This window comes from Neolamprologus brichardi, chromosome 7 (assembly GCF_056152115.1).
Source record: "Neolamprologus brichardi isolate AB-2024 chromosome 7, ASM5615211v1, whole genome shotgun sequence".
NCBI lineage: Eukaryota > Metazoa > Chordata > Actinopteri > Cichliformes > Cichlidae > Neolamprologus > Neolamprologus brichardi.
Window position 1 is genome coordinate 53,675,877 of NC_142110.1, and position 212,087 is coordinate 53,887,963.

At 39.6% G+C, this 212,087-nt stretch overlaps 6 protein-coding genes and 1 pseudogene across 15 annotated transcripts; 4 read left to right on the forward strand and 3 right to left on the reverse strand.

Moving 5' to 3' along the window:
* Positions 1 to 36,491: 36,491 nt before the first annotated feature.
* Positions 36,492 to 38,277, reverse strand: LOC148102223 (uncharacterized; annotated as a pseudogene).
* A 34,374-nt stretch (positions 38,278 to 72,651) lies between these two features.
* Positions 72,652 to 123,376, reverse strand: fcho2 (FCH and mu domain containing endocytic adaptor 2). Of its 8 annotated transcripts, XM_087843863.1 has the most exons (31): positions 123,173 to 123,376; positions 112,763 to 112,854; positions 109,907 to 109,981; positions 107,895 to 108,036; positions 106,248 to 106,400; positions 105,906 to 106,010; positions 104,532 to 104,630; positions 98,871 to 98,967; positions 95,684 to 95,728; positions 95,494 to 95,560; positions 95,370 to 95,394; positions 95,105 to 95,155; positions 94,408 to 94,467; positions 94,089 to 94,262; positions 91,540 to 91,564; positions 90,869 to 90,913; positions 90,135 to 90,174; positions 89,021 to 89,106; positions 87,710 to 87,799; positions 81,863 to 82,366; positions 81,309 to 81,424; positions 81,093 to 81,216; positions 80,827 to 80,976; positions 80,544 to 80,603; positions 79,917 to 80,028; positions 77,530 to 77,685; positions 76,677 to 76,809; positions 76,133 to 76,332; positions 75,475 to 75,539; positions 75,187 to 75,351; positions 72,652 to 75,108 (listed from the first exon to the last, which is right to left on the reverse strand). In XM_087843863.1, the coding sequence occupies exons 1-31, from the start codon at positions 123,203 to 123,205 to the stop codon at positions 75,086 to 75,088; spliced, it is 3,312 nt and encodes a 1,103-aa protein (XP_087699989.1). In that variant the 5' UTR covers positions 123,206 to 123,376; the 3' UTR covers positions 72,652 to 75,085. The 8 variants fall into 8 exon arrangements, with proteins under 8 accessions (XP_087699989.1, XP_087699982.1, XP_087699983.1 ...); XM_087843856.1 differs by lacking the exon at positions 90,869 to 90,913; XM_087843857.1 differs by lacking the exons at positions 87,710 to 87,799; positions 90,869 to 90,913.
* Positions 123,377 to 125,260: 1,884 nt separating this feature from the next.
* tnpo1 (transportin 1) lies at positions 125,261 to 147,747 on the reverse strand. Of its 2 annotated transcripts, XM_006796851.3 has the most exons (25): positions 147,610 to 147,747; positions 147,385 to 147,496; positions 146,067 to 146,142; positions 145,343 to 145,492; positions 144,165 to 144,271; positions 138,828 to 138,961; positions 138,117 to 138,198; positions 137,219 to 137,341; positions 135,266 to 135,384; positions 134,904 to 134,964; positions 134,514 to 134,682; positions 134,037 to 134,189; positions 133,712 to 133,937; positions 133,348 to 133,519; positions 133,057 to 133,143; positions 132,860 to 132,967; positions 132,364 to 132,522; positions 132,176 to 132,263; positions 131,993 to 132,091; positions 131,815 to 131,910; positions 129,846 to 129,921; positions 128,180 to 128,279; positions 128,013 to 128,087; positions 127,641 to 127,779; positions 125,261 to 127,563 (listed from the first exon to the last, which is right to left on the reverse strand). In XM_006796851.3, the coding sequence occupies exons 2-24, from the start codon at positions 147,487 to 147,489 to the stop codon at positions 127,672 to 127,674; spliced, it is 2,673 nt and encodes an 890-aa protein (XP_006796914.1). In that variant the 5' UTR covers positions 147,490 to 147,496; positions 147,610 to 147,747; the 3' UTR covers positions 125,261 to 127,563; positions 127,641 to 127,671. The 2 variants fall into 2 exon arrangements, 1 of the variants encoding a protein (XP_006796914.1); XR_437136.3 differs by lacking the exons at positions 125,261 to 127,563; positions 127,641 to 127,779; positions 129,846 to 129,921.
* Positions 147,748 to 148,502: 755 nt separating this feature from the next.
* LOC102787174 (MOB kinase activator 1B) lies at positions 148,503 to 157,499 on the forward strand. The gene is made up of 6 exons (XM_006796852.3): positions 148,503 to 148,793; positions 149,840 to 150,006; positions 153,159 to 153,252; positions 154,031 to 154,164; positions 155,148 to 155,311; positions 155,417 to 157,499. Exons 1-6 carry the CDS (start codon positions 148,780 to 148,782, stop codon positions 155,492 to 155,494), a joined length of 651 nt encoding a protein of 216 aa, XP_006796915.1. The 5' UTR covers positions 148,503 to 148,779; the 3' UTR covers positions 155,495 to 157,499.
* A 1,580-nt stretch (positions 157,500 to 159,079) lies between these two features.
* On the forward strand, positions 159,080 to 165,883 carry dck (deoxycytidine kinase). The gene is made up of 7 exons (XM_006796853.3): positions 159,080 to 159,286; positions 159,579 to 159,694; positions 163,322 to 163,515; positions 163,826 to 163,973; positions 164,127 to 164,242; positions 164,577 to 164,676; positions 165,273 to 165,883. Exons 1-7 carry the CDS (start codon positions 159,196 to 159,198, stop codon positions 165,297 to 165,299), a joined length of 792 nt encoding a protein of 263 aa, XP_006796916.1. The 5' UTR covers positions 159,080 to 159,195; the 3' UTR covers positions 165,300 to 165,883.
* A 209-nt stretch (positions 165,884 to 166,092) lies between these two features.
* LOC102787773 (electrogenic sodium bicarbonate cotransporter 1-like) lies at positions 166,093 to 199,783 on the forward strand. Of its 2 annotated transcripts, none has more exons than XM_087843864.1 (26): positions 166,093 to 166,410; positions 171,529 to 171,602; positions 172,447 to 172,614; positions 180,264 to 180,396; positions 182,118 to 182,278; positions 182,373 to 182,552; positions 182,786 to 182,881; positions 183,465 to 183,541; positions 184,385 to 184,542; positions 184,638 to 184,725; positions 185,581 to 185,735; positions 186,495 to 186,611; positions 186,724 to 186,898; positions 188,369 to 188,502; positions 189,409 to 189,671; positions 190,390 to 190,442; positions 190,617 to 190,802; positions 191,258 to 191,371; positions 191,808 to 191,969; positions 192,693 to 192,871; positions 193,781 to 193,853; positions 194,582 to 194,650; positions 196,534 to 196,707; positions 196,803 to 196,967; positions 197,485 to 197,558; positions 197,679 to 199,783. In XM_087843864.1, exons 1-26 carry the CDS (start codon positions 166,391 to 166,393, stop codon positions 197,782 to 197,784), a joined length of 3,354 nt encoding a protein of 1,117 aa, XP_087699990.1. In that variant the 5' UTR covers positions 166,093 to 166,390; the 3' UTR covers positions 197,785 to 199,783. The 2 variants fall into 2 exon arrangements, with proteins under 2 accessions (XP_087699990.1, XP_006796917.1); XM_006796854.3 differs by lacking the exon at positions 182,786 to 182,881 and adding an exon at positions 197,094 to 197,190.
* A 5,323-nt stretch (positions 199,784 to 205,106) lies between these two features.
* Positions 205,107 to 206,851, forward strand: LOC102779566 (neuropeptide FF receptor 2-like). The gene is made up of 3 exons (XM_035910353.2): positions 205,107 to 205,437; positions 205,752 to 205,851; positions 205,957 to 206,851. The coding sequence occupies exons 1-3, from the start codon at positions 205,107 to 205,109 to the stop codon at positions 206,849 to 206,851; spliced, it is 1,326 nt and encodes a 441-aa protein (XP_035766246.2).
* Positions 206,852 to 212,087: the final 5,236 nt, after the last annotated feature.

The window sequence follows — 212,087 nt, forward strand, 5'->3', positions numbered from 1 at the left end:
GGGGAAGAACATGGTTTGAGTTAAAATAGACCCTTTCACAACATTAAGCACATGTTACAATGCTCCATTTGACATTTCAACATATTTCCAAAGGGTAATGAGTCCCACCCATGCAACACAATGAGACAAAAAGTGTAGGGATCTCATAATTTTACAGCTTTATTGTAAAACAGACTTTATTGTATAAACTGAGGTCCTGAAGACCAAATGTTTTTGAAAACTTTAGTGTTTTAGTCTTGATTCAGCGGGACTTTGGTGACCCAGAGTGCAGTTTAATACTAGCACAAATACCCAGCATCACTGGGGGAATGGAGGGTGTACCTGTTTACAGGTCAACATGCTCGCGCTTCTTTAAGAAAAAAGCTAGTCAAAAGTGATCACAAAGCTTGTGTAGTTTTTTCTCACAGTAGCAGACATAGTAAAAGGAAGTGGGTATTACTGAGGAGTTGCTGGTGGGTAATGTGTTGCCTGTAGTTCTTCATTTTACAGCTCAGTGTATCTGCTCCTTCTAAACCTAGAGCACAAGACCCAGACTTCTCCTACCAAGAAATGCTAATCTATGGAGAGGTAATTACATTACTAATGTAAATCCACAGAGTTAAAAAAAAGGATTATGATCACTAAAGGTATAAAAAAAATAGAATTTGACGTCATGAAAATTTAAGGGATACTACTTATAAAGTAGGATGTCTAGTTATGTCGGTAGTTCACTGATGACTATAATATCATTTGCAAGAGCAGCACAGATGGACAAAGTGCAAAAGCTGTGGGTAGAAACAGAAAAGCCAGTCGTGAATGGTAACATCTTACTTTTTTTTCCCCAGTGCTGCACCTCACTGTGCTGCACTGACTGATTTAACTTCACTTTGACAAGAACACTTCTGCCCACACAGAGTAAACACACACTAATTAAAACATATCTACTTCAGCTGTAATGGCTGGGGGAAAAAAAAGAAGTAAAACTGAAAAACTGTGTTTTTCCATTCAGTGTCAAGCTCATATCAGGTATTGGTCATAGGTCCAGTACAGTGTAAGTGTAAAGGACATGCTGTAATGGATTTTGGGGTGATCTCTGGGGGAGGTTGCTTGTCCGGTGTGTACTGAAGAGTGTAGCTGCCACTGAAGAGAAGTCTTCTAAAAAATACCAAAAGAGCACGCTCACGTTAGTCAGCCTCATTACATTGGCTTCCACTTTGGTTTAAAGTCAATTTTTAAATTATCTTACTTACAATTACCCGGCAAAGCCCCCAAGGACATTTTGTCTGTGGTCTACTGGCTGTTTCTCCAACTAAACTTGAAGTTAAAGAAGACAGATTTTGCAGTTGCCTCTTTCAACTTTCCATCTGCTTATTCGTGGCCTTTTCCCACGTACTTTATTGCACAGTACTGTATTTATTTCACCTGCATATATGCTAACAGTTTACACACTAGGTGCATTTGTGTATGTTGCTGTGTTGTAGGCTTATTGCCAGGTTGTCAGAGCAATAAAACAATCTGACCACCCATCAACAAAGCTCTGCGAGTCATCATACCAAGCTAATCACATAGCAGAAGTTCCTACAATAAATAAAGCAATTAACCCATTGTCCACTGCTTTGTAGCAAAGAGTAGGTTGCATCAAGTTGTCGCATGAATGTTGGGCTTAGTTTAACTCAGAGTTGTCTAAGGAACTTAATTATTCCAGATGTGCCCCCATTTGTCACAAATTTCGATGAATATATTAACTTAGGTAAAAGAGAAGTGAGGTGGCTGAAGTGAGACACAAAGTAAACACACTGGCCAGCTCGTATACACTGGGAGACCCAGGCAAGCTACCCTCTGCTACCCTCTCAGCAAATATTGTCAAGGTGTATGTTAATTTTAAAAATTCTGAAGAACTTTTCAGTCAATTCATGTGGAACAGTGGACACCATGCTTTGATATATGTTTTTTTCCTACTTGCTAGGTGTGTCGGAACAAAATTCTGTTTATCTGTTAAGATTGCAGTCCTTAGGTAGCAAAAGCTTAGCTCAGTTCCTACAAGCTGTCTAATGAATCTGAACATCCTGGATGAGCCCCCAGTTGTCACAATTTCACAATTAGAATTCTGCTGAATACATGAAGTTAGATAGAATAGAAATTAAGGGGACTGAAGAAAGAGACCAGCTAAACACACTGGGCAGGTTTTATTAACTGGAATAACCAGGTAAGTTGAATTTGCTGTTATCATCTTAGCACGTGTAATCAAAGGGCATGTTCAACTTGGAAATGCTGAAGTTGGGTAAAAAGACAGAATCACATATTTACAACAAGTAAATTCAAACATAGCTTTTCTGTGAGAAACAGAAATTGATATTTCATTCACAGTTCAATGCTAAAGCCAGTGGAACAGCTAACCTCATTTAAATACATCTCAATCCAAGTTAAAGTGGTGGTTGCTGATACAAACAGGAGATTTGTCATTGTTCCAGGTCTATTATTTGCCAGTCCTGTTATTTTGGTCAATGTGTACACCAAAACTATGATGACTGTAACTTTTTCAACAAGCTGTTTGACTCCATACCCATCGATAATAGTTAAAACTTGATAATAGGTGGTGACTTTAACTGTGTGCTTAATATCATGCTAGAAGGATCATTGTATAAACGTGAAGCCCTTATCCAATATGCTAGAATTATAAATATTTTCATTGTACATAATTGTACAAAAAGTCCAGTCTTCTCATTTATTCCTAAAATTTATAGCCAAACAGGCGTTCCTCTCATAAACCCAGTGGAAATTAACAAAACTTTCAAACAATATTACAGCAAGTTATAAAGCTCTGAATCTGACGACTCTCTCTCAGCTGCACCATTTCTTTGATAACTTTAGCCTTCCTCCTCTTCCATCTGAATATAATAATCCATGGGGAGGTGAGATTTCTAACTCAGAGATCCTACAGACTATTAAATCCCTAAAATGCAGAAAAACTCCTGGTCCAGACAGTTATACATCAGATTTCTTCAAGAAATTTGGATGAGAATTATGCCCACTGGTACAAGCCATGTTCAATGAATTTCTGTCATAAGGACATCTTCTCACCTACCTTACAGCAGGCTGCTATTACACGCCTACCAAAAGCAGGTATAAATCCAGTCCAGTGTGCTTCCTATCAGCCAGTTTCACTACTTAACATAGATTATAAAATCTTATTCAAGATTTTGAGACAGGTTTTATTTTAAACTGGCACTCTAGTTCAAATCTTAGAAATCTTTTTAATATTGTTTACTCATCTCCATCCTATTCCCCTGAAATGGTTATATTACTAGATGCTGAAAATGTGTTTCATCATGTCCAGTGGTAATATTTAATTTTTACCCTGAAAGCGTTGGGCTTTAAAGATTCTTTTAACTCCTGGATAAAGCTGCTCTATACCCAGCCTGTCGCCACAGTAATTATCAATGGGCAACAATCTAAATATTTCTCTTTACAAGAGGTGCATGTCAGGGGTTTAGCCTATCTCCTTTACTTTTTGAAAATGCCATCAAACCTTTTGCCACTGCAATCATCAACAATCAAAGGACTTCCTGGGTATAGAATGTGGGAGCGTCTTGCATAAATTATCTCCTCAGGCAGATAAAATTATCTTATATGTTGCAGACCCATTGAAGTCATACCCAGCAATTCTCAACACATTAGCCCAATTAAGGAAACTCTCTGGAGACAAAATAAATTTTGAGAAAAGTGAAATGTTCCCCCTCAATCAAATCATGTTTCAAATTACTATTTCCCATTTAGAGCTGTTAGGAAGGGCTTCAGATATCTTGGAGTTGAGATCACACCTGGCTTCACCTCTTCACAAAACAATTTGGCATCTTATTTAAAAAATGTAAAAAAGATATGAGTAGATGGGCCAAGCTTCCTCAATCCAAGGCCGAATTAATCTAATCGAAATAATAGTGTTACCAAAATTCATTTATTTATTTCAAAGCATCCCAACTCTGATATTATTAATATTATCAACCACATCCTCACACCCTCATATCATAAGGGTTTGATTTCCATTCTTTATAACAGTATATGCACTATCAGTCCTGATTCCTTACAGGATGTTAGGAGATTGTGGGAGATCGACATTGGAAGGGAAATAACAGATGATATTTGGGAGACAGTAATAAAGTTAGTACACTCATCATCCCTGTGCACCCGGCACAGGTTGATACAACTTAAAATTGTAATGAGACCACATTTGACCAATGCAGGTCCTTAGATGGGCTCTTCATGCCCTTGCTGCAAAGGCCAACCAGTAGACAATATACCAGACGCGTCAAACTCCAGCACTCAAGGGCTGGTGTCCGCCAGGTTTTACATATCACCCTGGGTCAACACACCTGAATCAAATGAATAGTTCATTACCAGGCCTGTGGAGAACCTTAAGACATGTTGAGGAGGTAATTTGTCCATTTAAATCAGCTGTTTTGGATCATGGGCACATCTGAAACCTGCGGGACACCGGCCGTCGAGGCCTGGAGTTTCACACCCCTGCCATATACACATCTTTTGGTCCTGCCCTAAATTGAATTCACTTTGGGCCAACATTTTTGATGCTTACAGTAAAATTTTCCAAAGAGATATTGTTCCTAATCCCATATGTGCACGTTTTGAATTTACTCCTGAAACTGAAACTATTGCATTCACTTCTGTAATGCCTCTAACGCCTCATTCTCCTTTCCTGAACACCCTCCAACCTCTCCAATTTTTCTTTTTTTGTTGTTTATTTATTTACTTTTTTTCTATTTGTTTAATTATTTTGTATTTCATTGACGTTCTTTTTTCTTTCAACTCAAATGGACAGGAATAGGGTACCTCTGGACTGGGCTAGAGTGGGTGGAGTAGATCGGTATGGTGGGCACACCATTTCTTGTTTGTTTTTTGTGATTGACGCTTTCACTGTCATGCTGCAAAAAAAATAAATAAAAGTTTAAAAAACAGTAAGGGCTTTTTTTGTTGGTTTTGTTGTTGTTGTTTTTCTTGTTCTTTTCACCTCCTCTTCTGTTATTAAAGTGATCAATAAAAATGTTTTAAAAACATTTAAAAACTTTTTTTTTTAAATGCCAAAGAACCTATTCATGAATTAATTTGCAACAATGGACTATAGGCTTTTATGTATACTTGTTTGATGTAATTAATAAATCTGTTAACATTGCAATGTTCAGGTAACAAAAGGGCTACCTGTTTTTGCTTTTTTAATTTGAGTTGAATGTAGCCCTGGACTGCCTGAAAGAAAGCGGGAGCAGCACCACACTTCAACATCCAACACTGGCTCTTAAAAGCCAGTGAAGGACTACATCATCCTCCAGAGAGCCTGCTGTATATGAAGGTGTTGTGGTGAGTGATGCCCCAGGATGTTTATTTTAAAATCCCCATAAGTGAGGCTGTTGGACAAAGGCAAACCACAAGCAAAGTAAAGGAACCTGCACTTAAATGCTTTTAAAACTCAGGCACAGCACAATGAAAAAACACAAACCTTCCACCATCGTACGCTGCTTTTACGCCAATGTGAGAACAGTGATGAATTTTCTTCTCCTCTTTCCTGCTTGCTGCCATCATCACAATATACTGTTTATGCAAAACCACAATCATTTTGCAAGATCACATAATTTAAGGGCCAGTGGCCATCACTGTAAAAACAATGTAACACATCTGATATTTTAGGCACCTATCTGTACAAACATTAACTCATAAGGCCCTCTGCACGTATGCCTTTGTTGCGCACAAGCTTTTATGTGTACTTTATGGCCCTGCTATCTTTAGTTCCTTGGGAATATCACAAGAATGCCTAAACTGGCTGCTTCCATAAAATTCCTGCTATAGTCCTCCCACTTTGAGGTTTCTGGCTTTAACATGCTTTGACATACTTCAGTAAATATAATTTTCTTTATTTTTTATGATTATTTCTATACCAAACCATGCTCTTCAAAGGTTTTTTAAATCTTTTTTTTTTTTTTGCTAACCCCCTTTTTTTCCTCAGTTGTTGAGTCCATTGCCAAGGAGCCATGACCTCATGCTGTAATTTTAGTCTAATTCAATTTGGACTAGGGGAACTCAGCTGAACAGGCCTTTGATTTGAGACCAAAACGGTTAAGAAACTACCACTGGCTAATAGCAGAGGTGAGGATGCTTAAAAAAAAAAAAAAGATCACATTTTGACCTTCTTCACTTCCTCTTTCAATTGTGGCTCTCAATCATTTTCCCTCCAAAGGGCCACAGCGGCATATGTTTTCATCTATGAGACATTATTATGATGCTGATTTTGCTGTTGCTTTGCAGTTAATTTTGCACATTGCATTGGTGCTTCCAGTAAGCATTCACTTTAATGTATTAAAATGTACTAACCGGGAAACATGAATATTTGGTTTCTTGCTGAGAACTGAATAAAACATCATGTTTCATCAACAGTAGTAGAAGCGAACACCTGCAGCTTTGGTTAGTACATCATTATCTCACCACAAGACTGGAGAAAAAGAGGGAAAGAGAAAAACCCAGTGTGTGCTGTGTTATTTCTTGGAGTGTCCACAGATTCAGGTCCTGTACAAAAAGTGCAGTAACCTATAACCCAAAACATACACTTTGATATTTTTTTTTCAGCATCTGACATAACGGTGATATTTCGATGTCTCTTTTTTTCATGGGGGTGAATGTGAACTTCTCAAATGACCGTTTAATAAAAGTGACTGACAAGAGCAAAAGCGGGTTAAGCATTTAGGTGTGTTTTTCCTGCATCTGGAGTCACAGGACTGTAAGCTGCCTGATTCATTTAAGCAAGATTTCCAGCCATCTTGGCACACAAAAAGGGGAGGTGTATGAATTGAAGTCTGGGTGTCAGTCTGCTGTAACTGATTCAGCGGTAATGAACCCGCGGCTTGGGAAAAATGCCAGTGAGCACACTGAGCCACCGGCAAATGATCCACTCTGAACTCTTGAGGTTTGCCAAATGATGTGTTTCCTTATTTTTGACAGCTTTTTTTCCCTAATAAATGCTTAATGCTCTTGTTATTCCTCTCATCGGGACTCCATCAGTTATGTTGGTGTACATGCTGTCCTCTGAGCTTTGTTGCTGAGAAGTGTGCAACTCCTCTAGGACGCTCGCTTTGAGAGAGCTCACGAGTCAGCACCGTGCCCCCACCCCTTCTCACTCCAAGACAGACAGGTCTTCTAAGCTCCCATTAGCACAAAATCACATAATACCCATAATGTGTTTTGTCTATTTTCATCTCAAACACACATACACACACACACCCCATCTCTGTGACACCACCCTCCTCCCTACTCTTTTTGAGATAGCGGCTCCTCCTCTCCAAAACCCATTCATCTCAGTCTTTTGTCGCCACTGTTTCTCATGCAGTGTGTGTGCCCTCAGCTAACACACCAGGTGAGTAATTCCAGGGCTTTTATCATGACATGAATAAAGCACGGTACCTTCAGGCCCATTAGGAAGATGTGCAAATGTATCTGGATATCATGAAAGACATGGCAGAGCTAATACTGAGATGTCAAGATGATAATGTAAAGATAACGTTTCTGGCAAAGGAGCGCAGCTAAGGTGCTGTGTAGACGTGTGTGCGTGCGTGCGTGTTATGTTTATTTGACTGTGTGGTTATATAGCGAGTCCCATATGAGACATCTCGTGCATTGAGCACACAGGGACACTGAAGCCACACAGAGCATTTGTGAGAGATTATTAGAGCGAAAAATATCGAGTCTGTTTCTCTGGGAGGAGGTTCCTCGAAAGATTGAACCAGAGGATGGAGATGGAGAGCATGCATGCAAACCATAGGGCGGAAGTGTTTTGGGGGAGGGGGCTTTAGAAAAAATATGACTGACATTTAGATGTATAACAGTAACACACACCGCTCTATTGTGACATTAGTGTGGCAGTGATAGATTCAGTGACATTAGGCTACATAAATATACAGATGATGCACTAATAAATCATTTGGGTGCAGAGCGGTGCCTGCTCAGCTTCATTCTTGAAAACCATCAGAGCACAGTGTTGCAGCTGCATCGCTCGATTCCAAACTTTAACATTATACTAAACAATAAGCACATTACCGGGAAACAAGAAGGCCTATGCACTTTGAAACAGTTTTATACAAATACAGACAAAAATATAACTTAGTGTTGTTTACAAATGGATGCTGTATGTGAGAGCTCAGATTTAATGTCTACAAGAGCACTTTGTGACGTCAACTAGCCTGAAATCCATTTAAGTGGTACTTAAGTAACTTCCACTGTCACTGAGCAAGTACAACTTTTATCTGGTATTTATATTTTGAATGTTTTTAACATATATATTCGTAGATTTTTCGTCATTTGTAGTATATAAAACCTTCCCCTTCCCCACATGTTGCAACAGAGAGTAATTTAAGCTTTCACTTTAGAGTCCTTGTTTCCTAGGTTGTTCAAGTCAGTGTTGTATAATTTAAAATGATCATACAAGTGTTAACTTTGATGACCATTTGGTGTTAATTTTAACTACTTCATAAAAAGGTAATTGTTTCCAACCTGGGGGTCAGAACTCTTAAATAAGTTGTAAAAAACAAACAAACAATGGGAATCTTCTACAGATTACTGAGTAGTCAAGAAAAAAAAAATACTACTGCGCTTTAGCACTCTAAAAATCCTTCAAAAATAGCAATCTCACCAGAGAAAAAGCAAGGGCTATAATCCACAACGTTACATCATATTTTATGAGCCCATATTGTGTTTAATATATACAACCCTAATCTTTAAAACGCATTAGAAACTATAGATGTCAAATAATATAGAGTAGTGAAAAGCTGCCATGTTCACCTCTGAAACATGGAGGAATGTGACTGGTGGTGCAATAGTTTTGAAACTGGGTGAACTGGGTTTAAACACAGGGCAATTTTACAGTAAACGTACTCACATGCCACTCCTCGCATGCAGTGTTTTTTAATACCTGTGTGACTGCTGGTCGAGAAAAGAGCCACAGTCAGAGCTTTTAATAAAAAGTGGCTCTGCAGTTAGTTGTTACTCCAGCTGAGAGACTGAAAAAAGCAACACTGGCAAGACCGAGGGAAAAATACATCAATAACACAGCTAAACATACAAAAAACAGCCCTGCTCTAACTCACCTTCCTTTTTTCTGTCTCTCTCTCTCTCACACACACACACTTATAAGATAGCACATGCACAGCAATAGTGCCTGTACTCTCCTACATCTCTTAGGTTTTTTTTAAAAAAAGGAAACATCAGAGAGCAGAGTATGCTTAAGCTGGTGGAGAAAAGATGAAGGTGGAGGGTGCCGGGCTGCATGAATGAATGAAGGTAAACGACACTGGAAAACCCAGCCTGAGTCTAAGTGCCCCTGCTCTGAGAAGTTTGCGTGAGGCAGCTCAATGGAACGTCGGGTTGTTTTTCCGCTCCGCTGCTTTCTGGACTGAACCATAAACTAAAGACGACATCCTCTCATTAGTCTGCCCTCTGTAGCAAAGCCAGGCCATTTAGTGTACCCAAAATCCCATTGTTTAATTGTGCGGGTCAAGTCAAAGGTCTAGCAAAATATTGATGAACTTTTTTAAGGAAAAGGAGGAGGAGGACGGCGGGGAGGCGGGCGAGGGCAGAGGTGCGAGGGCCACAAACACAGCTGTACTGAAGCAAAACAGAGCCAGAAGACAGCACGGTCGCAGTTTGCGCAGTAAAATTACAATGCACGGGATCACCAGAGCAGCACAGATACAGTTCACTGGCTCCTCTGTGAAGAGAGAAAGCCCTCTCACTTACAGCAACGCAGTCATAACAGCAAGGGCAGGGGGGAGCATAACGCTAGTGAGACGGCATACAAACGGCTAAGTGTTGTGGATTACACTGTTTGCTCAAATCCATCTTAGGTGGATTACGCTCCTTCACTAAAGAGGGTGGTTTGGGGGTCAAAGGGCAGTGAGGCAAAGACTGCTAAGAAGGTCCTCCAAACACAGCTATCTCTCTAACCTGAGGGGATTCCTGCAGACACCAATCTTTAAATCCAAGTTTGTTCCAATATATTTAATCCTCATTCCTCAATCCTCACCTTGTATATAACAACTAGCTACCCATCCCGTAGTTATTCCATAATTTATACCAACACAGTAGAGCAAAGAAATAGCCTGAGCCCAGTTTCCTGTATGTGTGCACATGCTTTGGTCAATAAAGCTGATCTAAAACGGCCTAAAGAGGTTTCTGAATGCCTAACAAGAAATAATAATGATAATAACACTGTTGTGTTTATGCATATGGGTCTATCTCATTTCTTTCCACCTATCTGAGCTTTCAGCTTGTTGCATTATTATAGTATGTCTCTGATGAGGCAGTGAAGTGATTTTAAGCTGAATTTGTGTGGTTTTAATCAGGGCTGAGAGGAAAGGAAAAGGGTGACCCGTTTGGCCCTTTTGGGTCAAAGTTCAAAGAACTGAAATGCATCTTGACGCTATAACCTAAAAATAGCATTAAAAAAAACTGCCAAAACTGTGCCAAACTTCTAATAGCAGTTCCCACCTTAAGTCAGCCCATTATTTATTAATGAAATGAGCTACGTTGAGCGCGCTCTGAGTCCCATCAGCCAGCGCAGGAAGCTTCGAGGAGGGATTTGAGCACACAAAACAAAAACAAAGTGGTCACTTTATGCCTCAGGCGCGTTTCTGGTGACATTTAACAGCAAGGAAAGCTATTTCCTTTACCATTCAAAGCCAAACGCCCTTAATTGCTCGAGAAGTCTGCTTCAGTTTGGGAAACACTTTGTGATATTTCTCCAGCTTGATCTTTGCGGTTCACTTGAGTCTGTGTTTATTCCCGTGTGGAGAAAATTGGTTTACTCGAGTTGTAATTTTGATATGACACTAAAATATGCCCTTGAACGCGCACCATTTGGAAAACCTTTGTAGTCCTAATGGCCATTCATTATGGGGTTTCAAGATACGTTTATGTTGCCATTAAATCTGACTAAACACAGAAACAAACACGTCCCAAACGCACCTTATCTTTTTCAGCGGAGTGGCCCGGCTCGGCCTATCAGATCACTGCTGAAGTCATCTGTTAACCAGGACCGCATCGATGGGATCATTTCACCGATAACAATCTTGGGAACATTTCTACTCGCAAAAAAACCTCCAGCTTCTCTGTGAGCGGGCACCCGTGGGCTCCCACAGGGAAAATGGAATTTCCTTCATGCTTTGTCACAGGCTTTAAAACTTAAAATCAGCATGCATCCACCGAGGGAAAGAGCAGAAAGGGAAAAAAAATCCTCCTCTCTGGACTCCTGCGGGTGTGCGCGCATCGAAAACGTTCACTTTACGAGTTATTTTAACCTCTCACCCACCTCTAAAACTTTATTTAAGACGAAGAGGGCAAATACACCGAGCGAAGGCTGTCGCTGTCACTTTATGTGTTTCAGAAATTGGAAACAAGTGTTTGACAAATCACTGAAAATCAAGGCACATCACTGCCTTCTGTCAAGAAACACCTGGTGACACCGGTGATAAAAGTTTTTCTTTTTTCGTTTTTTTCCTTCTCCGCATTACAAACCGTGTAATTACGGAACAATTTTAAGACTGTACTCTAAAATGAAACCATTTAATTCTAAGGATGATTTTTTTTTTCAAATGACACACTCTTAGTTTTAATGTAACGATTCAATGCCCTGATTAGAGTTATTAAAAAAAAATCAGTACATAATTTAATTTCTATAAATCCAAATCCTACTATTAAAAGTGTGTAAGTTTTCTACGTAATTCAGTGATGTTTTTCTTAATTTGCTGAATTTACAGAGGTGAAGCGGTCGCAGTGCTCTTTTAGTTCAACTGAGGTAAACCTGCTGACTGGAGCTCTTCCAGTTCAAACTCTGCAAACTGGCCTGATTAGAAGGAGTTTAGCAGCTCTTGCCGGAGTGGAGCCAAGCTGTGATGCCTTTTCATGGATTATTTTCGTGGAATTAATCGTAAACGTAGGGTGTTGCCTGTCCTTGCAGAACTGCAATGTTTTATATCCAAAGGGTCGCTTTAAGAAAGGCTACGTGTACTTTTAGCATCACAATTGCTATTAAAAAAAAGAAAACAAAAGATTTTATTGTGAAAATTCACATCCTCCCTGTGCACAGTATATGGAAAGGTGAAAAGAGCAGATGTACCCTGCTCGCGAAATGTTTGATTTGTTGTGTTCTTCAAACAAAAACTGTTTAAATAAAGTTTTAAATCGTCCAAAAATTTAGCAGTAATACTTTATTTTACATTGTTTTAAAACAAGTGAACATATTTTCCTTGATTTGTTTACTTTTCAAAGCGGAGAAAGTAGCTTTGAGTTTAGGCCCTACTTGTAACTTCACTCTTTTGATTCTGGGGCACAATGAATGTAGCTGAATAGAATATTTTAACCCAAAATATATTGATAATGACAAACTGTAGAACAACAGTACACAGCTATTTTAAGCACTTTTTTCTTTTGCCTTTTTACGTGAAACAACAAAATAACACAACAGGCTATCGCTATTATTTGATTGACACTGGGTTTTTTGTTTGTTTTTTGTTTTTCCTTTTTTCATCCCGGAAATGCAGCCAGCATCGCCCATGCGCGACCGGTATATTAATTATTAATCGCTTACAGCTGCTTACGGTTTACAGTTTGGCATCGGCACAAGCTCCTCAGCATACAGCAGACCTTTCCTGTGTCCCTTAATCAGGATTGTGTGTTTGTGCCCTAATTATTCATAATGGCCCGTGGGGGAGGAAAAAAACAAAAAAGAAAGAACGAAAAAGAAAAAAATAAGCAATGCTTTTAGGGCAAAGGGGTTGGCAAACAAACAAACAAACACACCTTTGTAATTTAATAAATCGACGAAATTCGGTTTTTTTTTCTTCCCTCTCCATTCAGGCTCACGCGCCCAGAAGCAACCATATGTGACTCGTGGGTCTAAACTGTGTTGCTTGGCTTTATACCGTCACCAGTAAAATATTAATGCCGAACAGTCAAGCTGATGAAAAATCTGTTTAAAAATGGATGCTTTGTTTTGCCGTAGTCTGAAGTGAATATGTTTTGGGGGTGGTGGTTGGGTGGAGGTGTGTGTTGGGTGGAGGGCTTCATGTGGGGCTGAGTCGTGGTGGGAGGTAGGCTAATTGATGAAAGGGACGAGTGTGTTTTGCCCCAAAGCGAAGGAAGCAGTTCTCCTTTCCTTCACTGCCAAACACACTACATGCGACTCACATTTTTTCTCCCTCATCAGATCAAAGACTTGCAAAAGGTTCGAAAACAAACAGAAAAGTACGGCTCCAAGTCTGCCAGACTGATGGAGCAGAAATGAGATTTTCGACAGAGGAACTTTTTTTTTCCAGTGGAGGGTTTTTGTTGTTGCTTTTGGTAACGTTAGAAAAAATTATTGACTGATTGATGTTTTTTATTATTGTGCACGAGGTGAGATTTTGGATTTATTTGGGATTTAATCCAATAATCAAGTGTACACTTGCTACTTGGACTTGAACTCAGTAGCGCGTGTATTTGTACTAAAAATAAACTGCAGGTCTTGTGTCCAGCAGGGAAACTTTTTCTTTTTTTTTTACTTTTCTGCTAAACCTTTTAAACATTATTACGTAATGATATTCTTCCAAATATGTTATTTTTATTTTGGGGTTGCGCAATAAAATCAAAAATATGTAGCTATTTAGATATATCATTAAAAAAAAGAATAATAATTAAAAATTAAAATGTGACAATAAAGTTAATAGCCACTATAATAAGACAGTCACGACATAGGTGGGCTCAGTCTGGTTGCAGGGTTTATCTCACGCATGCCTATTGGCTCAGAGCTGTCGCTGCACGCAATATTTGTGTATGGTTGCAGGTCGTTTTTTGCTCTGCCTCCTTACTGACTGGTCGTGTTCTTGTAGCTCGGTGTGAACTATGATGTGGAGACCGTGAATGTGGGCCACAGCTCCCCCGAGGGCCGAGAGGAGGACACCGAGAGGCAGAGCCACTTTTCCTGTTCCTCGTGGGGAAAAGCTGAGTCTCTGAAGCTTCTTAGAATGACACCCAGCGGGTGCATTATGATTAAAATCTCTTCTATCTTCTATCAACTCTGTATATTTTTGACTGACGTTATTTTTTGAGAGATTTTTCATATTGATTTGCACAGTTCCCCAAAATTAGTTAAATCTCATTAAATCGGGTCATAAGACTGCCGATGCAAGCAAATGAATGAAAGGCCATTTTTGAGAGCAAAAACAGGCTACACTTTTGTTTGTGCTGACTAATTGCAGTAATGTGGGAACCTGCAATTAATGAGTTTAACACCTAACAGATGGCTCCGTATTTACCTAAAGTAAATTTCCGATAATCCGCATGTATTTATTATTGCCTCCCATTAATAATGGAAGTCTAATCACACCCTGCTTCACTGCAGTGCCAGAATGGTGTAGCATGAAGGCCTTTATTGACCTTTTGCAGATATTCCTTTACATTTTTAGCAGGTAGATTACATCACAGAAGAAAATTACGTTTATGTGATACATTTGTTTCTAAATCACTGCTTTTTTAATTAAAAGTGAACATGTGGCACTGCTCAACATTAAAATGTGAACTACATAATGAAAGGTGATTATGAAAACTCTTATTACTGTGTTCAGAAAATGATCAGATTATAATGTTAATGAAATTCTGCAGACGTGAAACAAAGAAGAAGAAGGAAAAGAAGGAGAAGGGAAAATGCTGCTTTAACCTCTTGAATGGGGTTGGGAACATGATGTCAGACTTCTCCACATCCAAATTAACCTCCAGCCATGGGCATTGATTTGCAAATCACTGCCATGTAGACCTTCAGTCGCTCCCTATGCTATTCAGTGCATCTAAGTTCAACAAGCACTGCTGCTCACCTGCTACTGCTTTGACTGCTGCCAGCTGCCAATTAACACCTATGGCATGTTAATTAGGCCGCAGAGTATACCACTTCAGGAGACTTTTCAGACCCCTCACCACAAGTGCCTTTATTTTCACAAGAGCTCATGTTGCAATCTGCATATGCATCTTGCATGGGGAATCAGGAGGAAGCCGATGTGGGATTCGGCTGAGATGTTTAGCTGTGACATGTGGGGATCAGGTGAAGTTTGGGTTTAATTAAACTAGTTTACTGTTGTGGGCTATAGATTCATGTTTAAGGCAAGAACGAGCGGAAGGTAACTGAGTTAGACAGGTCATAAATTAATTAACAGTTTAAAGGATAATATAGTGAATGAACACATCAAATAGTAGAACCAAATTGATGTAAAATCAATCTAAAGGCTGAAATTCACCAGCTGAAAACAATGAAATGAAACATCTATTTATCCAGTATCCATGCTGTTCAGTTTCTGCTGCTCCCTCATACGTGAGCACAGATGAGTAAGACAAACAAACCTTGAAAGTAGTTAACAAATGGTTGGCTCTTCTCACGCACAACTAACCGTGATTCATCTCCACAAATCTGGAATCAGTCAGCTCTGAATAGCATAAAGAACCTGCCCAAGTGAGTCCAGAGGTAGAGGAATGCCTCAGAAAATAAGACAAATGCACAACATGGCATCATTAGTGCCATAAGGGATACTAGAGGTGAAGTGGGTGTTTGGGGCCGGTGCAGGAGTGAGGAGACTGAGGAGGTGCTGTGTGTGTGAGTGCACGTGCTTGTGTGTGTGATTGTGTGGGGATGTTGGTGGTGGGGTGATCATGAAACATTACTCAGAAAAGAAGAAAACCACCTAAAAGGCTTGAGAAACACAATGACACATCAAAAGGGAAAACCTGAAAACCTTGGCATAATAAGACTCATGAATGAGCTCTGATCCCAAAGGAACAATGTGTGTTCAAGTGTGTGTGTGTGTGAGTGAGTGTGAGTGTGATTAGGGTATTACTTAGGTTGTGTTGTTTCTCATTTCTCCCTTCCTGATTTTCTGTTTTCTGTATGTTTGTCACAGTTAAATGTTTTAAGTGAGAGCCACTATCCACACATGGCAGAAACAGGGAAGATTGGTGAACCTTCCCTGGAGTGGCTGGCAGACCAAAATTACCCCAAGAAAACAGCAACAATTCAAAGGTCACAAAAGACCCCAAAACAAAATCCAAAGAACTGCAGGCCTCACTTGCCTCTTCATTACTCCACCATAAGAAAAAGATGGATTGCATGGCAGAGTTCCAAGACAAAAACCACTGCAGAGCAAAAGGAACATAAAGACTCACCTCAGTTTTACTAGAAAACACCTTGATGAGCCCCAAGACTTTTGAGAAAATACTCTGTGGACTGATAAAACAAAAATTGAACTTTTTGGAAGGTGTGTGTCCTATTACATTTGGCATAAAGGCAACACAGCATTTAAGAAAATGAACATCATAGCAACAGTAAAATATGGTGGTGGTAGTGTGATGGTCTTGGGGTGTTTTGCTGTCTCAGGACCTGGAAGACTTGCTGTGGTAAATGGAACCATGCCTTCTGCTGTCTACCAAAACATCCCGAAGTCCTGACCCGAATCCGATTGAGATGGTAAAATGGTAAATGGCCTGTATTTGTATAGCGATTTACTAGTCCCTAAGGACCCCAAATCGCTTTACACATCCAGTCATCCACCCATTGATACACTGCTGATGGCAAGCTACATTGTAGCCACAGCCACCCTGGGGCGCACTGACAGAGGCGAGGCTGCCAGACACTGGTGCCACCGGGCCCTCTGACCACCACCAGTAGGCAACGGGTGAAGTGTCTTGCCCAAGGACACAACGACCGAAACTGTCAGAGCCAGGGCTCGAACCGGCAACCTTCTGATTACAAGGCGAACTCTCAACTCTTGAGCCACGATGCTCTGGCATGACCTTAAAATTTGGTTCATGCTTGAGAACCCTCAATTGTGGCTGCATTAAAACAATCGCGCAAAGATGATTGGGCCAAAATTCCTCCAAAGTGCTGTAAAAGACTCATTGCCAGTCATTGCAAATGACTGCAGTTGTTGCTGCTAAGGGTTGCCCAACCAGTAATTAGGTTTAGGGGGCAATCACCTTTTTACAGAGGACCATGTAGATTTGGATATTTCCCCCCTTAATAACAAACTTAATAAGTAACTGCAAATAGTTTTTACTTGTATTATATTTGTCTAATATTAAATTTTGTTTAATGATCTGGCAACACCTCTGCTGCTATGAGCTAAGCATGTCGGCAGTGTCACATAGCACAAAAATTAGTGTTTTGAATGATGCATGCATTCTTTTAGCATGTGAGATTATTTGTTGCTTTGGTGTTTGAAAGAGAGTAAAAATGGATACAATGAAATAGCAAATCTGTAAATGTTCTTTAATTATAGGGTTAAAGTTATAGTAAAAAAGGAAAAATTATCTCTAACGAATAATAATTACTTGCGTGCTGGTACGCCGAATAAACACTTTTGATTAAACTTTGCAGCACCAGATGCTATTGATAAGTAAATACAGAGCAATAAAGTACAGACGTGGAAGATAAACAGAGTCATCTGGGTTCTGTATGCCCACACAGCGCTGCAGTCCATTAGCTACGTGTGTGTGTGTGTGTGGGTGATAGCCCAGTCCTGCTTTCTTACTTCAGTTTTATGATTTGTCAACAAACAGTCTGTTCAGTGTCCACCGTTTCTGAGCTGACCCCACTCTCTGTATATTATGACATCATTTCCTTATTGTTAGGCCATTTCTGCTTTGAATCCAAGATAAAGTGACACTGTGCCAGAAGTTAAGGGATACAATATAATTCACTTTTCTAAACAACGAGAGGCCAGCTTTGTATAAGCAGAGTCTTTGGACTTGTAAAATAGAGAAAGTTGCTCAACAAATAGAGATTTGTTGAGGATACTAAAATTGTCAAATTGTTCTCAATGAAAAAGTCCTGAATGTGTTTACTGCATGTGTGACGTAGGTTGTAGTAATGCATTACTCAGGCTAACACAAGTCATGTACTGAATTGCTTTTAAACCACAGCACTTAAAGTGCATCTGAAGTCCTGTAGTGTCAGAACTACCTTAAACAAACAGGACTGTGGGTCCGGAGAGCTGGTGCAACAGATTAAGGTCACACCATGTCAAATGTGTTGCATTTTTGAGGAAGTTGTCTTTACACCTTTGTTCTTTTATTTCATGTGATGTCAGTTTAGAAATAAGTGAAGAGAAAGCCTAAAAACTGAAAATAAAACAAGAAGACCCAAGTCTCTCACAGGCACTCGCTTCTCTGTTTTTACTTCATCAGCAAGTTAAATATCTGCTGGCTTCATCGATGCAAGTGGCTTTGTAAAAATGGGTCTGAAAGTTGTGTATTACAGTTTTTAATTGAACACAGCACACAAACCTTAAAACAAATAGTACACAATAAAAGGAGATCACAAGCTTCAAAAACCATACAATTCAAAGAGTCAATATGTCATCATTCAATACTCCAATGACTGAAGTGAAGTAGAGCAGAAAAATATTAGTGAACTGCAGTGAAGTGGAAGAACCTTTTCAAAGACAAAAAGGGAAAGAATAATAAAAACAACAACAAAAAACATTACTTAAAATTCTAAAATGTCAAAGACTAAGTCAGGGGTGTCAAACATAAGGCCCAGGGACCAAAGATTCAATCTGGCCAACAGGACAGCTTTGAAAGATGTGACAAGGAGCCTAGATTTTGAACTTTTAACTCTAAACTGGTGAAGAGGTGATGATAGAGACCTCTTCAACGGCATCATATTGCCCCAAAGTAACAAAGTAATAGATAATCAATTAAATTACAGAATAATTCCTGTTTTACAGCATCTACAATAGAAATGTTTTAAGTGTATTTTTTTAATGGTCAAGAGTAAAAAACTAAACTGTTGACGTTGTACTTCTTTTTTATATAAGGATAACTGAGAGATTTGATGTGTGATTAAACATCTGAACACTGTCCCTGGTCTAAGTGATGTCTCCATTAATACCTCATAACATTTTAAATTAGTTGTATTTATTTATTTAGTGCAAAATCAAAATGACAACAACAGTCACATCATAGCTTTATTTGTATGGTAAAGACAGTACACAAAACCTCAACAATGAAATGTCCATATGAGCAAGCACTTGGCAACAGTGGGAAAGAAAAACTCCCTTTAAACAGGAAGAAACCTGCAGCAGAACCAGGATCAGGGAGGGGGAGCCATCTGCCCTAATGGAGAAGAAGAGAGAGAGACAAAACAAAAGAAATGCTGTGGAAGAGAGCAAGAGTTTAAGATAATACTCAAAATATCAAGAAATGTGGTTCTGAATGCAATCAAAAAACTATAAAATGCTACAGTTTATAAACTAAGATTGTTAGACCTTCTGCCCTTTGACTCCTTAGCAGAGTTTTAAAACCTAAGGTCCCTAAAAATAAAGATTAAATCATCTATACGGACCATTAATTGATCTGGATGCCAGGCCAACCAGTAGGACTCGGGCCTTACCCTAGCAGAGCAAAAAAAAAAAAAAAAAAAAAAAAAAAAAAAAGAAGGGGGGGGGGCGCACAACCCAAAAAACAGAGCTGGAGCTGGACTCCAGTTCTAACTGAACTTTAAGAGTGTGCTCTTCTAATGCTACAGCTAGCAATTTGGGTAATTGCCAGGTCAATAATATCCAAATAGGATTTTAGTAACTCTATATCTCATTTACCTCTAAAAAGGTGCAAGTTGGTATAAAGTAATGTTCATAAGTTTAGGAATCCCTAAAAAAAAACATAAGTTGGATTTTTACCACATTTGGTTCTGATATTATTAATACCCTTATTTTCCTTAGATTGTTGTTATTGTTACTTAACATGATGAAAGGTTGAAAAATTGGTTTATGTTACGGTCTGAGATCTGACAGGGTGCATGGAGTGGAGTTTCCACGTATAAACACACACATACACAGACGTGCACACACGCACGCACGCACACACACACATCTCAAAAGCACAGGAATGGGGACTTAAGTGGCAAACACTCTGCAGGCCTGCCCAATTTTCAAGGCGATTTCCTAACTTGAGAAAGAGCGGGCTGTGAATAATTGTGGCTCTCTTCATGCTTGTGATAATAATGTTATTCTAAAGGGGTGAAAGTGGTACCAATGGTGGAAAATAAATGCTTAAGAGGAGAAAAAAAGGGAGAAAATAGGATATGTAAGAAACCACACATTCCAACTTGCTGCCAAATTAATCCTTTATCGTGGTGTTTCATTTACTCCGACAATTAGAGCGATGGAGGGACTTTGGTAACACCACACTCCTTCTCAAAGACATCGACCATGTGTTGAGGAACGCTGATAAACTCTGGTATTTTTTTACTTATTTATTTGTTGAGCCCCCACCTTTCTGATAAATTGGGTCATTGAAACCCAGACACCGAAACACTGTCATAGAGAAGAGCTAATTATTTGTCCAAAAGTAATGGTAATGGCTTCTTAATGCTTCTTAACTTGGGTTCACTTTAAAATGCTAGCTGGTTACTTGTTTTCTATAAACTAGTTTGTTTTTATTTTTTGGGGGGGAGGTGATTGATCACTACAAGGCATAGCTGTAAGTCAGATGGTCATCTATTTCTATGTTTTCATGGACACCTGGAACCTCTTGACTTTTTCCATTTATAGTTGGCTTGTTTTCGGCCAAACACCCGACCCCATTGTGATCTGGATGTGTGTGTATTTCTCTAGTTTGTTCTGCCACCTGCCAGCTATTTTTCACCAGGGCTGTTTAGCCAAAATGCTGGAAAGTTGTTCACAGATAGTATCACACACAGACGTAGCGTCCGAGCCTGAAACGTAAGGCCAACACAGAAATGGCTTAAACCTTGTCACATCTGGCTTAACGTGAGGTGAAACCATAAATCAAGCCGAAGAACAAAAGCTTTTATTTGAAATTAGCAGAACTAAACAAAGTTGCCAGAGAAAATAGGTCAGTCAGTAGTGCTGGTATGTTTGCATGTGTTCTAGTGTGGTGAGTGAGGTGTTGTTTGGGTAAAAAGAAAAACCAAAATAGTTCTACAGCACATGGCAATCAGTAGCAGAGCTGTTCTCCTCTCCGAGGGAGCAAGTGGAGTGAGCTTTTCTGCTAGGGAACACTGGGCCCAATCACTGATCACTATAATACCACAGCTACTGAGTACCTGCAACACAAAACATTCAAAAACAACCTGCCAGCCCAGCTGCCAAAAGAGGCAGGGTCCTCATAACCTGCATTCTTTTCAGTAGTCAGCAGGGGGCGATACCTGTGGGTTGCAGCTGTGGGAAAATGACTGTGTGACTGGACCGCTGTAAACATTTTTTTTGATGAAGTTCATGGGTCAGTCACTCATTTCACGACATACTGACTGACACTTTAAGGCAATTTTGTAAACTTTGATAATTTTGCGTTTCAGAAAAGATGATTATCAGGGGTGTGTTCAATGGCTAACAACATGTGACTGGCAGACTGACAGCCAATGACCTCCAGTTTCAAAACACCAAGATGTCAGTGGTTAAGGTGTTCACCTTAAGACTTCAGAATGGGACTTCACAAACCAGTGGGGGTAAGAAAGACAATCTTTATGCTGTCTATCAGTACAACACAGAGCCACTGCATGGGTTTACAGCCTATAGCAATACGTAGAGGGTCATTCCATGAAAAATCTGTGAATGGCTCCCACCTGACCTCTCAGAATTAGCTGGCATTTATTTGTACAGTAAGTTTAGTATTTATCATTAAAGCCATGCAAAATAATACCTTCATGTACATGTACAATAGCTTCATAATGAATTTCTAACTAGGACAAGGACACTTTGCAGAAGCTCAAATAACTGGCACTGCATCCAAAACTTGCAGTTTGTTCACATATCTTCGTTTTTCTTCTTATGAGAGATGATCTAAATACTGGTGACCTGAAACAGACAGAAAACTGAAAAGTCTGAGCTGTATTTCTTTGTCTATTGTTCTTCACTGGTCTTTATGTCTGAATGTTGTTTAGACTTTGTGATACTTAGTAATCATGTCACAGCTACAATTACATTGTTACTTGTATTACAAAGATTCTTCAATTATGGGTAGACAGAAAACAAAAAAAAAAAACATGCCCTTCTCTTCCTGCTCTTGCATTACAAACTGCTGATTTCAGTTTGTGTGCAGAGAGGAGGAAAAAGGTAGTGTACATATTGTGAGGAGTGGACATAGGGATATTGCTTTTATTTTTATTGCATAAAAGGACAAAAGGGTAATGGTAAAGTACAAACTGTATCCAGTTTAGAAACAAGTGCTTTAAACTGCTAACACAACATTGTCCCTTTGCAAACACCTGCACAGACAGCATGCTGATGCAAGACTAACAAAGAACCCAGAGTGAGTGCATGCTGACACCAATCCAGCAGCCAGAGCTGCACCTTCAACAGGTAACAAAGGCAGTGATTAGCAGTCAGTGTAGCATTGTCCATTTCCACCTGTTCATGTTTCTACTGCAGAATCACTGTGACGATCACTTTGAAGCCTCTTCGGGCTGGCTTCCATCTTTGCTTTGTGTTGTCGGCTATGTGTTTATACTCAAACAATAAAACAAAATTGTATGTATGTCCTCATCAGGATAGAGATTTATTTCAGTGTGTGACTGTCAACCATGGTTTGTATTGTAAACTGGTAGTTTGTGATAATGTATTTCAAAGTTGTGATATTGAGTAATGCAAAAGTGCAAAAGAGTAATGAGAAGCGTAGCAAATTCTTTTCTATGGCAGGTAATATAATGCATAATTGTTTTAATAAACTGGCTAATTACAGATGACACACCAACAAGACTGATAAGACAATGAAAATAATACATGTAAGACTGACAAATAAAGGTACATTAGGCATCCTCCATGTCACCTGACCCATCTGACAAAAAATAAATAAAGATGTATGACAGATTTCATAATGGAAAAAAAAGATTCGTCAGCGTTTAAGTTAGTCTGCACAAGTATTTGCTATTAGTTCCTGCTTATTGTTTCACTAAGTGGACACAACTGTGTGTTGGACTTTGTGTGCGTCGGTGTGTTTGAAAAGGAATGAGGGGAGGCATTTATGTACACTTTCAATGTTTTGTCTGGGGTTTGAGTGCCCAGGCTATTCTTCCAATCTGTGTGTGTGCGTGTGTGTGAGAGCGAGACAGAGAGAGAGAGAGTGAGAGAGAGAGAGCGATACCCTAGAGAGTGCTCTACACACTCTCTGTGTATGAAATGAATAATGCATCAGGAGATTCCTTTCCTTTCGGTCTTCTCTCGCTTCCTATCCTCATCTCCGTCACTCGCCTTAATCCCCAATCTTTCAATCATGCGCTTGTTTTTCTAATATTCACCTATAGTTACATGACCCATGTTCTCGTGTCTCATCCTCTGCCATCAATCTACATCATCGCCTTCTCTCACTCCCCCGTGCTCTCCTCCCTCTGTCAGTCAGCCCCTCCCAAGACTACTCATGCGTAAGGCAGTGGGGTGAAAATGCTATGCTCTCGGCGCAGCTTCTGCACGCAACAGTGCTAGGATCGTGTGAGAAGGCCGGCAGACGTGATGCAGCCCCACATGGCTGTGCATGGAGCAACAGAAAAGAGAAACAGTGCAGAGGGGAGGGGTGTAATAATAAAAAGAAAACCTCCGTGGTCGCTGTTATCCACAGCCAGGGGTCTCAGCTCAGCCGAAACCATAGCAACGTTTCACACTGATGAGATTTTTTCATTTGCCACCTTCAGGGTCAATCAAGCAGGTCAAGGTGAAATGGCTGGCACTCACGCAATGTCACTTTTAAAGGGAGGGAGGGAGGGAGGGAGGGAAGGGGAGAGTGGACTGACAGAATGCACTGAGAAAACAAACAAAGCTGAGTGACTTTACGTTTTTGTAGGAGGGCTCCTAATGAAAAAAAAAATCCCTGGGCATATTTCTTTTTAAACACGTTGATTTAAAGTGGTGATTACTGCAAAAGGCTGAGGGAGGAGGAATGGCTCTAAATCACAACCATCACTCATTCCCGTTTGATTTTTCGGGGCTCAATCCTCAAAGGCCAGCGAGCGAGTTCCTTTGACTCCCACTTTCCCCTCGGGCTGCCTGCAGCCACTCTCCACACCTCCACTGATCCCGATCTCATTTCAGGGGCGGGTTGTAATGAAGTCCTCACCCTCTGATGTATGTTCCTCTGAGGCTGCGGGCCGTGTGGGCCGAGCTGCTGAGCAAGCGAAGGCCTCTCCATTACAGACGGGTTAACGTCTTGTGTCAAGCTTCGGTCCGTGCGGCTGCAGTTGTGATAACAACATAATGACTTTCTACCTCTGATTACCAAAGGCTCCGAAACATGCAGGATCAAAGTAAATAAAACAGAGTAGCACCTTCAGCTAGAATAATAAACCCCCCTGAGAAGTGGTGCATGCTGGGAGGATTACTCATATTTTTTCATCTAATTAGGACAATACATCATTTACATTTCACACGGTGGAATGGGGCCAAACACAGAGGCACAGGTTGCTCAACATGAGGTAAGGTAAAACGTGTGAGCAGCCAAGGAAAATGAAGCAAATGTATGAAATATACAGATTGTGTCTAATTATTTTAACAGAAAACACGAACATTTTTTAGTTAATTGCTGTAATTGTAGTCTTTGTTTACATCTCAAGTAATACAAGACCGTAAAATCATTCGCGATCTATTTCAGTTTCTTCGTTAAATAGACAACTGCAATGGAAGTGCTTTGAATGTATGAATGTAGGGTCCTTGATCTGAGTGCATGTGTGTGTGTGTGTGTTGCATGTGTGTTTTTTGTGAGATGCCGCAGGTGTCTCTGTGTGTGTGGTCCCGTAGTGGAGGTGCTGGCCATATTAGGGAGGGTCTTTGAGTGAGGAGGCCTCTTGGAGAACCATCACTCGCAGGGTTAATATCTGTTTCCCATCTTTTCCAAGTGGCTCTTGAGGAACTGCGAGTTTCCCCATTTTATTTTCAAAAAGGGGTGAAAAAAGGCTTCTCTTATGAAATTACAAGCACTCGAAAAGATCTAATGTGGTCTTAATTGTCTCACAGCATTTGACAATGGGTGTGGAGGGAGGCCTTGGGCTTGGTGGGGCGGCGGGGGGTGGGGGTGCTTTCAAGTGTGTTTCGAATTACAATTCTTCCATAGAAAATGTGCTTGGCTCTGTTGTGAGGCTTTGTTGTCTTGAACAGGATGAGAAGGTGCAGGCTTTGGTGAGGTACCTATTTAGAAAAAGAACATAGGACACGAAATGACAGGTTTGAATCGAAAGCTTCTTCTGATTGCACAGAATCACAAAAATGAACTGATGCTATCAATACGAGAGAAAAACAGCAGCATTTATTTTGTGTTACAGGATTAATGTTGCTGTATTACTTCTCTTGGCCGTTGACATGCAGACGTCTCCATAAAGGGGCGGGTCACCGAGCTAGACACACACCACACACTCCTACCTACATCCTGTCTGTGACTATTTCATTTGGCTAAAATTTACCCAACTTTAACTCTACTGATAGAAATTGATGCTTTGAGGGATTAAATGAGAAAACGCATAGAGGTGAGCTGCAAACTAAAACTTTTCACTAAATAAACACTATTGAGGTCACTGTGAGTTTCACAAAGGTTTGATGACTGAGTGCCAAGCTAGGGTGTCAACAATAGGTGATTATCTCTTTATCATAGCACCTGTTAGTGTGTGGAATATATTAGTGAGCAATTGAACATTTTGTTCTCAGAGTTGATGTGTTAGAAGCAGGAAAAATGGTCAAGTGTAATGTTTTCAGCAAATCTGACAAGGGCCACATTTTGATGGCTACAGGACTCTTCAGAGGATCTTCCAAAATTGAATCTCTTGTGGGGTGTTCTTGGTCTGAAGTGGTCAATGAATCAGGGTTTTTTTTTTTCTTTTTTTACAGGACGTGGATGGTCAGGTGAGTCTGCATCGCTTACCCAGGGAAACACCTGGCACAAGGATGGCGCAAGCTGGTGGAGGCAGTGTGGTGCTATGCCATGCATGTGGATGTTACTTTAACATGTACCACCTACCTAAGCACTGTTGCAGACCATATATACCCTTTCATAGAAATGGTACTCCCTGATGGCTGTTGCCTCTTTCAGCAAGACAATGCACCCTTGCCACAAAGCAAAATGGGATGGTTTGAGGAGCACAACAACAAGTTTGAGGTGTTTTACCCATCTGAGCATCTGTGAGATGTGCTGGACAAACAAATCCAATCCATGGAGGTCCTACCTTGCAGCTTACAGGTCTTAAAGGATCTGTTGCTTGGCCCCAGATACCACAGCACAGCTGCAGGGTCTAGTGTAGTCCAATAATATTGGGTAGGTGATCTCAATGTTATGCCTGACCAGTGTATGATTGAGGGTTGTGTATGAATAATGCAGACATCAATACTTTTAGTAAATGTAATGTTTTGTTTGTTATTTTATTAGTTATTTTTGGTAGCTTTTTATGGTTTGTCATTATTAAGAAAGTTAAGTCTGGCATGATAGTAAAGAAGAGTTGATATTGAAGAAATGCTAACTTTGTCTCACGCTGAGCTGTTAAGGACATTTTTTGCTTGTCGCATCAGCAGGTTGAATAAAACATTGTCAAGAGCTGCCACTGGCCTGTGGGCTGCTCTTTGAGATCAGTCTCATGCCCCCCATGTTGCATCTACACCTGTTAAAGAGTAAGTTTTCTTTCAGACTGTAAATGGAAGACAGCTCAAAGTTATTTTGAGCCATCGCTATCAAGTAATTACTCATGGAAAAAGATGGTGTTATAGAAACAACGATAAACAGTTTATTCTTCAGTTAAATGTTAGTTACTTTTCAACCACTGCTGTCACTCTTAAAGTGTCACTAAAGCTCCAGTTTTTCAGCCAGATTCAGTTCATCTAAAACATTATTGATTTTCATCTAAAACATTGTTGATTTTCATCTAAAACATTGTTGATTTTCATCTAAAACATTGTTGATTTTCGCCACTTTAAAACCCAAAGAATCGTTTTGGGTTTTTTTCTCCAATCAAGCGCAACAAGAACCCAATGAAACTGAAGCCAAACTGATCCCTGGGACTTACTGATGTGTTTGACTACATACGGCCACCCCGGCTGTCAGGTTTCTCCTTTGCCAGCTGCTGTAGCCTAATTAGCCATTTTCAATTTCACCCTGCCAGAAGAGATGTGTTTCGTCGTATGTGAGTTTCCCTCACCAGCCATTCACTTAAACATGTTTCCCACCCTCCGCGGCTAGAAATCTGCATGTGGCGCACATCTGGGCCTTCATTCACGAACATTCGGGGTACTGAGGTGGTTATCTGATGAGAGGAACACACAAAGAAATCTGGCAGGCCTTTTTTTGCTTACTGTGTGACCGGCTCAATGTTGACAGAGAGATGGTTTGAGAAATAAATGTGTTTTGGATCCCACGGAGCTCAGTCGGGTTGGTATACACAAGTGCTTTTGTTATTTTCCTGTTTAACTGTGAAAACTGCCTCCACTGCATCTTGTAGCACGAGCTGAAACAATGAGAACAGTTTACAGCGTCTGATTATTTTAAAATGAAATCAAAGTGCAGCCATTGCTTTACAAGGGATTTATAGCTTGCAAAAATAAAGAAACAACATGCGCACACACACACAGACAGACACACACACACAAACACACATGCAAACAAACCATCTCTAATTGGATCACGGCGACTCTTTGGGCAGAATCAGTGACCATGGAGGCTCTATTCTCTGATAAGCAGGGATCTAACCAACACTGGCTGTCTGTTTACTGACCTCCACAGTCACTTAGCATCCACTGACACCTAATGCAGCCAGCTTATTCTACACTGGAGCCAAATGTCTGCTGATGGCAGAGACCACCATCCCCTCTTTAGTTTGGGTGCAGTGGTCCACGTACACACGGAATAATAAAGTGTGTCACCTTCCACCCACCCACCTCTCATTAGGACAAGACGACCTGTGCAAATGACTCTTGGGGTATTCTATGCGGGTGGTGGGCACAGGGGTTTCCCACTCACTATGTTGCACTGGCTCAAAGATAATAATTAGGCTTAGGGCTGTGCTAAAATACCCTCAGAGTCTGGTTCTGGTTGGATTTATACAAGCATTTAACATTATGTGGCTTTTAAAACAATTTAGAAAAATTATACCCCGGTGATAGTGCTCTTAAGTTGTGGTTTTCCCCATTACACAGAGCATGTGCAAGGCAAGAGTATGTAACAGCATAAACCTGCATGATATTAATAGTATGCACGGCACCAAATTTGGCAGGGAGGTGGCTACTTCACAGACCTCACTAACAGCAATGCAGTTTTCCCATGCTTCATAAGTCACCCATAGCCTCAGTCATTTCCTCTCAACAGCTTTTACTCTATTTTTGGATTAACCCTTTAATGCCACAGCCAGATTCTGAACAGCATCAGCCCATCAAATCAGAAAAAAATCGAATCATTTGAAAGCACAAAGCTTCACAATTTGTGATTTTTTTGGAGATACCGCATTAGCAATAATCGTTAGAGTTGTAATCTGTAGTGCTCAGAACTGTTCAGTTATTAAGGGCTGTGAAATTTTTCATAACAAGAGTTCAACAACATGCTTACCAGTTTTTGGTCTTTTAAAAAAATGGTTGATACTTAATAAAACTCCAAAAAACTATGAACGAATGATGATTCTTTGACTAAATAAAACTACATGTGTAAATTCATCGACACCAATAAAGGCAATCTAAAATTAAAACATTAATAAATGTAATTTTTAAAATTTCAAAATACTTTTGAAAATACATACACGAGGAGTTCGATTTTAAAATACAAGTTTCTGTCTCATAAATTAAAGTAGAACCCTCATCTGGTATCTAAGTGTACATGTAAAATATGTGGGCCTGCCTGTGAATCTGAATTTGGATAGTCAAATTACATCCAGCCACTAGCCTGCATAGTTATTCCTGTTTTGAAGCATTAGCAAAAACACATGCAAAATCTATTTACAAACACCACTGTACACATAACATCGACATCTGATGCAATTGTGTATACTTATGAAATCAAGCTCTTTTTTTCTAATACTAGTCAATAGTCAATAACCACAGGTGTGCTGGGAGAGCAGGGGGAGGAGGAGACCACCCCTACCATTTGAACATGAAGGAAACAAAATTAGAGCGAGATAACTCAAGCAAACTTAACTACTATACTTTTTACTTACTTATAATTCATGCTATATGAGCAAGGGGAATATAGTAAAAAATCAATCATATGTAGCAGCTATTTTTGCCACCCTCAGTTTCAAACCATTGTGATTTTTTGGTAGTAAAAACACAGACTGACACTAAATGTTTCAAAGAAGGCCAAAGCTTTGAAAATGTTTTTTAAAAAGTATTTTACTGGAGCAATGATTGTGGCAGTCTGCAATAATGGCAATGCAAATGCGAGTTTGAGTGGGTGTGTTATGCAAGGACAACTCTTTGAGTGACTTTCGCTTTGTTTTTTAAATCCAACTGCAAATATAACTCTCTGTGCTCTGATGATTATGAGTTTATATTGTGTATACATACATACATATATATATATATATATATATATATATATATATCCTTGTTTCCACCCTCCATGTACCTGTGTGATGCACCTCATGATTATCACCAAGCTCACCATTGGTTGGCATATTACAGTGACAGGTTATAACTATTCAAATACATAAGTATTTGAATTCATGTACAATGTTCCTAAATAGGTAATTTTCCTGATCATGATACTTCACCTGCTGGCTGCTTGTAGTTTCAATCAAGCTGCAAAGTGCACTATACATCTCTGCCATACTGGCCTCTTTCTGTCTCTGTAGTTTATATTGAGAACATGTGGCAAAAATTACTTTGGAAGCATATCTGGAGATTTCTATTCACGGGGAATCTAATTGGTCAAACTGTTTGTTGTTCATTTTGACAACTTCAGAAATAGTCAACCAGAGGACTCACACAACATCAAGCACGCCAAGTTTAGATGCAATATTTTTTTTCTTTGTCCCACGGAGGTATGCCTATAGTATGCAAAAATAAGAAACATCTGAATGCTATTTGTCTAACTTTTCAAATTAGTGCAGTCACAGTGGTGCCTCAGTCAAAGAGAGCCCAGCTTTCTGTACAACCTTTGTGTCAAGTGTACTGTAGACTTGTTAAAGTTGGAAACACAACAGAAGGCTGATGCTGGGCAGATGTAAAAGAGAAACAGTGAAGACATGAATCAGCTTTTATATTCTGCAAGGTCTAGGTAAGTTATATTCTCTGACAGCATATTGCCCTCTAAGGTAGGTAAGGTTCTGACACAAATACATGTGAAGTTATTGCTGGTGTTGGAATTGTTTCGAGATCTATATTTTATGATGTTTAATGGTTTAATGGTCATGACTTGGGGAAATGAAAACAACTAAGAAATGAATGTTGTGGAATCTAATGTTCACCAGCAGTAATTGTTTTCAGCTGCCTGGTGTTTGCCTCACAGGTTGGTACAAATAAAAAAATCATCAAACATCCAGCACAACAAGCTGATAGTATAAAGGGCCATCAAAAAGTAATCGACTGCAGCTTTGCATCAGTGAATGGAAGCGCAGCGCACAAGAAAAGGAACAGGACATTTTTAGTTGGAACAGTGGTGACAAACAACCATTGAATCAAAACTTCACAGAGTGGCTGTTAAGTCCTACAGCATGTACACAAACCATCATCAGATGCTGTTTTGTTGCTAGAAATGGAAATTAATCATTTACACTCCTCCTTACTTGAAAATAGCAAGATGCCCTAGCAAGGTTTAAATGCAATCAATCTGCACATGGTCATCTGACATCGGTCGCGTCCAATTATGGTTAAACAAAGTGGGGATGACGCTCATTACGATGGGTGGAGATGCTTTCTCGATTCCTTTCCTTCACTTTTTGACAGATGCTATAATTCAAAATGTGAAGGGAACATTGGTGCGAGTTAAATACTGAGTGTAGCCCACGCTCTCATTCGACTTAGCTGGTGGTCCGTTTGAATTATGGTTTAGGAAATGTTTTGTGCGTGTGTGTGTTTTTAACTTTTAAAAGGAACGAAAGAGCCAATCTTGACAAAAGCTATCCTTAAAGCATCCATTACGTCCCGCCTCATGTGTTGTCTATGAACACCACATGCTGCTGGCCAATGGCAAGAAATATGACTTTCTAAAACACTTGTGGCAAGTTTACAGTACACTTCATTCACTGCATGTCTGTCCTGCGCTCTTTGTGTCTGCTCTTATAAAAACATGCACATAAACACACATATGAAACCGCAAAAAGAAGAACGTGCTGTAATGGGACAGCGTTTTACATCACATAAAAGGATTACATCTGTCAGCGGTGAAAAAAGGAACATTATTGTATAATATGTGCTTTACATTGTGTTAAAACAAAGTAAAGGGATAAAATGTTCACAGTGGTTTAAGAAATATTCATGTCCTGAAGTTAAAGGATATATCAGTGTATCCCTTCAATGCACTGAATCCCTGTGTCGAAAACTTTTGCTCTGTGCCAAAAAAAAGAATAAAAACTTATATTAGACACACCACCAGTCACAGTTACATAGATCTTAATTTCTACAATCACAGGCCTGGAGTTCTCTTTTTGTGGATCTCAGAGGTATGCTGAAATCAAATCCCAAGGCTGAAAGTAGCCCCAGTGGTTACTCTGGTTTAAGTAACATTTGCTAAAAAACTATAGCGATGATCAATTTTTATAGAGAAGACAGTATATATCAGTTATTTTACTTTAAATATAGAAATCCTAAGTGGCAGGAAATGGGTTTTAACTTTAGTGGCACAAAAAAGACAGAAAAAAGTTTGTCAAGTTATTCTGAAAAGTTATTCTGACTCAATAAAACCAGGCCTAATGTTACTACTCCAGCTTTGGTCTGTAGCTTTACCTGTTAGCTTTCTGGTTAGCCACACTTCTCCTCTTTTGCATGTATTGACTGCTCCAGTAGGTTAGCAGTTAGCCTTAGCTGAGATGCTGTAGTGGTGTGGGCTTTAAATATACCTTAGCTTTAGGACAATTGCTCTTCTAAATACAAGAAGGGCATTTTGAACTCAACTGCTCCTTTGGCTTTTGGCATGTTAAATACGCTAGCTTTACAAAGACTGCTAAATGAGCCTCATCCTTCTAGGCATGCTTTCCTTGCATGCTTCCATATTTTATGAGCTATCTCACCCAAATTTCTGAAATAATTACTCCGATCAGGTATTTTGTCACAGAATTCTTTCACCTGTACTTTAACAAATTTTCATTTGCTAACTCTAGATCAGAAAAAGGTTTTCATCTAGCAAGCCCCGTTATTTTACTCACATTCCAAGTGTTGGACAACTGGGACGACTGAAAAAAGCGTTTCAGGTCTGGAGTAATAAGTTTGGTCTTGAAAAGGTGAAGGCCAGAATTAACAAAGGTGTTTTTGTTAGTCCTCACGTGCACAAACCAAATCAACTTTATATGTGTTATTGTTGTGTTGCTTTGAATGAAGGAAAATTAACACATCACCATGGAGTGCACTCCTCCAGCTCTGGACTATAAAAAGATGTACAGTTGAGCTACAGTTGCAGCTTCCATAGTTTCTCCAGCCAAGAGTTTAAACTGGTTTCTCAGTTCTTCCTCCCCAAAATTCTGTATTTCCCCACAGAATAATTCCAAATTTTTATGTTAAGTGTGTGCAACCTCAAAATGAGAGCCAGCCCCACTCATTAAAGAAAAAAGAATTAAAGTTCAATAAAACTGATAAATCGTCAGTTCAGTTTTACAGCTAAACAATGTTTTGAATCAACCATATCAAAATGAGTACGGCATCTTTGTGATTGGTCCCTGCTGAAAGAGTCAGAGCCCACCGCTACCACAGACCGAGATGGGTTTTAAATCACTGTTGCCATGTGTTGAAACACTCCATCGTGAATACTGACCCAGAAAAAAAAAACAACAACCAAGTGGGTCATATCAAAGTTCTCCCTCTGAGGCAGTTATATCTGTTGCCAGTTATTTTGGCCTCTGGTTGGTGTTTGTGCAAGGTGCTCTGCTAAGATAGATGCCAACTAAATGTAGGCCTGTCATCCATAATGTTAAAAAAAGAGCATCCAGTGCCTCACGTTACTGTAATATATTAAAACAGCAACATATCAGCATTTCCATAAGATCATCATGAACCTAATAGGTCTTTTTTAAACAGCAGCATTCATTTTAAATCATGTTCCTTTTAACAAGTGTAAAGCCAGTGTTGACACTGCTGTTAGCTTCAATTTGATATCGCCCAGGTGATACTTGGAAAGTGGCGTACAGTGGGCTGCTAAATGAAAACATTTAGCTTTCTGCTAGAAAGGACTCTCATCAGAGCAATGACAGTGGACTAAAGCAAACACTCCAACAAGCTGGGTGAAACTGGATTGCCACTGCTAGTGACCTTATTTCATATTTTACATCCATTTTGCACTTGCTGATCGTTTATTTACCGGTTGTGTTTCTACTGCTTTCTTACAAAGAAAATGCATTTCATACTTAAGAAAAAGTTTTGCAAAAAATGAATTGCATGAGCAGCAGGTAAGCAAGCTGGATGTATAATGCACCCATCAGTGTGGCATTAGCATCCAAAAACATGGTTGCACACTGGCAGCTGGACTTAAAGTACAGACTTGAGAAGCTGATATGAAAGCACTTTTTTTCTTATGGCCAGCAGAGGATGATTTCTTTACAGAAGTTCATGAAAAAGGATCCTACTTACTTGATTTATTTATACCTATTTATTGTCATAGTCCTCACAGGCCTGCTGTCTTGTGCTTCCTCTCTTTCTCTCTCTCTCTCTCAACTTCTCTCACTGCTTTTGTGCCAGTCTGTCCTGTGATTATGACATCTATGTCTCTCACTTCTTCAGTAGAGATTTATATTCATTTTGTAATTCATGGCCCCATTTTGAGTAAAATATATAAATATCCAGTCCTAAGGTTTCTAACTGTATTTTGGGGGTTTTATTTTCTGTTTTGAAAGAGTCAAGGCTTAATATTTAATATTTTCCAGTGTTTTCAGTCAGCCTCTCTCTCTCTTACTACTGCTACACATTTATCAGTGTAGCTATTTCAGTGGCGCGCCCAGTGGCACATTAGACGCCAAGGAAAAGTTCAGTTTAATCAATCAAGCTCTGATCAGCTCTTTAGGTCATCCAACACTACATTGTGGTATTTCTACTTTCATATTAATTTATGTTTTTGTGAAATGTTAATTATGCTTAGTCATTTTAGCAAAGTTTTTACAAGGTGACTGTCTGCTCAGGGAGGAGGTCGGGGTAGATGAGCAGGTCAGCCAAACATACAATTTTTAATCTCTCAGGTTCAAGTCATCATCAGTGATAAACCTATCCTATCAGAATATGTCTTTTTTTTTCTTTAAAAATAAAATGCTCTTTCGGCTCTTGGCAATAAACAAAAATGGGGCAAAGAAAATATTCTTTCTAAATGACACACATCAAAATCTCTTTACAGTGTTTCTTTTGTCTTTAAAACATACGCTTAGGGTTAGGGTTCAGGGCTAGGCTTGATGCTGTCACTGATGATGACCTCAGAGCAACGATATGGTAGGGCTGTATTTGCTTCCTGTTTCCATGTGAGAAATAATTTAAAACTATCAAGTTATCCCAGTGCAAAGGTTATGTGTTCACTGAACTCCTTCTATGGATTGTGTGAGTTATAAAATAAAACAGGAAGGAGTTGTTTCGAAGAAAAGGTTCACATCTGGAGTATAAATTTCAATAATGACAAATTGATCGGATTATGAAAGAGACTAAGTAGATTTCATTATAGTTATAAATGGACACTAAATTTGCTCGTAGCTGGAACTATGTATATTTCCACTGAACGTGAACTGGAAAATATAAGCATGATGGAGGGAAAATGAAGAAAAGGGACTGATAAAAAGAGGCAATGTATCCCAGCTGAGTAATGCAAGTGGCAGATGAATTGAAAACAATATCCCATCGGCTGGGCTTGCCAAATTCAGTTACGGATTTCGGCTCTAACCTATTGGAACCCCGGAGCTGTTTTGAGGGGAGTGAGCAGGAAAGCAAACAGTATTAATCCTCAAAAAGTTCAAAATATCTTCCTGTCATAACAAAGGATAGAGCCCTTGTTCTGCGCAAAGTCTGCAAAATAATATTAAGTGCAGATGTGAAGGAAGATGGAGGCATAAACACTGGACCCTGTCTTCTATAAATGTTTAAAAATGAGCCCTAATGCAGAAAGGCTGTGGGTATTTGCCCAGCTGTTGGATAAATAAGCAGTGAGATTCAAAGGCTGGATAACCTCCACCAATGCCCATCAAACCAAACAGATGAGAGGCCATAATAATCTGCTCCATCCTCAAACAGGACATCACTGTCTCCAATTAGCATTTTGAACTAGTTCCACAGTGGAGAGGGTGGAAATTTGAAAAAAGGAAATATAAAGGGGACAGTGTTGATCTGCCTTAAATAGCACAGAATGCGAAAATGCGTGGCAGAATAGATTTTCTTCTATTGTTTAATGATATTTTGCTAACATTTCTCAACACTCCCTTTTCATCCAGGCCTCAACGCAAGCCCAATGTTTGGCCATCTAATGCGAGTTTCCCTCTTTCTGTCCGCGCAATTAAATCACAACAATTAATAAAAGCAGACGAGCTGTTTCTTTGCAAACACTGACGTCACGTTTCGTTCTGCTCAGCCTTTTTTTTTTTTTGCCATATAGAGGATCTTGAACTGTGATAATGTGTTCTTCTTGGCCAGCTGTTGGCTGAAAGATGAACGATTGCATTCAGAGCAAAAGCGCTTTGATGTGCAATAATTGGCAACAGCGTTCTTCCAGAAAAAAAGAAAAAAATAGGACATCTTTCAAGAGACTCGAGAACTGTTTTCACTGCCTGCTGAGCTCGTTCTGTGCTACGTTGGAGGGGGACGGAGGGTGCGGGGAGAGTAATTAAAGCGAGGTGGAAGAAGTGAGCTGACATTCATCAGGGTCGAGGGAGGAAAGCTGATGCTGAGTCCTGCACTGAAAAAAAAAGTTCTTTCAATTTACTTGATTTTATTGTGTACATCGGTCCCACATAATATGAATAAGTATGATTGACTTAATTTTCCACTTTCCCTCAAGTAATTAATGCTTGTCAAATCAAAGTATTTTATTTACATCAGATTACTTAAAAAAATCATGTTTGATGTACTAATATTAATCAGTTATCATAATATCAATGTATTGCATAATGTCAATATATTTTAATGTTTAACACCAACTTATTTTTATTTGCCAGTGGTACGCAATGATATTATGTAATGTAAACACATTGCAATTATGTTCCTGCAACACAACTTATGGCTTTAAATCCTACTTAATTTTTTCAATTGAAATATTAACTGATCATTATTGACAAAAAAGGCAAAGACCTAGTGCTACTGAACAATTCACCTTTATTAAACTGTAACAGCAGTGAAAGCAGCAATTCTGCCATGAACAAGACCAAAATCACATCCATATAAACTTGTTAACACATTTTTAAAGATAGCCTGCAGAAATAACTAAAAGAAAAAGTTAGTTTGAGAATATATTTGCAAATATTTCACAAAAAACTGACCTTAGCAGCAAATAAAAGAAAGTGCTTATAGATGATCCTGTCATCTCTTACATATAACATTTGTATTAATTACACAATTGAAAATGTAAACTAAATTAAGACTACCTGAAAAAAAGCAACACGCTTTTATGAATAAACATATTTACACAAATATAACTTGTGTATTATTTGACAACAGTTTCAGCTTCTGTACAAGTATTTATCTGTACAAGATTTCAACTAAATTGAGCCTTAAATGACATTGTTACATAACTAATACCAAACACCTACATGAATTTTAATCTTCATTTTAAACATGTAAGCAGGACATTAAGGTTGACTTAGAACATATTGCTAAAAATCATCAGTAAAAATTTCTTACAACATGATACCAAAAGGAAAAATCATCCTGCATTGCAGTCACATGAGGGGAAAGCAATAAAAACATAAGCAGTATAACTTTACTGAACACAAAATGAAAAACTGCAAAGAATTGCAGAAGTGCAGTCTTTGACTTCTCAATGAAACAGATGGTTTTTGAAAGCAAGAACTTTAGAGAGTTTAGCTCCATCCAGTTCCATGAAAGCCTTCTGGAAAACGTCAAAGTTGTAGCGAAGGTCAGCAGGGTAGGCAAGGTTTAATGCATACATGAGTCCAAATAGCATTATCACAGCAAATGCTACATTATCCAAATTCTTCGCCACCCTGATGCCTGCGAGGACAACTCTTGTTCATCTGCTGAAGCTTGCTCTTTGAGAAGATAAAGTCGAACAGTGGTGTCTTCAACAGTCTCACTGATGGCACGTTCTTCCATGCCCTGTAAAAAAGAAGCCATGTTAGTCATTTCATGCCAAGTAAGTAATATGACACTGTGGAAAGTCCGAAAAAAAAACCCAAAAAAACCCCCCAAAAAAACACAAGTACGTACCACATACTCCCGGATAAGCATGCCAGCGTCTTCACCCATGTAGATACACACTCCCTTGACAGACGCAGCATCAACATCTTCACACTGAAATGAAATGTATGTAATTAGCATCTTCATTCAGCCCTTGTCCTTCATTTAAGTTTTAATAGTGTACTTTACATGAATGTTTTTAAAGTAAAGGCACACAAATTAATAATAGGTTTACTGGCAATTAATAATAAGTTGACAAAGTGAAGGTTAAAAAAAACAAGCAGATGTAAAAATACAATATGCGAGAATTTATCATGGGAAAACATTTGAAATTCAGGCTTTATCACTTACATTATCCATTTATGCCACAATTCTTTTCAGTATTAGTCCAAGCTCTCCTCTTCTGTTGACCAACTTCACCAGGTTGTCCAAGTGGAGAGCCAGCTGAGCCACGAACTTTGTCTGAGGGGGGATGGTGGCAATTCTCTTAAACTCAGCGTTGATCTGAAAACATGAGCACAGAGGAATGAGCTTCAAAGGTTTAATACCTGGAAGAAGGCCACAATCACTCATGCTGAAGAAATGGGCTGTCAAATAACAACTGTGCCTTAACCATTTTAGGCTAATACCACAAGAACACTGTATGAGGCAAACCTTACCTCATGGAAATCAAATAGAGCAGGCCATCTTGCCATGAAAGCCTTCACCATTGGTGCATCACGAACATCTTCATGTCTTCTGTATGAAAGTCTTTTCCATCTTGAGTTTCACCAACTCTGTTACTCTTTTTTATGTCCATGTGGTGGGCTTTGGCATGTCAATAGCTTTAAGAGTCCCTTTGTCCGCAACTTCTGAAACTGAGGTAAGGTAAAGAAACTTGTTCCCAAACAAGGAATCCATAAACTGAAGTCTGAAACTGCCCTGAAGACAACAATGTCTCTTGACTTCAATGATGAGATCCTCAGTTGATTCAGGCGCTCCATTAGAGAGTGAGCCTTTGACAGGTTCCCATCAGCCAAAACAGTCTTTAGGACCATAGGACTCTGTAGGCAAAAAAGAATTACATATTCAGAAAGAATCATTTCAGTTTAGTTTTCATAAAGCTATCCATACCCAATAGTCAAAGTTGTAAAGATCAGACATAAAAAAAGAAGAATTTATCTAATGAAATACATGCGACTGAACCTATTACACTTATATGAACACCTTTTATTTCTATATGCCTTTTTAAAGTCACAATACGGACTGATCCAATCTCATAGTCAACCAATGGATAAGTACCAAGGAGTTCACAGAGTGAAACGAGAGTGAATATTCTTGTGGATACTGGGCTGAGCTCAAAAGCTCTGTCGTGCTCTCTGTACCAGCCACCAAGCTCTCTGACAATGTAGAATATGCTGTGGTACAATGCAGATATGGTTTTTCAGTGTTCTGGCAATCCACCTGCTGCCCTTTGGGCCAGTACCATTCCCTTTCTATAAGTTATACTCTTTATGTCACACACTGTCCAAGGTCGACATCTAGAATGTCAGGGAATATGTACCTAATGACTTAAGCTAGCTCCTCTTTAAGTCTTTAACTCTTTAAATCCATAAGAAAGGCCGATACAGCTGAGCCCTCTAATTCAGAATTGCCATGAGATGGGGAGTTTAGATGGTAAGCTATCATCATCTGATGTTTTGACTTCTGTAATGATAAAGGTAAAAATTCCACCATCACAAAAAACATTAATTTTAATTGAAAAAAGGTATTTATTCCAGTCCAGAAGAGCATCAATGGTTTCTTTAAAGCACCAATCTTTCTCTCATTTATACATAATGTTTTGAGAAGCAGCTCACATATGTTCTACACAAAGTAGAAAAAAAAAAAAAAAGGGGGGGGGGGGGGGGGGGTCCTAATTTTTGTTAGGACGATGTTGGAAAATTCACAATACATCACTTAATAAGACATACTCTGTTGAACAAACTTATCTCCTTGTAGATATCTGCTGTATTGTTTGGGCTTGACCAATAGGATAGTCAAGTAAGTGACACTTCACCTAAAACAATGACTAAATGGAAAAATGATTTGGCATTTATGGGCACAGGTTCTTAAACCCAAAAACCCACGTCTAAGTTGGCAGGATCCTTATTATAACTTGAGTGCGTGTCAGCAGCAAGAATTAAGTTATGGCACTGTGGGGCTCCCAGCTTCTTAAACTCTGACGGTTACAGCCGGACTAATTAGCCACTGTAGCCATAACTAGCACGAGTAACACAAACACTATTGCGCTCTCTCAGTGACGTTTTAACTTGCTAAGCCATGAAAAACGTCAGTGCTCTCTGTCACATGCATAAATTCCATATCTGACCGACAACAGCTGCAATTTGATACTATTTTTCAGTTTTAGCCACAAAGCTAATACCAACTTTAGCTAGCACTGTAAAAACAACATGTAGATGCATTACAGATTACTTTTCATATAGCATGCACTACAACAATTCTATGAAAACGTACCCAACTAAAACAAATGTATTTAAATTACTTACCTTCTCAGTATGCCTGACTCAGTGCCAAAGGTTGCATGCTGCTAAACAGTCTTCCAGAATCTGGCAGTCAATTGCGCTCTCCTTAAATTATGTTGTTTTCTTATTGGATAAGACTCTAGGTCTTATTATCCAATCATATTTAGTTGTTGTCTTTGAATATATTGCATCATTTCCGGTTGTGGTCAAACATGATTACAATGGTTTTAGTATTCTAATTTAGTCACTTTAAATCAATGCAAGAAAAATGAGTAGTCTCAGTATTGTTTATAATCAAGTAAATGGTACTTTATTTAATCATGTAAATAAGAGAAACATGAAAGGCTTGTGTAGCATTAACTAAATTCATTTGTGCAAATTCAAAAGCCTGCCAATTCCCATTTTTTCAGTGTGGGCCAAAGCAACAGTCTAATTCTTCATCTCTACTTATTTTCTTGGCCTTTCCACTCTCCGAAGTTTGTTTTGTCATGGTATGGTCTTTTTTTGTAGCCAAATCTCTATTTCCATATTTAATCTGCACTATTTATTGCACAAATACAATTTCCAGAGTTATTATGTCATTAAATGTATGCTTTGCTGCTGGATACTTCAAAAGGCCGGATACTTCTGAAGGCATTGCTTTCTGCTGATGCAATCATTTCCCTGGGATATTGAAAACAAACACATTAGGCCTTAAAGAACTCAAAACCTGTCTGGGACTATAATGCCTGGCTTTTTGATTGGCGTGAGGCGCAAAATGCCACTTTTCAGTGGAAAACCAACGGTCGTCTTTAACAGCCCACGTTTTCCAAGCTCCCATGCAGTGTAAATTATAGGATAATAGGGTGCAGGCGATTGTAGACTCTGTTTATTCAATCCATTTCTTCACACAAGTTCCCATTGCCTTTTCCCTTCTTTTCTGCCTTGTGTGTGGCGGTCCTCTGATCCCTGACCCTCGCCATGTGTTTTCACTTTCGGCTCTGATCTCAGCTCTGTGACCAGCGGGGAACCAAATACAAATTGAACAGTAACCATTTACAGGCCACTCCGTTTCATACCTCCGCTAAACCCGCTTTGTCTTCCCAAGGAGGCGCTCGGGGGATAGCTGTCCCCGGTTTGTTCCAAGGTTTTGAGCCCCTCTCGCAGCCATCAGTCATCCGACAACAAATGCGGTTTACTGTAGCTCGTGGCGCAATCGACATCTTCTAAATGGACATCACGGTATTCCCCTCAAAGAATCAACAGACCACAAAACACGGGCTAAAACGAAAATGTTTAAACTTGCTTTGAGAGTGATGAGCGGAGGCCCAGAGAAAACGCTACAGAAAAAAAAAGAACATATCATCAGTGTTTGGGTGGTGTGCTTTTTATTATTTCAGTTAAGGTGAAGTTTTCATTAGACCCATAAGCCCCCTCCTTTGCAAAGCGAGCCCCCCCACTTTTTTTCTCCTGTGAAACTCGCTGGACAGCAGCCGCTCGCAAGTGGCAGGGTATGTTTGTTCAGCTTTTATTGGGAGATGTGGTTTGAAGAAGTTAAAAAGAACCCTTTTGTTGTTCTTGGGGTTCATATTTTCTCTGGAGTTGCTCCACGCTCTCTATTTGCTCCCCCCCCCCCCCCCCCCCCCCGCCAACCGAAACTGAAAAAGGATAAAACCTGAACGCAATAACTCAACTAAAGTGAAGACAAACTCTCCAAAGACTTGACAGATAATCTCTCAGATAAGATATAAATCAAGAAAAAAACTACCAGCTGCAAGCTTTTTACTGAGAGCGGCTCCCAGAAGTTGTGCCTGGACACTTCATGCTCCAAATGCCCATCTGAGACTTAGTGAGCAAGTTAGCGATCGGACATGAAGTAATCCGCAAAACGGAACCCAGACTTACACCAAAAGCTTTAGTATTTGATGAAATGATATGGCACAGATAACATCTACGGGCTATTATTGAAATATTAGTCCAGGGCAGGACATGTGGATATGCTACAAGTGCATAAAAACATCCCTACACGTGGGTTTATGATGTGATTTTTTTCCCCCCCAATAATCTTTTCTTCACCCGGATTCTCCCTCGGAGTCTCTTTATTAGAGTAAAAACACATTCATCACCTGTTTCGCGTTAACGTTTCACGCATGCAGTCCCAGCCTCTTGTATCTTGTAAACTCTGCTTCGTTTACTTAGCCTGGCTTTCATTGCAGCCATTTTGCACGGTTTACCTTTGTTTAGTTTATTAACCCAGGGGGTTACTTAACCTAAACATCCCAGCCGAATACTTCAGCTTTGTGTTCCAAAGTTTTTAACAAAGGTCTTCTTTTTTTCTTAAACACAGCTGAAAGTGGTGCTAGGTGAGGATGATAGAGGTTCGGTTGCAACAAATCATTTGCTATCTATTTATGTCATCTGGTTACTCAATAAAGCTCACGTTTAAAACATTTGATTCAAATGTGTAACTCGGTGCTGAGGTTTAACAGGCAAGGGTTAGAGTAGTAAGTAGTAGTGCCAATCACATTTAGAATTAAAGCTCTCTCATTTAACTCGGGCATTTTTGTCCTAAAACCAGTAATATTTTACCTCCTATCTGTCTTCAAGGCTGCATCAGTCTCAATATCACATGCCACCAACTCTCAGGGGACTTTCCTTCAACAAATAAAGGCTCAGAGCGGCATTAAACACAAGTACAGCCTAAAACCCAGTGTGCACGCCGAAAGTCGAGGGAGACTCTCCTCATGTGCTAAACCAAATATATCCCCACAGTTTAAGGACCAGTTCCACGACTAATGGCAGGAGCTGGATTCCCATGCTCCGGCATTGTGTCTCTTCCAGATGCAGCCAGGGGAAAATGGGGGAGGCACGCTCATGGGTGGTCTGCCCCACATGGTCCCACACTCTGCGGTTTGCGCCCTACATCTGACATCTCTCATCTACAGTGGCTCTCAGCTGGGGCGCTCACAGCTCACATTCTCCGTGCCATTTTTACTGCAACAATCTTGAGCTCCGGGACGAGGCTGGAACTGTTTACCATCCAATGTCTTCATCAGGGAGGCACACAGCAGATCTGGCTTCCTAAATACTAAAACTTTCAGTTTTTTCAACAAAGGATGTTGCAAAATTCTTCAATAAGTTAGTGTAGTACCTTCACCGTTAATCAAACAGATGATAGTTCTTAGTGATTATTACTTTTATCTTTTTATCCACTCACCATACGCCTGCATGCTGCCTTTTAAATAATACTTCGACATAATAATCGACACTTTTATCTACTTTTATCGCGCTCAGATAAGTGAGCATTAACTACTTATGCTGCACCACAACCATTACTTTGCGCGCATTTGGCTTAAAGAGACTCTCACACGCCCTTGCTATGGGGGTAAAATCGATCATTTTTTAAGCCAGAAGGCTTTAAAATGTTCACACAAATCATGCTGATATTTCAGTAGTGAACACCGTACAATCTAGGTAATAAATGAAGGGGATGTTAGATCATTTATATTGAAGTGGATTTATCCTCAAGCCCACAAATACCACATTTTATTGACTTTCATATGCTGGAAACCTGATGTGAAGTACAGGAGGACAATTAGCGTCATAATAACATTTTATGGGAATAATCGATATAGAGCAGAGCAGAGATTTGGGCTGGGGCAAGGGCTTCAAGTGTGGTCTTACATGCGATGCACGCAGTGAGGCTATGGTTCTCAACTAAGTTCTCATGAGCAGAGAACCCAAATTGTTGCAATCGGCTTTTAACCCTGCCACACACGTAGATAAATGCTGACACAGATTTTTGTTTTCTCTGATGAGAAAAATCGTATGCTTCATACTGTTGCGTATCAGAATAGGTGGCTCTTTGCTTTCATAATGTTGCCTGCTAATCTTACAGATTTTTATTATAAATCACTCATGCTGCAGATTGCCTTGAGAAGATTCAGCATTTTAAAATTTTGTGTATCAAAAATTTAAACATTTTAATCTGAATTGTGTGTACAGTGCTGATACAATCTGTTGCGTGTTTCATGACAGATGTGTTACATTTGTTACATCACAATTTTGAAAAAAAATATATAGATACATATATACTGTTATTGTAACTATATACATATTATATATATATATATATATGTGTGTGTGTGTGTGTGTGTGTGTGTGTGTGTGTGTGAACCTTCAGTTGTGAAAATTCAGGCCACTGTGCAGGTGCCTTAAATCTGTATTTTATCTAGTGTCCAGCAGGGGGCGACTCCTGTGGTTGTAGAAGAAGTTAGATTGTATAGCCGTCTATGAGAAAATAACCCAACTATAAACTTGATTTATGACTCCAGTAAACTCAATCCTGGTGAATTTATTTTCTGAATCATTAGTTTCAAGTCCTGTTTAATACAGCATGGCATTCATTTAGTAAATTATGGCCCCGTTGATTGTAAAACAGACAGTAAATCAGAGTATGCTTTAGGGTTATGACTGAGAAATTACAATAAGAGCGAGAAGTTGTTGGCTTCGTCTCGCTCGTCTCGTCAAGTTTCAACAAGATGATGACACTCAAACTGCTCAACTTGAGGCTTCAGAACCAGGCTCCTTAAATCATTCAAAAACAACATAGGGGCTTCATACACCTTTTATATACAGTCTGTCCTGAAAACCTAGACTCACATTCTTTCATGGCTGCTTGTTCAGAAGCCCTACCTAACAGCACACTGTTTTCAATGTTAACTTTACCTTTTTTCCAGCTTTTTGATTAGTTAGGTTTGAAGGGAAAATTAAGTTTTAGGTTTAAGTACACAATCTTTACACATTTAGCATACATGAAAAGGTAAACTTTACCTTTGCCCCTTTAATTACAGTGACAGTAAACCAGCCCATGGTCTCATGCTATTTCTTTTAGCCTCAAATTGACTCTATCAACATATTGAAAATCTCTTGTAAAAAAGGATAACCAGTGAGCTACAATGGGATGTCTACAAGTCCTAACAAAACATCAGTATGTGATGAATTGGGAGAGCAGGTTGTGAAGAACATGATCTATAGCTATGGCGAAAAAGTGATGCTCTGTAAATACAACAACTGTGAAAAAGACCCAAGATGCAGTTGTAACACGGCCAAGTGTTTTCGAGTGCATATGTGTGTGTAAAGCAGATGGGCGGTTATAAATTCTTCTACTTCAGAAGCTGTTTTTCAAATTTTTTTATGTGCAACATGTTTCTGAGAGACATTCTCAAAAAATGAGCTCCAGAAGATTAACCAAGCCAAAGGTGATATCATTCATCACACAGTACTGCAACTGTGATGCAGATGAAGATGTTTCCGAGCCAAGAGATGACACTGATTGGGGCTGTGAATATTTCACAACCTTATCTATCTACTAAAGGCATCAACAACTTTGCTGTGAGTCATTTGAACAAGGACATGGAAAAACTCAAGATAACTTTATTGGTTATTGTCATCAGAATAAATCCAGGGCTTACGAGTTTGTTCGGTATACATGTACGAAAGCTACAATTATGGACAGATGGAAGGGATAAAAACATTTTGGAAAATTGCAGCAGTGTCATGGAGAGAGTTTAAGACCTGAATACCTTTTTTTCCAGCCATTGTATCAGCTACTAGTATGCAAAAAACTCCAGTTGGACCAGTCAAAAGTTAGTAAACCAACACAAACAAGCCAAATGTGCTGACATGCTCAATGAATGCAGCAAAAGCATCATCTTGCTCGCACATTAATTCTGCTTGTCATATGCACAGAAGGTTAGAGCAGCAATAATCATAGCCATACAAAATAAATACAAACTATATGCAATTAATCAAATGTAATCTGGTGAATGTTAACTGTTGTGTTTGGCACCAGAGAAATATAAGTTGCTCAGTAGCCTCTGTTTCAATTGGGTCTGACAAGAAAAACCCAAGGTCTTATTTGTTACAGCAAAGCCTCCAATTGTTTAAAAGCTTTAACCTTTAAGTTTGGTTAAGACCGCAAAAATAAGAGTAAAAGACCTACTGACATGTGCATATGGATTAAGCACTACTAGTCACTTTAATAGTAACCAAGGGATTTTTATTGATTGGTTGTTCCCTGATACGGTTTCATCTCCGCTGAGGACATCGCAGCAAAGAAACCCATAATTAAAGGAACATGCTGAAAAGGGCTTTTTCTTTTTAAAGAGTATTACATAATAAAGCAGCAGGGAAAGATGGCCCCATGCTTGCTGACAGCAAATTAATATCTTCAGCATGAAAGATTAAATGTTGGCATTGTTAGTGGCATTTACAAGAACAAACTTGGAATAAATTTAACACCCTCCACTTAAACTCATCAGTGAAAGCATAATGAAAAGCAGTGCAGTTAATTCTAACAAAAGTCTCAGTGAATCATTTTGTTGAAGTAATATCTGTACGTACTTAAAAAAAAACTGAATGTAGCTAAAACTGAGACTAGAATGTTAGAACATTTAAGACTATGACTCCATCGCTGAGCCTGGTTCTGCCAGAAATGTCTTCCTGTTAAAAGGGAGTTTTTCCTTCCCACTATCACCAAGTGCTTGCGCAAAGGCGATCATCACATTGAGGTTTAGAGTAGGTTTATATAGAATGATCTTAATGTTAACCTCGTAAATTTTTAATTTCTAGCTACATTTCTCTTGTCTTTACTCAAAATTTGAAAACAAAATGCCAGCACTGTATAAAACCTGACAAGTGAAGGGTATCGTTTTATACATTGACCAGAAATACATTGTTCTGAATTGTGTTACGGTCTTTTTACAGGCTTTCAGTAAAAGAAACACTTTCCACCAGAAAAGATTGTTTCGGAAGGAAACTTTTTAGTTGCATCAAAAATAGATGCTTTTGAAAGATAATGTTTCTAAGATAAGAATGTCACAAGAGTGTACAGCTATAGAGGCTCTCACTAAAGCTGTGCTTAGACACAATGGTGCTTTGAACTAAATGCTAATGTCAGCACATTATTTAAATTGCAACCAAAACACTGTAGCTACACAAGCACGGGAGCACCTGACTGTTTAAGATACTTCCTGATGGTAGTGATAACCTGCTTTACTGTTAATTATACTTGTAAAAATACTTTAAAATGTTCAATTGCACCTGTGGGAGAATACTGCAGGTAATTGTCTTGTGAATTCACTGCAAGCGAGTACTGTAGCTTTCATGTGTGCGGCCTACATAGACTCTGATCAGGCCATAATCTCAACTAAATCGCAGTTTCTCAGTAGTAAGAAAAGTACAAATGTCCTGCCTGTGCTCTTTGAGGAAGAAATTAATGTCTGTATCAATATTTTATGGTAATCTAATTGCTGATGCTATCAACTCTTGTTTAACTTATGGTGCTACAAATTAAAAGTCAAGGGATCCAAACGGCGTGCTACGTCATCTCTTAGAAAGGTTTTACTGGAAGGTGAAATATTAATTAAAGTTAGAGTCCTCCTTTGGACCTTTTTATATCCTTTATCTCCTGTCTATATATATTGTGTATAATCTGTACTACTTGCACTCATTCTACTATCATGACTACAAAGTACTTATCAATGACTGTCTTATCAGTAGGTTTTATACTAGTTTACTACTAGGTTGCAAATTTTGCTTTAAGGATGTGTTTAATGCATGAAGAATTTTTTTGCAGTCTGTGTGTATAAGTGTGTGTGCGTATGTATGAGCGTGGGCTTCATTGTACTCACACATGCACAATGTTTATATGTGTTTGTCAGAGAAAGCTTTGTTTCTGGGTGTGTGTGGGGTGGGCGTGTTTGATTTCAAAGCACAGCAATTGAAACCTAAAACTTGGGAAAAGCTGACAAAACATACCGATCGCAGGTGGTTAATGGGATGGGAGAAATGACCAGTTGACCAGCATCATAGGTGACCCCATTCTGATGTGCCCTCCTCAGTGGCTGACCCCCATCTGCTAGATATTACTCCTATAAAACTCTTCTGTTTGTCCAACATATGTCAAGGATGGGTGGTCCTGAGATAACACGACACGGAGCCCTTATGTCAAGTTGCTGAATGACACTTTACCTAGTCTTCTCATAACACTGTCAAAACCGTTCTAAAAGGAGGGAAAACGGCTGCTATTGTTGCAAGTACAGGCACAACCTGCTTGTTTCTTCATGATGCCTCTTAGATGCCAGTTTCTGGAAGGATGCAGGTCTTTGGCAGAAGGAACTTTTATCTCCTTTCAAACTGCCAATTGCACCGTCTCACACAGATGCCTCAAGAAGACACAAAAAAAGAAGAGTGTCAGAAAGAAATCTACGGTCTGGGAGCTAAGATGTGAAAGTTCCAGGTGTCAGGGGTGAGAGGTTGAAGGTCCTTGTAATGTGGGTGGTTCTGATGAAGTCCTGTTTGCAGTTAATGAGGGCTAAACAGACATGCTGATCACCCCTTGTAATTCGCAGGGGACTAATCGCTGAATATTCCCTTTGACAAGAGAGATTACACAGAGCCCGAGGCTGGACAATAGAGATTTGCCATGTAATGTCTGTGCTATAGACAGGGGACACAAAAAAAGAGTGGATCAGACTATAGGAGAGAAGAATTAGAGGAGGGAGAGGCAAAGGGGGTGGATGTGACACTGGCCAAGAGGTGCCACCTTTGGAACAATGCAATGACGTGGGTGGAGGGTGGGGTGGGGGGGACATAACAGCACCAACTTCAGAATCACATGGGTCAATTATGACCTTAAGGAACGGCCGTATGTGTGAGGCATCTTGATTGGCGAACATGAAAAAAAGAATCCTCAGTTGTTCCCCTTTCAAGCAGTGCAGATTCCTTCAGCTCTACACAGTTTTACAGTGTCTTTAATCTTTTTTTTCTCAGCAAAAAAAAAAAGAAAGACAAACCCACTGCCTCTATCTTTGCAACATCAAAGAGCAGTAGCTACTCTAAAATTTGATAAAGTCAAATGTTCTCTATAGACTGTATATAAAAGATGAACATTGTCTCTGTGGCATAACCAATTGGAACGTCATATCGCATTAAGAAGCCTTGAAACTGAACATACTGGTGGTTTCTTTCTTTGTTTTTTCAAAGCCAAGGGTAATTTTAGAACTGTTATAAGAAGGTGGAGTGCTAACTTATCTGCTAATGCTACCAGGTCTCGCTAGCAAAGTAGATTCATACTATAGGTGCATCTCCTAGATATGGATACCTGCTAAGTAGTGTTACCTAACATACAAATAAAATATTAAAATTTCACTCACCAAAAATAGAGTGCAAATGTCTTGAATGACTAGAATAAATGACAGCAGAAAAAGGGTGAAGCTTAGCTTAAAGCTACCAATAGCAGGCTGCCCTACTGTGAGGATATATTCCTAATAATGCAAATGCTAAGCTTTAGAAAGAAAAAAAAATTAATTGCACTTTACTTCCTGGTATAAAATTTGGAATTTTAACATAAATGTCTGTAACACTTGTCTTGCTTTTGGCCTCGAAACGCAGAGCTATTGCTTAAGCTAATGGGATTGCAACAAATATGACTTAAAGTCAAAGTTAATATTGCTTTGTTTGTGCAATGTGTCAATAGGCTGTGTTTGTGAGCATGTTTAGCATATAACCTTAATAAGGTGATCACAGACTGCATTTTCATTTTTCACTTTTTTCCTACTTCCCCAAAGTAGCCAGTAAAAAAAAAAGCGTGATTTATCAGGATCTACATAAAAAAGGAGAGGATTTCATCAAATAATTTGTTGCCTCATAAGTGTCTATCAGCCATTCGCTCCGTGAATGTCAATTTTGCTCAGCAAGGAAAAACCCAACGGATGGATTTGGGTCTCAGTCTATCAAACACATGGAAAGCTCATAACTTGATGAGGTCAAGCTCACTTTAGTGGTTTCCAGTAATACAGATGACTTTCACAGGCAAAATTATTCCACACTAAAAGCAGCGTTCACTCCTACATGTGCAAATACACAGTATATACTTACGTTGGTGGTCTGTTAATATACATTACATTTGGACATTTACATAATACTGTGGCCAAATCCAGAGGTTTGGGTTTGTCATCATAGTTTTTAGATACAGTATAACCTTCTGTCTTTATAGAGTAATCTGAGATAGAAACCCATATTTCTGTCAATTCAGAAATTTCAAGCAAGTCGTGTTTCAAATACTAGCAATACTAGCAAATACTACATGTAAAGATATTAATTGTGTGCATAAAAGTGGAACAAATTAATGATGAAATGTTATCGTTAAATAGGAGAGAGAACTCAAGTGAGGGATAGATAAGAAAGGACGAGAGAAGACATGGAAGTTAATGCAGAAACAAAACAGAGGAGACACGGAGGCAATGTGAACACTTGGAAACATGATGAATGATATTAATTCTTATCAATCAAAGCAAGAACCAAAACTCTAGTACATGACACTGCACCAGTAACCATGGCAGAAAATGATATGGTTTGTATACTTGCATATAGAAATCCAATGATATGAGAAAACATTATTATTGTTATTAACCATATCATAACATAATCACTGTTTATCCCACACTGTGGAGCCCTAATCTATGTTTACAGAAACATGGATTGCCACCAGTGTAGAATTAAGCCAGAATTTCATATTTACTTTAGCTTTTAAAATTTTTTCATATAGAAATCTGTGCCAATGGCTTTGTGATGCGGGGCCAACTCCTAAGTGTCGTTGGTGAACTGCAGTAGCTACCTAATGCAGTATCAAAAGCCACAAACAACTCAAACAATTGCTCTTTAGGCATTTTTTTTAGAGTTTAGAGTGTCTAGCTTTATGTCTTCTGGTCAACATTATCTATAATGAAGTGCAATGTTTATCTCAGTGTAAAAGAAATGGGAATGGCTTTACTTTGACACTGCATGTCATTGCTCTGAAATGGCACACAATTGAAACTCTTAGATGCTGGTGTGATTGTGTACAGTGTGATGTCTCTGTTACCCATTTCAGGGCAATTTACTGCCATGAGTTACATCCACTCGTTCCCTTAAGAGGAAATAGTAACTTCAGATCAATACAAAGTCCTGAGCAATCATCTTTTTCCTGTGATGAATAAGTTTGGTCCTGATGGGAGTGATTGCTTCTCCTGGATGAAAGTTCCCAAAGGGTTATTAACGGGTTTGATGAGGCTGAAAATGATGTAACTCCTGTGCTTTGGCCTTTGAAGTCACCAGATTTCAACAAGTCTGAGTACCTAAGGGAGATATTTGGACCAACAAGTTAGCACCAGATAGGGAACATCTTTTCACATTTATCCCACCAGCAGACTTCCAGAGACTTCCACCAGTTGTTTTTTCCTTTAATTTGTCACTTTGTATCCATACAAACAGTCTCAGCAGGGAGTGTTTGGCAGATTGTGAGCAATACCACGTGACAAAGGTCATGCACAAAGTAAGGGTAATATGTCCAGACTTGCTATTTTTGACCTTGTGTTATTTACAGTGATCTGTTGCTTTAACTCATTTGTTTTCTCACCATTTGTTTTCTTCCTCAGCTTGACGTTCCTATATGTCAGTCATATTCGAGACCTGCGGTTTTCTGTTTTGCCAAAAACATCCTTTGGGGTTTGGCATGCATGTAGAAATGAAAGGATGCATGCAACATGTTGCAAGAGTCTGTGAAGGAGGGCAGGATTTTCCTTGTTTTTCAACCCCCCCTCGCCGTCCTTTAGAAGCTTGCGTGGACCACCAAAGATGTCCGCTCCAAACGCAAATGAATTACAATCTCAGGGATGATGATGCGTGTTTCTGAGCCTCTCGTCATGTTTGTGTGCATTTACTTTTAAGCTGTACTCTGCATAACTTCACATACACTGAAAAAGAGCTCGACTCCCAAAGGCTCCATGGTCATGGGAATCTGAAGCTGCACATTGAATATAAACTCCCAGTGGCAGTCTGACGAGAGCCCTTTGGCTGAGAACATGTACAGTATAGTTTGCGAAAGTTGCAGGCGCTGTCATTGGAAGCGTTATCCCCTCTTTCTCTCTCTCTCTCTCTCTCTCTCTCTCTCTCACACGCACACACACACGGTTTGTAGATGAAGTACAAGGTGCCAGGTTGGAAAGGGGGGCGGGTATGGATACACTGAAGATGTAAAGGTGAAGATCCTGACTGTGGTGCCTTGATTTAACAGCTGAAGTTTTGAAAGGCCAGTGCATATAAAAGCCTGCCATCAACACATATAATCTCTTAGCTGAGCCCATTGAAAGCTGGGTCCCAGGGGTTAATTCTCCCTTCACTCCATGTTTGAATCAATTCCTGACTCACATTGAGATGAAAGCACCAGAGTCCCAGGACCGAGCCCGGACTCCGAAGGCCCACTGATCCCGGACGACTGGAGTGGATTATTGCGTGTTCGTCTCGTCGGACCTCCATTGGGACAGGGAAACTGAAAAGAAAAACAATAATTAGAGATAATTGCTTGTGTCCAAACACAAGCATTAAAGCCCTCCTCCCTCCCATCTCCTTTCGTAGTATGTGAGGTGGAATGAAAGGGACACCCCCCTGTTTTGACAGCTGGGCAGGCGAACATAATTTGTGACAGCTGAACTGAAACGTCTTTAACCGCAGGGAGACAGAGAGAGAGAGACAGAGAGAGAGACAGAGAGGGAGACAGAGAGGGAGAGAAGGATTTGGTTTGAGAAAGTAATGGTGGGAGAGGGAGATCAGACAGAGAGATCCTTTTCAGAAGAAAGGAAGATGTCAGAGAAGGGCAAAAAGAAAGAGAGAAAAGAATTAGAAGAAACTGATTGCTGTGTGGTGGGGCGGGATGAGCAAGATTAAAAGAGGGGAAATAGTCCCAGAGTAGGACAAGTTAACATCAAATGCAAGTGTTACAGAATAGAATATTAAAACAACAGGGCTCGGGTGAACATGGTGTCATACCAGGTCTGACACATTGGGTTAATTTGCTGCTCCCTGGAGGTGACCCCTGAACTTCAGGGACACGGGGGTCGCAGAGACCTCAGAGCGAGACAGGCAAAATCATGTCAGTCTGAGAAGCCGGGTCATGGGTCACCTCTGATATTCTGGGTATATAGGCCAAAACAAGGACCATATGTGGATGGAAACACATTTGAAACAAAAATAAGTCACGAATTTCCATCTTCACTCATAACTGGTCACTTGCTTTCTTTCTGTTATTTTTCTCCTCCCCCTCTTCTCCCCTCCTGCCCCAAACATCTCGACCCACCGCAGACTTTCTGCCCTAATTCAATAAAGTCATAAATACCAGCGTAACGGCAAATTGACATAATGTTGGCTGTATGCCCTTTAAATTGTCAGTGACAGAAGTTTTCCCAGAGGTGAAATATTAATACAAACACAGGATTTCTTTTCCAAAATACCCAGCTCCCAAATTCTCCTATGTTTACTTTTCTCCTTGGTCCTAATTTCTGTTAGTGTGAAATGTTATACTTACTGTTGTATTTACTGACAGGGGAGGGACAGAAACCCAGGACCTGGGAATGTGATCTTTATGGCTCAGATTACTTGGCCAAATAAGTGACTCTCTGTGCTTTCATTTTCACTTCATATAGAAGGTTTGAGCCCGTCTTCTAGCTTCCCTAAAGTATTACGTTACAAAAAAAAGAACCTGTGCATTCTGTTGAGTGTCTAAAAGTGCTGCAATTCATGAGGGAAAAGGGCCAAAACATTTTCATTTAAGAACGAGGTTGAGGATCACCACTAGGAACGGGAATTGATAAGAATTTAGCGATTAAATTCCATATTGATATTACTTGTCAATTTGATTCCTTATCAGTTCTCTTATTCATTCTCATTGGGTTCTCACTAGCTCCGCTTTGAGCGTTATCACCATCACTAAGTAGCATGTCAAAGCATTACATTGGTGCAAATTACTTGCGCACTGTGTGCTCAAATGTTTGTGCATGTTGGATGTATTTCCTCTCTCTGTTGTGATCAGTGTTGGGTCATTTCTCAAAGTAATCTATTACACATATCACACAGAAAACCTTTAAGTACGGTGCTTAATTACCCCAAGGAGAAAACTAGCAGTAAGACACTTCAGGGCAATCACAAACACAAACCTCAACAGGTAGAAACGAAGGATATAGCCTGACTGCTTATCTTTTTGTTACCTGATGAAGTTCAGCAGCGGCGAGCTTCACCACAGCTCACAAATGCCGGTGTTGTGCCAAATTAGGTATCCCCGACAGAATTTGTTTCCCCTGCGTCGGGAGCACACGCTGGACTGTCCAAATCACGGACAAATAGTATCCCACATTGTTGATTTTTAGTTTACAAACACTTCTTATAATGACTAACTACTCCTGACATTTTTTAGATGTTAGCTCTTTATACAACGAAGTTATAGTGGGATACAAATAATATCAGGCTGATCCTGCCACAATTTGTTCCCCCTGTGTAAAACACGGACAAACAGTATCCCACATTGCTGATTTTTCGTTCACAAACACTTCTTATTATGACGCATTACTCCTGAAACTTTGGAGGATTTAGCTCTTTATATAGTAAAGTTATAGGAGAATAAAAATAGTTATCAGCCAAAACGTTAAAGGTTTGTTAAAAATAATCCCATCTGATACCCGTGAGCAATAAATATATAATTTTCTGTTGTAACCCTCAAACTGAATGGTAATGTAACGATACTAATTTTTCACTTTTTCACAAAATGAAAACATCAGTACTTCTTAATGCTCCCAGCACAGGGGAAACAAATTCTGTCGGGGATACCTACTTTGGCACAACACCGGCTCGCTTGACAGTGGTCCGAGGCTGTAATTGGCATTTACTCAGCTTTAGCATCACTCTAGGTTTTTGGCTAGCTTAGCATTTACATGCTGTCAGCACTCTTGTTTCAACAGAAGTTAATTTAAAAAAAAATTGGATTCAATACAGAAGTCCTGTTATTTTGTAAGGGGGCATTATGTAATCCTTTATGTAATGTTTTTTTGTTTTTTTTAAATATTTGTATACCAACTGCAACCTTATCATGGTGGAGGGGCTTATGGGTCTCAGCACCTATGTTGCTGTTAGGGTCTCCCATAGCAAACTGGTCCTGGTGAGACAGACAAAGAGTGATTCAAACACCCCTATGAATGACAAGTTCACCCTGCCTGGGAAAGGGTTACCGGTGCCCCACCCTGGAGCCAGGCCAGGAGAGGGAGCCCGAGGACGAGCACCTGGTGGCCGTGTCTTAGTCCTTGGGTCCCTGCAGGGCACAGCCCAAAAAAGGGACATGGGCATCCTCCTGTAGGCCCAACATTCACTGGGTGACTGCAGAGGTGGAGACCCTGGCGGACCCCTGGATGCATTGGTTACCAAAACTAGCGATTGGGACATGGAACGTCACCTCTCTGGTGGGGAAGGAACCTGAGCAAGACCTAGTAAATACTAGCTTATTTTCTACATTACAACTCCCAGTTCTATCACTATATATTCAGAGAAAAGGTGTAGCTGGATTATTGTAGTTCTTGTCTAAATGTCTACTTTTAAAGTAAAAGTGAATCAGTGAATACAACGTGCAGATTCAATATGGTTTCTCTATTTTTGTATTTGAGAATAATAATGTCAAGTGTTGAAGCCACTGGGAGAAAATATTACTTTTATTTTTAACCTTACGAACGACAAGTTCTGTTATATTTTATTTACTGGTCGGTATTTGAGTCACTGAAACATCTACCCCGAGACAACTGTCTCTAAATATTTACATTTCTACAGCAACGAAGCATAGCATTGTAATCAATCAATCGGTATCTGTATCTGAGCAAACAAAAACAAAGAGTATTAATAGCATGAAGAGAAAGAAAACAAAAATAACATTAAAGAAAAGAATTACAAAGTTTGGAAGTCAAAAAAAAATGGAAGTCATTTTTTTAACACTAAAACATTTACATTCCACATATTATCCCCAAAAATATAGGATAATAAACTGTTAACATTCCACTGTAAATGAGTAAATACATCTCCAAGATCTTCCAAATATATTATTTAAAAGGACTTCATGATGTCAACTAAGTCGTTATTATCTTGTAAAGGGATATGGGGAATTGAAAATAAAGGAAAAAGAAAAGAAGTTTCTCTGGCTTCTACAATGGACCTTTCCTTCTCACACAAATCCCTGGGAGTTCATTTTGTGATACAACCACATTTTAACACACAGGACTTGTCTGCCTCCATTTATCTATGATAGCCACTATAAAATATCCCACATCTGGCATCACAATTACTAATGCAATCGTGTCATTTTAAAATCTCTGACTTGTGGAAGCAATATAAAATATAAAAATCTTATAAGGACTGCTAAAGCCAAAATTTGATCAAATGCAAAATTAAACAGTGTCCATAAGTGTAATCTCGGGACTCTTTTCCTTCACCACATGATGCGATGTCCTCCTGCTCTCGAAGACGGCACATGTGATTGCACTCAGAACAGAGTCACATCCAGTGCGGTTGGCCTCATAACATACACGGCAATTTTCAATAACGCAGCAAATGACCTCGCTGTGCTCTCCCCCAATGAGCTGAACACCTGCTCTCTGAGGTAAGTCAAAGAGGGAGATGGGATTCATGAGAGAGCAAAAGAGAGAACAGGGGTAGAAGGTTAAACACACAGGGGGGAGGATGGCAGTATGTGGCTTGCAGTCAATAAAAATAGCTTGAATATCAAAGTGGATCTAAAGAAGTATGTGTGTATGTGTGTTCTGGGTGCGGTGTTAGCAATTTTCATACCTCCAGTATAACTGGAGATACCTGTACAGCTCGTTTGTGTGTTCATATGGTGTGGCTTAAAAGTGGACTGTGTGTTTCTGAGCCCAGCTCCACACAAGGATGAGTAAGTAAAAATGGGTTATTATGCTGAGGAGATCTGCAGATGATTTCCTGTGGGCAGACTGTTTATCGGATCTCCTTGAGGCTCATCCCCATGTAAACGTGTGTGTGTGTGTGTGTGTGTGCGTGTGTGCGTGTGTGTGAATGAATACGAGTAAGAAGAAGTTTGCTCTCCCTGTATCTAAGGGATACAATTAGCTGTAGCTTTGCATTTTTCATCTCCATCACCACGAAAATGTAGCTGAAACTGACAAAACAGTCAGACCTGTGCAGTCCTTCTGTCTCTGTGGGTGCATGTGAGTTCACTGCATGTGTGTCTGTAAACTTCATGCACAGACACAGATCTGCTCGCCGGGTGGTGACACTGCTGGCGAGCGAACTAAAAACTGCAAACGGCAAGAGCTGGAACAACAGGAAGATAATTCAGATTTGATTGGTTTCACGTGTTCTTCATAAACAACAAAAGTTTTTTCCTGCGCCTCCAGCGTGTTTTTTTCCTGCAAACATGGAATCCATTTGTCCCTCCGTCTCCATGCCCTGTAGTTGCCCAGGCTCTTACGCACACACGCGCACAAACATACACACAGACACACACACACATGAAACATGCTCAGAGTGAAATGAAAGCAGGCACAGAGTCAGCCCACCACTGTGGCACTGGAATCTTTTGATATACTGTCAGGAACATATTTTGAAAACAGCCACTTTCAACTGCTAAAAATAATCACGGGGGACTCTGAGATGAAAATGTGAATGAGGTTTGCCAGCTCTTGCTCTCCAGTCAAAATAATAAGAAATGATCTGTCAGTCGCTTGTGTACTTTAGTGCCATGTTAGTGAAAAAGCTTGCTTGAATGCATCCAGTTTCTGCACTTCTTTGTGAGTGACATTTTAAAGGGAACGTCCACTAAAATACAAGGAAACATACTTTTAATTTACTTCAGGAGTAAAACCGTTACGGAGGGGTTTGGATTTCTTTAAAATTGAATCAGATTGAGAGATTTGCTTTTGGAGCTCTCATACACATAAAAAAAATGCTGAAAAGTGTCAGTAGCCATGTTCAGCTATAATATGAAAAATAGGGGAAATACATCTGTAATACAGGGGTGTCAAACTCATTTTACATTGTAGTGATCACTTTGATCTTAAATGGGCCAAACCAGCAAAACTCCTCTTTGTTTCAGTGTAAATAATAAGTATCATTTAATCCATGAGATATGCTGATATTTTTTTTTTTTAAAAAAGTGTGTAAAAAGTGTGATTTCAAAAGTACATCTCAGCTTTTCTATATGATAAAGAAATGCTGCTGTAGTAAAGAAAGGACAACTCTTTGGACTGAAATAGAAATAAATGTGTAAAATTACAGGAAGAGCTCTGCCAGCTCATTGCCCAGACAGTCCTGTAATTATAAAACAGGAAGTTTTTGTTAAATCACAGAAAACCTCCTGTTTTTCTTTTTTCTATTGTAGTCCCATTGTAAAAAACTGAAAAGTCTATAGTACATAGTGAAAAACAGGAACTTTTATGTCACTGAATTGTTAATCAGTTACTTAATGGCCTCTGTGTAGTATGAATTGCTACGTCTTTATTAGTGGGAAACGTAAAACTTGCTGTAAAACTTACAAATATACAAATAAATACAGTTAAATCTCCAACATTTCTTCCTTCATTCATAAGTTCTAAAGCCATTGCAATGGGCTGAATCTTTGCCGGGCTGATGCTTATGTTTCACACACCTGCTGTAATAGAAACTAAGACTTGTATAAGATTGCAAAGATGTCAGCACATAAATAAAAACCACCAAAACAATCTGAATATAGTTAATGATTGAATTAGGATATATGAGCCACAGAAGTTAAAAACTTGTTACTGCTGGAACATGTAATTCAAACATTACTTTCATTTGTAACGATTATAGTGCATCAGGATGATGTTTGGGAGTATGTACGTAAAATCTTGCACATGATATCAAGATATTTTTTGCTGACTGTGCAGGTAAAAAAAAAGGCATGAATGTTGGGGATTTTTTAAACTGTTTGAAAATATGATCTCTAACAAAGCTATATCACTGCCCTACTGTTAGCCACAAGATGGAACAAAAAAGGGAAAGTGTTAAAAATGACTGGGGGTAAGACACACAGCTCCTGCTGGGATAAAAAGCCTCCATTCTACAAACGAGTTCCTTGTGTGTCCTGCACTGAGACAGTTTCCATTTCAGCTGTTTTTCTGCACAGAGCTGAGAAAAATCATTTTGGTGGTGGGCGGGAAATTATAAAGAAAAAAAAGTATTTTTGAAAGATGTTGATGTTTTATTTTTACCCAAAACGTTGTTGTATTCTGTTGAGAAGAGAATTGGAGGTAAAAAATTAAATTAAGGAAAGAACTGAACAAAAAACAAAAACAAAGCCCCCACGGCTCAGCACCAATGTAATGTTTGATTTAACGATTTAATCATTTACTTACTTAATGCCATTATCCTGGGTTTTTACCTGGATCCATGAATTTGAAATTATCCATCCATGTTTTTAAAACACAGCCAAAATCATTTTTGTATGTGTTGCAATTAAAATGATTGAAATGTCAAAAAAAAATTACAAATTAAGGTATCAGGGATTTTTTTTGTTTGTTTTTTACAAAAACATAGAAAATAAGTTTGTATAGATAGAAAGTGGGGGGTCTTCCTCCCTTCTCAAGATTTGACATAATTTATTATGTCAAATCTTATTTATTAATTTACTTTTTTATTATATATATATATATATATATATATATATAGGGCCACATTCAGGCTATAAAAACAGACTATAATATATGTTATATATATAACATATATATATATGTTATGTGCATTTTTCTACAGTCTGTCATGTGCGCTATAGTTTTTAATAATTCAGTGACATAAGAGAGTTTGTATAAGGAACTGATCTCCAGTTACAGCTTGAGCACCAGCTTCAGCTGTGTGTGAGCAGCACAGAGAAAGCTTTCTTTACTCTTATTAGCGCGCCCCATATGGGAGCATGGTGTTGTAACAATGCAAAGACAATATCTCCGTCCACTCACTGCCAGCGTGCAAAGCCAGGTCAGTGCTAATTACACTAGTCTAATGATGATGTCCAGGGATTATCTGAGCCTTTGGTATTTTTTTTATTTCAAAAGGATAAAAAAAATATCTCAGATAGCTGTAGTTTCCAAATCTGTCCACAAATGTTTAGCTGGGAGCGCATGTGGTTTAAGAGAGAGGGCCTCCAGCTCAGGCCTCCTCAAGCATTATCAGACCACTTTAGGGGGCCGAAAACATCACGTGACACACACACACACAAATTCAAATGTAAAAACAATCCGACTGACTAGGAGTTTGTCCAGTCCAGAAGAGATAGTTTTTTTAAAAAGAAAGAAAGAAAAGAAACAGAAAGGAAAAGCACCTGTTGCCTTCAGAGAGAGCTCTACATATTCCAGACTGAGGCAATCAGCTGTTTCATTTGGAGAAAAGTAACAGAAATCATCACCTATTAGGAGATTTTGCAGGCTGCCAAACAATTTCATTTTTTCAAACTCGTGATTGTAAATAATTGATTGTTGCTGCTTTCCTTTTTAAAGACCTCCAGCTGGAATTAATAAAGCGGTCCTCCTTATTATTAACCACAAAATTACTGCTAATAACCCATTCATAACCTTCAAAACTCATATCAGAACTCATCCTGGGGGATTTTGTTGGCAAATATAGCCCCTTTTTTTCGCCTCTTCTTTTTTTTTGTTTTAATTTTTTTTTATTGCGGACTTGTTATCGTTCAGCATGTTCCGTAATACTTTCATAAATCGTCTCCAATTCTCCAGAATGGTGAAATAATGGCTCTTGTCGGCCACCCGCATTTTACTGTGCTGTAAAAATAATGAAAGTCATATTGCGCTGCGGTTACAGATCTGCACAGGCAAACGGCACAAGTTTGAAGGAGGTCCCGAGATTTTTTCCTTTTCTTTTTTTTTTCTAAATTGCTATGAATTTTCATTTTTGAGACAGTTTTTGGAGAGCTGCTTTGCTGTGTGCGCGCTTTTTTGGAGCAAAGCCGAGTGTAAACGTAAGGAGATGTTTAGCAAGAGTTGGAATAATTATGTTTGTACTTATCGACTCCATATTTCGCGGGCTGAGCCTCCAATGGGGAGGAAAAAAGCAGAAGAAGTAGGTAATTCAGTTCAGTTTTCACCGCTGCCGAGATTCAGTTTGTGATTCCTGAAGCCGAAATAACTAAAAGCCCTGAGAGACAAATACAGTGGTCATAGGGATACCACTGTATTTGTCTAAATAAAAAGTTGAGATCATTTATTATAATAAATGATCTCAACTTTTTATTTGTTTTTAAAGCTTTTAAAAACTCCTTCTAAATAAGCCTTCTAAATTAAGTAAACAATTAAATGAAGGCTTGCATAAATAAAGATCTTTAATGCAATCATTCGCTGAACTCCCTGTGTGGGAGACTGTACCTCATCTTTAGAGAATCTGCCTCATCTTTAGAGAAACTTTACTGAGTGGTGTTTCCTCTTTTATGCACGTAATTATTTATTTATTATATCATTAACTTGTCCGAATAAGATGAACACCCGGATATCGTTACGCTTTCTTCGTGGGGGACCTTAAATACTTTCATGATAAGGGAACCGGAAGTGTTGCATATAGTTTACTGCAATATGGCACAAGAAATTAGATATTTAAATAATATTTAACATATTACAAAACATAGAAGTGGAAAAAAATGATTTAAAAATAAAGGTAAGTGCTGCATATTACACTAAATAATGTTAAGTGGCAAACAAGACGGTTTATTTAATTTCAAATATTAATGTAATACAGCCTATAATATTAGCAGTAGTAGACACAATAGGCTGCCTGCGGTTAAAATAAATAAATTGAGTGACCTGACCCGGTGAAGGTGTATTTGATTTCCTCACCCTTTCTGCCCCCGTGTGGTGCAGGGACTCTTGTGTTTATGCTGCAAACAACAGACATAAACTCTTAGACTAACTTCAGTGCACACAGGGAAACACGAAAGACGTCAAAGTCGAATATTTTATGATTCTTTTATTTAGCAGTAGAAGAGGAGGGGACACAATTTGTTTGGATCAATTTATTTTGCGCCAGTCACATTTTGCCACAGATGTGTCAAATCTACAGTCTGGGTTCTGAGGTAACTGTTTCTGAGGTAATTGCTGCTGAGGTAACTGTGTTGGTGAACGCCACACAGATATTGGAGTTGTGCAGAATTCGGAACATAATTGTAAAGTCCTGTTTTTCTTCTTCTTCTTTTGATGTTAATTTACCCCAGCAAAGAGCCTGAAGAAAACAGAACTCTTCTAAAGTATACTCTGATAAACTATCCCCGTGTTTGTTTCAGGCAATAGTTTGCATTTCCTCTGCTAACATTTACAGGGCATGTACAGTGAGAACCAAGCACACGATGAGTTGTATGTGTGTGTTCTGTGCCGAATATAAATGTGTGTTTCCAAAACCTTCGAGCCCTCAGACAGAGGGCTGTCCATAAATCTCAATCTGAATGAGGTTTTCTTCCAGGGAGCCTCGTCTTAGTGGAGCTTGTGATTTCAAACATAATCATTATGTGAAAGCTCCACGATAACACATGTGCCATAAGCCCAGCTGTACTTATTTTGCTGAGGAATGAAACGCCACAGATACTGGGGGTGGCAGCGGTGTGGGGGTTATTTCACAGGACACGATCAAATCAATCGCTTTAACGAATCATCTAATGGATCAGTGAGGAAAAGAAAAATCAAAGACAGATACGACACTCCTGATGTTTCTGGAGTTTCTGGAGAGGTTTATACTCGGCTACATTTGCCAGAGGAAGGGTTGACGTCTTGGTACGCAGGTGGATATGAACAGGTGGAGCAGGTCTCATCACTGCCCCCCTTTTCGTCTCTTGTCTTCTGTGGGCTATGAGAGAGGGAAAAAGTGTGTGTGGGGGTAAAATATCACACAGAACATTATAGGCAGATTGAAAGGAAGTGAAGCAGTAGTTTACAAATGTTTACAGGCCCAAATGATGACCCTCAAAGAAAAACCTCAGCGCTTTCTTTAGCTTGTCCCTTGATCGTTCCTCTGTTTGATATTAAAGTTGGGAGTTCATATGAGCAAGGCAACACTTTATGGTTTTCCTAGGTTAAATGTATTTTGCCTGCTGTCTTTTTTTTTTTTTTTTTGACTAAATTGGTTTTTGGAAGCCTGCTGGGAGTAATTGTCCTAAAACAATGAAAGAAAGTGAAAACTTGTAACTTCCCCGCAAGCCTTAACCTTCAGGCGACCTTTCGGGAATGGAAGGTCACCTGGTGGTTACTGCATGCTGCTGGGATCCTGCAGTTACTTTTCTTTTTCTTTAAAAAAAATGTATGACATATGTATTCTTAAACTGGGCAAATATGCTGACCTAAAAATTCTCACATGACAAAATTACCCATGCATGCTGTAAAAGTGTCTTTTAATCGGATGGGGCAGCAGGACGGTTATATTAAAGGATGAGTAGTTATTTGGGGGTTTAATTGTATTTGAAGAGTTTCAGTCAGGTTTCAGAGCTCATCACAGCACAGGAACAGCTTTAGTGAAGGTTACAAATGATCTTCTTATGGCCTCTGACAGTGGACTCATCTCTGTGTTTGTCCTGCTAGAGCTTAGTGCAGCATTCGATACTGTTGACCATAATATCCTATTAGAGCGATTAGAACATGCTGTAGGTATTACAGGTACTGCGCTGCAGTGATTTGTATCATATCTATCTAATAGACTCCAATTTGTACATGTAAATGGAGAGTCCTCTTCACACACTGAGGTTAATTATGGAGTTCCACAGGGTTCAGTGCTAGGACCAATTCTGTTTACATTATACATGCTTCCCTTAGGCAGTATCATTAGAAGACAGACAGCATATATTTTCACTGCTATGCAGATGACACCCAACTCTATCTATCCATGAAGCCAGATAACACACACCAATTAGTTAAACTGCAGGAATGTCTTAAAGACATAAAGACCTGGATGGCCACTAACTTTCTGCTTCTTAATTCAGATAAAACTGAGGTTATTGTACTCGGCCCTGAAAATCTTAGAAATATGACCTAACCAGATTTTTACTCTGGATGGCATTACCTTGGCCTCCAGTAATGTCGTGAGGAACCTTGGAGTCATTTTTGACCAGGATATGTCCTTCAACGCACACATTAAACAAATATGTAAGACTGCGTTCTTCCATTTGCGCAACATCTCTAAAGTTAGAAATATCCTGTCTCAGAGTGACGCTGAAAAACTAGTTCATGCATTTATTACTTCCAGGCTGGACTACTGCAATTCATTATTATCAGGATGTCCTAAAAACTCGCTGAAAGCCTGCAGCTAATCCAAAATGCTGCAGCAAGAGTACTGACAGGGACTAGAAAGAGAGAGCATATTTCTCCTGTTTTGGCTTCCCTTCATTGGCTTCCTGTTAAATCCAGAATTGAATTCAAAATCCTGCTCCTCACAAACAAGGTCTTAAATAATCAGGCCCCATCTTATCTTAATGACCTTGTAGTACCATATCACCCTATTAGAGCACTTCGCACTCACTCTGCAGGCCTACTTGTTGTTCCTAGAGTATTTAAAAGTAGAATGGGAGGGAGAGCCTTCAGTTTTCAGGCCCCTCTTCTGTGGAACCAGCTTCCAGTTTGGATTCGGGAGACAGACACTATCTCTACTTTCAAGATTAGGCTTAAAACTTTCCTTTTTGCTAAAGCATATAGTTAGGGCTGGACCTCCCTTAGTTATGCTGCAATAGATGTAGGCTGCCGGGGATTCCCATGATGCATTGAGTTTTTCCTTTCCAGTCACCTTTCTTACTCACTATGTGTTAATAGACCTCTCTGCATTGAATCATATCTGTTATTAACCTCTGTCTCTCTTCCACAGCATGTCTTTTATCCTGTCTTCCTTCTCTCACCCCAACCGGTCGCAGCAGATGGCCCCGCCCCTCCCTGAGCCTGGTTCTGCCAGAGGTTTCTTCCTGTTAAAAGGGAGTTTTTCCTTCCCACTGACGCGAAGTGCTTGCTCATAGGGGGTCATATGATTGTTGGGTTTTTCTCTGTATCTATGAAGCGCCTTGAGGTGACTTTTGTTGTGATTTGGCGCTATATAAATAAAATTGAATTAAATTGAATTAATCATTCCAAGTTCACTAAGACAGTACTAAGTTTACTTTGTGGAAACAAGCTGAATATAATCCATCATTTAGTCACTTTTTCAGAGTTACAAAAACCAGCACTCATGTGCCACATTGCTCAGTAATTTCAGCGGTAATCAACACTGAGGTGTCGACTATCAGAGAGACCTTAATTACGCCATAATTGACTTGGGAGTGCAGTGACGGCCAAGAACCACTTTGGGCTGAGAGAAAAGTGATCTTGTGGCTAGTACGAAATGAACCCTAGCACACAGTGTCTGCTTTAATGAGCTCAGCGAGGAGCTGCAAGTTGTAACGCACTGAAATTCTGACATAAGATTCGCTCTGAATTTTGTTGGTTTTATCCACTCTAGCCTCGACACGTTGCATATGTACCCATCTTCCAAAACCAGACCTCTAAAATAACAGCATGTTTAAATAATGGTGAACCCCAGCGGGACTACAGCTGTTCTTCTTCGGGTTATATTTCTCACAATAAGCACGGTTTCCTACCTGCACGATACACCGCATCATATGGAGGCAGTGCTCCATCAGTGTCGTTCACGGATCTGTCAGTCTGGGACCCATTGGCCTGGCGTGCTTCTTGAGTTTTACCAGTTGACTTAACTGGTACTGGCATCGTTGATGTAATTGGCAAAAATGGTAAAACTGGGAAGGTGTGCACCATAGGTGTTCCATTGTCCTGAGCCTTCATATGCAAGAAGAAACCCATGAATAGGAAACCAAGTGCGACTATGGCCAGGAAAGGGCCAATCAGTTGTTTCAGCTCTACTTGGGGATCTTTGAAGTGAATCCACCAATCAATGCTAGTGTACAGGATAGCCACTATTAGCATTATGCTTCCAGTGTTCATCAGGTATTCTCCAGCCTTGCTGCACCGCAACTGGCTTGCAGTCATCTGAGTTGGGTCATTAGATTTCCCACTGGGATCCTGTGTAGGATTTCCACCCTTTTTGGTTTTCATTGCAGCCTACTTTCCCACCATGTCGAAAAAATAAAACCCTTCTCTAAACTGGACCACGCTGTGAATGCAGAGGTATACTGGCTGGAAACTGGATAACAGTGAAGACTCTTATAGGGGACAGGTTACAAATTAACTACTGACCCTGACACCAGCCTCTAGAGAGCATGACTTATTAACACAAAGAGAGATTCCTGCATAGAAAATCATCCATCCCCGCCACATATCATTTCACACAGACTCATGTGAAACTGGCTCTGCTGTAATGCATTGCTGATAATCAACAATGGCTTGTGCTGAAGTGGAAAGGCTTACTACAGCATCACCCTGTAGTACAAAGATGAGCTAGCTAACTACTGAGAGTAACTGCTCCAGCTGCTCCTCCATACTCTACTTTAGTTGTCCATAAGCTTTAGCAGGTCTGTGTCTGTGTGTACTACAGTAATTAAAAAAAAAAAAACCACACCTTTGTTCATAAAATTTTCATTCTGAATGCAAACACAGTCACATGCAAACATGTTTTTAGAATTTCAAGCAGGCCTTTCCCCCAGAGGGCAGCTTGAATTTGCCTACTCTGAGCGCATCTACGCCGTGTTGCGTGTAACCAGCCTGTCAGTCACAATGCGAGGATAATGCGCCACTGATGGCAAAGCAAAACAAAGGGTCTTCAGTTGGATAACAACGGACTATCAAACACACAATACCAATAGCTGATTAAATCTAACCTGTGTGTGTATCTGTGTCCTCCAATGTGCGTCTGTCTGTTTACCAAAGCCTCAGCTCATTTCACTTGGCACTAAAGAACAAGGGGACAGATACAAAGGATCCATATGAGCGCAGTGTTTAAAGAACCTCCCAGAATTTAAGCTGCGCAGATTCTTTCAATTAGCAAACTCCAAATATTTATGGAGTGAACATTTCCTCTCTGGAAGGAAGGAAAGTTTTGTGTGTGTGTCTGTCTCCTGTTGACTCACTCTGGGGTTGATTGATCCCCAGGGCTTATGCTTCATTTCACTTCAGCTCTGCCATCATCCTTCAAAAGCATATCTTTGCAGCATTTAGACTGTCACTTTCAATCAGAAATAGTCACAAAGCTGCAATATTCCAAAAGGCTATCCAGAGAAAAGAGGTAAGAAATGATGCCACGCCCATGCAATTGATTATATGCCCACAGATATAAATAGCCCTAATTCATCCATCCTGCCATCATTTCCTGTCTGAAGTCTAAAACACTTTATAGGGTAGAAAACTGATTCATTTCACCTCTTGGGTCTTTCATTTTGTACTAATTGTGTCTTCCAAATGGCACTAACATTGCAAACATGGTCAAGAGGTCCAGTTTGGTGACTTGGATACGATGAGTTGACACCTACCACTTCTAATAATACATGATCCTAAAGTTACAGTGTGTAAAATTTTAATAAGTCAGTGACACTCACCTATGTCCAATGACAGCGATACTGAGGTGAGATTTTGAGGATATCCTGACCTTTCTGTTGGAAAGCGCTGCTGTTTTTTTTTTTTTGATGTTGTCAGCTGCTGTTAGCCAATGTTAGCAAAACCTTCTTTGAAATAGATCTAACACTGTTGGACTATGACACTGAATATGATCTGAGAACGCAGAGAATATAGAGAAGTTTATGAGAGGAAACGTGTGACACTCAAGCCTAACGTTAGCTGGCATAATGTTTGCTTATAACTAGCTGCTGTTGTTTAGCTAGCTCACTGTAAACTGTTTGGAGACGTGAGGTTCGTATGCCTAATCTACTGACAATAAGTCATTTTGACAATACCTTGAATAATACGTAAGTTAATTTACACTAATTAAAGTATATTTATGAGTACAGTATTGTTTTCTTCTTTTAATAATAAATTTAAAAAAACAGCTGACTGTACCTTTAAGTCTTCAAGTTTGTTGAGTTATTTATCAGGACCTGTATTTTTCATTCATATTTGCAGTGTGTTGGTTGTCTCTTATACCCTCATCTCAGTTACAGGCTTTTTGGGAGTTTTTCTAATCCAAATTAAGGGTGTACCAAAAGGGACATTTTGTAGAGCTCATCCATTCATCCACCAATTTTCTAACCACTAGCCATTGAGTGAAATTTATAATTTGTGATATTGCTCTATGTAAACTAAATGAGTTTATTTAATCTAAAGGGACAAAGTGCTCCAATATCATTTTTAAAATCTTATTAAAAAAGCAAAGAAACTGTGATTGTCCTAGGCCGCCAAAGAAGCATGAGAAGAACTGCAATAGGAATAGAGATGTGACTATTTTTCAGTTTTCCCCTCCCCCACATACACACACTAAGACACACATGCGTAAAATGACAAATAGCCTGTGACGTGCCTCTGTGAACATGGCACGAAAGGGCCCACTCCCTTTCCCCAGGGCTAATAAGGCACTGCAGTCTGCTCCTGGGCAGATCTCCGTGCTGAATCCGAATTTTACTACCAATAAAGGAAAAATCTCATGCGAAGCGACGCCTTTATTTCTGTTAGTGTTTGCAGTCGCCAGGTAGCAGAAACACAATCAGTGCAATTCATTATGTTTTTCTGATCCCCCAGGCCCACCGTTTTGCATGACTCAACATCTAAATGTGCAAAGAAGCAGAAAGGAAAAGGACTCACAATTGGTTGATTGGAATTCTGAAATCGGCCAATTACAAAGCTCAATTATATTACCTCCATCTCACATTCAGGTTTTGTTTGTGAAAGAATGTGTGAGATACATAATTGAGATACTAGATACTTATTGTAGCTCTAATGGCTCAGACTAAAACAAGGTAATTGTCTGTTACTGTTAGCTAGACAAAAATTGAAAATTCTTTGTTTTTAGCTTCCTGTCAGATCTGTTATCAAGTTACATTCAATATTTTCTTTGAGAGGGGGAAGCAGTCGACAGAGTTCTGCTTGCTCAGTAGAAAATGTGACAGGTGGCCTCGAATGTGAGTACGACACATTCAGGGTTTGAGTTATTCTTAAAGGTCTGCTGGGTTTTGGTACGAGCACGAGAAGAAGAGGAAAGGAATGCATATTGATGCCGTAAACTTACACCATCCTTGTTTATTCAGATGGCTTTTCTCGTGGTGAAGAGGGAGATCAAATAGGCACATCAATTATAAATTGTGCATAAATGTTACTGATGTGGCTCTTGCTTTTCGGGATACTAGAATAACTCAGCTCTATGGCTCCAGTGGGCCTTTGGACAAACAGAAGTGTGATGGTGGACAGCAAAAACTAAATGCTCCCTCTGGTCTGACGGTTGCACGGGGCTGTTGTGACGTTTCTCACAACCGATACCAGACGCAGACAGCTTGTTCTCCATTCTTTTGACCAAGAGGCAGCCCAGAATATAAATCCTTGTATACGCTTGTCGTCTTTCTTTTCCTTCCTTCTTATTTTTGCTATTATGGTGCCGACAGGGTTTGAGCAGCACTGGTCAAATGCAATTGAGAACACTATCAATCTTCCCATCCAGCTCTTGGTAAGAGAGCATATTTCCACTCTGCTGTTACCCATTTATTTTTGGACCATTGTTTTAAAGGCTTCAGTTTGGCATTTCCACTGCTGCTACTTTGGTTAGCATTTTCAGCCAGATGTGATCATATCTGGAAAAGTGAGTAGAGTTTCTCACGTGATTTCACACACACTTGATCAAGTTACCCGCCATGTTGGACATAATACAGCGTACGGTCACTAGGGAAATATGTCTACTCCGACTCGTTGGCGAATTTCGCTACATCAGGCTGAAGATACTGTTCATGAACATGGGCTGGGTAAATACACTACCAAACACTCATTTTATACAATGTAGCAACATTTATTTCCATCCAGAGTTGCATTCATTTTTCCATATTAGCGATGGGAGAGTCGGACTATTGCGTACACTTCCCCAGCAACTCCCAACAGTTCTCAGCGGGGTTAAGATCTCAACTCTGTGGTGCTCAATCTGTGTATAGAAATGTATGTAACAGCTCCTGCTCCCTGAACCACTTTTTCACTGTTTGAACCCACTAAATCCCAGCATTGACATCTGGAAATATACCCATGTCATCAGGGAAGAAAAAATCCACTGATGGAAAAACTTGGTCAGTCAATACTCAGGCAGTCATTTGACCCAATCTTCCATTCACAGCTTCAGTTATGTTTGCCAGCCTAAATATATTAATCAGTAATGAACTTTTTGCCTAGTTAAATCCAGGTGGTGACTTTTTTTGGGTCAGGAAGTTTATATAAATCACAACCTGGAAAGTCCTCTAGGCACCACCAGACACAAAATAATGTGTAATAAGCTAATCACTTTATAAGTGAGCGATGTGTTAATGTGTCCATGTTTGAACTGATCAGATAGTCTGATGACTTGGCTTCTGCGAATGGTCATTGTTTTCTGGGACTCCAGTGAAGCCAGCACATCTCAGGCTAAGATTTACATTTTTATCCTCCAAGCATGTTTATGAATAAAGATCTTTTTAAAAGCATAAAAAATGTCATCAGAGAATGGCTGATGATTTTCCATTGCATTACAACAAATGTTTTCCATGTATTACAGTCCACATGGACTCTGTACTTGCATGCAACCAAAGCCTGCTCCAACGGTCAATAGCATTTGGACTACAAGCGCACTGCAAAGCAAACCAGAAAGCTTCAGGTAAAGTTTCACCTAACACAATGTCAACATAGCTTATTCATATCTATTTCTGGAGATTTGCCATAAACAATTGCTGAACAGGATAGTGCCCACTTTTCAGTCAAAGCTGCAGTGCCTTTTATTTTGCACATTTTAAACTTCAATAGAAATTAAATAAATCATTAAAAAAAAAGACCAAAAAAAAAAGTGATTGAGTCAGCCAAACATTGATGTGCCAGGACCTGCAGTTTCTGGGACAGGCTGGCTTCCTTTTTCATTTGGTTGCCACAAATAGGCATTTTCTTTCTCCCTGAAGACATCAAGCTGTTCCCAAGTGCTCTCCCTCTCACATTATTAGTCTTCCTACCTGTTACAGCCCGCACACACACACACACACACACACACACACACACACACACACACACACACACACACACACACACACACACACACACAGAGATCCGCTGATCCACTCTTGCTGTATACATCGTCTGGCCACACACAAGAATCTACATATGGACCAACACACTTTTTGGATATAATTTCAGATCACATATCTTACTTTGGCCCTTCAGAAAATAACATCATACACAAGAGACCCTAAGATCTTTTCCTCTGTGTCTGAGTGAGGCGGACAGGGGGAGGCAGAGTCAACACTGATGGCTCGCACATGTGGCTGTGAAACAGGCAGCTCAGAGGCTGTATTTCAAACAGCAAGGAGGAGGTCTTCAGGCAGAGAGACACAAGGGATGACTGAGTGTGTAAATACGCACAAGGTGTTGATGTAGTGTCGAGTGTGTGTGTACAGTCATGCCTGCATCCTTCTAAGCACTGCATAAGGAAGTAATAACGCATGTAACCAGGTCCTTTATCTCATGCTCATCTTGCATCCTGATAGTTTTAATATAAACTTTTTGACATGGATTTTGGTTTTTCTCTTGCAATGCTAGATAGATGGGGTAAGGGTTGCAGGCTTTACAGAGCCATTTCAGTCAAAGACTACCTCCTCCCCCGGGCACTGTATTTATCAGTTCAAGTCAATTCAGTGTCATTTTCACATCTTTCAGCCTTCATACTGAGCTCAAATTTCCACTAAAGCACACCCATCTGTCTCAGCACCAAAGAATAAAATGTTCACAGGAGGTTTGCTTATTACTGTAAGAACAGATCATACTCGTCTCAAAAGAGGTGTTTCTATTTGGCATTAAAGTGGGATTTTTCGATAGTTGTACGGTAGTGAAGTTGCAGTAATTATCTAAAGTAAGTACATTTGCCAAATAGAGGCATGCAAACTTAAACATAAGATTATTAAGATTTTCTGTTTTAATTCCAGGAGTTTATCAAAAGTACTGAATTACATATATATATGTGGTATATATATGAAAATTATTTTTGTTTGTTCATTATAAAATGTATAATATATATATATATATACATATATATACATATATATATATACATATATATATATATATATATGTATATTATAATGAACAAACAAAAATAATTTTCATATAACAGTACATTTCTAATACTTGACTGAGCCTAGAAAGAAGACCCAACCGGTTGCAGCAGATGGCCGCCCCTCCCTGAGCCTGGTTCTGCTGGAGGTTTCTTCCTGTTAAAACAGAGTTTTTCCTTCCCACTGTCGCCAAAGTGCTTGCTCATAGGGGGTCATATGATTGTTGGGTTTTTCTCTGTATGTATTATTGTAGGTTCTACCTTACAATTTAAAGTGCATGAGGGGACTGTTGTTGTGATTTGACGCTATATAAATAAAACTGAATTGAAATTGAACTGAATAGAATCTACTAACATCACCAAATGCTGCATTTCCTCCCTGAAGACGTTCTGTCAAGACTTTGGTCAAATTGAACAGCACTATCTGCCTCATGCGGCATCGATGGACTGAACTCCTTTATATCTTATCCCTCACAAATACCAACGCATGACAATAATTTTAAAAAAGGAGACTAAAAATAACTAAATCTAACTATGCTAACTAAATGCACTGCAAAACCCTACATTCACGCTCACGTGTCAGTTTGAGTAAATACAATAATCAAGAAGTCGCACGGGACACATTTAAAGTAGTCATTTTCATATATTTGTATATGTTCATATATTATACATTTAATACAGGCACAATAAGAAATCATAAAATAGAGACAAAAAGTGGCAGAAATATTGGTAAAAACATATGAGAATCATTTACACAATCTTGCTCTTTTTAAACTCTGTCTGATACAACAAATAAAGAAAAAGAGTGGAAAGTGACCATAAAAGGAGCTTTGGGGGTACAATTTGAGTGTTGTAGGGACAGCAAGAACCAGCTTGCTGACACTGAATGCAGAATCTCCCTACTCTTTTTTTTTTTTAAACCAATGATACAACTAATTCAGAGGGAACACAGTGTGACACGCGATAGTACAATTCCAGGACTTTGTGTAAACTCATTTCAAATGCCTTCAAAATATTTGGCTTATTAAAGAGTCAGGTACAAAATGTATTTCTACAAACACTTAAATGAGTTTTCCTAATCTATTTAGGAAGTTAATCTTAAAGGCATTAAGAGTCAAAACTAAAAAAAAAAAGATGATTACATGAATCACCCTGGCCAGATATGATGACTGAAATAAAATAATCCTTCTATTTCTACAAGTTTTCAAGCGAGACACTTAAATCAAGTATCATCATGAGCCTAAAACACCTGTAAACCAGTCAAAATCTACAATGAAGCCGGTTCCTTAGCACTGAGGACACAGTTGTATCTGAGAGGTCAGTTGGCCACGTGTTGCACAGTGTGTCAAACTCCTCTCATTAAAGGTTTCAACAATTTTCAATCACAGCTTTCAGGCAACTTATCATTCATTCCTCCAAACATATCACATTCCAACACATTAACCAATTTCAGGACCATGCCAAGGATGAAGTCGACAGGGGAGGGGAAAAAACAAGAAGAACAAAGGGCAAAATATTCAGTTAAGAAGTAAAACAGCCTCTACAGCACTATCCCTCCATTAGTAAAAGACAAGAATGAAGCACCGAGTGTCAGTTGTGGCCATTTCCCCACACATCCACGTGTTGTTCACAGCTACAAGACGCTGTACTTTTCCCCCAGCTTACTCTGGGTGAGAAGCAGGACAGGCCAGTGATGTGCGACAGAGGCAACGGCAGTGCTGTGTGACAGTATCACTAGATTACTTGGTATTAAGTAATCATGATAAGGCATTTCAATCATTAATTTGGCCTCAAGGTGCTACTTTTCACCAACATCGTCTGCTGTGTGGCGAGAGTAAGAGATCGGATGAGCTTCAAAGGCTAAAAATTGATAAAAGAGTACAATGATTAAACTCAGTCCAAATGATCATTCGTTTCTGGAAGACACGTTACAAAGCGGAGACGTTTTCCCTTCGATATCCAAATAAAAGAGTAAAAAAAACAAACAAAGACACAAATGGCACGTTGTTGGTGCTTTTCTCAATGGCTGTGCTGTAGCATACAAAAAGGAACAGATAAAAGTTAGATTCAGGCACATTTCAACATTAACACAGAAGTATGTTAAAAATAAATCACTGGCAGCTCTTACAAAAGCTGCCAACTTCAATTTAGAGAAATGTCCCTTGATTCTTTTCTATATCTATCTATATATATAGATAGATAGATAGATAAAACATATGACTTTTGACACAATGTTTTACAGTCAATTAAAAGGCTTAAAAAAACACAAGGCATGACTAAAAGGGGGGTTTACAAAGTAAAATGTTCAATTTTTTTTAAATAAGCACACTGACAGCGATAAGGGTATTGTTCAAAAGGACTCTGTGGCATTCAACCACAGAGAAATGCAGCTTCAAACCCCAAACACTAACAGAATTTTTTTGCCTGTTGTTCCACAGTATAAGAGGAGGCACTGAGGTCAGATCATTATTGGTTTTGCTTCTCTTTTTTTTGCATTTTCCGAAAGCAAAATATTTGATAAAGATTAAGCCTGTGCTGCAAGTCTGCGAGTTCAGATTTTACCTTCATTGCACCAGTTAAAAAAAAAAAAAGTGAAAGTGAAGAAGCTGATTTGTGAGCCGAGTCAAAGGTGGTCGAGCAGAAGAATTATTATTTACAGTTTGGACAGAGAAAGAGAGAAATTGTTTTCTTTTATATTCCTTACAGGTTCTTGGAAATTATATATAAGAGCAAAAAGAGCATCTGAAAGGTTGTTAGTGCACTTTTTTTCTGTTTTTTATGATTTCAAATACAACATAGAGCCATAAACTGTTTCTGACTATACAAAAAAGGATTTGATCGGAAAGCATTATTAGACTTATCTACACATTTCCTGAAATCTCATCTTAGTTTTCTTTTCTTTTTAACAGTGTTCAATACTCAGTGCTGTTTAGTTTTGTAGTGAGAGTCTCGCTTCCTGGGTGTGACAGGAGGTGATCCAGAGGTTCAGGGGGCCTTTGCGAGTGAGTCGGCAGGTTTTGCTCTTGGGTTTCTTGGCGACCGCGATGATGGGTGACCTCAGCAATCTGCCATATAACGCCCTGTAGACAAAAGATGTGAAATTTGAGTCTTTAAATAGTGCCACCTAGTACATGTAGACCATCAAGCTTTTTACACACCTGTGGCAAATCTCTTCTTGCTGAGGGAAAGTCTGTATCCGGCCCCCTGCAGCTCCATGTCCACTCCTGACAGGGTGCTCCCCTCATTCATAAACTGCACTGCCAGAGTGGAGGGGTGCGATGGGCCATTTGACAGTTCAAACTTGGCCCTCAGGGACCCGGCACCTAGGATCAAACACAAAGGAGTAGGCTCACTTACAAGGGACCGATCCAGTTCTAGTGCTTGCTGCAGGATTTTGCACAAACTTTGATGCAAAACATTTATAAACTCAAAAAAAGATTTCTTACCATCGTTTTCAGACTTTTCTGAGATGTCAGTCAGCCTCCACAGACACTTACTCTGCTCTGAATTCCTATAAATGGAATAAGGAAATGACACCCTATAACATCACGCTTTAATGATTGTAGCGTATGTATGTATATTTGTGTGTGTCTTTCTCCTCCTAGATAAGCAGACCAATCTTGATGAAACTTTGCATAAACACTGCCTGGAGCATTGAAAGTGCCATCATCTATATGGTATATACAAATATTTTATACAAATCAAACTATTGTGTATATTTGTACATTGTTTGTTTGTCGACTTTTAGTGTGTGCATGCTACCTTGATTTAGTTTGTGGATGGTTTACGTTTCTTCCACATCGTATTTTCACAGACAATGCAAATTTTTAATCTTCTAATCATCTATATTGATGATTTATCGTTAATTTTACAATAATATTTACATTATTTTGATATATTTTTCATATTACATATTTATATTTTGACAAAATATCCCATCTGACAATCCATGTAAGACTTCTGTGCCATTTCATGACAAAAGTGCCACAATGGTGGCAGTATCATAGCAACAACAGGAGGGGGTGCAAGTCAATCAATACTGCTGGCCCATAACAATTACATGTTGCTCTCCTGCTAACGGTGCCAAGAGGCACTACGTCTCACCATATGGAGTTAGGCAGAGACTGCATGTTGGTGACTCCTCCATCAACAGGCACTAAGATCTGTACGTTGGTGAGTGGACTGGGTGAGTCCATGGACTCTGGGTTGTAGCGGTAGTCTATCCGCAGGTCCGTTGTACTTGCTGTACATTTCCAGTATACGGCCAGGTTTAGCGGGGTGGAATGGATCCCATCAGACATCACCTGGACACATCAATTAAGTATATGTATCAATTTTTTTCACAATATTACATCTCTGTGTGTTATCCATTTGTTGGACTGCTATGATGCTAGTTTTTAAGGAAGTGTTTTTAAAAATGCTCTAAGTATCAGTATGCAATGTTTTATGACCACAGTAACCCACACCAGGGTGACCACCACCGACAGGTTCAGTGGATTAACACTGATCGTGTCGTGATGATGCAATGCTTTGCTGAGAAATGTTGGATTCTGAAGTCTTTTTCTTCTCTTTCAGAAAGAAAAGTCTTAGCCTGAAAAACAATTATCATATCTGGTTTATTTTTTTCATGCAGTTCTTGCTGACTGACCTGGTATTTCAGGATGTCTACATTATAGTAGGAAGCTGAAGGACTCTGTTCTGAGGCTTTTCTGAGGTAGGATGTCAGTGCTTGCATGTTGAACCAGAAATCCTTGGAATCTGAGTCACTTTGAGAAGGATCACTAGAAAAAAGCAAAACAGTCAGAAAGATGAATACACACACATACACACACAAGTAATAATAATCACAGGCTCAATTATTCATTGCGCTTCTTGGCTTTGTGTGTAGAGCTCCAATAGCTTGGAAAAAATGACCCTGTTATATCCAACCAGCTACTAAATCATGAATTCCATTTGATTCAATTAGTCCTGCCATGTGGTCTGAGAATAACCGAGAGGAACCAGAGCGGGAAACATTCAAATAAACAGAAAAAAGATGTGGTTCTTCATTACTTTTCGGGAACAATACACTTTTAAAATAGAAGCAACTAATTTGGTACCTTATTGAAGCTTTAATTAAAAAGCTTTGCCTGAGACTGAAGAAGTAAGATGTGGAATAAGATGTTGAACAAATAAAGTGTTGAATGAAGCACTGTCTGTGACCTTTTTTTTTTGTCCTTTGCCATTTAAGGCATCTGAAGAGACACAGGCTGCTGAGAACCTGGCTGTCTGGTGGAAAATACTTCCCTGACAGCTTAATACTAGGTTCATGTCAGATTACTAATTGAATTTCCTCTCACTGACGCAGACTGCATTTCCGTGATTCTCGCTCATATCACTGAGTCCAAGGTCCTCTTTCCCTCTATCACTGTCAAGTTATCGATTTAACAGCTCAGCTAAGATGGTTAATTATAAAGCAAAACTAAATCGGGTTGTACTTTAGCTTTTTCTCGATACCTCACCTGTATAACAACTGTTGGTTGGGTAGGATCTGCTCCAGCCTGCTGGTGTTCTTCAGCTTGAAGGTGAGGACGGCTGGGGAGGGGTTGGTAGTGAACACCTTGATGATGCCCATTGGAAACGACAGTGTCATGTCTCCAGTGATCTTCACAATGCACCTGTAGAAAACCACCAATGGTTTAGCATGTTAAGCTGAAGTAGACTTTTTAATAGAGACTTTTTCCCAAAGTGCACAACAGACCCATGTAAAACCAGTAGGACCAACATGGCTCCTAACTTTTTAAATCAAATACTGCTATTGTCTTTAATATTTAATTATTTTAAGCTAACAACTTGTTTTGTAATGGAAGTTTTACTTTTAATTAAAGAGTAATTTTCAGCTAGCTAATTTACATTGTTTATCCATTAGGTTAGCAAACTGTTTAATTTGTACACTTAGCTAACAATTTAAATGCTAACCACATTTAATTTTGGGGGGGAATTTTTGTTTAAAAACTCCAAAAAACTAATGTACTCAATTTCATATATTAAAATTTAAGCTAGCTATTAAATGACTTTAATCTACCAAATAAAACGTGGAGCGACCCACTGTGGTGACCCTTTGCAACAGTGGAGCAGCTGAAAAAGTAGCTTTTTATCCATCAAGTTTAATTAACAATATATTCTTTTTACTCATAATTTTGGCTAACTGTTGATGCCTCACACTAGAGTAACAAGCCCCGCAACTTGCGACTATAAAAAAAAAATATATATTGGTGGCTGAACTGAATTTTTTGCTGTCAGAGACTGACTGCAAAAATCTGTCACCAAACAAATGCGGCCGACTGCAATCACTCTCAGAAAAACTGGCAAAGGTTTGCTAATAATTGCTGTCTATCAATTTAATAAATGCTTACAGACTACCGACATGTTACATTGGAGTCAGCATCCAGTAATGACTGCAACTCAATAAAGGGACTAAACTCAATTAGTTGCTAAATAGTTAAATTCTGGCTCTATTCCAACAGAAAAGCAAAGCTGCCAAAAACCCTGTCATTTTACAGTGAAATTGCATGTCAAAATGTCAGTATTCATATCTGTGAAAGCACACTATTGGCTAACAATTAAAAGGTTGGCTAAATTCTTTGTGAACTATTTAAATCGTTCATTCAGATTTTCTCCACTACATCATCACATCCTCCTAAATAATTCTTCTTGGCCACTACTATTTATTGCTCATCCATTACTGTTAGTTACTGTTACTGTTTTTGCTTAGTTCTTCAAATAAATCCACAAAACTGGACCACACATCACTGCAAACAGATTATGATTTATACAACCATCACCAACACGCCATCATGACAATTATCATTTTAACTTTCTGGTACATAACATTACAGACAGCCCAAAACGAGTTACAAGCTGTGTAGAAGTCCTTGAGGAACATTCATCTTTAATACAGAATTCATCTGTTAGTCTTTTTGATTATTCTACGAGTCACCAAAAAGCTAGAAACTCCAAAACGAGCAGCCCCCTGGTTTTGTACACCAGCCAAAAAGTTTCTATTTATTTTAATCTAATAATATAAAATTTAAAGATACACCTTTGAGAACCTGGAATTAGCGAATGTATTCAATTATCTAATAACTTCTTTAATATTAAAAAGAAATCTACAAATGACAAATTTAGTCCAGTTGCAGGTCATTCTTTAGCACTAGTAATTCATGTTTTAAATAACCACAATAACTAAAGCTCTATCAAAGACAGGAATAGCTTGCAAACATTTTTTTGTGTAAAACCATGTCACAGCTTGGTAAAAGAATATTTTTCTCTTTAATGTATATTCCTGTTGGAGATTTGTGTTTCAGAAATTCTATATACTTTGAGGCTCTAATGTAGAGCCAGTGTAGGGGTGAGAGGGGTATACTTTCAGCAGAAGTCTGGCCTAAGTTGTGGTGGTAATGGCCCACAGCAGGTCTCAACCTTGCACTCCATCTCTGCTCCATTGCTTATGAAATGTTCCATTTGCTAATCCCTGCAAAAATAAGCCTTCTGCACAGCAGCAATTTAACAGCAGTTAACCAATAAAAGGCTGTATGTTTTCTCTGCCCCAGACTATAATCTGCTCCACGGAGGTTATCGACTCTGAAAGAATGGTGTCAGACTAACGCAAAACATTCCACACATGCAGAGCCAACGGGAGATAACACTCAGCAAAACGCAAGTCCAAAGGCTCATGGAGTGTGTACCGCACATTTGGCTAGGGACAACCGCGTATACCACTGTGTACTGTATAACTCACAGCACCAACTTGAACATGTTATTGTTCAACTTCAAATAAAAACAATGTCTGTATGACCACAGGTCCAAGTCCGGGTCTTGGAGCAGCAGGAGGTCATGTGAGACTCACTTAGTGGGATCAGCTCCTTTGAAGTAAGCATTAACCGATTCTGTGAAGGCCACAGCAATGGGCAAAGCATCTTGGGATGCCAGGGTCACAGGGCTGGGACCGCGAGACGTCCCTGAGAACGAGAAAGGCACAGAGTTAGAGGTCTGTTGACTCAGCTGCAGATCAGACTTACACAAGAGTCCCAAAGCTCACATCAGAATTAGGAATTTTTGATCATGCAAAGCTGCACTATAAAATTATTGCATTTCATGAGGTCAGCCATCATACACTGCAAATCAGTATATTCAGTTATTTTTCAATAAGAGGATGGGAGATTGTTTAGATGCTTGTGCTGCTTAAGTTAAAATACTATAAGTAATAAGTACTATTAGGCAGTCAGGACAATCTTAGACAGCAGTCAAGTTATTCCTCACTATATCACTTTAACAAACAAATATTTATCAGGTTAGGAGCTGATCCTGACAAATGTGAGAATCAGGTTTAAAATGTCAAAAACAAAACTCACAAACAAGACAGAGAACTGCAACCACGGCAAAGCAAGAGATTGGACTGTCCATCCGTCCGGCCCATTCAGCAGACTGGTGTTAGTTTTAGCTAAGAGCCCGCTAATATGAACTTCAACCATACCTGCTGGAGTTTCGCACCGCTTCTCAAATGTAGGCAGCTTCGCTATGAACATATCATCCTCTTTATGCCGAATTAAAGGCATAAAAGAGGGAAACGGGGAGATACACAAAACCCAAAGAGAAGAAATGTGAGGAAGTGATGCAAAGCACAGTTCCTATATATGTGATGATGGCAGGTGAGCCCTGAGCTGATCAGTCTGATATAACTGCATATAAAAAGTCAGTGCAATGCATGTAGAGTAAACCCACAGTGGTAGGAGGCAGGAAAAGAAAGGAAGACTCACTTTGGTTTAGTGGAAAGAAAGGAGAGAGGGAGAGCAACTCTGGCTCTGGGGAGGAGAGGGGGAGAGCAAAGGTGTGCTCAGCTCCTGTAAGGAGAGGAGTGAATGAAGGAAAGCGAGGGCGGGGGTGGGGGGATGACAGTGTACACTGTACTGCAAAAACAAAAGGATGTGACAGACTGGTGAGGAGCTGAAGAAAAGGAGGATACAAGAAAAATTATTACAAGAAAGAGCGTTTAAATACGTGTATACTGAGGGAGCGTTCCTACCAACAGTGGGGGTGTTGCCAGCACTGAGTGAGGCGTTGGAGGACAAAGAGGAAGAGCTCTCTGCCCGGGCGAGGGGTGCAGTCGGAGTAGGGCTAGATGCTTTAGGTGGACTGAATGGCCTTACCTGCGTTAAAGGGATTCAGATAGATGCCTTTTAGAATATATGGATATAATTTGAACAGCAATAAATGTATGCAGCACATATGTTTCCATTACAATTTCATTGATTCCTGTGAGTTTTCCAGCCGGGAGTTTGGGCCTGGAGGAGGGTCGTGGAGGAGGCACCAAGGCTCCAGGTGCCAGAGGGGTTGTAGGTCGGTTTGGTACTGGCACTAAACACAGAAACACATATTTGTTCTGGTCAGTGCTACTTAAACTGCATGAAAACTGGGTATGAAAAAACATCTTTATACTGCGTGAAATTCATACAGTTAGATACAGCAAACTCATGCAGCATGACCTCTTTTTTTTTTTTAAACACACAAGTGCAAAAAAAATTAAATAAAATACCAAAAACAACAGAAAACAAGTAAAAGACATTCCAAAATAAATGGCACAAAAATAAACCCAAAGACAAACAAGCAAACGGAGTCATGAGTTACACAAAATAACACAAAAAAACAGAAAACATTTGCAAATAACATGTAACCTCCACGCTTAATCATAAAATAAATGCACCAAAAATAAGAACTTGCATTTAAATAAAAAGAAAAGATCAAAATAATCCAGCAAACCTCAGGCAAAAGGCAGCAGTTTCTAGCAGCAGTTACCATTGAATATTTTGCTTGTTGGAGCTGCAGCCCTATCTGTAATCCCAGAGAAGACATCAGTGAAAGAGAGGCTGCTGTCATCTCGGCTGCTCGCTGCTTTGTAGAAGGCATCAGCAGACTCATCGGACAGGAAGTGACCTGACCTACTGGAACCTGACTGTGGTTTTTGAAGCTCCTTCACAGATGACCCAGAGCCCAGACAGCGAGGTGGAGCAAAATTATCACTGAAGGCAATCCACTGGCTCTGAGCCCAGGAAACAGAGGAGAAGGTGTCTGCGCTCTTTGGAGGGCTGGGTGTGTCTGAGTTTTTGATGGGGTCGACTGGCTCAGTTGGCCGGGTGATGGGGGCGCTCTGGGCCCTCGCCGGTACGGGCTTAAGTGCTTGAAAAGGGTTTTCTGGTGAATCCCAGGGAGAGGACGTAGATGACGAGAAAGAGTAAACATCTTTGGACTGCTGGCTCTCTGCCAAGGGAGGGTAGCGCTCCCGTTGTGGCACTGTCTCAGCTGAAGGGGGCAACGTGATTGACAGTGGGAGGGTAAACATGACAAATGCAAAGTGGTTGGGTTTAGACGGACAGATACAGATATACTCTAATGCACAGTTAACAGTAATAAACTGCCTCAAATTGAAATATTTTAACAAAAATCAAATATAAAATGTTACAATTAACAGGTATTTGTATTATTTTTCTTATAGTTAGAAACAATGTGAGAATAGGACACACACACACACACACACACGATTTAGTATGTGTTCAAAGTAGCATCACGTCAATCAGCTGAGAATGGGGACATTATCTATGCATTGCAATCTGAACAATAACTTGAAATTGAGCAAATTTTAAAAGTTTTTTTAACTGTTTTTTCTGTCGACTGACTAATCAGACACACTGAGCATATCATTAGTTCACGTTGGACATTAAGTCAGGCTTAGCTGATCACAATCTCAGCCCACATCAGCTGTGGCTCAGCTGATACCAATCAGCATCCAACTGGCAAATCTCATTTACGACACTCTGTATAAGCTGCTTTACCATGATGCACACTCCGAGCTGCTTTGCAACCCACCCTGACCCCAGCTCCTCCTTTCATGCTGTGTCTGACTTCATCAGTGTCAAGATCTGATGTCATTGTCTCCTTTTCTGTGCTGTACTGTAGCCTTGCTGCTCTCTTCACCTCCAACTTCAGATGTAAGTGCCTGGATGTGTGGGGAGGTCTCAGGACAGAGTCAAACCACCAAATAAATTACTGCTGGTGGAAATAAGTAGGTTGTTTTGACTATAAAGGCCCTGACTGAACATTTGGCTGTTTTGTGATGCAATCTTGTTCCTGAAATAAGTATTTCTAAAACTTTGCATCATGTTAATGAGACCACTTTGGCGCTGTCATTGTATCTGTATATGATTGTTTAACCATACAGCAAAGAATACGGAGAGACTTATTTTGTGTAACGGCTCAGACACCCAGGAGTAAGAAGAAAAACAACAACTTTCTTGCAACAAGCAAAAATCGGGGGTTGCACAGCAATTTCATTGAGGTTTTTGTTGCTGTTGCCTGTCTCATTGGAATGGGGGACTCAGCTTAACTGGCTGACAGTTAGTTGTATTCTGGTTACATTCTTATATAAAAGTAAGGTTGCCAAGCTCCTGTGTCATCTTGCCATAAATTTTGGTCATGCCACAGCCTCCTATCACTGTTTTCCATAGTGTGACTGTAGCACAACGACGCTTTGATGCCTGCTGTGTGTTCCTTGGCGACTTGCACCATACAACAGTTAAGTTAACATTAAATAATGTTACATCGGCTGTCACAAGCTACCATTTCAGCTGGTTGCACAACTCTCGATTTTTCTAACCTGGTGTGATGTGCTGCTGCCGACAAAGCGGTGGGTATACCAAGACTTTAATGATCCAAAATGAAAAACTAATTTTAAAGTGTAATCAATTTAAATTTTTGCTGTCTCTAGATTCAATGATCTTTTGACACATAACGTATTAACTTGTGAAAGTTAATGCATATCTTTTCTTCTCCACAAAAGAAGTGATTCATCTGCTTTCACAAGTTAATACATGACTTTTTGTTGACATGTAAAGCATCTACAATTGTTATTAAGAATTACAGTGGCTTGCAAAAGTATTTGGCCCCCTTGAACTTTTCCACATTTTGTCACATTGCAGCCACAAACATGAATCAATTTTATTGGATTTCCACGTGAAAGACCAATACAAAGTGGTGTACACGTGAGAAGTGGAACAAAAATCATAGATGATTCCAAACATTTTTACAAATAAATAACTGCAAAGTGGGGTGTGTGTAATTATTCAGCCCCCTGAGTCAATACTTGGAAGCACCTTTTGCTGCAGTTACAGCTGCCAGTCTTTTAGGGTATGTCTCTACCAGCTTTGCACATCTAGAGACTGAAATCCTTGCCCATTCTTCTTTGCAAAACAGCTCCAGCTCAGTCAGATTAGATGGACAGCATCTGTGAACAGCAATTTTCAGATCTTGCCACAGATTCTCGATTGGATTTAGATCTGGACTTTGACTGGGCCATTCTAACACATGGATATGTTTTGTTTTAAACCATTTCATTGTTGCCCCGGCTTTATGTTTAGGGTCGTTGTCCTGCTGGAAGGTGAACCTCTGCCCCAGTCTCAAGTCTTTTCTTCCAAGATTGCCCTGTATTTGGCTCCATCCATCTTTCCCATCAACTCTGACCAGTTTCCCTGTCCCTGCTGAAGAGAAGCACCCCCAGAGCATGATGCTGCCACCACCATGTTTGACAGTGGGGGTGGTGTGTTCAGAGTGATGTGCAGTGTTAGTTTTCCGCCACACTTAGCATTTTGCATTTTGGCCAAAAAGTTCCATTTTGGTCTCATCTGACCAGAGCACCTTCTTCAACATGTTTGCTGTGCCCACCTCTCAATTTTAAATACACGTAGACATTGAGGGCTAGCAGGGGGGACTATGCACTTACCTGCTGCTCTCTGGCAGGTGGCTCCATGCCCTCCTGGGTTTTAAATGCACCTTAGAACATACATACATCAACACTACAATGAGCGGGTGGAGGGAGGTTAGGAGTCTTCTCTCACCCTCGTTCTCTGCGGCCTGCTGGAGTGGGGGGGGCTAGGAGGAGGAGTTGGCCGTCCGACTGGGGTCCGGAATGTGGGGCCTCCCTGCTGCTGCGGAGTCGGGGCGGTCTGCTTCTCCCCACCGCAGGGAAAAGGGTAACACAACCTGGGTCTGGGTGCAGTTCCCCCCTCCAGGGGCAAGGGTACCTAGACCCGGTTCGTAGAGTACGCTTGGGGAGCGTGATTGTGTGTACAGCGTCTCTTTATGTCTGTCTCCACATTGGTTGAGTGTGGAGTAAGTGCATATGAGAGCATGAGGGTGGGAATGGATGTTTGTATCTGTGTGTGCCTGTATGTCTGTGTCCATATGTCAGGTTGGGTATCAGACGCCACCTCTCTGAGGACATCTCAGGCCCTCCAAGGTTTGGAGGCCTATCTCCCCCCACCACTTCCCCTGCCGGGGGCGGACTCCCTCAGATATCGGTGCGTTGGTGGTTCTTTGTGTCCGGGGGTGGGCGTCCGGGTACACACCGGCTCACTCCTTGGCGGCTGCTTATCGGGGCCTGGAGCCTGGGGCTCGCTTGGGCCACTTCGGAGGTGGGGTGCCCCCGGCCTCTCGGCCTGGGGCTCGGTCACTCTGGCACAGCTGGCTGCCGGCGGAACTCACGGGCACGTCACTGCAACCCCCCCTGGCTTCTGCTCCGTGGCTGCTGAGTGACCCCTCATCTGGGACTCTCCTCAGCTCTTTGTGGGACAGTGGCACGGCTGCCCCTCTGTTGGTCTTCCTTGGTCTCTTGTGTTCTGGGGGCCTCTGGATGTCTGGAGTTTTGATCTCCTCCATACCTGCTTCATGCCCTGGAGGACGGGGCAGTGGCCTTCCACACCCTCTAGCAGATCATTACATGAAGGAACCTTTTAAGAAAACAAGCGCATCCATGCTCACAGGTGTACACACGGGTGCTCACACGCACAAACTACACCCTTTTTGGCTCCTACCTCAAAGCACACTGTGCTGTCGATCTTACGTGCTGCACAATAATGTTTAATATTTAGTATTTACTGTCATATTCCCATATATCATTGTGATGTTGTTTATTGTATTACTCTCGTTTTCTTCTGCTTGTTTTCTTTTTTCTTTCTCAACAGGTGATCCAGGTGATCGATATATGCATTTTTTTTTCTGCTTATTCTGTTGGTTTTTGTTTTTTGCCCTTCTCCCCCGTCCCTCTTCTCAACTGTTTTTCTTTCCCTCTTTCTTTCTCCCTTTTCTTTCCCCCAGTCAAGTCTGTCCCGTATTCAGCAAGTGAAAATAAAATAAAGAATAAAAGGTGAATCAAATGGACCATTACGGCTAAGCTGGGATGGTCAATTTGGTAAAGAAAATCCGTTGGGCATCTTTCTTCGCCTTTAGACAATAATTCTGATGGCAAAAGAGCCAAACGGGACAGGTTAAAAAAAAAAACAAAACAAAAAAAAAACAAAAAACAAAAAACATGTTTGCTGTGTCCCCCACATGGCTTGTGGCAAACTGCAAACGGGACTTCTTATGGTTTTCTGTTAACAATGGCTTTCTTCTTGCCACTCTTCCATAAAGGCAAACTTTGTGCAGTGCATGACTAATAGTTGTCCCATGGACAGATTCCCCCACCTGAGCTGTAGATCTCTGCAGCTCGTCCACAGTCACCATGGGCCTCTTGGCTGCATTTGTAATCAGCGCTCTCCTTGTTCGGCCTGTGAGTTTAGGTGGACGGCCTTGTCTTGGTAGGTTTACAGTTGTGCCATACTCCTTCCATTTCTGAATGATCGCTTGAACAGTGCTCTGTGGGATGTTCAAGGCTTGGGAAATCTTTTTGTAGCCTAAGCCTGCTTTAAATTTCTCAATAACTTTATCCCTGACCTGTCTGGTGTGTTCTTTGGACTTCATGGTGTTTTTGCTCTTAGACAACCTCTGAGGCCGTCACAGAGCAGCTGTATTTGTACTGACATTAGATTACACACAGGTGCACTCTATTTAGTCATTGGCACTCATCAGGCAATGTCTATGGGCAACTAACTGCACTCAGACCAAAGGGGGCTGAATAATTACGCACACCTCACTTTGCAGTTATTTATTTGTAAAAATGTTTGGAATCATCTATGATTTTCGTTCCACTTCTCACGTGTACACCACTTTGTATTGGTCTTTCACGTGGAATTCCAATAAAATTGATTCATGTTTGTGGCTGTAATGTGACAAAATGTGGGAAAGTTCAAGGGGGCCAAATACTTTTGCAAGCCACTGTACATCTATTTACAGTTGCTTAAAATCTGAGTAAATTTCAATTACTAGAAGACAATCTACTGGCTATTGTTACATTCACTTCAGTGTAGCACTAACAGGACTGTGAATATTCACTATAGCTATCAAAGAGCTTCAGTTACACAGAAACTCTGTGTATCCAGTCTGTAGCCTAGCCTGTTGTCGCATTCTTACAGAAATACCACACATATTTGAAACTAAAACATATCCTTTTATTAGCAATAAATGTGCCAGGTGGTGACCCTGATTTTAGATAAGCTTATGGAAACACATCCTGATTATTATAGGCAGCGTGAGTCACATGTGAAGCAGAATGCACTCCAAGGTTTAGTTAAGATGAAATGAAAACAAAACTTATATAAAGATATATGCCATGCAAAAAGAAAAAAGAAAAAGAAAAGCGGTTGATGTCTGGTGCTGTTTGAAAAGAAAATTAATTTCAGCTTCTCTCTGATGAACAGGGCAAACCAACTTTACCTGATGTCTCTGGCAGAAAGACATCTGAGTCTGAGTCATTCACCAGAAAAGGTGGAGATGGAGGGTTTGAAAAGAAGATAGAGGCAAGGTCTGACAAGAACAGGTGGAAATAATCAAGCCAACAATAAAGCAAGTCATTTAAAAGAAAATGTAAAGAATAACATTATAATAAAACAATAAAAGGAGAAAGTAAATGGACAAAAAATAAAAACACACAATAAAATCCATGACCACAAAATAAACAGACACGTGCCATATATATTGGCATTAAAAAAAATAAAATAAAACCCTTTAAACACTTCTCAGATTACACTTGTTTGATGTGTGATGTGTGCATATTGGGTTGGTAATACCACTGCAGTGTACACACAGAGATTTAACATGCTGAAAGCTGGGACTTAATTCCCGTCAGCGTATCCTAATCAGGGCACTTTTTGATGCTATTTTGACTTTAAAGCCAAGACCTTTGACAGTAACAAGATTCTGTTTGACAACATACGTGCCAGCGAGCTTTATAGCTGACCCTTTGACCCCAACTAGGTGCCAATTAACTGTGGATTATGCTTAACCTAGGCAATGGGTCAATGACAGTGTCACTCTCTTTAAACATTGGTGTTGCACATGTAAATCCATGAGAAATAAGTTAAATGTTGGTGAATGTGGTGATGTTAAATGCACTCAAATTTCTTGTGGAAGGGTGGAGTGACTGTTTGATTTGTAGAAAATGGTGAAAAATTACACCGGGAAAATGCAAAGTGGGGAAAAAAGCCTACAAACTCTAATAATTTGGTAATTTTAGGCTTCTGTTTCTGGACTAAACTAAAGGAGAGGCTTCAAATTCAGTAGCTCGGAAGAAAAAACAGAGTGACAAGTTAATGAGTAAAAACCTGAACTGTTGTAGCATAGCTGCTTGTTGAAGTTAGACTACTCAGATTTTCATGTAACCGTATTTGAAAAGCATTCTCAGTCTGCAGCAGGCCCTGGGTTAATTGCATGCAGTTTTACTAAGAGGATTGGCATTTCTCTAATTGAAATAACAGTCAACTGCAACTTTTTTACGTTCGTTATAAAATTATAATATGTTTTATTTTTTATTATGGAAATAAGGCAGTGATAGTCATATGAAGCCAGACCCCACCCCACACGGTGCCCGCTGGACAGTCAACCACTGGAACAACTGTTCCATCACTACTCATTTGCCGCTCACTATTACCCAGTTTCTGTAATTTAATATTTGCAGGAAGTGATAAACTTGAATAATATGCTTCTGCTGTAACAAATCATTTCAAACACAAGCTGTCTGTGGGTTACCTGCCGATGATGACACAGCGGAGGAAGATCCGATGGCCTGAGCTGGACTTAAAGGATCCAGAGACAGAAGGTCGTTGTTAGTCAGCCTGCCGTAGTTACGAGAGAAAGAGAAAGTCAAATAAACGGACGTCACCTTTCTAATATAAAGCAGCACATTTGGAATCAGTATAAAACAAGAAGCACTCAGAGAGCGTGAAACCTCCACCAATGCAGCTCACTCTCTGGGCAGTGTTTACTTTTAAGGGAATAGTATTTTATTTTGGATATGTTCATTTAGTTTTCTTTGTTCTTTTGTAGTGCGGTAAAAATCAGATAAGAGCAGCATGACAGATTTTAAATAGGTCTATATCAGCGGTCCCCAACCTTTTTTGTGCCACGGACCGGTTTATGCCCGACAATATTTTCACAGACCGGCCTTTAAGGTTTCACGGATAAATATAACAAAATAAAACTAGTACCGGTACCGAAAAAAAGAAGATTTATTCATAACACACGAGAAAAGACCCAGGAAAACAGAGTTAACGATAAAAACGATAACAAAATAACACTGAAAACCGATAAAAACCCTGAAAACCATACATATCGCACCTGAGCCTCAACTCTCGCGGCCCAGTACCAAACGACTCACGGACCGGTACCGGTCCGAGGCCGGGGGTTGGGGACCACTGGTCTATATAGCATTATTTATCACTTTGATCTTCAGATCACAATCTACTGACCTTGAAGGAGAGGTTAGAGGTCAACTGTAACATGATATTTTAAATCTTTGCATGGTACTTTCTATATGCTGCCAATACACACTGCACTTGTAAGAAGCATAGTTTCTTTTTGTCAAGTTGACCTTTTGGTGTATGTAAGCCAACTTTCAGTAGATGGTTAACATCACTCCACTCTACACTGTTAAAAAGTTTTACAATAGTTCCTTTAACACTTTTCGACCTATTGTGTTTACAGACAGAATGACACAGACATAAATGCTACCAAAAACATAACTTCCTTGGCAGAGGTAATAATAATAATAATAATAATATTAACTGAAATGTTCACAGATGGCGCAAACATAAATTATTGGCACTGAGCAGGCAGAGGTTTGATGTTTTACTCCCGTACTCACTCGAATGATGTTGGCACTCTGGGTTTTCCTAGCTCATCACCTGAAGCAAGAGAAAAACAAACAGAAAAGTCAGGCCCGCAGTTCTTAACAGAGTGGTGACAGCAAATACACAATCACAGCAAGTTACTCAAAATCAAATTTAAAAAAAGATATTTGATAATTAAACCTTAAACCAGATTTTTTCCCCATTAAAAAAAATTAAACCACCACCTACAGTACCACTGAAAATATATATATTTGCAGTAAGGTTAGAGACAAGTGTTTAATTTTCTTATTTCTGCTTTGTAAAATGTTTTTTTGAACTTTCATCCAAATACTGCAAAAGAGTTAACACAGGAGGTTATGCTGTATGTTCAATATGGTGGTACCACTTTAAAACAAGGGACGAAGCAACTAATCAGGAAATGCCCTGTTCTTTTGTTCCCCTGCTTTAAAGCGCTGCCTTACATTGAAAAGATCCATATAAGCGACCTGAAGCAGCACTTCAAGCACTAGAAGTAAAAAGGTACTACTGAGAGGACCCAGATTTAAAACCACACGTGTATGTAAGTCCTTCAAATTTAGAAACTGAAAGTTTTCAGTGAGTCAGTGATGTTAGCTGGGGGGTCAGCTGGCTTCAGAAGCTGTATGAAAGGCTCCCAGGAAGGGACAGCGATGAGGGCTGTGGAAGACATTTTAAAAGTGGAGGGGAAGGAAGGGTTGCAGGCCAACTACTGTAGTGAAAAAATACTCACCGAAACCCTTAGTCTTAGACCTTACTGTAGACACTCCTGTGATCCCTGAGCGCATGTAAAGTATACATCTATCAATGCTACTCATTTTTGCAAATTGATGTAAATGCTATCAGTGTGTGGGTTGCAGAAAGCGAATGGGATTATCATTAAGTCTCATACAAACACTGACCAGAAAAACAAAGTAATAAAAAGAAAAACAAGATAAAAAGAAGATAAAAAAAACCTTTCTGGGTGAATAATCAGTGCTTTTACGCTTCTTTTATCAAAGACCTCGTGGAGTACAACAAACACGTTTTCATAAGCTCTTGGGGACATACACAAATTCAGCAAAACTCCCACAACTGTGCCAGCTTGCAGAAGGGAAAAGATAATTTCTGACATGTCCAAACATAAACAGTCAATTAAGCAATTAATCTTATTTGTACCATTGGAGGGAAATATCCCCCGAGCTCAGATTTATAGAAGGGAACAGTTATTTACTTTTTCTCGGGACGTGTTGGTTTTGGCTAGATTTCTGGATTTTCCCTCTTAAAGACAACCCCTTTAAAAACAACCCGGGCCAGGAAAAACGTGGTCGAGGAGTTGTGCAGTCGAGCCCCCCTCCACTTCATCCTTCACAGTCATGTAGCAACACAGATAAAGAAAAGGTCAGGAAGAAAAAAAATACTCACTGGACTGGTTCCTCCGCATCTGTCCCTGAAAGCAAAAACAGACAATGATTAATCAAAGATGCATATATCCCAAAGCCAATTACTAACCGATACATGTCAGAACTTTGTTTACTTGTTAACAAAAGGACAAAAAGGACAAGAAAGAGGTGTTCACGCTCTTCAAACTGGACTTCACGAAGGGAGAATGGATCTACAAAGTGCAATGCGGTGCTGAATGGATCCCTAACTTTCTCTGGGGATTAAAAAAAAAAAGCAAATACCTATTAAAATACGTGTTAACACTGGTTAAAATTGTATTATTAATTATTCCCACTGGCAAAGGGAATTTTTTCCACTTAGAGTTCAAGACAGTAAATCACAGGACTACTCTCGACTCACACATACCAGACATTAAACCTAGGGTGAAAAATTCAGCAGCGCAAAACCGTGTACGTAATCCCATATAACGATCAGTCAGAGACAGCACAGAGCGTGCCTCAAACTCTTCACCAGCTTCCTTTACAGATTCTTTTTTTCTCTCCTTTTCCTGCGACATAAATCTTCCCAGGTCCAACTGCGTTAACACAACCTATGTGAGATGCACTCTTCAGGTCCAACACTTTCGCCGAAGAATTTATTTCTTACAAGAATAAAGGTCAGGTTGGAGACGGGGGAGACAAAAAAAAGAAACAAAATGGGTTTAAGGAACATAGCAAAAGCATTTAACCACCGTTGAGCTGCGAGGCCAGGGTTTAGTCCCACAGGCGCTAAGCGGCAAATGGGTTCAATTATGGCTATTGCTGGCCACACACACACACACACACACACACACACGACTTCCATTGCTATTTCAATAAAGGGAACACCGTGGAGGGGAAACGAAACAGGAGGAGAAATGAAAAAAAAAAAAAAGACAGAAAAATGAGCACTGATGGGGGAAAAAAATCTATCAATAATTCACACCAGATGATGCAATGTTTGTCATCATCTTGGATGGAGTATATGTTTTCAGCTTTGTGTAAATATAAAATAGGCAGAGGGAGCAGAAAATAAACAAAATGAGGGCATATACAATGTAAAGACTACGCTGGTATTTCAATTCAAATCAGTAGTGACAGAGATGAGAACTTAATGGTGGGTTCAACTACAAATCGGTGACAGACAAGGTTTAAGGTTAAAACTCCCAATCAAAATTATTTATTTTTTTGCACTTAATAGAAAAAACATCTCTGTAAGCTTGAAAGTTATCTTTATAATTAATGTCGGTGGGGGAAAAAAAAAGGAAACATTTGTCAAAACTACGTAACGAACCCCATAAAGTATTCATAAATAACCACAACAGAGTCCTGTCTAGAATAAATGGGCTTCAATAAAACCCAAAGAGTAAAACCAAAGAAAGAAACGAGAGGGGGGAAAAACAGAGTGAGATACGACGCAAATGGCGAGGAGGAAAAGCAATGAGAGCCGAGGCTGAGAGAGACGGCCAAAGTTGGGAAAGAGGATGCCGTGACAATCGGTTAATGGTGCAGCCAGGGAGCGAGGCGGGTGAAACCCACTAGACCCCCTTAGCAACACTGAGCGCGCCCCTCTCGGCCGCTCCACAACACCATTAACAACAACAGCTCAGTGCACACAGGCTGTGCGTTTGCACACAGGCCATAGTGGTTTTAAAGTTTAACGACAGTGGCTATTTTCATGGAGCGCCAGAGAGTGATTCAGAGACTGAGAGATGATGAGGGACAAGGAGTTGAATGGAGAGCTCCATGACTGAGGTCACAGATCGTGTGTGTGTGCAGACTGCAGAGCATTGCTGTAAAACATTCCCTAAAGAGCTGAGAGTGTGTGTGTGCGCGTGCGAGAGTAAAAAACAGCAACATCACACACTTAACTCAAAAATTGTTTCTGAGTTCTTAATATTTGGGAAAAGAAGATGAAAGAATAAGTGATCCTAATGTTGCTTGATATTAATCTAAATTCTAAGAAAAAAAGAAAAAATTGCACAAACATGAACCTCAATGAATAAGAAAACAATATAGCATGTAAAATAAACATAAAGATTTTCAATGTAAAAAATAATAGCTTCAAGAAAGAGTAACCAATCGGAAACACCTTTGATAAATGGCAGTTTAATCTGCCCTACGAGAGGACGTTTTTACATTCTCGTGATGCCCTCTAGTGTTACACAAGCAGAGTAGCCTCCTTCTGCAGCAGGGCAAGGTAGCAACAAGTTTATCTTTGAGGATTTTACTATTTGGTGTTCTGTAACTGGAAGGTCGCCGGTTCGATCCCCAGGCTCTCTGTCCTGGTCGTTGTGTCGTTGGGCAAGACACTTTACCCTACTGCCTACTGGTGTTGGCCAGAGGGGCCGATGGCGCGATATGGCAGCCTCGCTTCTGTCAGTCTGCCCCAGGGCAGCTGTGGCTACAACCGTAGCTTGCCTCCACCAGTGTGTGAATGCGAGAGTGAATGAATAATGGCATTGTAAAGCGCTTTGGGTGTCTTGAAAAGCGCTATATAAATCCATTCCATTATTATTATTATTATTATCGTCAGAGTGTCACGAGCCGTACCGAGGTTGAAGGCGACAGGATGATGTTTCCAATGGAGGCCTTGAGCTCATCAATGTTGGCTTGGTTCTGATGAACGCCATTGTTTGGCTGAACGGGCTTGATCTGCACGTGGAACTTCCTGGGTTCGTCTTCGTCCTCCGAGTCGCTGGACGAGTAGAAGGAATTCTCTTTGGCATGTGAGCAGAGAAGTTAAGGAGGATAATGGCAACGACCTCAGATCAGAAACATGGGCATAAATCTGAGTTTCATTTAGTCTTGTTTAAAAAAAAACCCAACAACTCCAACGTGTCTAACAAGCGAGAGACAAACAAAAAAGGATATCGTTTTCATTAACTTCTGGTCTGATGCAGAAACCCTCTTCATCAACTTGAGGAACATTCTGCAAAAACACAAGCAGGATACAATTTTTCTTTCTTCCACAATTTGTTTTGAGTTAACACAAAGTTAATTTTACAGGATGCTGCTCATTTCAAACTAGATAAAAATAACTTTATTTTTCGAATAGTAATTCATTGTCAATGTGTTCAGAAAATTGCTAAAACTTCATGTTAAATTGTAAATGATACATTTTAAAAAGAAGGTTGATTAATATCTAACTTCAAAAGGCAAAAAATTCCAATTAAGTCTAAAATGGTGTTTTTGCTTAGATATAAAATTGTTGTAAATGAATGGGTACAATCATTCATGGTGTTTGTTGAGGCTTTAAATAATAAAAAATATACTACAAATGAAAATCGGTACACATATTTATAGATACATAAAACAACCTAAAACAAATAAAGACCGGGTGAAAGGGGTGATATTATGGTGATTTCTCACTATCTCATCCTACACAACCAAATTTGAGAGCACTGTAAATTCAGCGGAATCACACAATACCTTGTACCATTAGGGACAAGTTTTATAGGATATTAAGATTTTTAATGAAATGCATTATCTATGTCGGTATGAATATTTGCTGCGCATGTGTTAGAAAGAGACACCATGTGTAAGAGTGAGGTTAATAGCTTGCTTACAGCATTCTGGATGTCTGCAAAGTATCCAGGCGGCGCACCATTGGCGGTGTTCTACAAGCACAGAGAGGGATGAATACATGAATACGTGAACAAGCACATCCACAAAAAAAAGAAACGAATGGGAACAGAGAGATGGAGAAAGTGACCGGAAAATCATTAAAACAGAACATGTTTTCCACCTCCTGCTGTCTGAAATCAAGATAACACAACAGGGTGAAACTCAAAGATTATAGTCGCGGTCTGTGTCGGTGAAAGTTATACTCACAGCAGCCTCGACTTCTGTCGACTCCCTGGAAGACACAAATGGTCACGTGATCATGACTAAGAAGTGAAGATAAGTGAAGATGCATAAATTGTGCTGTGGACTGGAAATACGAGTCTCTACTCACGTAGAGTCTGTGTCCTTGTCTTTCCTCCGACCTGGGATCAATAGTTTTCTTCTTCTGGGTTTGGCTCCTTAATATATATTAAAAAAATGAAGAGCTTTAACCACAGATTTTTTTTAAAAAGCATCAGTTTTCAGACATATTTAATATTTGTGTCCCTCAAATGTGTTTCTTCTTTTACAAAAAGGCTTACCTTCAGCAGCAATAGCTACATTGCACTCCTCAAACTCAATGGGTCCTAATGAGACCAAAAAATAAATAAATCATTTAGGTTCATTTGACATACAAAGGGTCAATGACCCACTGCTGTGAACGTTGTGAATGTGAATCACGCAATGATCACACAGACACACACACACACACACAGACACACGCAGTCTGCCGTGCAATGCAGCGAGTGTATACAAACAAAGCTAGGCTGCTCCCAGAGGGCAGACAGGGTCAATAGCAGAGTCAACTGTGTGTCTGGTGGCCCTTACAGAGATGGCACAATCCCTCCTGGTTGACACGAAGCCCCACTCTACACCGTCACATAATCTTCCTCACAGAGAGACGCTTCTAAGCACAAAACCTCACCGCAACCATGAACCAATTCCAAATCCTTGCAGGAGCTCGGGTATTTTCAGCAAGCGGCAGGTGTGAAGGCTAAACTGCGGTGAAACTAAACCCGGCCGCGTGACATACGCACAACTAAACCCTACTACGGAAAAGACAAGCGAGTGCAACATTACATGCGCTGAAGTGTTTAAAGACACTCAGACAAATCTGCTCTTGAGCTTTAAGTAACGCCCTTTTCTCCTTCACTCCCACATGTAGAAAACGGCGAGAGAAAGAACAAACCATAAACAAACAAACATGATCGACTGAAATCGCTGCAACATCCTTGGCTAACAAGCAAATCCTTAAATCGGTTCCAGCAATTGATCAGTGCATCATTTGGAGTGAAACCAGATATGCTTTTATATGGACAAAAACAACAGCAACAAAAAACAAAATAGTTTTTGGCTATTTGGACACATCATTTAAATGATGAGAAAACAAAAAACAACAATGTTTACGCCTAATTAACTCCTCTTCAATTATGCATATTTGCCTCTAAGGCCCTGCACTTTGATTGTCACGCTGAGTAGGCACTCACACAAATGAGAAATAAGGCATGCAATGCGTGCACGTGTCAATCAGCCAAATCCACTAGATCAGGCGGTGTGTGCCTCTGTATTCGTGTGTAGTTACAATCCATTTAAAAGACTCACACCTTCTTAGGTACACAATTAAACAAACAGTGGTTAATTAATGATTTTAAATGGCAATGTGACTATGACTATTAGCTCTTAAAATGTGTGACATGAAAGAAATGGGTGATATACTGCACATACCTAGAAAGCTTAAGAGTGTACACAAGATTAACAGGAGGCACAGAAAGATATACAGAGAAAGAAAGACGGGGCAGGACCCTCCGGCGAAATCTGCAATACACTAACAGGACCTGACCTGAAAACAACAAAGCTAATGATATTTTAACTCAAAATATACACAGCAGCAGTCCAATGCAGTCCCCTGCCCCCCACCACCACCAAGAAGAGGCCAGTCGCGAGCAGAATCGACGCATTGTTCTGAGTGTGCGATGCCGACTGAAGCGCAGGGAAGCGGCGAGTCACGAGAGGCATGCGAGCAAGTGGAGTGGATAAAGCACACCGATGACCGGTCTACTCTACTGTGCAATATCGGCACTGCTGGCAAACACACAGCGGAGCACGGAGGGCTGTTGTGGGTTTTGAGTGAGTGAGAGCTTCGTGCCAATCAAAGCAGCCCTGGCGTGCTCATTCAAGAAGACTCACAGAAGGAGGCGAGAGATAATTTCATCATCCCTGTTCAATCAGCTTTAAGAACAAGTGAATATATATGTCGAGTGTTGCTTTTTTGGGTGTTTTTTATAAGGAGAAGAAGAAGAAACACATCATTAACTTATGACATCAGTGTTTATTTACCCATCAGTGGTAAAAATAGTCAAACAAAAGTAGTGGACGGGGTTGAAAGATTACTCAGTGCCATCGGGATGTTTAAAAAAAAAAAGGCTGTAGGAATCTGCATGAGACCCAGGCGGAGCAGGAATTCTTTGCCACCAGCATCCTGCGATCCCATCTGACAATATTTATCCACACAAACAGCCGAAAATGTCTAAACACCAGACGCATGAATATTACCTAAATCTGGACAGACATTAGGAACTGTTTAAGCATCTCCTAAACAGACAGACGACTTTGTTTATACAGGGGAAGATGTTTCTTTTCTTTCTACTCTCTGTGAGGGAAGCATGCAGTCACGCATGAGAGGAAGATGGATTTTTTTTTTTTAAATTGCATATGCTTCACATGGCAACTGGGAGCCAGAGAGAGGGGTGGAGTGGTTTGCGTGTCTGGCCAGCCGCCAGTTGACAGCTCAGCTGGATATCGTTGAACACGCCGACCCCCCCTGCCTCGCAGCGTGTCACTTTGGGATTGTTTCCGCAATAGAAAGTTTATTCAACCTCTCTCTCTCTCTCTAAAGGCTCCAGACCGGCCATCCGTTCAGCTATTTCATCACGGGGACTGACGGGTTATTTTTCTGACAGGGCCAGGGCTGGTGAGCAATTCCTAATGAACGCGTTTGATACGGGGAAGGAATTTTCTGACCGTTTTTTTAAGCGTCAATTAATACTGCTGTCCAAACAAATGAAGGCCACCACTTCTTAGATGCAGCGTCTGGACACAGGGGGTCACCGTTTGTGTACACACAAACACAGCAGAGGTGACCCCTCTGCGCCCGTGACCTGACGTGATGTAGTACAAGTGCACAAGGGCAGCTTGTAATATTTCAGACTGGGTTTTGAGCTATGTTGCATGATGAGACTACAGAGGCTAATGCCAGAAAAAAAACAATACGTCAGAGACGCTGTAAAAGAAGGAAAATATCAACCAAGGAGATAAGGGAATGAGTGCGTGTGCGTGAATGAGAGGGAGGTAAGGGAGTGGAGCCAAAAGAGTCTGTGGAGTTTTCCCTTGATTATTGTGGCATGGCAAAGTTTACACAAGAGTTATTGTTGAGCCCTGACCTCCTGAAGAAGTTGGTTATGCCTGCTTAGCCTGTGAACACAGCAAAGCCCCCCGTGTGTCACATGCTTACTGGAATGCCAAGCCTGCCTACCTTTACAGCAGATTACTGTGATTGACTCTGATGGCCCTCTCTCCTACCACTAATTGCCCCTCTCTATATACCCCTCCCCTCTCCACAAGCCTGGGTCAGAAAGAAGCCCCCCATACCCCTGGCAACAATTTCTTAACACACAGTACAGACACTGACAAATATTAATTAATAAAACATACAGGACCCCGGCGGCTTACCTGGTCTCTCTTTGCCCGTTCCTTTGCTTTCAGCCAGTTTCTGGATTAAGCTCTCAACTGATGTGTTCTCGATGTTCCTCACAAATTCATGGTGGACCTGGAAAGGTTCAAAAAGAAATCAGATTTACCCATGATCTTAAAATGTATAGTCTTCTTTAAATGAGGTTGTGGTGATTTTTAACTGATGTAGTGCTAGAGCGAGTTGGTCAACTAATGGTAGAGTTGGTTTGTTACCTGTATTATTCAGTGCAACAAATTTTTAAAAGAGGTCACTTGGGACCACTTGCCAGGTAACATTTCTCTTAAAGTGTGATAAGAAGATGATGTGCATATTTAAGTGCTGCCTGCAAAGCCAGATTATATTTTCCTCTAAAATCTGGCCTGTTTTTTCACTGTGCAGTAGCTATAGCTCAGTTACAATGTACTACTTAAAAGTTGAAAAAAAGGTCTTTACCTTCTACAAGCAAATACCTACACAAATGAAAAAAAACCCTCAGTATCACGAGCCAAGAATTGATCTTTACTGTAGCTACAGCACTGTTAGAACCCCCTCTCAACTCAGTGATTCACATTATTACCTCCATGCAAAATGAGGGGGATGTGAGCAGTTTGCTTTGTCTGTTTGTTTGTGGGCACAATTATTCAAAAAGTTTTGATTTACATGGAAATCTCATAAGACCCGGGGCTTGGCCCAAGTCAGAAGTGACTTCTGGAGCCCATCAGAATGCAGGAATCCAGAAACCATTTGTTGCTTTTCACATCATAACTTTGCAGACAAATACATTTAATAGAGAAAAAAATGGGAGAGACAAGTAAATATCACAGAGGTGACATCCTTTTGGATCCAGAGGCTCAACTGATGTATGCCATGAAGGTTAATTTACTGGCTTGGCAGACGTATGCAATTTTGGATTCCTCTTTTTAAATATTTTCTCTGCATAACTGAATCAATTAAACAAGGAGAAATTGCTCTGTTTGATAGGTCATTTATAATGAGGCACGTTAAACTTAATGACTGCTTTTAATGTCAATATGTTTGATTATAACATGACAGAAACCAGTGCCATTCGCTTAATAATCTTTATGAGCACATATCTGACACAAGTAACAAGATTTGTGAGACTGGAGATTTTCTGGGTTTCAGCAGTAGTCTGTTTGTGGTCCGACTTCTACTGACAAGTACTGTATGAACACACCAAGAAGTCTCGACTGAAAGCCCCAAAATACTGACCGTTGCCCCCCAGATGATAGGAATGGTTAGCAATAGGTTAGTGCTGCCACTTGCTTTATGATATACAGGAACGGAGAGCTTCCTGCTGTTCCTCAGTGATATGAGCTGTGTTGCCTTTGGTCGGCATTTAAAACCATTTGTTTTGTTTATTTTGGATGTGGAGAAATACTGTACTTTACTGGCATTCTCCTGTGTCAGGTTGCATCATTGTTGCTGGCACTGAGATACCCTTTGGGTAGTGTGAGAGGAAGGATAGTGTTTGCTTGTTTGTTTTGGATGTGCGTATGTGCTTGTGTGTTTAGTGAGGGGGAAGTGAAACTGACTGACTGAGCCATCTCAACAAAACCATTTAGATTTGCGTGATACTGTAAGCGCAGAGTGGCTCCACTATCGAAAACACGCATACGCACACATATGTGTTTGCCCCCCGGGCCGCTGTGGCGAGGTGGAGTGCATTAGCCTTCTGTGCCCTGGCAGGAGAGGATGTTGGTGGGGGTCGGGTTGAGGAGGTGGGGGCAGGGAGGTTGCAGTGGTGAGGAAGTGTGCTCAGTACAGTACACGCAATCTGTCAGGTGCTGCTGCCATGATGGAGGCTACTAATGTCATCAAGCCTCACTCTCCCTATCTCTATCTCTCTCCCTCTCTCGCTCTCACACACAGACAAACAACAAAACTCGTCCCAGAGAGTCTTTCGCCCACATGCTCGAAACATGTATCTGCCTTGAAGGTATCCTCGCTCGCACACAAATGCTCACTTACCAAAACAAACACAGCACGCACACAGACAGACGCAACTACCCTTATGTGAGTTCAAAGCTCTCTGAACAGCAAACCACACTCAAATATGGACCAAACATACCTTTCAAATCTCCCATGCCTACCCAGCTTGTCTGAAGAAACTTGTATGTCTAATATTATCACTGCGGTTTTTGTGTGTTTGTGTGTGCTAGTCTCTTTGCTGGCATGATACAATAGTAGTGCCGGTAAAGAAAATGGTCCCTTCACCAGGCTTGTACCATCTGCGTCCAATGATGAGCAGGTGGCAACTGTTTTTCTTTTCTTCTTCTTTTTTTTTTAAATTTTTTTTATGTAGGACAGGTAAAAAAAAAAAAAGAAGTAAAAACAAAAAGCTCAAACAATAAAAATTGTATTTTAAAGAAAATGGCAACAACACTAACAACTGTAGTAAGTATGTTAAACACAGACACACAGAGTGCTGTGGAAAAACTATTTACCTGATTTTGTTGTTTTGTTTTGGGATTTTTTTTTAGCTCAAACAAATGGTAAATGGCCTGCATTTGTATAGCGCTTTTACTTAGTCCCTAAGGACCCCAAAGCGCTTTACACTACATTCACACACACATTCACACACTGGTGATGGCAAGCTACATTGTAGCCACAGCTGCCCTGGGGCGCACTGACAGAGGTGAGACTGCCGGACACTGGCGCCATCGGGTCCTCTGACCAAACAAATTTCAATATTAGTCAAAGATAACCAGGGTAAACACAAAATGCAGTATTTGAATGATGATTTCAGTTATTAAGGGGAAAAAATCTATTCAAACCTACCTGTCCCTATGTGAAAATTAGCCCCTGTGAACCCTTGTGTCACCCTAGGCAGCAGGAACTTGAATAATATGTTTGCAATACCTGGCAATGAGTCTTTCATACTGCTGTGGAATTTTAGCTCACTCTTCTTTGCAGAATTGTTTTAATTCAGCCACATTGGGAAGGTTTAAGTGTGAACGGCCTGTTTAAGGTCATGCCAAAAAAAATCTCAACTTGATTTGAGTCAACGACCTTGATTAGATCACTTTTTGAACCATTCAAAAAGTGGACTTGAGGTGGACTTGCTGCTGTCTTTTTTACGTGCTCTTGAGCTTCAGGACACGAACTGATGGGTGGAAATACTCCTTCAGGACTTCCTGGCAGAGAGCAGAATTCATGGTTCCATAAAGGGCTAAGCCTAACCCCTAACCCTAACCCTTATGGAAAACCATCAAAGTCCCGAAGCAGCAAAGCAGCCCCAGAACATCCCAGACCATCGCACTACCACCACCATGCTTGACTGCTGGTATGATGTACTTTTTATGAAATGCTGTGTTAGCTTTAGACCAGATCTAACGGGACTCGAACATTCCAAAAAGTTCAGCTGTTGTCTCGTCAGGCTACAGAATATTTTCCCAAAAGTCTTGGGGAACGTCAAGATGTTTTTTGGCAAATATGAGATGAGGCCTTTGTGTTCTTTTGGTCAGCATTGTCAAATTGAACTCTCCCATGGATGCCATTTTTGCCCATTATCTTTCCTATTGTTAAATCATGAACTCTGACCCTAACTGAGACAAGTGAAGCCAGCAGTTATTTAGATAAGGTTCTCGGCTCTTTTGTGACCTCCTCATTGAGTCGTTGATGTGCCCTTGGAGTAATTTCGGTAGAACAGGCACTCCTCGGAAGGTTCACCACTACTGCTTTGTAAAGCTTTCCCCGCTGACTGTGTTTCTCGGCTGTTTCTTTTGATAGTGCCATAATGTGTTGCTCTCTGAGAGCTTTAATCTTACTTCACGCTTTGTCAGACAGGTTCTAGTTAAGTCATTTCTTGACCCTAGAGGTTTAGTGAAGTTGAACTCAGCTTTTTTTTTAAACATGTGGTTATGGTAATTACAGTTACTTCATGATTTAACAGTTGGGTCAATTACTTTTGCACACATGTACATTTAGATAACCTTTTCCATTTAATAACTAAATTAATATTTTGTATTTACTCGGGTTATCTTAGACCAATAATAAAATTAGTTTGGTGATCTTAAACATTTAATTCTAAAAAATGTGCAAAAACAAAAAAACTTGAAGCAGTAGTTTTTACGTCATATGTACATATGTTGAATAGTTTTACACTCTCTTCTTCTACTAGCAGAAGCCTTGTAGATATTTGTGAGCATGTATGTGGGATTGTATACCTGGTGATTACTTTAACAGGCCCCTGATGGCAGTATGACTGGTGGTGTACTAACATAAACAACTGATCAAATCCTTTATGAAAGATTTATAAACACCTGTTTATATTCATAAGCAGGTGTCTGGCTAACCGATGAACTGATAAACATAAAGATTGCCTCATGGTAGGGGTTAGATTAGTGGAGGTGCAATGCTGCGGTTCTGCCCATCACCTCTGTATCTACATCGTGATGAACCCTAAAGAGGAAACAGTTTCTAACGTTTGACTTTAGTTTTGTGGTTTTCACAAATGTTTGAGGCTTGGTTCAATACTACACCCCCTTTAGAATACATTTGTAGAACTTCTAACTGAGAACACTTGTTTAAAATCAGAGAGTTCACATCTTGCAGATTTTTGTCATCATTTAAATGAAAATGTGAAACAGTTCTTTAGCTGCTGACTTTCAACCACAAATTTTTTTTTTTCACTGTCATTAATAATATTATTGCCTTTCAAGAAAAATTGTTCCAAATAACTGAAATGCTTTTATGTGGAAAAACATTTCGGTTTGTAAAATATGTGCGTATTGAAATAAAACATTTTTTTCAAGTTGTCCTGTGGCTACAATGACATGTCAATAAAATGACATCCAACAACAGAAAATAAGGGCACTAAAACAACTTGAACGGCACAAATAATTTCGATTTTTAATCAAGTTATATGCAAACACACAATGTTATCTGCACGTCTGCTTGTCAGCATGAATCCCTGCAGACCCGGTGAATAAGTATGCAGTGATGAAAGCTTATTTTGTGCTGCCTTAGACCTATGAGACAATGTTATTCCCAGCCGTGTACACTGAAGAGGATTTCTTTTTTAGACTTTCCACAGCTAGACTCTGATTCTCTTGGTGGAGTTGCGTCGCCCTCTACAGATCTTAAGGGAACTACAGCAGCAGCGTTAGCACAAAGCAGCTACAGATTAATGAAACAGAGCAGCAGATTGTAGTTAGGCATTCTGTGTGGCACTGCTAAGTATGAGTGCTAAATAAATAAATGAAAAGCAATCTCTGGTTCACACTGAATACTGATTGATGTAGTTCTGAATGATGTTTGAAAGCCTTCACAATTGTGCTTGATGCCAAACCCAAACACACTGCTCCAGAGAGGAAAAAGAGGCCCGTGCTGCACTTTTTACTACCATACACAGTATTTGGCAAAGTCTCTGCCCTTGTGGAGGTGCTTTCGATAGACTGAGAGGGAGTTTTGATCTGAGAGGGAGTTTTGATCAGTTTCTAATTGCTCGGCATAAAAGGATGAATGGACCATTTCCTGCTCCTCGGTTAAATTATTAGCGAGATCAAAGACGACACTAATTGATATGACGCACAGTGAACCCAGTGAGCACAGCCTCAGGTCAGCGAGACACCTACTCCACCCACAGGAATGTCTGTGCGTGTGTGTGTGTGTTTGTGTGTGCGTGTGTACATACTCACCTCTCCTATCTGAATGTGTGTTTCATCCACATACAACGAGTACGACTGAATGATCTCCTTCATGTGGAGAATGTGGTTTTCTTCGATGTCTTGGAATTTCTGTAAGACAGGGTTATGATATTAATGGCACAGCGATGTCACTTTAAGAAGGCTTCACCTGGTTAAGAATTAGTATTTGGGGGGATAACTATGTATATACAATTATGTGGTCAGCATACATTAAAGGAAATAGGTTCGTGCTACGTCATTTAACAAAAATCTATGGACATTTAGTTCTTTCTAACCAGCTGATGAACCAAAAAATATTTTTTTTGTCACTTACAGGAATCTATTTGTGCAATCTGTCTCTATGCAGTAAAAAAAAAAAAAAAAAAAAAAAAAAAGCTTCATTGAAAACAAATTCATTGCATGCCAAAAAATCTGTATAAAAAAACTTACAAGTCAAAGGCCAAATGTGAGACTTTGCTTCTGTATTTGGTTCCTGTAACTTTCTTTGTGTGTGTGTGTGTGTGTGTCTGGGTGGTCTCTGGCTCAGGAGCACATATAGCTCCTCCCACCAAGACTCAATTCTCTACGTGACATATAGTGATGAGGATTCATTTCAAGTATGGTGTGGACCACAAACTTAAATGCTGGTACTTACCATTTGTGTGTGACTCGGGGCTTTGAGGGTAAACCAAGGAGAATGAGTATAAATAATCATAAACTGGAAAATCGCAGGGGGACCGGGGGGATTGAGCCTTTCTGACCACGAAAACACCGGATAAAGAGCATCCGGCCTCTGCATCTACACTTCAGAGACTTGCATGCAAAATAAAACTGCGCTTTTGTCTTCTGCCATGATGACAGCTCGCACAGGCTCACACACAGACAGTCAAAGGGAACACACATGTCGGCGACACGGTGATGTCAGAGAGCACATGTGTTCAGTGTTTATAATACACGTCTACATGTGTTGCGCTGGAGATGAGCCGTAGACTGTAATTCGGGGGAAGCGGCAATGCTGCCTTCTATAGGGGAAAACAAAACCACTGGGCTAACTGGAACCAGCTCTGGTGGCAGCGCTGCTGCGGTTCAGGAGGATACTGAGACCAAATTCTGTTGATCTGATTTTAATTTGGAGTTTATCTAATCAGCGCTTCAGATGGATTCAATTACACAATGATTCCGTTAAGGGGGAAAAAACACAATCTGGAGATGATACAGGGCTCAAAGCGTGGAACAGACACACACATGTGCGCGCACACACAGGACTAACAGATTTACCAACAAAAGTGTTGCATACCACAGAGATACACAAAAAACAGAGTTTGTGAGCATGCATTTGATTAAAGCACATGCACAAAGAAGGAAAGAGAACCAGCTAATAAATACCTGTGCAGTTTCTGTCATCTTCTGTTCAAACTCAGACTTAGCTGTTGCATATTTCTCCACGTATGATTTGTAGGTCTCTGTGGCTTTTTTGGCTTTCACTCCAGCCTGGAGAGCATAAGCAAACAGATAAATGACTATCAAGTGTTTGTATATTGGAGACAATGACTGTCAGTCTTTCAGGCTCCTCTGACAAAAAATGGCAAGAAAACCGATCTCCACTTAACATCTGAAGCCTTTGGGGTTGAACTTTCAGTATAGACTCCTCTATTAAAGCACTTCATCATGCCTTATTACCAGACCATGATTATGTGGGAGTGTGTACGTGCGAGTGTGGCCTCCCACCTTGTCTACATCTCTCTGGGTGGCCCCCTCCTTGCGGAGGCGTTCCTGCTCCACAATTTTGGCATTATAGTTCTCCTTGGACTTCTGCAGAGCCTGGAAGATGCTCTGGATGTTCTGAACGGCCTCAAGGGTAGACGCCACCTCTTCTTTTGTCTGAAAACACACATGTCGTATAGGGTAAGCCTAATAACAACACGCCTTGTTTAAGATGCGAGTTTGAATGTGTCTGAATGTGTCTGTGCAAACTGGCTGCATGTGCCTTTGGCACAGTATAGCAACTAGCAATTAATAAACTCAAAGCATCTGATCCATTCTTAAAGCCTTTCGTCATTCACATGGATGTAAAAAGAGGTCTTTAATGGAGGGTAATGCTTATGAACACTAAAACCACATAAAAAACCTTGCTTGATCATCTGTTTTACTAATTAGCATCATCCCTAAACCCTCGTATGTACTCATTATGACATCATTATGTTGTAATGCGCACATCACTGGATATAAAAGAAAAAAATGTAAAGTATTTTATCATATTATGTTATGAACACATTTATCTAAATACAGTCTTATATTGTTTTAGCAAGAGAGCCAAGAAACATAAACAGCTGAGAGGAGCAGGGAGTTGTGGGGAAGTGATCAAGGGAAACTGTGACAGCCTTTTTGTCATGCTCTAAGCACAAACACAACTCCCCTAATGCCGAGCTCCTATTTTACATTGTGCTCCGTGGCTTCATGCATCAAATATGAGTTCATCCTGCGTCTCAACAAAACGAGGAGGCAGAGTGAGGTGTAAAGAAATGCCTCGCAGAACGACACCACAAGCACATCACCGTGGTTTTGTCAAGATGGAATCCACCAAAACTTTATCCCCTCTCTTGTACATGGCTTACTTTCAGCTTCTTTGACTGAGGACAATCACTAGAGTGTGAAACAATTTGTAATGGTGGAAGGTTAGAATGGGTTTAAATTTAAATAGTTAATTTTGTTCAGTGAAGACGAGTTTGTGTCAAAAGTGGAGCAGAAAACCACTGTAATCTAACTGAAAGAAAAACACATTGGTGCAATGCTAGTATCAAACCTCAATTAGTATTTACAGGAATGTAAGTATCAAAAATGCATGGTTCAAAATGTTCTCTTACTGTGCATTCATGCGGTGTCAGAGTAATAGGAAAATTTGCTTAGAACAACTTGGAAAGTTTGAGAATATTTTGATGCAAGAGTTGGCTGAATGTGACACAAAAACACAGAAAACATGCCACATAAAAGTAATCATTGGGTTGATGCTAAGAAACTTTAGCTAACAGTTCACTGTAACTGCTTAATGTGTGTCACTTTCAGCTATCTTTAGTTAATGAATTAGTTAATATCACATCAGGTTCCACTCTCTATTTGCTGTCTGTACAGAGTTGTGTAGATTAATCAGAAAGTGAAAAGTTGTTATTATTATAAGGAATTCTGACAACACGGGATCTGAAGCAATACTGGAAACAGCTATAAAGGTTTTCTACAAGTGATCTGAGAAAGAAAAACACGTTTTTTGTACTTTACACTTTAAAAGCACACAAATAGAAAATCAGAAGACTGACTTCATCATATTGCACTGTATCAGTATTTGGTGTTCACAGTTTCTCCAACACCAAATGTCCTTACCTTTTTGTGTGCTTTGGACTGCTCTTCCACATATTTCTGAACCTCTTTTATAAGTTCCTGTAGTTTCCTCACAAGTTCCATGTGACAACTGGCCAGCTTCTCTGTTGAACCTTTAAACACGTCCCACATCGGAGCAAATGTCCTGTGATAAAGAAAAGAATATTTACATATTTAAATTCATATGAATTCATTCAAGCATCTTCTTTAGAAAGTCATATGCATCGAGGTTATTATATTTAACCAAAAAAATTAAAAAGTAAACTAATTGAAAAGATTTTTTTAAATTGTAAAACTAAATAAAATAAAATAATCTAGAAAATATCCTACATATGGTTTTGAGAATGGATCATTTGGTAACATTTATTTTTACAAACTACCTGATGAGGCTTTGATGGACATGTTTATTGAGGCTTTGTCTAGAAGAATGTGAGTCAGCTGCTTTTAAAAAGCTTTTTTTGCTGAATTTCCTAAATCCTGGCTCTGGCATTTGTCATAAATACAATAATAATTAAAACAGAATAAAACTAACACCGACAGGAATAAAAACAAAACATTTTCAAACAACAAAAACTAAACTGAAACTAAAAAAGCCACTTTGCAAACGAGCTGAAACTAAACTCAATAAAAAACAACAACAATTAAAAACGAAATCAAATTAAAACTAACTAGAAAACACAAAACAATGATAATAACTCTGGTACTAACCAGAGATGGACCGATCCGATATTATGTATCGGTATCAGTCCGATACTGACGTAAATTACTGGATCGGATATCGGAAGGAAATAAAAAATGTAATCCGATCCATTAAATATCAAAAAGCACCTCAAAAAACTTGAGACATGACATAACTCAGCTCATAACCGTAGCCGGAGCAGTGTGCTCACGTGATAGAGCTGCTGTGTTTATTTGGAGCCTCCAATCCGGCATTTCATCTCTGAGGAAGTTATCCCAGGGAGAAGTAAAGCGTTAAGCTTAATAACCGATATATGGAGCGACTGCCTCTTCTCTCTCTCTCTCTCCCTCCCTCTCCTGTTTCTACTTCAATCATGAAACTGATTAATGATCAGCTGATCGGCTTTTCTGTCGTGAGTCCGTCTCTCTTGTGTGTTTATCGCCCACTTCGCGCCAGAAAGAGGAAACCAGCGGTTGAACAACAGCAGCACGTTTAAGTTTGATAAGCTGTTGTTAGAATTTATTTAATATTACTTTCTACACCAGGATCCTTTTCTACGTAGCTGTCGGCTGGTAACTGTGCAGGGGCGGATCTAGCAAAGTTTAGCCAGGGGGGCCGATAGGGCATTGACAGGGAAAAGGGGGGCACAAAGACATACTTTTCTTTCTTATTCTCATTTAAAATGTCTAGCTTTAATAAATAATTATCTGAATCTTACACCCAAAGTTTTAATCTGATGTAAAATATATAGAAGTCCATTACTGTATATAGTAACTATTAAGTCTAATATACCCTAGTAAGCTATACTACTTTTTCCTTTGGGAAGGTACCATCTGTGCAGTCTGCAGTTCTGTTGAAGAAAGATGTTGAATCTATTTAATTATTCTTGAAAAATAATTTATTTCTGCGCATTTTTTTCCCCCACTGCATCAAATTAAAGTTGATTACGCCGATTAAGCATCACGAGGTGGAGGGTGGGTGGTTCCCTATTTTTTTTTTGCAACCCTATTAGTTAGGTTGCTTACTCTTTAAAATACCAGAATAGGGAGGCTGGAGTAGGTTTACGTTTATTAGATTGATCAGTATTGCTGAACTATGAAATATTTTGGGTGCAGTGTATTTTTTGCATACAGGTTTAACAGAATAGCTTTAGTGTTTTGTTTTGTTTTTTAACTTGAGTATGAACTTATACAAAAAGCAGCAAGATATTTAAAAAAACAGTTTTGTTGATTAAAAAACACACTATATTGGATTCATATCGGTAACGGCAGATATCCAAATTTATGATATCGGTATCGGACATAAAAAAGTGGTTTGTGCCATCTCTAGTACTAACCCAAGCTGAGAAAAGTTGCCAGCTGACTTGGCAAGTTTGGTCATTGACCTGGCATAGGCCTCCTCAATAGTACTCCTAGAAGAGAGCAAGAACAAGAAATTAAACACAACACCACCATATATAAGCATGACTTTAAATAAACTGTTCAAATAACCATGAGTTTATACTATTATGTCAACAATGTCAAAATAACAATTATTCTTCTCAAAACTAGAGGATAGTGTTGTAGAGTATGATAAAGTTTTTCCAATTCACTTGCAACTAGGCTGCAGCTCAAACAGGGCACGTCGCTAAGAATCTGCACGTCCAGGCCAGAAACACCCACTTAGAACTCGCAGCATAAATGTTTGACCACATGCACCGTGTGTGGGCAAATAAATGTGGTTTGGCCTGGGATTTGTTCATAAACCTCATGTGGAAGATGACAGAGTATGAAAGCTAGTGTTTGAACTGCATGCTTCTCTCAATTTCCCTTTTATTCCTGTATTCTGTAACAAAGTGACAGTAGTGGGGGGAAAAAAACTGCAGCGGTGTTGTAGTGAAAGCGTGAATTTTGCATTTGGGTCTCCCGAACGAGGTCAGCCAGGGGGAAGCAGGTCAAATGTGCACATAGGCAAATGCACGCACCCAGCCTAGGCACACGCACACACACATAATCACGCACAGGATATTGTGACACTGTCTGCAGCACGGTGGAGATGCCTGCACTTCTTCTTCTGCATCTTTTGTTAGCCAGGGTTGGGAATTCGTTTTTTAAACTTTATCATGTTATAAATGCTCCCAAGCATAACTACAGCCATTACATTAACCCTAAGGAAGTTCGTGTTTGTACTTCTGAAATAGGGCATGTGAAAGCTAATATTTAAATTCTGGGCTTACACATTGTAGACGCATACAAGTTTGACAACCATTACTATTACTGGACAGCTCCTCCACCACATTAGACCTCAGAATACCTTTTAACTTCTTATTCAACAACATACGTCAATGGATTTTTAAAAGTGACTGTTGGTTGATTTTAAGTCCTTCAAATGAAAATGTAGAGCATAAATTGTTAAAACAATGCGTCATACATTTGTGAATAAGTCTACAGTGTTTGACGCTTATTGTGTGACACACATAACAGGGAAGTGAATTTAAATTTAAAGACACTTTCTTTTCCATATTTGATATCCATTCTCTCACGGTGAATAACTATAAGCTTAATAATTGATCATTTTTACGTTAACAAGGGTGCTTTTTGTTTCTCGCTTTACTTCCTCTTCTGCTGAAAATGAGAAACGGACTCCACGCCGCCTGTTTCTCCTTTCCCTCGTTCAGTTTTTTAAGCTCAAACAAACGTGAAAATAGGCACCATATTCAAGCACTGGGACCTAACAGCTGCTAGTAATGGACTGGTAGTATTTTTGAGAGCGAAAATGTGGATCACTCTCATTACTCCACGTGAAGTTTAATTAGCAGACACTGTTGTGTGTGTGTGGTGTGTGTGTGTCCCTTTAAGATTTCATTAACTGACAGACACACAGTGCACATAGCTGCTTTCCCCAGCAGAGGAAGCCATAGTGCAGATTTTGAAACACTCTGTGAAACGTAAAAGACCAAGCTGACTATGAAGCTGGCACAAAGCAGCATAACCACACAGTAAGTAAAACACTAACTGACCTTCTGTCTCCCCCATGAATAATGCATTGATTAATTTTAGTGTACTAAAGAATAGCACACCTGCAGAGTAGGAGGAGTATTAATATTTAAGCAAAGTCAAAAATCTGAAAGATTATTTATTATGTTTATTACAGGTCTTTGTTTTAAATGAGACATTGAGTCTCAACGGGACTAGCTGTATAAATAAAGGTTAAATAAATAAAAACATCAAAGTGAGACTGGACGCTTTAAAAAGTCCAGGTGAGCGTCACAATTGTTGGAACAGCTTGTGGCAAGAAATATGAAGGTGGTGGTTTTCCTATCAGCAAACCTGCCACCAAAGAAATAAGAATAATAAAAAGATGTGGAATTATTGGAAAAATAAACATGTTAAATGACTGTGCTAAGTAAATAATTACTTAATTGTTGTTGAATATGACTGGTAGCATGATTGTTTTAGAGATATTTGGAAATGTTTCTACTGGGAAACTTTTTGATTAAAATAATCATGAAGCGGGAATCTGATCACGACGGCGCAAATTCTATTTTTATCCTTCAATAAAGTAATCTGATCAACTCAAAGCGAGTTGAGTGCATTCCTCAACAACAGGAGGAACAGACAGTGGAATCCACAGCTGAATTCCAGAGCCAGCTCACACCTCTTCCCACAAAGAACTGAGTCATCGTGGAGGTGGTAAAGGATGTGTAAGTTTACAGCAATATGGACAAATGAAACAGTTGGCAACAATTAAATCATTTTCAAATGATAGTCACATATAGATGGCTTTTTGTGAGGTTTCACCTTCACTGGTTTATTTTTCTTATTTGCTTTCGCCAACCAAAAAACCCACTGAACTTAATCACTCAATCGACTATGACATATGAAGACCTAATAGATATTTCTGTATGATTAGTCGAAGCCCTTTAACACCCCAGTGTGGTTCAAGGTTACAGTGTGTAAAAAACTTGCAAATTCAACGTGGATATTCATGGAAGTGTCAGCAAAGAATCTGCGTGTTATTATACACACAGTATGAGGAACTGGACGTGCAGGTTATAGCCTTAGAAAGACTTTTAAATACCAAAAAACCACATGGACAGGAAAGACATGTATTGAAGAGCTAGACAGAGTGCAACCAGTTAATTAGTAATGTGTTCAGTGTGTTAGATTAACCATATTGTGCCCTTGATGCGTACCAGAACACTGTGTCTTACCTTTCTCTGATGAAGTCTGTCAGCTCCTTAGTGGAAATTTGGCCATGCTTCATGTTATGGTAGAGCACATCAAAGCCATTATTTTTTTCCCCCTGTTTGGCAGACAGAAACAAAAAAAAACCGTGGAGGTTGATGCTCAGTCACTGCAAAAACCATTAAGTGTAGCAACACAAAGTCTGCTATTGATTACACATTACCGTTAAGGCTTTTTCTAGCAGCAGCGTTCTCATTTTTTGCATAGCTTCTATCTGCATCTGCAGTAAACTCCGGTCGACCATATTAATCTTGGCCATGTTTAAGAGCAACAACACTTAGAAATGAGCAAATCAACAAAAGACTGGTCGAAGGCTAAAACCTACAATGAAAGACACACCTGAACAGCTTTCTGTGCTGCTGTAACCATGCCACTGGGCAACAGTGTCCAGTTGCACTTTAAAAATGCAAAGACATTCTAAATAATTGATCTAGAAGAAAAACAGCAGACTTTGTTTTAACCAGAATTATTGTCTTCTAGCGGAACAATCGATAACCCATAACGTTGTGATATTTTGCATCAATACAGGAACACACCAAATATCTACATTTTACTGAATAAAATTAAATCTTATGAACAAGAGGGCCCCTCTCATACTACACCATCCTGAGACAACATTAGTCAGCAAACTTACATTAAATGAGCTCAAACGAAGAACCGTCCAACACTGGACACACCTAGCTTGACAAAGCTACCTCATAACTGGCTCAGTTACATGAGTAAGAATAGGATGGTTGTTCAAAACTTGAGGGTGTTGCACACTCATTACCACTTCTGATTGCTAAATGATTGCAAAGGTTGCTTAATAAGAGGCAACCTTTCGCAGTCTGACTTGGACTGGGTGCAATCACTCTCAAAGAGATTGCCAAATGTCTGCAAATAATTGTTATCTACTTCATAAATGTAGTCAAGATTGCCAACATGTTGCCATTAGTCTGAATGAGTCTTTGTCAATGAGCACAACTTGACTCAAGTGTTTGCCAGCTGGTTGTATTCTGGTTACATTCCTACAGAACAGGAAGGTTGCTGAGTGCAACTGTAATAGTAGATTTTCTGTCTATGCAGACAGCAACAAATATCTTTTTTTTAACTATTTATCACAGTTAAATGCTGTATTATCAAAAACCAATTGCATTTAATTACCAAATTGACTCATTTAAGTGACATTGAAATGATATAAGACTTCATCAGGGTTCATCTAATGCCAACAGGAGGTTTTATTGACAATCTCATTTTACAACAAAAAAAATAACTTAAGTGAGATAACTTTAGCTTATTGTATAAAACAGATACTGACAGAGTTTAACACACATCACAACACATCTTGAATCTTGAATAATTTGCAGTTTAGGAAAAATCACAACACAATATTGGATCGCCAGGTGTCTGTTTATTCCTACCTCTATTTTCTGTATAATTCCTAAATCACTGAAATTACAGATAACAACTGTCAACACACATCACACCGCATGTGTACAGGCGGTTATATTTATAGAACATTTTGCAGGAATAGAAAAGTTCAGTATCTGATCAAATGTAAACTATGTTCGCATTGCCACTTCTATTGCAGACTTATGGAATTAAAATATGCCCGGAAAAAAGGTTCTGTAAAACATTAGGATGTCACAGAGAAGATGAACTTAACTTACTGTGTGTCTAATTCTCCCAAAAGCATAAAAAGTAAACAAAAAAATGAGAATTCATGACATAAAAATGTTTAGTGAGGTCACAGTACAATTCTTCATCTTCATATACAACTATATGAGTCATAAGTTGTTGCTGTCTGAAATAACTCATCTAAAAGGGCATCCACACAGGAAGTGATGCGCTCATTGCATATTATTTTGCGGCTCATGGCTGGTCACTAACTGACCTTCCAGGCTCCGATTGTCTGGACAACCCTCCACCCTATCAAATGTCAATTGTCTGGGACTTGTGTCAATTGCTCACACTGAAGTTGAATAAAGTTTAAATATGGGACTTGTCCTAGTTATTAATTTCACTAACTTCACCTTCAGTGTTTCTGAAATTACTGTTTGTACTGTTTCCACTTTAGTGTACAAATACAAATGCCTTCTGAAATAGGATCAGGAAAACATGCATTAAAATACCACCTTATATAATGTGAAGCACATGAGAAAGCTGCATTTTGTAGCTTACTGGCTGCAAATCTTACATGGATTTGTTCACGCAGCTGCTAGAGGATATTTTAAAAATGGGGCCTGGGACAAGCTAGACTCTATAGCTGAACTTGACCTTTGACCAACAAAGTCGAGCCAGTTCATCCCTGAGTTAAAATGAATGATTATGGCACATGAGTCCCCTCCAGGTGATGCTGAGATATTACATTCATGAGAATAGGATGAACAACCTGGAAACATAATGCCTTTGGCCAAAGCAGCTGTGAGTGACTGGGGTAAAATAAAAAGATTGAACTTGTACTATAATGGCTGTAGTGCATGTATGTCTGTTTCCTATCCCCTCCAAGACACGTTAATCAATCTGGATAAAAACTGATATATCAACTACCTGGGTAGCAGTATTATCAACATATATATCTTTTGGTAATTATTTTTATAACCCTAAAATCCTTACTAATTACATATATTATGTGCAGTAGCTGATCTCAAAACGAACAACGACAGTAAATGTACACTACATGTACAGTGTTGTCGACAATACTTGTACATTTCTGTTTGTAAATATAGTTTGCTAAATTTTAGTGCAGTGGCACTTTAGGGTAACTGGAATGTGTGAAATTTACGAGCAACAGGGACTGTTAGTTAGAGGTTAACACCAGATCAGCCAAGGCTTGTTACACATTACAAAACCATTTGAAACACAACACTGACTACAAAACCTAGCTTTGATTGTACAAGCAAATGTGTGGCTCTTTGAAGCTAATACAATTAGCCAACAACTAAAGAGAGGGAGATTGAAGTGAATTGGACAGCCTGAGAGCGATTCCAGTAGAGAGCATTACAACCTTACAACCCTTTGTGGCAACAGGGACAAAGAGGACTGAACTGAGCTACTGCACACAGTTCATATATCAGCACATGATATCTGCATTAGGAGTGTAGATTTTATATGTTTACAAAACTGCTGTTGTCTGACATGACTTATTTCACATTGGCTTGTGTTAAGTAGTTTATAGGAAATGACAATGACGTGTTTTTGCAGCTTCACAGCAAAAGAAAGCTGCACGGGACAGCCACGGCCAATGTCTGACATATGCTTGAGCAAACCCAGAAATGAAATATTAAACACTAGAACTGATAGAAAAGTTGGCTTGTTTAGACCACTGCAAAGGCAGCATAATCAATCAATCAATAATCCATCTGATGCCATCAGATGTGGCGGAATAAAACCGATTATGATGGGTTTGTATTTGCATGACTGGTCTTTGGAAAATAGATCTGGTCCCGATTTCTAACCCTGTGCAGGGGTTGCAAATCTATGGCTACAGAAGCATAAACAAGAATATGATATGAAAATAAACTATTTCTAGCATTTTAATTTGTTTTGGTTGTTATTATTGTGGTTTGCAGGTCTGAGTACTTACTGCTATATGCAGCTAAAGAAAAAAAATGAAGACCTGCTCCTACTGACTTGGACTTCAATCAGAATGAAATTCAAACTAGCCAATGTCTTTATTTCTTTTATTTTTGCCAATTTAAAAGCTATTAGGCCGCTTTTATTTATTATCAAATTTTATTTGATTAAAACATGTGGAGGACAGATTTTTCCTCGACTTCACATTTGGTCCACGTGCCAAAACATTTTAGTTTTTCACTCCTATTAGCAATGTTGCCATGCTAATTTAAACTTAATAGGACATGTCATTCTGTATGATGCTTACATTTGTTTTAGGGTGTCACAAGCAGTTCTTTGGTCAAAAATTTCTATTAAAAGTGAGTCTTTTGACCCCTACTCTAAAGCAATAGCTTTCAGACACTGATAATAACCTTCTTTAACATATTTAAGCTAAACTTGGGCATACAAATGTGAAAACAGCATAAAGATAGATCTTTAGGACAAAGTTGAACAATTTCACCCCCCCCCCCCCCCCCCCCCCCCCCCAGCCACATAGACAAAGAAGATAAAGATCCAGACTAGAGAATGTAATCAGATTTATTTTCGATTTAAAAATATCCTCTTTTTCCAGCTTTACTTCCTTATTGGCCTTCTTCATTGCTTCAGCTCAGGAGGACACATGCCTTACTAGAAGCCTCAAAGGATGTCAAAGGAAAATCAATAACGGTAACATGACTAAGAACACTTTATTGGCACATTTGTTGTGATATTTTGGGAAATTAAATGTAAAAGCGATAAATGCTGATAAACCCGCAGTTGGTGATAAAACTGCTGTCTGATGTCACATACAAATAAGAAAAGTTTAACTAAAATGCATGTCACAATATGGGAAGACTCCAGTTCACCAGAGTTCACCATCAGTCTTGTATTAATCTGCAGTCCAGCTTAGTTTCCCCTCGAGCCGAGGCCATCGCAGATATTTCCTAGTTCCTGAAGCAATCCACTGTCAGCAGTTTAGCCTAAAGGCTAAAGCATTAACTAATGGCTTTAGTTTTCTTTTTCCTCATATGTTCAGGAAGTTTATGTCAAGAAGCTCCAAAAATAACTATATACAAATAAAATACACACTAAAAGGAAAGCGTTGTTCTCCAGGTCACAGCTCACTGGCCAACATTTACCCCAGTGAGCAGACCACTGAGGTGTGCTTCCTACTGTAACAAGAAAACAGTTAAAAAAAAAAAAAAGTTTAGCTGTTACCCCACTTAACAGCAATCATGACATGCAAACTACTGCATGCATTAGATGTCAAAGATATAAGAAGCACAGTTTATGAGACCACATGTTACGCAACACTTTAAAACACAAACTAAGAGAGAGATTTAACAACTGGCCAATCGTACTACAAAACAGGGAAGTGACGAAAGTAAGTGAAAACACAGAGCAGAAAGGCAACAGGAAGAGAGCCCATTCTGTTCAGCTCCTGTGTTCGACTGGTACCTGATATCAATGAATACAAAAGAAAAAGAAACACGGGAAACAGCTAAGGGCGTTTTTTTCCCCACAATTGCTAAGGCTGGAATCAATTTCTAAAGCAGTAGAGAGAAATGCAAAAATACATATAGATATATAAATAATATGTACATTTTAGATAAATATATAATATAAGTGATACCAGAGTGACGCAGTTTTTTTACACTCATGTCTGTGATGTAATCAATGAAAACACTGTTTGTTTAATATTCCAACCACACATTAAATGTGCCCACCCCAACTGGACGATAACCTACTGAGAATTTAGCATACGTCAACTGTGGTTTGTTTGAGCAAACAGTACAGACGAGCTGAGACAGCTTCCTATGAACTGACTGAATTCATTAAAAAAGGGAAGAGAACAAGCTGTGTCAGCTGGTTGTACCATAATTACAGAAACAGGTGCTAGAATGAGAAAATTGTGATACACTACACTGCACAGACTACAGGGAACTAAAGAAAAAGTTGTATGCTTTAGACCAAAAAAATAGGTAATACTAGTTTCACCCATGAGGGGAAAGAAAAGAGAACTATTAAAGCCGGAATTAAATCTAAAGTCAGTGGAAATGAGCCAGATGGCTGATGGAACAACTGCCCAAGGAGAGAATAATTATACAAACATTGGTGACTAATGGTTCTGTGACACCTTTCCTGCACAACATTTTAAGCTTTTATTTCTAAACACCAGTTTATCTTTATTTGGGGTTACTGTCTGTGAAATCATATAAAATTTAATCTCACTCAGAAGTGGGCTGCTTTAAATATTTTTGACTTCTCATAGAGCAAACAGCCAAATTGATTTTCATATTTATCATTAATTGCTTATAAAATTCAGTTTTTGTTTTAGCCACCACTTATATCTTTATATTCTGATTCCAGTCAACCAGACTTTTTCATTTTTTGGTCTTCAGTGATTCAAACTGTTGAGCAACAGTTCGAACGTTTTTCTTTAGACAGTGGCCGTTTTCATTCATTTTCACTTCAGGTTTTGTAACTGACACCTTTCAGAGAAATTTTCTGTTTGCTTGGTAAGTCACTTTACACTGACCTATGAATTGTTCAATGATAAAAAGGAACCTAACTCAAAGGGATGAACTAATGTTGTATATATACACATGTAACAGACAACTTAGCAAATAACCAATTTTAATTTAATCTTTAGGCACTTTGGCTCTAGCAGCCTGTCCCAAAAACAGATATTCTATTTCTTTACTTGAATCTATGAAAAATGCCAAAGCTCACACAGTTTGACAGACAGAAAATAGCATTTTGTATCAATAAGCTAATTCCCAAAGAGGCTTTAGCTAAAAACAGCAGAAGAAGTGGAAGGCAGATGAACGATATGTCAAAGTCATGTTCTTAAGAGTTTGTCCAGTTTTCAGTGTTGGAGTGGTATTGTGAATACAGAAAAGTACCATCAGCTTTTGTCCCACCAAGCAATACTACCTGGAAAGTGTCTGATTGGCAATAGCTTCATTTTTCAACATGGGAATGATCCCAAACACAATATCAATGGAGTAAAAGTATACCTGGATAGAAAAATACACAATGGAACACAATCAGTCATGTACTGGCCTCCCCAAAGCCCGGACCTTAACATTGTTGAAGCAGTGTAGGATCTTAACAGAGAATAAAATAAAAGGCACCCAACTTTCAAAGAAGAGCTTTGAAATGTCCTTCAAGAAATCCAGACAACGATTCCTGAAGATCACTTAAAGAAAGTACCAGAAAGCATGAGTGCACACTGTGTTTAAAAATAAAGGTGTTCATACCAAAACTGACTTGCAAGCTCTTTATAAACTATAATCGCATTTATGTTTGCAGATATTTAAAAGAAAATCGCTGCACATATTTCCACCATTCTAGCAAAATATAAAGAAATAAGAGGTGGCACAAGACTTTTGCAATTTAAAGTGATGTAAATTATGAAAGTAAAGAAGAATGGTCAATAAAGAAAAAAAACCTGTCATTATATAGAGTGAAAGAAACTCTTTGCATATTATAACAGTTTATGTACTAGACAGAGTACATGGCTTTCTCACCAGAAAAACAATCTATTTGTTAAGTCAGTAAGAACATATCTTTGAAAACCATGCTTTATATTTACAGCAATTCAATACTGAGCACTGAACACAAAAAGAAACTGACATCTTTAATCTTAACTACCACCTTAAAAAGGAAAGATAAACCAAACCACAGTGTATGGTTTATCATGTAACATCTGCTGCACAGAGAGGGACAGGAATTCATTCTCCTCCAGTCAGACTACAATGCAAGGTTCAATATCCTTTATGTAGGGAATCAAGTGGTTGTTGCCTATTGTTGTTTATCATGCTGCATATTGTTATACTATACCTTCCAAACTGCAAAAGAACGCTAAAAAAAACTAAGCCTGGGAGTAAATGAATGCTTACATTACTTCAGACTATTTTTGTTCGTAAGTTTGTCTGCCTCAGTAAACACTGATGTTTCTGTGCAATGCTTTTTTAGTTAAACAACATATATGTAGGACATATAATAAATGTGCTTGAGTAAAAAATTACAATTTAAAAATTTCTAATGTGCTAAATGTGTGAAGTTGGGAGTATCGGCAAAAGAATTATAGCACATAGGTGCTGAGTGTTTATATCTTTGGTATGCAGGCAGGAAAGTGGTACAGTGTAGCAGTTTACCTAAGCTCTAGGGGAAACCTATGAAAAAACTTCATAAGTTTCCCATGCTTGTTATTACAGCACTGATGTTGTGCTTTAGGAAGGGGGAAACAATACACAGGATTAGAAGTGTCTCAGCTGACACGACTTCTTCTCCTGTTCCGGTGTGTGCTCAGGTGAGAGCAGTGGAAAGAACTGCACGCTGTCCCTGAGGAATTTAGACAGAGCCAAACAACAGTGTCTCTCCAACGCAGACTGTAAACGGTGGCCCGGTACAGCCTGTAGAGCACACAGCCATGAGCTGCACAGACGGCGCCTTGACATCAGAGTGTCTGGCCTCAGTCATGTGACCAGAGAGGTCTGGGAGCGGTGCACTGAGCTATCACAGCTCATCACAGACAACACACACAGCTTTAGTATGCGGTATGCACACAGAGGCTGGGCTTTGTTTGTGGTAGATACAAACGAAAACTTGACCATTACTTAACTTGTTAGGGATGATAACGCCAAAACGGGTTGGTCTAACACAACTAAAACCGACTCATTTAAATATAAAGGGATGAATGAACAACAACCAGCAAGAGGCAGGATGTTTGTTTCACACAAAAACCATAATTAGTGTAATGTTTTTACTCTGGTAATCTTAGAAAATTGCTACTGATTCTCAAGGCTGTTGGGTTGAATAACCACTCAATCCAGTTACAAAACCTCAACAAGCCCTTCCTCTGAAGGCAGAGCCATACTGGTTTGATTTGAGAGACAGCTGAAGAAAATTAGGCAGCCAAAAGGATGTGTGTCACTCCTGTCCACCTCTTTATTAGCGTCACTCTTTGCCGTGTCAGTGGGACACTGTGTGTGAAGTGTGGGACAATATATAAGACAACATACTGGCTGTCTCTATACTGCCTAGTCAGTCCTAATCTGTTGAGACTCCATGTTACATGGCACATAGGCCACATCTTGCACTTTTGCGCCAGAACTTCCATTGAGAAACCAAACTTTTGCTTAGATTTCGTACAGAGAAAGAAAAAGGAAATGAAACAAAGCCTGCAAATAAATCCAAGGAGTAGAAATGTTGCAGCTGGTGACCAGTCCAGTGCTGCAACTATGACAGATAAACAGCACTGCCTGAATTCCTAAAGAACTTGTATATTCAGCTGAGGAGATCCATTTTGTATAGATGACAAAAAAGGGAAAAAACAAACCCCAATGAAAACATCGAAAAAAAGTGAAAGAGCATGGGATGTGAATGGGGAAAACCTCTCTGCTTAGCAATATAACAAACAAACTGAAAAACTCAATAGGTCTGATAGAGATGATGATGATTTGTAGTCAAGTCAAAAGGGAAATGGATGCATCTCCTCCCAGTGCCAAGTATGTGCGCTCATGTGTGTCCTGCATGTTAAACACACAGCTGATTGAGACCATCACTGGATTCTCTTGTGGCTCACAGAAGGGCACAAAGGGCAGATTGAAGAGTCAGGAGTGTCTCTGATTGCTCCTCTTTTGCCATTTAGATATTGATGAACTCTCATTTAGGAACAAAAAAGGCGTTAGTGGGTAACAGCAGTGTTATTGGTAATTACTTCAAGCACTTAGCTTAATGTAGTTTTCCACAAATATTCATTACAGCCCCTTTACAAGCCCTGGATCACCTCCAGAGTTCAACTAAGGCTAAAACTTAAGGATGTGTTTGTCCACCTTAAAGAAGACAAGAACGGATTCTGATTGGTTGTTTCAAGCTGAGAGTCCTGTTGTATTATATATAAATGAGTAACAGATTAAAAAAAAGAACAGAAAAAGAAAGGGGGAAGTTACAACAGTTAGGTACTAATTTACCCATGGGTTTTATTCAAAACTATGTCGCTGTAAGAATTGTAACATTTTAGCTATGACGCATAACCAATACTTGCCGTAGTGTTATAGTGCAATACACACACCGTCTTGACATGGAGGAGTAGCCCTAATAAGGCCAATACCGTTCGAGTTTCACTTCTAATGGCACTATCTTTGTGACTTCAGTGTAGTGCAACAAGTAGTAACGGTAGACTTCTACTTTCCCACCTGCTTTGACACAGCCACGTCAAATTATTATCGGGAGAGAAATGACCTTTAGGCAGTACGCAGAAAGCGCTGAGCTCAGCTTAACACAGCCAGTGCTCTGCGGCACCAGCTGTACGAAATAAAGTATCGCTATTTAGGTTGGTATTGAGGCTTTTAAATCTATTCTAACTTACTAACATCTGGTATCTCACTGAAACTTTGTCACGGAAGAAAATGACGCGTACGACCAACGGCTATGACTGACAGCCGAGGCGTCCAATAGCATTCAGGGAACTGACCATATACGTTCCAAGCAATCCTGACCGAGCCAATTGACAGAAAACAGGGGTGGACGCTTCGACGTTTCAAGTTAGATTGGTTCACAGAGGCCCAAACCCCGGGGTAGCAAAATATTTGCCGAAGGAAATTAGCGGTGGCCGCGGGGTTGCTGACCAGGACACTGCGACTTCAGAGGGAACTAAGCTTGTGAGCTAGACGACTTCCTCTGCAAAACGAATAACACTTGATTCCTGATTGGCATGAACATGATAAGGAGGGAACATAGCGTGATAATAGCACCGGTGTAAACACCGTGAATAAAAAAGCACCACCTACCCAGAAATTCTCTAGGAAGTACGGCGTTATCATCTTGCTTTATTACTCTTCGCCACAACTCTTCAGTTTGTTGTAATGCAACTTTTGAAGCGTATATCATCCACCGTCCTCCCCCCGTTTCTCTTGTATCTGCCTTTCCCCGTTTTCCTCCTCTCCCCTTTCTTCTCCCTCCCCACCTACAGACTCCACCTCCACCCGGCGTCTCTCCCCTATGGTTTATTCCCGTAGAAATGTAGACGTTCAGTGGGTGAAACAGCGCTATCAATGGCGAAGAGAGACACCACAGTCGCCTGGTGAAATGCTGCCTTCAAATGCTTTACGTAAATTCCCACATAGATTGACTAAAATACACATAAACCATAACGCAGCTATGTGAAAATAATAATATATAAAAATAAGTAAGATATTATTAGCTATATTAGTGTTTGTTTTAGTTAGCATTACTTATGAATTCAGCATCTATAGATATGTCTCCCTGTTTAATAAATCTATGTGCCGATTTGTTGTGCACTAGTGGGTAAAGATTATTCATACCCGTTTAAACGTCCTTTTCCAGTGGGATTGTTTATTCAACACACGTTCCACAAATATTGCAAAAGCAAATACTCTTGTTACGGTTGTGGTTTATTTAAAGCATAAGAAAAGGTCTTCCAACACCAAGTCTATGAATAAGCCTTTACATTTATTTAAACTGATAGATTTAGCAGTATGTCACTTTTCAAGGTTTTGCACCTAATCATCTGTCGGGCAACAAGAATCTAGGTTTTGGAATAAATAGTCTTTCCACGTTAGACAGTTACATTGTTAATTTTTAAATTTGTCTTAAACACGGTATACTGCCTGGCCTTCGACCCAGTGTGAGACATTGATCTTACTTGTTTTTATTGTATGATAGTTGTTTTTGTAAATGATTGCTTTCACTCTACTTCACTCACTTTTGTGTACAACCACTATGCATCTGCTGTGGCTGTTTTAAAGTGCTTTATGAATAAATAAATAAATAAATATTGTATTTAAAGGCCCATTTACAGTCGGCACAGTGGACAGTCTGCTATTTGTGTAATTCAAATTTCACAAAGCCTGAAACTACCAGTGACATTGCAAAAAAAAAAAAAAAAAAAGAAAGAAAGAAAAAAAAAAGCCTTGGAGAAAATAAATGATAAAGGCCCACAATAATGTAAACAATTTATTGGAACAATGTACAGATTCAAGCAATGGTAACCAGTCACACCCACTATATCATCTTACAAATATTACAAAATTACTACAGTACAATATAGAGTCTTTGCATGATCCAAAATATTTGGTGGCCCCAAAAGTATTACTTATTTTTAAAATTCAGCAGCTTATAAAAAAAAGAAAAAGAAAAATCAAAACATGTCTATGAGAATGAGGTTTTCACTTTCATTAGCAAAAGGATGAAGGCAGATAATCTAATCAAGTTTAAAGGCTAATTAAACTGTAGACTACTAGAGCTCCTTGACTAGACATTCCTTAATATTGATGGGTGCTTTATAAAATACAAATTTTTCAATAAAGCTTCATAGAAAGTCAAACCTATATTTGCAGAGTTGTCAACATATGCAATTGTTTTTAAATCAGCTTTCACCTGCATCTCTACATACAGTGTACTGTACTTCTATTGCAAAACCCCAGCAAAAATCCTCAAAGTATTTGCATTCAAGGCATTGTGCAGAGATTACACCATTTACCTAAGCCTGATAACAATCACGTTTGACAATAAGGATGTAGAAGTAGGAATCGTTCCTACTTCCTGGTTTCCAACTGTAATCCCACTGTTCAGCTAGCAGTGTTGCATGTATTAATGCTAATGTGAATTAACACCCATTGATGATGGGGTGGCTTTTTAAACCAATCTTTCTTGTTTGAAGAGATGTGGAAAGGTGGAGATATGAGGAAATCGATTTTAAAAAAACAAAACACACACACACACACACACACACACACACACACACACACACACACACACACACACACACACACACACACACACACACACACACACACACACACACACACACACACACACACACACACACACACACACACACACACACACACACACACACACACCACAACCTGAGGTTAACACAAAAACATATTCATATAGTGAAACAAGTACAATGTATAGCAGCAGTTACGTCAAAATTATAGCACAGTAGTAATTGGGATTGTTGTGTGTTTTGTAGAACTACTATCTTTTGAAGAAAGAACAGAAGTGTGTGCACATCCACCCCGTCAAGCTGCGATTACTTCATATTTTTGCAAGCCAAACAGCTGGAATGTGACAAGACAAAAATCACTTCTAAACACATAATAATGTGACACATACAAATATTTGCCTCTGTATTCCATGATGCATTATAACCTGCATTCACCGTGTATGTCCTCAAAAAATGTTTAATCTAAGATTAGTAATACATTTCTTAATGTGGCAGTTGAGCTAACACATTAAACTACTTCTACACTCTAATATCCCAATTGGATCAAGATGCTTAATGCATTAAGGTCCACACATTTTAGCAGCAATGCTCAACGACCTGTCAGGTCATATTCTAAAGTGTTTGGCTACATCATTCATTTTAAGCACTTGCTAAGTAAGTAGGTAAGTAAGTAAGTACATTTTAGGTGCATCACAAAGGATTTAAATACTGCAGTTATTACTCTGGCCAGCAGAGGAAGAATGGATGGGCATAAAAAATTAAAATTAAACAAAACAATAATATAAAAAAAATAAAATAAAAATCCATCATGGAATACATTCAGGCCATCTGCAACTTAAACATATAGATTTAAAAAAACAACAACAAAAAAAAAACCAAACAAAAAACCAACCAACAACAACAACAAAAAAAAAAACATAACACTGCAACACAAGAAGACAACAACATGTAATTTCACAGTATTTAAAATCTACATATCCAACTATAGGTGAAAGGTGAGGAAGAGAACACTCCAGCAAGATTACTGTGAAGTCTTTAAAAGTCACAGTGATGCTGAACATAAATGGTTGCTATATAAAAAAATAAATAAAACCAAAACTTGATTGAAGCTCCTGCAACCTTCCCACTTTAAGTTGGGGTGTAAGGGGCCACCAACATGCAAAAGATGAAAGTACCCCACAGTGACAACCACCCAAAACATTAGAAAGTCATCCTCAAGATCATGCTTTTAGCACAAAAATTCCAACAACCAATAACAAAAACATCAGTACATTGAGAAATTAACATAGTTAACATTGATTTGATGGTTTATATGGTTCTGACAACCAAAGTCAAAAAAAAAATCAGAAGAAAAAAGGCAAAAAAAACCAAACAAAAACCAAATCACTGAGACAGTATTTGTGCCATTGTGATATTTACGTCCAAAACACAATGACACAATAATCAGCAAACAGGATCTTGTTATCCTGCATGCTTCTCCTTCATTTGTCCTTTCCGAGGCTCAGACAATATAAAAGGATAAAGTAAGCATCTAAAGCTTTGATATGCCTGCAGATAGATGTCCATGTCACATTCACGCCACAAGACCAAACAATGATTCACTCGGACATCACGCCACAGCCAAGATTTTACACATTTTCCTAAGTCAGTGTGTGTAAAGCCCGTCATGCTACATTACAGCTGATTGCCGTAAATCTCCAGTAGAAGAAAACATGAGTACTGTAAATACAAGACCCAAAAAAAGAACCTTATCAAAGCTCAACAACAGCTGTCAACACATTTCACTACAGCTTTTCCACAATGATATACACATGCTACCCATTTTTCAGAAAAGCTGCTCATTTAAAAAAAACAAAAACTATGTGCTCCCTTGTGACAAAACAGCTTTTTCTGTAGGAACTTTAAACCATCTCTGTACTTACAGGAAATGTGTCTCAAAACACCTTCAGCTTTACTTCATAATACTTCTCGTTTACTCTTATAAACGCATATTGAGCAGAAGACCTACATTTCTCCTTGTCTAACAAAAAGTACAGGGTTTTGTAAAGATTTCTCAATTTTTTCCACATTCATTTCTTCTCAGTAGTCCAGAAAACAAGATGTTTGGAGAATAAATGGAGAGGAAAAAGCAAAAAAAACCCCAAAACAAAACAAAAAAACCCCAACAAACTACAACTTCTGATTCAGATATGATTAGATGAATTTTCCTCCAGTGATAAGGTTGTCTTGCCAGTCCCTTTTGCCCCTTTGTCTGTGCATAGGGGCACTGAGAACTGTAGCTATCATCTCCCTCCCACCCCATCCACCAGGTCAAGGAGGGGGGGTCAGCACCCCTTCCCCTTCCCTCAGCAGGCAGATCCTTCCCCCCAGTAAAGGGTAACATGCTCCCTGGGATGGTTCCCGATATTGTCTCCCATAGTGAATGACCTGTATATAGAAAAACCCTGATTAGAATACAACATTTTGGGTTAAATAATAAAAATTATTTTCAGAGTGGTACCAACCCCAACGATGAGGCACGTGCTGTGGAAACAGTTACACCCCATAAAAGGTTGCCAACCGTTCCTTCAGTGGCATTGGAAACTGATCTGCGAAGCGTCTCCAGTTGTCGTCTCCCACCTGGTTCTTAAACCCATGAAGGATCTGAAATTAAACACCACGAGATGTTTATACTGAGGAGTGCTTTTCAAAATAAATCCTGTGCATTTTAAAGTGTCAAGTGCAAAAGCTGCCATTCCTGAATTTGGTCACTAGGGAGCAGCAATAACTGTTGATAAGCAATAAATGGATTAAAGCCTGAGTGCAAATTCTCAAACCAGGCAAAACTGACGGAATTTATTCAGCGATTTTTATTGTTAGTGTTTTTCAGCTTTTACCTTGTAGAACATGTCTCTGAGGTCATCCTTTGGATTGACCCAGGAAGCCACTGCATCACAGAAGAATATAAAATCCTGTTCCAGAGAAAATAAATAAGGCGATGCTTCAGCTTCCAGAGTCATTAAAAACAAAGTGTCCACACAGTCATCTCTCTACTGCATCTCACCTGCACTACACCTCCTGGATTTACACTAATCATAGTGCAAATTCCTCTGAATGCGGAATCCTTCTCCTCGTTGTCCCTTATATTTCGCAGACAGGTGCACCTGACAACAGGGACGACCACATTTAACACCACGCTTATCTAAAGAATACTCGAGCAACAACAGAAACCAGCATAAATCTGCAACTATGAATAACTAGTACAGAAACTCGGATGCATTCAGTACATGTTACTAAACTGACATGCATGTTTATAATACCAACTTTAAATGAAGCCAATTACCTTCTTTGACACAAATGTGTTTTCATTATCAATCCTTTTCTTCATATACTCTAAAGACAAATTACATTTTTCAAATGTGATCAAAATGTCCTGCAACAACTAACCCACAAAAATGAAGAACCACTTCCAATTTGCATCTGATCAAGGTTCAACTTCAGTGTTTTCTCCTTGTATGCCTCTGAACTACTTCCAGTAACACAGCTGACACCTCCAAACCTGCACTTTTAATCAATGCTAGCATGTTTTCCTGACATTTGCACAGTAATGTATGGTAAAGTAAAGCGCGGTGCAGCTGTCGTACACATAAGTCAGTGGGAACTGTTGCAATGATGCTTAAAACCTTTGTAAGCCTGTTGGTTCTCCACTCAGACTGATCAGGAAGAGTTAAAAAAAATTGATAATGACTTAAATATATCTCTTTAAAAATAACTTTCCCTACTTTTTTCATTTCACCAAGGAGATCTATGAGTCATTACACGTGTGCAAGTGAAAAAAGAAAAGAAAAGAAAAGAAAAAGAGCATAAATGGAATGATTTAAAGGATCAGCAGCTCTTGAAAACTTTCTAGAGGTGCACCAGGAAGCAATGCTGAAGAGGCGATTGGTCAAGTTTGCCATGGTTTGTTTTTTTTTAAAGCCACAGAACTTTTTGATCACTTTGCACATTTATCTAAATATGAAATTGTTTCCCGATTTACAACAACACATGAAGCATGCACACAAAAGAGATTCAAGTAAAACAAATCAAGCATTTTAAAATATTTAAAACTCAGAAACTCATCTAATATCTTCACTGATGTCTTTGAGCAGTGTGTTCAGCAAAACCTCATCTATAGCACCTTGAATATAACATTACTTTTTTGTTTTGTTTTCGAAGAACTACTAAAGAAGGTTTGGGGTCGTTTTGGGACAGGCACATGCAGCTGGGTGACTACTAAATGAGAAAGGAATTTAAGAATGCTCTTTCTCATTAAAAGACTGCATCCTTTCTCTGTTGTTGAACCAGCAGGCATGTGACAAAAAAATCTGATCCCATGCATCTTTTAGGTTGTTAGCGACAGTTTACAATGACAAAAAAAAAAAACTAGAAATTAAACAAATTAATGTATAAAAAACACATGAAGGTGCTACTGAGGCAAAAACAAATCACAAGTAGGACCTAAAAGAGGACAGGGTTAGTCACACGGTTGGCAATGATTACAAACTGATAGGAAAAAAACAAAAACAAAAAACTGAAAATAAAACCCAAAACGCTTTTGAGAAAGGAGAGTGAGGAGGGGAAGAGGAGGAGAGCTACAGGGGAGAAAAAGGGAAGAACAGGCGACAGACGAGAAGATCAGAGGAAAGCAGAGAGAAGATGAATTAAATAAAAGATTGAATAATACACACCAGGGTCTTATAAACTGCTGTAGCATGGGTGCCACCTCTTGAGGACAAACGTAACCAAGACGACCAATTGTTATTGCTAAGGTAACGCAATCACGGTTACACACCACCAAACGCCAACCAAGACATGAGCAATGAGGAGGGGGGAGGAGAAAAAAATAAAGAAAAAACAAACAACTCAGAGACAGAAATCAACAGAATCTGTGTATGATAATAAACAGAAGATTTCACTAGCGTTGATTATTACTGCCCCTTCAAGTCAAAAGGGAGGAATGTAAAAATATGACACTCTAAAAAAAGACATACAACACGTTTAAGGGAGAACACATTGACAACTCTGACAGGACATTCATAGAAAAGGCAAACAATGGCATCTGCTTCCAGGAATTACATGGATTTAAAAAAAAAAAAAAAAAAAAAGCTATTTAAATCGATCAATTTGATGAAACTGTACGTGCCAAGACACATGCTAACAAAAGGTGTAGCATGTGTGACTGTATGGCGTAAAACAAGAGCAGTTCAGTGGGATTTTTTTTCCCCCTCTTAGCGATTTCTCCCTTAAACTCACAAATGTTAATTTTCATAAGAAACAGAAATGTTTTTTGTTTTGTTTTTCTTTTGGAAAAGAAATGACAGATTACTCCAAGCCAACTACATGGAGGGAGACTAGTATCCAGCACAGCAGGTTCTTATGAGGCAGAGAGGAGGGAGGACCTAAGTTTAAGAAGACACAAAACTATGCAACATTCTCATTAACAAACAGGCATTTATGAACAGTCCAATGACACATGCAGAAAGCAGATGGTATGCTCATTAGAGTAGAGTTCAGTGCAGGATCAGCTGATTAGAGGCAAACTGAAGAGTGCCGCTCTGCGAGCCGAGAATTTACAGCCACCTTAAACTGTGGTATTATGTGACCTAGTTTAAAAATAGTTCCAGTGGTACGCTGGCTCTCGTGGAAACATCCATGTTAACGGAATTTACACATGGCTGTGTTTGCTAAGGTTTGATTCACTGTGGCGTTGTCAATTTATAGATCAATAACATGCAAGAAACTGTTAATGGAAAGGTTAATGATCTGATACTTCAAAAATTGAAGAAGTTGTATGATGCCCAATTGTTAAGTGGTTATTGATTATCATGTATCCTGCATCAAACATTGGCCATTCTTAACAACATTTAACATCTATTGGCAGATATGCATCCACATTTAAAGAACAGTAAATAAAAGCAACAAATAAACTGACAGCAAACAAACAGGAACACATCTATAGAGTCCCTAGTTTTATTTCCTTTTATTTTGGCAGGTCACACTTCACCCTTGCATGCATAATTTTGATGCAATGTTCACTTGACTCATCCAATTCGAATCTCCAATGCATTTGGTTCAAACAAGAGTAGAGTGTGCAACCTAAAAATAATCTCAGCTAGGTGCCCTACTTTTAGTCAGTTTAGGTGTCATTTGGGATTAGTTGTTTAGCTGATCAGTAACTATGTGAGGCTATGCAGTCATCTATCTATAATTCTGTGTAAGCTTTGCATTTGGTTTCATTACAATATTGTACTTCACCTCATAGAGCAAAGTCAGTCGACATTAGTTCATTCCAAGGCAGGGCTCTTACACGGTTTGCTCAGTTGAAGAGTGTTAAGAATTTCACACCAGGGCTTGCTCAAGGCTTCATTTTAATTTTATTTCAACTTACAGGCCACTGTGCCAGGCTGCAAATCAATACCTGAAATATTCAACATACTTTGGTGAAACAAGCAAAACTAGTAAGGCTCATACCTTGGGAAAGGCTGAAATTAAAAGGGAAAGACACGCAGTCTAATAAGTATAGTTAATCCTGGCTAAGTGGACCTGAGTGAGTGAGTGAGTGTGTGTATAAGTGTATACACCTCCCTCTCTCTGTGTTTGTGTGTGTGTGTGGCAACCTGGCTGGCTGACGGGCTCAGCACTACCACCGAGTGGTACCTGTGTTCTCCAGTAGTGTCTTTGGGGTATTGGGCCTGTTAATGATCTCCACCAGTTGGTGCAGCACCATCGCAATGTATGGCTGCATTTCAGGCCCTAAGGGTGTAGGTATAAGAACTTAAGTTAATTCAGATTTTAAATGTGTCACTGTACATCGTCTTAAAAGAAAGGCACTTACCCATTTGTATAGATATCTCTCCAATTGCCCATGTTGCATTGTTGCACACCGATATTAACTCTGGGTTTAAATTTGTACCCAGTATGGGCATGAAATCAGCTGAAAGGAGGAAAATTAATATCTTAGAAAATGACTTGGAATTTATTGTCACTGGTGCTTCAGAGTCAAGTACACCGAACGTACCGATGCATGGTTTGACATGCTGGAAACAAGCCTTGGTGAGATCCCCTAGCAGAGCAAATGAACTCTGACGAACTTCTGGCATTTTGTCCTGAACAGTTAGAGGAAAAAACAGAGGACAAGGTGAGACATGCAAGTCAGTTTACGTTTGTTTGTTTTCTTTCATGTTGAATACTTTTACAGGGCCTTACCTGCATGCACTGGTACATGAGGGTGAGGATATTGCTACGAGCCACCAGCTGCTCAATGGTGCCTCCCAATCCTTCTGCCAGTCCACTAAGAAGATCCAAAGCCACAATCATGAAGTCTTTGTCAGGGGCCTCATACTGTTCTGGTTGGGACTGATGGAGCTAGAAAATATAACATGACTTAATTTAACAGTAATAAATATTAAATAAGAAGTTATATGGCTTCTATCTATGGATCCACCCCACTGTGGTAGTGGTTAAACGTCCACTAAATACCTTGTTTACCACTTGGGGCCAGTGCAGCAAATTGTAAACAATACTAACAGATTGTTAACTTAAAAAAACTAAATAAAAATCACCATTTTTGTTGTTGTTTTGCTTTACATCGAGTTCCACTTGACTACGAAGAGTCTCCAGCAGGTTTAAATGTCATTTCGTATAAATAGATAATAGAAAATGCAGAGAAAGTCTTTAAGTTGTCCATTCTAGACATTCTCACCATGGACTGAGCGAGGGTCTTCTGAACGAGGTTGACACAGCGTTGGTACACGGGCTCACAGTAGGGCAGGAAGCCACTCTGCAGTGCTGTGGCTACAGATGACAGACACTGAGGAAGGCAGGAATTGTGGGTTAGATACAAAAATCATGGATATCATGCAGATTTTTGGCACCTTTAAGTGTGCATGAGAAACTCACTTCTAACAAAGGGAAAAGATCTTTGTCTTCATCTTTTAGTTGGTTCCATTTCTGGATCAAGGGTGGCATCAACATCTGGATGTACTCCTAATACATATCACACATCGGCAGCCATTGTTATCAGTGCATTCAATGTATTCTATTTTACATTCAAACAAATACAGCTTTTTTGATATGCGGTCTACTGTCATCCTCATTTTACAAAAATAAGTACATGACAACAGCAGTATTAATGTTAGATTTACATAGAAATGTGAAGTGAAATCCAGCAAATGCTTCTGTTTTGCATACCGGTTTATTGAGATGGTGGCCCACTGAATCTGCAAGTGTTCCTATCGCGTCATAAAGAATTAGCAGATTTTTATGTTGGTACTTGCTGAAAGCAAACACCAGTGTGTCCAGGATGAATGCCAGGTAGGGCACCAGCTCTGTACAAGCCTCCTCCTCCAAAGTGGCAAAGGCACTGGCAGGGAAAGATTTTTAAAAAAAAAAAAAAAAAAGGAGGGGGGGGGGAGTTAAAGCAATGTGTGAAAGTAACTACTCTGAAATTTCGATGCAGGGGAATATGTGGAAAACACCAATGCAAAAAAAAAAAAAAAAAAGTCAGAGTTAATGTGCTGTAAAATAAGAGACATGGTTTTATCATCTCGCTCACCTGCAAGCAGCCTCCTGCACACGCTTGTTGCTATCCAAAATGCGTTTGAGCAGCTCTGTCATTAAAGGCTTCAGGTAAACATCCGGAGGCTGGCTGACAACCCAGTGTGCATAGCGGCTCAGTGTCCAACAGGTGATAGAACGCACCAGGGCTTTCTTGTCAGACAAACACTGGACGAGATGAGGGATGAGCTCAGGCAGGTAGGGGATCATTCCTTGCATGCAGCCTGGAGAAAAAGGATAACAAAAGTATTGTTTCAAAGTAGTGCTTCTTCTGATTTTATATTCAAAGAGGGACCTCCCGCTCTTCATTTCCCCCTTCTTACCTTCAGCTATAGCCCCCAGCACTAGGATTCCAGACTCTTTAACTACCCACTCTGGATGGAAAAGCAGCTCTTTGAGAAGAGGCAGGATGTGCATCAACAGATCTTCCCTGAAAACGTTGGCCAACACGTCAAGCGCTGCTGCTGAACACTTGCCTAACAGCACACACATACACAGAAACAAAGATCATACAGATGTAACAAGCATAATACAAACAAGCAGAAGACAATTAGTACACCATCTGCTTTTTGGGACTGTTAAAAAGGTGCACGATGTAGCATTTTTGTTCCACTGATTGTAAAGTTACATAAAACCTAAGAAAAATGAGACCTTCCTCTTCTCTATTAGCCGTTTGGACTACAAGACAATGCAGGGCTCCTTTCAGTGGAGTTCATGGATAAAGAGCCACTATGAATCATCTTGAAACAACCATCACAGAGCAATCTAGACAGTTCAATTTAGATATGCACTGAACTCACGCAGGTTCCAGTCAGAGATAGTATCATCATCATCTAGTTCGTCATCTTCATCCTCCTCATCCTCAATTCCATCACCCTCATGCTGTTGGGCAACAGTGCGGGAGCGATGGAAGCGTGGTCTGATGTCTTGCTCGTTGTCTGGAATGGCCTCATCCTCTTCAATGTCTCCCTGAAAATGAACGTATGGTATAAAAATTCTTCAGCGTGTAGGCATTAGCATGAGAGTTCAGTCAGCTGAAACCAGAAATTAGCCATGCATTTTGTGTTGTAAAATGTATACAACTCTAATTTGTTTGTACATCACAAACAACTTAACTGCATGTCAGCTTGACTCCTGGAGCAGTTTATCATTGTACCTTCACGTAAACATATTAGGCAGTACAAACTGACCTTGAGCAGAATGATGTCAATCTCAGAGTACTTCATCCCGTTGACAAGCACCGGAGTGAGCCTGGAGCAGAAGCGGCGGGAAAAATGATGAGAACAAAGGGCAAGGTTAGGGCAGAACTCACAGGCAATTACTCACATTTGGTCCCTGCTGTGGACACAGTTTAATGTGACAATTTGGTGACAGATGTTAAACCTGAGGTCAACTCTTAATCAGCCACTGTGAGGTGAGGAAAAATAACACCCTAGTACAAGGTCTTCGCTGACTTGCTGCCAAGGCTGCTATGAATCAGCTACTTTCAAAACCAGCATAAGTCTGTACATTACATCTGGTTGTGTGTATGTGTGTGTGTGTATTTTCTTACTGGGAGAGGTGGCCACACAGCACTTCCTTACACACCGGCTGCTCGGCCAGTGTCAGCCAGAACTCACAGGCCTCTAAGGCAACATTCTCGTCATGGTCCTGAGTCCTCTGTAGCATGTACTGAATTTAAAAAACAAAACAAAACATACAAATAAACAAAAATATTTTCACGTACAAATCTGAATATTTCATCCCAAAGGAAGGAATGCAACCAAATCTAAAACCTGCGATGCAGGTTCAACTATCTGTTCAGAGAATAGTTCATTTCATTCTTGTCTTATTATAATGACCATGGTGTATGTTTGTCTGTTCCCCAACTCCTCTTAGAGGCATTGATCAATCTATATCAAACTTACTACATAAATTCTTATAGTACCAGGATCATCAACATATATACAGCTTTTGGAAATTATTTTTACCTCACAGATAATATAAGTGTATGAGCTGATCTAAAAAAACCCCACAACAATATAGTACATCAGTGTGTGCATGTGAATTGTCCTCATCTTTAACGTTCATGAGCTCAGTACACGTTGCATATATGTTTTATAAGGGCCAAAGATTTGCAAGAGTCTAAATCAAGCAGTGATGTGAGTAACTGTTTACTTTGTCTTCTATAATGAATAGCTCACAAGGAAGAAGAAGAAGAAGAAAGAAAAAGTATTTCTAATTTGTTTGTTTGGTGCTTTTGAACATCTGTTTTTGCCATCTGACTACTATGATATAATGAATATAAAAATAATAAATTCACATAAGGTGTTTGTATTTTAATACATGAGTAAAGAAAGTGAAGCCAGTAACACAACTAAAAACTACCCGTGCATGTCTATTGTTTAAACCAAACCCATCAGAGAAAAGCAAATGGGCTGATAAAGAGTAAGCAATAACTTTTTATGAGAAACTATCATTTTATAGATTTAGTGGGCAAACAAATAATTATTCAGCAAAGTCATGTTTGCAAAATTGGGGGGAAAAATAAATAAATTAACAAAAAAACCCAAACAAACAAACAAAAAAAAACAAACAAAAAAAACACAGCCCTACTTTATTCGGCCATGTTCATCAGAATGACAAAACGACCTCCAGTACAACAGAGTTGCTTACTGCTGTGTTATTAATAGAGGTTTATGTCATATTTACTCAGGGTTCATGCACATTTTCCATTTCAAAATGTCATATTTATCCACACTCCTGAGGTTTATAGAAAAAAAAAAAAAAGCACCCTACATTTAACAACAAGCTACATGATTTTTAAGTATCTAACATGCAAGTTTCATTTTGAAGAGCACACTGTTATTTTTTTCCCCATTTCCTTTTTACATGAATACATTGGGGTGGTTGTGGCTTCTTCACTAGCTGACTCACTAATGTAAGTGATTCAATCCTGGCTCTTCAGGTATGCCTGCCAAAAGGGCTTTGGGTAAAGTGTTTTTAGTATATGTATAAAAGGTGCTGTATGACTGTGTGTGTGTGTGTGTGTGTGTGTGTGTGTGTGTGTGTGTGTGTGTGTGTGTGTGTGTGTAAGTAAACATGGCTTGTGCAAGTAAACATGGCTTGTGCTGCAATGCACATTCAATGGTTAAACAGACTATAGTAAGTGCCAAATAAATGATAGTCCATTTATGTTACTATATAAATCCAAAAATGTTCTGTCAAGCTTGACATTTGACCATCTGAAATGCTGACTTAATATAATTCAAAGACTGTAGAGGAAGCTGTGTGGAGGAGTGTGCATTCGGGTGCAAGCTAAAGTTGGCCTGCTCTCTCACATAGTAGTATTTTGTCTGTCTTCCCCAAATGGTATTGAAAAAACACTGCAGAACGCAGGGAGAATCTAGAATTATACCGCCTCTCTAAACCTTGAAAACCCATTTCAATATTGCACCAATTATCAGCTTTTAGGCTTCTCCCTCTTAGTTAATATAGTCATTCTTCATCTTTACAATACACTCACCTCTATGATGTTATGCATGTGTGGCAGGAGACGATCGAGGCGAACCTCAAGCAACATAACAAGAGCTCTACAAACATTCTTCCTCACTTCTGGCTCATCATCTGTTGCCAGTGCAAAGAGATTCTACAGAGGGCAGGACGACAGCTTAAAGTTAATACCACTGTTGGCAATAACATAAGAATAAATATGATTGAGAGGGGAATAGTCAATACAGTAATGCAGAACATTACAGATAATGTAGCAGTGTTTTAGATGTTTGTGAATGTACACAGTTCTGCAATTTGCTGTATGTATAATCTGTAGCCATTTGCTTTAAATGTCCCGGTTTACTATATCAAAATGTTAAATATATACCCCATATCTTTAAAAGACATAACAAAGACATACATTGAGGTGCTGCACCATCTTACGGTACAAACTGGCATTACAGAAAGGTACAGCTCAGCCCCAGCTTGACTTCAGTTGAGTTGTCTTCAGCACAGTACACAAATGTTTCAGACATAAAGTCATAGCTGTTCAATTTATGACGGCTTTAGTTCATTTATTACACTTTTAAACAGTTTTTTTGTGCTTCAGCCTCTTGCTATTGCCAAATATCTGACTTCAATTTTCTTATTATTAATCTCTTCTCCCAAGCCCTAAACATAATATAATTTGCAATAATTTGCATGAGGCTTGGCATATGCGGCGACTGATTACAGAGAGCCACAAACTGGAGAGGTAGATCCCAAACTGTCAGAGGAATAGCTCGCCCTATTGAAGTGACCCTATAGTAGCTTCTGTTTCTTTCTTTTGGGGCCAATGATTTGTTTTGCATATAGATACACTTTAAAAAATAAAAAAAACCCAACCCCAAAGTATAATAGATAGTATAAAGGAGCATTAGAGTCTGACTTGCCTCAATGAAAGGATCGATGTGAAGCATAAGAGCCTGAGTCCTGCTGATGATGAACTGATTGACGCAGGCGATGGCATGAGACCTGCAACAGAGTAACAACCACATTAGAGTCACACCGACATGTTTTCCTCACATGCTGCACACTGTGAATGTAGCCTCTGTATTATTATTTGCCCCATCTCCTCCAATCTAACCTCCAAATATGAGAAACATCTCTCTCTACAGGAGTTTTACACTGCAACAGACACTCATTGTGTGTCGTCTCTAAGAAACATAAGACAGACTGAAAATGTGCATACTGGCTGTGTATTCAGATTTAGACTAGACATTTTATTGTATCCAACAAATGGAGAATAGTTCAGGCAAGACACAAAGTCACACAGTTTTGGTACACCAGCTGATATCAGCTGGAATGTCAAGTAAGTCCCAGTAGAAGTATTTCATCGATTTTAAATTACTGAGGAGGAAAGGAACCATCTTCATTTGCTTAAAGTAGTTTTAACTGAAAAGTATGCACCGTCACTAAACAGGTATAATAAACAGCATTCACAGACAATTTAAATGCAATGCCATGCACATTCTAAAAGACTGTAACAGACTAGGTCATTTCAAATAATAAAACATCCATGTGTAAGTGAAAGGTTCAAAGGACAGTGTAACTTAAAGTCAACTTCAGTCAGCAAAATTGGAAAAAAAGAAGTATTATGATACCTAATCTTAGGACTGCTGTGTTTGAAAAACTGCAAGAACTTGGGGATCATGATGTTCAGAGGACGGTCCAGCATGTCACTGTCCAGGATCTCAGCAGAGTCCTCGCAGATCTTCTGAAGAGCTCCGAAAGCTCCCTGAAAACAAAGGGAAAAAAATGACATAAGGAAAAGACAGCAAAGTAAACAATGAGAAAGAAAGAGACATGATGGAAGATTTAATTTTTCTGCTAATTTATCAGAAAGTTAACCCCAAAATACTGAGACACTGAAGTAGACAGTAGGAATAAAACGTGTTTGGAACTGGTCTTATTTGCCCGATTCTCATCTAACATTGAGGCAACAATTACTGTATAACAACATAATTGGCTTCATTGCATAGTAAGAATAGAGTCTGCAATCGGAAGCACTCATAAGAGCCAAAGGCTTTACATGCTTAAGAGCCAAATACAGACAGATACAATGTATGAGGCCATTCTCCACACAGTGAAATAAATAAATTGCCCTTATGGTACACTATAGTCATATTATAATCACGCATATTTAAACCCAAGCCCAAAACAAAATCACCCTGGTTCTATAAATCCACATACTGTGTATAAGCTCTGTAACATATGAGACATGGAGGATCATAGTGCTAGTATTTGCACAGTGAAAGCACTAAATAATGCATTCCACCTTCTCATCCATGATGTTCAATAGGATTCATCCACTTCTGCTCTAATAACCTTCAAACAGTTGGCACACACACACACACACACACACACACACACACACACACACTAATATAAGCTGCTTGACAGATGGTTAGTATGCATGCTCACGATATGCTGCAGACTTCAGTCTCTCTCACAAAAATAAATAAATAAATAAAAAAATTGCAGCCTGAGAGGCAGATACAAGAAACGGCACAGCACTGACACCAACGCTGTCTGAAATGTGTTTCTATGGAAACCACTCCCATGTCGGCATTCCTTTTAGAGGACAGATACAGAGCCATCTCCACAAGAAAAAAAAAAAAAAAAGGGAGGGGAAAAATATGCTCAGAACCACAGGGGTGACACAAGACAAGGAGGCTAAGGTTAAATCAAGGTCACAAACAAGAAGGGACAAAGGAAATTTATGAAGGGGGAAAAGGCATTTCTTTCATCAGACTGAATCTTGATGCCAGCAGTTAGTTGGAGACGGCAGTGGAAATTTCCTTTTGGAATTTGGAGATGACATTGAGATAACTGCTAATGACACCTAGAAACAGACGAAAGAAGACAGTTGGGAGTTCCTGCTGCTGTTTAAGCTAAGAATTGGAAATCCAAAAAAAACCCCCAAAAAAACAAAAAAACTAAACAGATGTGATATACATAAGCCATGACATAAAAACCTCATGACAGCCCCCAAAATGTCAGATTTATCTTAATGTTGAAAAACATGACTGGATTACTAATGAGCTATTTAGAAGAAAGACTTTTCCCCTGCTATCCATATGTATTCAAGATCACTGGGGTTTAAATGCTGGCATGGCATGATATGTTACCACACATCACGACTAATCGAGAATAATGACCAGGATAACTGATAATGCTGGTTGCGAACCTGCGTGGGAACCCAAACAAATATTTCATATTACGCACAACTGTGCTCCAGCGCTGCACACAGTGACGTCAAAACATAATACAGGCATTTGTGTGTGTCAAGAGAGAAGTGCAAAGGAATGGGAGTGGCCTGCAAGTGTTTCAATGATATGCAAGTATCTAAAGTGTAATCTTCCTTTCAAGTCCTGCTACTGAAGGTCGTTCACTGTGAGAATGCAAGTCACGCAGATGGCTGTGAGCCAGGGCAAAGAAGAAAAATAATAATACACATGTAGTTGACTAAACGACTCCTTCAGAATCCTGCCCTTGAAATGGGAATAATGCTACAAATGAGCACTGTGGTGGCAGAGCATTATCATAGGTGATAGTTTTCCCCTTCGAGTGGCATCAACACTGTTATAGCCACTTGTCAACCTCCATTAATCAAAACACAGCCATAACCTATATTAAGCCGTCCACCAGCATTAAACTTGGCATCCGACACACCTGCTTGTTTCTTTATATAGAGCATGCAGAGAAGAGCACAGCGTGGTGACACGAGGAGCTCTTCCAGCAACCACTCGCCTTAAACCACAAACAAGGCAGGACTCACTGGTAGGGCAGCAGCTCCTTATGTTACCAAAACGAATGTGTTTTCATTTTTCTGCGTTTTGTTATGTGCATACTAAGCTTAAAAAAAAAAAAAATACATACATTTAAAAAAAAAAAAATCTATGACATCATTACTTGAGAAAAGATGATTTAAAGCTAAAAACAGCATGCTGCAGTTTCACCATATACAGAAGCTTGTCTTTATACACAGCGTCAGCAGACATTATGTCTCAGCGTGGGACTGTTGAGCAATCAGAGGGAGGATGATTCACTGGGAGAGTCACGAGGATCATCTTGCACAGATACTGTAAATGCACAACATATATTGATCAAATGGCCCAAGGCCAACATGCATTTACACGTTTCTCAAAGCGTAGATTACAGATCGGAAACTGTACACTGGCAGTCACTAAATATACTCCCAAAATAGATATCAAAGTCATGCTGATAGAAATAGTGGATTATTTTGGGGAGGCAGTGGATGCTCAGTTCTTAAAGAGTACTATATGGCTAATCAAGACTACCAGTGGCTCTCTTCTAAAATGAAGAAGGTGCCAGATTCTACAGCAACAATTGCATCAACATCAGCAACAAGAAGAAATACTGACCCTTTAAAGTGTACTTATTTACTTATTTTCAGCTCAATATTTAAATCTTGGACTCTAGACTAGCTGATTCACTTTTCCCAATAGCCCCCCATCTATCTCACACTTAAACTCTTTACACACCAGATGTATACAAGTCGGGCAAATATTTCGTGTGTTAATATTTTTTGAATCTGCCTATTTTTTACATGCATTTCTACATGTCTTACATTCATGAACTTCAAACCAACTGCGTAATATCACAGGACAAATTTTAAACCTTCATTTCCCCCCCTGAATCAAGCTTGATTTTTCTGATATTTTGCATGGAAATAAACAGATCTGACCATTCAGAGCACTTAATTTGGTTCATAGCTCAAAAAATGCACTAAGCTAAATATACAATGATGCTGAAATAGTAAAATAATCCTATTTTACCTCAGACACACAGCTAGATGCTGCTCTGGGTCACGGTTCTCTGAAGTTATCCTCAAATCGGCCTTAACTCTGCCAACGAGAGCTCAAACTACCCACTGACATCCTGACATATGTATGACAGCATCTCTTCTGACTGACTACACTAAGGTTTTTATTTCAAACTTTGGCCTGCTTATATAAACATAAAATAACTGGGTGTGCACTAGAAGTTGGTGGGGATGGTCTCTGCTGATGCAGCTAACCTTGGAAAAACCTGGAAACCACATCTTCATTGATATATACTGAGGTGTCAAAACTCATCATTAAGGTTAGAGGGGAGGTCGTCAAATGTTGTGCTTTTGGAGGAAAGAGATATAGTAATGATTATTTGTTTGCTTCCTAGTTATTCACAGTGCAGCAACTTGACCATCTTCAACAAGAAACATTAAGAAGCTTTCCAACCCTCAAGCTTCTTTTCAAAAAACATAGCTGGTCTTATAAGGAGTTTCTACATTTGGTTGCTTGAGTGTTAAGCCTCTTACACACACACACACACACACACACACACACACTTCAAGATGGTCTGCAGTAACTACCTGACCTAAATCTCAGCTTCTGAACAAGCTTTACAAAGGAGGCTGGCAGCGGTGCTACACAGCCTTATTTTTTTATGTCACACCTATTCCTTAAATTACTTCAAATCACATCGACAAGTAATAATCCTGTCAGCATGTATTTTTATTGCCCTAAGACACAGCTGAATTTACCACGACACTTTAACATGCCGTTTAATTTATTAATTCTGATGTTATGGGCAAATCCAGCTGACAGAATACTAATGACCTGGGAGTTTATATGAGCTTGAATATGGTTACACAAATCAGATGATCTAACAGCCACAACAAACGACTGTACTGTCATTTTCGTGGCTGCTGCAATGGAGCATTTAGAAGAACAAGCACTTGAGTTTTATTCTGCAGAACATTCAGAAAAATTAAAGATATTAAAACACAAAGAGTGGATCATGGTGGCCTGTAAAGATGAAATATGACCCAACAGCATGTAGTTATCGGCGATTTGAAAATTAAAGCATATTTGGACGATGATCAAAAAAGAGAGAGAATAAATGAGTCAGAGCTGAATAATCTGCAGTCTGCAGCGGCTGCTCCAGCTGTGCGAATGTCTTTAGCTCATCTGGCCAGCAGGATACCATCCAGATGCTGCTTTATAGCTGAGCCAGCTTTTCTTTCCACAATAAATTAATTAATAAACAAATAAACAGTACACGCACAACTGTCTGTGTGCCCAGACAGGGAAACAAGCTTAATTACAGCACACATGGGCTGTAATATACGGTCAGAAAGATGTGCACGCTTAATCTCAGCACTCCCCACCCATCTCCAACACAGCTATTGCAAAAAGCTGCCTCTCATTCTCATACTCACACACACGCTTTTGTTAAACTTCTGATGAGTTGAAAGCACAGTAATTAAAGAGGAAGAAATCGGAGTCGTTGGCAGATGATAATATTACAAAATGACATTAGCGTCATGTCCATATCAAGCAAAGTAATAGCTGCTGCCATATTAACGCTGAGCCCACTGCATTTCAGGTTGGATTCTTTAAGCTGGTTCGGGACTCTTTGTGTGATTTTTTTTAGTAATGAAATGTTGAATTTCTACACTTTCCTGCAAAGCACTATTCATGTGCCCCAGAGTGACTGAAACATGAATGCATCATGGCTACTCAGCTGCAACATTTGGGTCCATCTTAACCAAGTCAGTTTTGTCAGAAGACATTTTATTAAAATCAATCTCATATTTTTGATTACTGCAGAAGATTTTAGAGCCACGTTGTATTTGTATGATGCATTTTCAGTTCAGTGTGTTACAAGATAACTTTAGATTTTTAAGAACTTTTGAAATGATCTAAGTGATTTCCTGTTTATATATAGCTTGCTCATTTGTAATTGGGTTAGTACATACATTGCTGTGGAAACACGGTGTTAGTGGATTATTACAGGAAACATCATCTGTAGAACCCCTAAGAAATAGTTTTCACATCTTTTACCCGTATCAACACATTTGTGACACCACCAGCAAACATCAGCTTAGTGCCTAAAAGAAATTAATTATAAGCTTCTGATTTGTTTGTCCTCACTTCACATGTGTTATAATCCTCAGAATCCAGCAGCAGGCAGAGTTTGGGTAACAGCTCCGGCCAGTTTTGTAGCTCTCCCTTGGAGGCAATTGTAGTGATGAGGATGCCTGTTATCAGAGTGGGTTGAGTTAGTTGATTAAACCAAAATCCAAAAACATGCACAGGATATAATGAAACACAGACATTTAATATTATAAAGCGCTTCTGTTTATAATCCATGTGAATAGAAGCAACAGAAATGCAGCACATAAATAGCTTCAAGTTAGCTTAAACAGCAGGATGACCCCTAATTATGCAAATGTTAATATCAAGATTCTGCAATAATAGCAGGGAATGCTTGGGAGACCAAACCAGCATTTAAAAGCTGGCCTTTAACATTCTGATACAGTAGCCTATTGAGTTAAGGAAGACTATTTAGAGGCATTTAAAGCCAGTGTAGGGCTTTGCTCTCACTGGATTAAAAATAAATTCACAGTAGCCTTCAATCATATTGTAACTGACAAGGTCTGAGAGATAACTGCACTGCCTTTAAGCTCTGTTTTCAGGCTTCACAATCTTGAGCCAGTTACAGGTCCGTTAGGCCAGATTAGCCAAGCAGCGGTGAAAACCTGAGAGAGCAAACTTTGAGTCCCTGAAGTCAAAAGTCAGCAATAGCACGCTTTTGACAAGTCTATGCGTCCACGCTAATCTGGTGGGAGGGGTTAAGAATGGAGAGAAGAGAACTGCAGGAGTAGGGCTGTTTATTTCTAAGGATTTTTTCATAGATTTCTGCCCACTGGATAAATAAAGAAATATAAACAACACAGAAAAGCAGATTCATTTTCTACTAAAAACACAACCATATCCCTAAAAATAAGAAAATAAATTAGCTACTATCCCAAATCCGTTTCATCGGTTTAATTAGTGTAAATAATATACAACCATCACAACCAATAATAAGGTGTTGTGTAAATATTCATTGTCATTTATTTCCCTGCTTTGTCTGCGAATGCTGATTATGTTCCCAATAAAGTGAGCTGTAGGTTTTATATTTCAGCATGTAGTTTAAGCAAATAAGGAAGTTATTTACAGGAACAACAAAGCAACATACATAACAACAGAAAACATTTAAACATAAAAGGTATGCGTGGATGCTAAGGGCAACATTACAATCAGAAGACCGAGAGGATGAGACTTACCAACAGTGGCCCGAATCAGAGGAGATGAGTCTCCGATGTTTTGGAGGCACTCACTCTTGATGAAATCAGACACGCCATTAGGGAAGTTCTGATAGTGAGCTTTCACATTGTTCTTCAGTATGAGCCCGCTCAAGGACCGGGTCGGTTCATCTTGGGAGAGAAAAGGCCAAGGAAGGAAATGTCAAAATTCCACTCTAGCTGTGATCAAAATGAAGGCTGGTGACTCAGACATTAAATTGCTTTCCTTTCATTTTTCACAAGCAGAGTATTACAGAAATTATGTTCAGACATTTATACTAACATTGTGGACAGAAACTATTTTACTGTTTGCTTAAAATGGGTAAGTAATAAATTTGGTCTTTTTTTTTTTTTGTTTAAACACTTGTGGATTGTTGCATCTGAGCTAAGGTCGTCATGCAACCGAAAAGGTCTTAACACCACTTAACATTTGGGTCATCTGCTGTGCAGACAGTCAAGCCAAAAGTGGAGCAGTGCCAGGATTTAGCTTTAAAATTTAGAGTGTCCCATATTCTGTGTGGCACATCATTTGCAACAAAGATGCCATCAGGTCACCCAAGTCACGGCCGGGCTGACCTGTCAATAAGCAGTTACATAAAAACGACAGCTCTGACATTCACCCGTGCTGCCCAGGTGCTATTAGATGATCTAGGAACACACCACAGACACAAAATGACAGAGCGAAGGAGAAGGGCGGACAGCTTACCTTCCGATTTCAACTTTGTCAAAACAAATATCAAATAGTTGTTAAAGTCTGGATACTGATTCAGCTGCTCGAGTCTCTGGGAGAAATGGTTAAGGGTTACAAATGTACGAAGCGCATGTTAAAAGGCTGAAAGAACATCACTGCATTCTGTAATCTGATAATAAGAATAAAGCCAAAGACAGATTTTTTTTCCCCTCCTCCCCATATAAAGAGGAGGAGTGGTCTAATCTAACAGCATAATGATGGGAGCGTATGTCAGTGTGTGTGAGTGGACTGGGTGTATGCTTGTAAGGGGGTCATAAATGTGTCATTTGGCATGACTGTACTGGCAGATGGCATCTTTAGGGCTATAACAGCAGCTAGTCTATGAGTTAATGAGACAGTCTGTATGAAGGGTTACATAAGAAAATTATTAAGGATCTGCATGAAACCAGACAAAAACGTAAGGACCAGCAGCTCTGAGCAGCAGATGATTGTTCCTCAACTGCATTGTCACACAACACTAGCACAGTGTTGTGTGACAATGCAGTGCCCGAGCTACAGAGTAAAGCTAATAAAGCACTTACATGTTAAACCTACCCTTTAGTGCTTGCCATTTAATCTAGCCGGAAGAGGTCACCTTAATACGGTTTTGTTTGATAATCCCTGGCACCCTTTGGAAAAGTGACATAGAGTAAAGTGTCACAGCGAAAATGCTTGAATAATGACGGCTTCTTATTCCACTCCATCAAACTCCTGTTTTAGAACAGGAGATTTCAGATTCTGTTGCACTAGTAAAATCCAGCAATTTCGTGCTTTGCATAGACTTCTGTGGATGCAAGGCACGGACAGATGTCGGGGAGGGGGGGGGGGGGGGGGGGGGGGGGTGTTCTGTCACAATTAACACCATCACCATTACATCATTATATTATACACAGAATTTCTAATTTGAATGTCTACTTAAATTACTAACATAGCATGTTTCCGGTAAGCTTAGCTTTAATTGCAGATGATATACCGGGGCTTTAAATATGTTTTATTATGATGTTCTGCCGAAGCAATATGCAAGGTAAAGGTGTATAGGAGGAGCAATTAGAAGCTACCGTTGCTTATTGTATTAACCAAGCAAGACAATTTATAGCATTTTTAATGTCAAATGATGTTAGCACGACCTGCTCCGTTTGTAGCGCGTGCAAGCGAGACAAAAAAAAGGCACGAGCGTACTTGCTTGTAACTGTAACCACCCAGGCTAGTATTAGCTATCGTTAGCCTGTTGAGTCTGTTTTGTTATTAAACCACTAACAGATTATATCATCCATATCTGGCTCAAAAAGGATACTTGCTGGACGGATCTCTGTGTGGACGTATCAGGCGACTGAGACTCCTTCAGCAGCTGTAAAATTTGTTGAAGTCCTTGCTCGTCTGGTTTCCACTCACACTCCATCTTGCTGCTGCGGATAAAGAAATAACATAAGCTCACACAGAGGACTTGTCATCGAACGCCTCACTAATGCTGCTCCCTACGAGGCGGAGTGATTTCGGATAGAAAAAAAAAGGCTTTTACCTGTTGTGGCTTTGCCGTGCTGTGCAGTCGACTTTCTGCTGAAATGTGAACGTTTGTTTGGGTTTTCAGACATGGGCCTGACACGGCGAGTCGACCCGTTTTCTCCCAACCCAAGCTGAAAAAAAGCTTCGGGCTACGGTCTGGCGTCGCATATAACTGGCTGCATCGTCAGCTGACACGGAGCTGGAGGGTCCTAGTGCGCCACAAGTTTTTTTAAGCCTAAATAGTCTAACTAAAGATGCTTTTTTACAGGAGGAAGATAACTAGAAGGACCAAACATGTTTACATATATCTATTTAGTCTTATCATTAAAGACAAAATGAGGTTGCCCTTTGTTCAGAGAAGGTAAAGAGACGCTGTAAGAGGGAAACTATGCTGAAAAATCTGGGAAATGCTTTTCCTGGATTTCCAACGGACATGAAGGCAGCACAGATCGTGACACTGGCTATGAAATTTCCATATTTCCATTTTATATTTCAAGAAAACAGCTCCATCTTCAGGCTATATTTTTTATCGAACAAATTCAACAGCATTTACCCTGTAATTTTAACTTAGCTAGCAGCATCAGTTATAATAGGCATTTTTGAATCGCAGTTAAATAAAAAAACAAAAAAACAAAGACATTTAGCCTAGGCCGTTATAATTATCAGTGAATTAATAATTAGAGAAGAAAACATAAAAAACATAAATACTGAAGCATACGCCAGTTTTGTAAAATATATTACTTTATTTTTCAATATTATATATAGAAAGTAGCTTACATGTTTGCTTAAAATGTTCCTATTCAAAGGAAAGAACAGTAGTTCTGACCCATTTGTTCCATTAGATGGCAGCACACAGTAGAACTGCGTCTTCTCTGCCTTCAAGGTTAGATGAAGAAGTGAGTATTGCAGTCAGTGCGCTGCTGCCTCCCAGCGTACAGCAGCTAGTAGATTGGTCTGTCTATAAAATACATCTGTTTCCCCCCTTTCTAAAAACTAGTGGGTAGTTATTTCTGTTAATATTTATATTTTTTTCGGATGTTTAACAAGGACCACACGAGCAAGCCCGAGAAGAACCGAGGAAGTGTGAGGCTTTAGAGTTTTTGGCAATCCTTTTGGGCTGCCTTTACTCTGCTTTTATTATCGGCTGTTTTCCAAGAAGGGAATTTTTTCGGCGACCCGAGGAAACATGAGCTTTCTTTTGTGAGTTACAACATTTCGATACACGCTTATTTTGTCTTGCCATTTAGCTTCGTGTTTGGGAGATGCCAGCTTTGCTGCAACAGCTAGAAAGTTAGCTAGCCGTAGCGTTTCAAGGGCTTAGACTACTTCCTGGACGTACCTCGGACTGCTCTATTTGATTCGCATTATTTTCTGTAGCTTTCACTTTAAAAATTGTAATCAATACTAATCGCATATTCATCAGTACTTTAAGGCTAGTGGTTACAGTTGACCAAAAGAGAAATTTCACCTACTTAGAACAGGTCCACTGACAAATTGCCTCAAGAGAGATGGAGGGTTTTGAGTGTGGCTTGGATATTTGCTGGTATAAACACTTTGATGCCACCGGCTAATCTAATACAGCACTGCTACCGCTAAACGCAGCAAAGTAACACCACAGTATGTCGTCGATATTTAGTCAGCTATTAAAATGATGTCTGTTTGAGGTAAGCTGAGAAACGTCAGACACACCTACTGTGATAGTTTGTAGTTAGATTGAAGAAGATGAGGTCTAGATTTACTATTGTTGTTGTCATCTTTCTTTTTGTGTACTTGATATATATGGGGAGGCTCGAAGGAAATGGCTAATGAAGAACAACAGTATCCTGATAATGGCACATACTTATTTTGAATTACAGAAACACTATAGAAATGCTACAGGATATTTTGGGTCTGATCTTGCCATTAGAGGATGCTCTAATTAAACATTTCTTTTGTGTGTCCAACCCATGCTGTGAGGACTCACAAATTCTTGTTTAATGGGGCAGTGAGATCAACTGAATACAGTACCTCTACAAATAGCCTCATTATACAGAGAGGGGCCACACTGTTCACGCACACCCACTTACATTCTGCTAAACTCAAACGAGCTTGAGCTCCCTTTGACATCTTTTTAAGAAAGTCACAACTTTTTGTTTGAAAGGTCACCTCACATTAGTGTTCAGTGACCTCATGATTTCTTATCATATCTTTCTGTCTTTTTGTTTATTCTACCTTTTGTCTTCTGGTTTTATGTGTGACTCACACAGTGGAAATCGTTCATCCAAAACATTCAAGCCCAAGAAGAACATCCCGGAGGGTTCTCATCAGTATGAGCTGCTGAAACATGCAGAGGCTACTCTGGGGAGTGGAAACCTGCGCATGGCAGTCATGTTGCCTGAGGGTGAAGACTTAAATGAGTGGGTCGCAGTCAACAGTAAGCACTGAGTTTTATTTATTTTTCTTCTCTCTTGATATGCCCTTTTATTTTAGGTTTAGATTCCTGGCTAAAGGGGCTCAGCACACTTCTGAAAAACATTTAATATCTTCAAGTCTTGTTCCTGACTCTTAATTAGTCCAAATCATGAGTCGGTTGCGAGCGAACTATCAAGCTGTAAGATCTTGGCATTGCTTCCAAAGACCATGTGCATTCATGCCAGAGCAGCCACCGTGAATGTTAAATAGACTTTATTGTCTGCGCTGTGAGCGCCTTGTTTACTTTCCTCTAAAAGGAGACAAATGGTCAGTGGATGCTTAAGTCCTCATGCGTCACAAAGCCTTCAGGGTTGGAGACGATCACTAGCCCAGCCTTTTAACACGTGATTGTCTGTCAGATGCTTTGTTAAGAAAAATTTTTAGGCGTGCCCAATTTCTAGCTTTGTTACCTCTGAATTGCTGCTGCCACCGCTGCTGCACTCGTAATATTTGTGCTCTCCAGATTCACAGAGGGTTAGAAGCAATGTTGGCTAGTATTGCACAAGCTGTTGCAGCTTGCACAATGAGGGAAGTCAGAATAAAAGTGCTGTGAGCAATAACTTCTCCCACCACCAAGCACAAATGACTTTTCACATGATCTGTGTTCACGAGAAGCAGTCCACTTCATGTTTTTAAGATTGTTTTGCCTGTACTGGATAGCAACACAGTCCTGTGGCAGTTGTTCAACCCCAGATGGATGGATGGATGGATGAATGGATGGATAGTGACAGTAGAAGGAGAAGTTACTGGCATGCAGTAAAAGGTCTCCAGGTACAATTAAACATGGGAAAATAATCTGACCAGCATCTTAACCAATTGCCTAGCTGGATACCCACCTGTTCCCTTTAGGAACTATTTCATAGTAACTGTTGGAGGTAGTACCCTCTCTTCTCCAGTGTCTTCACTTAGAAATGCGTTATTGTGATCCTTTTGAGACCTTTTACAAGCATAAGAGGAACAGTGAGTAACACAGTGGACAGAAAAGCGCTAATGTTGGTCAAACATTGGCTACAGCAACGCTTAACATTAGCCTGAAAGTGGAACCATGCATGGAGAAATGAGTTGACAGTGAAGTCGTGTCTTTGAGTCTTTGAGTGGGACGAGGAAATGCAATGCAGTTTTGCCTCGCCCAAGCATTACATTGAAATCTTTGCTAGGATTTCCCCCTCAAATTGCTGTTGGGTACGCGTGACACAGTGAAGCAATGCGGAGTGAAAATAAAGAGGCTGAAGCAAGATTACAGGAAAATAAAGGACCACAGGAAGAAATAGCGTTTTATCACTCACTGTTACATCATTTTAGGGTTCTTATTAGCTTTATGAATGAAAACAGAAAAAAGGTTTGAGGTTCATCTGTTAGAGCTTATCATCAGGTATTCCCCAGACTGTTTGGATTTTGGCTCCTGAATTTTCAGTCTATTTTATATCATTAAGATAATTCTGCTTTCTCTCACTGGAATAGGGCTGGATCATACCATATCGTTCACGGTAATACCAGTATAATGTTGGGCAATAATCAGAAAATGAAATATCGTGATAGAATATGGGTAAAATGCGCATGCGCAGTGCCTTGGTTTTCATATGCACATGGCGGAAAAAGCATGACTGCGACGGAGAATGAGAAGGGCGAAAGTGGATCGTTGAATGAAACGGATGAACCAGAATTGGTTTGTAAAAATGCTGCAACTTCAGTGGTGTGGAACTGGTTTAGCTTTCGTCCGTTCGATAAACAACAAAGCACTATTTTTGGTAGAGCATGCTAGCGGGCCGTTGTTATTACCGTGTTTTTTGGAAAATACGGCACACTTAAAATCAATGCTTTGATTTTTCTGAAAATCGACAATGCCCCTTTTAATCCCGTGTGCCTTATGTATGAATTCTGGTTGTGTTTACTGACCTCAAAATGATTTTATGTGGTACACAGTGCTCAAAAATCTGCCAAATGTTTTAGTACGACTTTGATAAGCTACAAACCCGCACCGCTTGATGGATTGTCGGGGAATGGTCATATCGCCCTGCTCTACACTGGAATATTCATTTCTAGGCTGTAATCACATCAGTATGTTTGGTGGCATAAACAGGAATTTGGACTATTGGCTTTGTACAGCAGCATACAAAAATATTCTATCAACTATGATTGGACAGTTTTTTGTTTTTAAAGGGATCTCAGAGTGAACCTGACAAACCACATGCCATGACAACTGGTCAGTATGGGGTTTTTTTTTTTTTTGTGTGTGTGTGTTTTGTTTTTTCAATGAGATTTTTAAGTTACACTCTCAACTCAAATGCTGCCAGTGCTTAAAATGGATCTCCCCAACTGATGGGAAGCCAAAGTTGGCTGTATGCCCCTGGGAATGAGTTGTAGCACAGTTTGTGCCAGATAACTGGACTGTGCACTGGTCTACAGTTTGGCCTGGGTGGTGAAATAGGGATAGGCTTAGTGCTGTGGGGTAATCTGATGCCAGCAATCGGTGCTGGCAAACACTGCAGTTGGTGTCATATAGCAACACTTTTTCATCCCCAGGGCCAGAAACTGCCTTTCTGTTAGCTAATATTGTCCTTGCAGAAATGTCCTCAAGTAACCCTTCTCACTGACGCACTATTGGTGCCCAATTTATAACTTGTCCTGCAAATTTTTCCACCCACAATAATAATAATCATAATCATAATAGTGCCATTACCAAAAAGCTGGAACCATTGTGGGAACAGAAAAATATAGTGCCAAAAGTTAAAAGTAATGAAAGGGAGTAGTACAAGCAGTATACTGCTGAAGGAGGTGTGAAAGTGTCCTTTCGTGTCTGTGCCTTAACACCAAGGAGGTAGTCCCCACACTGTTTGACCATGGTTTGTGTCCAAGTGGGAGTTTTGTGTTCTGTTCTGTTTTCAGGTTTGTTTTTTTTGGTTAAGTTTAGACTCTGAAAATTATATTTGGGGGTATCAAGTTTGTTTAGCAAGTGTGCACATGTGAGTGGTTGGTTCACTATTATAACTACAGAGTAGAGGTGAAAGGAGGCCTTCTGCAAATCACTAACACAGGAGTGTGCGATGCACCAGAAATGAAAACAAGCTGCCTAAACACCATTTTAATATTTTTCTTTATTTCACATTTTTCCAGCTGTGGACTTCTTCAACCAGATCAACATGCTGTATGGCACCATCACAGATTTTTGCACTGAGGAAAGCTGTCCAGTCATGTCTGCTGGTCCTAAGTAAGTGATTCATAATTCATTCAGTGACTCATAAAACTAGCCCATGGGCTATTCTTCAGTCTTTGTTGTGTGACGAGACTGAGCAGGGTCAGGATTTGGAAAATGCACTTGTCTTCATAATTATATACACCCTGTGACATAGATCTTTTTCTTTTGGACTCCCGCTGTCACGCTGTGTAGATTTGCAGCAGATGTCTTTTATGTGCTGATAAAAATTTAGATTTAATTCTACAGAGGAAAAAATGCCTATTAGAAAATGTTTGGTGACTAGCATCAACTCTTACTCGTACCAGGACCACTTGTATATTATTTGCTTATTGAGAAAGACCACTTTGCTACAGTTGATTACATCAGTGTTGAATAAGTCCAGATGGAGACCATAACGGGGTTTTTCCTTGCTCAGAATGGGCCTCTGGCTAGGGACTGCTCGCATAAGCGTGATTAGTGCTTGTAGTTACTGAGCCACACAGCCCAGTTTGAGCTCAGCTGGGCCATAGTAATAAAACAATGGCACGATAACATACCTTTCATTTAATATACAGAAGTTTACATTTAAAGATCCACCTATTAACAAACAAAACACATGATTATGTGTGCATTAGATGTGCAGAAATCATTTTTTTCCTGTTTATGAGAATTTGATAAACATGAATATTCATGATGCTCAATTAAGCTTTTGTTATAACACTTGGGATTTTCTTCTTTCTCTTTTGAGTCAGCCAAAAATTCCTCTTGGTATAAATGTGCTCAGTGTGTTTTTCATTGTTATTTCCTGTAGGTATGAGTACCACTGGGCTGATGGAACCAACATCAAGAAGCCCATCAAATGCTCTGCTCCCAAGTATATTGATTACCTCATGACTTGGGTGCAAGACCAGCTCGATGATGAGACGCTTTTCCCTTCAAAGATCGGTATGATTCACTTTGTAGTTTCTACCAGCCTTCACCTCCAAAGAAAAGTTGGCGTTTTAATGCACATGTCGTACATCAAACAATAAGGTGTGTGGAGATTCAGAATACATGCACAGCCTTTTTTATCACCAGAGAAATCCAGCTCCCACGCAAAATGAATGCATGCAAGTAATAGAAATGATGAACTTGGCAGAAATGTAAACTTTTCAAGTTTTCCTTATTTAAATGTAGCGGTGCATTTGTCTTTTTTAATTTTATGTAATAACCTAACACATTTAGAGATCTTCCTGGATGACAGTGTACAGGATTGTTAAGTGGTAGTATTTGCATACCTACACAGTTATCAGCCTCATAACTAGTTGTGGCGTGTGCAGTCTAAGGTGGAGTTTTATTGCGATTGAATGGCAGCCAGCATAGACTGCAGTCTGATAGACCCAGTACATATCAGTAGAAGTGGTGAGTGTGCTGCCCCGGAGGTACACAATTCACTCCATTGCCTATGATCTGTTGTTCACTTGGCCAGATATAACCTCAAAGCCTGCCAGCATCTTCAAGGTTCCTTGGAGGTGTGTGTTGTGACGAAGTACCCATTGCACACATGTTAAAATCAATTCGGGGCTCAATAAGCGTGCATTCATTTGTTCAGCATCTGAAGCTTTAATTTACTCGTCCTGTTGCCTATATTGACTTGTACGGTAGGTGGCTCTCTGTAGAAGCCTCTGTGCTCTGCAGCAGTTTAGTTTAGTGTTGAAACTAAAACTTTGTTTCCTGCAGATGAATCCTCAGCACAGTGAACATGAGGTGTTGCTGTGTTGCTTTCATGACTCTTTGTGCTTCCCTAAGATCATGCTGTGGCCTGCCTGTGCAGACTGCAGCATTTTCACAGGCAGACTGTAATGTAGCTGCATGTCGAGCTCTCTGGTGTTTGTTTGGTTTTTTTTGTTTTTTTTAAACACTTTCCTTCTCTTTCTTTTGTTCCCAAGGCGTGCCCTTTAAGCGTAATTTTATGTCTGTGGCGAAGACCATTCTGAAGCGTCTGTTCAGGGTCTACGCCCACATCTACCACCAGCACTTTGACTCCGTCATGCAGCTGCAAGAGGAGGCCCACCTCAACACATCATTCAAACACTTCATCTTTTTTGTTCAGGTAAAGAATCCCTGATATCTGACTAATGCGGCACGTTGCTAACAAGGCCTGTAACGTGTCGAGTCATGGGGTAATGCTTGCTCCTTTTTCTTTTGTCTTTCACAGGAGTTCAACCTCATTGACAGGAAAGAGCTGGTCCCACTACAGGAGCTGATTGAAAAACTGACAACCAAGGATAGATAAACAGCCATGTAATCCTTATTTTATTGCTCTTCTAGTTTTTGCACAGATACCCACCCACCCCCACCCTGGCTATATGTATGCAGTATGTACTATTTCCATTTGGGGAAATGTTTTTAATAAGGCCAGGAAGAAGGAAGGGTGTTGTTAGGTTAAAGGCACCAGGACTAATGCTATCAGGGATTAAGTTAATTGAGCAAACCACAGATTAACATTAGCTGTATGGGGAAAAAAAAGAAATTTCCCTTATATTCTATCATGGCTTACTTTAAGATAAGATAGATATATGTTTATTAATTTTCTACCTGACTGCACAGATGTTTTGTTTTTGTCCCACTTGAATTTAAGATAACATACTATTAGGTTCCAGCTCCATCACAGAAGAGAGTAGCGATTAAGCAGAGATGCTGTATCATAGGGTGGTGTGATAAATAACTGAATATTATTGGTTTATTTTAACATAGAAGGATCTTGATTTGATTTGATCTAGGTTTGCTACTGTCCACATCTGTAATATCATAACATCAGTCACAAAAGAATCCTAAGTGCCTAGCATGGCTCATAATTGCCCTAGTATATCAAAGGCCATATAACACTGATGTGATTGATTCATTCAATTTTCCTCACCACGTCCCTTTTAAGTTTATGTGCTTCTTACACCCCCACCCCTATTTTTTTTCCTATGTGTCCTGTAACTTGGCTCAGAATTATTTCTTTATTTCTTCTGGTCCTCGTCGACTTTATTTAGTTATAAAGTCTCTTGGCCAAGTTTTATAATGTGCAGGCTATGATACATGAATGTGTTTTGAAGGACATAGAAGTGAAGCTAGAATAATGTTATGCTGTAGCAGGGACTAAGAAATGACGAATCTTGTAGCATGGTCTAGTAACATGTCCCTGTGTACTAGTTTTTCCCCTTCAAAAACTTTGAAATAGTAACAGGTTTTAGAAGAACTTTGAAGGGATGGAAAACCTGAAATTGTAGGGAAATAGATGTAGAAATCTGTGTTTAGACTCCACTGTTTGAGACATGCTAGCATTATGAATTGGATACAGCAGAATCCCTTGTTATCATACTAGCTGTAAGGCACTTTGAACAGTGTTTCTGATCTCTATTTTTTGAATGTTTTCTTCCTCCTTGCCCGATGCCCCACTCCCACATGGATTGGCTGTGCTTTGGGAGAAGCTGTACCATGTGACTGACCATAGTTTATTTCATTTAACTCCCTCTTAAATCAGCTGAAAGGCACAAGTGAGACTTCTTATTGCTTTCTTTCTTGACTGGTTTGTTGTTGTGGTGATTCAAAGAGGAGATTCATGTACCTTTCTCCAATCGCAAAGTGTAGTTTTTGACTATGCAATAATTGACACGACACTAAAAGGGGATGCCAGTTGGCTCATTCATACTTTATATCCAATATTGAGATTTCTTTATAGGTCTTCTGTTCGGGTGAAGGATGCATACAGAAGTGCTTCTCTGTCAGGTTAAGTTAAAAAAACAAAACAAAACAAACAAACAAAAAAAACAAACGGTGACATGAATATTTTATATCTGAAATTTGTCAGAGGTATAACACTTATAAACGCACACGTGTAAATACTGAGAGTCAGACACGTCTTGGAAGTTTCAGTAAGCATGGAGTGATAGTTTTTGGTTAAACGAGTGCATTTATACCTTTTAGAGGCTGCTTCCTTCTCCCTTTCTTTGGATATTAAAATCTTGTTTGTTTTGATTGTTCAGTATCTTCTCATTTCCAACTTACTTAGCTTATTATGATGAATGTTACTGCTCACCAGATATCTGAAAATGTAATAGAATATCGGTCATCCTGCAAGCATCTCATCCTTATGAAATGCCCGTAACATAGCCTGTTGACGGTTTTTCCTCCTTGACTGAAGTAATTGGTGAATTGTCTGTAAATAAAGGCTTGGTAGGGGTTTTCAATGCTACTGAATTGATTTATGCTGTTTATAAGGCAAATAAAGGTGGGCTTGACTCTTTGAAAAACGTGTATGTTCATTATGTACTGTGAGCTCAGCGCTACTGGTGATCAGAGTAAAGCATTTAATAAAGTACTGTACTCAAGTACAGTTGTAACCTTTTCTTTTTTCACTGCTTTATGCTGGTGTGTGTGTGTGTGTGTGTGTGTGTACACGTGTGTACGTGTGTGTACCTTTTTTCCTCTTTTTTTTTTTTTTTTTTCTCTCCTTTTCTTTTTCCATCCACATTTGTATTTGACCACCATCTTGAGTTGCATTTGGGGAAAATCAACTTTAAAAAAATAAAAAACCCAACTATTATCAAAATGAAACTTTCCCGGTTAGGTATTTTGAGTTTCTGAAATTTTTAAATCACATTGCTTTTCACTCATGGCACCATTATTGTGCAATAATAGTATTGCAGTAAAATGTACTGCAATTTATCACTTCCTTTGTCAATATGTGTTTTATCTATTTAGCTCAGTAGTACAATTATGAAACAGGAAAGAATCAAGGTGCTGCAATGGCCCAGTCAAAGTCCAGACCTCAACCTGACTGCGATGCTGTTGAGAGGCGTTAAGAGAACTGAATAAATGTCTACAAATCTCGCTGAACGGAAGCAAGGTCGTAAAGAAGAGTGGGCCAAAATTCCTCCACAACAACATGAGCGAATGATAAAGTCATAAGGAAAACGATTGCTTCAAGTTATTGGTGCTAAGAGTGGTTATACAAGCTATTCAGTCAAGGTGTGTAACATGGAATAACTGCATTTAAACTATAGTACAATGTTCTCAATGAAAGAAGCCATCTAATAAAACTTAAATAGCCCCAAGTCTCTAAATTGACCTGCACTGCTCACATAAATGCTGTGCGATGCTGCAAATTTTGTTATCAATCTCATGCAAAGTACATAGAGGGACAGTCTTGCCATCTATAAAGGCAGTTTATGTAGGGGGAAGCAATGTGTCATGATTTAATAAAATAGATGTGGCAATCAACACGAAAGGGTTCAGACAATTTTCATAACGTGTTTGATGGGTTTTTTCACTGCCAAAAGAATAAAAAAAAATGTAATACAGTTCAAAGGGCTAAATATTGAACTTAGAGCACAGAAACAAACCATCAGTCCAATACCACCGTTGTTATCGATATTATTGGTATTTGGATCGATCCGCTGAATGACTTATTCATGGACTCTGCTCCACCCACTTCTACCTCACATTGCGTCTTTGATGCAGTTCAGAGAAATGTTTTGAACCTTTTTACTAAAAACATGCAGGTATTTTTTAAACTAAACAAATTTTACATATAAAATACAATGAAATTAGATATTTGAAAATACTATTGGACTACATTATTGTAGATATCAGCATAAAAATAGTTGCACAGCTCACCAGTTACAACATTAAACTCGTGTTTACGCATCCATACGTGATTATATAATACAATAATTCAATGCTCAAATGACTTTACTTTAGGGAAATGAGCGTAATGCTAATTTATCTGTCTGTTTCAGTGGGAATTACATTTGTTTCTTCTTCTTTTTTTAAATTATTGACGTAAGCAACAGCTGCTTCCGGGGCGGATACGCGGCTGTGCTAACTTCCGCTTTCTAACGTTGAGCGCGAAATCTAAAACAACAAGCTGACATCCTAGCAGCTGCCGCAACATCCTAAGGAATATTTTAAAGATCGTTTTAAAAATATTTAATAATTTTTGCGAAGATGTCTTTTACTCCAAAAAGGCCATGCCCAGACCCAATGAACGACTCGATGGAGAAGAGAATAAAGCGGATTTCTATCGAGGGGAACATCGGTAAGTGCTGCAGCTTATTTCAAAAGTCACATTTAACAAAACAAAAAGTTCATTTTAAAGGTTTAATGTCCGCAGATGGATGTCAGGTTCTGCTTGGGGTACCTGTGTGTAACAGTATACAGCTTCAGACGATGTACTCCTAATGTACTACTTTTGCCGCCAATTTGCTACTAGACTATTCTTCTTCTAAGAAAATATTAAACGATATTGCACCTGTGTGACGCATAGCTAGGTCGATGCAGTACGCTATATGACACGAGTGAACTTTAATTTGTGCTTCTTTTGCGTTCAGCGGCAGGCAAATCTACCTTTGTTCGCCTCTTGGAGCAGGAGAGCGCGGACTGGGAGGTGGTACCAGAGCCGATCGCCAGGTGGTGCAATGTTCAAACAACTGGCAGCGACTTTGAGGTATTAAAATAAAATAAGATTCTATATTAGAGTCGTTTAAAAAAACTTTTCTGATATTTACATAAAATTTGCTTTCTTGTCAGTTTATGGCAAATTTGAGTAATTTAATAACCAGCACATTATTGTGCATGCGTGCATTCAGGAAGACGTGGGGAGACTCCCCATCTGTATTTAGAGTGCAGCTGCTGTCTGCCCTTATACAGTATCTGCGTGGCCACACACCCAGAGGGACAGATGGTCCCACTGTGGGCGGATGATTGTATCATCATCATCAGGCCAAACATCTGACCTCCCACACAACTGGAGACCTGTAACCTCACTTTCAGCCTAATATTCATGGTCTCTACATGCCATAAGGATCCCCCACCTTACCCCCAGCTACCAGGCAGTGAGAGGGATATTGAGATACTCTTCTCCATATCAACCAAAGATGCTTAAACAAGTAACTTAATGGAATGAAAAGCAGACTGGTGTGTTGCATTTGCACTGTCGTTATATTATGGATGACTGGATACAAGTTACCAGTCATCCATAATAAGTTAGGTAGATCCTTCATTGTTAGCAGTTTTCATTCAGCCCAGCATCGCCAGCAAAGGTGGGAATCATCAGACAACCCAAGATATATTACCACAATATGATATTATTGTGATTTAAAAAAAAAAAAAATTGATTGTATTGCAGTAACATATACTTCAATTTATCACCTTTTTTCAAAAGTGATGTCCTCAAACAAGTGAACTTTAATTTGTGCTTCTTTTGCGTTCAGCAGCAGGCAAATCTACCTTTGTTAGATTTGCTAGATTTGTTGATAAAATTGTCAGTATCTGTCTTATTCAGTATTTTCACTTTGTGCTGCAACACCAGATTGTCGAGTATACCAACGCTGTCAGTAAAACCTGCCAGAAATGTTGCCATAAGACGGACAGACTAGGGTCATGGTTGCAATTACATGCAAACTGTTTGTGATCATTCAGCAGTTAACTGTGGAAATGGTTGAAAGCCACACATTTGTTGCTGTCTGCGTAGACAGGAAGTCACATTTAACTTTTACATTTGCAGAAAGGTTGCTTCCTATCAGGCAACTGGTGCAGTTGCCCTGCAGTCAATCAAAATTAGTTGTGAGTGTGCAACACCCTCAAGCTCAGGGCGGCCATTTAGTTACCACTAGTTGCAATTTGTTGCAGAATGTGGAAAAAAAAAACCCTACTCCTAGTGGCCAGTTTAAAGAAGATACCACTTCAAATAAAAATATATCATATCAGCTCACATGTACACTTTTTGTTGGTAATCCAATACATAGTGCAAAATGGTGTTGGCACGCTGTAAAATGATAGTATGGAGGCACTATCAGAATACACTGCTTCTGCTGAACCATTCAAGGGTCCTCAACAAGTCTCCACTACTGCCACAACTTTTAAAGGCAGTAGTCAAAGCGCCCTCTGCCAGTCATTGGACAAAGTATTTTTGGAGAGCAATGCCAGTGAGGAACCCATCAAATTTAGAAAAATGGGTTAGTGCTTTTCTTATTTACTCACTTACTAATTGTGGGCTGAGATGTTTATGAAAAAGCCAGCTTTGTTCAGCAAAAGACAAAGCTTAAATAATTTACAATACATTGGTAAATAATAATAACTATCACTCGTATATGACACATTAAACTGTATAAAGTAAGATGCTTCAGATTGTCTTAAAGGACCTGAGTTCAGTGCTTTAAAAAGACAGCATACAGTGGGGCAAAAAAGTATTTAGTCAGCCACCGATTGTGCAAGTTCCCCCACTTAAAATGATGACAGAGGTCAGTAATTTGCACCAGAGGTACACTTCAACTGTGAGAGACAGAATGTGAAAAAAAAAATCCATGAATTCACATGGTAGGATTTGTAAAGAATTTATTCGTAAATCAGGGTGGAAAATAAGTATTTGGTCAATAACAAAAATACAACTCAATACTTTGTAACATAACCTTTGTTGGCAATAACAGAGGTCAAACGTTTACTATAGGTCTTTACCAGGTTTGCACACACAGTAGCTGGTATTTTGGCCCATTCCTCCATGCAGATCTTCTCAAGAGCAGTGATGTTTTGGGGCTGTCGCCGAGCAACACGGACTTTCAACTCCCGCCACAGATTTTCTATGGGGTTGAGGTCTGGAGACTGGCTAGGCCACTCCAGGACTTTCAAATGCTTCTTACGGAGCCACTCCTTTGTTGCCCGGGCGGTGTGTTTTCGATCATTGTCATGTTGAAAGACCCAGCCTCGTTTCATCTTCAAAGTTCTCACTGATGGAAGGAGGTTTTGGCTCAAAATCTCACGATACTTGGCCCCATTCATTCTGTCCTTAACACGGATCAGTCGTCCTGTCCCCTTGGCAGAAAAACAGCCCCATAGCATGATGTTTCCACCCCCATGCTTCACAGTAGGTATGGTGTTCTTGGGATGCAACTCAGTATTCTTCTTCCTCCAAACACGACGAGTTGAGTTTATACCAAAAAGTTCTACTTTGGTTTCATCTGACCACATGACATTCTCCCAATCCTCTGCTGTATCATCCATGTGCTCTCTGGCAAACTTCGGACGGGCCTGGACATGCACTGGCTTCAGCAGCGGAACACGTCTGGCACTGCGGGATTTGATTCCCTGCCGTTGTAGTGTGTTACTGATGGTGACCTTTGTTACTTTGGTCCCAGCTCTCTGCAGGTCATTCACCAGGTCCCCCCGTGTGGTTCTGGGATCTTTGCTCACCGTTCTCATGATCATTTTGACCCCACGGGATGAGATCTTGCGTGGAGCCCCAGATCGAGGGAGATTATCAGTGGTCTTGTATGTCTTCCATTTTCTGATGATTGCTCCCACAGTTGATTTTTTCACACCAAGCTGCTTGCCTATTGTAGATTCACTCTTCCCAGTCTGGTGCAGGTCTACAATTCTTTTCCTGGTGTCCTTCGAAAGCTCTTTGGTCTTGGCCATGGCGGAGTTTGGAGTCTGACTGGTTGAGGCTGTGGACAGGTGTCTTTTATACAGATGATGAGGTCAAACAGGTGCCATTCATACAGGTAACGAGTGGGGGACAGAAAAGCTTCTTACAGAAGACGTTACAGGTCTGTGAGAGCCAGGGATTTTCCTTGTTTGAGGTGACCAAATACTTATTTTCCACCCTGATTTACGAATAAATTCTTTACAAATCCTACCATGTGAATTCATGGATTTTTTTTTCACATTCTGTCTCTCACAGTTGAAGTGTACCTCTGGTGCAAATTACTGACCTCTGTCATCATTTTAAGTGGGGGAACTTGCACAATCGGTGGCTGACTAAATACTTTTTTGCCCCACTGTATGTGGCATAAAGTTGTATTCTGAAATTCTAAAAAATGTTATTTTGGTGAAAGGTAAAGAAACGTGTGCAAAGAGTTTGCATCAGTAGAGCTTGGTTGGTAAAAAATCAAATAGCTGCTGCTTTACCCATGTATTTGTCACATGCCTTTTTTTTTTTTTTTTTTTTTAACAATGGGTCTATGTCACAGCTTACAGTGATTCACCTTTTTGTTACACATGATGACAAAAGGCTGCATTTATTATCTCTAAGTCATGAAGGTGTGTAAAGTTAAACAATGGAATTTTTATGTTCTAGGAGCTGACCGCATCTCAGAGGAGTGGCGGGAACGTCCTGCAAATGATGTACGAGAAGCCAGGGCGGTGGGCTTACACTTTCCAGAGCTACGCCTGTATCAGCCGGGTGCGTGCCCAGATCAGATCAGCCAACGGGAAGCTCAGAGAGGCTGAGAATCCTGTGCAGTTCTTTGAGCGGTCCATCTACAGTGACAGGTATCGGACCTATTGATGAATATGTACGCTTGATAAAAATATCTTTCTCATTAGAAAGAATAATGGTGGTGAACTGTGCAAAAGTGTTAAAATCACTACCCAGAAAATACCTCCTTTTTTTTTTTTCTTCACTGTGAACACAGTGTGGGAATTTATACCGGGCTTTAGAAACCTTTGTAAGAATTCACTTCTTTCCCACCACAAAAACCAGCCTCTGATTTATTTAACCCCTCAAAACAATTACAATTTAAAACATCCTGTGATAAATGAAACAGAATTGCTCATCCTTTTTTTTTGGATTACATCTTAGGTACATCTTTGCAGCCAACCTATATGAGAGTGATTGCATGAATGAGACCGAATGGTCCGTCTACCAGGACTGGCATGGGTGGCTGCACAACCAGTTTGGCAAACACATTGAGCTGGATGGCATTATCTACCTCAGAGCCTCACCAGAGGTAATCTCCTTCTTTGTACTGCACACGTTTATACCTAAATGACACTGTCATTTAATAGAAAGTTCTGCAATTTTCATCATTCATGATTTAAAAAAATTATAATAAAGCTCAAAATAAGCAAAAAGTTCAGTGTTCTTCTTCTTTGATGTACAGAGATGTTTAGAGCGGTTACACCTGAGAGGTAGAGAGGAAGAGCAAGACATCCCTCCGGAGTATTTGGAGAAACTTCACTTCAAGCACGAGAGCTGGCTGCAGCACAAGACCCTGACGTAAGCAGACTGTTCAGTCAGAAACTGTGTGCATTTATGAGGAAAACAGATGTACTTGTATGATAGGAGAGGCTTTGAATAAGCATTGGAAACCCCCTACTCCCCCATTCATGCAACAGCTGGAGGGGGGGGGGAAGCGAAGGCTCGAACAGCGATACATGTGATCTTCATCTGCGTCATTGGCTTTGTGTGATGGGCTGTTTCTTTGCTCCATCATGTGTACATTTCCTTACAAAGTTTAATGTCTTCATTTCATTAAAAACAGTATGCAGTTTCCCACAGTGGGAAACTATAACGTCTCTAACTGCATGTTCTAAATCATGTCTTCCCACAGCATGGAGTTTGAGTATCTCAATGACGTGCCGGTCATGACGCTTGACGTGAATGAAGATTTTAAGGGCGATAAAATCAAATGTGCTAACATGATCGAGAAGGTTGGTACCGTTTCAGCCTGCGTAAAGATCAGAAATCATCAAGTAATGCGTTCATTACTTTTCATATACTGCATTTCCATGTATGTTTTTGCACGTTTCAATAAATCACTGCATCTGCCTCATTTTCCTAGCAAAATGGAAATAAGCAACAAGTGGCTCAACAGGTTTGAGCAGCACTGTGTCAAAACACTACTGTAAAAAGATGTTTCAGATTTACTCACTTGCTGTTATAAAAGAAGACAGTTTGGGCAAAATGCTGCATGAGACTGAGTTTCTTGTGCTTCTGGGCTCAGTGATGCAATAAAATGTGCTTGAGCACTGGCATTGGTACTTTTACTTGAGTAAACACACACTGCGCTTGTTCATGAACCAGTTTCATGTTGATGCTATCAGCTGTGGTTAACTCGGGCATTTATTTTCACATCTGACACAAAAAAACCCTGTTCCACACACAACTTGGTGCTCTTACATAAACCCAGCTGTTATCCAAGAAGGGGAAGGGAAAAGAAATCCAAAGTAATGATCTATGCCTTTGTTGGTTTAGATTTTTATGCTAATTTGACACCTTTTTTTTTTTCTTTCTTTTTTTTTTGTAGGTCAAAGAGTTCTTGAGCACGCTATGAACACCACCACAAACAAAAGAGTGAAGACTGGATGGCTTTTAAAGCATAGACAATGACAGTGTTCAATAACTGAAAAGAAAAGATATTGGGGGGTTTTGGTTGCTTTTTTTTTTAAGTGTTGTGTATTTATCAGCATTAATGTGCACAAATGAGATTATAATGTATGTCCACTGATAACAATGACAGTAAACTTGTTATTTTTTTTTCCCACCGATTGCACAAAATCAAGTGTCACACGTGTTCTTTCTCCGCTCCAAATGTTTCTTGGCACTCTGTGCAGCTCTTCCAGAAGATGTCGCCAGTCTCCATTAAAGCTGCTCGGCTATTTCTGAGCGCTCAGCCTGCCTTTACCTGGTAGCTCCAATAGGATTTGACTAAAGCTATCTGACATTAGCTTCTTTCATTTTTACTTTTAATGCCTTTTTAAAAAGCACAGAGTAGAATGGATCACCAAGGTGGAAACATCTCATGACTTTTTTTTGTTTGCTTTTGCTCTTTTTGGCAGTTCCGGGTCCAAAATAAATACCCATCCTCAGCAAGTGTTCAAATGAATTATTTAAGTGTAACTTTTAGAATGTTGTTAGCAGGATTTGTTTATATATTTCCTGTTAAGCAATAAAAAACTGATTTTTCATGTTTCTGTCTATAGTCAAAGTTGTTTTAGTCAAGTAATGGGGAGCCAATTTGTCAAGTTTTAGTCTTCTGCGCGCCTCCCAGCACTGATGGTCTGACCTCCGCCCCCGTGGCGTCATGCAGGAGGAGGGATGGTACTTTAAATATGGGGAAAGAAACGCTACACACAAAGACTCCCGTGGCACTTCCAAACAGGCGCTTTGGACAAGATGTTACCTTGGCCTTGCGTGTGCGTTTCCATTTAGATATGTGGATTGCGCGTTTCGCGTTAGGTTTGATTTGTAGGGTCGAAGAGATCATCCCAGCGAGATAGCCGCAGCTCACGTACTTTAGTTTTAGGCACTTTGGGAGCGCAGCAGCTCGATTAGGCAACCGTTCTCAAACACGCACGACTCGAAACTGACGAGGAGGACAGGTGGACGCCACGCTGATCAGCCGCGAAGGGGAAACTTGTCACCATGAGTTCCGACAAGAGCAAGTAAGTGTCTGATCGTCAAGTGTTAACTTGTGAAACTAAAAGCTATGCACGTTTGAAGTTTTACCTCGTAGCTTTCGGTCCTTGGGCTTTTGGGGAGATTTGTTTTGTTGTTTCCTGTCAAGTGTTGAGTCGGTGAACGAGGCGTCAGGAATGTCGCTCACTAGAAAACGAAGTAGTCACGTTCAAAGCATTGTGCCAGTGTGCGTAAAGCTGGAATTTCTGTGGTTTCTGAGTTTAGTGGATCGCTGATGCCATGCCATAGTAACGCCACGTGCAAGCTAGTTATAAGAGTACTGATCTTTCTGAAAAGCGTTCATTCATTCCAGCGACAACCTTGGATAGATAAGACACACACTGTGGCTATGAACGGGCTAATCTATTTTCCAAGAAGCTGTCGCTATTAATTAGAGAGGAGGAGAGCGCGAGGCAAGTGTCGGAGATGTCTTGCATTGCATCTTTCTGAATAAAGCCGTGCGTAATGCGTAATGCGCTAGACTGCACTTTCCCCGTGGCGGACGGGTATGAGGGGGAACCCCCCCCCCCCCCATCCAATCCACTGGGCCCAGTTGTATAGACTTCACAGTAATGTCAAACAGGGAAGATTCACGGAGTCTGCACTTTCCTTACAAGCATCTCATTCACGGTAACAAGTTATTTTAGATGGATGTTTTTGGTTTGAAAATGTAATTGCATCGGAATAGGCGAGGCACAGTCCCTCAGAGCGAGCGTGACGCCCTCTCCAAGTAATAACGAACGAAACCTGAAATGACCTATTGTGCCGTGCCTTGTCAGCAGCAGAAATAAAAGTGACAGCCGATTCCTCGTTCTTGTGTCTTTCCCGGAGACAGACGTCTGGTTTTGTAACAGGGAAACGTTTTCTCTATTGTTTTTGTTCTGGTTCACCTGCACCTGTGTGAGCGCCTGCTGAAACTTAAAATGCTCTTTTGTGTTCTTAACGTTGATGCTTTGACCAATGTGCCATTGAAGGAAATTCCAAAAGTTAAGGCAGAGCTGAAGGGCACCGAGCTAACTACTGTTTGATTATTACACAAGTCAAATAACCTCTTTGATTGTACTGGTGATATGGCCATTTATTTGTTTACCCACTTCACTTCACATTCAGGCTCAGCAGTGGTGTGGTAGTGGAAGTCACAATAGCCCCACTTGAGCGTTAATTGGGTGGCTATATCTGAGAAATATTAAGCTGAAAAGTATGTTGTGATAACAATACCAATATAATGGTTGTATTATTGCAATAATTTGATTAAAAATATATATAGGTATATGCTTCATATTATGGCCTACTCTCAGCCTGAGAAATTGCCAAATGGCTAATTATCAAGTTATATACCTAATGCTGATCACCTATATGTCTTCCTCTGTCCTTCAAGTAATGGTGCAGAAGTTAACTGCAACCAGCAAAATCCGTTGTTTTATGCTTACCTGTTAAACTTTCATGTGGGTATTGCCGCCCAGAAGATCAGCTTTAGCTCGAGTATCACTTTAAGGCTTGAAACTCACTGCCATACACCTTTTTTTTTTTTCTTTCTTTCTGTTTTTTGCCCTGATGGCGCTGAGGGCATCTACCCTCATGGCCAACCTGGCTGGTTGGACTGGATGCGTCATTCTGTAAAGAGATGGGGATGATCCTTGATCCCAAACAGCTGATCCCGGCTCCTCAGCACTGACAGGTTTATCCAGACGCCTGAGGTCACCGAGAACTGAAGCAGAATCGAAAGTTCAGGAGTGAGAAATGGATGCAACTGGTTGCTCAGATCTTCACCCAGATTATTATTCTTATCATTATTATTCTTATTATTATTGATTAATCAAGCAGAGGAAGCCATAAAAGGAAATGGGGGGGACAAGATCAAGTAATTTCCTGCATTTAAAATGACTTGAATGAGGAGATGTAGGATCCAATCGACTATGTTGACCTGATTTTAAACTCGGCGAGTCATTTTGACTTTTCTGAGTTATACCAAAAAGCAGATTTAAAGTTTCTACTCTCTTTGAAGCACTTACCATAATTCTTTTTTCCATTTGACACCCAATTCAAAACAGGAATGATGCGTTCCCCTCCTGCATCCAGGATGTCTGTAAACCACCTGTGGCCTGTTTCTCATGGTTAGTCGAGCCCTGTCTGAGGCCGCAGTGTGCAGTGATTAACACGGCTCTGTGAACTTGCCTTAGCCAGCAGTAAAACCTGAAACATGAGCTTTCTTTGCTCTTCTGTGTGCTCACCGGTTTCCCTGATGACCCTCTCTCTGTGCTACATGAGCTGCCTTCATGCATACTGCTGCATCACCAGTTCTTTGGTACCTGCTGCAGAAGTAAATACCCAAGCTGGGTTCTTAGAGAGATCCTGAATCGTAGCTCCTGTCTGTACAGCCATTGTGCAAGAATGAATTAAAAGGGCCAATCTCATGTTTTTATAGCATGTCACTTCTGATCATTGTTAACATGTCTGCTTAGGTACAAGGTACAAAGAATACAGCATGGCAGAACCCAGCTCTTCTAAAGCTGGTGCTATTTTCTGGATGCTCTGTCCTGGGATGGAAGACGATGAGGACAAGCGGAACAGAACACTCAAAGCAATCAGGGCCTAAATGATAGTGTTGACTCTATGTGCACGGAACGGTGTGGAAACTTAACCTCGGTCACTTTTATTATTTTTTTTATTTTTTTCATATTTAAGAAAAAAGAGCAACAAAAAGAAGGTACAGAGGTTAAGGATTGCATATAAACTTGGCACTTAACCCAACCACTCCTCGACACCCATTTGATCTGGGAGCTGGTTGCATCTGTTATCATCAGTGTTGTGCTCCTATGTTCTTAGGGCCAGAGATCATATCCACTAGGGAGATCCAGATGAGCTCGGAGTGCAATCAAAGGAACACGTTGTATCCTTCCTGACTTTGTTTATTTAGCGGTTTTGCGCACTGCTCCCATTCCTTCTGTGCTGTCTCATCGTTGGCCTCACATTGTTCAGTAGCAAATTTAAACTGCTCATGTGTTTATTTTGCATTCTTTGTGTGCATCCCGAAGCAAATATTTATTTTTGGTTTATTGGAAAAAAAAATGCTGCTAGAGTGGAAAAATACAAATTTGATTGTGACACGCATATTTAGTTTCACTGCAGTTTGACGCAGTAAATTGACACACAGGCACAGGGTAAGTCTTTACTTACCCTTTATAGCTCAGCACAGTGGAATATAAAGGCAGCCTGTTTTTTTGTTTTGTTTTTTTCCCCATCTTTTTATGGTGTATTGTTTTCTGTATTCAGTGTTGAAAATAATTATCCACATTACCAGGTGAGCTAAGTAGCAAGTTGGAAGCAAGAGTGAGGGGTGGCTTGAGACTTTTTATCCCCAAGCAAAACATGACTGTCTACCTGGTGGAGCAAGCAAAGCAGTGAGACGTTTTTTGTAGTTGGTCACCAGGTTTGGAGACTGACTAGGCCACTCCATGACCTTAATGTGACCTATCCATGACCCATCTCCAGTGTTCTAGCTGAGGGAAGTAGGTTGGCACATGACCCCACCCATTGGCTCCTCAAAGTGGTGAAGTGGTCCTGTACCCTTTGTAGAACAATAGCCCAAAGCATAATGCTTCCACCTCCTTGCATGACTGTGTTGACGGTGTTCTTTGGGACGTACTTAGGATTTCTCTTCCTCCAAACATGGCAAGTTGAGTTGATGCTGGTGAGGGTAGAAGTACATTTACCTTGTTGAGCAGGGGAAACCTGCCGGCACTGCAAGACCTTGATGCATTATATTGAAGTTTGTTACTGATGGTGTTAATTAACAAGCTATTCCTGTGTAGTTTTGGAGTGATCCAATAGGCAGTAAAAGTTTAAATATAAAGCAAGTGCCAATCGGACATTTTGCACAGTGGATCAAAATTTTGAAAAAATTGGTACTTTTCTGAATCATCATTTCATCACTCTTGACAAAATCCCCAACTGTATTTTACGGATGGCTGTAGACTCTCACTGCTGTACCTCTCACCTGATGTACATATTGATGATGATTTGAAGCAAAAATTTCAAATTTAGATTCATTATTCCATAAAACCTGATTTTTGCATTCCAGTTCTCATTTGATTTGGCATATGCTGGCCTTTTCTCCACGTTTTCCTTCCTTAAGAACGGCCTCTGGGGAGCCACCCTTCTACTGAGACTTTTTTCATTGTTTCTTAATGACATGACTTTCAGATACTGTTCATCTGCTACGGAAAAAAGATTGGGTGTGCCACTTTTTCTTTTGCCCTGCATTTGTCCTGTTTCCTCACATTCTTTAAGGACACACTGCAGACCATGCTGAGATATGCAAAGACTTTAGGTGATAGCTCTTTGGGACTCACCTTGTTGGTGCAAAAACACAGTTTTATGCCTGTAACTGCCTTATATTTTGGGATATGGGGACAAATTGTGTGTTTTTTGCAACAGACTGTTAGCAACAAAATGCCCTAAAGATACATTTTAAAATTGATTCTTTGCTAAGTTGTCTGTTATGTTTACACACAATACTGTTTCATCTTTTTTTCAGTTAGGTGCTTTTTTTTTTATGTTTGTACGATTTATAGGTCAGTGTTAAGTGGCTTGCCAAAGAAACCCTTCCTGTAAAAATGGTCAATTACTAGACTGAAAATCAGTGAAAAAGCAACCAAAGTCCAAAGAACACCTTTGAAAGGCATTCAGAAATCCTGGCGAATGATTTTTCAAGAGTCTGACTTCTTGGAAGCAAGAATGAGGGGTGGCTTGAGACTTTTTGCACTGCATCCCTCAATAAAACCTGAAATAAAATTTGTGCTAACATTATATATATATTTATAGATAGATCTTGGAATGTAGATGTTACTTTAATATCCAACAACATTTCACACTGAATAAGAATCTTTTTTCAGGATTGTGTTTCACAGTAAGTTGAATTTCACTCTGATGGTCATATAAGTGACATTACATTACAGTACTTTTTTTTTCTACTTTGGAGCAGCTGTGTAGAGGTGTGATAGTGGATACAGTGGTCAGAGGATGTTGAATATGGAGCCATAAGTCATCCTAACCCATGTCATGATCTTTATGTAACATTTTTAATTCTTTTTTGTTCCTTTTAGAATGGAGGATGAGGCAGTCTTGGACAGAGGAGCCTCATTTGTCAAACATATCTGTGATGAAGAGGAAGTGGAAGGTAAAGACACTTTGCAGCCCACTATCTTTAGCTTTACGTGATAAGTGTAATGTATTCTCATTTTTTCCACACATACTATATGCAGCCGTGTGCAAGCAAATGTGAAACCAGTCATTTCTTTCACCCTCCAGAGTGTCAGTGCAGAATTAGACATATAGGATAAACATTATCCACTTCGTCTAACGTTTCTGTACAGGAAGAGGTCTCTTCAAGTTGTCTAATCCTGTCCAGTTCTGGCTGTCAGCTAAACCCGCAAAAGAATGCATCTGGAGACACCCATATGAATTTACTGAGGCATCCACATACTTCACAAAACCACTTCTTTTAGATGAACACAAAGCAAAAATACTTGGGGATTATGTCGAGCTGCTTGTGTGTAAGCAGTAGCTGCAAGAGCCTCCTGTGCTCGCCTGCACAGGAGTCTGAAAGAAGAGCGTGGTTTTGTGTTGGCCTTTTGTTTTCTACAAGAAAACAAGGCTAACCATCAAGTATGAAAGATTATTTAACCCTAAAAGAAATGTTTGTGAAATGCATGGGTGAAGAAATCTCAGTCTTCTCACACCCACTATTCTTTCTAATTACTTCCTGGAGACATTAAATCATCATTTCCTGTACGAGTCTCTGTGTAGGAAGTCACTGGCGTTTCTTTAATTTTGCAATTTGATGGGATACTGTGAGAGGAAATAGAAATGTTTTAACATTTCACACTACATCACACTACAGCTGCAGTTTTTCTCCTGTCGGTGGACGATGCAGATTACCCAGCTTTTGGGATTAAAGTGATTTATTTTCTCTCCCGTGTTTGTCATCTGATCTGCTTGCTCTCTGCTTTATGTTGTGACAGGTCATCACACTGTGTACATCGGTGTCCACGTTCCCAAGAGCTACCACAGGAGGAGGCGCCACAGACGCAGGCCTAGCCACAAGGAGAAGCGGGAACGACCTGAACAGAGCGCAGAAGGGTCCAAGTCCGACGGGGAGAATGTAGACGTGAGCGTCCTCAAACCTCTCAGTGAGTCGTGGTGACACTAACATGACGTTTAGTAAAAACAGTGTGCATGAAATCATCTATGAAAGCCACGTTGGTGATGGATAAATTGCTCCTGAGATGAGCTTTAAGTCAGCTGGATTAAGTCCAGTGCAAATTACAGCCTACAAGATATCAGTTTTCCCTAGTAAGGAGGCAGAGCAATGAGGGGTGGGTGGGGTGCGAGGGGCTCTTTCTTTAAGCCGCAGCCTGCACTCAAGTGAATAAAGGGAGCAGGGGAATGGGAACATGCTGAGCACTAATCTGAAAATGACACTGGAATAGCTTAATGTGTGTAAAGTAAACAAAAAAAGGGGGGGGGGGGGGGGTGTTACCTGTCACCTGATGATTAAACACGGCGCTCTGAGATTTGTGGGAAAGGATTCTCAGAAGCTAAGTGGTAAAACGGAAGATTCGGCACAAATGGCAAGATATAGAGACGTTAAACGAGATCCTTAAGACCAAATGACAAAGTAGCACTCAAACGGTGTCTGTGTGGATGAAAAAGGACTGCAAGATTGTCAACAGTATTCTAATCTTACTGTTGCTATAGGGTTATAGCTGACATGGTTGAACCATTAATCCCCTGATTGTTTTCTACAGCCTGAGGAATTATAACAGACAGAAATCGCATTTAATGAGGAAGAAGGGACATTTTTTTAATTAGGTAAAATAGGTGGGAAAATCTGAACCTCACAGTTTTCAATGGCAACACTATGATTTGGCTTCAGTGTACAGTAAATATGTGTAATTGTAATAGAGAGCCCCAAAGTTGTACCTCCTCTTGGGTAAATCATTTTTTTTGTTTTTGTTTTTAAGAGTCCCAAAATGTTACATCTGGTATGAGCAAGATTCACAATTATCATTACTGGAATTCACCATAAAATGATGCTGGAAACTGGTACAATAAGATGGTGAATTTGTTGTGTGTGGCGGTGTCAGATACATTCGAGCAAGGGATTTGCCGCTTGACTCATCAGGGCATGTGTGAACAATGACAACAGGGCCACAAAGGCCAATAGGATCAAGGTAAACTGGTATTTCCACTGATATTTAAAGTTCAGATGAATCCTTAAAGGGTACCTGTTCAGTTTCATATTTAAACCTGAGACTCCAAATAGTTTCTTTAGGTCATAGGTGTCAAACTCTGGCCCGTGGGCCAAATTTGGCCCGCAGCCTAATTACATTTGGCCCGCGAAGCCATACCAAATTACTATTAGAGCTGGCCTACTGGTATTATACAGCTAATATATATATTGTTTCGTATTAAGCTTTGCTTGTTCCATATTCAGTTTTTCAGCAAAACTTGTTTGAGTCCATAAGAAGAGATTCATTCTTAAATCTGGAGGAAGATTTTTTTTTTTTTCCAGTAAATATTAATGTTAGCCCGCGACCTTGTTCCAGTCTTGAATTTTGGCCCACTGTGTATTTGAGTTTGACACCCCTGCTTTAGGTGATCCAAAGTTCAGAATAACCCTTATTTAGCTCACTATCAAAAGCTAGTTTTTCTGCCAGGCTTGCATCAGTACATGTATATCAGTAGACGTTTACACAGCCAGTAAAAGAGGAAAGCGCACGACTTTCAACATGTTTTTATAGGCCAGGCACTTTAACTCACATTAATATCAATCATAGGGGCTTTTATTGGAAACATATCAATTTAAAAGGAAAAGAATTGAAAGGCAAGGCAGCACTTTACATCAAAGGAATGAACGGCCCCACCTGCGATTCACAGCGACTACTTGTGGCCTTTTATGTTGTTAATGGTTCTTTGGACGTAGCAAACAACCATGTGTTGTGACACATCTTTCACCCTCAGTTAATGGTTCAGATCAGTATAAGTGCGGCAGATAGGAAATAAAAACTTGCCATTTCTTAAAACGTACACCCTGTAGAGAGCATTACACGTAAGGTGCGTATTTGTCCAACAGTCACCGCAAGGCACAAATGGAATTTCTCAAACAACCAGTAAATAAATCTAAATCTAAAACCATATGAACATGCAAACGTGTGCAAAAACTGGCCTCCATCGTGCAGTTTCTGTATGGAAATGCACAGAAAAAGAAACAATACTTTTAATTTGAAGTAAATATTTGAATCAGTCACCATATAGATGTTGCAAATCATGGTAGCCTAGGTAGTTTATAGAATTTCATCAAGAATAAACCAATCGTACATACCGTACAATTATCCTAGTGGTATGATGATGATGCTGGGCTTTGGTGTAGACCCTGAGTTCATACATTGTGTAAAAACAAGCTGATTTAGCTTGTATCTTAACCCTTAGGTCAGCTTTCTTCTTGACTTTGCCTCATACACGTAATTTTTGAACAGAGGGTGGGTGGGTGCAGTGCTCATGTAACCATCTTAAGGATATCCCCTTGTTTTGACATCAAATATCGCCCCCAACCTCCTACACAAGACCGCAATCACAAGTTGTATAAGCATTCAAAAGACTACAATCAAACAAAGATTCAGAGACAGTGAGCAGAGTTTCATAACAATAGGCACCTTGTGTGGACAAATAATAGAGGTGAAGGTGATGCTATGATTTGGAGTGACACCATTGAACGAGGCATACTGGAAGAGGCGATCCACCAGGAAACTGTGAAGCATTCCAGAATTATTTGTAAGACAGCCAGTAGATTCATTGTTCCTCCTCCAACTGTAGAATGAAAATAGAAACCTATTCGTTTGAGAAACGTACCACAAATATTAATTTTCTGTGTCACTGAAGGGCTAGTTTGTGAATTGTTACCTTCCTTCTAATCAGAGGGTTGTTGACTGGCTGCTCCAGTCTGCATGCCAAAGTATAATTGGGCAAGATATTATAGATTTAAGAGTGCTCTGAGTGCCCAAGCAGAGTAGAAAATCACTATATAAGAAGGAGTCTATTTACCATTCCTTAAAGTACAGCCAGTTCCTAAAAGTAGACACGAGTTGGAGGTTTAAAAATTAAATGCACGACTCGAGATTGGGCTCCATTATCAAGAAACGGGAGAGAGTCTGAAGGGATCTACATGAATGGGTGAATAAAGCACGAGTAGATACAATGATAGGCATTGTCCATTGACCACTTTTTGGCTTTGTTGACAATTTACAATTGCATCTTTCTTGGTTTTGCTGGCGTAACATTGAGTTGTCTTTTCACAGGCTCTCACAGCAGCCCCACACCTGAGTAATCTTCTCTCCTCTGACGCTGTAATCCTCTGTTACACCTTATGCTCAGATGTAAACCAGCCTGAGTGCTTAGTCATTCAAAGGTGCCACAATATGAGAGGAGCTTTGTTCCCATTAATCTCTCTCTATCTACAGTAGGTGTCACGGGCCCTGCCTGATTACTGTCTGAGTCATGCAAACTCCACCGACTTTAAGTAAACGCGGAAAAAACTAACATCAGCTTACATAAGAATAACTTCTTTATCAATTAGTTGATTTTTAAAAAAAAAAATACTCTCAGACTTGTGACATAAGGTGACAATAGAGACCGATATGTCTAGAGAATGCAATCGGAGACTGTAGTTTGTTTTCTCAGTTAGTAAGAGCTTTATTACTTGTTACATTTGGATAAAACTTATATAGCACCAAATTACAACCTGCCTTCTCAGGACACCTAGCGTAGCAACTAAAGTCATGACCTTACGGTTTTATAGAGAGAAATTGCTGTTTGTTTTGTTTTGTTTTTGCTGGAAAGAGGCCAATGGCAAGAAGCAGCCTCAGGGAACATCTGTCACCACAACCAGTTGGGGTGAGGAGAAAGTGAAAAGATGAGCACAGAGCGACAAATATTCACTAGTACAGCAAGTAACAACAAATCAGGAACATGCAGCTCCAGAGGCAACTATATGTGCAGAAAGTTTACGTGCAGAGAGAAGAGAAAAAGTTAATAATATGCAGTAGCACCATAAAATCCAAGGGAAGCAGATCTTATAGGAGAGTTGCTAAGTGCATCATGTGAGGCCTCCCTGCAACTGGGCCTAATGCAGCAAAACTTATCAATGAAACTTGAACAGAAAAAAAGTGTTTGACACCTAATCTTAAAAGTGAAAAGAGTCTATGTTTCTTAAACCAAATTAGAAGCTGGTTCCACTGGAGAAGAGCCTGATAGCTGAATGCTGTGCCTCCCATCATACGTTTGGAAACTCTGAGAATCAGAAATAGGGCTGCACTCTGAGAGGCACGTGCTCTTTTGGGAATATAAGGTGCTACAAGGTCTTTAAGACACAATGGAGGCATGGTTATTTAGGACATACTCAAGTAGAGGAATTTTTTATTTAAATCTTGATTTAACAGGGGGAGCCAACAAAGACTAACCAAAATGGGAGGTATCTCAAGAATTACAATTGTCCAGCCTGGAAGTAATAAATGCGAGGTAGTTTTTCACCATCACCCTGAGAAAGTATGTTTCTAATTTAAGTAATAGTAAGAAGATAATAGAAGGCCGTCCTAAAGGTTTGTTTACTGTGTGAATTTTTCTGAACGAAAAGGACCTGATGTTCCTTCCTAGTGGTGTTGGAGTTTAAGGTACTTCCATCCAGAGAAAGTATTTGGTTGGATGGCATGTTTCCTAAATCTTTACAGCCAAATATGATAGCTTCAGGATTCTGAATTATAGAGAATAGGAGAAAAGTACATGTCATCCAAGCCCTAATGTCTTTAACAAATAGTCCAACTTATTTACATCTCCTGGTTTTATAGATGTGCAGAAGAGCATATACAGTGAAAATTATCAGTTGTATCCTTTCTAGTATTTGTGATCTTTGATTAAAGCCATTATTTGTGATAGCAGCTCTTTTCTATGGCTTTGCTTTCTTTGCCAGAAGGACAACATCATTTGTCATTTGTAAAATGCCTTTCTTTGGTTACACCATTTTGATGTACTGTGATGGTATTTTCCTATCTAAAAATTAATTTAATGCAGTGTTGAGGCCATCATTCTCAGCAGCTCGGCTACTATAGCGATTTAATTTGTAGTGATTAAAAACCTTGCGCATTCAGATGAAAACTAAGAGTAATCACAGGGGCATGATTCATTGCAAGAAATAAACTTGTCAAGGGCTTTTCAATTTGGGTGTCAGAGAATAATAATAATAATAGATTGCATTTATATATGAATGAGAGTAATGCTTAAAACCTTAGCTCTTGGGTTTTACAAATAACTTGAGTGGAAGCGTGCAACCACTTGTCAAGCCCCATCTGAACTTACAAACCTAATAGCACTGTATCACCCCAAAAGAGCACTTTGCTCTCAGATTTGGGCTCCTAGGGAATTTAAAAGTAGAATGGAAGGCAGAGCCTTCAGCTTTCAGGCGCCTCTTCCGTGGAATCAGATTCAGGAGACAGACGACCCACTACTTTTAATATTAGGCTTAAAACTTTTCCTTTTTGATAAAGCTTATAGTTAGGCTTCCAATGATGCATTTAGCATTTCTTCTCCACTCCCCTTTTTACACTATCTATGTGATTATATACCACTCTGCATTTAACCATTAGTTATTATCAATCTCCGGCAATCTTCCACAGCGTGTCTTTTGTCCTGTCTCCCTCCCCTCATCCCTAACCGGTTGCAGCAGATGGCTTCCCCTCCCTGAGCCTGGGTCTACTGGAGGTTTCTTCGTGTTAAAAACTGGAGTTTTTCCTTCTCATTGTTGCCAAGTGTTTGCTCATAGGGGTTCCACAGAGTTGATTACAGACTGGAAAATCAGTGGGCAGCGGGAGAGCAGACCTAACACAGAAGCTCAAACTGAATCTGTCATCCATATTTAAATGTCCGTTCTAGCTCACACACAACACACACACATAAACAAACTCCCACGTTCCCATACTACTGTATCTCTCTAAAAGATCTTAACTGTAAACAGTGTTTTATGGTTGAATAAGAGGGCAGACTCTACTGCGTGATGAGCTACTCTTGGCATAAACATTTTTTTTCCCTCTTGAGTGAACCACCTTTTATATCTTTTTTTGTTACCCTATTAAATGAAGGTGTGCATGTTGCCTCTACCTGACATGCTTTACTCTCCCTGTTAGGAGTTTTCAACTGACGTGTGCAAATGTCAAGCAGTGCTTTGGCTATGGGGGTTGCGCTGTCACAGAACATGAGCATACAGTGTAACAAGATTGTCCCAGACAACTAAAGCCCCAGTTGAAAGTGCACATACTGACAGATATATGTAGCCCTACACTTGTAAGATTTTCCACTGCTTTGACCGATCTAAATCCACATAATCCTGTTGATTCTGACAAAAACTGTAGAGCAGACCACTCAAAAGTTGTGTGTAACCACAACAAAGGCCTGGTTTTCATTGGTAACACCAGCTGTGAAACATAAGAGGCGAAGAGTGTTTTGTACACCGTATGGTGTCAGTAAGTCATATTTGCAAAAGGACAGCAGAAAGGTGCTGTGGGTGTGAGGATCTCCTATGTTTTGGTTTTGCATCCTTGCTGAAGGTTCATGCATCCTAAAGGTGTTTCATGCCCCTTTGAGTCATTGGTCTTAACCTTCACATGACCTATTATTAGATGCGCTGTCTATATTAGAACAGTTCCAGCTGTACTATTTTAAAAACAAACAATCTAAATTAAGCTTTGGTGCGCTGTTTCAGGATTAAAAGGTTACAGGCGCCGTTACGTTCATAAGCTATCAACCTGCAGAATCCTGACTGGTACAGTAAATTAAGGCACCTTCATAAATAGCCTCTTGTGTCTTGCTCTTGACCTCCACTTCGTTGCCTTACTTCATCGTTGCACAACTTTCGCAGAAGAGTTAACAAGAACATGCAGTTCTCACATTTCATTTTGTCAAGATTCTTGTTAAACCCGGAGATTGCTGTTTTATTTTTGGTTATAAGAACAAGATCATAACTTGCATAAATAAACACTGGTTACATAATTTATTATGAATAATAAAAAGAGAAATCTATATGCCTAGGCTGTCTTACTGTGGAGGTCACATCACCTTCCTTGATGTCATATTCCTTAATGGTCTTCGTGTTTCTGATTGAAGTAATAGAAGTAGAAGAAAAACATTCAGTGGAGGTTATCAATGCATGAGTGTGCTGATTTAAAAAAAAAAAATCTTGGTAAACTTTCTCAGAAGGAAGCAAAATGTGTTTTACTGAAAATCTTTTCCTCAAGCGGATGTGTTGTCAGGCTGTTTCCTTCCAGCTAAGATAACGCTGTTCTTTTTACAGGGTCATGTGCTTTCACCTTATTCGCAGCGCAAACTGCCCCCCACAAAATATTTAAAGCTACCTGAAATGCTAAAAAACATACTATGTAACATCCCAACCAGGCTGCAACTGTTTTGAATAGTAATTAAAACCTCTGATGTTTCTCTAACAGTGAGAGATGATATTCGAGCAGTTGCAGTTTAAGCAAGTCTGCTATGCAAGATATACTGTGGTCTCACGCTTACAGAAAATACTGTTTTGATGTCAGACAGATGCATGCCAGATTGTCAGACCAGTCAGCTGTTTGAGCTTTCTATTCTGTGCATGATTATGCAGCTGCAATTTCTTTCCTATACAGGAAACCTTAAGTTCTGCACAGCAGGCATCTGTGTAGCTTCACACAATGACAGCAACTACACTGCTGATTTGTTTGTCCACTAACTCAATTCTTTCTGCTTGCAGTTTCTCCTGCTGAGAGAATCCGGTTTATCCTGGGAGAGGAGGATGATGGCCCACCACCTCCCCAGCTCTTCACAGAGCTGGATGAGCTTCTGGAAGTGGACGGGCAGGAGATGGAGTGGAAGGAAACTGCCAGGTGAGCTGCTAAATGTGCTTACAGCTTATCCCCCCCATTTCACTTTAAGAGCCATGGGAAGTGGCTCACCATCTCGTGACTGGAACACAATCCCTTATAAATAATCATGTTTTGTGTGTGTAGGGAAATAGGCAGTGCCCTAGTGAACTCCCAGTCTACTCTTATCTGATTGAGATCTATAGTACCTGCTCTGTGAGACCCGGAAAAGGCAGCAACTCCCACATGATCAAAACAGGCCTCAAGTATACAGGGACATGTGAACTTTTGGCATGTATAAGTGGAACCACTACACTTGTTAATGGATTTCTTTTAATTCACCTGTGGCGTGTTCAGTATTACAATAAATCATCAGTTATTCCAGCTAGTCAAGCTAACATTGTGCGACTTTCACATAGAATTATTGTTTTCAAATGTTCCTGGAAGACTATCAGTAAATTTTATCTTTAACCTGACCTTCTCTGATTTGACCTACTTACCCTGTTCACTGCAGTGCTACTGATTACATGGGGGGGACGTGTTACCTTGGTATAACTTGGTATAACTTACAGTGGTTGGCTTTTGTCATGGTTTAGGAGGTAGTACTTTATAATACACAATGGTTGCTGTTATTATTATCATTATTAAGCTAACAAACCAGCAGGTATACAACATCATGAACGCTTCAACTTTTTTCTGACTAAATCTGATCACTGAGCAGCAATTAAATCAAATGTAAGGCTGATCCGTTACTTAGTGTTTGAGGTAATCCTAAAGTAACGATTAATGTCACCTACTCTGACCCCTCAAGTAAAATGAAGCTTCATGCTGAGGACTACCTTGTTACTTTAGCATTACGTTTCCGTTACTTGCTATTCCTTTGTCCGACGTAACCAAGTAAAGGAATTCAGTGAATTCAAAAATCTCAGCACCTTTTGTCAGTTTTTGCACAGACAAGTGTTGTGTCAAGCTTTGTCTATGGAGCGTTCTTTTAGAAGCATCGAAACAACGATAAGGAGCTGTTGTGTTTTTCTGATTCTTTGTCTCATTTTGTAAAAAGAGCGATGGGATTACACGGAAGGACATGTAAGTGAATGCCTTAGGACTCGCATTGTCTCCGTGGCCAAACTCTTCCCACAGCAAGACGGCCCGTCACAGACACGTGGACCGCAGCCAACCAGAGAGATACTCTATCCCCAGTGGAAACTCCATCCCCAGGCCTCATGAGAATGGTTCTTTGTAGTAGTGACATCTGAGGCATTATTATTAAAAAGAGTCCTTGTCCTGAGCCTTACCTTCGAGGCTGAGCTTATCCGTGGCAACAAAGTTGAACCGTTAAAATGGGATCTTGTTTGAACGCCGTTTCCGAGCAATGTGTGGTCTAAAGGTTCCAGAGAAGGCTGTCACCATTCCAGTGAATAGTATGCTTTCTAAAGTCTAGTGATTTATTTTTTATTTCTACGCGTTTCTGCATCCCACATTTATGCATTATGAACTGTGACCACTTCAAAACATTGCACTGCTGTTTTGTAAAGAGGACAGAATCCATATTGTCGCCATTTGTTTGCCGCCTTTGTTTATTTTTAAACCTCCGTTACCTTTGATTTTGACCTCAACCTTCAGGTTGAAGATGAAAAAAGATGATGGATCGTACATTCTTCTGCATCTGAGCACAATCACTTGTCCAATTCTGGTATGGTTCACGCATATTTTGCCTCTTCTTTATTTTCTCCCACTCTGACCAGGTGGATCAAGTTTGAGGAGAAGGTGGAGAAGGGAGGTGAACGCTGGAGCAAACCTCATGTGGCCACGCTGTCCTTGCATAGTTTGATGGAGCTGAAAACCTTTATCGAGAAGGGCACGATCGTGCTGGATCTGGAGGCCAACTCGCTGCCACAGATTGTCGGTGCGTGAGGTTGACTAGATCGAAAGTGCTCCTGAAGGTTTAGAAAAGCCCAACTGCTACTTAAGCTTGATTTTCAATCTGTCCCATCTAACAGAAATGATCACTGACAGCCAGATTGAGAGTGGTCAGTTGAAGGCAGACCTGAAGGAGAAGGTCACATACACCTTGCTGAGGAAGCATCGGCACCAGACCAAGAAGTCCAACTTGCGCTCTCTTGCAGATATTGGCAAGACTGTTTCCAGTGCAAGCAGGCTATTTTCTAGCCAGGAGAATGGTAATGCAGAAACTCTTATTTCTCCTTATCAACTCAAACACCTTCTCCTCATTTTTCCGTTCATTTTTAACTCTAACTACTGTTGTAGGCTTTTCTTTTTCTAACACAAACCTGTCCATTTTCCCTTTCTGTTTCTCCTTCCTCCTATCTTACTGTACTTCTTTTCCTCTCTTTTTTTCTTTCCTCCCACGTGGGTCTGTACTTTCTGACTTCCTGCATCTGGGGTGCAATAGCCCGCAACCCCCTCGAGCACCCTGTGCCTTGTTTAAACCCACAAGACTCAGAGGAACCATGTGAGGTCATGAGGAGCTCCAGCATGGGATACCTCTGTAAGTGAGGTCATAGCCCTCCAGCTGAAAGCAGCATTGTTGGAATGTAGTCCCATGGAAGACTTGTGTGAATGGAGATAGACAATTGTGAATTAGAGAGGAAAAGAATGCAATAGTGTTGAAGTTTCATTAAGTCAACTGTGTTTTTAAAAAAAAAAAAAAAAAGGCTTAATGTGTTTATTCATGAAATCAGCCTGGAAACGTATGTGGTGGGAAAAAAGCTAAATATTCATTTTGCTGTAAATCAAATAGTGATAGACTAATGTTCTCCACCATTGTCAGTAGCAGAATTTCTAACTGAGTTCCAGAGTTTAGATTCTCAGTTGTCTGCCAGCCGTTGCTCAAACAACTATTTACGTGTATAAACAGCAGACCTAAACCAGTCATCTATCATGCTCTCTTGTCTCTGACTGTCTGACATTTGTCCTAAGTCTTAAGCCCTGACACATTTAGCTTATTTCTCAGGTTTCCGTCTCTTTTCAGTCTCTTTCTCAGCCAAAAATATCGTTCTTTTTTTTTTTTAAAGTTCTGCGTTCTTGCCCGTTGTCCTCTTTGATCCTAACAGAATCTCCCCTCTCTGCAGGTAGTCCAACTACAACCCACCGAAACCTCACCTCCAACAGCCTGAGTGACTTCTCTGATAAGCCAGAGAAAGATCAGGTAATGCGTTTCGATGTGTTATTTGCATAGAGTCATATTGATTTTGCGCCACCGCTGTCAATGTTCACAAAGCAGCACTTAGAAAGGGCATCTACTGGGTTGTATGAGTGCTTCAGCATGCAACGTAGACTGGAGACTGACCCCAGAGTATGTAGAAACATTAGCTTTATTAGTGTTTATCCACACTTTGTCAGGTGTAGACAATTGGCAGTTAGCCATGGCAGCGCCCAGATTCTCTCGCACTGGCACTGCAAGGTGGAGGGCATAACACATGTGAGCCCCAGATGCTAATAAATAAGACACCTTCCATTCTTCTCTCTGGTCTGAGTAACAACAGCTTACTGTCTTTGTTGCGTGAGTTTCTGTCATCCACTGTAGTTTCTTTCGCCGCCGTGACTCATGACAACTGTAAATGGGCTGTATTGTCTGAGTTTTTCTGCAATCATGGAAGTAGTTAAACAGTAACTGAAATCACCCTCAAGCAACTGTTTATAAAACTGTACATTGGTCAAAATGGTGTGTTTTTCTTTAAGATTTTAACAAGGGCTTTGTTAATCATCTCCCTTAGTAGACGTAAGTTTTTACAGGCTCAGTTTAGATCTCTATGAATCCAGACTGAGGATGTACCCTGTAGTAAAGTATGCTTATTGGACGGCATAAAACCAAACTGCTGTTCAGCACATAATTGAAGGAAGGGCAGGTACTGCCTGTTTCTACACACTTATACTGACACCAACAAAGCACACCACTAGGTTTGCATGTACATAATGCCCCAATCACTTCTACAAGAGGAAATTTGTAGCCTAACCCTACCCCCCCTCCCTCCCCCCTCCATGATTACAGCTGAAGAATAAGTTCATGAAAAAATTGCCCCGCGATGCTGAGGCTTCAAACGTGCTGGTCGGAGAGGTAGATTTCCTGGAAACCCCCTTCGTGGCTTTTGTCCGTCTGCAGCAGGCTGTCATGCTTGGGGCACTCACTGAGGTCCCTGTGCCCACAAGGTAAAATCCAAGGTCCAACTTGCAAGATTTGAAACACTGATCAAAGTCTTTGAGATTCTCACTTTGTCACATCTCATTTTCTCATCTTTGTTTAGATTTCTCTTCGTCCTTTTGGGTCCCAAGGGCAAAGCTAAATCATATCATGAGATAGGAAGAGCCATCGCTACCCTGATGTCCGATGAGGTATGAAGTAACTTCGTATTTGTTGGTTTATTTTCTCTTGTGGACTAAATTTTGAACTGATTGTAATAATATGACCCACAATGGAGACTGACTGACTCCTTTTTTTTTTACTAGTTTTACGGTTTTAACACATTAGATTTAACTTAACTAGCCTCTGACTGGTTGTGAACCTAAGATGATGGTTTTGGGCTATCCAGTTGCATTCATTAAATGAATGTTAACCCTTCCTGTTGCCAATTGTGGTTGGAGCCAAGTCTTTGTTTTTCTTGTATGATTATATGTCTCAGTGAATGGCCTGTCCAACTGAGAGGTTAATTGTTAATCTCTGTGTTACAACTTTTTGAGCCAAGTTTATTTTGGCATAAGCAGATCATATGGAAAGAAAAATGACAGGTTTTTTAACCTGCTCCACCTTTAAATATCTCTGTGTCTCTGCTGTGTAGCTTCACTCCTGGCTTAACGTCTCAGTGTTGTCAGGAATGTTAGCTGATAGCTCATAACATTCTTAATCCTGAGATCACCTGGCGGGCAATTTCCCACAGGCCTCAGCTCTTTCCAACATATCTCTCGAGTAAACACGGTGAGATAGGAAGTGTTTTTCCAGGATTTCCTCAAGTTAAACTTTACTCCCATGAAAACTTTATGAGCCGTTCTCAGCCGTTTTTGAGTCATCCCCTCGTAGTACTATCTTGCATGCCTGTTTCGCTGCTCGTGAGACGCACAGATATTGATTCATTATTTGGGTACATGGTAATTAGAATATTATGGCGATTTTGTTATGCTACTTTGTTACAGTTTAGGGGACACAGTGAATTGTTGGTTACTAAAGCTCCACTTATGTTTGTGTGCTGGCAGGTATTCCACGATATTGCTTATAAAGCAAAGGACAGGCAGGACCTGCTGGCTGGTATCGAGGAGTTCCTGGATGAGGTCATTGTCCTGCCCCCTGGCGAGTGGGACCCTGATATCAGGATAGAGCCACCAAAGTCCCTGCCTTCTTCAGACAAGAGGTCCGCTGCTAATCCACCTAATCCCAATGAATGATGTCGCTGCACATAAATCTGTTAAATCTACAAAAAGTTATGTGAACATAGACGTATTTATGCAGACGTAAAAATAAAAGGGGGGTTGGGCAGTATTAATGTTTGTCCAACATGATTTTTTTTCTACTTTGGTGCTGTGCTGATGTCTGCATGGCTTTCCATGAGTCCCCTGGCACTTTCCAGCGCCAGGGGACTCAAAAGCACTGTGGGTTTTTTTGTTTTTGTGGAAGTTGGGCGAGCAGCAGCAAATCAAGAGAACGTGGGCTTTAGAGAATCCTGAAATGCACTCAATGCACTGGAGTGTCATGGGACACTCAGTGCATCCCATCATGCACCGAGTGTCACTGTATTTAGATGCCACCCAACAGCAGTTATTATTAATCTCTAGGATCCTTTGTTACACAGTTATACATAAAGTTTCAACATAAGCTGCAGGCCAAGTGCAGGTCAACCTTTTCAGAAACTGAGAATCTTACTTCTTCTCTCAAACCTTAGATAATCTCTTATTTCACCGATGTGATTAACAAAGTGATTAAAGACTATTGTAAATAAAAATGTATGCAGCTTGTATTATATATGCATTATGCACTTGCATGTATATTTATGGTTTATTTGCCATGATTTTCTGTTTTTGATAGTAGAAACATGACAGCGATCCTGTGATCTTCATGCTTGAGTTAACTGAAAGCTTGTGGGCTTTTATTTGTTTGCTTTCTGTTTTTAAAGGAAGAACATGTACACCGGATTAGAGGCACCTCAGATGAATGGCGACACTCCCTATGACACAGGACATGGAGGGGGTGGAGGACACCAAGTTGGAGAGGAACTTCAGCGCACTGGAAAGTAATTGTGAAAATACTGTAGAGAAAAAAAGAAAAAAAAGAGAAAACACAGAGGAAGAATACGTGAAGCGAACTATATTATGCTTGCTAACTTTAATGTCTCCTACTTGAAGGTTTTGTGGAGGTCTCATCTTGGATGTGAAGCGGAAATTGCCCTTTTTCGCCAGCGACTTCTATGATGCGCTGAACATCCAGTCTCTGTCTGCCATCTTGTTCATCTATTTGGGCACAGTCACCAATGCGATCACCTTTGGAGGTCTGCTTGGAGATGCTACAGAAAACATGCAGGTAATACCTCCCTCATCCCTTTGTGTTTAAACCCAGCATTCACACCGCTCTGGCATTTCTAAGACTGCTAAAACCTTTTGTTAGAGCCCAATTTGACATGCTTGTGTTTTATCGGTGACATGAAAAAAGTCAGACTCTGATGATTCAAAAGCTTGTTTGCTCCCTGCCGATGTCTCATCAGTCAAACAATCTCAGCAAAAACATTGCAGCATTGTGTAATTTCCTTTTTATGTGTGTTTTTCTTTCTCATAGCCGTGGCTCTCCGGCGATGCTCTGTGGAATGCTGGTGTTTCTGCTTTTTGTTGACTTTATATTTATGCTTTTCTGCCAATGTGATTGCCTCACTGTTGTTTGTGGCTACTTGTCTGTTTACACCAATACATTGTGTCACACGGTGTACTCCTCTGTTTTGAAGCAGTCTATTATTTCAACATTTTCAAAGAAATTCTCAGCTGCCTAAAGCCCCTTATTGTTGCTCATGCACAGTGTAAATGTGACAAGGTTAAAGAGCTGATAAACAATGATAAACTGTCTTGATTTCCCAAATCCTTGCCCAACTCTAAATTTCTTCTCTGCTCACATGTGTGTGATTTGTCTCCTGCATTCTTCTACCTCTCACTCTCATGGCACATATTTCCGTCTGCCGTAAGCAAACACTGTCCATTTATGAGTTTCAGACTGAATTTATTTGCACAGTGTTTGCTGCTGTCACCGTCATCATCGATTTAAACCTTTAAACTAACACAACACACTGCAGCAGATAAGCCATGGTAATGTTGAGCTCAGAGGCTCACTCTGCATCCATCTGTCACACCTGCTGTTAGCAGGAAGCGTCGTATGATTGTGATATGTCAGCATACAGCGCCAACCGCATCCACCCCGATGCCTCTCACAGCACGGTGTAGAAGTATAAAAGGCTGAATGGTGATGAAGCCGCTTTCTTTGGCCTCTCACGTGACAGAGACCTGAGGAGCACCAGCCTCAGGAGATTTGCCCGGGCTGTAAATAACTACAGATCCAGATTAATCAGCCACAGTAGCCTCGTCATGGCTGTGTTTCTAATGACTCCTCCACCCGCCCCTCCCTTACCAATAGTGGGTCCTCAATACTCCTGCGTCGCTACACCTTCCCACTCAACAGAGGGATTCCCTGCCCTCGCTGGACCTTTCCCCATGTATGCTCACTGCTACAGCATTGTCATTATTAGCTTTTCATCCAGTGCAAGTTGCTTTAAAAATAAAGTGTTAAGAAAAAAACAAAAAAAAAACGTGAAGGGAAACTAAACAGGCCTGTCCTGATTGACCAGAACTGCAGCTGTGTATGGGGAAAACACTATTCCTGTGTGAGTAAGTAGGAATTACACAATAATTAATGCGGAATAAAATGAGAAAGGATGCAGAATATTGTGAGAAGTGTTGTATGTAAAGTTTTCATTCTTCCCCCCCCTCCCCTGCATGTACTGTGTCGTAGGGAGTGCTGGAAAGCTTCCTTGGAACGGCACTGACGGGAGCAGTGTTCTGTCTGCTGGCTGGTCAGCCCCTGACTATTCTCAGCAGCACCGGACCGGTGCTAGTCTTTGAAAGGCTCCTCTTTAGTTTCAGCAAGTGAGTATTTCATGGCTAAAAAGTCACTCGGCTGTACACAAGGGTTAAACAGAGGTCAAAAACAGCAGCAGTAGACTGTTGCAGATATTTATAGTACAGTCTCTCCCCAAAGGACAGATGCGTGTGTTTATAAAGATCATTGTGACCACTACAAGAGAATTTAAAAATATAAGCTCGAAGAATTCAGGGAGATTACTCACATTTAGTAGTAGGCTGGTGACTTTGGGTCAAAGGTTGCTTCACTGGAACTTTTTATTTATTTATTTATTCTTTGCACTTACTGGTAATAAATGATTGTCAGCTGGTTGTGTTTATGAGCTTTCGCCTGTTTTGCCTTCTGCTTCCTGTCATGACTATGTGGAAGACGAGAGCAGCAAGGACACGCCATGATGGTGTGATAGCAGTGCCTAAATTTTAGGTATACATTATTGTGGGGATAAAATGTCATTTCACCTCAGTTCAAGGGTATTAAATACTGCCTACTCTCACTTCCTTCCAACTACACTGCCTCTCTTACCCCCAAAGGAGTCTTCTAGCGTTACCAAAAACACCACGCTGCATATGTTCCATTATGAATAATTCACTCTCATTTAATTTTACGCCGTGACTGAAAAGTGTTGTGGCGCCTGTGCCCTCTCAGTGTTATCGTGCTTCGAGTCAACTGTTGCCGAGTCAGTGGCAGCTGCTCACTACAGCTGTTGTGGATGCATGTTATCCTACAGCTGCAATAAAGAGAAAAACCTGCTGCCGTTTTTCCCTTGGAGGACCCCAGAGCAATATTCATATACCTCTGAGCGCCTTGTATTTTCTGAAAGTGCCGTGAATTCTTGGGTGGATTGTAAAATAAAATATTGAGACCTAAGAGTTCCCTTGCTCACTCTGTGTGAAATGTACCCTCTCCCTCAGAGACAACGACTTCGACTACCTTGAATTCCGGCTGTGGATCGGACTGTGGTCGGGCATGTTCTGTCTGGTGCTGGTCGCCACAGATGCCAGCTTCCTGGTGCAGTATTTCACACGCTTCACAGAGGAAGGCTTTTCGGCGCTCATCAGCTTCATTTTCATCTACGATGCTTTCAAGAAGATGATAAAGCTGGCCCACTACCACCCGATCAACACGGATTATGATCCCAACCTTGTCACTCAGTACGACTGCCGCTGCATGCCTGGTGCGTAGTCTTTATTATTGCTGCTGCTGCAGATAGAGAGAAGATACCAGAGTAATAGGAAGAGTTTTACCTTTAACATTAGCAGTGGGATACCTCCACTCTGTTCTAAACCATCTTTTGCCTGAATTTTGGGCTTCTTTTAAAGCAGGGGTTACTCACTGCACATCGTGGGCCACATACAGCCCACTTTTATCCAAAAGGATTTTTAAATATAGTAGTAAAAAAAACAAAGGTTTCTGTTATTTATTTGCTTACCTATCACTTTGATGTAATACGAATGAATGAATGTCGGGGTGAGGTCTTTAGAGTTAAAAGTAAAAAAACTTATTCCCCTCCTGCACTTGAGTCTTTACTGTGCCAATTTTGCTCCCCCAGTGTACAGGCTCTACCCTTGCCTTAGAGTTTCAGGAATGATGATACCATGTGATGCTGAAAGTTGAATAGTCATATATGGTTTGTGTGTTGGATTAATTTGTCTTTTAATTTAGATTTAAGTTTATTTATTTATTTTTTGTATTTACAGTGAAAATGACAAATGATAGCAGAATGTGTGACCCTGTAGATATCGCTTTCTCAGCACTGCTGAGACACTGTTTTTGTGTCGCGTGACTTGCCAATATTCTTTGACACGGATTTAAAATGGCAAATGCATTTATTAGATGACGTTTTCTTGTTTTTCTTGTTTTAGTGATAAGATATTATGTTGTTTCTTCACTAGGCAACTCGTCAGAACTCTTTGATCTATCTGCCCTGACAAACAGTACTGATCTGGTATGTAGTGCCCTCAGTAACAATGAGTCAGAATTCACTGTTTCAAAGGCTGTGATTTTTTTTTTGTTTGTATGTTTGTTTTGTTTTGTTTTGTTTTTTCTTCAGGCATTTTTTTGGGGGGGTTGAAACTGATAACTGTTTTGTTCTTTTCTGTTTCTGCCTTTTTCACTCCAGCCGGTAAATGCTACCTTGGCATCTCTGACCAAGAAGCAGTGTATGAAGTATGGAGGACAGTTAGTTGGAGAAAGCTGTGGCTACATACCTGACATCACCCTGATGTCTTTCATTTTGTTCCTTGGGACCTACACCTGCTCCATGTCTCTGAAGAAGTTCAAGACGAGCCGCTTCTTCCCCACCCGAGTGAGTGACAGTCACATCGTTTTTCCACATCTAGATGAGTTTTAGCCAGCGTTGTGGTGCATATTTTCCCAGATTTCCCGATTACTTAATATGTGACCACATTTTTATATGTTTCAGTTGCATTTTACTTAAAATTATTGATTCGTGTTTCTTGAGGGTGAAGAAGTCTTTTTTTTTTTTTTTTTTTGCATCTTGGTTTGCATGGAAGTCTTTCTTTGTGGAGCTTGCACATTCTCCCTGTGCCTGTGTGGGTTTCTCCAGGTGCTCCGGTTTATTCCCTAAAGTCTAAAGCCGTGCTTGTTAAGTTAATTGGACGTGGGAGTGTGCAATTGTCTGTCAAGCTATATTTGCTTGCCTGCATTTTTTTTTTCAGCACACAAAGAAAAGGGTCAGCACACTTTTCTTCAAACTCAAAGACACTGTCAAACCCTCCTTAAACGTGTCCTCCTTTCTAGGTGAGGAAACTCATCAGTGACTTTGCGATCATCTTGGCCATCCTTCTCTTCTGCGGCGTGGATGCTTTAGTTGGTGTGGAGACTCCAAAGCTCTTAGTGCCAAGTGAATTCAAGGTACGCATCTCCCGGAAGTTTGCCAGTGTACTAGAAAGTCCTCATTTCATCGTGACGTTTTGAAATCATTGATTGAATTGTCTTTCGGTGGTGCTCTTTCCTCCAATTACACCTATAATGAATGATGTTTCGGCAAGAAAGCCTGTGTAATTCTTCCAAATCCAAGCATAATGCTTTTCTTTGTAGCACACCCAGGAGGACACAGAGCTTGATTATAGGGGATGTGAGAACATAAACTAGCTCTTCGAGTTGCAACTTTAAGTTGCAAGAACAGAGCTACCTTTGTTTGATCACAGAGTCTTAATTCACTGTTTTTCTGTCATGTAACAATGCACCGGTAATTTCAGATCTGTAATCTTTTTGAGATGATATCTGGGCTTGGATAGTCTGTCTCCAGTGTTTTTAACAGTCTTTTTTTTTCTTTATTTTCCCATAGCCCACAAGTCCACTGAGGGGCTGGTTTGTTCCTCCTTTTGGAGGAAACCCTTGGTGGGTGTACCTAGCATCTGCACTTCCTGCTCTGCTTGTCACCATTCTGTTATTCATGGACCAACAGATCACCGCTGTAATTGTCAACAGGAAAGAGCACAAACTTAAGGTTGGTGCACCATCTGAAGGCTTAAGAAGAATGAAACGATTGAATATGCTCAGTAATAAAAAAGAACAGAAAAGAATCCAAACTAAGTAATAAATAATAATAAATAATAATAAGTATGTAAATTTTTTATTTCTGTAGCACATTTAAAACCAAAGTGCAGGACAGCCAAAGCATCAATAGGTAAAGCCAAGTTTCATGAAATGACAACAAGAACTTGTCAGTGAATTTCTTTTCAGTACAAGTTTCTAAAGATCAGAAGAATACACAAAGTCAGGAAGATGAAGGGATATAAGACAAAAATGTTGACCGTGAAAATCCAATGAATGGTACATAAAAGACTAGTTAAAAATTGACACAGGAAGCCAAAATCAAAGTATAAACAACAATAAGAAGACTCCAACAGTAAACTAAGACTGGACTGAACAAAAAGCCACAGAGCAGCAGTGATAAAAGAGTCTAGAAATGGATCTTACCTGCAGTACCAGGAATGACATGCAATGAAATACCTTTTATTCCTTATCTGTTTCTGGATTAAACAGTCAATTGTAGTCATTTGCACTGCATTATATTTGTCTAATTGTATACATATATTCTCAGACTTCCTGATATATTATTAATATGACGCTCAGTGTGTTCTGATTACACTATTGCAGCAGCACATGATTTGTTTAGTATCTGGAGTGTGGGAACCACTTGTTATATAATTTTTTTGTCTTCTGTTAGAAAGGGGCAGGTTATCACTTGGACCTGTTCTGGGTGGCCATCCTGATAGTGATCTGCTCTTTCATGGGCCTGCCATGGTATGTGGCTGCCACTGTCATTTCCATCGCCCACATCGACTCTCTGAAAATGGAGACTGAGACTTCTGCTCCCGGAGAGCAGCCTAAATTCCTGGGTGTCAGGTGAGTTAAAGCAGCTGCTGGACGCTGTGTTGACGTCACTTAACAATTAAATTCATTCTGGCATGGTGGTCTCGAACAAAGGTGTCTCAGTTTTCCCAGAGCACTGTCAGTATTCGATTGTACTAGCTAGTTAATTGCATTCATTTTAGATTGAAGCGATTAAAAAAAAAAAAAAAAAAGAAGAAGAAAAAAGAAATCACTCAGGTGGTTTGCATAATGCTGTGTGCAGTAACACATACGCACACACTGCGACAAATACCTGCTGCATGCACAGTCCTTTCTTTAGAAAAGGAAAAATCATTTTATCCAAAAAGGCAATTACTCTCCAGCAACAACAGGAGGAGGGGAGGAAATGGAAAGATTCAATTAATCATGAATTAGACAGTCAGGAAGGAACAAAAGAACATAGAAAGAGAGAAAACAGTCTTGGAAAATGACAGAAAAGGGTAAATCTACACAGAGCTCTCTCTGTGTACACACAGATATAAATACTCCATACAGACGTCATTGAAAAAATGGAAAAATGAAAACAAAACAAACTTGTCAGCGAGGTGGAGGTCAGGAAAAAGTTTATTTTTTGTTACCAAGTCTGGAAAGACTGTGTATCATCATGGATTTGTATAGTTGATGACAGGGATTTCCTCCATGTGGTTAACTGATTGGAGCGTGAGCCGTTTAGATTCATCATGCTCATTGTTTTTTATGTAACTTTTGCATATGCAACCATTAGACATGAAATTCCAGCACACAGATGATCAAAAAGGTGTGTGTATGATGTAGATGCCATGCTGTCTTTTGTGAATTTTGCCTAGGGGAATAATAAACATACTAAAAAAAACAACAAAAGTTTTAACTTCTCTGAATCAAATCTGCTGATTAATTTGTGTGACGTTTCCCCCTCTAACTCAGGGAACAGCGAGTCACTGGTATCTTCGTGTTCATCCTGACGGGACTCTCTGTCTTCATGGCTCCTATCCTCAAGGTAGTGCTCCAACTTCTTAATTCTTCTGTGGAATTATGGATTACTGTCCGCCCGTTTTAGGACAAACTCCTGTCTTCCCTCTTAAATGTAAAATAATTTCAAGTCTTTTATTCATCCGATTAGGAGCTTCTATAGCTGAAGTAATATGTTGTGAAATAAGAATGTGCATCAGGGCTTAAGCTCCAGTTGCAGCACCTCGGCTTCTCAAATTTCCATTTCTTTGTTGAGCTGCCCATGAGTTGTGAAGACTCTGAGAGGTGATTTTTTTGAGCTGGTACGCCCCCTTGAGGGGATTTTCTATACTGTGTTTCTGATTCTCAGAAATAGCATTTTGTTTTTGCATGAACCATATTATAGTGGCATAAAATAAAACATTTTCATGTATTTTTAAATTTTTGCTCTAAGTTGTCTCATTTTAGCTATTTCTTTTCATATATTTTATATTTTTTATATTACTTAATTTTTTTTTTTTATGCTGATCTAGGAGCAGGTACTTCTCAGTCCTGTGCAAGGTAAAAGCCCGGTCACACTGGTATCTCAGTAAAAAGAACATACTTAGAAAAGCTTCTTGTGGACTATTTTTTTACTAAGCAGTGTGAGCCAAAAGAAGTCATGTTTCTTCTGAGAGGGTAGCTTTGATACGCGTGTTTCTGTTTCCTCTTTTTTTTTTAAGTCACAGTCACACGTGTAACATTAATATCTTTTTTACTGTGTTCTGTGTTCTTCAGTTCATTCCCATGCCAGTGCTCTATGGTGTGTTCCTCTACATGGGTGTGGCATCGCTCAATGGTGTCCAGGTGAGTCACTTTGCCCTGTTCACTACCTACTAACCAGTGTTGGGTGGGTTGCTTGGAAAAAAAAACATAGCACACGTAATAATTAAAATATGATGAATTTATTTTTGTGTTTTATTAAGAAAAGAAGTAATAACACTTAAACCAAGCACAAAGAACAAATAAAACAGAATGAACAGACTCTCAAAAGTTGTCCCTGGAATTTGTACATTTTAATACATTATTTTTCTAGCTAGCATCCACACTAACTATACAGTCTATACAGTCTGTTGATGTATTAATTGTGTCATTTACTTATTATTCTTATTGTAAAAAATGTGAAACAATGATTTTTTTTGCAGTAATTTTTTATATTAAAAAATCTTTCTAATTTATCATTGGAAAAGAAATCCTAATTTTCAAAATATTTCATATCATTTGAATTCTTCAATCCAAAATAAATAATTCCTTTAGGTTTGCAACTTTGAAAAGAAACATAATTATTTATTAATAAAAAGAGTTTGTTTAATAGGCTTAAAAGGTGGAAATTAAAGTATTTTATCTTATTTTATTTTGTCCTTAATACCAATAATATTTTAAAAAAGAACCACTCTGAGAGATGCCAGCACGGTGGTTAGCACTGTTGCCGCACAGCAAGAAGGTCCTGAGTTCAATTCCACCATCAGGCTGGGGTCTTTCTGTGTGGAGTTTGCATGTTTTCCCCGTGTTTGCGTGGGTTCCCTCCGGGTACTCAGGCTTCCTCCCACTGTCCAAAGACACGCAGCTTGTGGGGATAGGTTAATTGGAAAATTGCCCATAGGTATGAATTCGGGAGTGAATGTGAGCGCGAATGGTTGTCTGTCCCTGTGTGTTAGCCCTGGCAAGACTGGCAACCTGTCCAGGGTGTACCCTGCCTCTCGCCCTATGACAGCTGGGATAGGCTCCAGCGCCCCCCCGCGACCCTGAAAAGGATAAGCGGAAGTGAATGGATGGATGGATGGAAAACTCTGAGAGTGCAAACCTCTGCCGAAGTAGCTCACTCTCTGGGTAGTATTTACTTTAGGATAACGTGACGGATGTTTACTTTGATTACACATGTAGGTAATGGAAAATCAATATTGATTTGTAAATAAGTGGAGATGAATAGCTTGAGCTTAATATTATAAGAGCATATATTTCTGACTAACTAGGCAGCTCTTTCTCTTGACAGTGTAATGTTGACCTTGAGGGAGAGGTCATACACCCAAAGTAATGTGATATTTAGAGTCCTCACTGTTGTCAATACAGTATAAACCATACAAGTAAGAAACACAGTTTTAAATAGCTCTCTCAGTCATCAATATTACCACTATGACCTTCAGCTCAATCTATAGACCATGAAGGAGAGGTCAGAGGGAAGTGTGACCGGATATTTTAAATATTGTTATGATACTTTTTATATGTTGACAACAAACACCACACTTGTAAGAATCATAGTTGCCTTTTGTCATTTTTCAACCCATAAATTATTAAGTTGACCTTGAAGACGTTGGTGATGTAAATCAAACTTTCACAGATTCTTAACATGAGTCTAATCTACATGTCTACAAAGTTTGATGGAAATTCATTCAGGATTTTCTGAGCTATTGAGTTTACAGATGGAATGGATGAAAGCGTTTCCAAAAACATAACCTCCTTGGCGGAGGTAATTTATCAATACTTGGATTACATTATACTTTGGTACATTATTGGATATTTTAACAGGAAAAAAACTGACTGCGTAGCACTGCTGTCTCAGAGTATCAACCAAAATTGGAAAACGAAAAGTCATACAGGAGTATAAAATCTCTGAATTGTTTTCCAGGTTCTAACTGCAGCATGTCTGATCTCTTAACCTACTGAACTTTTTATCTGTTTCCTTGATCCAGTTCATGGATCGCTTGCAGCTGCTCCTCATGCCTGCCAAGCACCAGCCGGACCTGATCTACCTGCGGCACGTTCCCCAGAGACGCATCCACCTCTTTACTTTCATCCAGGCCCTGTGCTTGGCCTTCCTGTGGATCCTCAAATCTACTGTCGCTGCCATCATTTTCCCTGTCATGGTGAAGCAAGGCTGATGTGACCAGTCACAAGTGCACAGAGCTCTGTATTTTGCCCTGAACATTTAATTGATTCAAACTTTTCCTCTCTTTATAAGGTTTTGGCATTGGTTGCTGTTCGCAAAGGAATGGACTACGTGTTCTCCCAGCATGACCTCAGCTACCTGGATGATGTCATCCCAGAGAAAGACAAGAAGAAGAAAGAAGATGAAAAGAAAAAGAAAAACAAGAAGAAGGGAAGCATTGACAGTGAAATTGAATTTGTAAGTAAATGTCCATATGCGTTCAAAAAAGAAAGGCATGATACAGTTTCATTAAACGGTTATCGTCCAGTTCCCCACATCAAAGTAATCCGTGAGTGTTAATGTTTTCATTCCCTCCTCCCACAGTCTGACTACCCCTACCATGCAAATAATATCCCCAGTATAAAAATCTCTATGGATATGATGGAACAGGAGCCCATGTTGGGAGATAAATCTTTGGATAGTGAGTACTAGTCAGGATTTGCTTTGCTTTAGCTTCAAAGGGCCGCTCCAACTAAAGGCTTTCTTTTCTTGTCATGCTAGCCCTCTTGCATTTCACTCATATGACATTTAACATCTTTAAAGATCAGCATGCTTTCCTGTCTGTTTCTAATGCTTTTCTGAGCAGCCCATTTGGGCTTTTAACACAAAAAACAGCTTTGCTGTGCTTGCTTTTCTTCCCCCCCCCTACTACTTGAAATTCATGATTGATTGATGTTATAAAAAGTTTTTTTGTCATATTTTTTTCCCCCACCAGGACTTCCATCGTCGACTTTCCTTCAACCCCATACACCGTGCTGAACACTACTTTTTCTCTCCGTCTGTGGATAAGTAAGTGACAACCTGCTGTCATTTGAATATTTGTACATTCAAAAGGCAAAATGTACAAATATTACACACCATGTGATTTTTAAGTTTTTCCTGAGGCGTAACATTTTTTGCCTCTTTCAGTCTCGACAGCGGTTCATACAAAAAAGGTTCACCTCAGATTCGAATACGCCGGGACTCTGTGGACAGCTGTTTCATCTGCAAGAAAGGGTCCGAAAGTGTCCTGTGAAAAAACCAGCACTACATAGAAACCACACCCATTCTCTCTTTTGTTTTTAGTTTTTTTTAGTTTTTTTTTGTACTGTAATACTGCCTCATAACAGTGTTTTTTAATATGCCACGTGCGAGGATTTGAATCCGATTAGCTGGAAAAGTATTTGTCATTGAAAGACTTTGGTGGTACTGAATTTTAATAAGTGCTGACACAAGACCATTTGTATCATTTTACTGCAGGAGACAAAAGGACATCACAAGGTCACACAGTTTTTTCCTAATCTTCCCAATTTGTATGTTAATAGCGGAACAAGAATCAGGCTAGAGTTGTGGTAATCATCAAATAGACCCAGAGATCCAATTTTGAGCTTCATAACACACACACCACTTTCACTTATTCTTTTTAATAATATCCCACATAACCAGCCTCTCTTCCTAAGTACTGTGTTTAGTAGTTATTTTTTTTAAGGGTATTAAGGCATAGCTCTTGGAACCTTGGAGATTCAAACACAGTGGAGGTACTGCACAGAGGATTCAGAGTCCTCCTTTAGTGAACAAAAGACTAATCTATGCACACTTACACGAGGAACTTGATGTGAAGCATCCATCTAAAGATGCGTGTTCATAAACACCCCCAGAAAAATAATGCAACATGCTTGAATGTGGCAAGAAGTAAATGGTTCATCAACACGCAGACTGGAACTACTATATTTGTTTCCTAATCTTGATTGTTGCTCCCCTTTTTTCTTTATTTATTATATTTAAACTCATAAAGGTTGCTGGTTGAATATTAAATACAACTTAGCCATTTAACCTTTTGTGGAAATTTGAAGTTTCTTTGATCTGTATCCACTCAGCTGTGTCGTCCCCATTGTGGGGATTTATCCATGTACTACACCTGTATGCAGCACTACCTCTTATATACTGTAGGTGCCAGGCGTGATATATTAATATATCTGCTGTGCATTGATTTGTGATCAAATACTAAAAAAAACCCTAAAAATCAGACAAACTGGCACTAGGATCTCTGAATCATTTAAGATACATTTAAATACTATGTGCAAACTGCAATGATTTAAAGGGGCAGCATCACCCACATTTCTTATCAAAAAGCAAATAAAAATTTCTAAATATGTTTATTTAACAATTTTAGTTTGGATGAATAAAATATTAAGGAGAAAGAAAGTCTTGTTTTCCTCCTGATGGTCCAAGAGTTGAAAGCTGGGAAGAGCTGAGAAGTATTTAGCCCATCCCATGCTTCATATTCCTATACACTTAAGTATCAACATGTTACTGAGTCTGATTCAGTTCAATTTTAAAACTTGTTCAAAATATGTTAACTTAATCAAGTTCCAATCTTTTTATTGTTTTGTGTGTTATATGTATTTGTTTCGTTTTATGCAAATCAACAATCACTGTGAGATTATTACGATAATGCAACTTCTGGTTCTGGAAGAGCTACTGCTTTTTAGTGCGCAAGGATATTTTTCTGAGACATTGGTGTCTATGCATTATCCAAATTTAATTTAGTAACAGCTGGATGAGCAGTGAAATATGCCAATCACACGTTAGACAAATGACTTGATCATGCTTGTTGCTACTTATTGCTTATTGAAGTATTCACTGGTAACTTTAACTGATTCGGTTTTAAGGTGTCCTTGCCTATCTGAATGTAATAAATCCTAATGACCTGAAATATCGATGATCCTTGAAGAAATGACACGCACAGTTGGTGTCACTTCTGATTTTTAGTGCAAATAGGGGTTTGATTCTTGCTTTGAGCAATCGCTTCCATGTAGCTTGGACACAAAAGCCACATTGTCTTCCACTTTGTGCGTTGAGCTGCACATCTTGATCTCTTTGGACTTTCTGGTTCTGAATCTGCAATTATTGTAATATTTTTGATGTTAACGATTTTATACAAGCGTCTTATGTGATCAAATAATCCTAGGTTACTCAGAAGGAATAATTTTTTTTTCTTTTTTTTTTTTTTTAAATGAAGTAGCATTTGAAAAAAGAGCAATAAAATGGTCCAAATGATTCTTAATTAAATTGTTGTGTTTTTCTTTAACCATCAAATCTCTGTATCTTTGCCCTGCTTTATGTTTGCCTGGCTGTTCTCCAACTATTTTGGCAGCTCGAGGAGCATTTCTTATATTTCATCAAGAGTTCTGCTCTGTTGCTACCTTTTCCTCTGCAGTGACCACTGTCTGCTTCACAAGTGTTAATCTGATAGATGCCAGTGCTCAGTCACAGGGCGAAGAAAGTTAAAAAGGAAAGCTGCATATTTTCCATGATCACAGGACTCGAGTTGGCTTAAATGAAACAAATTGGCTCATTGCTGTGAAACACTGTGTTCTTTTACTTGCCAAAAGGGAGGGGGGGAGTAATAACTGCCTCCTCCACCGGTGCAGGAGAGAACATCATGTTTTGTTGCATAATACTTAATATTACTGGTGTTGTCCAAGCAACCAAACATGACTGATGGTGTGACTGTAAAAGGTCATGGAGATATCACCTGACTGAAGGTGTTCTGAACCTCTGCTTCACATAACAGGAGACGTTTTCTAATAATATGGGCAACCTAATATTAGATTGTAAAAACTGGTCAGTGTAATGCATGCGCTTTGACATTCAACCATTAAAACAATAACTTAAGTAAAACCATGTGGTGTGATTTCAGCATTGCATTTTTGCATTTTGCACGAGGGGGCAGTAGTGACTCTTGTAAAAGCCACGCGCATGTTCAACACCAACAGCTCAAAATAGAAAATTTGATGAAGACTGTCTCAGCGCTGCATCAAGACACACAGAAAAGTCTCATCTGTCAGAAAACTGTGTGTGTTGGAAAGAGTTTATAACCAATTGCTTTGGTTACTGCAGGTAAAAGATACTGCTTCTAAGATCAGCAGCATTCAGAGTATGCAGCCAGGTTAGGAAAATCCACTTTGGCAATCTAAATGTGGTTCTTATTCCTTACGACTAGAATTTATGAGTAAATGATTCTCAAAAAAAAAAAAAAGGAAAAAGAAGATAGGAATTACTTATTCATCCCATATTTGGGAAACGTAATGATGATATCAGCACATTTCTTGAACGTTCACGTCGTATCTACAGTTTGTTCAGATTATTGGCGACTCCCTCATTAAAATGTTAACGCTTGATCTGAGGAAAGCAAACAGTTCATGCCGCAGCTAGAAACAAATGTCCTGCTCAGTTACTGCCCAAGCAGCTTTTATTGCTCATAATAAACTGCTGGCCCTCAGTGCACGCTGTTCATCTCTCCCTTGACATGGGCTCCAAGGTTCATAACAGTGTCCTGTGATTGCTTGTCCAGACTTTGTTCACTGTTTCATTTCCCAGTCGAGAGAGGCCATTAGTGTGTTTTCCCCAGGGGGCATTATAGGCTGTTCAACAGGGTCATGCTGTTAGTTATTTATTTATTTTTTCCATAATAAAATATCTTTGACTCTGCCAAGCAATGCAGTCATCGATTTGTTATTAGAATTGTCACATCTAATAGAGCCAATCTGTGGTCACTTTATAATTTAATTCTAACTGTTATGTGTGAGCTGAGGAATGTTTCTTATGAAAGTAACAAGATGCTAAATGTGTTATAGCAGCGCGCACCAGGATGCTGGCACGTAGCACTATCTGTGCAGTGTGGGTTCAGCAACATGACAAATGTGATCTGTTGATGACAACAGTGCTTTGTAATTATGCATTCGTCGCCGTGTGAAAAGTAAAACAAATTGTTTGCAGCAGAAAATCACATAAAGCACAACACAATGTGAAAAAAGCTTTGGCTCACAGGACGCTTGTAAAAGCACGAGCGGGAATTTTTATGGCACGCAGACAAAAGTGAATGTTTGGCCTAAATGTGCTCTGCTCAGCTCAGGTCCACCTTACATGTGTTTTGAGCCATGTCCAGAACACACAGCAGTGCCATAACATCATTATTTTGTTGAGGGTGAATACACGGTCCATAGACGGATGTTTTATGCTGCTTTACATACACTCATCATGGTTATGAATGTCATTTCTGTTTTTTGGGTTTTTTTTGAGATTTCAATGATTTTAGAGCATATATCTTTAATTACTTTAAAGTGAAGCAAGTTTTACCTCGCCATGAACCAAGTGGTTGCTGACCAACTGACTTAAACTCGCAGCTGCCTGCATTGACAAGCCAAATGTTTTTTGGAAAAAAGGTTTTATGATCAGACGAAGACAAAGATTGCACTATTTGGCCACAATGATAAGAGTTTTGTTTGGAGGGGTAAATGTGGCGCTTTTAAACCTAAGAACACTTCACAAGCTGCCAAACATGGTTCTCTGGGAATGTTTTGCTGCCAGTAGTACTGGTACATTACCTCCAAACAGCCAGATGGTTGAAATTTGGACACAGGCAGTAGTTCCAACATGAGAATGATCCCAAACACACATCAAAACTGGTTTTGAAATGGATAAAGCAGGCTAACACCTAGAATGGTGTTCCCAATGCTCTGACCTCAAACCCTATTGAAACTCTCTGGACTATGCTTAAAAGCGAATCTTTGTCAGGAAACCAATCAGTTTTGCCCCCCAAAATCAAATATACTACCATAAGTATTGTTGATGGCTACTAAAACCATCAGGTCGAGATGCACCTTGCTAAGATTTGACTCTGTAAGTATACTCTGACTTTTGAACTTGTGTGGATTATAATAAAATCCCAAATAAATTCAAACTTATGCTTAAAATGTATGCTGTACAATCATTTTACCCTGGAAAAACAACAGTTCAGAGAAATCATCAAAAGCCCAAAATTACCATGACATTCATGCCCAGAGTATGTGACTTCTGACTGTACATACTGCACATAAGAAATATTTTAGTCCTTTATGTTTATTTGAGTAAGATTTTCAAATCATCCCATATTTTCCTGTGAGATTAGCTTTAGATGAGATTAGTTTGTCTTGCCCTCTCATTTCTTCCATGGGTTTACACCTGAGGACAAAGAGGCGTATTGTATCGGATTAAGCATATGTTCCATTATTCTCACATTTTTCACAAGGTTTACAATTTGCCACTATTCTTAGACATACTATGACATTTTAACAACTTCATGTAGAGCAACACTATAGCTGTGGACTTTTGAGAAAGCGAAAACTAAAGGCAAAAAAGAAGCCAGTCTGCCCGGCCATAACAATTTCCGCCCTCTGACTTCTTTCTGTGGTCAGAGTCCATAGAGATTTGAGATATAATCGTTTTAACGTGTTAATTATACAACCTGAAGCAACTGCAGGTAATGCCTGAAGTGTTTTTCTAACACTCACAGTAATTAACTATTTTGTGAGGCAAAAACATTAGCTGGCTTCTTCCCTTCTATCTCGATTTCTACTCAGCATTCCACTCGCGAAGCACAAAAACTTTCTGCACCCTGGTCAGGTATCGCTTTGTACAATCACTCCTCACACACTTTCTTCCTCATCTCTCGATCTTGCATTATTCAGATACTGATGACTTTTAAATCCCTCCTCCTTGCTTCTCTACAGTTGATGTATTTTCCCTTATTAGTTACCTTCAAAGCACATTTTCCGATTAATCATGAATTCTCTTTACAGTGTTTTTCCCCTCCTTCTGTGTATGTCCACCTATTGCCGAACTGACAATAAAGTTGACTTTGACTTCAGTTAAATCTAATGCAGTTGCACAGACTTTCATCACTTAGACTTCACATTTTCTCCACTTATGCAATGTGAGTGTGAAGGGTGAATAGCAAAAAAGTAAGATTTGACTAATGCCAGACTTAGTTAAATCCAAGGCTGATCCAAGACAAGCAATCACTTTAATCAGCACCTGTTTATCAGATTAATGTGCGAAAAAAAACCCAAGAACCAAAAATCAGCTGTTTGTTCTGATGGCCACCGTTGGCCCTCACTTGCAAGGAGTCCTTGATTAGTGTGACATTTGTTGTGATGAGTTCACACAACGCCCAGGGACATGTATTGCTCCCAGCCCCTGCAACACCCAATCTATCCCTCCCAAGCGAATCTTGTCTGTGTCATTTATAAGTGCTACAGCAGTCTCTGCCTGTGCAGGCGCACTGAGGGGATGCAAGGGGTCTCAGTGTGCAGCTTGTTGCTCTGAGTGAAATTTCTGTCAAATGGATTTTAGCCACTTGTAGCGGCAGAAAAAGGGGAGTAAAAAAATCAGCTGTTTAAGGTAAGAATGCAAGGGTCAACCAAAGTGATTTGGTAGGCTTTTAGAAAAGTAAGTAAGTCTTTCTCAGAATATTAGTTTTTATCAGTTCTGGCTTATTTATCAGGAACAGAGTTGTAGTTCAATTATGGATCTGCATAAACTAATTTTTAGTCCCAGCTATTTCAGATTATAAAAAAAACCAAAAAAATGCTGAAATAATTTTGAATGTGTAAAATACATTTTTGCATTTTAAATATGTACATGAGCACAAACAAGCTACCTTTAACAGCTTCTGAGCTTTTATTGTGATAGATATTTATCTTTATCTAAACGTAACGATCTCTTGTTCTTTATTAGGAAAAATAACAGTGCTTACTTCATCTTTGTTTAAATAGTCTGGAGGACAGCCTTGACCTGATTCTATAAAAATGAAAAGAAAACAAAAACTACAATGTGTAATGATGTGTTCGATTAATCTCCTGAGATGCAAGCTCTTGCTTGGAATACAAGTCTGAAAAGTAAGTATTACCTTTAAACAGTGCTTTTTCAAAATAGAAAATACTTTGTTGAGTGGAAAAGCCTAAATGTGATGCTCCAATAAGAGGGTGGCCTCAGGGGGCCTCAGGAGGTTAAAACACCTATGCATTAGATTTTTGATCCATGACACAAGGACACAGTTTGAATTAACAGTTTATTAAAAATAGCTGAGTAACTGAGTTCAACATCGAAGTCTTGGGAGAAATATGAGCATAGCTTTGGAGAATTAAAAAAAAAAGATCAGAATAAAGGTAACCTTCCCAGACTGCTGTCTTACAGTAACTGCGCTAACAATCCACAGGCCAGCAGGTAGTGATTCCCACTGCTCCCAGAACAGATGACTTTTAATCAGTCAGTGTGAGCATCCACTGAATCAAGCCACTTGTACTGACCCAAGAATTGGTTTATTGATTACCGGTGAGGTTCTATTGTTCTATGTTATTACCAATTGATTTCTTCTCCTGGCAATCAGGATTGCCTTCCCATCGGGAGGACCATGTTGATCTGGCTAATGATTAGTTGACTTTGTTTAGAAAAGCTGTTCGAAATGGCCAATCCCTTAACAGATTACAGTACTGCCTGACTCTATTCCTCTCTCTCTTACATCCAGATATCACCATGACCCTGAATTTTCTAAACACAACCTCATGGGAGGGCCTGAACTCCATTTCCAACTCCTCAGGAGTGCACAAAAATCCTTTGACCTTCCAAAACATCACTTATGTTGATTTCTACCTCCACAAGCCCTCAGTGGCTGCAGTCTTCACTGTGTCCTACCTGCTTATCTTCCTGGTGTGCATGGTGGGCAACGGGGTGGTGTGTTTCATTGTGCTGCGCAGCAAAAACATGCGCACGGTCACCAACCTGTTTATTCTCAACCTCGCCATCAGTGACCTGCTTGTCGGCATCTTCTGCATGCCGACCACATTGGTGGACAACGTCATAACAGGTAACATGTTCTCTCTTTCACTATTTTTAAGGCACTTAAACACATGGAAATTCAAAATTTTAAACTAGAGTGTTATTGGAGCACATTACAGGATGTTTTTACTTGTGACCTTTTTTTATGCTAAAATAGAGAAAGGTCAACAAAGTTGTTAATTTTAGCAGTAAGAAGACCAATAAAGGCAATTTAATCGTAATAAAAACTGCTATAAAGTAAAAACAAAAACAAATAAGACATTGTCATTGTGTGAATGACGGTTCAAATAATCAAATGAAATAAATCAATGATTTTATCTTCTTTTGTCTTCTTTTGGGCAGGCTGGCCATTTGGTCGGGTAGTTTGTAAGCTAAGTGGGATGGTTCAAGGCATATCTGTGTCAGCATCTGTGTTTACTCTGGTGGCAATAGCTATTGATAGGTAAGAGCTGTCATTTCTGTAATTTCTGATTACTGTTCACTTGTCTGTTTTACTCTGAAAGATTCACTTCCTTTATACATCTTCTTTAATCCCCTTTTCTATCAGGTTCCGCTGCATTGTTTACCCTTTCAAGCAGAAGCTGACCATTGCCACCTCCAAACTAATAATTGTCATCATTTGGGTCCTGGCTGTGGCTATAATGTGTCCTTCAGGCATCATGCTCCAGGTCACAAAAGAGCAGAGGGTGCGAATAGTCCTCGGCAGCAACAACGACACCCGTCCCTTCTACTGGTGTCGCGAAAATTGGCCCAATCAGGAAATGCGGAAAATCTACACTACTGTCCTCTTTGCTAACATCTACCTCGCTCCTCTTAGCCTCATTGTAATCATGTATGCTCACATTGGTTACACGCTCTTCAAGACCACTATCTCACCTGTTAGGGGCAGTGGGAGTGAGTCTCTAGAAGGTAGTGGCAACAACAAGTCAAGCATGGAAGGTCGTCAGACAATCACAAGGAAGAAGAAGCGAGTCATTATGATGCTGCTCGTTGTGGCTCTGCTCTTCATCTTATCCTGGCTGCCTCTGTGGACCCTGATGATGCTGAGCGACTACATCAGCCTGACACAGCATCAGTATCGTGTCATTAATATTTACATGTATCCCTTAGCTCATTGGCTGGCTTTCTCAAACAGCAGCATCAACCCCATCATCTACGGATTCTTCAATGAGAACTTCCGCAGAGGCTTCCAGGCAGCATTCAAATTCCAGCTGTGCTCTGCTGACGTTCTGCGCCAGAGGACTTACTCCCATCGGATCAGAGGAAATGCTGTGGTCCCCCTAAGACCTGTCGCCCCCAGCAGATCAGGCTCTGGAGTTGGATCGGGGTTAGTGGAAAATAGGAAGAGCTCAAGTCAGGAGGAAGAGTGCTTGTCTGGTAAAAATGACATCAAAGAACAAGACGTGATCATGGAGGACCTGAAAAGGGTGTCCAAGATTTAGGCAGACTTTGACAATGTGCAGTGACTGCCCCGTTTCACAAACAAAGAAGTTTCTTTAACTTGTTCTAGATGAATTTAGACTACTTTAATTCCTTGTAAATCTAGATATGTCTTATGGTGTTATGATATCTATGGTTTTATGGTGTATATGGCAAAGTATGATATAAGCAGAGACTTTAAAATGACTCAAGACTTGGAAACGTCTCTACAACATCTCAAGAGCACCTATGATTCCTGCTTCTTGCTCATTATTTTTGTTCTCGGACAACTGCAGTAGAGAGTCCATCCATCTATCCATCCATAATCTGGGATGCAGGGGTAGCAGTCTAAGCAGAGATACTCAAATGTTCATTTCCTCAGCCACCTCCTTTGGTTCTTCTGGTGGCTGGGGCACTGAGGCTTTCTCAAGTCAGCTGAGAGACATATTCTGTCCGCTGGGTTCTGGGTCTACCATGGGGGCTTCTCCCAGTTGGACAGTTGTCCAGGAGGCATCCTAGTCAGCTGCCATGACCACCTCAGCTGACTACTTCCAATGTGGAGGAGTACCAGCTCTACTCTGAGTCCCTCCCAAATGACCAAGGTCCTTTTTTATCCCTTACTTGGCCTTGGTATGGCCTCTTTGTTCATGAACAAAGATAGGCTGAAGTTAAATGGCAAGAGAATAATCTTTTTTTATCTCCTTAAACCAGCTTTTTTCTAAGTGGCTGCCACTTGAAAACAAAAGAGTTGAAAAATGGATAAGTGAGGCTTATTATAATCATATTAAAGAACATCTTTGTGACATTAAAAAGATTCAAGAGTTTAAAAGAAAGTAACTGCAGCTGAGTGTTTAGAGGCATATGAGACCCAAGCCTTTGGTTCTCAGGGATTCAAACCTTTCTTGAAATGAGCATCTAGGATTGTAATAGATCCCCCATATTATTCATGAATTGAAAAAAAATCTTAATTGGTCTCCATAATTAATGCTGCTATCCTTACAATTGCCATGGTTACAGCAGGCACTGTAGCAAAATGCTCCCACAGTTACTTTGCCAGAAGTATAAAAGGAAAACAAATGGTGCGCCTTCACAGCAGAGGCACACAAAGAAATCAGTCAATAGTGAGTAACAGCAGGCCGTGCTATTGTTTCGTGCTATTGTTAACACTGATTTTTTGCCTCATGAACATTTGGTATGGATATAGTTTGATCACATCTGGATGGCAGTACACTACTAGCATAAGAAACTATCTCCATGTGCTGTGAAAATATTTCTCAGATGTTGGGTCATGGGCAGACATGGCATTTTAAACTGAAAAAACAAAGACGTCTTTCATAAGAAGGTCCCCAAAGAGCTCCCATTTCAGCAGAAAATTGTAGTTTTAAAATTGTAGTTTTACAATTTAATAAAGAAGTACAAGTGTAGTATCTTCAATTCTGTTTTTGTTCACATTCTAACTCTATACACTTTATACAAATATTTAAAAAAATGATTTGCACATATTTGACACATGTTATTTATGGTCTCTTCTGTGTATGCTGGTAACTGTGCACACTGTCTGATTGGTGCGCATAACATCCGTAATGTAAAAAATGTGTTCTTTAAGGATAAATGGTGTTTTGTAGGTATAATGGTTATAAAACTGCTTTCAGTGGTTAAACTGGGACAATACATCATTGATATGCTGTGTGTAAAACATAACTCATCATGGGCAGGCTTGTCTGTTTAATCCTTTTTTTGATGAATGCTAAGCTTATGTTCCTCTATAACCTCAAAGTGAATGTAATGAAATGCGAAATATTGCTCTGCATATTGTTACAGTCTGAAAGTGGAACTTACATATAACCAAACGTGTTTAGTGTTTTCATATAAAGAAAGAAAGAATGAAACAAATGCCTTAATACATATGATATAAATAAAACTGATTTTTGTTTTCATTTCAGATTAAACCTGCCAGTTTGTAAAATATGTGATACTGCACAGGCACACTCATGTCACTATAATTTAGATCAGCTTGTTGCTTGCTGGTTTACAGTGTTGCCCCTTGTTATCAAATATTTTTCCTTCAGTATATTTTAATGGCTTCATAAGTTTAAACTCAATATATTATTTATATCATTCACTGTTGCGTCTTATTTAAAAAGGGTTCAATGATTCAATAAAGAAGTTGAAAATAACATCGCCACAACAATTAGCTACTTTCTGCTTTCTCTCCATATAGATAATGTTTATGGAGCTTAAAATAAGTGAGAGACAGAAAGGACAGACTAAGACTGTTCATCTCTGCTTTCATTTTGGTAATGGCAAAAATCATAAGGTGCCACCCACACATTTACCTTACATGAATTTCATTTCAACCGCTCGGCAGTAAATTATAATGAACTCCATACCAGTCAATAAACACTAAGAGTATAATGGCTTGAATGAGCATTATGTGGAAGTGGCTGAATAACTATTGTATTGCTTCTTCTGCCAATAAGAACTACTGTGAGTAAGGGATTAATGGAAAATCTTTAACACTACCAGGTGACATTGTCTGGAACCCTGACGGGTCCTCTGATTTGCCTTGATTTTATAGACCCTGTTTACAGTTGGGAGTTTCCTCAAATTCCTTTAGTGCACACGCAATGTTGCTGCAATTTAATATCAAAATTCATATTTTACATATGAATTCAATACTCTATAGAGGCTAAGAGAGTGGGTGGTTTCCTGAGCAGGTTTTGGTGCTTGTTTTACAGTGATGTTGTGATATGATATGTGTCTCTAGTAACATTTATAATAAATCAACGACCAGTTACATGATCAAATGGTAACTGCGTGGGTCCCTACAATTGTTTACCTGCTAATTTTTGTGACCGGGATTTGTCCAAAGATACTTTACATTAGAATGCACCAACTGATCATATGCACCAGCTGGCAGACTTAAGGTATAAGTCTTAATTATAAAACCTTTTCTTTTTAACAAGTTTCTCATACCACAAATATTGTATATGTGGAATTTGAAATGACAGATGCGAATAAATACCTGCTTTACAGCCAGGCACCTATGACTAGATTAACAGATAAAGTCTTACCTTGAAAAGTCTAATAAAAAGCCAGTGAGTCATCTTTTTAGACCACAGGTGAAGAGACAGCAGGTTGATGAATACCACAGGTATACTAAATTGCAGTCTTTCAAGTATGTTAAATCATTATATAATAATTGCTATCATTCAGGTTTGTGAAGGAGATGTGCAATTCTTATAATATTATACTGTTTTCTATTTAATGGTAAGAATAACTAAAGTTTGCTAAAATGCATGTTGTCAAGTCACAATGCTTTTTGCAGAATGTCCTCTTATTATGTTCAATAAAAACTATATTTTCATTTTAGTCTAGTTTTAGTCACCTACTTTAAATTGAGATCATTTTAATAAAGCTGCAAAAGGAAACATCCTCACTGTGAAATACAGTGGACATTTAATGGTGTACTGGGGTTGCATTGTGTGCCTTGAATTGCTGAAAAGCACAATTATATTAGATAATTATCAAGGCATTCAGGGATGAAAAATTATGGTAGTGTTGGAGAGTTCATTCCTGTCTAAGGTCATTGCTCCTGTAGAACGGTAATGACTCAAAACAAGACTGACACAGAAGAAAACTATCAGCAGGATCAAACACTCGTCAAAAGTGAAAGAAAGAAAAAACTCTCTAAAATTTTCAGTCTGCCATTTTCATTTGTTATGTTATTCAAGAATAATATGCTACACTGGGAGGAGGTGGCTGGGGAGAGGGAGGTCTGGGCCTCTTTGCTTAGGCTGCTGCCCCTGCGACCCGGCCTCGGATAAAGCGGATGAAAATGGATGGATGGGTGGGATTGCTGTTAATGGCAGAAATGTTTTTGCACAGGTTAATGCTAAAACAATACCAAGTTAAGCTTTCTAAGATCACAAATTTAAAGTTACTATTTGTACTCTGTGAACCACAGAACTGCACCATCAGCAAAGGAAAAACAATAGAGGTGCTACTAACGTTTACATTCAGATCGTTACTGTTCACGCTGCAGTGTGCAGTAATATCACATTTTTCCTTGAAACAGCAGCGGTGTTAGATTCATGATATCATTTTCTATATACTGTGAAAGTTGGCAGCAGATATTTTTATATGGTATGTTTAAAATCCACCTGTCAGCATTCTGACAGCGTTCAAACTTTATGAGGCAGAAAAAAACCAAAACAAAATGTGTCACGCAAATTTCAAAATGATCCAACTTCATTTTAAAGGCGCTGATGTTGACAGAATATTTTTTTTAAAGTGAGTACAATGATATTAAATGCAGTTACCTTATACAACAGGCGATTAGTGAAAGCTATGATAAATGTGGATCCCTCTATCTGTTAAATCGATGTCCTGTGGGTAAAGGAAAAAAAAAAAACAGATTGTCTTCTCAACAGATTAAAGTCACCTTCTGGAGCTGCACTAATTTGAAAAAACCATTAGCGCAGCTACCTTCAGCAACATCTCTATCCTTACACTTCCATTAGGTTTATGTGTAATTTTCTGCGAGGTTTTCATCACAAAGATATAGTCCTATGTGCCATTTTGTTCCCAGAGCTATTTATTGTAAGAGCCTACACCTTTTAGCTGCTCTGAGGATGTTGTTAATCTGTAAGTACCTGTAAAAAGCTTTGTACTTATGACACCTTCCAATTTATTAAATGTTGAAGTGCAAATGATTTCACATAGCAAACATTAGCTTTTTGTAGCTTTTACCGAACGAGCTCGATGGACACTACACATTATATATGTAGATATATTTGTGTGATGTAACCCATTGGTTTGGAGACTGCTGACATGAAGCCTTCAGTGATTTGTTGGCGCGCTAACTTGTCAACTAACACCAGACAAATGGCTGGGGGTAAAAGAAATAAGCTATAGAAATGAGGGCTGACTTACTTTACTAAACAGCATGAAGTGGTAATTAGTGGAACTAAACTTTTGGTACTTCCATGTTGGCTGTTTTGTTAATTTTAAGGGCGTATGATTGAATTAAAGTGGTTCATATAAACTTAAAACTTTCCTTTTTGCTTCACATTGCAAAACAGCATTGATAGGTAATATAAAGTGGTGGTTGGCAAAGGAAGCAGAACATCTTACAAGCTAAAGAGATGCAGCCTGATCTTTAAAGAACCTTAATCTGCCTAAATTAATATGAAAGAATTAGTAAAAAAATATTTGTATTAATGAAACTACAGGCAGAAGATGAAGAAACAGATGAAT

Bases quoted from the DNA above. Each gene is read 5' to 3' on its own strand.
- tnpo1 (XM_006796851.3), bottom strand. From the start codon at position 147,489: ATGGAGTGTGAGTGGAAACCAGACGAGCAAGGACTTCAACAAATTTTA. The intron at 138,962-144,164 runs GTGAGGACAAAC...CTTTGTTTTCAG, and splicing joins AGGATTATAACACATGTGAA to GGAGCTTTCGGAGCTCTTCA. The intron at 132,092-132,175 runs GTACGTTCGGTG...TCCTCCTTTCAG, and splicing joins GCATGTCAAACCATGCATCG to CTGATTTCATGCCCATACTG.
- LOC102787174 (XM_006796852.3), top strand. The intron at 153,253-154,030 runs GTAAGTGATTCA...TATTTCCTGTAG, and splicing joins GTCATGTCTGCTGGTCCTAA to GTATGAGTACCACTGGGCTG. The intron at 154,165-155,147 runs GTATGATTCACT...TTTGTTCCCAAG, and splicing joins GCTTTTCCCTTCAAAGATCG to GCGTGCCCTTTAAGCGTAAT.
- fcho2 (XM_087843863.1), bottom strand. From the start codon at position 123,205: ATGATAACGCCGTACTTCCTAGAGAATTTCTGG. The intron at 104,631-105,905 runs GTATTTATTAGC...CCTGTCTTACAG, and splicing joins AGATGACAGAAACTGCACAG to AAATTCCAAGACATCGAAGA. The intron at 91,565-94,088 runs GTACGGCTCGTG...TTTTGCTTTCAG, and splicing joins TCCTGTCGCCTTCAACCTCG to GGACAGATGCGGAGGAACCA.
- dck (XM_006796853.3), top strand. From the start codon at position 159,196: ATGTCTTTTACTCCAAAAAGGCCATGCCCAGACCCAATGAACGACTCG. The intron at 163,516-163,825 runs GTATCGGACCTA...ATTACATCTTAG, and splicing joins CGGTCCATCTACAGTGACAG to GTACATCTTTGCAGCCAACC. The intron at 164,243-164,576 runs GTAAGCAGACTG...GTCTTCCCACAG, and splicing joins CTGCAGCACAAGACCCTGAC to CATGGAGTTTGAGTATCTCA.
- LOC102787773 (XM_087843864.1), top strand. From the start codon at position 166,391: ATGAGTTCCGACAAGAGCAA. The intron at 185,736-186,494 runs GTCCGCTGCTAA...CTGTTTTTAAAG, and splicing joins CTGCCTTCTTCAGACAAGAG to GAAGAACATGTACACCGGAT. The intron at 191,970-192,692 runs GTTGGTGCACCA...GTCTTCTGTTAG, and splicing joins GGAAAGAGCACAAACTTAAG to AAAGGGGCAGGTTATCACTT.
- LOC102779566 (XM_035910353.2), top strand. From the start codon at position 205,107: ATGACCCTGAATTTTCTAAACACAACCTCATGGGAGGGCCTGAACTCC. The intron at 205,438-205,751 runs GTAACATGTTCT...TCTTTTGGGCAG, and splicing joins GGTGGACAACGTCATAACAG to GCTGGCCATTTGGTCGGGTA. The intron at 205,852-205,956 runs GTAAGAGCTGTC...CTTTTCTATCAG, and splicing joins GTGGCAATAGCTATTGATAG to GTTCCGCTGCATTGTTTACC.